Source organism: Melopsittacus undulatus, chromosome 9 (genome assembly GCF_012275295.1).
Source record: "Melopsittacus undulatus isolate bMelUnd1 chromosome 9, bMelUnd1.mat.Z, whole genome shotgun sequence".
Classification (NCBI taxonomy): domain Eukaryota; kingdom Metazoa; phylum Chordata; class Aves; order Psittaciformes; family Psittaculidae; genus Melopsittacus; species Melopsittacus undulatus.
Window position 1 is genome coordinate 10552734 of NC_047535.1, and position 239490 is coordinate 10792223.

Consider the following 239490-nt stretch of genomic DNA (forward strand, 5'->3'; position numbering starts at 1 on the left):
GAGGAAACTACACCTTCTAATCTTCCAGAAATCTGCATGGACCACACAGGCATCCTGTTGGACCACTACAGAAGTAACAGGTCCCTGTTTTGACTCCAGTGTTTGTGGAAGCACAAGTTCATTCATCTTTGCATTGTGCACAAATCAGTTTGGAGACCTTTAGTGGTCTGCTTCCCCCTCCCTGTACCAGTTCAGCTGAGAATTTAATTAAAAGTTACATAAAGCAGAAAAAAAGAAAGACTGCTGCAAAAAAGTGAGCTTTAAGGCAGATACACTGGAACTTTCTTCAGTTCATTAGACATAGACCAAACAGAGACTGCACAAAGAGTCAGTGCTTATGAACCCAAAGAGATGTCAACTGTGAAATGGGTGCCCACTGAAGTCTGGTGATGAGAACTGAACTTTAACTGGTATTGTGTTGTGTGTATGTGCCAGTCACTGAGAGTATCTCAGAATTCTAAGCACAAAAACAACAGATGAAAAAAATTTACAGGTATTTAGAACTGTGAAGCCCAAGTTCCCCTATATACATATAGATATATAAATTTTAACTTATATTATATATCAAACTGCATAACATTACAAAAGAAAGCAACTTGAATGGCTGAAATGAAAAAATTTGAATGTTATCCACCCTATTATTACCATTCTGGACTTTATAATACTAGAGAGTCGATTGTTGCTAGTGACAGCTATAGCCCCATTTGAGGGGCATCTGCCTTAATTCCAGAAAATCCAGAAGCTATTAATTCAGACAGATTGTTGCATGCTCTGCTTTCAAGTCCTCCTAGCAGGTTTTGCTGTTAACTGCTTCTCTCTTTCAAGTTCCTTCTCACGTTGCTGTTCTCGTTCTAGTTCTTCCTTCTGCCTCTTCTGTTGCAGCTTCAGTGCTCTTTTCTAAACAGAAAAGACAAGAAAACAATATAGCTGTAATAATAATTTATAGCTGTATTTAAGTTGGAGATACAAACAAAAGCCCTCCCATACTCTTAACATTACCTTTTCCAATCCACCCTGCTTATGACTGAATGCTGCATAACCTTAATTTTTTCTTCCTCCCTCCCACTTTTATCTTACTGTTTAAGAATGGCAAATCTGTGATTTACATAGGGAAAATACAAACTGGATTCCCTTCACTCTCACTAGAAGTCATCCTTTGCGTACACCAGACAAGGGGCATATCATGCAATTTATTGCCTCCCAGAGAAAATCCTTTTGCTGAATGTACTAAAGGACTAATCATAGAATCATAGAATAGTTAGGATTGGAAATGACCTCAAGATTATCTAGTTCCAACCCCCCTGCCATGGGCAGGGACACCTCACACTAAACCATATCATATTCATCCAACCTGGTCTTGAACACTCTTGCCTTAATGTAACCAGAGACTGCCTATATAGGATGAAGTCAGTGAATTTATGTCACTGCTAACATTACATTAAGTAGGAAAATTTCTTACATTTATGGCACTCTAGTTTTCATTAAAGAGGCACAGAAACTGAAACAATGAAGAGAACTAGTTGGAAGAGAGTGGATTAAGCAAGAGAACAAAGCATGATACTATCTGAATATGACAATGATGTTCAAATTTACTGCTCAAGCACAGGTAAGAGTAAATGAATGCTTAAAAACATACATGGCTTAGCACCACTGAAAAATTCCACTTCGGTAGATTGAGGATTCTATTTTAATCAGAACTTTCACTGTGCATCCAAAAATCAAAGTTGGGAGTCAATAATACGTAAGTAAATAGATATCTATGTTGGAAAATAAGAGTATTTATCGCACTCACTTTTAGCTTTGTTGTCTTCTCATGGAGCATCATCATTTCATTTCTAATATTCACCAACTTGTTGTGATAGTGTTTAGCTTCTGAAAACTTAAAAAACCCCATAACCATTAATAGCAGCGACTGTCAAGTTGGAATAGTTGTTCTATGAAGCTACACAGCAAAACAGCGACCAAAACCAGTGATTATCAGCACAGTTTGATAATGGATTAAACATGCTCACTTTTATATACAGTTTACATATTACACATACTATAGAAAACTGACATATCACAACAGGTACATCCAGTAATCTGCTGGATTAAGAGTTGTTAAAAGAATAAAAATACTACAACTTTATGCATCATATACCACTGTTTCATGCCTCCTTCCTGCTAGTCTGGAAAGGTGCACAGAGCTCTTATGGGAGCCTCAGTTCTACTGAAAAATGGCATACCTTTGCTTTGGCTACCAATTCTGGACAACTGGAATTAATACCACTGTCTGAGCCTGCTTTTTCTTCCCACTACCCTTCCTGTTTAAGGGGAATATGCTGGTTCTGCACCCTCTCCAGCAACAACTTATCCTGAATATCTGAACTGGTTGGTTCTCTTCCTGCAGGTCATTAAGAAGAAAAAAAATACACAAGTTGCTATTAATGCTTCAGCAATAAAATCTACACCAATAGAGATTTAAAAAAGCATTAGTAACACTTACCAAAGCATCAATTTCAAGAATGGAGTGACACTCTTTGAACTTTGAAATCTCTTGTTCTAATGTTTCTAACAATACCACTTGGTTCTGTCTGAAACAAAGAAAAGATGTATAAAACCAAACTAAAGCAGCATACACTCTTTTTCAACCACCCCTTTAAATAAGTACAACTTTTGATGGTAACAATATAAATACATGTTTCCCAATATCAGATCCCTCTTATGCATTGCTAGGCAATTTCAATAGACATGAGTAAGTGGTCCTAGAAAAATCCCAGCTGAGTACACACAAATTCAGCTGGCATTGTACAGCATGGATATCCAAGATAGATATCCGAAAAACCTGACCAGGCACTCTGCAGGCTGCAGCGAGTAAACACCCTTGGCTGAATGAAGGGAAGAACAATTAGCTCTTGACTTTGCCCTCAGATACTTCTGCATCATGTTGCAAGACTAAGTTATTTGATCCTTGATGCTTATTGAGGATCCTTCACCCCACATAAATCAGCTAAAGTCTTTCCAGACACAGTCTATCTCTGGCATCATACATTGTGAAACTGAAATCAATGTACCATGCAAAGCCCAAGGGGATAGTTTTCAAGCCCTTTCCAGCATCTCTGCATCCATAGCAGATCTAGCCTGCATTTGAAATAAACTATTCTCAGCTACCAGTGAGACGACAACGTACAGAGAACTCTTCCCTGTTCAGCTCCTGAATTTTATTCTCTAAGGACATCTTTTACAACACAGTTTAGAAACAGGACAACAAACAATATACTGCACTACCAGGTGCCCTGGATAAGAATTCCATCTCTGAAAGTAAAATAAATCCAGCTTTCAGCAGACTTTCCTCTACAGGAATGAAGAGGTATTTAAGAAATCTATGTGTCTTCTATTATACCTGGCTTAGGAGATTTTAATGTTCTAACATTACACAAGTTCTGGTAGGACACACTGCAGCTTTGCAACTCCAGTACTTGCACAAATCACTTAAATATTAAGGATCTATAGTCAGAACACAGAAATGCTTCAATAACCTATATTCTACTTAAGGGCAGCTAGAACATTATACCCAAAAAAAAAGTGGCAAAAAAAGTATGCACATATAACAAGCTGGTTTTGTAAATTTGCTTACGTAAATTCCTGTAGTGCTGATTTTGATCGCTGAAGATCAGGCAGATAATGAGAAAGCAGTCCTTCAGTCAGCTGCTCCACAGCTTTCTCATCTATTAAAGGCAGATCTTCTACTACCCCTTCATCTGGAGACGCATCACTAGGATCTACACCAAAGAATAGTGACAGTTCAGCATGCATTTAGTGTTTCAGCTAAAACAACTGTATTTTCCTGTTTAAAAATTAAAAGCATTTCAACACTGAAATGCCCCTGTTCATCCCACCCTTGTTCCCAGTCCCATATCGTGAACTTCCCAGTGAACAGTTTTTTCTGAACACAAGCAGAACAGAAAGAAAGAAATAAGAGTGTTTCAAAGACATCTCATATACATAAAAAACCTCCTCCAGTCTACAGAGGAAAAAGAGGGGCAGTATCACTTGTTATGGCCGTGCATCAAGAATACCTAAATGTTAATACACTGCCACCCTTTGCTTTCATAGTTAGGGAATAAACCAGGCCTACCGAATAAAGGTCTTAGCCTGTCACTGAAAACATAAGTGGACTTCATTAAAGCACCACATACACTGAACTTTAAAAGTCTGCAAGCATGAGACAATAGTTACTGTAAGTTTCGTATGGGCAAGCTATGGTTATTATGTGCAGACCTACTGAGGACACAGGACTTCGATCCACAGGCCACACCGCACAGCACAAATGAGCCAGTGGCCCCGGCACGCATTCGGTCTCCGGTGCATCCGACCCCAGCCTTCTGACTGCGCTCCGCGGCCTGCTCCGCTGCCAGCGGCCGCTCAGCTCTGCCCGGGGCCGGCTGCCCTCAGCCCCAGCTCCTCCTCCGACCCCCCGCACCCGCCTTCGCCCGGCGCAGCCCAGCCGCCCCTCACGTACCCAACGAGCGCACGGGGGTGCCCGCAACCGCCAACACCTTCTCCTCAGGCCGCTCCTGGAAGCTCATCGCTGCCGCACCCTCCAGCAGGGCAGGAGGCCGAGTTGAGGCGGTGGCGCAGGGATTCGCGGGGCTCTAACTGCCGTCACCGAGCAGGACGACTCCGCGGCGGCCTCCCCACTACCCGAGGCCTCACCATAGAGCTTCCTCAGCGCGCAGCTGATCAGATCGGCCGGATGCGGAAATGAAGCTCGACTGGCGCTCGAAGCCCCGGTCGGAGGGCGGGTGCTGTCTCTGGCCGGGCGGAGCCGCCGGTGTCACACAGATTGCTGCCCTGGAGCAATGGGTATGGGCAGTGGGGGAGGCCCGTGACTGGCGGGGTAGCCGAGAGGAAGAGCTAAAGGGACAAGTTGGGTTCTTGGCGCAGACCCCTCCCGGCGGTGGTGGTGCAGCGAGCCGAGCCGAGCCGAGCCGAGGTGGAGGCGGCCAGCAGCGGCCGGTGGAGTCACGGTGCTGGGGAATAACAGCTCTCGGGCGGTTCGTACAGCGCAAGTCGGAGAGTGCTACTGTCAAGGGATAAACCCCAACCAATGCGAGGCAGCCCCTCCTGGGGACATACTGTCTCCTGCTCTGCACACATCTGCGTTCTGTTAATCAGTAATCACGCAGATTGTTCACTACGTTCAGCTTTTGTTCGTTAGCAAAAGGAATCTGAGCTAGTTTTTGTGTAGGTACCTGTTTCTGCAACTAGCCCAGCAGTCTGTAAGAGTAATAATAACTTTGTGTATTTTATTATTGATAAAAACCACTTTCTGGTATGGTAGGATTTATATATTTTTCTCTATCATTTATAAAGGTCTTTTCAGGAAAGTCAGGCACAGCTATGTAAAGAAACCAGAGAAGGCATCACTCACAAAGTGTTTGAATGCATTATTTCCATAAATGCCCAAATATTCAAGTTAAATGAAATTCAGATAGTCCCATTAATTCTTTTCAGAAACAGGCAAAAAAATGGACTTGGAGATGATCTATCATCCTTAAAATTGACACTTTTAACAAGATCATTGCAACTTCATTTATATTTTTCTTCACATGTACACTCAATTATTGATCACAGTTATGTCACTATTTTGTCATCAGATTAAAACCTGACCTGGTTTTGTTTTTTGGCTTTTGCTTTAAAAAAGCAGCATCAAAGGCCTGGTCTGAAGCTGGACTGCAACAACAGGGACTTGTCAACTAACTTAGACTCAAAATTTTCAATTACAACTGGTGGAAAACCAGAAAAGTTTTGGAAAGTTTCACTGGGAAAGACTTATCATCTTCCAGATGGAATTTCTAGTAAGAACCAGTGAGATAATCACTCTGAAATAGTCTCATTTGAGCTGTGGGAGTTTCAGATTTGTGCTCCTGCTGTGCCTGTTCCAGGCCCTCCCACATCTTGCAGAAATAGACTAAGGATTGGAATATAAAATTGGCATCTGTTTTTCCAGGCAAGTTAAAATTTAACTAGTTATCAACTCAAATGCTCCAAAAAGAGATTGATAGAAAGCTTCTCTTGTTCCTTTTCCTCTGCAAAATGTTCTCTGTTTCACAGTAACTATTTCCCAAGTGCATTCCCAAGTTCATTATCCTGTGAAGGATTAGCTAAGGTTTTATTCTAAGAAAAAAAGATGTTTGAAAAGGAAGTTAAGTGAACCCTATAATAAGGAACAAAAATATCTGGTAAAACTAACAAAAAGCAGTTACCTGTTGGTCTAAATAGTTAATTTCAAGGAGTTGTGCAAAATCAGTACTAACATTACCATTGCTATCTAAAAATAAGTTACCATGCAACAACAAACTCCATAACCCATTGAGCCATACAATGAAAAAGCTTTAATTAATCAGAAAGAAAACCATGCTGAGGACGTCTCTGTATAATGAGCTGAAGGGATTTATAGTCCCTGTGCAGCAACAGAGCTACCCCAGGGACCCTGAAGAACCCAGACTCTTCAGCTGACAGCTCTTCTACCCATCCATGGGCAGAATGTGAGGAAATGGACAGGCTGTTATAAAAGGCACTGTTCAGTAGAGGTTCATCTTGACGAAGCATGACTTGGTTCTTGAGAATGCTTCAGAAAAATTTGGTCTTAGTTATTCAGTAAAAGGCAGGCTGGCAAACCTTGGTTTGCTGGTTTAGGGTGTTAAGCCCCCCCAGCATGCTGCCTTTCCTCAGTGTGAGAAGTTTCTGACCCTGCAGAAGCAGCAGCAGGATGGAGCATGAGCCTATTGTGCCACCCCTAATGAGTTTTACAAGCAGTAGTTTTGCAGGATCCTGCCTGGCTGGTCTCTTACGCCTGTGCATCCTTGTGCTGGTAGAAGTGATGAAACACAGAGTTAAAACACCCAGTGAGGCAAACAAAATCATTAAGAATGGCTGAACTGGAACACAGTAAGAGTGCTTCTCTCCCTGGGCAGCACGGCTGGTTGCACAGGGCCCAGCCTCAGTCAGCTCAGGCTGACTCCCATGCTGCTCGCTGCCCCCTCAGCTGCCATATGGGTGTCCATGCAAGTTGTGATCACAGAAGCCATCTCAGTCACACATACAAATATATTCCAAACCCCTCCAAAGTGCATTCTAAAATTCTGCCCCATTTCAGGGACACAGTTCATCATCTGGCCCCAAAACAATTGTGCTGGCAACCCTGCTGGGGGAATTATGAGGTGGGCAAAAAGGCCAGGCATGGCACCTTTATCCAACCTGAAGAAGAATTTGGGATTACATGCTTAGGAAAGCCTCCACCTTGTAAAGCAGCAAGGGAGCTCAGACAAAATGCAATACTGCTTATTTTTGGACATCTTACGGAGAACAACAATAAGTTTACCATACTCGACTCCCCTCCTGCAGGGCCTGTTCCAAGAAGGGGCTCACTCCATGTCTTGCAGCACTGTCCCGATGTGTGCCAGAATCCGCTATCAGCCCTTGACCAGAAAGGGAATACCTTCCTCCAAAATCTTGCAGCTCCATACAACCATCTGGTCTTCACTTGGTAACTTCCTCCAACCATGTCAAAACCCAGGTTATGTATTTTTCCTCAGGCAGGCATGATTTTCCAGAAGTATTTATGACTTAGGGAACTGACTGACACAGGAACAGAATTTGGCCATAGGTACACACTGGCACTGAGTATGTGTAGGCTGGAAATTAGAAGAAAACTTCTGGTATTGAGACAACCAAAGAGGGGGAATAATCTCATAGCAGAATTAATAAAGGCAAAAATCTAATTATTCTGAAGTTAGAGCACAGTTATGAAAAGAATTATATGACAGCAGGGCCTCCGAGGTTTGTTTTTCCCTATGACACGACACTGCCCTAACTGTTGGGAGTTGCTGCAAATGATATGAAGTGCCGTGCCTTTGACAGGGAGAGAAAGAAGCTATGCTACACAATGCAAACTTGTGACTCTTCAAATTTGAAGCCAGAGCACGGAACTCTGCAGTTCACCTTCCAGCGTACATGAAAGCAATCGCTTGTCTACCAACAGATAGTACTTGGATTTCATGGCTTTTCCAGTTGAAAGTCTGTACCTCACATGACAGATATCCACCGAACACAAGCGCACGTAGGGACGGGAACAGCCTCTCGGGCTAACCACCAGCTGACCACTACAGCACCTGGCAACACCCCGCCACCACCACGCTCGGTGTAGGGCGCGGCGAGCCGCCGGCTGCGGGACTTGAACCGGCGGTCGTCCCGCGCGGGCGGCGCAGGCGCAGTGCTGGCCGGGGCCGCGGCTGTCGGCGGGCGCGCAAAGGACGCCGTCTCTCGCCTGCTGGTCCGGCCTCTCCGCGGGGACAGCACGGGGGCAGCGCCGGTCTCGGGAGCGCGCAGGGGTTCGGGTGCGGTCCCCCCTCGCAGCGGTGCCCGGAGCGCGACGCTGATGGGTGTGACGCGCGCGGCTGCGGCGTTCCCCCTGCGCCGGCGGGGAGGCGGCCCTGCGCCCTGACCGGGGCTGCGCCGGCTCCGCGCGGCGGGGACTCGGGCTCCGCGGGCGGCTCGGCGCTCCGGGGGTGGCAACGCCAGCGGTGCCCGCCGCGGAGGCGGTGGGGGGGATCGGTAGGGCCGGTGCGCGCTGCGCAGGGCACAGCACAGTGATGTAGGGGACATGCCCTGACGGGACGGCGAACGGACGGGTGCCGCCTACGAGGGGGAGCAGCGCCAGCGGAGCCGCCCGCGGGAGGTTCGGCAGCAGCCGGCGAGGCCCCCGGGCTCCGCCGCGATGGCTGGGCCCGGGCTCTGGAGGAGCATCAAGTCCCTGCTGCGGAGGAGCGAGGACCCCTTGTTCCTGAACGACTCCAGTGCCTTTGACTTCTCGGACGAGGCGGGGGACGAGGACTTCCCTCGCTTTAACAAGCTGCGGGTGGTGGTGTCGGACGATACCTCGGAGGCGGCACCGGAGACGCCGGTGGCCGGGGCGCCCCTCGGCCTGCCCTCGGACGACGAGTCCCTGCTGGAGCGGGCCGGAGCCCGCCCCGGCCGGCCGGCCCCCTGCGGCGGCTGCAGCAGCCGGCGAGAGCGCTCCAGGCAGAGGACGGTGAAGAAGCGGTTGACGCTCGCTGCCCTCCTCTACCTCCTCTTTATGACCGGGGAGCTCGTAGGTGAGTCGGGGGCTCTGTCGGCCGGATGGACCGCGCAGCCTGTCACGCTTCTACGGCCGTGGCTTTCGATAGTTATTAAGAGAAACAGGCTGTCATGTAGAGAGATCAGAGATTAGCTGCCAGTTCAGAGAGTGAGGAGGAACAAAGTCCACCTGTATTTTCCATGCAAGAAAAGAAAAAGGAATTTGCAGCTTCCCTTATCTGAATGTCATCAGTCCCCCAGACGCATAAATGGGATTTTTTTTGCATGTATAATGGCCTTTTAGTTCTTTGTGTAAGTTTCTCTTGTACGTTTGTAAGGTGTTACTAGCAAGGGAGAAGCAGCATTTTATCATAGACATTAGAAAAAAAAGATGAACAATTTCATCCTCAGTATTAACTACTGACATAAAATCTCGCTGTGTTTGCAACAAGACAAATGAGGGAAATAAGTGTGATGTTTACCATAATGTCAAAACTAATGCTGGGGGACGGTTTACCCTCAGTCACCAACAATGTTTCTTTTAACCAAGAAACCAAACCCTGAGCTATCAGAGTGGATGCCGTGAGAATTCACCCTCCTGACAACTGCCTGGTGTCCTGCTGCACTCGGGACCAGTGTATTCTCCATCCAGGTGTAAATCATATTCACAGAGTCAGTTAAACTAACAGGTATTCCCATTAGAACACAGAAGAATACCAAGTAGTTTGATTAAATTATTTGTGGGTTCGGTTGGTTAGTATTTGGCAGAAGCATGGTGGATTTTTACTTGGAAATATGTTCCTGTATAGGTATTTGGTGGCTTGTTGGTCAGAAGAATTAATCTGCTGATCAAATTCAGCTTTTATTGCTCCCTGATAAAAGTCACACTATTGTTTGCTGTACAGGTAAAAGAGAACCTGTGCACTCTACAGCAGCTTGTACAGAATGACTGTGCTTCATTTCATAGGCTACAGCAGCATAGGCTTGAAATAAATTTGAGGGTGCCCTGGATGCACAGACAAGCTAGGAGATGTCACTCCTTTGCCATTAGCTAATAACTTTTACAAAGGATAGTATTTATCTTCCCATCTTCGTTCACTTATCAATATCAGCATCCTGTTACCACCTGTCTTTTGGATATGTCCATGCCCTTCAGTGCACGTCTGTTCAGTAGTGTGCAGCCTCCTGAAGAACGCTTAAATTTTCTTATCCCCAGATTTGAAGTCACAGAGAGCATTATTAAGTGCCAGGACATTGATGTGTGTGCTGAGCCAGGTCTCTGTAGCAACTATAACAATTAATTGCTTTTAAATTGCTTTCATTTTAACATACAAGTCTAAAACAGAGTTAATCAGATGAATTATTGGTCATAATTCACTAGGGGGAAAAAAGTCAAGTCACAAAAACTGTCTGGAAATAAAGAACGGAGATGTCTCAGGTGTAGTAGCCCAGGACCTACCTCCTCCTCCACACCTATGCACATTCGGTCAGTAATGTCTACAGGTCTGACATTTGCTTGTGTGAAGTGAGCTTGTGATCACAGATCACTTCGTGTTGGACAGCTGTGAATTGTATCTTTAAGACAGAAACTTATACAAGATGATAGGAGAAAAATCATGGTTCAATGATAAATGATACAGTTTGTCCTATATACATAGGAAAAAATCCACTCGCTTTTTCAGAGACAGATCAGAATACTGACTATTTCTGCACATGTTTTACTGGGGGGGCCCAGGAATGTGGGTTAGGGGAAAGATGTGGGTTTGTTCTTCAAAATCTCAGTGTGTGGTTAGTCATTAATGACAGTGCCACAGTGCATCAGCTTATCATGGATAAGCTTTCCCATCAATGGATAAGGCAATTTCATTAAACCTTTTGTGGGCATATGCTGAATTGTGCTCTCCATTTATGCTCTCTTTTTTTTTGTCTGGCTGAGACTTTGGTTCAGCATAACTCAGGCAAATTTGATAAGGAGCATAGTGTTGTACCTCAGACATAGATATCTTTTAACATAACCGTGATTTCATCTGATTGTATTTATAACAGAGTTCTGATAAATGATGAATTTAGTTCAACCTAAGAGCCTCTTACTGAGTAATATCTCTGAGTTGCCAACAGCTTGATGCTGAAGTCACTAGGGTGTATCTGTCAGGGACTTTGGGTCCAATTCACGCTGTTGTAGACCTCTCAATTGGCAATACAGAGGGAGGTCTAGGAATAATAGGTGTTGAGTGTAAAAATCCTCTCTCATCACTGTCGCATCGTCTGGCATTTCTCCCATACAGCTAGGACTTCTGTGGGCTCAGCTCAGGGTGGTGGATTTGTCTGTAAAAAGTGCTGGTGGTGTCATGAGACCTCATACCCCTGAGGTGTATGTATGTATTGCCAGCCCTATTTCATGTTTTGGGCACTGAGACACACAGCACTAGGGGCCAGACCTCTGGAATACTTTGTGTCTAACTTGCACAACCAATGAGTAGAGGACTTGGGTACCTCTGTACTTGTGTGGATCTTGACCTGAATGACTTGTCATAGGGCAAATAATCAGAAGCAGGACAAGTAATTAAAGATGGAGCCCTTGGGTCCTGGGTCAGTGCCCTCCCTACCTGTTTAACTGCTTCATTACGGCCCTGTATGGTGTTCTGTCTGCTTGGTTTCAACTTTTGGAACTTTTTTCATTGATCTGAAGCTCAGGTATTTGGGAAACTTTGTTTGAAACTTTGTTTAATCCTACAGGACATTTTAACTGACTTCTTTTCATGATCTTTGACAGTTTTCTTTCCTTAGCTTTTGAAAAAAAGCCAGAGGACCCTAAAAAATCTTCTTGCTGTCTGTTACTAATGTCAGGATGAAGGAAATCTTGTTTCAGCAGCTTTCTGGTGAAATTGTGATTGGTGTATTGTTTTCCAGAGTACAGCCAAGCTCATTACCCCAGGCCATCTCAGTGCATGTTGCTTAATTTGATGAACAGTCATTGTAAAAGTCAGATAACAACTTACACTTCGTGGAAATCATTTTGCATCGTAAAATGAAAAACATATTGCAAGTCCTAGTTAGATTTTCTGGCAGGGTTTTGATATTTTCAGCTATGTGTAGAGATAACTGATCGTCCATGAGGAGGACTGCTGTCCTTCACAGGTCACTGAAGACACTGCTGAGCCATCGAGCTATTTGTGCAGGTTGTAGATGTCTCTTTTTCCCAAGTTGCCGAATGTGTTTAACAACCCTCAGGATTCAGTACCTTTAACCAAGAGATGAACCAATACATTTGGAAAGAGCGAACCTTTGATTTCAGAATTTCATAAATTTCAATTACGTTTTCTTAGCCCACATGCTGCATTATGATTGCTTCAGTATCTGAATTCCTTCCTTATCATTTTATTTCTGAAGTCTGTCAAAGTGCAAGGCTAGCTGAAATGAAACTGACTCATCTCAGACCGAAGTGATTCTCAAAATTAATACATGGGAATTAACATACTTTAAATGTTCATATATGTAACGTGCTGATTTGAATGCTTTAGATACAAATTCTTGTTTTTCTGTGTTGACTGTAGAAGAGGCTGAGTTACATATTTCTAAGTAATTATTTAAAATCACACAAGAGCAGAAATTAATTCAGAATGGGAGGGGATAACCCAAAAAGTTGATGAATTGCTAAATCTTAAAAACTTTTGAGGTGTGATGGCCTTTGAAAAATTTCAGCCTCAGATGAATTTGACTTAGAAACTTAGGAGCAACTGAAGAAGGGGGGGATACATGAAAGGAACTAGTTGAACTGTGTATTTGGTAGGTACCCACAGTACAAGCAATACTACAGTATCAGCCCTGCTGCTTGTGTTTGGCTGGAGAGAGTAGCTCAGGCTGCAGGTGTTTGCGTACTAACACAGCCATACACACACTAGTCTTGAAAGCAGTCAGCCAGTTATGAATCTCCCTTTGCTATTTCCTCATGGTCAGCCTCCTCACTAAGACAGTTTTAATTGTAGATGAAGATACCTTTACTCGAAATGTTAGTTGGAGCCCCAAGCCTGCCAAATGGCATGCCAGCTGCATGCTTTGCTCAGGAGAATTTACAGGCTGAATGTCAATCTCAAGGTAAAAAGAGAAACTAAATCATAACTTAGCTGACACTAAAGATGAGATCTCTTCTGAGAAAATGGGCTTAACTTCATGCATATGGAAGACAAAGAAGCCTGTCCTTGATTCCCCTTTGGATAAGGGGTGCTTAAGAGAGGCGCATTGTTTAACTCTCTTGCCCTACAACAGTAGCCTTAGCAGCTGAATTGGAACAAAGATACCAACCTTTGATCTGAGGTTGTCTCAATACAGCTCATAATTACGAGAAAAAATTATGGTAATAAATAACAAAGAAAAATGCTGTGCAAGTGAAAGTCACTATCTGCAGTATGTATTGGCAGAACATAGCCCTGCCAGGGCAGGGAATAATGAAGGTTACAAGATAATGTAACAATAAGGGGGCAGGGTGAATTTCCTTGCCACTGAGTCACTGGATTTCTGTCCCTGTTCCATAATGTCAAAATATTTAACAGATGTAGTTTAATAAAAGGATCAACTGATTAAACACATGCACATTATCATACAGAGACGAGAAACAAAACTGTTTTGGTCCTGATCTAGCAAATGTTACGATGCATGTAGTCTGTGAGAATGACAGGAGGGAATCTGTTCTATGTTACTCTTAACAGAAAGCACACTTCACTGCACTTGTAACTATGGTAGCTTTAAATTATAGGATGGCATTTTGATTGCAATGGCAATACCCTGTTTAGTGATTATAACAAGAGCTCTCATGAACTTAATGTACTGTTCTGAAAATAAATAACTGTAAGCTGTGCCAAAAGGATATTATCTACAATCATTAATGTTGTAGGTACTGACTTTTCCAACTTTCTTTTCAGGTGGATATGTTGCTAACAGTCTAGCAATTATGACAGATGCACTTCATATGTTAACTGACCTTAGCGGTATTATTTTGACCCTGCTTGCTCTCTGGCTGTCTGCAAAATCTCCCACAAAGAGGTTCACTTTTGGATTTCATCGCTTAGGTATGTAGGTATCAGGTTTTGCTATTAACAGAGTATTTTAAGCAACTGTAAAGATAACCTAATTCTAGAAGTGTAAGTAACTAGAAAAAAAGCAGCAATAAACCCAAGAGTTGCTCTATGTTTAACACCCTGACACTAATGTCCTTTCACTGGCCACTGTAGAGCCACTACATAGGTTGTATTGTGACAAGGGAATAGATAATAAAAGAAAAAAAAAACATTTTTTAAAGTGTAAACCTCAGTCAGAAGTGAAGTTTGATGGCAGTTTCACTCATGGGAAGCTGGATGAGCCTCTCCATCTCTGTGACGCTAGGACTTAGCAGATTCAGATTTAAGTTCCGAACGATTGATTCATCTTCCAATTTAAAGAGGAAGCTTGGGGAATTGGACACAGGATGTCATTGTAAATATGACTTCCTACAAATGAACCATGGCCTAGAAATTTTACAAAGGGTTCAGAGGAGGGAAGCTGTCCCCAGCAAGAACAAAGGTGGATATGCAGCTGTGTTTCATAGCGCACCCATAGTTACTGGGCTGTTGCATTATGTGCACCTTTGTGCTTTGGAGTTGAAGCTGTTGAGCAAGAGAAGGACACATTCTTTGGTCACTCACTGGTGTACCACTGTCGGTGCTTGTGGGACACACTGAGGAGCTTGTTGGTTCAGGAGCTGTACATGTCATTTGTTGTTCACAACAGATAATTGCCAGTGCCCAGGATTCATAAACTCCCATTCTTCAGTAGAATTATGACACTGGAAGAAGGTCCTATTCAATCTGAAAAATGACATCTTAATCCAGATCTAAAAAGTTATGTGGAGCATATTATCAGAGGGCTCTGCTCTGCCAGAAGCCACATAAATCAGTATTCCTCTTGCACTCACTAGACCACACAAAGAAGAGATCAAGATGTCCCATGGTTTGCAATACAGTAAGTTAGTTAATCTGTGCCCCTTTTAGGTGTATAAACAAGGAAGTATAAACAGAATTATGTGCTAAACCTTGGAAGAGTATTTTCAGGATTCATTATTTCACATTTGGAAATGTAATGATGATAAAGGGTGCTTTCATATGGTTGCACACTGGATAGTACAGTTCATAATATACAGCTGCAGGTCTTGTGGACATTTAACCAAAAGCTTCAAAATATTTCATAAAATAGATAACTTCTAGTGTCATAATTTGCTACCTCTGCTCTATACATGCTACAGTATATTTTTCAAGGAATTTCAAAGTCTTGTGTAGTCATCGTTTGCAACTCATTTTGGCTGCTAGAACAGCAGCAGAATTCAACAACTCCATCGCTCCTAGTCATTTGTCATCAGTTAGTCACTAGCGCATGAATGCATAACTCTGTACACTAGCAAAGATCTTTGGGGCTTTAGCAAGAAAGCATTAACACTGCCAGCATTTCCCTTTGCAACCTTTTCTTTCAGTAAGTTTTAATTTTGCAATAGGAGCTGCCTTAATACTGAAACCTGACCTTGAAGGTACCCCCTGGCAGTTGTTCATACTCTTGAGAATGATGTTTGCTAGCATTCGTGCATACTTTAACCCTATTTAGAAATCATGAGTAGTTTATATATCTTTGTAACTTCTCTAAAGCCAAATAATACATACATTGTACATGTCATGGCCTAGCTTAAAAACATGAGTTACAGAAAACTAAACTTAGCTATTAAGATTTTACTCAGTTCTGTAAATTTTCACTGAGTTTTAAAATAGTTTGAGGGCTCCACTGCACTTGGCAAGCAAAAATTCCTGAGGATTCCTGCCACCTCACCTTTGGGTTTTTTTTTTCCCTTCTCCCCGTTTTATTGCCAAGAGAAATCCTGGCCAGACTAACTCAGTGTGGCGCATAGAATTAGTCTGTATTGCCCACCATCTCCCTGGGAGCAGCTTCTCAGTTCTGCAGCAGTTACTCCCCCTTTTCTGCTGCCCGGTGCCAGGAGGTTGTTAAACCCAAGAGCAGGTTGTTGGGTCTCCACAGTTGGAAATACTCAAAACCCAACTGGACACAACCCTGAGCAACCTGCTGCAGCTGACCCTGCTTTGAGCAGGACTCTTAGAGTTTCCAGGGGTTCCCTTCTACCTCAGCCATTCTGTGTAAATAGCAACAGTGCAGCCCTCTGTGAAGGACTCTGCAAGTGGGGAGAAGAGTTTCTGTGTCTGCAGTGAGGAAGGGGAAGTGAGTGAAGGCCCTGCAGGAGACCCCCAAACCTTGACCTAGGTTCTGCAAGTACAGAATAATAAGATGGTTCAAAATTACTATATACAGGTTTCTTTTTACAGTCACATCTGTGAAAGCGATTTGCCTCTTTTTAGGCATGGAGTCTGAATGCCATGGCCTGAGGGCCCAGTTTCACACATCAGCAAATGCTGGCAATGGAAGAAAGCTGATTTGCGGGTATATCCTCGCTGTAATGCATCTTTCCAGATACTCTATATGCAAGAAGCTTGTCAACAAATAATACAGGCTCAACAATAGCTTGGATTTCATGAAAGATGTTAAAACATGACAGAATATTTAAAAAAGGGTACAGATTGAGCATCTGTCACAATAAAAATACGGAGCATTTGTTTGAAGATGGGAATGTGTGTAAGAACTCTCTCATTGATGACCTGCTCTGCATTAATTTTTAAGATAATCCATACATACAGTAAGCATGTAAACATTCTAATGAGCAATGTTTCTGGTGCTCATTATGACTTTTGTTTGCAGAAAGATGAATTTCAAACTTGTTCCCAGAAACACTTCATTGTAAAGAAAACAGACATATTAAGATGTCTCATCAAATTCCAGATGCGAATTCACACTAGTTCTCATTTATTTGAATTCTCCTTGAGTGCATAATATGTATACTCCATCTTCAGTTTTATTCCATTTTTGGTGGTGAAAAGAAAGCTGACATATTCAGAAATGGGTTAGAAAAGTGAAGACAAAATAATGGAAACTGCAGTCATGTCTAAATGGATTATATTCTTGAAGCCAAAATAGTTCTGTTTCACCACGAAGTGGAGATAACTCCTTCTCAGTGAGGCACTGAGCAGATTTAAGCATAGATATGGGACCTGGCATTTTTCCATTGCTGCAAACACAATGTTAGTAATGACAGAATCAGTCAGTCCACTGAGACAGTATACAGTTCATTTCACAAGAAGTGAAAGATGTCTGCACAAATCTACAATGCTGACATTACAGTGAGCCTGTGAAGAAACTGCAAGGGAAATACTGGTTTCCATTTCAGAAAACATGGTTTTCCAATTTAAAACCACAATATGTAATCTCTCTGGTAAATGCTAATATGCTTCACAAATTTTTTAAAAAGCATTCTGGAAAACCTGTGAAGGAATATACTGAGGTTTCTTCAGGCTGTTGCCCTGAATAATCTGCCTGCTTTGTACAGAACACTGCCACTTGCACAGATATTTCCAGGATTTTCATGTTGCTCTGAAATCATCTTGAGATTGTGACAGCTGCCATCCAGAGCCTTGTTACTGCCTGGTAATGCTGGTACTGGTCCAGGCACTGACACACTGCCGAACAGCTGAACGTGTGGGTGAGAGTTTCTTCTCCCATAACGATGTTAAAAATTCTGTATGTGGATCAAGTGATTTGGGCGATATTAAAATGCTTATATCACAGCATGTTTTTTACTGTAGTATCCAATAAATACAGTTAAGGCAGTTCTGTGTTACAAATGACACCTTTAGCAGTAACCAAAGTTGTACTACACACTGACGGATCAAAAGCAGAGGCAGAAGTGAGGAACTTCACAGATCAGTATTCTTAGAACTGTGTAAAGCCAAGAGCAGAATTTTGCTCTTACTGGAGAATAAATCAAGGCAACTTGTGTGAACAAGGGGAAGAACAACTACTAAAATTCCAAGTATATTAATTCCAACTCTGATCTCTGAGTTCACACAGGAAAGCTGAGATCCTGGTGATCCATCTGGCAAATGACAGTAATGAGGCTACGCATAATGATTACAGATTACTCAGGCATGCCTATGAATTCACAGGCAATACAATCACAGTGGAGCTGGCATTAAGGTTTTCCCCTGTGTTTTTTGTAAAACCCTATATTAACTTGCTTATAACCAAGAGTCTTAACTGGGCCAATGTTTTCTCTGTCAGGTATTTTGCCTTTTTTATTTGTCTGTTTCTCTTTAAGTTTCCGCTACAACAGGGCAATCATTTTCAGAACATGAAGCTAGAAGTTAAAAATATGTTAATATTAAAAGGAATCTAGTGACCCATTTGGAAATACCTATATTTTGTATGGTAGTACCTTAAAAGTGTAGTGTGAACTCACTGTCCTCGAGTTCATGTACGCTGTTACCAGCCCACTTCCATGACTTGGGTAGTGAGGCAGACAGCACTAAGGTTCTGACCCATAAAATATTCAGGCCTATTCACCTCACATCAGAACAGCAGGAGGCCTGTGGAGAACTTTAACCACTTCCCACAGATGTAAACAGCAGCGGAAGGTGCAGGACAATGAAAGGAGTTTTTTTTTCTAATTTTCTCTTTACTTAGGTATATGTGCCCTTTTGCAAATCCCTTCTGATCAGATATAATTCCTACTCCAAAATCTTGGTCATAACACTCTTACTTTTGTAAAATATGAGTATGTGGTAAATGTAAGATAATGTTAAAACAGCATATTACAGCTATACAGAAACATATTAAGCAGTCCTTCATAGCTGAAATCTGCACTAGATAATGTGTATGTAAACGTATGTCAAGGAGCTTAGACTCACTTTTGTAATGATGTTTCCTTTCTGTTTGCAGAAGTATTGTCTGCCATCATTAGTGTACTGCTGGTCTATATCCTTATGGCATTCCTCTTGTATGAAGCTGTTCAAAGAACTATCCATATGGACTATGAAATAAATGGTGATATCATGCTGATTACAGCAGCCGTTGGTGTTGCAGTTAACTTAATGTAAGATCTCCCTTTCTTTTCATTAACACTCATAAATGTATTTCTGAATAAGCTGCTAATTCATTCATGGCCTGTATCTTTCTCATGGAGTGTAATTTTGCTGGACATCTTCATGAGACAAGAAATGATACTAAGTATTATTTTTTCAATTCTTTAGTTTCAAAGGAAAAAAAAGAAACCCAAACCAACCCTAAAGCCTGTTTTTCTTCTTTCACTTTCAGAATGGGTTTTTTGCTGAATCAATCTGGCCACCTTCACTCCCACTCCCATTCCCACCCGCACTCTCATGTACCTCAGTCGAACTCTCCTAACACAGCTCACAGCAGCAGCCACGGGCACAGCAGCCTTGCGGTGAGAGCAGCGTTTGTACATGCCCTTGGGGACCTGGTACAAAGTATTGGTGTGCTCGTGGCTGCATACATCATACGCTTTAAGGTACGGGATGGCCAGCCTTTGAGGCAGGGGGAATTGTTTTAATTTCAGTTTTGGTGATTAAAAAGGGACTTGGTTTTATAAGTTATTAAACAAATATATTGTGATATTCTGCTTTGAGCTTCATACATTCATGCAAAATAAGCAAACTGTATTATGTATTTTGTAACTCTTCAAACAAAAAAAAATATTAATGAAAGTTGGAGCTAGAAGTAACTATTTTCTGAGTCACGCTTTTTTAAGTAAGCGAGCTTATTTTCATACATGCTTTAACGCTTTGTAACTTCCCTTGCAGCCAGAATACAAGATTGCTGATCCTATATGTACATATGTATTCTCCATACTGGTGGTTTTGACAACAGTTCGAATTCTGTGTGACACAGGAGTTATTATTCTGGAAGGTAAGATCTGTGCACAGTCTGCAGTACTTTACATGTCAAATATCAATGAGCACTGGCACTTTTCTTGACATCATAATTATCATCTCTAACAAAGTGGATTGTGTCTGGAAACCTGTTTATCTTCTTGCTTCTTTAGTCTGTTGGTTCTTGATGGCTCATTTAAATCACAGAAGTCTTAAGGTGCCTTTGATCTCTGTCAGAATCACACAAGTCATAGCTCTTCACTATTTGGAGATAGTGAAGTGAAACATATGGAACTTTCTGGTGTGTCTGAGTGGCTGTCAGCTAAACTAAGTGAATACTGCCCTTTAATCACTTGTAAAGTTAAAGTGAATATGAAAGCATGTAAAAGGAGAAAGCAAGAATAAGACGAATGGCTGGACAGGTGGTTCATGTCTGTCTTGTCTTCCCTTTTTCACAGGTACTGTTGTATTACTTGCATGCTTCTACTGTTACCATAGGTGAAGCTACATGTAAAAGAGTGGTGTAAATAGGAATAAGGAAAAAAGGAAAGAAAAGCTGAACACAAACTAAAGCATGTTATCTCATGTGGCAACATAGAAGAAAATATGCCAGCATTATTTGCATTATCACAGCTAACATGCCAACTACTGCTGCTTGATCTAGTACTTTTACCTTAAGAAAGTGAAGGTGTTAGGGATGGGAGAAAAATCCTTGGTTTCAGTTGCACCTTCCTAGCTGTCTCATGTGAGCTATTATTGACTTTACTTTTATTATGTTACAAGGCTTAACCAGGAACCTCAAAATCTTCAATGTCAAGTGCTTTTGCTATCATTTAGGAGGAAAAAAAAACAACCCCAACACAACGATCTAACAAAATGGAAGTTCATTGAGAGGGCAAAAATAGTGACATTTGCTTGAGAAATCTTAGTCAGCTCCAAGGCAATAGCTAAGATTTAGCTGAAGAAAACAGATAAGACAAAATAATGGTGCATCAAATTCCAGATGTTTTGAGTTGTAGCTGTTTGCATAGGTATCCCAGTTGTTATAAAATCTTCAAATTAATGACGTTATTAAAAGTGATGGTAGATGGGCTGTATGTATGTTAGGGAATTTTTCCAACTCAGATCCATGATCTCCAGCGAGTGAACTTGCATTTATATTGGAAACCACTACTACAACATCAGGCTCTTTGCACTTGTATCAGAATTCAGTATTAATATTAACTTAAGTTTCATCATTATACTAGGAACACTGAATTAAAAACTTAAATCATTATCTAATAAAAGCAATGAGATTCTAGCTTTTAAAATATATTTAAAGGCAGCATGGAAGTCTGAAGATGCTAAAATTTCAAAAGAGATGGTACTGGAACTAACATGATTTAAAAGACAGTGAAATAACAAGTTCAGAGAGGAGTCACTTCAGAAATTCTGAAGAAAATTGAGAAGCAAGTGGCTGAACACCTCATGGCATATATAATCAAACTCCATAAAACTGAAAAACTAAAAAGCTATGATAGAAACAAAACTGTTTGGAAACAGAGCTTATTCAGTACTTTTGAACTAGATTTTGACCCATGTTGATAATTTAAATTTTTGATTCTGCTCTTTGTACAGCTAAAAGGTGGAGTAGGGAAGCTATAGAGGTGCTGTAGCTGCTGCAAGTACTACATCTAGAATGTCTTGGTCAGTGCAATCATTGGTGTGCAACGATGCTAATCTATAAGATGAAAGTCATATGTGTTAACCACTGCAGATGGATTGCTATGAGCATCTGAAAATGATACCAGGTACCTGAAAAGAGAAGTTTCAGGACACAGGGCCTACCTAGAATCATAGAATAGTTAGGGTTGGAGAGGACCTTAAGATCATCTAGTTCCAACCCCCCTGCCTTGGGCAGGGACATCTCACATTAAAGCATGTCACCCAAGGCTCTGTCCAACCTCACCTTGAACACCTCCAGGGATGGAGCATTCACAACTTCCCTGGGCAGCCCATTCCAGTGCCTCACCACCCTTACAGTAAAGAATTTCTTCCTTATATCCAATCTAAACTTCCCCTGTTTAAGTTTCAACCCATTACCCCTTGCCCTATCACTACAGTCCCTAATGAATAGTCCCTCACCAGCATCCCTGTAGCCCCCCTTCAGATACTGGAAGGCTGCTATGAGATCTCCATGCAGCCTTCTTTCCTCCAGGCTGCACAGCCCCAACTTTCTCAGCCTGTCTTCATATGAAAGGTGCTCCAGTCCCCTGATCATCCTCGTGGCCCTCCTTTGGATTTGTTCCAACAGTTCCGCGTACATATTATGTTGAGGACACCAGAACTGCACACAATACTCCAAGCGAGGTCTCATGAGAGCAGAGTAGAGGGGTAGGATCACCTCCTTCGACCTGCTGGTCACGCTTCTTTTGATGCAGCCCAGGATACGGTTGGCTTTCTGGGTTGCAAGCACACACTGCTGGCTCATGTTAATTTTCTCATCAACCAACACCAGCAGGTCCTTCTCCGCAGGGCTGCTCTGAATCTCTTCTTTGCCCAACCTGTAGCTGTGCCTGAGATTGCTCCGACCCAGGTGCGGGACCTTGCACTTGTCATGGTTAAACTTCATAAGGTTGGCATTAGCCCACCTCACAAGTGTGTCAAGGTCCTTCTGGATGGCATTCCTTCCCTCCAGCATATCAACTGAACCACACAGCTTGGTGTCATCGGCAAACTTGCTGAGGGTGCACTCAATCCCACTGTTATGTCACTGACGTAGATGTTGAGCAAGACCGGTCCCAACACTGATCCCTGAGGGACACCACTCGTTACTGGTCTCCAGCTGGACATTGAGCCATTGACCACAACGTTTTGTGTGCAGCCATCTAGCCAGTTCTTTATCCACCAAGTGGTCAACCTATCAAACTGACATCTCTCCAATTTAGAGACAAGGATGTCATGTAGGACAGTGTTGAACGCTTTGCATAAGTCCAGGTAGATGACATCAACTGCTCTACCCCTATCCATCAGTTCCATAGCCCCATCATAGAAGACCACCAAATTGGTCAGGCAGGATTTCCCCTTAGTGAAGCCATGCTGTCTGTCGCCAAGCACCTTGTTGTTTTTCTTGTGCCTTAGCATGCCTTCAAGGAGAATCTGCTCCAAGATTCTATCAGGCACAGAGGTGAGACTGACTGGTTTGTAATTCCCTGGGTCAGCCATTTTCCCCTTCTTGAAAATGGGGGTTACCTAGAATGTTGGATTGCAGTAATGTTGTCTGTATTGCACCAAAGGATCTAATGCTGGCTATTGCCAGAGATTCTGCATAGGACAAATTATGTTTAAGAAAACACCGCAGTTAATGTGCAACTTCTGTACCCGTGTTTGACTTAATATGCCAATTTGCATATTCTTTTCTGTTGATAACCTGGAAGTTACTGATCACAAGTTATGAACTCTTTTGAAATCTGTCATGACATTTTAAAGGCCACTGAGAGTCTGCAAAAGACAGAATTAATTCTGCCTCATGTTTGGTATCACAGGGGTTCCAAGGCATTTAAATGTGGATCGCATTAAGGAAGACTTGATGAAAATTGAAGATGTTTATTCTATAGAAGACTTAAATGTTTGGTCTCTTACTGCAGGAAAAACAACTGCCATAGTCCACTTGCAACTAGGTAAGCTGCTGTAGAGCATAATTCTGAACATAATGATTCTAAATGAAATGTAAGTGTAAAAAAAAAAATCAAACCAAAAAATCCAACACTTTCTTTTCCTATTGTTATTTAAGTTGAACCAGGAAATATCATTGCAGGGGGGATGTTTGCTAACTGTGGTTTTATACAGTAAGTTATAAAACCCATTTGCCCAGAAAGTCAGTGTAAATGAAAACTGTGAAAAGAAATACATTTGTACTGAAATATCCAATACAAATTCCTGGGTGTATGTGTGTATGTGTAAAATTTCTCTTCAGAAATTCCCTTACTTGTCCAGGGAAAGACAGGGTGAAGCTCTAATGTAGAAATGTCTGACAGGAAAAATAAACATGTTTTGCCAAAACATGCTGATTTAGACATCTAACTATTATGAATATCAATTCTTAGTAAGAAAGCTCTTTTTTTTTTGGGGGGGGGGAGGTGGTATCTAACACAAACAGTATTATCAAGATGTGATTCTAGTTAGAGGATGTAGACCTAAATGGAAAATAATACATAAAGATCACATAATGACCACAGAACAGTATGGATAAGTGAATGTGAATACATTGTAGTTGGTAATACTGGATTGTCCAGGTTTCTTGAGGAGGGAATTCTATTAATTATTGTCTTGATTTTCCAGTTCCTGGTAGTTCATCTAAATGGGAGGAAGTTCAATCCAAGGCTCGACAACTGCTGCTGAACACATTCGGAATGTACAAGTGCTCTGTGCAGCTTCAGAGTTACAAACAGGAAATGAGCAAAACCTGCACAAGTTGTCAGAATTCCAGTGCCTGATCTCGTATGTTTTGGGAACTGCTGCCTTATTCTTTATTTTGTAGTCAAAGACTGAGAGCAATAAATGCAAAATGAAAATGATCAAACAGAAACCATTAATATGTGGATTTGTACCATGTAACATGCAGCAGGGAGAACTGGTGCTGCAAAAAGTGCAGTGGTTGCCCTACAGAACATGTGTATCACTCTCTCCCTTGTACTGGTTTATTCAAGTTATGATGATTTGGAGACAAAGCTGTTTTCAGATTGTTTACAAACTGCAACATGGCTCTGCAGATACCTCACAAATTACAGTCCCATATTGTCCTTGAATAACGATGTACCACAAAGTACCTGCACTCCAAATGGAGCATCAAGTATTCAGTATTTCAGTTCAAGTCTCTTATGCTGATCATGCCAGAATTTCATAATATGTCATGATCACTGAAATCATTATACAGTATTTTTGCAATAATAATTTTCATAAAGTATCTTAAGACTATAATGCATACAGTGCTAGTTTTGGAAACCCTGTCTTTGGAGACACTGCAAAATACAGCATTTACTGTACCCAGACCAGAAAGTTAGCTTTATTCTGGGCATTCAGAGATCTAGACAGAAAGATCCTTGCCTAGGGTTCTGGTATTTAACTAGAGACCCAGCACTGAACCCAAAGTGTTTTAGGTGATCTGTTATCTTTAATGTATTTTAGAATAGGGTTTATACATTAGAAACAGGTTATTTATTTAAAAAGTTTTGACTTGTAAGATGAGTTTATTGTTAATGATCTTGAATGTCTAAACCAACATTTGATAGACATTAAAAGGCCAGTTGATTAGCATGCCTTATATTATAATTAATAAATGTCCTGTAATTGATTATTTTTCCAAGATTGTTTTGAATGAAAAGTCAAATGACAGGAACTATGCTTGACATGGAGATACTCTCAAACACAACCAACAGACATGCAAAATACATCTAACAGGAAAGTGGGAGCAGAAGTTTTAGGTATGTACTATTCCCTCAGTCACAGCTATCTCTGACCTTTTCAGCTTTGGTTTGATCACACTATGGCAGTATCCTGATAAGAATGCCGCTGCAATAGCGGTCCCCAGTACCTGGCTTTATTCATAAAGCAAAATCCAAGCAAGTTCAGTAACATAATGGTGTTGGACAAAAATATCGTAACACCCAACAGAGGTAGAAAGGCCTTTTCTTATTTACAGAAGGATGAGGCAATTTGAAGACTATTTTATTCGTCTGGACACCTCAAAATCCACAAAACTGAATTTCTGCACCTTTTGGTGGAAGCCCTGTACTCTGAATGTACACCGAATAACCAAACCTGACACCATGCTATTGTACGCCTTAAAATGCAGATGTGCGCCTGCTTCTGAAGTCATTTATGTTGGAAGAAGCTAAGGGCAACAAGAGTATGACCTGCAAAGTTCAGAAGATGGGAGTAACTTGGCTCAGAGAGTTTTTGCTTATTCTGTACTTTGGTCTTTATACAGAACTTCCACTGACATCAAAAGTAGTTCTCTGTGTGGATCAGAAAGGAAAATTTTTGCCCAGTAATGGATATTGTGACATTTAACTGTAAATACTTAAGCTATTGTCTGTTCTGAAACTTGCTAGGGTTTCACATACTTATCAGGCTGATCTATACCTGCAGTTTGGGGTCACAGTCTTGGCTTCCTGTCTCTCCTTATGCGAGGTAGGGGTCACATGATGACCTTTCATTGGTGAAAACTGACAGCACAGTATTAATTTGGACAAAGTGCATGTAACACTGGATTATGTTTGTATCTGTTCTGGCAAGAAACGAGAACATTTGAGTACAGCATGGGAGCACACAGCTCAGAGGCCAAGTAGCACTGTACTTGGAAAGTTAATGCTTCAGTACAAACACAATCATTAATTAAGCCATATCATAGTTCATGAAGAATGTGCATCCCATCCTTACAATCTTACTGGAAAAAAAAATACCACAGACAAACAACAGGTATTTTGCACATACTAATACTCAAATAGGTTTTAATTAAATTGGGGTTTACAGTTGATGTAATTAGAAGTGGAAGTACAGTAGACATGTATTGTATTTGGAGTTTTTTAATAATTTACTACATGTTTAATTATATAAAAAAGTGTTGCTTTATTGTGGGTTTTATTAAATCAATTATTAAACTTCACATTGTTGTCTTATTTATATTACTGTCTCATCATCTTCTGAAATGTTGGAATGCTCAAGGTTTACTCAGTTTGGAGATGCTATATATAGAATGAATTATGTCTCCCTCTTTAGTCAGAACAATTTACATCTTCCTATTTCCCATGCAGTAACTGCACTTTATAAAATACAAGCTGACCAAGTATGGTGAAGAATTAGCCATAAAGCAACTGGCAAAATATTCCTGAAACCCTACATTCACGCTTGAGGGGTCCTTGTAATCAAGGTAGACTGAAAGGAGTTCAGAGAAAAAGCAACAGAAGATGAAATGAGAATAAAGAATAAAAGAATCAATGCTCAGGGAGACTCTGAAGTGTACATTCCCTGCTTTAAGGTCTGACTAAACTCACATGGAAATATACGTCTGTGTGGCCTGCCTCTAATCCTTTTCTTCATGAATTATTCAGAGCACAGGTTGTCTGGCACTGCAATGTTTAATGTAAGAATCCAGTAGCAGATCTGCTATTAATCAACATCAAGAAGAATATGCATGTTACCACTTATATTACTCCAACTGATGGAATAAATGAGCTTAGCAGGACTATAAAAGTAGAAATAATTATACTTGCTTAAAAGGATGGAGAAATAGTCAGAAAATAACACTGATTTGCAAGCAAACTACCACGAATTTATGATCTAATACACAATAACAGTACTCTGCAAGCTTAAGTGCCTATAAAAAACAAGTTATTTTTATAGATATTGCAAGGTCATTTTCAGTATCAGCTTAGAAAAAGGGTCTTAGTATAAGGTCTTATGTCTTTCCAAGCAGCAATCTAGCACATCCAGATATTTTCCTGTGGCTATGATAATTTACACACTATTACACTATTCTTTTACAAAATCCTCTCCTTGAAATGAAAAATCATTTACTTAACTGGATCTTTCGCTAGCCAAGGAATTCATCAGATTCCAGCAGGTTTCCACAACTAGTATCCCTGTTTTCCAGAGCTGTGCTGCTTTTACTGACTGAACAGCTGAAATTCCATGAAAATTCTGCCACCTCGAACAGTCTACACTGGGAACAGATTCTTGCTTTCTTGCTCTGTGACTGTCACCCATCCTTTTCTGAAGCATGGATACAGCCTTGATGACAACCTACTCACATGAGTCAATAAAGCATTTTTATATCGAGTAGACTTGAAAAAACCTTGCATCCCACTCTTCTATTCTGAAATGTTCTTATCCTAAGAAGAAAATTCAGAGAAAACTATTTTGTTGTGAATGTTTTCCTTGCTTAATTCTGTGGGGTATTTTTTTTTCTTTTAATGTGTTGACACTTAGTCTTTTCCATACCAGCAGCATTTCTTCCTACACCAGCAGAATTACCATTTAAAATGTCATACCTGAATCTAAGTCTTCAATAATTTTACTACCATACATACATGCTACTTCTTCCATAATTACTTGCAATTGGCAGAATGACTAAGGAAAGCAGTAGGCTGGCATTTAAAAGTAATTTTCTGACATAAAATCAAAAAACCTAAAAGACACTCAACCAACTAATGAGTGATAAGTCTTTTGTTCAGGTATTTTGGCAGAATCTCCTGAGGACACTGCACTGATGCTGCATAGAGCAGGGATGTTAAGTATTACTTCTCTACAGATAATACAAGAATATAATAAATTAAGACAGGTTTTTGAGTAAGTAGACATGATACATACTGCGACAGCTTCCTAGTCCATTACCAGAAAAGTTCACTTGAGATCTCAAAGGGGGTAGACAATCCACTGTAAATACCAGGCTCATTTTGCTCTATCCATCCAAAATGGCATTGCCAAGATCTTCTGTCTTGCTGGTTGCTCCAAGCACATTCCGTTCCAGCAGGTAACACACTTAGCTCATGCTTCATCAGTCCCCCAAACCACTTTTAAGGCCTGTTCTAGTCAAATACATGCTTGTCCACTGTCCATTTCCTCTTTGATCACTAGATGAATAAAATCTACCCATCAAGTTGCTAGCTCACAAGGAAGACCTAATCCAAAAGCCTCTAGATTCTATTTCTACCTTAAAAAAAAAATAAAAATCAACCAAACATTCTCCACCTTCACCACTCTTAATCCCCCTTCCAGCTTCATCCTATTCTCCCGGTCTTTGTAAAAACCATGCTGGGCCCTGACAGCCTGTGTGCTCTGGAGCTGGCAAATCCTCTTCTGCTCTTTTCTCATTCTGTTTTCCATGGCTGAATGCTCTAGGAAGGACCAACCATGTTGTTCAATTTGTTAAATACCCACCACAACTCTGGAAGCTACTAGAACGAATACTTTCCATTTACTACTACTCAGCTACCACAGCAACCTGCTCTTAAAGTGCATGTGTAGCTGCCTTCTACATGTATAGCTGTAAAATAACAATATCCAAACCAGTAATTTTGCTTTTTTATCTCTATTTTCCTTTTCTCCATTGTGTTCTGCTTTTTTTTTTCTCTCAGTATCACACAGTTTTAAAATTATCAGTGCTAAATGTAGAGGACAAAATCACTTAATTGTTTTTATTACAGCTATGAAGCATTTAAACCATCTATGGCATCAATTCTCTGGGGAAAAAAGCACCATTTCATAAACACAAGCATAATTTTACTTATATAATGACTGCTGTTATGATTTCCTTACTGTGATACCTGGTGAAAGGATAAGTTGTTTTTCCAGGAATGTGACTAGCCAGTACACAAGGTTACATGAAACCAGTTAATGCCATCTGTCCTGAGTGTGTTTCACATTAAACTTGCTGCTGATATATACATGATTTTTAGCTCAGCTGATGAATACATGAAAGCAGCCAGATGGTAGGCAAAACATCTGCTTTTGTCTCAGGTGCATTAAGAGCACCTAAGTCCCTGCACTCATCCTATTTCTTTTTCCCAAAACACAGACAAATAATCTAATAAATCCCTAAATAAATTGATGAATAACTACTTTTATACATTTACATGTCAAGTCTCGTAACTGTGTGCCTTTTACAGTCAAATGGATTTTTGAGACCACCACCATAAACAAACATTTTTAGAGTTCATATGTTGCTGCATACTTGAGCCTAGCACACAAGTATTCTTGAGTTTTTATAGATTTCACGTGTTCCTTTTTCCAAGCCCACCGTCAGAACAAATCTGACACAGAACAGTACAAATACTCCTTCCCCTCTGAACGGTCAACCTCCGAGGCCATTCCCGCGTTCACCAGAAGATGGCGGACTAGCCCCAGCTTTAATGAGGAGTTTTGTACCGAGTGTAGCTATTGAGACTTCTGTATGTCAAAGGAATATATTTTGTCACAAATTTATAGAATGTCTTATTAGTAAGTAAAAAAAAAAAAGCCAACGAGCCCCAGGTCCCAACCTCTGAATTTTCCCTAAACATAACAGGGGATTTATCTTAATAATCAATACAATAAGGAACAGCACAAGATTTGCTAATCAATTACTGGGAAGGGCTTAAGATACTTCTTAAAGGCATATACAGGTAAATATTACGAAATACATGTTCAAAAGCCTACTCCAGTTCTAAGTAGGTAATAAAAAATCATATGAGTGGAAATTAGCTGTGGCTATGGGTATCTGAAATGCAATTTAAATTATTCACTCATGTACACAATGTAAGGCATCATGCAAGCCCTTTGTTTCTACGAAAGTAAGAATTGCTTTTTTAGGTGCTAAATTCATATTTCCAGGACAACATATACTTCCATCTGAAACATCTTTGTTGTCTACTTTTTTTAAAGGATCTGATGACACTTTCAATCAAAAAAATAAACGGAGGGAAGCCATTTTGTTTCAAAATAGGCAAAATTATAGATGTAGAATTTAATTGTGTCTACACTACTGCAATTGCTGGTATAATGTTATCTTTAGATCTAGTCTAACAGGCTTCACAGAGACAAAATGCAGATGACATAGACTGAATTGCTCAGAACCACAACTTCCTTCCAGTAAAGACTTCTTTCATTTCTTCAAGCTATTACACAATTCTGTATTTTCTAAGCTTCTGCAGCTGACACACACACCTTCAACTGGAAATGGGAATTGCCCAACCAGTTTCACACACTGGTTTCTTTCTGCTTTGGTATTTGCTTTAATATAACCTACATGGAATAATTATGACTTTCAATCAATGGTTTTCAAACAACCTGTTTGGACTTGCCATAGAGCAAAGGCCAAGTCATATAACAGAAAATTTAGAAGAAAGTAACTCTCTGCATAACAAAAGTTAAAGGGTCATGTGCAGTAAGCCGTAAATGAAGATTTGTTTTAGATACACTCACTTGTGGATAGCTATGTGGGCATCACATTGTGTTAGATCTTGTAAAGCAGAATATTATTCCATACAGACTTACTACATTTAGAGTTGCTCTGGAGGAAGGATCAACAAAAGAGGTAGTCTCTATTTTCAGCTGTCATAGCTAGAAAGAAGCAGCTCACAGATGAGGAGTAATGACAAAATTAAATCTTACTAATATGTTCACCAGCTGCTATGGCTAAATAAGGAAATTCATACTGCAGTATTACTATTTTTTTTAAGAGTTCATACTTTCTTGACAACACAAGGTGTGTTTGTGTACAAAAAGGAGGGAAGAAAGCAGATAAAGCCATATCACATGGGTACTGAAGATAGCAACTGAGAAACATCAGGCTCTAAGACGTGACTATGAAGCCAACTACAAAGCATACTAATATTTCTGGACCAAATTGTAGTGGTCACAAATGAAGTCAATACCAGTTTCATTTACAGACTGCAGCCTCAGTTGATCTGTTGTACAGTTCAACTAAGATGTCCGATGATTGGTTTCACAATAATTTTACTCTTAAGCAAGGTATGTTTTACCCACCTTGCCCATGCCACACACATTCCCTGCTGATGTTAAGGAAAAAAAAAACCAAACCACAAACAAACAACAAACAACCCCACCACAAACAAAAAAAAATAAAAAAAAGATTGAAGCATTGCCCCATCTCCCTTCTTTGTTGAGTTGCCATATTTTTCTTTTATCTGTTTAGTGAAGAAGTAAAATGTCCAGGAAGTAAAAATAGGTAACACTACATCTGGGGTACAGCCAAACACATAACTGTGAGGATTTCTAAAAACAGACACGAAGGTCAAAGACTTTGATTCTCTATCAAGGGAATCCAACTATAACTTTAGTGGCAATTTTGTTTAAAGCACATATCCGCAGAGGACGGATACCTTTGTCCTTTACACCTATCAAGAACTGATACACTCAGCACGTACCTCAAACAGAAACTTCCATGTATTACCCTGCTTTGTATACTACAAAAGGCTTCCTTTTGAACTGATACACATACAGGAACTTGAGCAAAGATGTGCCTGATTCCTGAATGCCTGTATTTCAAGAGAAAGAATTCTCAAAAACCATCTACTAGTAGATACCACTAGTATGCAGTGGTACACAACCACTGCAAGTTTTATTGTATTAATTCCATGCCTCCATGAAATCAGTATAAAAACATTCACATAACTTCAAACTCATTTTCTTTTACATCTACTTTGTATGACATATAACATTAAAATTATAGCTAAGTTTGGTAATGAGGCTATGAACAGAACTGCAGGTCATTGTGACTAGGATTTTGCTGTATATTTCTGCTTTTGGGAACAAGTCCTTAAGCCAAATTCTGTCTTCTGACCATAGCATGTTTTGTTCAAAGCACTTTGCAAGAGCAAAAATAAACACAGCAAAGGCGGCATAGAGTTAACATATTCAATACTGCTAACAGCATTGGTAGCATAATGCTAACAGTCAATTAAAAAATATTCTGGCTTTACTGAATTATAAAAGAAGTCGTATAGCAAGAGAGAGAGATGCTTCATTTAATGAAACATTAGCTTTAATAGAAAAAATAGCTTTCTCTTTGTTTTGATGTAGTGAATCAGTGACTTATTACAAGTGGATGATTCGGCTTTTCTTTGGCAAACTGATAAAATTTTTCTGTTCCTACCAGGAACTACAACTAATCTGGATTTTCTGCATTCACTTCCTTGTTTGCGCAGCAGCATGAAATCTCATAAAGGATTGTGCTAATTAGTTACCTGCCTAGTGCAAATACATTCATTTCAATTAAAGAAATTATAACAGGAAATCAAGGGTGAAAAAGCTTTGCTGAAGTTGAAAGCTTAATCACATTTATTTACACTTAAGAAGTTTTTCAAACTTGTGTAGCTTTCTGACCTCTCAATTCATCTGTTTGCATCCATAGGTACCCTCATTTGCCCCCTATATATCATAAAATGTAACACTGCTGAAATAAACTGCATCTATTAATGCATCACATTCACTCCACATAAATTAGGCAATTAAAAATCCATATAGTCTACAGGGCTGAAGCAGGAAGACAAAGCAGCCTAGCTTTTCACAAACATTGTGCTATTAACAATCTATGTAACTGTCTAAACAGGGCTGAGGTGGGCATCCCGCGCTTACACCTCACAATGCACATCAGTCCTTTGTGAAGATGAAACATAGCTCTGTACAAAAGGCCAATGAGCCCACAGGTCACTAGCAGTGCACATCTGGTCTACCAGAACAGATTGGTATTTGGCATGAGACAATACAGAAAAGTAAAATGATAGGAAGTGGCTTGAACCAGTGTTTTAGAGAACAGCTACAACCACAAAGGGAGATGGGAGGCACCTCTGCTTTGTAAATGGCATCATCTAATATATGGTCCTTTTTAGGCAATGTTGACTGGATTGCTACAGAACCCTGCCTGGTCCCAACAGTCTGTTTTTGGTGCTGTATCTCACTGACTTTCCCTCCCAAGTCCTTATATCCTCAATTTGGCACCATCTGGTAACAACACTGTGCAGAATTCCCACTCACTTCAGCAAGGAATTCTGATTTTAAAATCAATTGCTGTGATAAAGTCACAAGCTTAAGAGCTGTCATCTCCTGCCCCTGCTTCAGCAACCCTTGAGGTCAATGAAGTCAGCAAGTCTGGCTGAGTGAGGGCTGAGTGAGGGCTAAGCGAGTTTGAGCTTAAAGAAATTACATTTTCCAATTTGCTCAAAAAGAAAGATAAAATACACAGATGAAAAAGCTGTTTCACAGCCACTGCCTGGACTGCCTCTATCATGGTCTGTAAGGCTACAGGAATCCCAGAGATTTTCAGTGTTTAGGATTAAAAACTGCCAGGCCAATTCAAGTTTGGAGTTACAAAACATGAAGAAGTTATTTTGCCATTTTCTGGTAAGGAAACAACTAGATGAATCAACTTTCAGTAACAGAACAGCCCTTATTGAAAACAAGATGTATTTTGAAAGAAGTGGGTAAAGAACAGTATCCCCTAATATTATTATCATTGACATGGCCTTTATTTTTCTGCAGTAGCATAATTAAGCAATAGCATTCTGTGGAATGGACCCTGTTAACAATTTTTAAGAAAAATCACAAATGTTTTTATGCGAGTCTATTGAAAGCCAATGCATGCTTATCTAGATGACCTGAATTTCTATTTCATTTTTGTCAAAATTAAAAGACAATTCTTAAGTATTCACCGTTATTTATGAATATACTGAAAATCTACAGACTTCTGCTTGAAGAGTTCATAGCCTTACTACACAACCTTACTGTTATTAGTAAGGCTCCTCTTTCAGTAGAAGACAGCCCTGTGGTGCATTTCTTACAATATCATCAGCATACAAAAAAGCAAAGCAAAACAGGGGAGAGGGAGAAGGAAGGAAACATTACCAGCAGGACCTTCTTTGCTCAATTCTGAATTTAAACCACCAGCCTAACTTTATTTTGACCTACTCACTTTACATATGTAATTTTCTAGAACACAGTGCAGGTGTGCTAATAAATAACAGTAGAAATAAATTAGGCCAAGAAAATTTTAAGGTTTGCTGATGTATTAGTTTAAGTGGGCAAGACAGAAAGAGATACTTGGCAAAAACAGATATGTCAGCAAATGAAAGAAGGAAGGACTGTTAGTAGAAAACAGGGAGAAGGGTGAGAGACATGGAAAGCAAGTAATAATAGAGTCTAGTACAGCCCAGATCAGATATTTCAAGTTGAAGAGTGTGATTTTTCTACTGCTTGACAGCTGGTAAAACTGGAAGCACATTTATCTGAAGTTTAACAGACATGCACAAACACTTCTTAAGCCTTACAGAAACAAGTTCACAAAGATGACTAGCTTTATCTGAGAAGTGCTGCATCATGAAGTTCATATTTGTGCACGATGCTGTGTTATCCATGGTCAGACCCTGACCAAGAACAGCTGAATAGTGCTGTCCCAGGATGGTTGCACACCCATCACCAGCCCAGCTCCAAGGCACAGCACCACACATGTAAGATGCACCGAAGTCCACACCACCCATGCCATGCACTGGGACAAGCCTTTCAAGTCCTGGACGCAGAGAAAACCGAAACCAAACCTTCTGCGCACACTCCCATTACCAGCTGATGAGGGTTTTTCAAAATTAATGTTCTAGACTAGCAACATTAGCCAATCCATGGCCTATACCCTGACATCCAGATTATTTCTAGGACTCACCTTTCCAATACAGCTCCACAACAACTAAAGCTATGCCATCCCCTAATACCTGAGTTAGTTTCCTTACAACTCCCTCATTTACCAGACAGACAAATCCTCACCTGGCACACTGTTGAATATCTAGGCAGCACACCACCACAGAAAGGGAGCTCAATTACCCCAGCCACACACCTGGAAACAGGACATTGACACATAAACCCGGAGTGGAAAGCGTGCTTTGCTTGTACCTGATTTTTGCTGAGAGACCTCCTCCCCGCTGCAGCGACCAGCACTGCTGCAGGCTCACAGGCTTCAGGTAGATCCCACCGGTGACCTGACAGCAATGCCTACGGGGCTCGCTCGCCCCACCTCGGATGCCGGGACGTGCAGGAACCGCTTCACCGCGCTCCTCTGCGGCTGCCCGGGGGGAAATGGAAGCTTGGAGCCAAAGAAAGCCCCCTCCTGCCCCACGGCGGCCCGGCGGGAAGGTTACTCGGCCGCCTCGCGCTCCCTCAGAGCCGCGGTGAGGCGCGGGACGGTGACGGCGCCGGGACACTCATCCCTCACGTTTCACTCATCATGGCTCAATTTGCCACAGGCCCCCGCCTGCCTGTGTTGTATGAGGAGCCCTGCAGTGCAGCTCTGGGCAGAATACACAGGTAACAAGGTTATCTAAAAGTAAAAGCTAATTACATCCAAAAACTTCTGTCATTAAGTCAAGGTACAGCATAATGGGTCTGGTAAAGCCTCCATGAAGTGTGTGGTAAAGGTGTGTAATCTTCAATCAGGGTGAGGCCCATAGGAGACCGGCTTGTGTGGACTGGGTGTCTACTCACTGTGGATGTCCTTTACAGGGTGGTGGTGGACGTTTTACTATTTGAAATAGCTTTCAGCAAACACTCTGCCCCCTCTCTAGTCACATGAGAACCTGAGGGTCAGTAGTTGGTCAGTCTGCAGTGCCAGGAGTCCACTTCATTGCTAACACACCTTTCTGTTTCCATTTTAGTTACAGCTGTAGGTGATCTCATTATCTTATGTGCTCCCTGTATGGCAGGGATGTGCTGTACAGCAAGGACTATGGACAGAGAACTAAAACTGTTGAATACCATGGCCGTGTTTGTTTAATCTGAAAGTTTTTTCTGACATGTCCAACACCAAATATTGGTCAGATGCAATGAATCATTCTCATTATTTGTGTTTGTTTTCTACAGCTAGTCCTAAGTCAACAACCTTCTGCACTGAGACAGTTGACAACCACAGGATGAACAATTTCCTTTAATGACTTCATCAGGCCTCTCTGTAAGTTACTATTTTCAACAGAAACCACACACCCCAAAGAAATATCTAGTCAGTTGAGTTCTATACTAATAGCAACTTGCAGCAGCAAAATGGAGTGGGTAGGGGACATCAGACAGAGAAATATTGACACCAAGGCTATTGTATGTAAAGAAAACCAAATGGGAAACAACACAGCTCTTGGCTAACTGTGACAACACAAGTTCTGTGGTTCAGGCCTTTAAGTACTATTGTAATAACAAAAAAATAAATAGTAATTTGTTAATAATTACATCTCTGCTGCAGAAAGCAACCTTCTATTCTTCCAGAAAGCTATTTACAAGTATACTGCTTTAATGCAGGTAGCTTTTGAAAAGCATGACCATAGATTCTAATGATACATTTCTAATGGTGATTAGAATCACTGAACAAACACTTCTAATGGTTTCTAATCTATATTTGAAAAATGTCACAAGCCAGTGAGCACTTTAACTTTGTAATTAATATAAAGTTGGATATGGTATAGTTCCATGGAAAAGTACTAAAGAGGGTGAGCAAAAATAGTGATTATTTAAATTCCAAAACAAAATGAAGAAAAAAATGGAGCAGTAAACAAAATATAACAGATGAGAGAGAAGTAAAAAAGTTAAACAATTTCAGTGGCCTCTAAATTGTCCATGGAATAAAAAAAGTCATGGGTTTGAGTAACACATGACATGGAAGTCTTATTGTTCTCATAAAAGCTCATAAAATTCAGCCAATTAAGTCTTCAATGTCTTAGCTGATGGTAGCAGAACAAGGAAATAATTTGTATATGGCTTTATAGATTTATGTTGAGTAGTTGAGGGAGGAGATACAGTAATTGCTCTTAGCTTGCTCTATTTAAAAAACACTCATCTATGCAGGAGCAAGACTATTTGTAGGAGTCTGAGAACACACAAAATTTTCCCAAGAACAATTAATTTTTTCAGCACTTTATAGTCCTTTCAAAGAGCATGAAAATATTTTGATTTCTCCCATTATGTGAAAACCATCCCCACAAATTTATACTAACAAAAAAAGCAACTAGTAAAACAAAACATTCTACTGCTTTAGACAGATGGATGAGGGAAGCAACACCCATGACCCACAACAATCATGCTGCTTAATGCTCTAATGGAGGACACATTGAAAAGTACTTAAGTAAAAAAAAAAAAAATCAAAACCCAACACACACTTATTTCCCTAATGTTAACAGATACTTGGTCACAGTACTTACAGACCATACAAGTAATTTACTTAAGAACAAGCTATTTTAATTCATTAATCAATTCAGAACACAGCACTTTCTGTTTTGTTTGATACAATCCAGAAATACAGAAAAACTTACAGAAAATATTTTAAAATATTTCCATTAAAATACTTGAACTTGTATTCTTCTGAGCACTGGATTTCTGTGGTTATATGCTATCCAATCATCTTGTAATATCATTCCTTAAAATGAAAGCTATGAATGTATTCTGAAGTCTTGTAGTTCCTCTTACTCTCAAACATAGACACTGCTGAGTCATCCTTACTTGATAAATATTTACGCTGCATCTGTACACAAGTATGGGATAACTTTTTTTTTTCCTCAGCATCAATAAATCTGAAGTAAATTTAAAGCTCCTGAAGCCAAACTAACTTAAAATTCAGGAGACAGCTTTACTAAGCTGTCTATGCTGTACCACAGTAACCTAAAGCACTTCCCTATTACTCACTTATAGGGACTTTTTCCAGTTAGCAGTTGTTTCACTTTTGCTTTCTTACTCACAGAAAGGAATATGCATTCAGAACACCTGTTGTTAAAGAAACTCCCATATATTGCGAAACTCCTTGGAAGGGGACACATACAGAAAATACCCACAAAAGGACTGTTATACCACTGGATATATGTATTGCCTCATTAGTGTACTGGGGGTCTGCCCCATGACATTCCTACCCTGGGCAACCCCTAAGAAAACACAGAGGCTTAAAGCAGAACTGGCTCTTCATAGAGCCATTCCTAACTTAAATCTGTTATTTTCTCTTTGTTAAAGCAGATGTCCCCAATAGCATATATCAAGAAATGCTTAAAAGTATTGTTAATGGTGCCGTTCATTTAAGCTTCCACATGAACCACCTTGCACAAAAAAAAATTAACATTATGTAGTTAGTTTTTGATAATGCACATTTCTGAACTCTAGTAACTTTTTATAAATTGAAACATGAACAGTATTTAAATACAACAGAAATTATCTCATTTCCAGTTCCCTTTTACCCATGCTTAATTCTGATGTTCTAATCCTACAATCTCAAATACATCCTAAAATAACCTACTGGACTCCTCAATGAATTAAGGTGAGTGCATGTATAAGTTTTAATATCAGCAGTCGAACATCAGTTTTGACTTAAACAGTCATCACATCTAACACAGAAAACAAATGCTAATATACTTTATATATACATAACGCTAATATACTTTTATATATACATATATTGCCATACAAAGACATCCTCTGGCTATGAAGACTATTTGGTCAGTATAGAGCACTGAAATACAATGTAGAGTGGAAGCAGATCAGGAATCCCAATTTAGAAGGGCTTTTGGGTAATCTCCATTTATTAAATTTTCATGGAATGTTTTAAAGATGTAATTTTAAAATATATTTTATTTAAAATATATATAACATTAATGTTTTTGAGAAAACCAATATCCCCACAAAGTGTGAAGGCTTTTCCATCTATAATCAACATCTGAATAGTCAACATTTGACACCAAATGCCCACACAAAATCAATTATTTGAGAAAGATTTTTGGACTGTGTGTTGTACGCCAGCTTCTAAAGCAATATGGAACTCCTCATCCAGTTTCCAAAAAGATGTGTGGAGACCCTAAAAATGTAGCAGAAGCATTTCCGCACACTGATTTCAGTAGTCAAGTCTGTGCAGAAGTGGTTCCACTAGATTTATAGGGTACCTTTTTGAGGCAACAGAAACTTGTTACTTCGTAAGCTTTTTGACACTTTCCAGCTCTTCTATAGGTTTCCATTTCTGACGGATTGTTAATAGCTGCAAGAAATTAACAAGAAAACATCAAAGAAATTAGCAAAACCCCCTCATATCATGCATTAACTTATCCATGAAGGATTTCTAGTAGCTTTACATTTTCACTTCAGAAGCAAACAAAAATGGCACCTAATGACCTATTTAATAATCTTTCGTACAAAATCACTTGGATATTAAATAACTAATAATTTAAATGGTTTTATTTCTCTTTTTCCTAGATGCTCTTCTAAAATAAGATTCTCTCCTTCAGGCTGCAGTACTCAAAACATTCTTAGGCAATTTTGTAATTCAGTAACAATGCATTAATGAGCATTTCCTCTATATTCTGAATTTCCATTGTTATCAATGGAATTGAGTAAATAGATATTGCAGGGAGCAGGTGCAGTATACAGACCAGAAGTACACCATAAATTCATCAGACCTAGAATGTAACAGTTGAATCCCCTTTATTAAGTAATACAGGGAAGATAATTTATGTGAAGTAATACATTAAGCAGTTAGTGCTACTTTTAAATAGACACACATCAGCTTAGTATTTGTATTGTTCTTCGGGGTTTTTTAATTTTTATTTTTTACATTTTATAATACATATTTTGCTAGATTTTCCACATTTAAAAAAAACCTCATTTTGTTGAAAATGTATGTTATTTGCATTGACTATATTATTTGTACAAATTACCTTCTGAGGCTTGGTAGCATCAACAGTTTCCCATGGTTCTGGATTGCTATGCTTGTTAATGCTTTAAGAGAAGATAAAGCAAAACAGGTATTATGCTTTAGGGTGTAATCTTGCATATATGTTTCTTAAAAGAGCTGTCTATTGTCAGTAGGACTATTAATGTAAGTAAGTAGTTCCCTGAAACACAAGTTTACAGGTTTGGGCATTTATATTTTAATATAAATAATGTCTTGATTTGCGGCTTCCAAATCACCAAACAAGCCAACATTGTTCAAGTAGGTATTATCATAAGTGAAGCAAGCTGAAAAATCAAAATTGAACAAGGACACAAAAGGGATTCTTACCCTGGCAGGCAAAAATACCTATTCCTATCACTTTGAATATAAAAGTTCCCAAAAGCTTAGAGTATAGGAGTTAGCTCCAATTATTAGCCAAGTCATTGAAATATTAAATTATTCTAAGTTCATATTGTCAAATGTTCTTCATATACAAGCCAACAGCCTGGTTACAACATACCTGTATACCATCCACCTATCTGATTAGTGGAAATTCTTTATAGGCACATTTGAAAGCTATTACAACTAAAGCAAAGAATATAATTATTAAATCTAAAGTTATGAAATAATTCGAATATGCTTCAAGTTAATGAATTTCTTCAGTATTTACAATCTGCAGTATCTTAATTGTTACTAGGAGTCTGGAACATCCATATGGCACTTTTTTGGTGCAAAACACAATGGTTAAACACCTCTGTTGAACAAAAGACAGTTAGGATGAACTCCAAGCCGTAAATTTTTGCTTACATCACATCAGATTTGCAGAATAGGGAATAGATGGAAAAAGAGAATGCCCCAATAGCTGCGAAGGATATTATTCCAACCAGGGGAATGAGCTGAAAGACACAAAACAGAGACAAAAGTTGAACTAGTGTCCTGCCTATGAAGCCGTGAGTAAGGGGAGTGAGGGGCTCCAAGCAGTGAGACGTGATTAGTTGCTCAGGTGTGCGAGCTGCACATTACCACTCACACACCTCAGCTCCACGGCATGACTCTACCACCGTACCTCCCACTGCTATCCCCAGCTCCTCTATAAACTGCTAATTATTAAATGCCAACCCCTGTGTGCCTGCTGGAGCCAGCTGCATCCCCCCAGCCACGAGGGTTATCTCAGAACCAACGTCTATGACAAACTTACTTCTGTTTTGGTTTTGATTATGTGGAAGAAGTTCGTTTTCATTATCGCGGCAGCCACGGACCTGTAACAAACTGTTCTCCGTTACCGCGGCCCGGGACGGGACCGCCTGCCTGCGGTACCCGAGGGAGAGGGCACGACGCCTCCGTTACCTGGCAGGAGCAGAGGGAGAGGCAGCGCTGCCGTAAGGCTCAACACTGGCGAGCCCTGCGCTCCGCATTATATACGGGCAGCCCCGCCGCTGAACGCGGGCCGTACCCCAGGTCACGTAGGCAGGACAACGCCCGCCGCGCAGCACCGCGCAGCACCCCGCAGCCCGCGCAGGCAGGGCGCCTCCCAACGGCCGGCGCGAGCAGCGCCGCCCCGCGGCGTTCCAGTCCTCCACAGGGAGCTGCGGAGTGGGCTCTTCCCAGTTTTCTCTCGCAGCTCCTCCGCTTCCTGCTGTGGCATTACTCAACTTTGCTTCTCCATTCGTCCTTCTTGTTTGTTCCTTTATCCAGGAAGCTGTCTTAAGAACACTGTATCGATGGAAAGGCACAGAGAAGGCCGTGGCAAGGTGTGCTCAGTGACTGGAACAGGAGGCTGATGTCCCTCTTCTTGCAAGATCAACTTAAGCCAAGCCCAGGGCACAACTACTGTGCTACGCAGCTCCGACCTTCCCAATACCCCTGGCTGAGAACTCCCATCAGGGGCAGGCTGGAGGTGGGTGGTGCCTGCAGACAACTCCTGTAAACGGGCTTCTCCCTTTCCCTGTTGCCCACTGTAAAGCACTAAAAGGAAAGTTTCCCTTACTGCATACTCTGCTGGCTCCCCATAGCAAGAAAAGCACACAGTAGGGCACAATTTGTTCCACTGGTCCTTCTAGGGAGTGAGTACTGAAGTTAAGCATCAGCATATCTGAAAGACAGGAGCTGATAGCAGTTTGCTGTCCTCACAAAGTTCAGGTCTATCTATTCTAAAGCAACACCCTCAAAAACCGGAAAGCAAAGCAGAGAACTACCTTGAAGGTTTTCACACTTTATCTCCAGTACTGCTGTCAAGAAACCTTTCGGTGTTTGGAAGCATTGGCACTGGCCTACTTGCTTCCAGCAAGTAAAGCAAGAGGGTGGTCCCACCTCAGAAAATGGTGATCAAAGCCACCAAGCTGTACAACAGTCATTTATATCTGAACCCTTTCCTAAGTTACAATGGCTACTCCCCCTTTTGCCCTTCACAGTCGCTAACTGCCTTGGAACTTGCTTTTGTGATCCATCTCACTGTAAACTGCACTGTAGTGTGGTCCCTGGTGCCCATGTTTTGAGAAATACTTGTTAATGGGTTAATTACTTAAGAACCTCACCTGAAATAAGAAATTATCTTTGACAATGTAGGTGTTCACAAACATTTCATGGGGAAAATGAAAAAGTATTTAAAAGCTTCCTACCTTGTAAGTTAAAATGCATACTTATACACATACAGTAACAATTTCCCTTGATATATCTCTACTTATTTTAGAAGATGACCTATAAAAATATATTGACAAAGAATGGGTGAGGAAAAGAATTCTGCAGAAAGAGTTTTAAAGCAAGCTTCCTTCTCTGAAGAAGAAATTATTATAGCTTAATTATAGACTTAGCAACTCAGACTGCTTACTCAATCCAACTGTTTGTATACTGATCAGTAACTGATCTAAACTTATTCCCCTAACCCCAGACTCTAAACCTACAACAAAGTATTAAGCACTGACAGCCTTTTCACCATCACTATGTTTTGGAATCTGCTTGTCAGAAAGCAAGTCTGTAGATACGCATATATAAAATACCAGACTTTCTCCTATTCAACAGTCTGAAAGCTTTTCTCATTCTCCTTTAGGAACTTCATAACATATTTTAAATTAAATATTATTATGCCAGTGTTTGTACTGAGAATTAGGAAATCTACAGTAGCAGTAAGCTGTTCCAGTGTGCTTTATCTAAGAATCTCAATGACTTGTTTCTAGATGGAAACCTAGCCAAAGGAAACAAGATTTTCATTTATTCTCCATTACCGACATCACAGATGTTTCTCAAGTGAAATTTTACACACTGAAAACTACCGTACAAAAATAAAGATACAAAAAAAAGTACAGTATTAAAAAGCAGAAAAGACGTAAGCCATTGCAAAATCTTTGTGATATATATAAGAATACCTATGCTACATCACTCCTTTTTGTTTCAGAAGGCTAATTCTCGAGTATAGATTTTTTCATAAAATTCCAAGTCTTTCATGTTTAAGGATGGTTTTACAGTCCTTAATGATTTTACAAAATGCTCATGTTTTACAGCAGTCACTTCAAGTCCATTCTCTTGCAACGCCAACAAAGCAGCCTTTAAAAGAAAAAAAGGGAACAACTTAAAATGCTTATCATGTTTTAACTGGCAAAGAAATTATTTTAAGTAGTCTAAAATATTTTACATAAAAAAAAATTCAGTAAAGCATCTGAAAGTAGCATCATATAGTTTATGGTTATTGAACAATAGATACAACATTGTCTGGATTAGACCATATCTTTGATAAATTGTTGGATTTTCCTCCCAGTCTTTTGTCTTTTATGCAACTCATCTCAAATACTTACAAGATTTGTCTTCTCATTTTTTTTCTCTCTAGCCTTGACAGCATATACTAATTTCAGTTAAAAATGTTAAGGTTTCTTGCAGTACACAGATTACAATTCATCTAGATGGGAGTTTGGATTACATAGGGCCATGTGACACAAAGGGTAGTACAGGTCCTTAACTTCTAGTAAATTATCACAGAAAGCCTTTATTCTTATTTGGCTTTTTTATTTAAAGAATTAGCCCTTATTAGGTTCTTCAGCTTTATTCCTTCTCTTTGTATTTTCATTACAAACTGTGAAAGAATCCACACGCAGATGGCTTGGTAACATCTGTGAGCTAGCTCTCTTTTTTCATTGAAAGGTTTAATTTACAGTTTATGTCACAGATTCATTCAACCATGAATATTTCTTACCTCCTTGCACAGATTTTCAATATCAGCTCCAGAGAAGAGGTTTGTTAGAACTGCCACATCTTGTAATGACACATCAGTATCTAATGGAATTTTTTCTGTGCAGATTTTCAAAATGGAAAGCCTTCCCTGTAGGATGGTGCATTTTATACAACAAAACCAAACCAAGAATTAATCGCTCTCCAAAGCAGTACCAAATTAGAAATTAGAGCTAATGAAAATCAAGAAGAGTACCAAAACTACTTAAGTTTTGGTGGAAGAGTGAATAAAATGCTATTAATGGAGATAACCATAAACACAAGAGTATTATCTCACATACTGAATTCTGAATTCTGTTATTTGCAATCACCCGTTACTTCATGAATACACAGTATTTTAGACTAAGGAGTCCATATTCTGGTCTGCTTTGGCTCAACATTTTTTTTGGGGGGAAAACGCGCAAGAAGTAGCTACACTACTTTTAGGAACAGGGCAAAAGAATGATTTGAAGCAAGGACAGACAACTTGTTATGGTACTTTATAAACTGCAGCTTGATTTTGTAAATAGAGAATTCTACCAGATTTCATCTGGTTTCTATATGTGATAGTATAGCTACATACACCAGGTCAAATATTACTGGTGTTTAAATCATAAATGCAATTATTACTCTTTAAGATTCTTCACTGTACCTGAAGTTTAGTGAATCATCCATCAGTTGTTAAATATATTTATTATAGGAATATGTCCCCATTTGCTCTTACAGTGTGCTGCCAATCAATACCTCTTCATTTAAATCCAAGTATGGCTTTGCAATACATCACCTTCAGATCCGGAGGTGGAATATAGATGACCTTGTCTAGCCTTCCAGGACGCAGTAAGGCATCATCCAACATATCTGGTCTATTAGTTGCAGCAACTACCATGAAATCTGTGTTCAAACTTTCATGAAACTCTAGCTAAGAGATGATATAAACACATAGTGCAAAATGGTTAAGATGCCTAGTATCTTTAGGTAACATCTAACTACTAATGAGGAAAGGGGAAAGACAAAAAGATGATGTATCTTTACATGTAGTTACTTTCCTTTCAATATTAGTATTTTTCTTCAGATAAAAAACTGCCTTGGTGCAGGCCAGACTGAGTGACAAGGAAGAAATGTATGTATTGGTTTTGTATAAACTATGTACAAGAAAGCACTGCAAACAAAGTAGGGGTAAAAAGTAAGTCCAGGAAGGAACCTGTATAATAGTAAAAATAACACTATCTAAAAAATTACCTTACTGTCAAGTACGAAGATTTTTGTGACAACTAGTAATGCTCTTTAGCCTGTGTATTTTATTCGAAGTCTCATTGAAGAACAGTGTACATAAAAAGTTAGCAGCCTATATACAGTATGTTTTAGAAGTTATGACAATAAAAGAGCATCTTGCGTATTTTTAAGCTGGAGGTTTAAGGTGAAAAAGTGTGATTCAACAACTAAAAGTTTTGGAACAACTGGACAGCATTTATCATCCTTCCTATATGGAAACTAGAACATAAATACCTTTCTTTCCTCATCACTTTGTTCTTGACATTGACCCTCAAGCTGCAGTTTGCTTCCTCTTCTTTCTGTGACTTTCAGCCCAATACCATCCAGTTCATTGAGAAGAACAGAAAGAACCTGCTCTGAGACACCATGGCTAGTTTTGCAGTGTGACCGAGATCCCAAGATAGAGTCAATCTCATCTAGGAATATTATTGCTGGAGCATTTGCTCTTGCTTGGCGAAAAACCTTTTTTAAAAATATTAATAAAGTAAAACATCAGTGCATACATTCTGCCAGGTAAGAAGAAAACACCTATTTACACATACTCTGTATTTCACTTAACTTTAAAGATACACTCTAAGGTTCACAGGAGCTGTTCTGTCTTACATTTACTATAGGCAAGGTCTTAGATTCTTAAATTAACTGAAAACAAAAGGGTAGAAATACATTCAGAGTTTAAAACTTCTATAATTTTAGAGCTAGATTCTCAGTTTATATACATCTGAATCTGAAAGCTGTCATATAATAATCAGATGAGAGCTTTAACTCTCATCTTTTCAGTAATAAAATTTAGACCATCACAAAAATCAAGCAAAAAATAACCTACAGGCCTTATACAAATTAAAAACTGTACCTGAGACAGAATCTTCTCTGAATCTCCAACGTAACGTGAGAAGAGGTCAGCACCACTTACAGAGAGAAAGGAACAGTGACAGCTTGTGGCCAGAGCCTTCACTAACGTTGTTTTGGCACACCCTGATGGCCCATAGAGAAGAATACCCTTTGGATGAGACAGGCCCATCCTAGCAAATGCCTGAGGAAATTTCATAGGCCACTCAACACTCTGTCAATACATAAAAAAGTGATGACATTCTCAGTAACAGAACTAGAATTCATAGGCAATCAATAACACTGCAGAGCATATTATTTCCTTTCCTTAGTAGAAACATTAATTTGAAATCAAAGAATACTAGTTTGGTCTTTCTTCATATAGTGCTCCCTTCTTAAAGTGTCCTCTCAAACAGAACCAAAGGCAATTCTTGACAGGTGACAGACAAAAGCTGTCTCTGGCTACACATTCATAGAATCACAGAATAGTTAGGGTTGGAAAGGACCTTAAGATCATCTAGTTCCAATCGTCCTGCCATAGGCAGGGACACCTCCCACTAAACCATGCCACCCAAGTCTCTGTCCAAACTGTCCCTAGTGAAGAGTCCCTCTTCAGCATCCTTGCAGGCCCCCTTCAGATACCAGAAGGCTGCTATGAGGTCTCCATGCAGCACTCTCTTCTCCGGGCTGAACAGCCCCAACTTTCTCAGCCTGTCTTCATATGGGAAGTGCTCGAGCTGCCTGATCATCCACTCAGGAATGGACAAGTTCTCAGGATGCAAGTCAAGTGTTTTTCAGCTATTCAAACCCACGGTTATTTTCCCATGATACTACAGTTGGGAGTGACACCTTGTTAGAAGAGTTCTAACAAACATTGCAGTATCTTAATGAAGTGTAAAAAAATGTTTTAAAACAAATGGTCCGGCAATCCCAAGCACAAATGCAGGCTAAGCAGAGAATGGACTGAGAGCAGTCTTGAGGAGGAGCTGGGGGTGTTGGCTGACAAGAAGGTCAACATGAGTGTGTGCTCACAGCCCAAAAACCAACTGGGCTGCATCAAAAGGAGTGTGACCAGCAGGTCAAGTGAGGTGATTCTCCCTCTCTACTCCACTCCTGTGAAACCTCTCCTGGTCTCCAGTCTCCTGGAGTACTGTGTTCAGCTCTGGGGCCTCTAGCACAAAGAGGGACATGGATCTGTTTGAGTGAGTCCAGAGGAGGCCTTGAGATGCTCTGTGAGCTGGAGCACCTCTCCTATGAAAACAGGCTAGAGAGTTGGACTTGTTCATCCTGAAGATAAGAAGGCTCCAGGGATTATCTTTTAACAGCTTTCCAGCACCTAAAGGGGGCCTGCAAGGAATCTGGTGAGGGACTTTTTACAAGGGCATGCAGAGATAGGACGAGGGTGAATGGATTTAAACTAAAAGAGAGATTTAGTTATGATATTAGGAAGATATTACTTACTATGAGGGTGGTGAGGCACTGGTACAGGTTGCCCTGGGAAGTTGTGGCTGCCTCAACCCCAGATGTGTTCAAGGCCAGTTTGGACAGGGTTTTGAGCAACGTCTTCTAGGGCACGGTGTCCCTGCCCCTAGCAGGGGATTGGAACTAGATGATATTTAAGGTCCCTTCCAACCCAAATAATTATTTGATTCTATGAAATACAATATGTAAGAAGGTAATTTGAAAGAAAATTAATTTCCCATCATGTAGCATACAGAACACCTTGGAGGACATGGCTATTAGAAACTAGTTGGATTTGCCTTACCCGTTACCTGTTTTAACTTTAATTTCACATCTTCAAGACCACCAATTTGCTCCCAAGTGACAGGTTTACATTCTGTTAGTCCAATTGCACTTCGAAAAGAGGATGGCTGAGTTTTTTTAAAAGCTTCTTGGAAATCTGCCATGTTAATCACTGGTTTCATTGAATCCTGAAAAAATACAGATAAAGCATATTAACAATATTTTTACACAGTAACTTACAATGCTGCATTAATATGCAAAATACTTCACAAAAGGCCAAATGCAACTAATAAAACAACAAATTCTCACCCTAACAAGCTTAACCACTGCAGACACAAAGCTGTAACAAGAAACAGCCCCTTTAGTGGCAAGTTTTTATACAGGAAAAAAAAAATTAACAGAAATTGGTATTTTAGAAAAAAACTACTGTTCCCTAAATTAAAGCTCCATTAGACAGTGATCTGCTAAGTCAAGTGCTTGCTAGTTTCAGAGTTACTATACACCAAATCCTAGACTGTCTTGAATACAAACAAAAATGTTCTAACATCCATTTTTACCACAGAAAGTAAGGCATTACCTCAAACAGGCTATAAAATACCATTATGAAACAACAGATACAGTAACAGAACTAAGAAGCATTTTACAAAAATGCTTACAGTTCTCAAGGTAAATAGGCCATCTACTTATTATTTTCATTTGTCCATGTACGTATTTCTGGGATAGCAGGCTCAAATTATTTTATTATTTTCAGTATTTGTAAGGTAGATGGAACTTTTAGAAATATCATGCTGTTTTTTCCTGTCCCTGAGTGAAGACAGGGATAGGAAAATTCTCTGTACAGATTCTCTGTAGATGCTCTGACTCTGTTAATTTTGCAAATATCACGTTAAATTTCCACTGGGCCATTGCGGATTAAAACCTACACATCTGTGGTATATTTCAGTTCTTGTAAAAGTTAGATTAAATGAGTATTAAGAACTTTATATAGACATGGAATTGGAGAATTGATAAGAAATTAAATTTCTGCACACTGGGCACCTGTATTCCTTGTGTCTACAACGTTATACCTGGCTCTACAACACAAATGGTAACAGATATTATCACTAGCAGTTATATTTATGTGTCAACCTAATTGTAATTTGGAATTACTAAGCAGAACTCTAAATCACTGACAGCTTCAAAAGAGAGCTTTGGTAGACATTATAATTCAGTTTGCCAAAGACTAAAATGTCTGCACAATCCTAAAAAGCTAAGGATAAAATATTTCAGCAAAGCTTTTCAACCAGAAAGGCTGAAGCAGTATTTTCAGGTGAGAGCTGAAAGGACCAGCATATTTGCGTTTGTAAGACAGCTGGTATTTTCAGTATTTTAATTTGTGAGTTCTTCAACTTGCTGAGCTTTCCAAGTAAGGCCGAGTATTAATGGGGAAAGGCTAGTACAGATATTAATGACATTCTTCTTGACTAATATGCAACCATACCAAAGAGCTGTGGAACACAGCCTGTATAGCAGCTTCTCTGCAGAGTGCTGTAAGGTCAGCTCCAACATACCCAGTTGTCATTTCTGCCAGTTTAACCAAATCAACATCTGTAGAAATTGGCATATCAGAGGTAAGCAACTGCAGGATGGATCTTCTTTGAGTAAGCGTTGGGGTCCCAATAACAATCTAAATCAAATATGGTAAACACAAATTTTAAGTAGGTATTTTGCTGTATTCCTCTTATTTTCTAGACATAAGCAAGCAGCTTGGTCTCTGCTCTACACTACTTACTTAAGACTTACACATACTTGCATTGCAGCTAAAAGAGTTTTATAGAAAACACTGCCAGCACTATACAAATGACAACTATTTAAAATACTCTTAATTTACACTTACTTTCCAGGTGAACAGTGTTTGCATAAGCAGTTGTTCATAAGACATTGTCAGCTAGTGTATATCAAGTCCTAATTTAAGGCAATTTTATCTTAATACATAACACTGAAATAATTTTCCTTGCAACACAAGAACTGAATTAGATTAATAAAAAAAATCAATTAGATAAACATTAATACATTAAAACCCCGGTAAAATACCACCATAAAATATGTCTCAAGAACTCAAGAATGAAAATTATACTTGTGAAAGCATTAAAGAACTTCACTAAACTGGATGACCCAGGAGTGCGAGCAAAATAAACAACACAAGCAAAAGCATCATGCATTGTGTAACTGCAAGTATTCTTTTTTCTTTAAAATATTAGGCTAGAAGTTTTCCAGAGTAGACCGAATCTCTGTTACTGAAAACTGAATAGACTTTTTGACACAATGAGTTACTAGTTCTCTGTCATGATAAACTTTTAGGGGAGAGATGTATAAATCTTTGATCTGGGATTTAAATGAGAAAAATCTAAGTCTGTAATGCTAAGCATCTGTAAGTAAAAGGAAACCCTCAAGAAGAGGTTCATGACTTCATCAGGAAGAAGTGTAAAGGCTCCCCTTGTCCATTTCTAAGTACTTGGAACTCCCAGCCTCAGTAAAATGTGCTTCCTACCTTACCCAAGCTGCAGCAAACTAAACAAACAGGGCCTATCTCAAGCCTGTAGAATCCCACTATGAAATCTGACTAGCAGACATTCGAAAAAAATAAAAATAACCTTATTAACTTGCCCCTGCACAACCTCAAAAATGAAAGGAGCATATGAATCACAGGGCTTGCTTACCTCTCTGTCAAATCTCCCAGGTCTTCTCAGTGCAGGGTCTAAGGCATCAGGCCTGTTTGTTGCTGCTGTAACGACTATTTTACCCTCACTACCAACACCATCCAGCAGTGTTAGTAACTGAGCAACAATACGATCTTCAGGAGCATTGTCTGACCTTCCTCGCTTTGGGCATAAGGAATCAATTTCATCAATAAAGAGGATGGTTGGGCCTTCATATGCCATCTCTCTGGCCTTTTCAAAGACTCTTCGTAAATTCTCTTCACTTTCTCCCGGTCTTGAACCATAGATGGCTAGGTCACTGATGCACAACAGATACGCACCCACTTCTTTGGCTATTGCCTTTACCATAAGGGTCTTCCCTACACCTGGGGGCCCTATTAGTAGAACTCCATTAGGGACAGAAAGCCCTAGCTTCTTAAACGTCTTTGGAAAGCGGAAAGGCAGATCAATAATTTCTTTCAAAGACTTTCCCACATCATCTAGTCCTGCAACTGAAGCTTTTGCAGTGTCTTCTGATAAATGTCTGTACCATTCATAAGTGATCACCTCCTTAATCTTTATACTTGTCTGGGGGGTTATCAATCCAGCTTCATTCACCAAAGGGTCTACAGACAGTATTTCAATATACATGACAGGATTTTGGAGATTTGGGGCAACAGTGACAACATAATGAAGTGAAACATAAATATTTCTTAGCAATTCTCTGATTGTTTCCTGCAACACTGCTCTGGGAGTTGACCTTTTCAGCGCAGCACTCTTAACGACCACTCTCACCGTTGCTTTTGTTAGCCGGCTGTACGCCAGGACCTGCAGCTGGCCCACACTCAGCGTAAAGCCCGTCATGTCCCTTGCCCTTACACCGGCAGTGCTGCAGGTCAGATCAACCTGCAGGTACCCGTCCGCCAAGTCGTGCCTGGGCCACACCGTGCACAAGCAGCAGCCCGTAGGAAGGGAGATCCTCAGCGGGGCGCCGATCCTGGCTCCCAGGAAGGACAGTGTGGAGGGTCCTACCCTACACCTCTGGGTGCCTTCGTCTCCCGGGTCCAAGAGAAGCAGCTTTAAGGCTGCCCTCTCCATCGAAGACTTATACGCGCTCTCTCCGCGAGAGAGGGCAATGCCTGCTCTGCGCGAGCCCGTCCAGCTCCTTACTCACCCCTCCTCGCGTCGCCGCGGGCCTCACGCTCCGCCAACACCACACAGCCGCGAACTCCCTCTCACCCCAACCCGCCACTCACCACCCGAGCCGAGACCGCTCTCGCACCACAACCACGCCGCGATGTACTACGCTACACTGTACTGTACGGTACTGTGCTGCGCTGCACTGACAGGAAGCCACGGCGCAGCCCGCGCATGCGCAGCAGCGGAGCATGCGCACTGCGAGGGAGTGCAGGCGGGGAACCTGTGTATCCTGTCGGGCTGCCCTTTTAGATGCTGTGTAGGGTGCTTGTGGTTGAGGTGCTATTAAACCGCTGCCCTTGAGGTAAATGCTGTTTTATAGTGACGGGCTGCCAGCTGCAGGTCTGCTCTCTGCTTCTTATAACCGCTTCCCACAAACGAAATAATTGATCCCCTCCTTATTGGCACTCCGCTTGTTCTTCACAGCTGTGGAGAACAAGCGGAGTGGCAATGAGAAGGGGATCAGTTATTTTGCGTCCTTCATGTTGGATTGATCTTTCCCATGTCTCAGGTTAGTGCTTCTCTTGGCACTGGGCAGCCCCATTTTCATCAGCGTTTGGGTTTGAGTCAACTTTAGGTACCTGTTATGAAAAATACGTGTGGAGCCATGCCACTGACTTGAAAAACTAATGATAGAATTGATTAGGACACATTTATTCAGCAATTGGTAAAACTGTAATAGGGTGCTCTTCTGACAAATGCTTAGTCAGAATTTAAGAAAAAATAATTGCATAACTTTTTGGTCCACCCCCTTCTTAAACTGTACCATGAGTTGTGCAATACTTTTAATAAAATCCTTCCTGGAGCTCTGTCAGCATTGTTGGATGCAAGAGAAAATTGTTACCCATAAAATTCAGCACATGCATGGTTTTATCCTAGCAAGTGGCTTCATTGTAAGTTAAATGTTGTTCATTTGAGACCACATGCATACAGGAGTTGTGATCTCAGATACATGATGTTGGTCAGATGCAGGTATGTTCACAGAAAAGAGGGCAGTTTAAAGCAATGGCTACCAACTGTCCAGCTTGTGTTTTGAAGGCCCCTGGAGCGGAGGCGTAACAGAATCTTATTGATGGTGTCCTGCTTAATCATATTTCTGACTAAATCAAGGGCTGTGCACAAAATATTTTAATGTGCTATGGGAGCAAAAGCAGGCAGTGGTAAGAAAGCTGGTTTGGCTAAAAAAAATGTGTAGGAATTAATAAGAAAGGTGTAGGGTTGAGCAGTGTGAAAAACAGAAAGCTGCGCCTTATGCCTAATTATGTGCAAAAGGGTCTATGTTATATTTCCTTCCAATTCATGGCCAGATTTTCTCCTTTCAGTGTTAATTTTCTGTTCCTTCTCTGAGCACATGTTTATACTGTGCATATATGCAAATGCTGATTTGGAATATGCAGACTTATTAAGTATTTAGTATGGGACAGACTAATGTTTGTCCAGAGAAAGTACAGATAAAAGATTATGAGGAGCTTTCTTTACAAGAAGGAGAATGTATTTTCAAGCCAATGTCTTATAAAAACATTCTCTTGTTTTATTTCTTTCCATCAAAGGTTCTCATAAACACGAGTGCCCTTGAGTACGTACTCGATTAAACAAAACACATGCTCTGTTTAAAATGTGTTTCACAGTTCCAAACTGGAAGTGGTAGATCCTCTGCTTGGCATTAAAAAATTGTGTTTAGGAAAGAAAAGTGGAGAAGTGCATATGTGAAACAAGCTTTGTGGTTTATGCTCTATATAGTTGTTCTTTGTTACTTATTGTAACATCTGGAAAATCTGATTTCTTATAAGAAGGAAAACACCTGCAAGTCTAATCTTGAGTGACAAAGAATTCCGGGTAATAGATGTTAGAATTATTGATTTGAGCTTCTGTTGACTTTAATAAAGACAAGTTTAGATCTTCCCAATCTGTTTTTTTAATGACAAATGCATGGAAGAGGTGCTTCGCAGTAATTAATCTATTTTTCCAATTTAAAATTTACTTTGATACTGATTTGCATAAATATAATTGGGTAAGTACAGCAACATATCCAGTTTTCCTTCCTGCCTTCTGTTTATCATCGTTATGTAATCCTTGTCCTTCTTTATAATGAGAAAAACATCATTATGGCAAAGATGATGAGTTAGTTAACTGGCAATAAACTGTGATTTTGTGCATTGCACTGCCATGCAAATGCTTGTGTCAGTGCAAAGAATGGCTTGAAATGGGTGGTTGGGAGGGGAGTGTCACAGCCTAAAGAGGTCACAGTTCCAGCTTGTGTTGTTGCATTGATTGTGGAAATGCAGGTGATGGTTTAGGGGAAAAATAAAGCCACCAGCCTGCATGTCAAGTATCTACCAATAATAATTTTTGAAATATGAATGGATGCTTATTTCAGAAAAATATGCAATGGGAATAAAGTAGTAATTCATTATTCACAGTAGTCTTAGATAAGAACAGTTGATTTGACAGTGTTGATGTATGCTGCTAATATTTTTGGTTTTATTCGAGTTATCTGTGAGTTCCTAAGTGTAAAACATACATCTAACAATAACACTCTTGGTGTCCAACATAAAAATTACTATATTGTTCCTTGCTGAACACATCTCAGTGAATTTTTTAACTTAAACTTCCTTGATTTTTAACTGTAGTATATTGTTGTAATACTGCATATTGTACTTTAAGACAGTGATAGTTCAGTTCTTTTTTGTATAATAAAGTGGGGCACAAAACCCACTTAACCAACTTTCTGAAAGTGTGCAGGATTGACTTTTTTTGGAGCAAACTGTGGAATGAAGACCTTATTTGTATATTTTAATGGAAAACTTCGCTGAGGGACATTGCTCTGCTTTGGAATGCATAGCTTTTCATAATTATGTTCCTGAATAATTTACAGACCCCAAAATAAGAGCAACAAAATAGCAAAAAGGTATTCCACCAAGAATCTAGTTTAGACTGTCAAAAAATAAGAATGTTTTAAACAGTTTTCTTAATATTCACTAGATGGCAGCTGATCTTCAAGAATGGTTATATTTCTCCTTTCAGATCTGATAATTTGAAGGGAGTAGTCATCAGGTTTTGGAGAAATCAAATATTGTCCAGCATTGTCTTAATTTCTAATGTGAAACTGAAAAAACAGCACAGTGAATGTTCAGATAATTCTCTGCTTCATTACTGTTTCATGTTGGGTTTGTTGCTGTTTATTTCTGGGGAAGAATGTTCATTTATTCTTTGCTTTCGTATTTAGTGCACCAGATTAACTTCTTTTTAAGGAGAGCGTACAATAATAATATTCTAAAAATAAATAATAATATTTTTGTTTTATACACACATATTTTTGGTAGAATAAAATAATGTGCAAAATTCCCAATTATTGCAATTTTCAAAATCAAAACAGTAGTGTCTTGTTACAGTAATTCCCTGTATACAAAATGAAGAAGATATTAAAGTGATTATATTTAGATAAATTTGAGTATAGTAACAGAACTGAAATTTCTATTTTAAACTGACAAATTATCAGTCTTTAACATAGTCTTTTTAATGGTAAATGGATTTGAAAATGTGCTGTGATTGTGAATCAGATAAAGATAGCCTAAAGTGAGTAGATGCCATGTATATACTTTAAGGCAGAATTTGAGTATTTGTGGAAGTTGTGTGACTGAGTCTAAATGCTGGATTATACGTATGCTAAATATTATACATTTCAGACACCAGGCTCTGTTACAACAGAACTTCATAAATAAATTGTAAAGACGTGCTTAGAAAAGGAGTGGAAAGAACTTTTGTATGTCTGCATGTCTTTATGGGAGGGCCACCCTCAATGTGTTTACTTAATTTTCTAGTGAATATCCAGTCTTGTATCTTTGTATGGAAAAAGTTCCCATTGTAGTTAGCAGGAAGTTTGGATGTGTGAGGCATGTGAGGTTAGACTCTGCATTTCTCAAGGAAGAGTGCGGAAAATCTCTGTCTGCTGCCAGAAAGCTATTGTGAAGTTACTGCACCTTTGGCAACATTCTTGTTGCATCTCTGCAGGAAAGTACTGCTGTCACTGAAGAAGCATCAGAAAAAGCAAAATGTGCCCACACCTGAAGTCTTCCAATGAAAGTTAGTTGTGTTTGCATAGGTTGTCAAGGAAATGATTTTATGCTAAGACACTATGTTTACTTGGAGTGACTTGAGGCCTCGCTGCACATTGCACAACTCTTGACAGTTCTTTTGGGTGGTAGCCTTTCCAAGAGGGGAGAAATAAACAACATCAGGTAATTTAACAAAACACATTTATCAATTTGTCGGTATTTGTCTTTAGCACCTTTTCATTACTGCTTAGGGATGCTTGGTTATCTGTTTCAACATAATATATAATCCAGTGGGTCACTAGATCTTATTTTGAATATGGAATAGTAAAATCCTTGTGTGGCATTCAATATAGGAATGAGAGGAGACTCTGGAAAATTACAGAAGGACCATGCAAGACTGAGATACTTAGCAATAGAATGCAGATGAAATTCATTATACATAAATTGGGACTGATGCACAGAAAGAAGAGCAATCAGAGGGAAGGGTCCCTGTTGTAGCATCAAGATAAATGATTCCCTGAAAATGTTAGCTCAGTGCTTGATGTGCAAAACACAAATAAAATGTTAGCATTAACTAAAAAAGGAGCAGAGAACAGAACAAAAACCATCTCAGTCCCACTGTGTTAATTTGGGGCTCACCTGTACATTAGATATTTTTGGGTACAGAAATCTGTAGTAGAACTGGGAGAGGTTCAGAGATAGCAGCAGGAATAATCAAAGGTCTGAAACTGCTTCGGAGCAAGAAATGACTAAAAGTAGACTGTGTCTGCTCAGCACAAAAAGAAAAATTTGAGGTGGCTATGGAAGGGATTTACAAAGTGGTAATTTGAATTAGAAAGGCCTGTTCTAAGGGTCTATTTCAATGCCAGAACTAGTGATGCTAGTCAGACTTCCCTTCAAAACAAAGAGATAATCCATCACATGATGAGCACTGCATATGTAGAACATCACTGAAGGGTGCTGTGGATGTGACATATGTATGTGTGAGGGAAGACTGGTCAGGTACTTAGAAAAGGATACTGATCATGAGAGTGCTCAGGATTGAGGATGTCTGTGTGAGAAGAGAGCACAAAGGGGATTGCTGAAGAGCCACATTCCCATTGGTGTCAGGAACTTCTGCAAGCTGAAATCGTTGGACCCCAGGACTGTCTGAGGGGAAGTGTCCCACACACTTATTCTCTCTGTGACCACTGTTCTCAGTTTTGTCACTTTAAAAGCACATTCCTAAAACATCACTGCTCATTTTTTGAATGATACAGAGTTTTATAAAAATGATTGGTTTCAGGCACACAAAATGTTACGTACCTGCTTTGTGTTCATATTTTCCCTCTTAGAAAATCCAGCATAGCAGTTATACGATTAGTGTAGAATTTACATAGAATGGTCTTGCAGCTTTCTAGGAATTTTCCCAGATGCATTCAAGGAATTCCCACTGTGGTTTCTAGGAATTTCCCTTGCCCTTTTAGAGAATTTTAAAGAATTCTCCTTAGGCTTGGTAGGAATTTTCCTATCAAGTTTTCTTTCCTTGTTTTTTAGGGATTTCTGCCAGTGCTTTCTAGGAATGTTCTATTTTCTCTTCTGCTTTCTAGGGATTTTCTGAGTGTATCCTAGGAATTTGCCTGGTGACCTGTCATGTTCCCCATGCCTTCTAGGAATTTTCCAGGTGCATCCCCTCCGTGCTTTCTAGAGAGTCTTTTTAGAATAATAATTTCTAGGAATTCTGTCTGTGTTTGTAGGAACATTCCTACATTCCAGGAATCCACGCAGAATTATCTAAGGATTCTCCTCAATCCATCTAGGAACCCTTGCCATGCCTGCTTTGAAGAGCTGGTTGAGCAGAAACAAAACCTAAAAAGTACTTGGATACAAAGCTTAGCTTGGAAAATGTTTCACACTTCTTTTTAGACTTTGCGTCCTCCATGCCACAGCTTTGTGTTATTTTTTTCTCTTTTTTCTCCTTGTTCAGACAGGTAAATTTTCTTTTTTCCTTTTTCAGGTTTTCTGATAGGTCATATTGCAGTCTTCAGAAAAACTAGCGCTTCTTCACAGTAATCGCATCAGTCAGACTGATTTTAGAGCAGTATATATGTCACTTAGTCTTAACTTGAAAACTTCAGATAAGATAGTATAATTTCAATTTTTATTAATAGATCAGTAAAAGACATTAATTTGTAAACAAATATTTGTAATACAGTGATAGCACAAAGACTAAGTACTGAATCAGAAGGCAATTAATTTAATTGAGATTTAGTTGCATGTGAAACACCTGTGTTACCCTAGCTAGCATCACCTGCACTCAGGGTACTTGCTTTGATGTAGTCAGTAAACCTGATAATTGTTTTTTATAATGGGGTTCCATGCTGTAAGGAAAACAATGTTTTGTCCTATTTGAAGTATTTTTATGAAAGTCCTTCTTCTTTGGGGACAGTAGAATTAGATAAATGCATTAGCAATGGGATCCAGTTGTGTTGGCATGAGAAACAATCTGCTTTTAGGAAGGGAAGCTCAGTGGTTAATGGTGTTAAAAAGACTTTGGTGGGTTTGGTTTTGTTTATTTCTGTTTCTTTTGTTTTTGTTGCTAAAACCTGTCATGTCTCAGAATGCACTGACAGGCCTTAATCACCCTGAGGAGGCTCACCTGGAGCCTCCATCCACACCTCTGCCCAAGAGAGTGGCACTCTATTTAACATCAGGCCTGGGCATTTACTCAGCAATGGCTTCAATTACATTGTAAGTGGGTATTTCTTCAGAGCTAGTTGTGGTATAGCTATGGATCTTGCTGTATGGGAATGATTTTCTGGCTTGCCTGTGGACGTGGGCTCTTAGCTGTTGTTCCTGGGCTTAAGTTATTCAGGCTTTCTGGGTTTAGACTTGTGAGCTGTGCTTTGCCAGCCTTGATACCAAGTTTGGTTACTGATAAGGAAAGTATAATTGATCTGTTTAGTACCAGTGAGCTGTTGGATTGGCTTTAGCTATTCATCGACAGTACATGAGAGCCTCAATGTGTATCTTCCTCCCTACCCCACCCCCCCTTTTTTTAAATTTTTTTTTAAATTTTGTTTATTCCCTTTTCTAATAGCTCAGTTCCCTGAGTAAGGGAAAGCAAGTAGAACTGACGAAGCATGTTGAATAGGTGAATAGCAGTTCTGTTTTGTGATGAGATGTGAAGTTTAAAAGTATATTAAAAAAAAGTTTCTTATAGAAGAGTATTAAATTCAAAATTCCATCTCAGAAAAGATGTCTTTCAGAGGAGGGCTACAAATATAGCCGAAGGGCTTGAGTACCTCTCCTATAAAGACAAGCAGAAAGAGCTGGGCTTGTTTAGCCTGGAGAAAAGAAGGCACCAGGGAGACCTTAGAGCAGCCCTCAAGTGTGTAGAGGGCTTGATAGAGTCTCCTTCCAACACAGGAGAAGGACTTTTTACAAGGGCATGTGGTAGCAGGGTAAGGGGGAATGGCTTTATCTTGAAAGAAGCTTGATTTAGATTAGGTGTTAGGAAGAAATTCTTTACTGCAAGGGTGCTGAGGCGCTGGCACAGGTTGCCCAGAGAAGCTGTGGTTGCCTCATCCCTGGCAGTGTTCAAGGCCAAATTGGGCAGGGCTTGGAGCAACCTGGTGTAGTGGAAGGTGTCCCTGCCTGTGGGAGGGATTTGGAACTGGATGAGCTTTAAGGTCCCTTCCAACCCAAACCATTCTGTGAATATGTTTGAACTGTAATAGTAACAGTGAGCTCTTACAATATTCTGATTGCATCCTTGGGGAAAGGTAGCCTCTTCAATACTACTTATGGATTATTTTTGTAGTATTTGTCAGAGAAACAACTTTGGACAGAAAAGAGGTGGTAGTTTCGGCTTGAAAGTGATTGGCTTAATTATCTTAGAGAATGGGATGCAGAATATTTTGTTGAGTTTTTTTTAAATAAGGAAACAAGCACACACTGTAAACAATGCTTGTTATTAAAGTTTGTTATTCCTGTTTTTGGAGATGCACTGAAACTTGTGTGCTTTTCCTAATGTACAGTGTCTTTACAAAACATTTTAATATTGTAGCAATTCTTTAGTATTTTATTTATGCTTTTATACAAAATTTTGGGAAAAGTATAAGAAACGAAGCATTAATGTAAAAAGGGAGTGTTATTATGTGAGGGGCATAATCCCTGAATAGAACTATTCTTTACAAATTCTTTTTTTGAAATACTTTATTATACTTTTGGCCTGTACAAGTTCTGCTACTGGGGCAAGTTCTGTGCTTGTGTGTAACAGTGTTTTTTAGCTTTTGAATCTGGCTGCAGGTGGTCTACAAAATTGTTTCTGCTACGCTTTTAAGTTATCTGTTGCCAAATAGTTAATTTCTAATAAATTTTAGCAAGATCTGAACATCAATTTAATAATATTAAAGTGATGATTACATGTTCCAACAACATAGGTCAATTTCATTTATAGTTTCTTGTGTCTGAAATGTTTTTAAGAATATATTTCGTTGTCTGGAATTCTGAAACAGAATGGTACTATACTCCATTACTCAGTAAATTTTCTAAAGTGTCTGTTTTTTGCTTCTGCAGGTTGTCAGGTTCTCCTTCTGTGAAAGCTAACTTGATGCAATAATACTTCGTAGAGAAGAAATTTTTAGGTAAGTTCCTTCTCATGAGTAATTTCTGTAAATACAGTGTCTCCTTTTTCAGTTACTTGATGGTTAAGCAGTTAAACTTATTGCTGATATATATTTGCATTAAAAATGGTTGAGGTAGTTTCTTTTATAAAGCAATGTGCTGGCTGAAAATGATAACATGGATTGTTTAGTTAAATGATCATTGTATCACAGAAATGTACTGCTGGAAAAATATTTATTCTCTCATTGCCTGCAAATTTAGTTAAAATTACTTCCTTTGTTCTTGTCTTGGTGATTCATACAGGAACATATTAAAATGTCGGTTAGGATGGTCCTAAACTGAGTAGGATTAAGCAGAACTTTCTTCATATGCTTTCCACTTTGCCTGTAAAAGGAGGGTAAGGTTTCTAGAAATGGTAATACTATGATTTAGTTTCATACATGTTTATTTTTGAATTAAGTATGCTTGGTCACAAGCACGGCTAAATAAAGGTAGTGAAATTAATTCACAGCTTGCAGTAGCCTATTACAGGAAGAACTATAAATTTGACTTTACCAAGATGGCATTGCTACTGTGTATACTTATCATGGAAATGAGGCCACAGTTGCTCACTGCAGGAAGAGAATTAAGCATGTTGCTTAGAAATAAAGTAACTACCCCTCCAAAAAGAAAACCAAAACCAAACCCAAAGAAAACAGTAAAAACCCCAAATCCAACCTGCCAGGCTAATGTGGGAGATATATGAGCATCTTTACCTTTCTTCAACAACTGAGGTCTTGGCATTGCCCAAGAAATGCTGATCACGTTGGAAAATCTGACTTCAACTTAGTACTAGTAATTTGATACAGATACACCACATGCAGTGGTAAATCTTGAATTCCCTTAAACTATTGTTTCTGAAGAGTACAATGTATTTGTTTTTTTCTGCTATACCAGTTGTCTTTTGGGCATCAAATACACAGTATTAATAGAAGTCATCTGTCTTCCTTAAGAGGAACAAATAACTTTCAAACTAGAAAGCAACCAAGACAGCAAAGAAAGGTCAGGAATCTTAGAATAAGTAGTATAAAGAAGGAAAGACAGTATGAGGGGAAAAAGGAGTTCTTTGAAAAAAAACCTGCAAATTTGTCCTTAGTGATGCATTTATGGGAGCATGAATGATTCTAAAGATATTATCAGGTTGGCATATATCAGAAAAATTGTGTATGTTTTATTCACATTTCAGCACATTTCTTGTGCTTTAGCTGGAGAAAAATTGTTGGAACTCTTTGGAGAAGCAGTCAGTCCAGCTGCTGGTAGGAGCAATTGTCTTTGAGTAGTACAATAGTTTTACTCTTTGCCTTTGGGAGGAGTCTTATGCCTTCAGCATTCCCCTTTACTAAAACAAATATCTTGCAACTTAGTCATGCTAAATATCAAATTTTTTCTCTTGTCATCATCCTTTAAAATTAGGTTAGTTATCCTAGGTTGGTATGAATTTTCACTTCCGTGTCTGTATTTTTCAAGCTGCTTTATTTCCATTTACTGCTGTTTCAAATTTTTTAATGCTCTGGAATGAGTTGAGTCACCTTTTCTACTTCCCACTCCAACCTTTGATTATTGAGCTTACTGATGTGAGCCAGTTACAACTTAGGGAGGACTTGGGAATGATTCCAGCATTGTCAGAAGGGTTCCATAGCTCAGAAATTAGTACAATGCAAAATATTTCAAAGAATTAGATACTCTTTTAAAACACACTGACTTAACTGCCAGCACTTGAATGTCATCCAAGTTCTGTAATGAAAGAAGACCATAGGAAGAATTTTCAATGGCTGATTTTGCTTGGCTTCTGCTAGGCCTGACTATGGAAGTTGGGAGATCTATTGTTTTTGTTTCTTTAAAAAAACAAACAAACAACAAGATGAGGTACAAGATTCACACAAAAACAAGTCATTTCCACATTTCTGGGTGTTAGTTGAGTAGATTGGCCCTGAATGGGAAGTTGTTAAATTATTGCTTGTGCTGCTCCATCTTCATTGTCTCTGCTTCATTTGTGGTTTTAGTACTTGCATCCAGCTCTGTAGGTGAAGGTATATTTACATTTCCTTGAGGAGAAGTATTTGCTTTTTTGCTGTCGAGTTAGATCCCAAATAGCAATAGTTTTCATCTTTGCCATTTGCTTTTCTTACTGAAGCTGTTGGAATCTCTACTGGCTGTGTTTCCTTAGTGTTTCACGTGGGCATTATTCCTGCTCCATCACAATATACTTGCTGCAAATGTTTTAAAGCTTGAATAATGGCAGATGCCAAAATAATAAATCTGACTTAATTCAACTGCTGTGAGCTTATATGAAGTGGTTCATTATGGTAATGATTTCCAGGTATTCACTGAGATGCATGGATCCATTATTGTCCAAATACCAGAAATGGCTTCAAGTGTAAGATACCAAACTAAATAACCCAAACATCGGGATATTCCGCCTGTAGTTTTGAGTTGATCCAAAACAAGACATAACTTAAAAAATTCAGCATCAGATCTTGATGTCTAAAGTTAGGATTTGAATACTCTTATGAAGTCACAGCATTGTCTTGTCTAATAGGATTTCTCATTTTCAAAAATAAATCAACATTCTGAACAGTTATAAACTTTGTATGGTTTTGCTTGTTTGGGCTCCAAGGGGACGAATCTCTGGCTGGGATACAGTCTACAAAGCAAGTTAAACTGAAAATTGAAAATCGTGGTTTATAACTTTCCTGCTGTTTAATGTACCACTCTGGGGATGTGATGCAGCGTGTTCAAATAGTTATATAGTCTCTCTGGGTGAGACTTGAGAAAATACTGTTTTGAGTGTTGTTCAAACAGTGCTGCAGAAAAATGGTGAACCAGGTGAAGTAGTGTCTGTATACTGCACTTCTAAAAGTTGATTTAAATTGTCAGTTTCTTAATGAAAATTGGTCATGTTTGCTTTCTCAGGCTGGGTACTACATTTGTCTTTAATGTTATTCTGTTTCGATGAAAGCATCTATTGCTTGCTGTACTGATTCTTTCTTTACAGTCTTCAGGGAGGTGACAACAGAATTTTTTGAAATATCATTACGTCTAGCAAAAGTCAGCTAGTTTAGATGAGCTTGGTTGCTTAGAAGCACTCTGGTATCAGTATTGGTTTAAAAAAAAAGATAGAACTGTAATTAAGTGGCGAGCTGGCAGTACCTGGAAGAATAAAATTCCCAGTTTTCTTTGTTAGAATTTTCCTGTGAAAGCTGAGAGGGCTGGGCAGATACTTGTGGATGACAGCACAGCTTAAACACAGTTATAAATAAAAAGTCCAGGATCACTGGTCTGTTTTTCAAAATACAGCAATTAGCTAGATATCACTTGTGGCTGGAGCTGCGTATTGCTTAGATGCACTTTTTTACTCACAAATAACAGTTTTTCTGCCCTGAATGCAGGAGTCTGTCATTTAGAAGTTGGTGTTCATGCTGCCTACGAGTATATAAGGGACAGAACTTTTACATATTCTGGAGGCCACACAAGGAATTCTTACTACTTAATAATATCCTTCAAGAAACTCAGCCATCCCTATCTAATAGCAATCATTTAATTTCATGAGCAGCCTACTCTTGACCTTGTTTTAGGGTAGGGGCAGGTACTTTAGTGTCATTTATTGTAACCTTAAACTGAAAGGTAGGAGTGGATGGGCCCAAGACTAGTCTAGTCCAGTTTAACCTAGGTTCAGTCTAGGTTTCATTCATTTCATAGGGAGTTAATGTCACAGTAGTATTGTGAATAAAATGGTATCTTTTTCCTTTGAAATGGCATTATCTTATCTGTGTCCAAAGTCCTGTAGTTCTGTCAGTTTAAGTATATAGTACAATGTACAGAATGCAGTAAACAAAGCAGCTTGTTTATTTCCATTATTATTTCCTTAAGCAATAAGGTGCTGATTCAGACTGTTCCTTTAAAACAGTATGTATAGCATAAAATAGACCTTTCAAACTTAAAATAGTGGCATTGCATATAATTGTTGTAACATCTTCTGTAATATTCTTAGTTATTTTTGACTTTCTAGATATTGCATCAGTAGTAGATGTAACCAAATACTTAAGTGCATCATTTAGCTATGGCTAATACTCCTTAGAAGATTACTAAGTCTGCCAGGTTCTTAGTACATGGGTATGTTGCTTAAAATCAGTTCCCTGTTCTTTTAGCTAGTGCTGTGGATGCTGAATTGAATTTCTTGCCTACCAAATACTTGGAAACCGATGTTTAGGTTTGTAAATTAACATTATCACTACATTTGGAATAAACTGAAATCTGCATGTGTGTTTTTCTCTGGCCTTTGAAAGAGTAAATGTGAACTTGCAGAGAGACATTTCAAAGAAGTAAGGAGTTACTACCTGCATTAATGATTTAGAGATGCTAATGACTGTAAAGGATTAACTATGCAATTACCTTGAGTTTAAATCAGCTTTAAGGTGTTATCGAGGCCACCCTGTTCTTTTGTAAGTACTGCAGCAGTGCTGTATTTTGAGATATTGCTGCCAGGATCTCTTTTTTTTTCCTAACAAAGGGAGTGTTCCTTTTGTCTGGTAACTTTCCTGATGGAACAATTACAAATACATCCTGTCTGTAACGAGATTAACTTAGTGCTATGATGCAGAGATCATAATTAGACTTTGATCTTAAGTTAAATAGCTTTTTTTTTTTTGAAGTAACTAAGCAATATTCTACTGATAATATCAGTTTTGAGGTTTTACCTTGTGCTTTAATGATGCCTTAGAGAGTTGCCTAACTGTACCTGTACAGCAAATGGTTTGATTCAGATACCTACCTTGTTCTAAAATTTCAGCTTAATCACAGAGTGGTTTGGGTTAGGAGGGACTTTAAGGATCATCTAGTTCCAACCCCCCTGTCATGTGTAGAGACCCTTCCACTAGACCAGGTTGCTCAAAGCACTGTCCAACCTGACCTTGAACACCGTGAAGGATGAAGCAGCCACAGCTCCTCTGGACTCTGGCAGGTGAAACCTTTGCCAGTGTTTCACCACTCTCACAGTGCAGAATTTCTTCCTAGTGCCTAATCTAAATATACCCTCTTTCAGCTTAGAGCTATTGCCCTTTTCCTGTCACTGTTATGTATTGTATAACCACTATGTATTGAAGTAAGAATAGACTTAGAAGAACTGAAAATGGAAAGGCTGGAAGTATTTGCAATAGAAATACCTTTTTTCTCAACTGTTTAGGCCTCTAACTTCTTATGCACTTAATACTCCCATTGAAGTAAAGTTTGGCAGTGACAATGGCGATAGCCTGTGGAACACCTCCCTTATAAGGAGAGGCTGAGGGAGCTGGGTCTCCTTAGCTTGGAGAAGAGGAGACTGAGGCATGACCTCATCAGTGTTTACCAATATGTAAAGGGTGGGTGTCAGGATGATGGAGCTAGGCTTTTTTCAGTGATATCCAGTGGTGTAGGACAAGGGGCAATGGGTGTAAACTGGAGCATAGGAGGTTCCACGTGAACATCAGGAAGAACTTCTTTACTGTAAGAGTGACAGAGCACTGGAACAGGTTGCCCCGGGGGGTTTGGAGTCTTCTATGTTGCAGATATTCAAGGCCTGCCTGGACAAGTTCCTGTGTGATGTACTCTAGGTTTCCCTGCTTTTGCAGGGGGTTGGACTAGATGATCTTTCGAGGTCCTTTCCAACCCTTGGGATTCTGTGATTCTGTTTGGTTAGCATCCCCCAAAAAAACCCAAACAGCAGAGAAGGGGACTCATTTTTGTATTTCAACCTATCAAGCTAACATCATCAGTTTAGGCCTGTCTTTTTACATCGCCCAAATTGCTGTTGCAACAAAAGCATCGTGAACATCAGTAGCCTGAAGGAAATGTTGCCTTTCCAGAATCTCTCCCAAAGGGGGTTCCTGTCAAGTATAGTTTTGATTGTAATTGAAAATGATGATTAAAGTTTGTGTAAGATTAAAGTGCATAATTAAAAAGTGATAAAGCCACTTGTCAAGTAGAATCTTGCTAATGATGAACAGCTGTTTGTTATTGTGGTGAACTATGGTCTCTGAAGTAACATCAATGAAATAATTAACCTATTGAGGTTAGAGGAACTACATCCAGTCCAGTAGATGTGATTATGACTTAAAATGTTCTTGTTGAATTTGATTAGCAGAGTATGAATTTATTCCTTTCTGGGATGCAGTTGGTTAAAACTTGTGGTTTTTCATTTCATGAAGGTGTAGCATTAAAAGTAGAACTATTAAAATTGTCAAAGCATTAATGAAAAATTATCTTTGGTATCCATACCTGTTCTTGAATACTGGGGAAATTCTTGGCAATCTCTGCCTTTCAAAGAAAGACTCTAAACTACATGTAAATTAATCTAAAAGGAATCTTCTGCCCTATCACTGCAGAGAATTCTTCAAAATTGTAACTTCTGAGATAAATAACTGCTACATTAAACTTAGCATTCAGGAGAACCACAGTTTAGAGTCCAGAGTGATAATTGGTGAAGCAAGCTGGTATAACGGCATGTGACTGAGTACACTGTTAACAAAGTAACTTTTAGTCAAGATGTCCATAAGGAATCCTTAAATCATGTTAGCTCATGTAAATAGTGACTATAAGGTTATACTCATGAGATATAATTGATAGTTTCCTCCCATTGATAGGAAAGATAGATTGACTGTTGATTAAATGGATCTGAGGATAGGTTTTTTCTAAGATCACTTAGACTGTGTTGCCCAAGGCTCTGTCCAGCTTGGCCTTGAACACTGCTGGAGATGGAACATTTAGCCCTTTTTGGGGCAACCTGTTCCAGTGCCTCACTACCCCCATGGTGAAAAATATCTTCCTTATATCTAAACTGAACTTCCTTTGTTTAAAGCTGTTACTTCTTGTCCTGTTGTGTAAGTCCTTGATGAAGGGTCCCTCTCTGTCACCTTTGTAAGCCCCCTTCAGATACTGGAAGGCTGCTGTAATGCTTCCACACACCAATTTTCTCAGCCTGTCTTTGTATGGGAGGTGCTCAAGCCCCCTTATCATCCTTATGGCCCTCCTCTGGACTTGCTCCAACAGCTCAATGTCCTCCTTATGTTGAGGACATCAGAACTGTGCACAGTACTCCAAGTGGGGATATCCATCTTTTAGAATGACATTGAATAGAGGAGAGGGGGAGTATAGAGCTGGCTGGTACAAACCTGTTGCAAGAATGCCTGTCTGGAGTACATGCCTGTGTTTTATTACATCGCAGGTTTGTTATGGAGTGAATCTTTGAGCTTTAAATTCACTTATAATTCTTAATGATTGGTTGAGAAAAAATACACCTCTGAAACTGAACATATTTGAGTAATTGAAACAATTTTTGATTCTTTGTATTATGCATTGCATTATGTGAGGCTAATGTAAAACAGATCTTTACTCACATCATTTTCTATAAAAATATCTTACAATGGAGACTAGAAAGCAGTATTAAAAAATGCCAACTATAGTTGACTTCTAGAAATGACAAAGGAAAGACATCTTTGTGAAAATGCTTGGCCAAATAACATGATTTAGCAGCTCAGAGCCAGACATGTTCAAGCCTTCTGAACCAAGAGTACATAGATTCTGGAGCATTAACCTTGGGGATGTGCTGGTGCCTCACCAGGGAAGTGTAACATGTTCAAGGTTTCTGTGTCTCATTTCCTGTTCACAGTGACAGCTTGGATGATGCTTTTGTATGTTGTAACAGATACTTTTGCAAGAATTGGAAAAGAACAAATCTGAAATCAACTTTGCTTGTCTTCATATGCACTGTAAAAGGATCTGTGAATAACTTGTTTTTTTCTTAATTTTTGTGGCTTAATCTTGAAAGAACTTTATTTAAAAAATATAATTACAGTAGGGAGGATAATGTGTAATAGAATAGTAAGGTAAAAGAAAAGTACATTCTAAAAGGATATGGAAGTTTTATTTTCAGGTGTCTCACCCCTTCTTACAAATCAGATTTTGTAGCTGTTGTAGCAGTTAAGCTAAAGTTATCTTTTAAGAAGTTAAACAGAATTCAAATGATCCACAAAGTGCCTTTTTGTGCGGGCAAGTGAACCTGTGTGGCTTGTGCTACACTTGACAATTCTTTCAGCATACTTGCCCTGCACCTACCTTGCAATGACATCTGCTGGGAAAGCAAGAAGGCTTTGTTGTAATTACAGCAGTTAGAAATGAGAGTTAATCTCAGTTAAAGAGTATCCTTTTTTCCAAGCATGTGCATTTCCTCATGCAAAACCCTGGTGATGCTGCAAAGATGTAGGTAATACAGAGCATTCCAGTACTTATTTTAAAAATGAAACTCAAACAAGTTAGAATTGCAATTGTTTCTTTCTTAGCTACAGCCATAGATATTATTGAAATATAAATAAATATTTACAAAATACCCATAATATTGAACTTACAACTTTAAATATTTTAGCTGCCATACTGATGCATGTTCTGAAAGATGCTGATTTCTTTCTTCCAGTTTTACAGGTGATATAACTCCCATTTTTTTTCTTAAATGTACTTTTATTGTTTTTTTCGTTCTGAACAGATTTTAGTCTGTGTTTTGTATCTGTCAGTTAACACAGTAGATTTAAACAAATGAAGATAAATGTTTGTGTTCTGCATATATAGGTATTCAAAGGTAGTTTAAAGATGACCAGTTCTTTCCTATATGCTGGGGTACTTTTGCCAAGTTGACACTAGAAAGATTTGAGAAGTAGGGGGAAATATAAGTGATGTAGGGAAGGAACTGCATTTTCTTCTAGGAGAATTTCAGAAGTGAAAAATGCCATGTTTGGTAGTCAGGTAGTATGTGGAGTTGGAGGCAGGACAAGAAGTTAGGAGTGGTCTCTGTTCTAAAGTAGCCAAATGAAAGGAAAGTGATATAAATGTATGAAAAGAATACTTTAAAAAGGAAGTGTCATGGAAGATATTTTTTTCTATAATGTTATGAAATAACATTATGAAAGTCCTTTGAACATGCATTCTGTTACTCAAGGATATCAGAACTTTGCAGATTTTAATTGGATGATGTGAGGTGGACAGTGTATTTATTCTATGGATTGTAACTAAGAGCTGTAGGTTTGGATTATTCAGTAGCTTAGGGCAGCCGTGTGCTAGTTGAGTGATTTAACCACATTTTTAGAGCTTCACTTGAGCTGCTGAAGGCCTCATCTGGCTGAGGAAACACCAACTGGACATGTTTGCATTTTGTGATTGTAATGGAGCTTCCTGGATAAACAGATAAATCATTTGTTCCAATTTTTAAGAAATGTTTGAAATATTAAAGACGTAGTGTAAACAAACGAGTTTGAATCTTAGACAAAATATGTACAAGTAGCAGGTTGGCTGTGGCAGATAGAGTTTTGTAGGGGGCATGAAATTAAACCCAGAAACAGTTATCTGCTCTGTTTGTATCCTTACAGGCAGTGTAAATGCACAGGATTTCCGTGAGAAACATTTTTGTCTCCAAAGCCACAACTTAATTGAAAAGTTTATTGTTCATTATAGAAATTCAGCTAGTATAGCTAGCTAAACAGAGCTCTACTCTCAGTGCCTACTGCATAAGCATTATGTTGGCTCAGAAAACACTAATGCAATGTACTTGACAGGAAACTAAAATAAGCTCCCTCTCTCTTACAACTGCAATTGCGGTGCTATCAGAGTGCTACGTAGTCATTAATGTATTTATCTCACATTATGTGGCTCACCATCAGAGCTTTATGTGTCTAACATGATTATTTCAATGCAAAATTTAAGTACTTGAATTAAATACAATGTAGATTTCCCTTGGAACCTTTCAATGTACATGGTGGGGTGCCACGGGTAAGTGGAAGCAGCAGCATTGTTTTTCATGCAGGAAACAGAAAAAATATACACATTGGAATACTCAAGTTGGTTATGTCTTTAGTATCTATGGTGATGCTGTCTAAGTGTCACTAAACGACTACAAATAACAAACAACAAAAGAACGTTTTTCTGAGCTGACAGCCACCAGGCTAGATTCTGAAAGAATCCTGCAGTATTGCTCATCTTCTCACTGTTGTCTAGTTTCCAGTTCAAGGCTTTGCTTAATGTCACTATGTAATAACTGTGAACAAACACTAATTTTAGAATTATGTCAAAGACAAACTTTCTGATACCCCATACAATGTGTTTGTGGGGAATATCAGCCAGTGATTATGAAGGGAGACATTTGAATGAAAAAGCAATACAATAATTTTCTTTGTATGGTTTATTTAAAGGAAGACATCCAATTTGAAAAGCTAGGTTGCTATCCAATTTGTTGATGTGTGACAGTCATGTAGAAAATTTGACAGTAATAAATCACTTTGCATGGGGGGAAAAAGTGTGTATTAGCAAATGGCTTCTCAAAAATAATGGGTACCAGCTTCAAGAAAGACTTAAAAATGTAATGGTTATTGGATGTTGAGCTGAGAATATTTTTTTATACAACGTAGGTATCAACAGTGTGTGTTAGAAATGGTAAGAAAGAGCTTACTGTAGCCAAAGAGTTCAAACCCAGGAATAGAGGACAAGGTTCTTCAAACTTTCTTGGAGCAGTATACATATTCAGAAAATAGACTTATAGCCTGAATAGTTGCAGGATTCAGCCCTTTAGCCTGTAACTGGGCTGCTTGAACTGTGGAAAAATGCTTCTGAGAAATGTCAAGATGTTTTTAAGTGATAGTGGCAAACTCTTTGGTTAAAACTTGTTAATCATCTGGTTAATTTCCTGTGTATTTAAATCAAGCTAGGTGAAAATGCATAGAAATTCTTCTAGAAATATGTAACTTCTACAGGATGAAACTGTGTTCCACTTAAGAACAAGGTAGCTGCTGCTAACTTCAAGACTTCCTATTTTTTCTTATGTAGTGCTGTGCTGAGAAAAGAAAATATTATCCCAAGCTGTTTGTAGCTTCTTATTGTAGCTCATCTTCTTGATTATGACATCTGATTGTATGTAGAAATCTGTGCAGTAGAGGTACTTTAACTCAGGCATTTCAGTGTGCTCTAAAGGAGGAGCTCTTAGAAGCTGCTTGTCAGGCTTCTTGAAAGATAACATGTCATGGGTCCTTTTTCAACTGTCCTTGATTCCCTGTGACTTGTGTTTAATAATGAGTATTTGTGCTCTCTGAAGGATCTAGAAGTAAACAAAAGTGCTGATATTAGCTGTCATGCTTGTGTATTTATATATATATTTTTAAAAAGAAGAAATCCATGGGGTTACAGTCCTCCACATTATATAGTGTTAATTTCATAGTCAGCAAACCATTTATTCTTTAAGTCAGATGCAAAAATAAAATGCCACATCCCATCTTACGTGATACGTAAGGAACCTGTGCATAAACAAAACCTGGAACTTGTGCTTTTGTCTTGCTGTGTTTTAAGTGAAACAATATATCCAAAGATAGTTCACGGAAGTCTTAAATGTGTACGGGTGAGTAGAATTTGAAACTGCTTTTTAGATGACCCAATTGCTGAAGCAGACTAAAATTTGGCCTCTTAGTTACATGATAGTATCTATTGTATGGCCAAAGCAGATGGACTGCTTGATGCTCAGAATCTTTTTTTTTCCCTGTCTTCTCTGATGTCTTGCCCTTAATCTTTCAACACTTGTACACCACATGCACTGTACAAGGCATTGTCGTGGTTTAAACCAAGTCCCCCAACTCCCGGAGAGTTAGGAAGGAGAATCCAAAGAATGTAGCCCCCACGGATTGAGATAAGAACGGTTTAATTGCTAAGGCATAACACAAAACCCCTACTGCCATTCACTACTACAAATAATAATGATACAGCAAACAGCAAGTGAAAAGAATACAACACCCCACCAGCCACCGACCCATAACTCACTCCACCCTGCCCGGCCAAGCACCATGTGCTCCCTCCTCCATTTTCCTCCACAGCTCTACACCCTGCCTTCTCTTTCCCAGTATGCATCCTGGGCATCACGTGCTATGGGTATGGAATACCTCATTGGCTAGCCTGGGTCAGGTGTCCTGTCTCTCCTTCCTCCCAGACTCCCCCTGGCTGGAAAAAACCTTGAACAAAAACACCCTCAAAACATGCTCAAACCATGACATTATCCACCCCTTATTCCATACCATTCACGTCATGCCCAGATCTCACATTTCCAATACACAATCACTCTTAAGTCCACCCCTCGATCATGAGACATCTCTAAGTTGCATCTCTGGACTGATAGCCTGAAGTATCTGGGCCCACCAAAATCATTCACCGTCCCCTTCAGCAGTTCTACAGCTTGCTGCTGGGGACTCCATACAGCTGCCTTCCACCTCCAATGCTTCCAAAGCACTGGAGGGGCCCAGTGGATCAGATACCCGGCTATACTGTCCCACATGCCCTGCCACTCATGACTGTCCAGACTTGGGGACAGTCTCCTGGTGCTCCTATATCCTTGTCTAACCCTAGACAAGACCCAAACCTGACTCTGCTTAACTTTTGGGATCAGACAAAATGGCCGTGGGTAGAACACACTCTGTGTGTGTGCCAACATGCCGATCACCATTACAATCAGCAGGCAGGTCCCAAGGGCACCCAAAAGCCATTCAAAACCATCGGAACTCTCAGATGATGCTGCTGCACTTGTCACTGGGGCTGATGTAGCTGCCGTGCTTGCCAGTTCTCCCACTATCAGCTTCTCTTCTCCCGAGTCCGGATCCTCCTCCTCTGCCTTGCTGGGAAGTGCTGTGTAGTCTCCTGCATCCTGCTGGGGGTCGGCGGGCGACTTCCGGGGGACACTCTCAGCCGTCGGAGGGTCGGGAACGGCCGTGGGACTCACCTTCCCCGCTGCGTGATCCCCCTGCTCAGCTACCGCCCTGCTCCGCTCCTCCCCCGCCTGCTCCCGCTGCTCTGCCACAGCCGTTTGGCTCCCCGTGCCGCTCTCCCTGGCAGCCTCAGCTGCCGGCAGCTCCCGGGGCCGCTCCTTCCTGGCTTCACGCAGCTCCACACAGACGACGACGAGGATAAGGACAAGGACGGCGAAGAGCAGCGGGACGGCCTGGTACAAGTCCAAGTCCACGGCCACGTCCATCCCCCCCTGCTGCCGGAGCCCCACCGTATTACAAGCCTCCGACACACACACAAACACATCCAATCCATACACCAAGTACCCGGTAAAATCCCGAAACAGCGAGATCCAGAGAAAAACCTCTAAGAGCCAATAAATCAGCATTGTGACAAGAGACCATAAATCCGCTCAGATCTGTTCTTATCTCAATCCCTCGGGCCCCACGTTGGGCGCCAAAAATGTCGTGGTTTAAACCAAGTCCCCCAACTCCTGGAGAGTTAGGAAGGAGAATCCAAAGAATGTAGCCCCCACGGATTGAGATAAGAACGGTTTAATTGCTAAGGCATAACACAAAACCCCTACTGCCATTCACTACTACAAATAATAATGATACAGCAAACAGCAAGTGAAAAGAATACAACACCCCACCAGCCACCGACCCATAACTCACTCCACCCTGCCCGGCCAAGCACCATGTGCTCCCTCCTCCATTTTCCTCCACAGCTCTACACCCTGCCTTCTCTTTCCCAGTATGCATCCTGGGCATCACGTGCTATGGGTATGGAATACCTCATTGGCTAGCCTGGGTCAGGTGTCCTGTCTCTCCTTCCTCCCAGACTCCCCCTGGCTGGAAAAAACCTTGAACAAAAACACCCTCAAAACATGCTCAAACCATGACAGGCATCCATCTATGCAGTCAGTTATAGGCAGATAAGTGAGATGAAATTTTTTGTTTATAAACAGATGCTTGGAGTTCTCATTCAAATCTTCTCTTAAAATGTCTTTGTACAGCACACCATATTAAAATCATACTGCTGTTATTATTGACATATGTAAGTCACACACAGATAATGAAAAGCACTCCAGTCACTTGAATTTTTTATGCTGTCATAACTGCAATTATCCTTTGCATCATACAAGTGAAATTTGAATAAATAGGATCCTTAACAAGAAGAACATTATAGACAGTTTCTATTCTTGTATTTTCTTTCTGTGTTACTTAAACATCTCTAACAGATTTGACCAAAATGGCAACATATTTGCTTTTTCATTAGCAACAGATTCTGTTATTAAGTAGTTTGACAACTGGATAATACAGAGCTCAGATCCACTGTCCTTTTATAGTAAATGATGTGGGTAGTTCTCAGTCTTCAAAAGCAATATGTGAATATATTTGAATATCTGCTTATATGCATTAATACTGTGTGTCTGCCCAGACATCCAGGACACAATTTCTTTCCTCTTTAACTCTTCTTCTCATTCAGTGTATGAAGATGCTTTTCCTACCTCATTTTATTTGTACTGTCCAGTTTAGACAGATTATTCCATTTTTTTTGGGGGGGGATGGTTAATATAGCTGTTTTTGCTTTCACATTTTAGGCATGTAAACTTATTAAGATGATATAAATGTCTGAATGATCCCATTCATTTGGAGTCCTCTTTTCACATTCTTATAATGAGGCTGTACACCTGATGCTAGAGTGATTCTCCTTGGCTGGGACTTTCCTGATTGTTTTTTCTTCCAAACACAGAAATATGTTGTGAAGAAGCTGATAGGTCTTTGATCAGTCTGTAATCTGTAAGTTATTCAGATCATTTCTAGAACAAGGTATGTTTCCAGTTGTGAAGACAGTTAAAATGTATTTTTAGGTTTTGTCTTAATTCTGTTAACATGGTTGCTAGGTATACAGAAGCAGAGCGTCATAATTTGATTTCATGTCTGTTAAGAAATACTTTAGTTTTTATTACTGTCCTGCAAAAGTCAAATGTTAGAAAACTGAGGCAGAGGCAAGTATTTTATAATGGAAAATGACTGTGTAGCAGTGGCCTTCATACCCAGCAAAGATGATAGAATGTAGGGCCCTGAAACTTTCTGGATATAAATAAGTCATTGCACAGACCCAATTAGCTGTTACGATTGAGCAGGTAAGACCTTAACTTCTATCCAAACCTTGAAGAAATCACATTTTATTTTATGATAAAAGATTCAGTTTATATTGGCTCTTGACTCTTCTATGCAACAGGATACAAAAACCTTTTAAAAGTGAGCATTGTGGATTTGATGCTCAGTAGTTTGAGATGACTGTGCTCAGTCATTGGAGGAACATCCTTTCTTGTAAGTGTTCTCAGTGAGATAAGAACTTAATCTATTTCTTTGAATTTCCCCCTCTAAAAGGCATCCAGTCTTTGCTGATGGAAGGGTATTATTTGGAGGTGTACATGTCTTTCAGATCCAGTGTGAGCAAATTTTATTCTATCTATCTATGCACAATGTTATTGGAAATGGTCTCCTATGTGATATGGATATAAAGTTGCTGATGATCATATGTGGATTACTTTTGTTTCTCATAATCAGTTTTGTATCTATCCCAGGTTTATGATCTTTTCTGTTCAGGCTTTTTCCTTTTATGAGGAATGAGTTGAGTTAACATGTCTGTATGTTTGAAAGCTGAACCGTTGCTTGGCTGTTACAATGACCAGAGATTATTACAGGAGTTTTCTAAGTTGTCTTGTCTGGGTTTTGAACCAGTTTATAGTTGGCAGTGTGTTGCTATTGCCCTGCTAATGAAGATGTCTGATTCAGAAAGGCAGAGCCGACACAGAATTGCCGATGTTTTACACTGCTAGATCTTCAGTCTCAGTAAACATCATATGTAATGCCAAGAAGATAACTAATCATGGGCTTATGTAAGTAATGTCTAGGTTTAGAATCATAGATTAGTTAGGGTTGTAAAGGACCTTAAGATCATCTAGTTCCAAACGCCCTGCCAGGGGCAGGGACACCTCCCACTAAACCATGTCACCCAAGGCTCTGTCCAACCTGGCATGAACGCTGCCAGGGATGGAGCACAATTAAAATGCAAAATGATGATTTTTTTTCTTTTTTTTTGGCTTCACAGAAAGGGAATATAAAGCTGATTTTCAGGATTCTGTTTCTCAATCATCTTTGGTTTTAACTCAAGATGCTTTAGAGAGCGTTTTAGTTTTACAATTACCTAGAAAAATTACTAGATATTGGTGAAACATTGTTCTGTCCTCAGACAGCTAAGGTACTTTGTGAGGTTATAGAGTTCAGTTCATTTGGACATTATATTTCACATGAAATGTCTAGAATTAGTGTGAGAGTTGTATGCTGCAGGACTGTTCTCACAATCAGGCACCCTCAACACTGATGGTCTTGGTCTTTGTTTCATTTAATGATTGACTCAAAATCTATCATAAGACCTTAAGGTTATCTGATCAGAATCCAACCAAGTAAATAAAGCTGTGTCGCTGACTATACTGAAGAAAACCTGTGTGCATTTTTTTTTTTTTTTTACAGCTGAAGAGCCTGCTGGAGGTCATGTGCATTTGCATTGTAATGGCAGAGATACACATAAATAGTTTTGTATTTGGAAAAGTGGTTCAGCAGTTTCTGTTCATGTTGAGGACTTACCTAAAATAATTCTGACAACATGGGTGTTATTTCTTGGATGCCAGTCATAGTCCACGTGTACAACCACTTAAAGATAAAAGTGGAACTTAGGAATTACAGGAGTCCTTCAAGGTGTTGTATGTATGTATGCTTCACTTTTTGTCCTTCAGAATCTTTCAGAATCTTTCTCAGATGTTTTTGCTTGCAAATTTTGCTTTGGAGAGAGACCTGAGGCGATGCCTGATTCACTTCACCCAAATATGCTCAATATGGGGAAAGAATTCACCCAAGTAACTGGGCATAGCATGTCTCTGAGGACCCCTGACTAGAGCAAGTGGTTCTGTTATCATGAACAGAGTTTTTCTGTTGATAGAGTTCTTCGATATTGTTGGTTTGTATTTCTGTGTGTGTTTCTTAATGTGTGTGTAGAGCCCCTGAGAAACATTTTCAAATTAAGCACATAATCTAGTATGGAAGTATTGCTTAAGTGTTTTTTGGTGGACTAGGCCAGAAACTGAATCAAGAGATGTATATTAAAACAGTTGTTGAAACAGCAGTATATTGTGCGTATTTTTTCCTGTATATAAATGGCAGAGCTAGATCTTACAAAAGACATATTACGCCAAAAGGAAGGAAAGGCCATGGAAAAAATGCTGCTACATTTACTTTCAGAATTTTTCACTGTAGGCTACCTGCTGAGGTTTAATATGGTTCAGATAGACAAATGCTTATTTTGACAGAGCAATTTTTCAATGATGGATGTCACTTGTGGTGCATATTGGCAATGTCTGGTGTAAAGAATATGAGAATGATTCGTGTCAAGAACTTAGGAATCATTATTACCGATGTACCTGTGACCAGTGTATCACGTGTGGAATGTATAAAAATGACTTTGATTATAATAAATGTTGCTGTCAATGTAATGAAGGGAAAGAAGAAGAAACAAGGGAATAGACTAGTCCCCTCTTTAATAATTTTTGACTGTTAAAATAATAAGAGTGCTTAATGCCTTTGTTTTACTGCTTGAGTGCTTTAAGGAAGGGATTGGGTAACCCAGAGATACATCCTGTTACAAGGGTTTATGAAACCTATGTATGGAATAAATAACCATATAAGGAATGGAACCTGTGGTGGTTAAGCTTGTGATAGACATCTTCTTGAGTTATTCTTTTTGTGTTACTGAGAAAGATTGATAACCTTGTGTAAGAAGTTTTTCAATCTGAGACAAGACCCCAGCAACCAAGGAAAATCAATAGAAAGAAACCACGTCGACATGAAGGAGAAGAAATGATTGGCTGAGACCCAGGATCACAAAAGTATAAGAGACTGAACCCCAAAGACCCCAGCGTGCGTTCTTGGTGGAGCGGAGACTCCCCAGCGCACCCAGTGCTGTTTGCTTATTGCCTCTCAATATTAATCAATTGTAAATAAAATTAATTGGATTAGATCACGGCTGAGATGAAATTTTTGTAACACTGGCATCATTGTGATACTTGAGGGTCATCGCTGATCTGCAGGATCATCTCTACTGCACAGCTGACTTCCTGCTGACTTTATTTTTCCCAGTTTTTTTGGCTCACAGTGGAATATACAGTAGCTTAATAATAATTGTGGTTATTTTCCTTACAAACATCTTTTGTCAACCTCACAACATATCCATAAACAAAATCATTTTACGGTGTTGTGAGCTTCTTGACTTCTTTTCAGTGTTCACAGTAGCTTCCTTTGGGTTTGCCTAACAGCCTTCATACAGAGGGCATATGTTTACTGAAGGGTTACTCTGATCTTTTTTTCCTGTGTGTTTCTGTACTTTAAAAAACTTTAAATTAACCTAGAAGTATTAAAAAAGAATAGGATTTTTTTTTGTCGTGGTTTTCTCTCAATTGTGTAGGAAACCTAAAATATAAAAGGTTTTTATTATGTTGTAGCTTGTGAACATATTTGCTAGCACTAAACTTTTTTGTTGTTGTTCTTGTTAAAATTAGCTGATTTAACAACCACAGCATACTGAAAATTGTCACCTTTTAGCACTTTGGATAAAAGCTTCTCTCCAATAAGAGAAGTATTATTGACAGTTGTAAGTATATTTCTGTAATTATCTCCCATAGCTCTTCTGAGATGCTACAAGTAATTTTATTTTACAATTGTTTTCTCTTAAAACACAAATACTCAAAATATGTAGCTCACTTTTCAGACTACAAAAGTATGCTCAAAAAAGAAAAGCTGAAGTAATGCCCTGTTGATCTTGAAGACAGAAACTGTGTAGAATGCCTGTTACAGGGTATCTGGTATTAGAGAAGTTATGGAAGGTGAGAGGGATTCAGTCTGGAAATGATTACTGAACTGGCAAAGCTTAAACTGTGTTTTGAAGTACTATATTCCACTGCTATTTTTTAATTCCTCTGGATACTTTTTGTCTCAAAAATGACCATTTGCAGACCTTTTGAATGTTGCACTGTTGGCACTTAGTGCATACAGAATAGGTTCTCTTGTACTAATACCATGTGCCAATACTTCCCTGACTTGTCTTTTTTCAAACTAAATGGTTCAAGTTGTCCAGCTGCCTTTAAGTATTTCTGTTCTGCAAAAACCATTGAATTCCTTGCTTTTGTGTTACTAGGACTGGGATGCCTGTTTACACCAGTGCTGTTTTGACTGGCATTTACATAACAAGGCATTTACTTTGGCACAAGTTTTTTTGCATAGGTTGGAGCTTATTGCCCTTTTTTTTTCCCCTATATGATTGTAGGGAAGATTATGGTTTGAGGAAAGACAGAATCATTGTACTGCTTAGTACACAGGATGAAGTGTAGGGGGCAGATGTCCAGCTGAGGATCTGCTCATAGGAATATTGATGATATACAGACAACTTTGCTGATACTTTTGGATTCTCTTTGATCCAAATTCTTAGCTCATGAGACATCAACACTTATTTTTCATTTTCACATCAACTTTTATGTTTTCACTCCAACTCCTGGACAGCTTTAGACTGTCTGCTCATGATATAGGAGGAATGAAAAGAACAGCTTTATCATGAAAAGAATATCACTGGTACAGTCTCCTACTACTTTTCCTGTTTCTTTTGGAATGGCGGACCTATTTTAATGGTTTGTAGGAGGCTGATGAGCCGTGGATATCTTTGGGGAATTTATAATAAACCACAGAAAATATGGCTTGTCGTGGAAAATTAGGACAAAACTGTTTTGTCATAGGAAAGTGATGTTTTCTCATGTGAATTTGGATCCTGCTCTCTTGCTGTATTTGATTAGGTTTGTTCAAAGCAATTGCAGGACTTCCATTTAGTATAGACCCAGATAAAGTTCAAGCTGCAGTTCTAATTTTTTTACCAGAAAAGAAATGAAAAATTACTATGTGTTCTTTTAGCTTTCTGGCTGTTTAGATACTGGAACGTTATAATTATATAAGCAATCATGAAGTTGAATTTTGCTTATTGCTGCTTTTTAGTAGAATCTTGGCTGGAGTAGAAACTTGGCTGGCATGAACAGTAATGTCATTTGGTCTATAAACAGATGAAAGATTTAAGAATTGCTCTGCTGCATATATTTAATGTATACACAGCTATTTAAAAGCTATAAAGCTGCTGAAATGCATCAGGTGGTTGTTATAGAACTTTCAAATTTAACTTATGTAAACATATACTCTCTGTCCTGTGGGCAGGAAGTGCTTATAGTTGTGATTCTCTTCCATTTAGAAATGGAGCAGAATGACAAGAGTCTTGTGGATATAGTTGCTATTACAGGATTATAGCTACAAAGCAGTCAAAGTATTATATGGTGCCAAATCAATAACTTTGCCAAACTAATAAAGGAAAAAAATTATTTGTTTTACTATGAACAAAAGTCTTTAGTAATCACAGATCCCAGTGTTTAGATAGATTTCTAAAGGCTTTAGACTTCCTCCTTCTGTTCATGTGCAGCACATTTATGTATTTCTTAATGTTTTAAAGGAACATGGTTTAAAATGATGCTTACTGAAAACCAGTATGCTTAGAAAGATTTTTCAGTGGGAGGAGGTGCAAAGATGCATTTGAAGATTTGAAAATCATGCCAGATAATGGAAATGGAACTTCAGATTCTGTGATGAGGGATATCTCTGCACAGCACAGGGTCGGTAAGCTAACCAGCCTGTGCAGGTCATGTCACTAATTTAACTGTACTGCTTCTAAATATGGGTCAGCACATTAGTAGTTAAGATACGTCTGTTTGGCACTGTATTGTACTGTCCCTTACCAAAAGTAATGGATGGCTTGTGTTGAGCTATGAATGTCTTATTCAAGAGCCTATTAATTTCCTGTGTGGAAAAAAACTCAAAGTATTTGCTTTTTCACATGTAGAAATACTGATTTTCTGTTTATTTAAACTGCTCTGTCTGACTCTAAAGCATCCACATTGACTAAGAATAGTGGTGAAGTTCTTTCCAGGCAGACTCTTCTGCGGAATTTTGTGTTATGGAGGGAGAAGAAGATATTATGAAATAGTTTTCATAATAAACTTCAGACTTTGACTTTTTAATGTTGAAGCCACATATTGACTGACAGTTTCTGTAGTAAAAAAAATTAATATATGAATATCTGCTTGGTGCCTGCCTTGCAGTCCTCTCCTTATCCCTGCCAAACTCATTGAAAATATTAGGTGACTTTTGCAAAAGTGTGTGTAGATAGGAAGGAGCACAGAAATAGTGGTCCAGGCAACTGTGTATACATAATATGCTAGAGTCCAGGCTTGCTCATTACCAAATGAATATTTGCAGCTTAAAAAAAAGACTATTTCCAATAATGCTAGACACTTAACTTTGTCAGCTGAAGAGACTAAAATATGGGAAGTACTATAGAATACTGTAGAGAAGCATACTGTTAATGTTGGGTTTAAATATGTTTTCATGTGCAAATTCATTTTGAAACTGATCATAGAATCATAGAATGGTTGAGTTGGAAAGGACCTTAAGATCATCTACTTCCAAACCCCTGCCATGGGCACAGATGCTGCATACTAGACCATGATGCCCAAGGCTCTGCTCAAACCTGGAGTTGAACACTGTCAGGGATGGAGCACTTGCCCCTTCCTTGGGCAACCTGTTCCAGTGCCTCACTACCCTCAAGCCACTGTAGTTAACTTTATTTTATACAACAGAGTTTAATGTATGATGTTATTTACTGAATGGCCAGACTGGTCTACTAGTATCTGTTTTTTAAAAAGTCTTTGGCTAGATTATTTAGAAATCCAAACCAAAGCTTTGTGAATAACAATGATGTGTTACTGTTTGCAAGTCATATTTCTGTGAAGCCAGACACTTCTCTTGGCTTAAGAGCTATATTTCTTCAGTAGAAAATAATTTCAATACCAAATATGGAACCACGACTTTGACTTCTCACTTCATTTCACAGCCTATAAGAGATACCTGTTGCTAGCAACTAGCTGGGGGTTTTAGTAGTGCTTATTGGTTCCTTTAGAATGTTACCTAGCAGATTTTAATGTGAGTTGTCACTTTTAAGAAAGGCAGCCCACAGTTCAGGATGTCTTCAGACTGATGAACTGGGACAGTATTGTGCTTTATTTTTATACTGAGCACAACCTGGTAGCCAAGCTTTTGTTGGAACTAATATTCTTTAATTATTGATTACTAGATTAACAGTAGATTGCCTAGGCAGTGTCACTTGGATATGAGTGAACTATGAAATACAGCATTTGTTTGGGGTACAAAAGTGAAGACTGTGGATTTAGGATTCCATTTAGATTGCTAGTAAAGATTAAAACTTCCATCTTGATCAACTTCTATTTTGACCTAAGCTTTGGTCTGCAAATTATCTGGAGAAATAATACTGAAGCTAATTACATATCCTACAACAGTTTTCTTTAAAGATTATCCAAATGCATTAGTGCACCTGTAAAACTAAATAAAATTAAGCTAAAGATGCTGCAACTAATGTACATTTCCCCACTTAAGATAAAGTACAGAGGACAGTAGAAATGGAAAAATAGTGTGTTCTGCCTCTAGATGAAAATGCAGCTATTGAACTCTTTCCAGAACAACATGTACTTGGATCAGTATTAGAGGGAAGTATTGCATGTGTCTAAGCCAAATGACCTAGTACATTGATAGTGCAGAGCATATTTCACAGTTACACAATTACCTAAACTGTTTTTTCAGTCTATAAAACAAGTAAATTAGGATTTAAGCTGAAAGCAAACCAAACTTGCCTGCCTAAATATTTTTGTTTTGAAATTGACTCCAGTAGCTGAGTACTGTTATATTACTGCTATTGAGAAGCACTCGCAGAATCACAGAATCCCAAAGGTTGGAAGGGACCTCGAAAGATCATCTAGTCCAACCCCCCTGGAAGAGCAGGGTAACTTAGAGTACATCACACAGGAACTTGTCCAGGTGGGCCTTGAGTATCTCCAATGTAGGAGACTCCAAACCCCCCGGGGCAACCTGTTCCAATGCTCTGTCACTCTTACAGTAAAGAAGTTCTTCCTGATGTTAATGTGGAACCTCCTATGCTCCAGTTTACACCCATTGCCCCTTGTCCTGTCACTGGATATCACTGAAAAAAGCCTAGCTCCATCATCCTGACACCCACCCTTTACATATTTGTAAACACTGATGAGGTCACGCCTCAGTCTCCTCCAAGCTAAGGAGACCCAGCTCCCTCAGCCTCTCCTCATAAGGGAGATGTTCCACTCCCTTCATCATCTTTGTGGCTCTGTGCTGGACTCTTTCAAGCAATTCCCTGTCCTTCTTGAACTGGGGGGCCCAGAACTGGATGCAGTATTCCAGATGTGGCCTCACCAAGGCAGAGTAGAGGGGGAGGAGAACCTCTCTTGCCCTATTAACCACACCCTTTCTAATGCACCCTAGGATGCCATCTGCCTTCTTGGCCACAAGGGCACATTGCTGGCTCATGATCATCCTCCTGTCCACCAGGACCCCCGGGTCCCTTTCCCCTTCACTACTTTCCAGCAGGTCAACCCCCAACCTGTACTGGTACATGGGGTTGTTCTTCCTCAGATGCAAGACTCTACACTTGCTCTTGTTGAGTTTCATCAAGTTTCTCCCCACCCAACTCTCCAGCCTGTCCAGGTCTCGCTGAATGGCAGCACAGCCTTCTGGTGTGTCAGCCACTCCTCCCAGTTTAGTGTCATCAGTGAACTTGCTGAGGGTACACTCGGTTCCCTCATCCAGGTTGTTGATGAAAATATCAAACAGCACTGATCCCAGCACTGACCCCTGAGGGACTCCACTAGTCACAGACCTCCAGCTAGATTCTGTGCTATTGACCACAACTCTCTGCCTTCTTCCTTTCAACCAGTTCTTGATCCACCTCACTACCTGATCGTCAAGCCCACACTTCCTTAGCTTACCTATGAGGATGCTGTGGGAGACAGTATCAAATGCCTTGATGAAATCAAGAAAAACCACATCTACCACTCTACCATCATCCCTCCACGAAGTCACTTCCTCATAGAAGGCTGTAAGGTTGGTCAAACACGACTTCCCCCTGCTAAAACCATGTTGGCTGTTCTTAATGACCCTCTCATCCTTGATATGTCTAGAGATGGTGTCAAGAATAAGTTGTTCTATCACCTTTCCAGGGATGGAGGTAAGGCTGACCGGTCTATAATTACCTGGGTCTTTTCTATTAACTCTTAATGATTTCAGTAAACAAGGTATGTGACATGTTCCTCTGCTGGGCATTAAAGAACCCCTCAAAGCTGCATCATTACATCTACTGTACCTTTGGGAAGAATGTTAATAGGCTTCCACTTTATTTTAGTTCTTGAAGTTAAAGTAATAATTATCAATGAGCATGTCTTTTTTTCTCCATTATAACAAATGCCAGTATAGAAGATCATTGCAAATACTGGCAGCAGGAAATATTTTTCAAGGAAGTGAAAGAGCCTATTGTCTCATTTCTGCTTTCATTTATCTATATCTGTCACATTGCTTTGCTTGTTTTTTCCTTTCTGTCAACCACTATTTTTGCTCTCTACTCATGCATGCAGTGGTTTGTCAAAGACTGTTTTAGTCTATATGAATCACTGAGGAATCTTATGAAAAAGTTAGGGACTTATGCCACCAATAAAAAAAAACGAAATTTCATACCTACCTTTAAAGAAAGTTTGTTAATAAATGAGCACCCTGTCAACTTTAGTAAATAATCTTAGGCATAATTTTTGTATTTTAATGTTAGGGTTTTTATTCTACTGAAAGTTTAAATATCTGTAACTTTAAACATTATTAACTGTAAATGTTTCCTTTTACATAGATTACAGAATAAAAAAAGGATGAATATGAGTTTGTGCAGATCTGCCTTAAACAGGTTAAAAAGACTGAAGGTCTGCTTGCAAACATACCTCTTTCAAAGCAATCATATTCAAATAGCATTTCTACTACATGCATCATATAATCAATGTGTCTTAGTAAACTGGTATCATGAATGCCACTTTTTGGCTATGTCTTTACATGAAGCAAGTATTTGTTAATTTTTTTGTCAGAATTTTCATCTTATTTTTAGAATGATTTTAAAAATTGAAAGCCACTTTTATTTTTCTTATTGGGAAACTTAAGAATTATTGCTTGAGAAGACTTCTTAAGAACTAATAACTTACATCCTAGAGTATTGTATATGGCTTATTATTTTGTGAATATCTCATAATAAGTTAAACTATTAAACCATTTTAAAAACCTGGTGAGGTTTTGGAGATTGACAGTACTGTAGCCTATAGGGCAGTTAAGCCAACTAGGCTGACCTGATGAAGGTTCCCCCCCCCCATCAACAGTAGAGGATAATAAAATTGAGGAATTCTCACACATTTTATTTCTTCCCATTGTCTTCAGCCTTAATCTCTCTATTCATTTTTCTTTAATGATCTGCAACAACTTTCCCTTGACTCAGGTGCAGGTCCTGAAACCGTTCTGAAACTGTAACTGTGTGGCCCTAAGAAGAAATAGGAAACAAATCCACCAGTTTTTGCTGAAGAGTCCCTTTGCATTTTGAAATATGACCTAAGCTCTGTCAACATGCGATTGTTATACATTAGCATCAAACATTAAGGCAAAATTTTTTTAATCCTTTGTCCTCTTTTCTGTTGTATTATCTCCTAGTATTTTGTACAGGAAAAAGTAAAAACAAGACATCTTTAACTTGTATGTAGGTGTAAAGTTTCAGAATGTCCCAAAAGTCTAGGTTACAGCCTTATGTTTGTTATAGATTATATGTCTTCTCAAAACTGTTTTCTGGAATGTTTGGATACCTTTAACAGTAACAATATTTAACAAAGTAATATTTATTACTCAATTTTGAAATATTTTTAACTGTAGAGAAATTATTGCTTAATCATGAAACTGACCTTAGGCACCTGATACCTTGCCAGTTTTTCCATGGACACTTCTGGCATTTTCCAGACAGCATAGTACTAATTTTAAATCAAAACCAATTTTATGTACATGGAATACATTATACTACCGTCCTCTGTAGTATAACTGAAAAATTACATCTCACAGAAACATAGAATAGTTAGGGTTGGAAAGGACCTTAAGATCATCTCATATTGCATGATAAATATTTTATCTATTTTATGTGTAAATGATATGTATTTTGTTCAGGTAGGATCAAAACTTTTAGTTAGGAGATACTTGGATTGAAAGAACCATTGAATGCTCATACTGGTTTGTTACAGAAACTCAAGATGACATAAATGTTTACATTACACATTCATATATGCCATGACCCTTAATATTAAAACCAGTATAGCTGTGTTGGTCCAACACTTTACCTCATGAACTTAGTTGTAATGAAAAGCAAGTTTGCATTGAGTAGAGAATTGCTGTTTTAATACTCAGAGAGTTTTAGCAAGTTCTACATGCATTGCTCTGTGGGATATTGATGTTTTCTAAATTTTTTTGAATAGCTTGGTTTATTCTCTGAGGCCAGAGAATTCCTATCTCCAGAGAACTCCCATTGTTCAGTTCTAACTTTAAAATGCTCCTAGTTCCATTTATAACTTTTGCACCACTACTTTTTACACATTTTACATACATTTTCATAGTTTATACATTTATAGCTTTTTCACCATGGGAAGTATTTGCTAGGCCCTCCTACAGTCATTCTCCAGATTGTCACAGGAGAACAGTGTGGCATACATGAGTTTTAAACTTCATTAGATGGATTATGGTAATGCATTACATGTTTATTATAAATATAAGGAGTTGATTTGACTCATCTATGTGAGTTAAAACAAATATTTTACATGGTCACGAATACTTGGTAGCAAATATGGTCTTTCTAAGTGCTTTCGTTTGATTGTTTGGCATGCTTGTATCTTGAATGAAACATTGTTTTCTTGTATTTTAGTCAAAGTTTGATGTTAATGAGGATGAATTTTGGGGGGTTTTTATGTCCTTTCTTGGAATATAGAAAAGGATTTGTTAAGGCTTTGTTTATACATTACATGGCACTTACTTCTAAACTCATGCATGACTTCACAAACAAGCTTTGTGAGAAGAATATTAAATTATTAGTCCCAAAACCATATAACTTTGTTTCTTTGTTTTCAGGACTTACTAAGCACAGAGGATATGCTGGACAGCACAGAGGGACTTTTTGTAATGGTATATTTACAAGCTTTTAATAAGGATGAAAATGAGCTTTATCTTGAATAAATCTCATTCTTTGAAAGGGCCGTTCTGCCTAAATAACTTGGACAATTGTGAAATTCATGCAGATACTTTTAACACTGGGACAGATTTTTATATGAACTGGGGCTCATATGTTTAGTTTCTCATTAGAATTTTATGGGCATTACAATTTTTCCAAGTAAGTATCCTTTGGTTTTATTTCTGGATGAAAGTACGGTATATGTCATTTTGCATTTAATACAGTGTTGCCTAGCAGTCTGATTTTTGACTGTTCCTGTGATCTGTTTTATGTAACTTATGGCAAGTTTACATATTTTCATGACTGTTAATACTAAATTCTATACTTGCAAAGGGTTTAAAAGTCTTTTACAAGGACACATCCAATACCATGTAGTCATTTTGACAACTTGCCGTGAAATGGAAAAGGAGAAAAATGAAATAACGTCTTTAGCAAAATATCCATCTTTTAGTAGTTAATTCTCCTGATTGCAACAGGACTGGAAATGTATTTATGTTTATCTTAATTTAAAATGGTTCACAAAAAATGAAAAACTGAAATTGAAGACTTCAAGCACAAATCCTTACTTTTAAAAATAAAACTATACATAGGGTAGCCAAATTCAAGTGTTGATTTTAGCAAGGAGTTAGTTATAAATCTGAATACCCTGCATTATCCCTTCCCTATTATCATCAGTTACTGTGGTGGTTTATGGTATTTTAAGTGACATGGATGAGACTGGACAAACTATACATTGTGTTAATGTCACATTCCCTAACCTGCAACAGCTCATTGTTAATACTTGGCTTTCCTATGGTAAAGCTTAGATTATGTAGAATGTCTTTAGGGCTATAAATCAATAAAACCATTTAAAAAGTGAATAGCCTAGAATAAAACAAGGTATGTTAGTCTCATAATACTAAAGAGGAACAGGGATGAAATTCAGGAATTCTACCTTGCAGTCAGCCTGAGGTAGCTGTGAGCAGACTCCATTATGTTTATTCTACTATACTTTAGTATCTTCTAGTGTTGAGATCTTAAATTATTTCTTTTCATATAATGCTGATGAATAAAATCTGAGACAAACAAAACAAACACTGAATAACTGAGATTTATTTCTGTGTATCAGATGGCAGTGTTGCTGAGGAGTCAGCTGCTTGGTCAACAACAGCTCCATGAAATCTTTAAAGACTTTTGGGTTTATTTGCTGTAATTTGCAAGTTTAAATTGAAATATGTGAGAGAAATAGTGTTAACAAGTTGATTAGCACAGGCAAATAGCTAAATGATAGTTAAGGCAAGTAGATCAAAGCAGTATATTAATGTTACTCAACTCCAGTTTGTCTCCCTGCATTACTTTTTATGGTTAAAAAGAAAAAAAAAGGGAGATTCTTTCAAAGGGTTCTTCAGTGCACACAAGTGAAGCACCATCTCTGAGTATATTTCTGCAGAGAATTTTGTTAGTTGTGAAGAGGTGGAGTTTTTAAAGACAGAGACATTACAGGCCAATTTGGCCAGTCATTGCAGATGTCTAAAATGGAATAGTGTAGATTAGAGCAGAAAAACAAAGCTCTAAAGCTTGTCCTTTGTATTGAGATTTGACTGTGATAAATGTGGGATACATAGAGAGTATGAATCAAATAGCCTAAATAATGACTTAAACTTAATTGGACCATCTTCTTATTCATTTTTCTGAAATATTTACTTATGAATGAGTTAGTTCAGGTGAATTATGTGTATAGTAATCTAAATATCAGCCTAGAGAAACTTTTATGATCAGCCTTAAAATGCTGAAAATAGTAATGGAGAAAATAAGTAACCAGTGATGTACATGTAATACAAAACATATTGCTTGTGATAGAGGATTTTTGTCTTAAGTGAAAACAAAATCTGCCAAGAAAATAAATATTTGTGTGATATATTGCAGCCTGGTGGGAGTTATTAAATGACATATCTAGTAACAATTTTAATTTGAAAGAACTTATTTCTATCAAAATGAAATACATGCTGTTTGGGTGGATGAAACCAAATGTGCTTTAGATCGTGTAACAGGCAATTACTGCACATTGCTAAGCTGTGTAGCTTAATGCAATCTTATGTTAACCAGTGTAGTTCAGTTTTGACATTTTATATTGCACTTCACTGTTAACCTTCAGGGTATGTGAATTAAGGGGAAATGCTTTAATTTGGAACCAGTGACCAAACTTGGGGTATCTCTATGTATGTGGGTGGCCTGTGATTTTACTCTCAGCTTTCTGTTCCTGCAAGCTGTAGGTTGCCATTTCTGTTGTCACTGTAGAGGAATTGATTCCAGTTGGCTGCTACAAGTGTTTGCTTTTGTCTTGCATCACATGATAACCAAGATGCTCTTAATGGAATCTCTAGAACATCTTGCCATCTGCTGCACAGTACTGCATGTTTGCTGGTTTTTCCAAATCTTAGCGTTGCCTAATTAGGACCATGGAAAAAATTAAACAAAAGTTTAGGGGAGAAAAAGTAATGGGACAGCTGAAAAGAATCACTGGCATTCCAATATACTCTTTAAATAAACACAGTCTGTGTTCCATGGTTAAACTTGCACTGTACTTGTCTTGAGCCTCAGTTTTCTGCCTGTGGGTATACAGCCTTTAGCCAGAGGATCACTTCTATCTTTGCCAAAACATTTAGAGAAATAGTGTTCTATCATAATGCCACTGAAAATGCAGCCTGGCTTTATAGGTCAAGAAAATTAGGTGCTCAGCCACAGGCAGAATAATGAAGTGGGTTTTTTTTCAGTTCTCCCCTCCTATTTTCTTGAAAATCTGAATATTTCACAATGAAAAAGTTTTAGAAAAATTTGATCCCAAGAGCAGGTTTGTTTTATTGTTTATAGCTTGAGCGATGTTTCTCTAAAGGGGAAAAACAATTGTCAGGTGAATCTGGAATCTGAGCTCTGAAGAACAGTAAGATATGTTCCTTGCAATGTGTAATCTTTGTTTAAAAGCAAAGATACAGATTTTATTTGCTCTTTTTTTTTGTTTATTTCTTACTGTCTGTGGACATAGAGTTCTGTATTTGTGGTGCATAAGGCTGCCTTACTTCTCAGAGCCAACCAATGCAAGTTGCCTAGGAGGTATTCACATGAGTCAGACTTGGCACCTGATGTAATCAGCTGAAACTAAGCTAGGAAGCCTCCTCAGTTTCCCCTTTAAGTCAGTGGAAATAGATTTTAAGAGCCTTTTACAAGTGGTTCAGAGAAGTCTTGTGTCTGCTGGCTTCTCTTCAATGGCTGCAGTTGGAGCTTAGAGAACCTGCCTGACATGAATTCAGGTGCTTGAAGTTTCAATGAATATTTTGTTTTCTTTTGTCTCAGGCACTCAGCTTGTATGTTTATTAGCTCCCAACAGCCTTAGTATTAAAAACTAATAGCTAATTTGATAACTCCTTTTTCTGAGCTTTTAAGATAACATAAAATTAATTACTGCAGAATAGTACACAAAGTATCAAGGTTTTTTTTTTTTTCTGTGGGCACAATTTCTGGCTGAGCTATTTCACTAAATTCTAGTGGGTTATAAATCTTTATATCACTTAAGGCTTTGCTCTTTTGCTCTTGCCGATGATGCTGCATGCTAATCTCCCAGCACAGAATATGAACATTGCTATTGCCAATTATGAATGTACTTGCTGTTTTATTCCATTATTTAAAAAAATGTTGAAAACATTATCAAGACAAAACCTACAGATATAAGCAGCATGTACTATGGTGCTGCTTGTCTTTGAAGTATTCAGACTGCTTTGTGTTTCTAGTCCAAAAAGTTTAGATGTTCTGTCTTGGTTTTGTATCATCAAAGTCAACGGAAGGTAGGCTTTTATAAGCAGCTAAATATACTGACACAAAATTCAGGTGGGCCATTTCAGTGCCTTTATTCATCTGGTTTGTTTTAGTTAAAAATAATGAAAAATCTGTATAATAACACCACTTGTGGAACAAGTAGTTTCATTGCTGTTGCTATAGCTCTTAACTGGAATGAAAACTACACCAATAACTAAGTGGTTCCCTTTTTTGGACTTCAGTCACCATTGATTTCAGAAAGTATTTTGAAAAACTTGTTACATATGTAAGGGTCCAACTTTTTATTGAAAATTCCTGTAGATAAATGTATGTTCTCTTAAAAAAAAATCCTTTCCATTTTATTAATCTATTATGGAGAAATGTTTAAGAACACTATCTGTTTAATACATATTCATTAGCATATAAAAATTTTTATTCACCTGTCACTTCAGCCTGTCTTTCTAGAGCTTTTGCTCTTGCTTTCTCTGATTTTGAGCTTGAGAGCAAAAGACTACTCTAAGGAAACAAGGTACAGTGATTAAAAAAACTGTCTAATCTCTGTCAAGAGGAAAAAAGGAAGAGGAATATAGGAAAAATAGGGAGGAAATACCCAAGAAAGAGGGAAAAAAGATGACTCTTGAAAGCAGGGCTTGTAAAGAAACTAAGATAGTCAGAGCCTTATTATTTGATTTGAAAATGAAGTATGTTTAAGATAAGGTTTAGTTCTTGGATTTGAGATTTCAGAAGGCCGAAGATCATGCAAAGGTTAGCTATAATTTGCAACTTGTGACATTATAGCCTAAAATAGTGGTAACTTTGTAGGCTGAGAAAACTGGATCTATAATGGAAACTGGACTTAAAAGTTTCACTCCATGTTACACATCCTTTTTCATATCAAAATGTTTTTAAAATGGTACCTTCTGTTCCTTTTAAAAATACACTTGAACTATTTCTGTGTAATGGCTATTTTTTATTGGTATGTACAATAAAACTGTAATTAGACCTGGGAGATCAAACAACTCTTTAAAAAAACACATACAAAAGCCCCAACAAAGGAGATTACAGTTTTTGTTTTAAATTCTTGTCTTTTTTCAGTTATTACTCCAGATGATCAGATAGAGCTTTATAGTAAAGGGGCAGATACAGTTGTATTTCAACTTCATCTGGCCAATGGAGTATTCATGTCTTTTGGCATTAAACTGTCTTGGTGCAAGTATTTCTGCTTGAGATGTTAACTCAGGAGCTCCTTTTAATAGTCAATATATTCAACTAAAATTAGAGGCTTAAAATTACATGGTTTGAATATTCTTGGTGTAAATATAAACATAAATTCCTTAATTGGGAATAGAATGCTTTCTTGCTGTGAAGTTAGGTAAATGACCTAAGTATTCTATGTTCCCAGAGCTGATTAAAGAACTATATCTGTTTAAATAATATGGGTTCTCAGGTTTTATACTAGTATTTTAAGCACTTAAAATATTTACCCTGTGCAAGTAATCCCTGTCTCAGAACTCCTAGCTTGAAATCAGTGCAAGTGTATGAATGTGAATACAAATTACCCAGTTACTTTCAAAAGTATGCACTCTCTGTGTGATTTCAAGGGTCTCCTCTAAGGTGAACTTAAAGCAAAACTGAATAAAATTCTCCTTGCTTTCTGAAAGGGTTCATGTTCTCTGTAAGTGTCCATGCGTAATACAAACCATTCGATGATTTTTAAAATGTCTGTGACATTACTAAACCATCATAGCATATTCTTAATATGGGTTACAAATGTAACTATTGTTTTCCTCTCTGTAATAGAGCTTTCTTGGTTTTCTCTTAATCTTTTCCAGAAGGCCAACATGTTTTATATGAAAGCAAAGCTGGAATCATAAGCATCTGATCTCTTTTACAGTTCCTTAGATGCTAAAACCTTGAGTTTCCATACTTACTCTGTGAAGTTAAGAGGGGGCTGTATGTGTGTATGGCCAGCGTACAGTTGCCATCTAGATAAGGGAACAACAGAGTGGTGTGGCTGAAACTACAGTGTACTGTAAAGCATGCACACACTCCATAAGATGGTGATGGCTGTCAAGACTTATCTCTTTAACCTCTGTCCACTTGCACTTGTGTCTGTCAGTCTCCTTTTCCTTTCTCTGTCTCTTCAGCTCCCCCTTTCTCCCAGTTGTTCCCCCTACATGCTTACAAATGTTTTCCCAGACCAGTATGGTTTTCTCTCACTAGTTCATGTACTCAGTTAAAAACTTTTCTTACATTGCAGTCCATCAATTTTGATGTTTACTGTTCTTTTTTTCCCTTGTAATATCTTATACCAGAATATAGGGAATGATCAAGTCACATTGTTGCTGGTAAACCATATAGCAGCTTGTTTTGTTGGTATGTGTTTTAGGTGAAAAACATTTCCTGACGTATTCGTGCGCTTTAACAATGAAACTGTTAATGAGCTTTGCACTTCAAAGGCATTTACAGAAATTTTAAGTTATAAGTACTGCAGTATACTTTGCTTAATAAACATGTCTTGTGCAGAAGAGTACAGTAAAAGTACAAGTTTTGAATCCCATCCCATGCATAGTAATATTGATATTTAAGAAATAACTTATCAGTGAATTTTTGAGTCCAGTGGAAAGTCTTAGGACTTTCCCCAGTTCACTTGCAATGAGCACAGGTGTTTAGAATATCAATATGAAGGATGAAAACAACTATCACGTTTGTTTCTTAATATATTTGGAAGTCTTGCAATTTGACATTAAAGTATATATGTCTATGTGTACTAGCCAACATTTACCTAATTATATCCTTATTTTTCTAAGTGTTAACTAAAGCTCAAAACGATCTTATTGCAAGGAAAATGTAATTCACTTGGCTGTGAAGCAGTAATGTGGAATTGTTTTAATTGCAGGTTGTTCTGTCTTTTTCAAACATGTAATAAAATTTCTTGCAGTTCTAATACTTATGAATTTGGGCATCAGACTTATTTTGATGGCTTGATGATATCTATATTGGGATTCATCCTTTTCACTTATGTTCTAGTACCAGCTTCCTGGCTTTTTACAAGGATTATATAATGATGACAATGTGGAATGGCTTTAAGCTGAAAGAGGGTAGATATTAAGAAAAAAATCTTCACTGTGAGGTTTGTAAGACACGGAACAGGTTGGCCAGAGGAGTTCTGGATGCCCAACCCAGCAGTGTTGAAGGCCAGGATGGGGCTTTGAGCAATCTCTTCTAGTAGAAGGTGTCCCTGCGCATGGCAGGTCATTGGAACTGGAGCTTTCAGGTGCCTTCCAACCCAAACCATTCTGGGGGCTTCTGTCCTGGGAGATTCTAGGATTGTAAGTCTTTTTCTCTATATAATATAGAGACCTGAATGCTAGTGATGTATTTTACTTTGACAGGTAACATGATGTATTTTAGCAAATGATATATAGGAAAATTTAAAATTATTATTTGTCAATGCTGCCATCAGATATTTTAATCCACTTGAATTGTGTAACTTCTCTGAAGTTATGTCTAAACATAAAAGTGAGCCTAACTTGCATTTCATTCCTCTTTGAGCTAAACAACTTTCTAATAAAAATTGAAGGGGGGAGCAAGAAAGATTCATCTGCTCTAAATTTAAGAGCTGAATTAAGAAACCCAGATTTCATCCTAGTTATTTCAGAGAAATAATTTAGGCAACTTTTATTACTGAAACGTAAAATAATTGAGGAGGGAGAGACTTTCTGGTGAATGAGTGGATAAATGACTTCTGACTTGGCTCTTATTAGTTCCCTGCCTCATTCACTGGGAAGCTTTTAGTAATGTCTGTAGTAATTTCCACTCTTAGAGTTGCCACAAAGACTGTTTTTATTCACTGAAAGATCCATTTCATACTTGTTATTAGTGAATGTACATCTTCCTTGGATGTGATATCACTTAAGTTTTACTACAATATTCTCTTATTCAAGGCTATGGATATATGTGACAATTTTAAAAAGTAGTTCCTTCCTTTAGCTAATAACTTTCATGCCGTGTTTGTATATCAAGGAATGCCTAACTTTTCACCTTCATACACAGAGGTCAGTTTGTTTTCCTTTTAGCACCTTCTCGCTACCTCTGCAGTGATTTTGAAGTGGGATGCACTTGCTACCTTTAGTCATACATTTATCCAGTAGGTGTCCTTCAAAGAGCAGAAGTTGGCCTTTCCCTGGGCAGCACTTAACCCGCTTCCTGGGCTCCAGTGCATGGTAGTCAGATTGGTGTCTAGTTTACCATATGGCGTCATCATGCCTTGCAAATACACGCTAAATAGTGTTTTTCATGAAAAGTTTAAGAGCTTCCTGCAAAAACCTGGATACAGTAGGAAAAGAAAAAGCTCACCTCTGCTCATCAACATTTGTTTTAGGGTTCCTTGACTATTGCTGCTACTATCATTACTGCTGGCCGTGTTGACTGCTGCTATTACTGTTGATACTGCCTACTTTTGTACAAGCTTATTCTTTGAAGTGTTAACTAAGCAACCTTTAGAGAAACATACATGAAGTTTTGGAGTAAAGCATTAAGACATGACTTACGCAGTTTGGATCTACATTGTGTTGTGGCCGATTTTAGAACTTGGATATGCTGAGACTAGTTTCCTGTAAGCCTATGTTATAAAATTTAAGAATAAGCTGAGTAATTCCTAAAATAAAATAATAGCTGTAAGAACATATTAATTATTCCAATACTAAAAGGCAAAGAGGAGAAAATAACAGATATCAATTTACTTTATTAAAAAACTCCCTTTGTGAGATATATCAGCAGTCTTACATGGGCCCTACTGCTATAATAGTCTAGAACTAATCATTTATGGAGTTGGTCAGTGAGCAGATTTTGTGACAAAAATTCTTAAGTGTTATGCCATGGGAGTAAGACACTTAGAAAAAACTTAGCATACACATAAGGAGTATTTTATATCTGTAATAGTGTCCCATCCAAGGAGAGCTTCTAAACACTTTAATTTGCAGCTGCATCAGCATGGATTTTTTTAGAACCGCTTAACCAGTAAGTGTTTCCTTGCTGTTGAGTGAATGAAAATTTCCTTTGGGGAAAAAGAAATCCAATAGTGTCAGAAGGATGACAAATAAGCTCATGTAACTCAGTGCTTGTTCTGTTGTCCTTATTTCAACTTACATTGTTTTCCTTTGATATTCCGTTTTTACTTGGAGCATTACAGTATATTCATACAGTAAACATCCTGGCAATGAGATTAACATTCAATTCTAATGAATTTCTACTGAACCTTATCTCAGTTCCAACTGAAACTTACATGAAATATTTACAAAGCAAAAACAATGAAGAGATTCCAAGCACAAATACTAAAATAGAAACGAAATTCAAAGTTAAAGGTGGGTCAGATGTGTAGACAGACTCTCATTTGACACTTCTAAGTCATTGTCAGGTGGCCACATTCCTTTCTTAACCTCTTTTCTTTTTTTTTTTTCCTTTAAACAAAGCAGAATACCTGTAAGAGCTTTATGATTCTCAGCTGCTCCGAGGGACTAAGTGCAAAAGTCCAACCAGGTCTTAGCTTGGGAAAAGTCTGTCACTGGTAGTTAATTAACCCCTTAGTAGTTAATGGTTATGGCCAGTTAAGTGTGTTTATTATGTTTTGCCCTTTCATTCCCACTCCAATTATATGTGTTCTGTTCCAGGAAATTCAGGTTTAGGGTGTTTGGAAAAGAATTAGTGTTCTGTAGCTTTTCAAAATAAATTTTACAAAAGAGGGTCTTGTGGTCAGTGTTTCACACAATCTTATCCATCCTTAATTAAAATATCCTATTGCTGCTATCAAGTGCTTGTGTGGGAGTAGCAGCGGCACAGGACCAATGCCAATTAACTGAAATACAAGTAGGCAGAGGTAGTGCAACTATTTTTTCCCCATTTTGCTTAAAAACACAACTTGAGCTTAAAATAATTACTACATCAAATTAATGTCATTAAGTTACCTTCAGTGGATTGTTTAAATATCAGCATTTTATAGGAATGCCGGAACAATTTGTTTTGATCAGAGAATCTGGTTCCTGTCATAAGGAAAGCTATGTTCCTTTTATGTACTTCAGGCTTGAGCTCTTGAACAAAAACTGAAGGTTTCTTATTTACTAATTTAATAGAGTTTCAAGCTTGCTTCATGAAGCTGTAGCTGCACTAGAAGATAGTTATCAGTTATAGTCTCCACCTGTTTGTCTCTGTGTGAGTCTGCAATACGTGCTTTCCTCTTATTTCACTGCCATATCCTGTGACTTGCAGCATGCCAAAACTTCTGAGATCCCTACTTTTTCCTTTTAGAAGATTTTCTTTTCATATTTTAATGTCACAGTTTTCACAGTAAATTAAATGCTGTGATATGTATATTCAGATGCTACAGAATTTGTGTTCTTGGCTTCATTCCGTATGTGGCTAGCTGCAGTATTAAATATAAACCTGAAAGAGAGCCTTCTGAGGGTATGGCAGAACATTATGCTGTGATAACTGCAAAAGTTAACAATGGACGTTCTTCCAAGTAATGAACCAGAGAAACACACATTCCTGCACTAAATGCGTGTTGAGATGATAGTTCAATTTAGTAAGTCTTTTTGTTTACTCCCTAATCCTCACAGTGTCAGCTGGAAAGCTGAATGTTTTTCTCAAGTAGCCAGTTTAGTGAGTTGGTTTCTTTTTAGCATTTTGTAGGTAAAAGTGAAATCAAACAATTGTGCAAGAGAATGTGTTTTATAATTGTGTGTTGAGATTATATATGCTATATGTGTGTATATACACATAAGAGGACGATTTATAATGATGAATTAGGAATGAGGTTTTCTGCTAAATACTTCAGTTGCTTAAAATTCCTTTGACTTTGCTACAAAAGAAGATACCCTACTTAAGTGCAAGGAATGACCAAGATCATGTTGCCCTAAAATAGTTGCAAAACCAGCTGACTTACCAGAAGTTTTTAGGCTTTTGCTATTTGGGCTGATTTGGAGAATATTCTTGGAACTTGTCTGTATGTGTAAAACTGTGATTTGCTGTTGAGTCACTTTACAAAAAACATGAGTTTCAGAGCTGATTAGGAAACACAGGAAGGCAGTCACGTTGGCAGTAGGATCCGGAGCTAATGACATCAGCATGATCAAAAGTAAGGGGAAATTTAGTTTGAAATGTAAATAAAAATGATGGCATATTAATGAATTTGTGTTTATAGCAGGTCCATTACTTAGACCTTTTTTATTTGAAGAATTGCTTTTCCTTTTATGGAAAAAAGAACAACTCCGATCAACCCTTATGCTGTTATTTGGTACTTGAAAGTAACTATGATAAATAAATTGGCTTGTGTGGGGTGAACTTCAACTGAGTGAGCCCAAATATCTGCCTAATCCAGGGTCCTATCTTTAGCAGTGACCAAGAGCAGACGTTTGGGCGAAAACAAAAGAACTTGTGCAGCTTCTTTCACTCCTTGTCTCAGCAAGATGTATGTTCTTTGTGTTTGCTCATTCTTGATGGTTTTTGTCTTGTAACTTTGGTCACCTTTCAAATATGTGGGAAATTATAGTTCTACAATACCCTCCAAATGGTTATTATTCTCCTAAAATATGAGGCTACTGTTACAAACATTTATATCAAACATAAGTAATGGAATATGACTGAAAAACAAGGTGGCTGTATTTCTCAAACAGCATACCTGATAGCTGTTACTATTAACTTGTTTGTTGTGTTTTGTGGGTTTTTTTTGTATGTGTTTTTTGTTTGGGGTTTTTGTTTTTTATTTGTTTTATTTTTTGTTTTTGTTTTTTTTTTATGACCGATTGGTTAGGTGTAGAATGCAGTCCATGTAGCAGCTGAGAGTAGGAATAGAATTCTTTTTCTCTGCCTGCTATTACGGACATCCTTTTCATTCAAGGCCTTTACTCAGTACCACATTAGATCCTCTTAGCTGCCATCCTGAAAGCTCACTTTTTGTTCTGCTTTAAGAGTTTTTGAGTAACAGATGCTGCATCTTCTGCTGTTAGCTGAGCTATTTCTTTCATTGCCTAATTTTGTTTGTAGCTGGGTCTTTGGAATAAAACTAATCCAAGTGTGTTGCACAAAAATGTTAAGTTATTCACCCTGAGCTGAACTGCCAAATGCTGGACCTGGTGTAACTCCCACTGTATTACTGCTCAGAGGCACCAGGAGCTTCAGAACTCAGTGGAGGATATCCATATTCAGGTCACATTTAATTCCATGCAGGCATCTCAGAATTAATGTTTTGAGAAAGTACAAACTATTGTGTTAAACACCATGCTTTGATAGCCTGTAAGATTTCCTAACTGATTGATGTTCCTATTGAGAATGCAGCGTGGCAGGATCAGAACATCAGACTGTATTAAGCAAATGAAATGTTTAATACTAAGTTAATATTGGTAACTGCTCTGTTTAGTTTACTGTCAGATACTTGGAAGTTCCTTTTTATGGTGTGATGGCTATGTGAGACTACACAGTAAATACATAACTTTCTAATTAATTGATGGGCAGTCTTATAATGATACAAGTTGACTTCATGATGAATAATGGCCTAGGTCGCTTGCTTAGATTGTTTCATCTTGCTGCTATTAGCTGTGCACTGTAAATTTGTCAGAACTTCAAATTCCCACAATATACTGTTGAAGCAGGAAAAATAGCAGAACAGGATGACACAAAATGTTCACAAAATGGGTTGTTCTGTAACAGGTTCATTTTAGGTTTTGCTGTTGTTATCTACACCTGTAAAAGGTTATAGTTAGTATAGAGTTAAGTAGCCTTTGTTCTTCTATTTTGGTGTGTAGAGTTGGGTAAATGGTGTTCCAGAAGCAACAATGAAAAGGGGAAGAATTAAAGGGGACATGAAAGGAGAAAGAAGAGAAATTGTGAATTACATAAAAATAATCATAACAAAATCAGTTTGCACAGATTGCTGCTTTTGCTTCTGGAATTGGAGGGGCTGTACGAGTGAGCAGTGAAAGCAAGTGTTTGTTTGAGACCATTTGTTTTTTGATGAACACTTTTGGCTCCTATTTCAGATTTCCTGTAGTCTAGGATAATGTTTCCCATTGACAGTAATTATATCTGTTGTCTGAAACTGTCTATGTGGTAGCTTAAAAAGCTGATATCTGTTTTTCAGCTATTCAGCAGAAGTAAGTTTCCTCTGTCTTTTCTTGCAGGTGCACACATAGGCGTTGGCATCAGTGGCCAGGAAAGAATGGAAGCTGTTTTGGCCAGGGACTGTTTGCCCAGTTCAGATACCTCCAGAGGCTCTTGCAGGTTGATGTCAGTCTTTCTTGTTTGAGAATGTGTGAGTTCTTCTGTTATTTCTTCTATAGAAACTTTGCATTCACACTGCTGCATTTCAGGTTTGTCTTCTGTGGCTTCTCTATTCAGGTCTATTTCTATTTTATATGTTTGTAAATGAACAAAGCTGTGACTTGTACTCTAGACACCTGAAAGTAGAAGTATTGAAAGTCAGAAGAATCAATTAAGCAATCTAAATATTTGAATGCAATTGTTTTGGGAGTTAAAATTAAAGAATTATTGTTTCTTTTTCTGTTTTGAAAACATGAATGTGTACCAGTTGCTACACTTAATGATGCCGTTCATTTTCCAAGTTAAAGACATGCCATTTTTATATGGTAGACATTTCTACTTTAGAAGGAAGAGAGAAGCCATTATGTTTTGTTTGATTGATTGATGGCTTGGCTTTGCAAGCGAAGATTTGGGAAGGGGTTTACCCATGGTTACTACAAGCATGATGACTAAGGGCAATGTGGGATAGGCAAATCTGGTTGGAAAAAAAGGCTGCTTAGGCATTCAGGATGCTTCCAAATAGGACTGTCATCTCCTGGGACAATGAGCGACCAGTGTCCTGAACTGCCCATATGCAAGGTTGGAACTGCAGTTTCCAATGCACCTTGTCACCTGTCGTTTCGTCCTTTGCCTGTTGCTACAGGGCTTTACAAGTGTGAGTAAACTCTTCCAGCCTGCACAATGGATTTTTTTAGGTGAGGCACAGTGTATGTGGAACTGGCCCCACCTGTTACACCTGAGGTTTATCTGCCAGGGCCTAGCGAGCTAGGATGGTGACAGTGAAGTCCTCAGGTCGTAGGTTTTTGTAAGAGTGTCCTCTTAGATGGAAGACATAACACAGCTAGATGAGCTCCATCTGCGCAGGTTTGAAGTTAGGAATTTTCCTTCTCCTATGAGGAAGGCCTGTCTTCGCTAACAAAGATTTGGGAGGGGCTTTACCCATGCATTCTGAGCAAAACTGTCATCTCCCGGGTCAATCTCAAGCAACCAGTGTTGCAACAACACAACATCAAATGTCTAGGCAGGATTCTGACTTAGAGGTGTTCAGTCATAAGCCCGCAGATGGTAGCCTCATGCCAGTGGCTCCTCAGCCAAGCGCGCGCACCAGGGGTCTGAACCTGCAGTTTCTCTCATACTGAGCAGGTTTGTCTGTGTGGTTGTAAGGAGTGTGTAGATAGCCATGATGAAACAACTGCCCCTAACTAGACTGCATCCACTACATCTGCAATAGATGTCTAGTAAGCAATTTTACTAAGGTGAAGAGCTGTCTTGGAATTTCATGCTTTTTTAGACACAACACAGATTTCTTACGTAGGTAGGAAGAATAAAAACATAAGTTTTCCCTGTATCATGGAAGCATAGTTTTGAGGGTTACTTTCTGTCCATGTGTAACTCCTGGATTCACATAGAAGACTTGGGGAAAAATTCTGAACTGCAGCTGTGACGTATATTCCAAAAACTATACAGGGGTAAATTTAGAAGAGGAAACCAATCCTAATGCTACTGGCATGGTCCCAGAAAAGAGAGAATCAAGGATTGTGTGAAAGCATGAATAATTGTGAAAATATGTTAATGTTCTGAGCCTGAGGAAATAACCTTTCTATGTCTGTAGAAGGGGATGTTTTTCAACAATTGCAGCGATTAAACATTTGATTACATTTTCTAGAATCACAGTATTGCAAGGCTGTAGGTGAATGCAAGAGCAACCAGTATGCTTCATAGAAGGTTTTTTTGCTGTTTCAGGTCACCTTATTTTTTTTTGTGTGTGGTTTTTTGTTTGTTGTTTGTTTTTGTTTTGTTTTGGGTTTTTTTTGGTGTGTTTTTCTCAGAAGAGTTTTTTTTTAAAAAAAAAGGCAACCCCTACCTCCCTTAAATTTTGTGTCTGTGACTTTGTGATTGTGTCTGGGGCTTTTTTCCAGTTTGATTCAAATTTGATTAAAATTTGAAGAGATTTTCAAACTTCTTTTGGCTACCTGCATTTTTTATTAATTTTTCATATTCTGATCAAAGCGCTGTGCTTGCTGAGCTAGGGAAAAAAGACATAAGTGCTGAAAATGAAAGAGCTTTGAATTTAGGCTAAAGATACAGATTCAGATGTAGACTTTAGAAGTGCTATGGGTATTTTGCTACATGCTCATTTAGAAAATGGAAGTATTTAGAATAAAACTAAAGCAAATGTTTAGCGTATAATCAAGTTAACTGCCAGTACACTAAAAATTCTTCAGCCTCGTTACAAAAAAATCTAGCACTTAAGCTTCTGTATTCAAGAGGCTGGCACATACATGTCATGCTCAGGTAATTGCTACTTTGCACTACTTGATTACTGTTGGTCTGTGAATTTGTGCTTCATTCTGATGCAACCCAAATTTCCTGGTAGGTGGGCTGTTGTTCACATGACATTTTCTGAAATATAATCCAGTGGTGTGAGCATCTGGAAGTTGTTCTTTTGTCTGGCTGAGTGATACTAAATACTGATCATGGGGTAACTGAGGCTAATAGTGCAGTAGTGTCACTCGTTTAACATTCAATGATAGAATGTTCCTTTTGCTTTTTTTTTTCCCTGATCTCATTTCAAATGTGATTATTTCCTGCTTTAGGAATATCTAGTATAAGTTTTCCTATATAATAAACTTAATCTTTTATACTTCTTTATTAATTAGTAGGAATAATGTGTATAGTAAGTATAAAATCTCCTTGTATGACTTGCATACAGGAATAGTGCAGTGCAATATTCTTCCTTATGCTCTGATATGCCTGTTTCAAAAAACAAGCCTGACTGTAACCTTTGTAAGGAAGCAAGTAAAATAAGGCATTAATCACAAAACTTTTCAGCTTGGTTTGTGAGGAGATCTGTATCAGCTTTCATGCATTACATGAACAGACACTAGGGTAAGTTTCCAGAATTGCTACAAAATGCAGACTCTAACTTTGAAAAAGTGTTGCAAATTAAAACATTTCTGGGGTTTGGATCCATGACAGCCTGCAATGTATGTTTGTATGTTTTAAGTATTTGAGGCCAGCAGATATGTTGCTACATCAGCTTTGGGGACTTGGGGAATTAGTTTTATGGCTTTGATTCAGACTGTTTCATATCATACAGCTAGCCTAAGCTAGGACTCATTTTGGAGACTTATAGATAATTGTGCTAGACAAGGCTTCTCAATATCCAATGCAGTGAGAGAGAGGCCTCCCTGAATGATTGCTTAAATGGGGTTGCTGAATACACTGAGAATTTTGTGAGCTTTATTGCTAGGGAATGATAGTAGCTTCAGATTTCTCTGAAGGTCTGGGCAAAAGGTGAAATTGCTGCTTGTTGAGGATCTTCTTTTACACTTAATTCAGCTGTGGCCTTTTTTTCTCTAGTGGATCCAAGTATTCTTCTTGCTTCATTGCTTAAGATGTAGCCAGTTTGTCCAATGATTGTTAAGAGGATGACTTGAATTGGAGGGTGGCAATACCACATACTTGAACCCTGACAAGCAACAGAGGTCCATGGATAGTAGCACTTTTACTAAATAATCTTCGCTTTTGACACTGTCACTTTCAGATAGTATGTATACTTAAAGACTTTGCTTATGCAAAGAAATGCTTAATGAATATTTTATTTCTCCTAATTGTTCCATTTTATGTTATCAGTACTATAAGATGATAAACCACCAAATCCTTAGGTATCTTTTACTGTCTGTTATGAAAATTCATATACTCTGTTGTCTTCTCTTATTCCAAGAAACTACCACTGGAAATCTTTAAAATGGTTTTGTTGATAGTGTTTTTTTTTGCATCAGCTGTCATCCTTTCCCTCTTCAAAAACATCTATACTTTGCTGCCTGTACTAGATAATGGAGTTATTTGACCAGGTGGACTTCTACTGAATGTTTAAAACACAAATAGTAATTTGACAATAGCAACACTGTGACAAGTGTTACAGTTGTTTCAGCATCAGGTGACAAGCCTTTGAAGAGTCTACTTAAGAACTGTGAAATTTGATCGCTTTGACTGTACATGCCATAGCTTAATCAATGAATTACTTAGGAGCTGAGGATTTATGAATAATATTTTTTGCTGACAGTATAACTTTCTTGCTGTGAGTCTTCCTATCCTGAGGATGTGAAAAGTTCATATAGTATAGAAATTCCTGGAATTTTTTTTTGGGCAGAATAATAAGTAGGAGACATAGAAGGTGAAAGACAACCCTATCTGCTAGTGCTAAACACAATCAAGAGCAAATAATAGTTAAGGGTATTTTCTCTTTGCTTATAATTATAGACATACACTAATAACATCAAGCTCAATAAGATCTGCTTGTGCTTTTTCTTATCAAGAGGGCTATGGGAAATATAACATCTGGAAGGAATATATACATCAGTAACTTACATTTGTCAGTGAATTGATAATTTACTTAAGGGAACAATGGGCAATAATTTTAGTAGTGACAGAAATCTGAAACTTTGAGTCTAGCAAGGAAAATGTGTTTTCTTTCAACTACATATTTCCTAAATTTATTGCTGTATTTTCATATTTTTTGCTATTTTTGACTGCACTGAGCTCAACATTAGTGTTTGCAAAAGACTAGGATCAGGCGACTAACAACCTGCATTTTGGGGGCAGTATGCAGTAGTACTGTGAACAAGAAGGTTATTCCAGAACCTATTCCAGTTTTTATTAAAGTTTTCATCAAAATTAATATGACTATCAGGAAAGAATTCAAGCATTTGTTATTTTTTTTGTTAAATTATGCATTTGCTTATTAATTGCCTACTTACACTTTTAGAATAGCTTTCCAAAACAAATTAATTTTTTTGAGTGAAGCAGCTGCTCAGGATTAATGTTATGTCAAAGTTTCAGACTCCAGGAAGCGGACAGATGAGTAAAGCTCAACCTCAAATGTCAAATGAGCTGTTTGTTTTTACAACAGGAATCTTTCACAAGTGACTGAAATGACTATGTTGAGTTAGGTAAGAAGAAAATCAAGGACTTAAATATTATAGCTCTTTACCAGTGGCTTCTTTCTAAAAAGGTAACTATCTTATTGTAATGAGAAATAGACATTAACTGAAAAGGAACTAGCTGCAATTTATTACAAAAGCAAGAATTGATGGTTATCTGCATTATATGCTGAGCACCTTTTTCTAACACTTAATCTGGCTCTTTTAGAGTTGGTTTAATTTTCTTGCTCGAGGCTGCCATATGCAAGAGATATGCAAGCAATCCATTTGACAGCAAAGTAACAGATCTAATGTGTCTGTACTGAGGTTTTATATTACTACCTGTTAATGAATTATTTGGGACTTCTACATTATCCATTGTTTTGTTGGTTGTTTTTTTTTTTTGAAAGTTAGTTACCACAAATGACCGAAATATTTGTAAACTGAAAACCAAGATAACAGTCAGAACAAATTTGTCATGGGGGAAATTGTATCTAATTAGTCTGCTAGAGCATTAGTAAGCCTTGTGGCTAGAGGAGAAGCTCTTTGACACATTTCTTAGCTTTATGTATTAACTATTTTGAGGTAGAAGGTGATGTAGGTTGTCTAGAGTCCTTTCAAGTCCTAAGATTTCATGAAAACAATTCTTATTTATTTACTTACTGATCTTACTGGTTAACATTTGGTTTCTATCTTGAGTGAGATTTTGTTGGAAAAGTTGTCTCATATGGAAATGTTTGATTCTTGCATATCCTGGGCCAAGAAACACCTGTAGGGGTGATGATTTATCAGCAGCTTAGCTCACCAGGTCAGTGAAAGTACATTTAAATTGGAGTAGTGTATATACATATACATACATAGCTGTATACATTATCAGTGTACTCCTGAATAAGATCTGGGGTGCCTGATAAAATTAAATAAAGATGAACTGTCATGTTTTTCACTGCTTCCAGAAGGTAAAATATTTACATCAAAAGATGGAAGTAGTGCAAATAAACTGAGAATGAGGAAAAAAGCATGGTACTTTTAAAAGTATGGAGAGAAAGTAGAGCTTTTTGATGTATTATCTTTCATAATCCTGTAATCTTGTTCTATCTCAAACTGCTTGTGGGAGTCAAGATTAAGATTTAACATTTATAAATGCAAGTAAATTATTTTAAAAATAATTATAACCTGTGTCATTTGCACACTGTATCAAATACTGGTTTGGGAGGTAATTAATCCCATGCACTATTTTGTCATTTTGTTATTAAAACTCTCCACTGAATTAGTAATGGATAAGAAAGCAAGTTAATATTTTTTGGTTTAGTGTAGGTGCTTCATTCCAACACGAACAGGTACGCTATGAAATCTGTATACTTAATTTGTACAAGGAGTCTGTATACTTAGGATATTTTGAAAGGCCAAGTTACTTGTGGAATAAAAAAACCCAAGTTTTCTACAGTTAATTCTCATATAATACATCAGTGACAACTCAGAAGTTAGGTTTATACAATCATATACAGGATGTGGTGATATTGTAATGAGGTATTTTTCATTTGTCTTGGGAAAATCTGAGAACAAGTCTTACCCAATATACAAATTACTTTTTAACACCCCACTCCACACCCTACAACCCCAGAAGAAAACCCCAATGCTCCCCAAACTCAAAACATAACTGTTTTTTTTACTTTATAGGTCAAGAGTTGACTTCCTGTGAAGCAGATTGATTTCAGTAGACTTCATTTTATGTGGCTGAGTAATGTTCTGTAAGGGTGAATCTTACGCATTTTCCCCCAGAGTCGTTCTTTTCATGTGGTTTTCGTAGTTCTTACGGAGAGATACTGTTCTTTCAAGAAATTACTTTCACAATACTGCTGATGTCCTCATAGGTTTTGTGGGGGGGGCGTTGGTTGGTTGGTTGGGTTTTTCTGGGGGGCTGTGGAAGCTTTGAGGAGCACTGCTGATCTAAAGACATTTCTTAACCAAGAAATCATAGAATGATTAGAATGAATATTTAGAGATCTTTTAGTTCAAACCTTTGCCGTAGGCAGGAACTTCTTTCACTAGGTAAGGTTGCTTAAAGCCCCATTCAGTTTGGCCCTGAACACTTTCAATGATGGGACAGCCACAGCTTCTCTGGGCAACCTATTCTAGGGTCTCACCACCCTCATTGTAAAATTTTTTTCCTTATAAGCAATCTACATCTTACCCCATTCAGTTTAGAGCTGTTGCTTCTTGTCTTGTAACTACAGGCCCAGGTAGAAAGTCTCTCTTAATCTTTATGAGAAACACCCTTAAGTATTGAAATGTGATGGAAAATGGCTTGGCAACTACATCAGCCAATTCCCTCAGGACACTGTGATGCGCTTTACAGAGTAAGATAGACTTGTCTGTGTCATAAAACTGTTAACAGAATGAATTGAGATGCATGGTCATTCATGTAGTTGTATATAGAGTAAAAATTTTGGAGGGTATCCTTTCTCGGCCTGTCTTCATCAGTGCCATCTTCTTGCCTTCCTTTTGGTTTCATGCAGTGTCTTTCAGTATCTATAAATAGTAATGCTGTGCTTGAAATTGTTGAAGTAAAAAAAACCAACCCCACAACCTCTCCCCCAAATCTGCCTGTGACAGCAAGGATTTACATTATGATGAGTATTTACATTATGCTGAACAATTCATAGCTACTGGGCTGCGCTTTTCCCAGTGGTCTGAGACTGTTTTATCAGTATCTAATTCTGTGTTCATAGGTGTCTGAAGTGACTAGAACCTACTTTGTACACCAGCAGTGATGCAAGCTGCCTTTAAGACTTGTGTATGTGGTTCCAGAAGATCATATTAAGGTATGTTGAACTGAAATAAGGAGTGGCACCATTTTATTGCTGTAAGGCAAATAAGTAGAGGATAAGAGCATATACGTTTGTCTGTTTTTCAAATGTCACAGTACTTCCTGAGGACTAACGTATCACATAAGTTAAAACCATTTGGCCACTGTAATAGTTATATCTGGGACACAATTTTGTGCCTAAAAAGCCTATCATTTCAAGTCTTCTACAGTGACATTACACTAGCTTTTGACATGCTTTCTTCAATCACATTATTTACTCCCTGGCAAAAGCTTTCTCTGCATTACCTCGTCATCACTGATATTGCGATAACTTTCCCTGCACTATGAACTGAATTATTGGGTATTTCTCAACTACAAATGCATCTCTACAAAGTTCCAAGGAATGATTTTTCTAATTGAACTTTGTTTCCAGTTTACTTAACTTTGCTTACATTATCTGGTTAGGCAATCATTGTCTGGAACATAATAAAATAATCTAAATTACTGTTCTTGTAAGAATAAACTAAGCAATCATTAATATGCTATTGCTTCCTTAGGGACATTCTTTGAATATTTCAATGAAAAAGTTGAGAAAACAAAAAGAGAAATCAATAGAAAAAGGAAATAATATACTATAAAGGAGTATTTGAACAGTATATTCTTTCAAAATGCTTAAGACCCTTAAAGAATTAAATGTAAAAACTAAAAGACTTCCTATGGCAGGAAGCCTGTAAGGCAGAAGTGTAACAAATCATGGGAGGAATATTGCATAAGTGCAGTTCCTGTTCTTAAAATCAAATGAGCTAGACCTTTACAAATTTGTGGTATTAAGGGTGTGTGCTTTTGTCTATGTGTATTTGAGGGTGTACAATGTTTTTATTCAGCCTGCTGTAGACTTAAATTAGATTAACCTACTAAATGTACTACAAGCAGTGTAACAGGCTATCAGTAGTAGACTTATGAAAAAGTAAATATGCAAACCGTGTCTGCAATAAGGCTTTCTTGTGCAGATAGACACTGCTAACTGATCTGGAGCTAGCTGCTTTAAATCTAGTTGTGTGAGTGGCTTAACTTCTGATTCAGAAATCAGATTTCTGAATATTGTTCATGTTTCTCATGTTAATTTTTGTTCCTAAATGAGGCCTTTAAACCTCTCACTATACACATAATGATAACCCCACCCCCAACCAAATTAGAAAAACTCTAATAGCAAGAGATATGCTAACCCTTCTCTAGAGCAAAGTGCAGAAAGCATTGCAAACTATTAATGCTTCTATATTTAGTCTTCACAGATTCAGTCATGGTTGAAAAGATTGTGCTTTCTCTTGCTGGATATACTACCTGTATGTAAATGAGTTAAATGTTCTGTGCCTCACTATGTATTCTGTCAGAGGGGAAGAACTATGATGCATGCATCATGGAATTAATCTGTGTGGAATGAAATAAAACTAGTGTTGTTATTACCAGCAGAATGAATGTAAATGTAGAGAGCAAAATCTATTAAAGCAAATGTCCAAGTTCAGCAGTATATTGAATTATATGGGAGTTCTACTACATATAAGAGATAGCTAAAGAAAATTTTAAAATTAATAAAAGGCACAAATGATTTTCAGTAACTTAAAGTTATCTGTCATTTCCTTCCTAATGGAAGGACATAACACTTGTGTGTACAGCAAAGACATGAACCAAATGAATTTTCTGACCTGCAGAAAGGAGCATGATTACAACTGATCTTGTACATGTATACTGGCTCATAGTCTGAATGAGGCTCTAAACTTGCTTTAGGGCATGATTATTCAAAACTGTTTACAGTAATAGTAAGCCCCAGGAACAGGAAATTCAGAACTATTCCTGTGGTTTTGCTTATGGCACCTAAAAAATATAATAAATTAATCTACTTCATATGCATTCCAGTTAAAACTATAAAACAAATTATCTGAATTCTTCAAATGCAGTAGTAATGTTTCCTGTAGTTATTTCTGCTCTACTAACAGAGGACATAAATTTACCCTGTTAAAAAATTAATTATCTTAGGAAAGCATTCTAAATTCAAGTTTTTTTCTAGAAGCTTGTTCATTGTTTTACTGTCTATAGTCTCTTGTACATAATAATACACAATGTATCTTGGACTATTCTGTAACGTGCTCAAAGTGGGTCAGGCCTGAAACAGGTATGGTTTGCAAATGAAGGGACTATTAATGGGAGCTCAAGCAGCCCCAGATTTACGACAGGACTGTGTTTCGTTAGCATGAATTTGAAATGAATCACCACCTTAGCAAATGAAATGAAGAGATGTGTAAGAGAAAGGAGTAGCACTCAGCTCCAGATCTCATTCTAGCTTGTTTACAGCCTGGCTTTAGGATTAGAACTGTTTTTTTTCTTTTTTTTTTTTTTTTGTTGCTGGTTCATGCTGCTGAAGCATTTTTTTTTTCCATGTGGGGGACAGTTACAGTAGGAAGCTTTGAAATGTATAGAAGTTTAGGCTGAGAATACAGATATTCCAATGGCCAGTTTACCAGAGGAGAGAGGTATGAGTCTGAACATATCTGTTTCACGAGCTTGCTCTCAAGCTAAACTCTGCCAGGTTTCAGAAAAATCTGGATCCTGTCGACTCTATGGCTGCCAGAACTTTTACTACTTTTGCATATATAGAGTTAATAAAAAGATAGATTGCTTTTTCTTTTCCCTGAGGGTGGCTATTGGAAAACTTGTATTAACAGAAATGGAAGGTTCAGAATGCTCTTTATCAATGTGGTCTATACTGCACAGACTATTACTTTAAGGTAATAGTCATAGTTGCTTGCATAATACTGAAGCAGTGATAGGCCATGCAAAAGATCTGAGGATTCAGCCTTTTCAAATTTGGTATGTAAATGGTAATACTATATAAATGAAAATACCATGTCGAATATAAAACTTGAATCTAAATCTTGAAGACCAGATGCTGGTCTGTTGTGCTGTCATAACATCAAAGAATGGAAGTTGATATAGATGACTAACAGAATTGACTGCATATTGAAGGCTAGTGCTGAAAACCAATTCTTCCTATACTGTACAACCAGTTTGCAAACTATTAGAATGTTCTAATGGATAAAATAAATAAAAAAATAAAAAAAAGAACAGCATTTTGGTTTGACTTTAGAAGAATCTGGGATCCAAGAATTACTGTGGGTTAAATCTTTTGTTTCTTATATTTGTATAATTCCATTAGTCATATGGGGTAGAATAGAATATAGGTTAGACATTTCCAGAACCCATTTTTGCTTCTTCTTTGGATTACTTAGATCTTGCATCAGAGGTATTCCGTGCTTATTTCCTTCCTTCCTAGAGTAAATGGACAGGGATTAGAGAGAGATTTTGCTTGACTTTACCTGCTACTCATTTAACCAAGCAGCTGAGATACTGCAAGTGCATTGTGTATAGTAATTGCTGGTAGTGATGAATTAATGTCTTCCTCCCAAAAGACAGGGAAGAGCTATTAATTTGGGGAGTGTATCTGAGGCATATTTTCTTTAACAGAATCAGTTGTGTATTTTCCCAGGGTTGTAACAAAAACCTATTTTCTGTAGCACTTCATGTATAAAGGTTTTACTTTTTAATAAGAAGTGTTTCCTTTTAGCTTTTGTTATCTTAATGGCCTGAAAATATCATGAACACATGTGCAGGATGGAACTGAGATTTTTCCAGTGAACTCATTATGACACTTTGTAGAATTATAAATACTGGCAGTTATTTCCTTAGTGTCAATTAAAGTTCTTATAGTTGTTCCCAGCTTTGCTCTAATGGCATGTGTATATCTTTTAAGCAAAATGTGCTCCATACTAAATAGCTTTGTTTAGAGTGTTTCTAATAGAAATGTCCCTGCCACATGCATCTGCTTGGTCTGTGTAATCTCTTGTAGAATGTTTTCTGGCATTGAACTGACAGTGTATGCTTAAGCAAGCTTGCTTTAGTTTTTAGCATCTCTGCTAGTAATTAATGTGTAGCTTGGGGTATCCTCAATTAATTATGGGGAAAACCAAGTTTTAATGAGATGTATACAATCAGGCATTTGTTTGTGGATAATAGATAAGAAAAATATTATTTGCAGAAAAACTTTTGTGAAATGATGTGGGTATGGGTGTGGTGAAAAATGTAATCCCCCTTTTTAATTGGTCTATTTTTGGCCTAAATATCACGCTACAAGATGTTTGTTGGGAACCCTTCTGTTGATTTGGACAGGAACAATACTTGGATAAAACTGATTCATCTTCCAAGGCATCTCCCTGGTCCTCTGTGCGTACTACTTTGACAGCACCATTTTTTGATGTATTCTGGAGGATCAAGCCATAGCTGTAAATCTAAATAGTTTAGGGAACCAGTATATACCCCTTCTATCCCTTAAACGCTGTTTTGAAAGCACAGACAGAATTTGGGTGACAATGTAGTCCTTGAATCACTGCTCAGCATAGGGGGGAGTGTAATGCTTAGAAATCCAGTTTCCCTGAAGTCAGTGAAAATCTTCCACTGCCTGCAAGGGATAGCAAGCTAGGAGAACAATAATCTAGGACTTTGTGTGGATTGTCATACTTAGTATGGGTGTGTGTGTACAAGCAGGCATGTAAATATTTTTGTGTATTTCTTTTATATATATACATGTAAAAATGTTTACATGCATATATGTGCTAAGGGGGAAGAGAGATGTTCCTTATTCTGCTTCACAAAATGACTTTAATTTCTTTATTAACAAAACACAGTTTATTCACACACGAGCCAGGAAAAACAAAGTGTCCTTTCCTCATCCTGCACTTTGTTATTGGTTTTCCCACCTCATGTGTGAGTGGAATTGAGGTTGTCACCTCATTGTGGTCAGTTCCACACCTTTTTTCAGGGTAAACAGCATGCAAACTTGTATAAGCAGCATCTGAGCCAAGGCCATTTTTATAAACCAAACTTTAATTTGTTATTGTTTTGGCATCTATGAATGTGTGTGTGAGACCATGTGGGCTGGCTGTGGAAGACGTACTATAAAAACTAACAGTGGAATGTTCATCTGGAGATGTTCTCTGTTATTTATGAAAACTTGGGGCCCAATCCTGCCACCTTCTCTCACGCTAACCATCCCACTAAGGTCAGCCAGTGATTATATTTCTCTAAGGATGACTTATGCCCATGAAACTTCACTGGATTTGATGTATAGATGGAATTTTCAAACTTTGTAAGAGAATTAGATAAACTGTGTCTGCTGACATCGGCTGGATGTTGAAATGCAGTCTGTGCCTTTGGAATTAAAAACTAAACTGGTATGAACTGAGGGGGAAGGAGAAGGAGGAGGGAAGTTTTTACATTTAGTTGTGTCTTTTTTTACTTTATAGGTGTTCACTATCAGGAACTGGTTGTAGGAATTAAAAAGAAATGTAAATGTGAGAAACAAGTTCCAGACTCTCCCACTGGTTTTCAGTCCTTGTTAAAAAAAGATTGAAAGTGCAAGTGCAGCATAAAGCTCACAAAGAAGCGAAGTTGTTGGAGCAATGCAAACAAGCTGGAGCAGTAACTATTGTTGTGAAAAATATATTTGGTTCAGATACAGTTTTAAAGGTAAGTTTCACATTTGATATGAATAACGTGACCCTATTTCTTCTGAAGACCTAAAGTTTCTTTTCATATTTGTACCAAATTAGTTGAACTGCCTGTGTGACATCATTCAGCAAGCAGATGTTGCTTCATATATTTGCAATAAAGGAATGGATATTTTGTATGCCAGTGCTGTAGACGTCTATCAAATTTCTTTTGCATTAGAGATCTTGTTTTATGTATATACCAGATGATTATGTTAGTGATCTCAGCTTGTGTAACGTTTAGCTAGGTAAGTTACCTGCCAAACTGGTAGAATTCTGATCACTGAATGCAAATTAGTTTAGTCTACTTCCATTTTTTTATTGTTGGTCCTAAAGCCTCAATCTTGTGCCAGGGTCTTTTACATCTGTACTTAGTATAGGGAACATATTTAGAGCATAGTGGAGGCCTGCATGAGGGATAAGATTCCATGTAATTATTTAAAGCTGAATCTTAAATTAGACTTAATACTAGCCTATACTGCTATTATTAATATGTTTAATTAAATAAGCATGATATGTTTTGTATCCAAACTTAAATGAGGATCTAGGAGTGCATGCAGCAGCTTTGCCCAATAAAAATGCTGTGCTTGTCAGCCTTGTCTGCCCAGCTCAGAACCCAGTCCTCCTGCCAAACTTATTGAATGCAAAGCTACAGTTCTAGTAACAGACTAAGTTACTCAAGGATATGATGTCCTTAGCATGATGGCTAACATCTGCAGAGCACTGCAGGTGCTAACATTAGTGCACTACTGTTGATCTTGCATCCCAGATGATACTGGATTTTTTGTTTGTCCTGCTGTGGGCTTTTCTACACAGGCAGAATTATTTCACAAGGGAAGCTAGAGCAATGCTGGCAGTTTCCAGAACCTGCTTTCCAGATGTGCACTGGGTGAGGAGGAACCAGCTGGAATATTGTCTAGATAAAGCAAAACCTGAGCTAGCAAATGATGGTTTTCCTTACCTGGCCCAACCCAAAGGAAGGTGTGAAAAACCTGAATTAAGCTAATCTGTCTCAGCTAAATGTGATCTTCAATTTAGAAACTAGAGCAATTTGAGCTTTAGGAATGCTCACCTGCTTTTTGGCTTCAGCTTTCACAAGGAGACCTAAAGAAATAGTTTTGACGATGTTACTAAAAGGTTCAACATTTTTTTAGGGCTCATGTATCATGCTGGGTGCTTTTTTTTTTTTTGTACTTCAGCATCACTCTTTTTATAAAATACATTATACATGCCCTTTCGAAGAACAATAGCTATTATAGGTATAAAACAAAACTAATTTTAGTAAATCCTTTGAGACATATGGTAAGAAATTCCATTGACAGCATGATAAATGTGTCTTATACTTGGCATAGCTTTAACATACCACTTTTTATTATTTTTCCATTATAATCTTTCACATAACTAAGAGTGTAATATAAGATTGCTTGCAAAGGAAAGTGTGAACTGCTCATGACATGCGAACAGGATTGTCTTCAGGTTGGAGTGGAACCTGTAATACTGTCTCTGAAGATGCTGTGTTTATTTTGAGGCCTAGCCCTGGGGACAGTTTGAATTGGGTAAAAAAATCTGTTATTCTTCCTAAACTTGCAGCCTCTCACAACTAAAGGTGCAAAATCCTCCCTGCTAGTTTTGAACTCTGGTTCCCTACATAGTATCACATTGCATTAGCGGCCAAGCAGTGAAGACCAATCGTCATTCAGTATAAGACACATTTTGAAACAATTCAGATTTGGAACTGATTTCAAAGCCATTTAGATTTCTATAAGGAACTCATTAGAAAACCCCCACATATAACTAGTTTAAATACTGAATCAATTATTTATGTACATAGGCTACATATTGAAATGGTTTAAAATTTGAATCAGTTGATCTCAAGCAGAATCAATTTGGTAAAGATATCAAACACATATAGGTGCTTCATTGAACAAAGCATTTTCCCTGCCACTTGCTGCCTTGCCACTGATATTTTGTTCAGACATCATCTGAAAACAGTTTTTCATCTCAGTACTTATGCTAGCATACTCTGGAGGTAGAGAGTGAATGTGGTCCTCTGTTTTCCGTGTCATGCATAACATGCTGTAGCAAAGTAATTTTATGCATTTCTTTTCTGTTCTCTGTATATCTGAAAACATTAAGTGCTCTTTCATAGCAAGAAGGATGTTTGGGCCCATCCCTGGGCCACTTCTGTTTAGCTTTTAACATCCCATATGCAGAAGAGAAACCATTCTTTCCTGGGATTTTTATTTCTGCAACACCCGTTCAGGACTCAGATATCTAAGGAAGTGTCTTAAAAATCAGTAAACAATAAGTGTAACTTTTAGTATTAAATTGTACAAAATCTGTATTTTTATGCAAGACTTCATTTAAATCTTTACTAATCGTAAAAATAAAGTACAGCTGGTCTGATGGACTTGGATGCTAATGCCCTTATAATAGTATGTCTAACAAAACAGCAATGGGTCATGTAGGGAGTTAAGCTGAATCAAACAAAAAGTAGTTGCTTTTCTTTGAATCTGAACAATTCAAAGAAGACTTCATGTTGCTTTAAAGAAGACTGAATTAGCAAAAAGACTTGGTACTTACTGCAGTTTGCAGAGCAGATTTTTTTCCTCCCTTCTTTTCCTCACTAGAGGTGAACACTAAGCTGCTATTGTGAAGGGAGAGAACTTGTTCACTGATACCTCTGTTCTCATGCTGTTGCTCCTTGGAGTGCCCTGTAAGTGCTTTGAGGTCACATCAACTTTCACCCAAATGCTGCCTCAATTCCATTATAACTGTTCATCCTGTGAATTTTTATGCACTGTACCATATATATGCAGGCTTAGATTTACAAAGGAGAGAAATTCAATCCTTTCACTGATACTCTATTTACTCTTACTATCACAGTACTGTCACCACTGATTTCCAATGAAGTTCATTCAGTTGCCAGCATTTTTTTCTATCCCCAGCCTCACATCCTACGCTGAAGGAGCTGGAACTATATTGGGATGCTGTTTTAAGACTCTAGAAGCTAAGAAGAGTTAGGATTATTTTCTTGTGGTTTTAAGTTTTCTGATGTCAAGGTTTCTCACATCATCCCAACAAGGAACCTCATTCTGGTTCTGATAGAACCAACTCTAAACAAATGATGATATTGGCATCTTTTCAAGTACCAACTCTGACTCTGTTTGGCAGACAGCACAATGATGCAAAGCAGTTGTTTTCTGTGACCCCTTTTCCTGGATGGAAAGAAGTTGCTTTATTACGTATCCTCCTTGTTTCAGCCCTCCACATTTTCAGGAAATCATCTACCAGTATTTTTTTCTCCTCTTAGAATAATACTGACCCAGTAAAGAGATCCATCTCTAAGCATTTCTTATTGCCATACCTTCTGAATCAATACAGTCTATGGATCTTTGCATATATCAAATATCTTATAATACCAGTATTCAGATTTCGCTATATCTTCCCTTCTGGCAGTGAGCATGTGTAGGATGAGTTAACTGATCTGGATGGTGGGAGCAAATGAAAACTAAAGTGAGAACCCCCTGTTTATGATTAAAAAAAAAAAAAGGAAAGGAGTGGGATGGGGATGTGTTCTGCTACTGCTTGAGTCCTTCCAGACTTTTTTACTGTTCTCACTTGCAAAGTATAAATTATCAGTGTCTTTTATGTCTTTGAGAGAAAACAAAGAAGTGGCTGATGAACAAAACTGTACAGAAATAACCAGTTAATTTCAAGATGATCTGAATTAGTGTCTGGCTATTATATGGAGTTGGAGATGAGCAAACTATTCATTAACAAACATTATAAAACAGGAAAAATGTAAGCTTATGGCCTTGTTACTCCCTCCATGGCAAAGAATCCACAAAATAGGATTCAGTAATGATTACTAAAGAAGGAAAAGGGAACAAAAAAATTGTATGCTGGTATTTGGAGAACTTTGATGTGGCATTTTCATTCCCTAGTGTTTTCAAACCAGACTTTTTCAGTCAGACTAAACTGAAGCATATTTTACAAGCCAGAAATTATCTTTTCACTTTCTGCTCATATTTGAGAATGAAAAAAGCAAGGCAATACAAGCTGATGAGTGGTAAGGTGTGTTGATGGAGACAAGCTGGGAGTTCATTGACAGCAAATGGGGATTAGCAATTTTATTTTTTTTTTCCACAGAAAAGTGATGTTATTTCAGTGCCATCAGGAGTAACAGCATGGAGAGGTAGAAAACTTTTAACTGTATCGCATCTGTGCTGAAGAACAAAGTAAAACTTCCAGAGAACTAATAAATATCTGATGCACCTCAATGCAAACAATAAGCTAAATGACAAGCTTTGTTGTGATGTGTATAACCTTCCTATGTCTCTAGGGATACAGAATAAGATCTTGTTCTGCTTTTCTTTCCAGCTTGATCCAGTTTTTCATCTGATTTCAGTAAGGTTTGAATTGTATCAGGTACGGAGAAAAGCCTTCATCCACAGTGTAAGTTTGGTTCAGTAGATTTGCTCCTTTGTTTGTATATCTGTAAGGATATTATGGCTATGATCTCACAGTTCAAGTTGCCTTTAATAGGAAACATTTTCTACTTAACTTTTCCAAAACCACATTATGTTTATGATGGGGATTATGTGTGGTGTTTGCAATCGAAGGAGATGGGACTTCATGACCTAGATTGGGCCCTTTAGTTGCATCTTTTTATCTTCTTAAAATGGGTAGCCTTCACTTTTGCATAAGGAGATGAAGCTAAACAAATAACTTCATGTAGTCAGCCACAGTGAAGTTAAGGAGCAAAAAACTACAAGCCATGATAATGTCAGCAGTCAATATTGTTTCTCTTTGCAGAACCATAAACAAAATCATGAAACTAGTCTCTAAAAGGTCTTGATGACAGCTCTGGTAAATTTAAGCAATCTGGCTACAAAGATGAATGGTATTTTCCTGTTGCACATTCTCTCTCTCTGAAGCTATTTAAATCTAATTAACCTAGTGTCAAACTCTCTGATTTCTCTCCAATGTTCTAACACAGGGCCCTAAACAATGTTGATTTTTTTATTTTTTTTTAATACAAACTTCTCTTGAAATACTTGTTTTTAACATTTATCCTTTTATTTGTCTGTGTACCAAAATAAATTATTACCTCAGGATTGTATGGTTCTGACAGTGAAGCAGATGGTGCCCACAGAAGAAAAACAGTTTTTTGACTAATACAAAAAGCATGTGTATACAATGACTGTCTTGCCCTGGCTTGACTTGGTATTAGCAATTCCCATTTTTGTTAGTCTTTCATTTCCTTCTACTGGGTGAAATTTCACTTCAGTGAAGCCAGTAGAAATTTTACCTTGCCTTCAGTAAGGAAAAAACAAGGTGGTTGGTGACAGCCACCATAGCTTCATTTAAGGGCAAATCATGCCTGATCAATCTGGTGGCCTTCTGTGGCAGGGCTACAGAACTGATGGACAGGGACAGAGCAGCTGATATCATCTACATGGACATGTGCAAAGCATTTGACACTGTCCCACATGACGTCCTTGTCCTCCTAAACTGGAGAGACATGGATTTGATGGATGGACCATCTGGTGAATAAAGAGTTGGCTGGATAGTGGCACACAGAGTTGTGGTCAAAGGCTCAGTGACCACATGGAGACTGGTGACAAGTGGTGTTCTTCAGGGGTCGGTGTTGGGACTGATCCTGTTCAACATCTTTGTTGATGACATGGACAGTGGGATTGATGTGCCCTCAGCAAGTTTGCCGATGACACCAGTCTGTTGGTGCAGTGTACATGCTGGAGGGAAGGAATGGGATCCAGAGGGACCTTGACATGCTTGAGAGGTGGGCCAATGCCAGCCTTGTGAAGTTCAACAAAGCAAAGTACAAGGGTCAGGGGCATTCCCAGGCACAGCTCCAGGTTGGGTGGAGAAGTGATTCAGAGCAGCCCTGTGGAGAAGGATGTGGGGGCGTTGGACAATGAGAAACTGAACGTGAGCCAGCAGTATGTGCTTGCAGCCCAGAAACCAGCTATATCCTGGGCTGCATCAAAATGAGTGTGGCCATCAAGCTGAAGATGGTCTTGCCCCTCTGCTCTTGTGAGACCCAGCCTGGAGTACTGTGTCCAGTTCTGGTGTTGCAAGCATAAGAAGGATGTCAAGCTGCTGGAATAAATCCAGAGGAGAGCCCTGAAGATGATAAGGGGACTCAAGCACCTGCCATACAGACTGAGAAAATTGGGACTATTCAGCCTGGAGAAGAGAAGGCTGCCTTCCAGTATCTGAAGGGGGCCTACAGGGATGCAGGAGAGGGACCCTTCATCAGGGTGTAATGACAGGATGAGGAGTAAGAGTTCAAACTTAAACAGGTGAGATTTAAGTTTGATATAAGGAAGAAATTCTTTAGTATGAGAGTGATGGCTGCCTGTCCCTAGCACTGTTCAAAGCCAGACTTGACAGAGCCTTGAGCAACCTGATCCTAGTGTGAGATGCCCCTGTGTATGGCAGGGGAATTGGAACTAGATCATCTTAAGGTCCATTCCAATTGTAACCACTCTGTGATTCTAAACTATCACTCGCCATTAGCTACAGAATACTGATTTTCATAGAATATAAGAATTCCCAGAATGATTGCCTATCTTACCCTGCAGTACTTACAGTGGACCAGCTTCTCTGTCATCTCTATCCAAGAAATCAAGAGAGTTGCACTGGATGCCCCCTGCTTCAGCATTTAGATCACTGATGTTAGATTGGTTTTATATTTTGTTACCCTTCTAGGATAAAGAGGATTCTACTCCCATGCCCAGTTTAATTTTATTTTAAGCTTTGAAAGAAGGAGGAAAAGGTTTTAAGAAGACAGAAAACTGCTCAGTTTTGATAAGCAGAACCTTGAAATTGCTTGGACTTTAGGCCAAGGAAAAAAAAAATCATTGAGAAACCCATAGTTAACTTTCCTGAAAAGCGTTCTTTGACAAAATCAGCCAACAACAGCAACCCCCCATCCCCAAATTACTACATACCTGAACCTCTGCTGAAGAAATCAGTAATTCTTAATTCCCTAATAACTAAAAAAAAAAAATACCCAAACCAAACAACAACAAAGCAAACGGACAAAACCACCCACCAAGAGCATTCTCCTCCTTCTGTCCCCCAACTATTAGATGTTTCTAACAAAAAGGCTTGCTGTAACAAAGATATATTCTACTGTGGTCTATATTGCTACAAAATGTTAACACAAGACAGCATTTTGGTGTATATTTTTGGGCCACCTCTTGTTCTCTGAACAAAGAGCAATAAATTGAGAAGATTTTTGAACAATAGCTTATTGGGAGAGATGAATTGTAAAAGCTTAAGCAGCATGTAACTGTGAATGCAACTTATGTTTCAAACATATTTCCTTTTGAAGAAAACTGAAAGGTTTGCCCTATTTTTCCAGTTTGCGTAAAGTTTACATAATCATGAACTTATTACTTTAGTAGGGGGAACCTGTGCTGTAAATTCCTGGAATAGCTATGACCAGTCCTGTGCACTGTCCACATTCTATGCAAGAGGGATGACACTTAAGTATAGGTATGTCAGCTGAGCCACAGAATTAAATAACTCAAATATTGCAGTGGTAAGAAGCACTTTCTGCTGTGAGTCAGCACCTTTGGTATGCATTCTTTTCCTAGCATTTGTCTTCCATCAAACATTTAGTTTTCAAGGCACTGGTATAAACTGGAATGACATTTGAATGTACTGTTTCAAAATTTATTGCTTTAAGATGTCCATTATGCTATTGTTATGAGGCTTCTGTTAATTATCTTATTAATTTGGCTTGTGTATTTGTCTGAAAGTTTTGGCTCTGCTTCTGTAATTTGTAAACTGGCATCTGAACTCTAGGAAGTATGATACTTCAGTGCATATTTTTGGCATGGATACTTGAATACTTTCTCATCTGGGGGTGCCACTACCTCCCCATAATGTTATCTGGTTACATGTTCTAGGTCCAAATCAGTGGTGCTGGCTATTTTGGCAAGGATTTTGCTGGTTAGATAACAGCAGCAGGACAAGTGTCTCCCCTGAAGATACAACTGCTACAACTGATATTTACAGAGTAGAAGTTCATACTAGAAAGCTGGACTACTAGTGTGATAAGGCAGTTCAGTTCTCCCACATGACCCTTCTAAGAGATAACTAATAGTACTTGATTTCTTGTGATTGTTTTTGGGTTTTCTGGATCACACTGGCTTTAGACATGTGAGCTTTCTTGTAGAAGCTGGTTTAACTGCATTTGAGCATCTCTGAATGCAGGTTTCTGGATCAGAACCTCTCAAGACTTCCCCAAGGGGTCAGGATTGGACTGTTCACAGGATGGTCCCGAAAAGATGTACTAGATCTGCTTTTGCTTGGCAGGACACCAACATCAAGGACTCCTGTTTGTTCTCACCTGCCTAAAATCCAGTGCAGCCAAGGGTAACTGAAGTTTGTAGGTGAATGTATTATCTATGTCTTAGTTTTGCCTTGGGCTTCTCATCTCTTTTTTGGCAAATGCTTGATTGATTACAATTATTTTAAGCATAAATTATACATTAAATCACATCATGATTCAGAAGGACACTCACTAATTTATTTATTTATTTTATAAGGATCTTAAAACAGTCTTTTTTTCATTCTGAATTCAGCCTTCTGATACTAGTTTCAGTATATCTGTCAGAATTAATCCTGAGAAGAACTGTATTAAAGGAAAACATTTGCATAGCTGGGCAAATAGGGTTAGCATCCTTTGTTACCAAAGCCCAAGTTAAGTCCAATATCCTGTGGAACAGAAGAAAAAGTGTCTCTAGTCATGCTTTGTTTAACTTAATTTTTCCTAACTTATTACTATCTTATTTTCTACATATGGCACCTTTCGTACAGATGACCACCTGCTCCTATAGCCTAAACCAGCTGTTTAACTATACTGCATTGTTGAGATAAGATTTTTCCTTTACTTCCCTGAAGTATTTAGTTTTTAGCCTCTGATGCTCTTTAAAGTTCAAGTGCTTTTGAAGATAAGGCATATTGCAGACACAGCATGTGATGAAATAAGTGAACATAGAATGCACTTCACTATCTGTTTGATCTCTCAAGATGCTGATAATTGGTAGTGGCATAGCTGGGCTGGCTGCAGGGATGGGAGTTACTCTCCAGGGATTTGATACCAGGTAGAGTAAGAAAATATGGCCTAGAATCTGGAACACTGCTTAGTGCTTTATCATATACTCTGGTCAAAGTTCTTCTCTGCTTTGTGCTTAAGGATATCCCCCAAAAGCCATCTACCAGGTTTCTCTGTCACAGGAAAGTTACAACTTGCAGAATTTTTACTTTATTGCTAATTAACACAAACTTCAAATAACTGGTATGAATATTCAGGAAAAGAGAACATAATTTAAAAAACACTTAAATATATTTTTTCTTACTTCCTGGGCCCAGCTTAAGGCAAACGTCATCATCCTTGCACCTTCCTAGTCTCAACTTTCTTAATTTTTCCTGCACATTACACTTAGTCCATCCCAATTCCTTTGAGTGTGGGGTTGTGTTCAGTTGTGTCTGACCCACCCCTCATGGCTGCTTCTACCCCAGCATTGGGTCATCCCTGAGTGCATGTCCCTTAGATATGGAATTCCTTTTGGTATAGAACACCTGCTTCAAAGAATGTCTCATTAGATGCTTGTCTCTTCAACACTCCATGTGTCTGTGTGTGTCTTCACAACTCTTACCTTAGCAGGTACTGCTTACATGTGTGAGGAAGATTTGCAGTGTGATCCCCTAGTGGCTTTTGGGGTGTGTGAGAGTGTTTATTTGGGTTTCAGAGCCAGCAGGAACTGGATAGCACAGGTCAGTTCATGGCTATATTTTGCTAAGGTCACCTCTGCAGCCCCTGCTACCAAACATTGCAATTTATGTCCACTTAGAGTGCTGACACATGAGCTGATTAGGCGCTCATGCATGTACTAATTGGGTGTTCTCGGGTAAATTAATTGTGTGTCTAAGGGATCAGCAATTCTCATTACTTAAGAAGGCAGTTAGTTTTTTTCCCAGTGAAGTTATTTGATGTGTTAGAAACAGCATCAGTGAGCAGCAACTATCTAGCAAAACTTCAGGTTTTCTTTAGTGAAATAAACAGCCAGTAAGTATTTTCACATGTATGAAGCTAATGAAGCTAAATCAGTTTATTTTTGGAATTTGTTTGAAATAAAAAATATAAAGCTGATAAATAAGTTAGCACAGCCTGGTTTGCCTACTGCTTATGAAAAACTGAATCTTGTCCCTTTTTTAACAAATCTAGTTATGAGAAGAGAGTCTATTAACTGCTATTTTCTTGCTTCTGCTAACATTGCAGTGGTTGTTTTTTATACAAACAGAAAAAAATATAATCCTCTATCTGCCTTCTCCATTATTTCTGCTTAGGACAGCTTAAATCTCTTGGAACAGAACCTCTAGCAGGAGGCAACTGCTGGAAAAGGAAAGGATGTTGGAGGCCAGGCAAAGGACATGTCACGAGAATATATTGAAACAAACCTGGTATTGTTTGCCAAACAGTGTAAAGTGGTGGTATTGATATTAGTACAGCTCTTATTCCAGGTAAGATATTGTTTTAACTATTGGAGAACTTAAACATATGTCCCTATTAGTATAACCTGCTTAGTGAAATATGCGTGTATCTGGGTATATGCTAAAAACTAGTAATGAGTAAAGGCTTCAGGATTAGTTTTAATTTCAGTTTAATTCAATGGTTTAGAATATTTCCTTCTCTTTCCTAGTAATGTTCAATTCAGACTTAATGTGATTAATATCTTACATTTACTTCTAAAAGCATCTATGTGTATTGCATGTTTTCTCATTTACCCTCTTTAGTAAGAATTGTTAAATTTGTTTGGTTTGCTTTCTTATACATGAAATTGGGGAAGAAAGCTCTAATTCTAATTTCTCAGTATATGATGGACTCAATGAAAGAATGATTAGTAATTACAGATGTGAGGCTGGATGTGAAGTAGAAAAAGTTCCTGTAGAACTTTACATTTGTAAGGTGTGTAGATTGTACATCAGCATTTAGAAACGTGATGTGCGGAGTAAATACAAACAGCATTTCTCTAACAAATTAAAAATTAATAGATATTATAGTAATGGAGACTGCCTTTCCTTGAAACCACTGCCAGTCTGTCACGGAATTGTTACCAATGTGTTGTGGGGTAATAAAATCTTACAGAAGTAATGAAACCACAAACTAGAATATTATCCAGACACCATTCTGTCATTGAATGTTTTATGCATTGTGACTTTTCTAAGAATGGTAACATTTTTTACAATGACATCCATAAGTGCTCTTATAGTCATCCCTAGAGCTTTATTAAAAAGGATTTTGAACATCCAATTCCAAATATAGAAAAAGAGAAAAATAATTTTAGAGTTTTAATTTCAATATTGGTGTTCTGTGTCACTGTTGTACAGTAAGAATAGTAGATATTAACAAATTGCCATTAAAAGAATTAACATTTTTAGATGAAGGCTAAGTTCAGGTGTGATATGGAAAAGTCACGCAGTGTATGAAGATAAGATGATACAAAGGTGCAATTACGTGTCTGCTGCCAGAGCATATGTTCGAGTATTGTCTAAAGAGTTCAAGTTTTACCAGTTATTTTGTGGTGTGTTTGAGTTTTTTATTTTTTGCAGAATAGTGCAGTCCTAAGTGTGTTACACACAAGAAGATGAGGGACCATTTTGAAAATACATGAAGATATAATCAATCTTAACTTTTTCTTTCATTATTTTCTCAGGGGTCACATTTCCAACTTACATCTTTAGTTACAAGGATAGTTTTCAAATGGAAGATTATTTTCATGTAATGAACTGGTTCTAGAAGTTAAAACTCAATGTCAGACATCATAAAAAGTGATATCAGTTGTTTGTGGACTTGCTGGCCTATGCTGTTCTTCTAGGAGGGCCTCGCTTTGTTTCTTTTTTTTTTTTTCTCCAGGTATGTGCTAAATTAATTGTCCAAGTTACTCTCAATTTGTAATGTTGAAGCTTGAATAAATATAGTAAAGTCTGCATAATTCCCAACTGTACTTTAGCAGAGCTGAGAAGAAATTTGCTATCCTCATCTTCTCTTAACAGGAAAATTCCAGTTATGCTTTTTTTTTTCTGTGAAGAACAAATATTTCTGCTGATTTTCTGTGGAAACTATGAACTGAAATACTTAGATTTTATTTAGCTCTTGCAAATTTAAATACTTCCTATATTGAGTTGGTTCCAAGTATTCTGGTCTCATGTCACATATAATCAACCATTTGGTTATCGGTTGTCTCTCCTCACGTGTGCTGTCTAGACTGTGTGTCCCATGTTGCCCTATGCTTGGTGTAGCAGTGGGCTTTTAGGCACACAGAAGGCTTGCTATGGTGTGTGCTATGGGGCTCAAAGTTATGTTCAGTCTATTTTAAATACCCAGCGTAGGATTTATGTGTGAGATAAATCCTCTATGCAACTGCTATTCTCTACCTTACTCTATTCAGTAATAACTAATGCTGCATTTTCCCTGCTTTTTCTAGTAGTGTCATTTGTTTTCTTTTGTAAAGATCTTTATTCGAAACAATTAAAAATGCTATCATTTGTTTGTGGGAATTTACCTGAGGAGAAGTCTCTCATCAGGATCAATTTGGGAAGTGGGCTATAAAGGAATATCAGAATTCACTTCTATTTCTTACAACCTTTGCTGTTCTCCAGATAGTAGATACATGCATTGGCTTGTTCTGGAAAGCTAGCTGAAACAAACAGTCCTGCTTAATTTCCTTTACCTTGTATTGACTTCTGTGGCTCCCATACTTGACTCTCATGACATGACTTACTCCAGGATGTGTACTGAAGTCGATGTGTGGCTGCATGTGGAATGAACTGGCAACTGCAATGTCCAGATGGCTATCCTGGAATGATGCAATGAAAGAAAGAAAGAATAACTTAGTGTTCAAGATCAGAATTCAGTGCAACTTGTTTCAGAGCATGGCGTTAGAATTTTCTTGTGGGTTTTTTTGATGTTCTGCCTTCATAATAATATGAAGGGATGTTAAAGAAACATGATCTTTATCCAGATGTGTTTGCAAAGAATTTAAGTTTTGAAGGTATCTGCATCTTCTTCCTTGGGATTGACTGGAGTGCAATTGATCTGTGAAACACATTGTGCAATGTGATTCTTATCAGGCAATCATGAGGTGTTTTCGAATTTGAAGAAGCAGTGGATTTCTTATTCTCAAAAATAAGCACCATATGGTTTGTAACCAGTTCCCTGACTGGCCTCCCAGCTCATTTAGTCTCTGGCTTCCTGACAAAACTGCTGACTCTCTTTGGTCATGCATCAGAGAAAGCTATTAGTTTTAAACAGAATCCTTAACTTGTAAAATAAAGCTTTAGTAACTCATGTCTGCAGTAATATGCAAATTTGATTTACTAGCATGTATAAAACAGGCTTCAGATCTGTGGAGAACATGTGAAAAGTTTCCAATACATTAAAGCTTTGACAACTATTTCTTTTCTTTCTCATCAGGGTGTGGTGAACACTGGTTACAAGGACTTGCCAAATAGAATGGCTACTCAAGCCAGTAGCCTTTATTCCAGTAACATCTTGAAATTATTAAAGCTGTTTCTCCCAAGAAAGAAAGAATATTTTTGCTTTGAACAACAGGATGATTTAGATTATGGGGCTATTGATCATGTCATTAAAGGAATTTTGGTAATGAAGGTGAGTTTCAGCACCACTTAATTTTTTTTTATAAAAACATATAAATTGTTTGTATGAAAGCTGTGATTGTTAGTTTAGTCATTCCAAGGAAACATTATCATTCAATGTCTACATGATAATGTGTGGGAGTTTCTTGCATCTTTCAAGCACAAAAATATGGGGCAAAAAGAGATTTATAGAATGTTTGATCTGTAAAATTACTGTTGTACTGTAAACTTGTGTTTTTAAAGAACGTGTTACTAAGAATCAGCCTGTCTCTTGGGCTACTGAATTGTGACTTAAGCAATATGACTTTAAGTGCAAGATAGGTTATGCACTCAAATCCGTATGCATTGAACTAAACTGGTGACAAGTAGGCATAGGTGAGTTCAAAATGACTTCAACAAGTGCAAGTCCTTCCAATCCCAAATGGTTTGGCAACACTTAGTATGTCTTTGTGCCAAGGTCAGGAGACGTAGAGTGGAACAAGCAGGAATTTATCCTCAAAATATAAAATGTACTTCAACCCTGATACGACATCATTAGGCTATCTCTTGCATAGTCTCTGTTGTAGTAGCAGTAGCTCTTATATCTTTCTACATCCTTTGGCTCTTTATTCTGGGAAGAGAAAAGGAACTAGGTATGCAGTTAAATCAGGAGATTTCTGAGAACTGATAATACCTGCATGTTGGCTGCAATTTTCTTTATGCAAGATGTTTCTAGAGATAGACTGATTTTTTTTTTTTTTTTTTCCAAGGAAGTTTATTTTGGATGTAGTAAAGAGGAAGGCTTAATTTCTGTAGTCATGGTGAGTCGGAGATTGACAGGAATCAATATTTGCCTCCAGGTAGCATTAAACCAAAGTACAGTCATGCTAAACATTTAAATATTGGCAGACTGGAATTACTGTTTCCTAAGAAAGTGTTTATAAAGAGAAGCATATTCGTGTTCAGCTTTTAAGGAATGTAGTCTAGGATTTAGGTAGGTTTTCTTGTCTAACATTTGTTTTCTGGGCTTTGTGTGTTTCCGTGTGGTTTTGATTTTGAGGGGAGAGTATTTTTGTTGGGTTTTTTTTCCCCTCTCCAGTATTGGGTGTATTACATACGAAATATATAAGGCCAAATTTGGTGCAGTAAGAACACAAAGATGGTTTTTCCAGCTGACTGAATTCAGTGGTCAGTGCTATTTTACAGACGAAAGGTTTTCATAACCAGTATAAGGTAAAGACCAAATCTCATTCTGTCTGCTCATGTGAGTAATCCCACTAGTTTCAGAAGGACAAACAAGTAACCATGACAGAACTTTTTCTGAAGGGTACCTCCATAACGTAATGAAGGGTAAGATAAATAGGAATTCATCCTAATTGTTTGGGGTTTTTTTTTGCAACAGGAGGTATAAAGTGTTATTTCAGTAACCTTTCTGAAGTACAGTATCCCTTTCTATTAAAAAGAAAGGCACAAAAATAGGAAGAGGCGTACTCTTACAATCTAGAAAAATTATTGACACAACTGGAATTTAGGGTACATGGGAATTAACTTATACATATTTCTTCTTGCCAGTTTGGCATTTAAATGATGAGCAATGCTAGGAATAATTATGTAAAAATAAAATGAGATCCTGAAAGGTAGTGTGGATTAACACTGAAAAGCAGCAGGCAGTGGTAAATCAGGGTTTCTAACATCATGTTGCTTTCCAAGTGAAGGAAAGACTAAAATTTAAACTTTTTGGGATCTTTGGTGGATCACTGTATACCTTTTGTTACCAAGAAACTTCTTCTGATATTAATTTTGTATGAAATAAAGAGCCAACCTATAGGTTAGGGACCCAATCCAGAGCCAATTAAAATTAACATAGACTGTTCTCAAAAGCTTTTGGATCAGGGCCTGTATATATTGCAGAACTCCAGATGTCATTATCTGTGTTGAAATATATGTAGGAAATGGAAAATGAATCATATAGCAAGGTTTTGATTATGTTGAATCAGATTTTTCTCATAAACACGATTGTTACAGTCTTTGTGTTAAATGTCTTTAAAAATAGTGATAGAATGAAAAAAGAATAAAGCAAATGGTAAAGGACACATACAGCACACCTTTTCAGGGGTTCACTACCTTCCAAAACTCCTGTTCAAGGTAAATGAGTAACAATAGAAATATCTATGAGCTCAAGGAAAGCAATTTTTGGTGGTACAGAAAGTTTTCTTCCTTCTTAGAGGAAGGAAAAAAAAAAAAAGTAAATCTGTTTCACTTAGCAAACCATTCCATAACCAAGCTTTGTACAGCATCTGCAAGACCTTTCTTACTGCCACCTCCCAGGGTCATGGACTTAAAATGTTTTGTCCAAAGTACCATCCTTGTTTGAAGGCCTGTTTTCTTTGATTAATATTGGGTGATTTGCGTGCAAGTTTTAATTTTATTAAAATCCTCCTAAAATGATAATCCAATTGAAAATTAAATTCATGTCATCTCCAAGATTGAGATTGTGATGTTTCTACCCTGAGCTTTGTCTTCATCTAAGAAATTTGTACAATGATTTGCTCAGTAAATATACTTGTGTGTATTTAACAAAATGTTGTGCAAGTGATGACAAAATATGTCTCTAAAATATTATATTATCTTGGAGTAATTAAATGATCTAGTCTTTTCCTAAAGAGGGAAAAACATTTCCTTAAGCCACCAACACATATGGTCAAAGAAACTAGTACTGGGAGTAATAATATTTTCTCCCAAGGAAGTATTGTTGAACTCTTTGTGTGGTCTTGCATCTTTTAACAATATTCAGATGCTACACTGTGGTCTGTATTCCTACTAAAGCAGTAAAGGTTGTGAGAAGTCATTGGGGAATTTGACATATTTATTTATTTTTTATAAACTCTTTCTCCATATTTGCCCAAGTGGAAAACTTTTAAAAGAAATCTAGTTTGGCAGTCCCATATGTATCTGCTGGATTCTGGGGTCCCCAATTCATCCTCAGTTTGACAAAGATTCCATTATTCCAAAATTAGTTTTCTGGCAAAAACAATGTCTACAAGTTATGCATGTTTAAAGTCACGTGCAGGAAATGCCTTCTGCTGCCATGGGTGTCAGTGACATTTCAGTGGAACTAGAGTTTGGGTTCAATGCCTGGTTTTATGATTAACAAAGAAAAGTGCTGGTTTATTCTTCTGAGTGCATACTCTTTTTTCTTCATATGTTGGCATATATTTTAGGACTGACTCTTGTTTATCTTAATCTTTCTTTTATTCAGATAGTGACCAGATTTGTTCTTGCTTGGAAGAGTGGCTATCGCACTACCCAGGAAGTCACACCTGGCCTCCATTTGCCTCTGATGCCAGAAATTGCATTTATTATTGCTGAGTGTACTGTCTGCTGCTTTTTTACGTTGTGTACTTCATTATGGGAGATTTTATTTCAATTTCATTAGGAGGGACTTAAAAGAAATCAAAACAAGATTAATGACTTACCCAGAGTGCATTACAAATGAGATTACAAGTTCCTGTCTCGACACTTTTACTCCAGGCACTAAATAATACTGTTTTCATATTACCTCCATGATGTGTGTTCCTACACAGAAATTTTACTGGCAACCAAAGTTGCCAAATAATGATCACTGCTTGTAAATACAGGAATGCTGACATATAAGTGTCAACTTTATGCTTATACCCATTGTCTCTACTGTAAATATGCGTATTTGTGTGAGTGACAAAATGACCAAAGAAGAAAATGTTTAAGAGAATTAATGGGAATAGTGAGAAGACATGATGAGAACTTTGATGTAATCTCAGGTATATCTGTCTATATTCTTTGCTTTTTCATCTGCATAGGATCTGCATAATAACCCTTTTTGTCTGACAAATAGGATGTTTCCAAAAAAGGAGAATGCTTCTTCAGGTCATGAAACTACTAGGTTAAATTTCCTAAAGATACAAAAGTATCTTTGGTACACAAGTGGCTAGGTTACTGTGCCTAATTGAGATACCACATGCCTTTGCCTTGATATGGAAGTACAAAACTGCATGTGGGAATAATAATTGACTTATTTTCCCTATAGCATACTTATCTCTGAAGTTCAGTATGTCTAATGCTAGGTTTCTAGTACTAATCAGGTGTCAAAATCAGTAACCTGATTGTTATTTATTTATTTTTCTTTAAAAGCATTAAACAGCTAGGACAGCCCCTGGAGTCTCTTCTTGCTGACCCTGAAGGTGAAAATTAATTACGGACCTCTGGATCATAAGACTGACTATTCAGGTGTGGAAAACCTGTAACAAAAAATATTTGCAGAGATGTGCACAGAAGAGAGGGATAGATTCCTCTACCCTCTACCCAATAGAGGTAAATTGATTCAAGAGGCTCACTGGAAATAGCCACAGTCAAGATGCCCCTTCATATTTTAGTCTGACCACTTTTGCACTGAGACTATCCATCCACAGACAGGGTTTCCTGCTGGAAACCTCTCTTAGAGTCATAGAATGGTTTGGGTTGGAAGGAACCTTCAAAGGTTGTCTAATCCAACCCCTCTGCAATGAGCAAGGGCATCTTCCACTAGGTAAGGTTGCTCAGAGCTCTGTCTGAATAAAAATTGTAACAAATTTGATATTTTTTTAATCTTACAGGTGAAATTTAATTTCTGAACAGGTGATTTCTTGATTATGCAGAATGCTGGATATGTTCCAATGACCTACTCCAGAATATGATTCTCTGCCTTCTTCCTAAAGCAGCATTTAAAGGAGGATATGGTACCCTTCTATGGCATTTAACATAACATTGAACAGGTTATTCAATGTTCAGCATTCTTCTGTTCAATAGTTAAATAATTCAAACCTAGGAGGGTGGTCTGTGCTAGCAAACCTAGCCATATGAGCAAGCAAAGAGCCTAATACTGCCTGAAATATTAATCCTACGAGCAGTGAAGAACAAGGGGTATGTGCAGAATCAGGCCCTGAAGGACAACCATTCACTTATATGGGCAAATATTTGCCACCATTCATTAGATCATGGAATTTGTTATCCCTAGGGCCAGAGAGACAATTTTATAGCCTTTTTGTTTTCTACTGTCCTTATTTGAGCATATTCCTTTGACTGTGCTGTTTCATTCAAGAGAAAACAGCCTTTCACTGCCAGTTCCATAATGTTCAGTTAGTTACAAAGCAGCAACACATTCATCAAAGGATTTAATTTATTTGCAGAAGTACCAATCTGTATTTAGTTTAGTTTATAAGTACGGCAGGAGAGAGACAATATTTACTTTTATTTGCTCTTTTTTAATCTACTTCCAGATGCATGTGGTGTTCAAAACTTATTAAAACTGAGCAATTTCTTCCTAGGGGTAGATTTTAATTGGCAATTATCTTTAGTATAGACAGAGAAAGGTGGTATTTTGCACTAAAAGAAGACAGATAAAGGAGGTATATTTCAGCACTAAATCTGGAAGAAATGAGGTGTTGGATTTCATTAATTCTTCAAAGTTTTTCAAACAGTACCATTGCTAGAGAGAAATCTGATGCATGTCCTAGAACTTACTAGAAGGTTACATGGCAGTCAATGTGCAAAGTAATAAAGTTTATTTCCCAAATGGTTATTTCACAGTTAGTTTTACATTGGAACCCCATTCTTTGAAATGATATTGTACTGCCATACCGGAATAGCTCATGTATATTAAAAGAATAAAGTAAAACATTTTGCTTTGTACTATAATGCATGGAGGGAATAGATGAATAAAATCTTAAAAAGTAATAAATATTTAAGACTGATAGAGATCAGACTGAACTAGAAGCTGTAACAGGTATTTTCAGTTTATATTCTGCAAACAAATAAAGAAGCCTTTCATTCTTACACTTAGATTTTGACCTGATTAATTGTGAGGACCAGGTTAATAATTAAACACTGGATCAAAATTATATGCTGCATTGTTGCTTCTTAGAGATAAGGTATAAAATCAGTGAAGCTAATATTTTTTTTTCCAGATGTCTTACATATGAATGCTTGTGATGTGTTCTGGGGAGTTGGTTTTGTTGCTTCTTGCTGCTTGTTATGTTGCATCTTTTCCATAAGCTGTAGTACAAGCCACATCAATACAGTCATACAGCTAGTCTGTTTAACCCCAAGTCTTCTCAGGACTCAGTATATATAAAAACTTGCTTCATCTCAGCATTGTTAATGTCCTTATATGACAGTTTCCCTTCTGTCAGATTTATATTTTTGGATTTAGACTTTTGAAAAGCCCATAAATATTTCTTGAGGATACCAGCCAACACATGGTCTTTGGCCTTTACAATGTTCCAAGAATGTTGAATGGCTATATTTGTCTGATAGTTATGATTTGAGCATCCTGGATTTTTCTGATTATTTTTGATCATACTTTCAACTCATTCAGTGATGCAGGTTAAAAGACAATTTATTATTTAAAATTGTCACTTTAAATACCAAAGGAAGTGTACATGTTCACTAAATGAGGTCATGTAGGAATTTCAGAACATTTTTAATATCAAAACATCTAAAATCAAAATAAGAGAGAATGTGTACTTTATATTTAATTTGATAAAATATACTGCTTTTGTCCATGAAGATTATACTGTCTATAAAACAGTTTTCAATTTGTCCAGTACTGGACAAACCTAGGAAAGGTGTAATATCTTTCATCTTGAACTAATGTGATAAGTATGTTTCTCTTGATACAGAGCATTAAGAAATAAGCCTGAAAATAATAAAGAATAAGTGTTGAGGCATTGTAGACTAATATTAGAAAACAATATACCAATATTGACGGTAATTGAAAACATGTACTCCAATATATGTCAATGGATCCTGCAACTGAGCTGCTGGGATGCTAATTAGTTTCATGGTCACTTGGTGGATTGGTGTCAAAGAAATACAGAAACCAGAAAATGCTGAGGGACGAATGTGCAGGAGCCTTACAATCAGAAATGGATACTTACATTAATAAACTGAGAAGAAATCTTTCTCATCTTTGAGATAAACTATTGGTTCTTCATCCTCCTTGAGATTTTAAAACTCTTCCAATGCCTTTGTATTCTTTTACAAAGAGTAAAGCTTTGTACAGCAATGATACATGTTTTGGTTTTGTTTTTTTTTTTTTTTATTTTGGTTTTGTTCTCAGATGATGTATTTTGGTTCAGTTGTGTGCTGTGCAGGAGTGCTGGCAGGGTTCTCTAGCCAAAACAACTCTGTGTTTTGGTGATGCCCTTGGTGTGATTGGGGTGTCAATGGTTTAGGAGCAAGCAGCAGTAGGAGCACCAAATCCTCACCAGAAGTGCTTGCACAGATGTCTGTAGTCATGGCTCTCGGTGGCATGATGTATATGTACACTTCTTATGCAGTGTTCAATTCACAGCATCCTTGTTAAGTGTTATTAATTAATTTACTATTCTTTGAGAGGATAGGAGAAGTTATAATGAAGTTATATAAACTTCCGAAGGTGTCACTCTTAACTAAAGGGGGGGACTTTGAGTTGGGGTGAAAGAAATACTGATTAAAACCTTAAGTTTTGTCAAAGTCTAATGTTCCAAAATAAAAAATTGGTGTTTCAAAAAGGACTGAAATTATTAGATGTTTTTTGGAACTTCCCATTTATTTTTTCAACTGAACTATTTTTGTTATGAATCTATGAACTGCCACAGTTGATCTGAATTAGCATGTAGCAATTTTCAGGAAAATAATTTTGTTTAAATTGCATGTAGTTTTGATGCTGCATCTCTGAGGATTTTGTATCTGATGCTGTGGAGGCCAACAGACATTCTCAAAGGTTGAGGCTATAACTTGGTAAGAGAGAAGAGGGGAAGGTACTACTTCTTTGCCAGTTTGTGACTTAGATTGTAGCAGTCTTCTAATGTGTTCAGAGCCATTTTGCCTGCCTTGGTTCTCTGTAGGCAAAATGTATTTGGAAACTCTGGTGGGTGCATCTGCACAACTTTCTCCCATATGTAAGAAACAGTGGCTTCAAAAGAGCTGTTCTGGGTCAGTTTCTTACAAGCTGTCATCCCAAAATGTTCTAGCAATGTATTTTTGGAAAAGACTTAAATTAGGTTAAAATTTCCTATAACTATTATATTTCTATTTAATTGTACTAAAACGAAAACAGCATTAAAAAGTAAACAGCCCTTTCTTGCTCAATGGTCTGTTTATGCTTTGAGTATGAAACACAATGTAATATTTTGTTTTGGATCTAAATCATTTAATTTTGCAGGTCTTACCATTGCAAAATGAATTGAAATCTCTGACCTTCCTCAGCTTGTAGCTGCATTTCACAGTCTAGCTGGTTTGGCAGCAACAGCTCTTACATGTATTGCCAAGTATGTGATGGAATATCCACACCTTGATGTTTATCCTTCTGCCAAGATTCTCAAAATTGTGGCATATCTGGCCACTGTATGGAGATGTAGCATTCAGTACTGCTTTAGTGGCTTCTGGAAAACTGCTGGGTACTCTTTAGTCTGTCATATGAAATTAGGATGAATCAGAGGCCTTGTTTTGCTTTCCTCAAAACACGGTTGAATCCTAGGAAGAGGTAAATGCTATTTCTCTTAGCTCCTTTGCAAGGGTAGGGAAGGAGCCTGATACAACTTAGCTTAACAAATGTGGTAGAACTGGAACGCAAGGAGGAGGAAGCTGGTGACTTTGACTTCTGTGTTGATTTGGAGAGAAGTAGATTTTGGTCTCAAGGATTTAGTTTGCTGGATTGGCTAGAGAGTGTTTGTTTAACTAAAAGTCTGACTTAGATTCCATAGAGCCTTACTCCCAAGATTCCTATGTGAACAACTAATGGCTAGAGGAATTGTAGTAAGATCTTTTAGGTCCTTATGTATCAATTATTTTCTCCTGTGATGACATACAGCTATTGAAGTTTTATGTTATGAATAATTTGTCCTATTTTCTACTACAAAGCAATCGTATATCAAACTAATTTTGTTTCCCCATAATTAATAGGCTGCAGTAGGAGTCACTCAGAATGATAGGAACTGACACACTTCCACTTCTGAGAATTCCTTCCGAAAAAATTACTAAGTTCTTGTCTTGTATCTGCAATAAGTTCTTCTTCCAGCTAAACTAATTTCCAAGGAGCCCAGTGTCTTTGATATTTTTATTCTGTGTCTGTAGTCTGTTTTAAATTCCAGCATTTTAGCACTGAAGTATTTTAGTGCTGAAGTCAGTACAGCATTAGAGCAGCCATGCTCTCTTCCAGGTGAACATGGCACCATTTCTACTTCGGCACCATTAGTTGAATGCTGGCTTGATCACAGCATCCATGGCTAGTATGATGATTGCTACATTGGATCCGGGCTGCACCCCTGCATTACTGTGCGATCTTGCTGTTACGGGACTCCCCTTCATTATGGTAATAGTATCAAGAGAGCAATTTTTGGACCTCTTCATTGCAAATAAATGTAAGGGTTTTGCACGCACATCCAGTGCTTGCTGAATGCTAGCCACAATGTAGCCTTGCACATTAGCTGAAAAATTTGGCATAAATTATGAGGAATCAACAAAGGACTCTGCAGAATGTTTATCTAGCCCTATAGAAATTCCATAACAAGTCTGCAAAGACCCTTTAGGATCCCACAAACCACTGCAGAGATCCAAAACTTTTTAGCCAGCAGCAGTGCTGTAAAATAAGCTGTGGATGTTTATCTAGTCAGATGTATATGTAATCCTATCCATTGCTGTAACTGTGGACTAGTTTTGGAAAGAATAAGGTCTTGTCCTGCAAAATAACAAATGATTTCAGCTCCTATTAAGGCTGTATAATCTTCCATCAAAAGTTCTAAAGGCGTATCTGCTTACATGACCAAACCCAATAATGATCAAAGGTGACAATCTTCTGCTAACTGGGTGCTTGAATGAACTTTTATTAGCCTTTGTTTCACTTATTTAATACTTCAGGAATTATAATTTCTTGAAATGTTAATTTATCTTTTTTCCCTTATGTGTTGTTTACTAAATTCCAGGGCCTGACACTGATAGCTGTAGGTGGAGCAAATATGCCTGTTACTAAAATACCAGTTACTCTGGCTGAACCTTGTGTGCAGAAGAAGTTCTTGACAACAGTCTCAACAATTGTGGGTTTCCTGACTGGTTCCTCTGGATGGAGCTATTCTGTCATGTGCTATGTGTGTGGTAAGGACGTTACACTAGTTTGTCCCTTTTTTTTGTGTGAAATAAAACCAGGGCGTCTACTTTGGAAACTTTCAGAAATAAAAAAGATGTTGCAGGAGATTGGATGACTGGACTGGCTCCCTGACAATTTTGCTCATAATGGTAGTAAATAACGAAAAGTTACAACAACTGGATAGATGTCTGTTGAGTTTTCTAGAATTAGGGTTTGGCAATGAACTCCTTAAATGCCAAGAACAGCAAAGAAACCAGAGTATGTCTGGGTTGCATGATGTGGAGCTATATAGAGATATCCAGCCAGCTCAAGGATTGCAAGCAGTATGTATGTGCTTGGAGAGCTCAAGCAGTTCCACGTGGCGCATCACTGAAGAGTGTAAGCATGCTAGCCGTACAGTTGTGGCTGGTCACAAGCATGGTGGACTGGGTATTGACTGGCACTCACATGTCAGCATGGGGATTAAACTGGCCTTGGGAGGGTTGATTCCTTCATATCAGAGTGGTGGTCTTACACCCTATGAGAACTTGCATAGCTTTGCCCAAGTTCTAGCTGTTCTGTGTATAAACAGTTCATAGTATACTGAATCTGGCAGTTGAACTTTAAAAACAACTAGGAAAAGCAATAACAGCAATGTGATTTACTCATAAAACCAACAATGTAAAGTAATATTTTATAAAATGCTTCATGGCTTTCACTGAAGGATCTCACCCAGCAACTGACTTTGAGGAAATGGGAAATGTTAAATGTGCTGTTTCATAACAAGCAAGACAGGAGATGTTATTTAAACAAAGAACATCTTTGTTTTGCTAGGGAAACATGTTAAGGTAGTTCAGGGAGGAGAAGAAAAATAGTTTTAAAAGGCCTAGAAAACAGAGTTTTCTCAAAGGTGTATTTGAAAATCTGTTTGAAATATGTGATTTTTATGCCAAGTGGGATGCTGAAGCTTTTTTTTCTTTAAAAAAAAGGAAAAGGCCATGCAATACTGAACTGTTGAACCATTGCTGTATCAGCTTCACAGCTTGTTAAAGTAAACTTTAATGAGCTGAAGAATATGCAGTCTGCCTTCCCAAACAAACTACATGGGAACTAACAGCAAATGAACTATTTATTTTGGTATTCTTTTCATGGACTTGGAACTGCTGTTTTGACCAATATGCACTTTTAATATGTTCACCTTCAGGCCACAATCAGATCTTTGCCAAATGTCATTTTTTGGGGGATATATCACAGCATCTAGAGCAGGAAGGAAACATATGGAATTTTGGAACGTGCATTGAAACTGGATTAGACCAAGCTATTGCAATGATAAAGGAGACCAATTCTATTGTTATGCAGATGAGAGTTGAGGTATTTGTGGTTCAGTTACTCAGTAGTAGGCTTTTCAACTAACCTGGGGTCTTGCATAACATTTCACTGTTCCTTTAACCTTGTCAGACTCCTGTTTCCACTTAATTTGAATCTATCCCATTCATGCTTGTTATGTAAATACTAAAATTGTTAAAATACCTCTTCCCTCCTTATATGCGACCTGTGTCTCTTCTGATGTTAGCAGTTATACCTGCCTGGGCTTTGCCCATAAATACAGACCTCTACAATCATGACTAACCATCTCTGTTCCTATGTATATGGTTTGCTTCCTTGGAAGCTGGAGTATCCTGAGCTTCCCAGAAGAGTACCAGCTTTCTCTACTGTGAAATCCTAAGCCTGCCAAGTCACTCGCAGACTACCTGATTGCACACTATTGAAGCATTGCTGAGCTTCACCTTGACAAGTCTACTCTTCTTTGATGCCAGATTTTATTCTTGATTTTAAGTGTTTCGGGGCACAGATTTTGCTTTCTTGTCTGTTTGCAGACTAGTGCTGTTATTTTAGTGAGGTACAAATATGCAAGAGTCTTGGAAATACACATTATGGACACTCAAAATACAATAAAAGCTGAGAAGGGATTGTAACAAACATTTGGTCACAAAACACAAGGCTTTATTTCTTCTTTCCTGTGTTTGCAGTGAAACCTTTTGCTCAGATGTATTTAAAAAGTATAACATTTTTGTGACTTAGTGCCTACTTGTCACCTGTAAACCCATTTAATGTGGTGTCCTGGAGGTATGCAACATTAGTGAAAGCTGAATACTGATTGTGATGTAGTGATCTACAACCATAATTATAGTTCTAATGAAAAAAGCTGTTTGACTGAAAGTGTCACACCTAATAACACAGCATAGGTATTGGCAGAACTGTGCCATTTATGTAATGATACAGCACAGGGCACAAAGGCTCATCAAGACCCTAGACCTAAAACTGCACTGCTCTTACTTTCATCACGTTTATGCCACTGGTCATATCCTAGAATTTTGAAGCTTTACTGTTGATGTATATTCCAGCTATGATGTCAGACTTGCTGTTTATGATTAGCCCTCAATAAGCCTCAGTTTATATCTGTGAACCCTGCTAGGAGTTTTTTCAAATTAAAAACTAATGAAGGTCTCTAGCACAGAGCTGAGGATACAGAGCATTTGGGTTTAAATCTTAGTTTACATCAGCTAAATATGAGATGAAGTCACTGAAGTTAGTCCCTCATTGTGTTAATTCTCATAAAGTAAAAAATCTTTCTCTAATTAAAGATGGGTAACCCAGCACTGCCAAGGTTTATACAGGGTAATTCACTCAGATTCCTCTAAGAATGGCAAGTGTTGGCCAACATTCATTTTCAGTTTGCAACAATAACCAAAAAGGTTGTGCCACGCTGTTTTAGGAGAGTTTAAGTTCTGTAGGATAACTATAAATGGAAAATATTAACAGAGATCAGGAAACATTCAGTTTTCACACATCCTATCTACAGGACATCAGAGCCACTGAATTGAAATGTGTCTGCTAAATCATTGTTCTTTCATTTTGCAAACAATCTGCAACAAATTGTGAGAAGTTATAGTGTTTTACGAATGTGTGTGAGCAAAAGATTATGGTTCCAAGTATGTAGGCAAAAATCCTTAAAGAAAACAGTTTTTAGGCACTGATTGCCTGAAGCTATTGAGAACTTGCTGTATAGGTGGTTGGTATGTTTTGCACTCTGTTGGAAGCTGAGGTGAGCCTAGGCCTTTTCTCCCCAACTTGCGGGTGTTACAAGCACTGTATATACCTACAGTTGTAATCACGGAGACTTCTTCAGCTGACCCAAGAATACAGTTGGCTTCTTTCAGATGCAGCTGCATGAAGCCCTTAGCCAAATGGATGGGTCATCATGATGAGGGGCCTCTGAAAGGAGAGGTATATGGAAAAAGAGGAAGAGAACTGCCAAAGAGCCTCCCCCAGCAAAGCAGGCTGCTGTACAGAGCAATGTTAAGTGCTGTTGTTTTTGTGTAGTCACATTAAAAAATCCAACAGAAAACACTCAAAGTCCTAGAAATTCATTGTTAGTCAAGATGTTTATATACTCTTGTCCTGAAGATTAAAGAAATTATTTTTAAAAGGGTCAGAGACTTTATGTGCAGTAAAATACTGAATTCCAAATAGAATGCAGCAGTGTTAAAAGCACACACAGACACACACACACATATATATCAGTGTTCAGAGTGTTAATGATTTGTGGTTTTAATTTGCACTTCTTTTTTTTTTTCTGTATAGGTCCTAAGTTTGGGAGTATGGCAAATCTTTCCTAATATATTCTATACTGCATAAGTAATGAAGGCCATAACAGCTGTGATTATTTCTCTGGAAATGCATCTAATCTGTAGCAAAAAATGGCTCCATACTGCCTCTAGGCTTCCCTCTCCTGAGGCTGCCAGCTATTAAACCAGAGCCTATGTAGGCCACTGGCAGATAGGGATCTTTTAGTTTCTAGTTTTTAGTTTTTTTTAGCACCTCTTCAGATTTTTGTATCACCTTGTACTGGCTGTATTTCTTTTGCATAGAACTCTTCACTGCTTCATCTGCTTTAGAGCTGCTCTGCATTTCTGGACCCAGCTTGACAGGTGGGAGTCAAATGAGATTATTTTGTTCCAAGCAAATATGCAGGTGATAGCTCGTGAAGGGAAATTTACAAGCTAAATTGAATATCATAGGATCTTGTATTTACTAACTTTGAGAAGATTTCATCTCAAATCTTTTCAGCTGACAGCCTTAAAATGCTTCTCACTCACTGTCCATCCTATAAACTCAGTCTGGGAAGGTAAAATGATGTATCTGCCTTTCATATATGACTGAAACAGTGGTAGCTTCATTGCTGTAATGAGGCCGATATGCTTGCATTGTTGTATCAGATAAGTTTGTTGACATTACATTTCCATGTATTTTAGGAACTTAGCAGGGAAAACTAATATTTATATATTAGACTGCTTTTATTCCCCTTTTCTCAAAGTAGACCTATGGTCTTTCACTTGGAGGCTGTGCTCCATGTAACAGTACACTAAATTCCTTTGGCTCATGCCTCTTGGTTACTTGGAGGCCTGTTGCAGAAGATAGAAAAATCAGTTCTGGTACAGCCAGGACATCCCTGCCTTTTCTGGTTGCCAGGCTGCCGGGAGGCATAGCCAGCCCTGTTGTTAAAAAGGTTAACAGGAATGGGAGCTGGAATGTGATGCTGATTTTAATAAGGACTCTAGGAGACTGAACAGATGTACAGACCATTAAACTTGACTTCTCTGGGCAAACTGTGAGCAACTCTAAAAAAAATGTAAATTGCTAGGCACATGGGTGTGTGTTTGGCAGATGAGTCACTGCTGCTTTTGCAGATGTCACATTTCATAAAGCCGTTAAAGGTTTCTTGAAGCTATCACTGAGCATGAAGATAAGGGTGATTTACTCCATACTGCTGGTGCTACAGCTCTAAACTAAGCCACATTTGTTTATCAGTAGTTTCTCCAGTAGTTCACCATTCACCAGCACTAATTAGAAGGAACTATTGACAATTTTTAGAGATATGTTCTACCATCTTAACCCAAGCTGTGCAATTGCTAGCTCTACTGCAAGGCTAATTCCTGGACAATGGACTGTCTGTAAATGGAATGCTCCTTGTATACAGCCATGGAACTGGAACTGAACCGAATAGAGATTGTAGATTTGGACTGTAAGTGAGCTGTGTTGAAATAAACTATGTGGTATGACACAGTGGATGTCATCCTCAGATTCCACGTATGTGCTTTATTTAGTGACCTCACAAGGGCCTTGCATAAGACTGCCTCTAAATTGCAGGAGTATTTATTTTCATGGTATCTTACACAGAGAATGCACAAATTTTTTTTTAATAGTGTTTGTTAGCACATGTAACTGCCAAGATTTGATTCTAGGCTTGAAGATCAACAGATGGACCTAATTTTTTTAATTCAGATGAAATAACAAATTGTCATCATTTATTGTATGCTTGGTTAATGTGCTTTGGTGTTGTCTTGATAACCTGAAGCAGTGGCTTTTCCTTTCATAGTAACACATTTTGTAATATATTTCCTTTTTGTTTCAGATGCAGACTTGGCTCGGGTCATTGGTGCAAATGACATAGTGAACTCAGCAGCAGAGGAAAATCCTGATTCTGTTATTGCTAGCATGCCAATATTGGAACTTGGAAAGTCAAAAAGGTACTAAAAGCAAGGGCAGAGATCAGTACAATGTTACTTATGTTAACTTCTTGCAGGTGCCAACATGGAAACATCTAAACTGATGCTTCTTAAGATGAATACACATAGACACCTGTTTAACTGAAAATGGCCACTGCCTATAAAGAGGGTAGAACTTTGCAGGGGCCTACAAAGAGGAATCCTGGCCATTTGCATAGGACCATACATATGTCAAACAGCTACAGTATTAAACATTACCTTTCTTGCTTGAATCTACCATGTTAGTTTGCATGGACTTCAAAAGTTTCAAGATTTCTTGTTTCTTACCCCTTTATATTCCCCTCTCCCCAGTGGATTCTCCTATTAAAATGAAAAAAAAAAAAAAAAAAAACCAAACCAGGCTTTGCCGATGTTAGAGATTATTCTGCATTTAAGAGTTTGACAGTATAGTTTTGTTGGCAAATTCCCTGGCAGCTGCTTCAGGCATTGGTTTTAAACCAGTTCCCCAGATCAAGTCAGCCACATTCAAGGAAAAGTTGAAGCCTTTGGCAATGTAAAGGTCTTTTGCCAACATAGTCATGACAAACAGAATGCAAGCATTTTTGTACTCTGAACTACACAGGTATGCAGATCGAAGCCACTACTGTAACCACACTTGAATATGTTTTGAGGTTAAAAGAGGTAGTAAAGCTATCCAACTGTTTCGAGTACACTGAGGTGCTTACATGTTTCTGATGATTGAAGCTGTATCAAGTTACTTGTCTGCTGTAAATATAAAAAAAAACCCCAAGCAAATCAACCCCAAAAAACTAAACCAGGCTCTGCAGCATTGACTTGGCCCAAATGAAGCCTGTGAACAGAGAAAGTAAGATAGAATGTTTCAGCTGCATAGCCTAATCACTAGAAAATGCAGGTTCAGGTCAAATGGAATTCATGCTGCATTTGGCAAATAATTTCGTCATGAAACTGAAAGCCCCACCTCCCCCCTTCCCCCCCCCCCCCCAAATTTTGGAGGAAATAAAACATTCATGATGTTTTTGCAATACGTAATTTCTATGTAGCATTAAGCAGCAACCTTTGAAATGAAGTCTGTAGTTTCAGCTTGAGCAAACTTTTTTTCTGGAACCCAAAGTATTGTTCTTCTGTAGAAAAGGCACTAAGGATAGGTTATATTTAGACTTAGAAAGAGTCTGATTCTGTTCATTAGCATCTGTCTCCAAAGCAAACAGTTTCAGGAATTGTACTATAGCAGACCTTTAGGCTGTGAGGGTGGCATTCAAGTATGGTTTAAGAAAAAGACCCTCCAAAATTGAGTGCATCCTAGGAATGTTTTTTAGAATTCAATTTTTAATAGAGTAGAAGCAAGGTTTTCCATATGGAAGCCAGCCTGAATCATGATGATGAAAGCCTCAAGAGTCCTAAGTTTGTTCAAAAACCAGACCTGGTAGACATTAACAGGTATAGACATTGATATGGGTAGAGATTATATGCAATCATTGTTAATAGCATGTCTGTTGATACTGAGGCATAAAATGTCTGTTGATACTGAGGCACAAAAAAAAATGAAGAGCACATATTATTTACCTCACGGACAACTTCTTCAATGAAAGTTACATGTTATTCCATATCTTGTGCACAAAAAAGTATTCTTACAGAATAAAGGCCAGGTCTTACCTCAGTTCGGTAATACAGAAGGTATATTATAAAATTCACAGTTAAATTAATAGGTTTACATGCTATTGTTTGCCAGAAAAATACAATGAAATAAACACTAGCATAAACTGAGGAATTTATAAACTAAGTGCATATTACTAATAAAACCCCAAAACATCAGAGAAACACTGTCTCTGGTTTGGTTATTTTATTCTCTAGTAAATAATCAAAAGACAACAAAGAAACCATCATGTTGCATGATATACAGTATGAATTTTCCATCAAGGGTTGTATATGTGTATGTTCACTGTAGGTGCTCCTGCACACAATTACTTGGGGCAAATACATTTTCCTTCATACCAGGGAGGCTGCGCTTTTGCTCCTTTCTCCCCTTCTCTGCTGAACTAATGGTGGAGCATGATATACAGCACTTCCTCTGTGAAGGTGAGTCAGAATTTATGCGTAGTTCAACACGCTCTGGATTTTTCTTTGCAGTTTTACAATTTTAGTTGTTTTGGAATAATCTGTTTACCCCTTTGGCCTCATTTGACGTGCCCTGTTAAGCCTGGATAGGTGGATGGACAGATGTGCTAAACTGTTTTAACAAATAATATTTGGTGCTGCTTGGAGATGCAAAGAAAACATGATAACTTTCAGACAGCAGCCGGGAACTACACTAGACTCATTAGCAACAACACTGGGAGTAGTGAAAAGGTATGAAATACTATTTGTTTTTTCCAGTGTATTGTTTGGAGGGATAATACAGCACTTGTGCTGGTTAGTGCATCCAAACTTAACATATCAGTTCCTAGTCAAAGTACTCATCTGTGTACATTAAGAGGCACAGCTGTATGTTTGTATAGAGGCTCACCTATATGGCTGTATCTAATTAAAATATACATTTGGTCTGTACGTATAACAGTTTAATCTTTAATTTTGTAAACTCTGATACCATGCTTTGCTTTTCTTTGTATGTTCCCTAAGATAAAAACAGCATAGGAGAAAATCTTTGGCTTCTGTCCTAATGTAGTTATTGCTAGGATGAAGGTATATATTACTGATACTTACACATACACACGTACTTCTGTACAACTCTTCTAGCCCTACTGTTGGAAAATTTTATCATCAGAACTGTTGAAGTAGTAATACTCAACCTTTAGATTTCATGCTGAGTTCAACTGGCTTATAGCTTTGTTTGTAGAGACGTTACTCGGAAATCAACTTTGTAGGTAAGGGAAGTGAAGCACACATGATGATAGGGTGAGCAGGACTTAGGTATACTGGTGTGGAGCATTCTCTTGTCTTCACTCTTTGGTGGTATGTTCCTAAACATCCTATTACAATACCAGTGGTCTGAAAAGTCGGCAGTAAAATGAGTTGATTTGAATGGGAGAACATGACCAGTAGTGCTAAAGTTGTACAAAAATTCCCTTTTCCAGTGAAGTGAAAATACGAAGTCTGTTTTGTGTTAGAGAAGTAGTTCCCACCTCTTGCTATGGGACCCATGAAATACTTTTTTTTTTTTCTGGCAGGTACCAGTGAAGAAACCACACCATAATCTTAAAGCTTAATGTGATACATTACTTTCGAAATTCTACAGCATCTGATTTCTCTTCAGAATCCATAAAATGGCAGCAATATCTTAACTTTCTGAGCAGGCATACAGGAAGAATGTAACAAATTTTTCATATGAACACTTACTTTGAATGTTGCCATTACCAAGTGTCACCAGTCAAACTCAACATTCTAACTTACAACAGCATTGGAATTTTACTCAGCGTGTCTCAAGACAACGGATAACAGTTCAGGAACTATGGGGAGTTGTTCAGTACCTTGATGGGTGACCTCATAATCTGGTATCAATAGATCAGTAATTTACTGCCATATAATCTTTTCATCTTAGTAGGAAAGCTTTCCTGTTTTAGCATTGCTGCAGTCACTATTAAGTTTTGTGTCACAAACCAAGTTTGAATTCAGCTGATGCTCAGCTTTTTGGAATTCGAGACAAGTTAATGGTGTGCATTAATGGCATTATAGTAAATGACAGGAAACTAGTAGGAAGTTTTCCACATACACGCCCCCCCCCCATTTTGGTGTTTTCAAAGACAGGTATAGGTGGAATAGATTTTTGTATCACGTTACGTTTTCTGTAAGTATGCTATGACATAGTTTATGAATATAGACTGATTTTTAAAGCATTCAGGCAAAATACTGAAAAGTCAGTGAGAGACAAGAACAGATTGCTACAGTATTCTACAGCTGGGCCTGGATGAGCCTCTGTGGAAAAGCAAATGCACTCAAACTATTAAAAATAAATAAAAAAGTCAAGGAGAAGTAGCAAAGGATTTAAATCAGGTGAGATTACAAGTGCTTTGGAAGCTGCTTCTGTAGATTCCAAGTTGCCATCTCTTTTCAGTCTCAAGATATCTTTACCCCACCCATGCACTGATATGACCCTCTATTCAACCTAGGTTTGGAACATTTGTGCTACCTTCCAGGAAAGGAATTGGTTTTTGCAGCTCCCTCTTATTCCTGTTGAGAAAAGGATTAAATAGTGCCTCTGACCAAGCATACAGGCATGCTGAAGTGAAGCCACTTCATGCTCCTGGCCAAACAAAGAACAAAAATACCCACAATAAGCAAAAGCAGATGGCTTCAGTGGCAGGAAATGAGTGAGCCAGACTGCAGGTAAAATAGTTCTCTGAGCACACTGCAGAGCTTTGTAATGACAGGTTCTTTGTTATCTGGGGCCTCCCCACAGGAGGCCAGATGTCTTCTGTTGTGAAAGGAGATAGATAGAGATGCTCTTCCTTTTCCTCCCCCTTTAACTTATGGCTGTTTAAGTTACTGCTAATGGAAGTAGAAGCCTGTTTACCCCCTTGCTCTCTGATGTTTTTGGAAACAGAAGAGATAGTTAGTGCACGGGTATTCTGATATGAAAGAGAAGGCCCAGAACTGGCCTTTACCTCCCCATGACCTTCATTTTAAAGAACAGTGATGTCAGTGCTGCTAATTGTACTTGAAAGGATAAACCACTTGATCACTTTCATTTGGTGGAACAAAATTATTCTTCAGTCTCAAAGCTGGAAAAATGTATCAGCAGTTTTGAGACATTTTCAGTGTGAGGTGGAAGACTTGGCTGGTTTGGCTGCTTATATCAATACTGAAATTAAATAGAGGATTTAAACATTTTTACATATGGGAGAGGAGGAAGAACTACATCTGCTCAGAGCAGATCTGCAGCAGAAGTGACAATAACCTCCTTCCCACCCTCATGAAAGGTTATCAGAGGAGTATCAATAGACCATAATTAATGACAGATATTAAATGTGCCTCTGTCACTTGTGTAAGAATGACTATTGCATTACACCGCAGTTGCATTGGAAGAAGAAGAATCTGAACCCAATTCCGGGACACAGTGTTCCAGATTTACAATCTTTTCTGTACGTTGATTTCACCTGAGAATTAAGACTAATTTACTTTTGGAATAGATTCTTAATTCCCATTGTTCAAATAAAGTGGGATACACAAAACTTAAATTTGGAAACCATTCTTAACCTTGTGAAACTATTTTCCAAAAGTAACAAAGAACAGCTTATATAAGCTTTTATCTGACCTCTGCTTCTTAAATAAAAAAACATGTTTTCAGGGAAATGTGTCTTGGAAGTAACTCCCCCTCCTCCCCATATTTTTCTCTCTGGTTCTTGTAAAACGTTAGGTCAGTGGGTTCATTTTATTTTTGTTTGTTTAAAGTGGGTGAAAGTTTCCTTCTCAAGCTATTGTACTTGTGTGACTTAAAAAAATATTATAACAATCTTTGTTTAAGAAATACAAGAACAGATGGAAATGTCAAAAGACTATCAAAATTCATAAGAAAGGAAATAGCGTTAATCATTGTAGAAAGCTAAAATAGCCTCTCAATAGCAATAAGAACCAAAGGAATAAGAAATGTATTGCTTCAATAACACTGAGACATGACTTCTGATTTTTCTTATTGCCTGGCACATGAACTCAGTATGTATGTATATTTAAAAATGATGTTTGTCATTCTGACTTCAAGCCTGTGTTTCTCATGATGCTGTTATAGTTCCCGCACATTTCACATGCATTTATGTAATTTAATTAGCATTTCTTTTTGTAAATGGAACTGTGTTTTAGTTATCCACTGAAATGCATTTTCATATGTATTTGTTAAGATAGGTATTACTTGCAGAGAGTGTATTTGTATGTTCTGTTTTAAGCAGTTAAAGAATCCTAGAATAGCACAGGTTGGAAGGGACATTATTCAAAGGTCATCTAGTTCAATCCCTCTGCAATAAGCATGGATATCTTCAACTAGATCAAGCTGCCCAATTGTTAATATTGCAGTATTAACTTTGATTTCAGTATCTTGAAGCAAAAAAAAAATCTCCTATAAATCTGTTGTTTGAGCCTGTATATAGCTGTGTCAGCATAAGATTTTCTGGCAGTATTTTTCAAGGCATTGTTTCTATGATCACCAGGGTGTGACAGGGCCCTCCTGGGCTATATAGCTGATAAGTTAGGCCAATTTTTTTAGGAAAATATGCAACAAACTTCAAATTTGTTTAAAGAAATTATCTATTATAATTTTTCTGTGTCACTTTGACAAGGTTTAGTGTTTCCTTAAGTAACGTGCTTCTGAGAATATTCATTAATATTTATCCATCTTACATTGTACCTCTAACGAAACATTCTCTTTCTGTCTTAAGACTGTAATTTTACCAACTTGATTTTTTCTGGCAGAACATCCTAACATGATACAAATATATTTGTATAACTGCTTGTAAAGATACAGCTTAGGACTATTACCTCTGCCAACATCAGCTGCATGGTATAGCTTGGCAAAGTCACTCTTCTGTAATTACATTCACATGTGATGACTCTGCCAGCAGTGCTACATATACAATCAAAACTTTCATCAGCATCAGACAAAGTCTTATTTAGCTGTTCAAATTTGCACTATTACTGCAAAAGAAAAACACAGCAGATGGACAGTCTGCCTAAATTAAGGATGTCTTGTCGGAATTGTGGTTAGAACAAGTATCTTCCCTATATTTTGTCTCTGCAAATAGATTTGTCTTGAGTCCTGCAAATATATCTGTTTCCAGACAAAAGTATGTGGCATCTATAAAATTTTACGGTTTAAGATATGCCACTGTGACATTTAAGTTAATGTTGTACAAAATGATATTAATGAAAAAATTATCCAAAAAGTATGTGAATGGTACTACAGAAATCATACACTATATAATGTTAAAGAGAGCATTCTTTTCTATTACTAGGACAATTTTCCAGAATTAGTCTCGAAGATACATAATTTATATTCTAGTCAGTTAATGTGGCTTTTCATTTTGTATTGGCACATCCCCAGTTGAATACCATCCTAATAATTTCACTCAGCTTTTCATGTCATGAAAGTGAAATCAGTTTTACTGGGTAAAACACAATGAAAACACCTGAAATAAAGTATTAATAACAATAAAAAGCTAGCATGCTAATTCCTTTTCACAGTTAAGAGACATGACTCCTTATGGCAAGAGGGGCCAAGTCTTCCTATCCCCACCTCAGGAAATAATCTCACTGTGATGACACAACACTTAGCAAAGCCTGACTGGTTTCAAAGGAGTAATTCTTATTAGACTGCTCATCACAGTAGTTCTACAACCTCAAGTGTACGGGACATAAAATCTGCAGCTTACTTTTGGACAAACACTTAACCATTATTAAGAGTATAGTCTATTTCCAGATTACATTTATCATCATAAAAGAAACCAAATATAGTGTAACTTACCTATAGACAGACATCTTACTCTCTTCCTGCACAACACTTGGCATTTTTAATCAATGTGTACATAAATGAAAAGAAAAAAAGCAGATTATCATATTGTCCTTTGTAGTTCTCTTTCAAAATCTCCTGATGATAGTCTACAAGGAAATAATAAATTGCTTCTATTGTGGAAAGGTATGTATCTGGCTTCCCCTTCTGATGACGCCAAAAGCAAGTTTTCCTTGTCTTCAACTCAATTTGCAGCAACCCTGTCAAGAAAAAAAAGATGACATAGATTAGACAATGTGGATTGGTGGATGGGTTGCCAAACAGGTTTTGTTTTCTGACTTTGCTGCTAGCCTGCTCGATGCCTGCATGCATATAACTTCTCTTCCAGTAGCTCAATTTCTTTTCTGTAAAATGGAGGCAGTAATTTTATTTTCTTTTGTGTACCACTTTGAAATGTTATGAGAAGGTGCTGTAAATGCTAGCTTACAGTCCTCATCTGCAATTAAATTTGTAGGTTAATCCTCCCATTCATACAGCTTCACAGCCTTCAGCAAACTGCATGGACTGTTCAGATGGAAAGAGTGAAAACCACATGTACAAAGTGTCATCAGTGTTCATAAAATTATTAATAAACTTCATTGTTTGCAAAGCTAATAGCTTTCAGTGGAACACAGAATGCCTCAGTTTTGCTGAACTGGGGAATATTTTCTATGAGCTAGACACTTTTCATTTGTTAAAGTAACTGAAATCTCACAGGGATTACTCAGGAGTAAGTATAAGAGATGGTCATTAATTTTATTAGAAACTAAAAGCATTCCCACTTGAGATGAAAGAATGAAATTTGGTCTCTGTGTGGCACATGGAAATCTTTTATCTACTATAATCTCTTAACTGTTTTATTATTCTGATTAATTTTAAATGTCTATCTTGTTTTTTATGTTCCTTAAGAAGCACAAACTTAAAATCACTTTAATGTGTAATCACTTTGTAAACAGGATGGACAGCTGCATTATAAAAAAGTTTATGCACCCATCAAGGTGTATACCAGCATCAGCTTGTAAAATTATTTCTTTCTGAAATGTTAAAATCAGATACTAAGTGTGTATCATGGGATGGTTTAGTAAAAGTAATAGTAGAAGTAACTATGGTTTTAGGATTGCTTGGAAGTTACAGAGAAGTTTCAGTAAGATCCAAATTCAAGAGTGCAAACTGGCCTATAGCCCAGCACTTGTAATTCTATACTTTTTACCTTCAAACTATATTTAATTCTTTCTAGTGTAATTGCAAGATGGATTTGTTTCCTTTGCAGCTAGGAATGTATTATATCTTGCATAGCAAAAGAAATCTCTCCAACGGCATTTAGGAAAAAAAAACCTGAACAGGAGATTCCTCCATTGAATTTAAATGCTATCGTCAGCATTTTGGAACTAAAAATTCCAAGTAACACAGGCTAATTATTACCTCTAATAATGCTTACATAAGTATCCTAAATAGTAACAGGAAACTTCATGTTTTCCTAAAGAGGTTTCAATACTTGAATTCTCAGACCTAACCAAAATGAAATCTTCATCAAATTCAGCAATGTTCCCACCTTAACAGCAGTGAACTAAATTTAGGGATGATTCCTCCATTGTAAACTCCCACCTATTTGTGGTTTGAATACAAACAGTCCATCGAAGGCAAGACTGCTGACACTGCTGAGCTTACTACAAATGCAGGATCAGTTCATTTGAAACACAGAATTTTAGGATTTTTTTTTAACAAAAAAAACATCAAAGGAGCTTAAGGGTTATAGTTTTACTGAGCATGTTTCCATCATCTGTACTGTATCTATATAGCCAAAGGCAATGCTTTATTACAAATACTAATCATTCATATCAAAGCTTATAGTATTAGGGAGATAACTGGTAACAGGATTTTAATTAGCCAATACATTATACTAACATGTGGGGTACTTTAATAAGCTGACGAGACAGCAAAGCAACTTTCATCCTGCATCTAAGCCTGTGAAATTCTTTGTAGAGGCCAGTGCAAAGTAGGCCCTATCAAGCAGGGTTTATGTATTACACATAAACTTGATAGCCTGCCTCCCAGCTAAGTGCACCTTTTTCACTAATGAAAGTAATTTCAAACTCCTACGTATTTCAAACTCCTGGCTCTTGCTAAATTGTTTTATCTTTTGTGGTTTTATTTAGAATACTTAAATGTAAACTTCTTGTAATGAACCTAAGACAAAAATCCTTTGCAGAATTACAAGTTTTAGCTTTCAGTGATAGGAGGGTGTGGAGGGAAAGCAGGCGTTCCCTTTTTGCCTGGAAAGTGATGAGGTCTTTGAAATTACCGTGGAATGAAGAACTCTACTAGAAAAAGTAACCAAGCCATGCATAAAAGGGCTTTCAGCAACATGGTTTAGTAGAAGGTGTCCTTGCCCATGGCAGGGGGGTTGGAACAAGTGATCTTTAAGGCTCCTTTCAACCCAAATCAGTCTATAACATACTTGCACCTTAGATCCCTCATTCACCTTCTAGTGGCCTGCCTGCCTCTAATGTGTACAGAAATGCTTCCTGGGTCTCCTGAAAAAGCAGATAACCATCTGCAAAGGAAATCTTTCTGGCTTCCTTCAGAAGGCCATTCAAACTACTGTTCTGTTGGCCAAGATGACAGCTTCTATTCTGTAAGACTGAGGAAATTTGTTTCAATGGAGAAGTGGGAAAATCAGTGTAAATGCTTTCTTAATACTAGTCTTACCATTGCATGGAACAAATTACAGGACACCAAAAATAACTGAGTCTTTGGCTACAGCACTGAAATAGGCTGTTGATGCTTAAACATATATTCAGATATAAGGTTAGGCATATGCTTCTCATACTCAGGTCTGTTAGAGATGTATATTTCCCTTAATTGTTTCTGTAGCAAAACCATCTCAGTATCTGCTTTTTTTTTTACCTTGAAGTCGTTCATCAGTTATTATTTTGTTAGTTTGATTCCAGGTGCTGTCAATAAATATTATTTTCTTCAGTCTAGTGCCTTCGTTCCCATTGGTTGAGATGCATTCATTTAGATCTTCTTCTTTAGGTTCTAGTTTTGCTTGCTTAAGAAATGGTTCTCTGGAACAGTCATTATCGTTAGCACAAGCACCTTTCTTAACATACTTTTGGAGATGGAAAGCAATATCTTTTACTGAAACTGAATTGGGGCCAGGAAATATAAGTGCTATCTAAACAAAGAAAAAGAAATGTGAATGTTAACAAAATCTAATAAAACACCAGGAATTGATTCATTAAAGAACAGAGATTTTTCTATCCCCGTCCACAAACATTTAATCAGGACAAGATGAAGAAGCATCTCATAAAAATATTCTATTGTCTAAAAGGATAAAAGACTATGTTAAAACAATGAATACTTATTAGAGATCTTTGAATATCACCTCCATGCTTCTACTACCAATTCTAATACTTTGTAAATAACAATTTTTGCAGCCTAGATAATGGTGTCAGCCCTGAGAAAATTCAAATTTCACTTGTCATTGCCATGTATGGGGCAGGAAGGCCATAAAAAATAGTGTCACATTTTATCATTAGTCTTGGATAAGAACAAAAAAAATCACTTCTGCCCTTGTGTCTATTGCAGGTCCCACAAGTATGTTGTATGAAAAAGACCAGTGATGGCCTTAAGTGTTTTTTTCAGTTGCTTACTGCAGCATTCAGAATCTGTGACTCGGAAAGGATGGACAATACAAAGTTATTCCAGTATCTTCCCTGTTCCTCATTCTGCCTTTTTTTTGGCTTCCTACCTCTTTGCCACCTCTGCTTTCCTTGAAGAAAATAACGTGTCTATGAGATACTTATCTTTTCTTCTTTGTGTAGTCAAGCATGGTAATTATATCAAATGTGCAAATTTCAGATTAATCACACCATTTAAATGAGCATATAAATCCAAGTCCATAGCTCACATTTTTCAGGCTCTGTCCTGACCGAAGTAGGCATTTTATGTTTTCTCTGAAATAGGGAATGTTAAAAATTTCAAAGAAGTTTAAATACTGCAGCTGCTGAATAGGGTGAGCACAACAAATAACTGCTATTTAACTTGCTCTAAGTTGAATACTTTCATGTATTTGTAAAATATGTTTGGGCAAAATACTTCTTATGGTACACAGTAAATCAAACTATATGTTATCTAAGGTGGCAAATACAGGACATTCAAGGTGGTTAAGTAGTACTATGATTTTTTATAAGCTTTGTAGGACACTCCATAACCACTGTATATTTTGAGAGAGTGCAAGGTAAGAGTGGACTGGATTAACAGAAGAGTGCTTCCCTCCCACTCCTTCCCAGCAGAGTGCAGTACCACTACAAGAGGAAGTTCAGAAGATTTCTCTGCATCTCCCTAGCACAAAGCCCAGATATCTATATGGAATTTCTTACTTCATGTCTTTTTTCTTCGTATTCTGGAATGCAGGGGTATTTATATATTGTAACATCATCAGGTGCCAGGAGCTTGGCATGCACAGCAGTGCTTTTGCCATCTGTTTCATTTGGGTGTTTAATGATGTCAATCTTCAAAGGTAACTACAGTAAAAAAGAAGTGAAATAAGCAATTATTTATGACCATATATGCAAGTACAAAATTTTATGCAAGATCCAGTAGAAATCCCTATGGACATGTAATTAAGAAATATTTGACAATTTCTGATAATGTTTTTAACAGGTTTAGAACTAAACCAGAGACAAGTGACATGAAACACCTGTTACATTCAGTTCATCTAGATACTTAAGAAAGCAATTAATGTAATTTGGAATGCTGCAGCACTAGTGTGATAAAATATTTAGGAATAGTATCTATAAGGTAAATAATATGTGGTCTTGATTTCATCAATATAAATGTTGTAAATACGAATGCTTATCTGGTATTAGATATTCACCTCATTGCAAAAATGGCTGTTTCAATGAAAATGCACTTAAATATGCCAAATTTCCAAAGTACTCCTAAAATACGTATTTTCATGATGCATTCAAACTGCAGAGTGTCTTCCAAATGCATTTTAGTTCCTATGTGATTCTGCAAAATGTCCTCTGATGATTTATCCAAGTACTTTAGCTGAAAGGCATTAGGCTTTTTAGTCTTTATTTAACAGTGTTATCTGAATTATACAACCATGACATTTAGGAATGCCTTTTAGCTTACATTTTATGTAAAATTTCTACGGACAGAAATTATGGGCAAATCATTTTTTGTTCCCGATGTGCTCTGTTCTGGCCAGAGTTCTTAGACACTGAAGAATGAAGGTAAGAAAGAACACTGTACAGAAACTTTTAAGAACTAAGTGAAAACACCCATTTGCACAAGAAGCTGAGTGATTCAGCATACCTTCCCATCCAGCAGATATGAGGACTGGAACACTGTCAGTGTTTGTACACATAATTCCTCACATAAGAATAAGAATTTTACGCTGTACTTAATAGCTGTGTTCAAAATGAACATCCATCATGAACTGATCAGAAATGAAACGTCCACAGACTGTTCTCCATCCCTAGTAACTAAAAGCACAAGAATATTATAAAAAATCTGTATGAAATATTAACCTTCACAGTTGGAATTTCTTTGGTGGGAACAGTTTCAACAGGAACAAAGCATGTATAACAATAAAACATCCTTGAGCTACTGCATCGAGGACATTTTGATCTCCCACTCTTCTTTGCCTTTTCAAGTACTTCCTGCGATGCGAGCTGTAGTTGTTGAAGTGGGTTATCCTGAAATGATGATGGAGCCTGCAATTCTACACTTTCCAAACATTCAGAATTTCTTTTTGGTTCTTGAGAGTTTTCTTCATTTACCAGTGTAGGTGAATTTAAAGACATGGTTAGCTGAAACAAACAGTATGTTGCTGCTGTTAAATAAAATCTAATATACTGTGAACTAATTTATTAGAAATGATTGTGTATGATCCAATTTAGCAAAAAATACTCATCAAAGGTATTTCCTGTAACAGAAAGAAAAACAAAATCATCTGATTCAGTTGTTATAGCACAAGAACTCCAAACAGATTTCAGGGGAGTATGAGATAAATGACTAGAAGGAACTTGAGATCTGTATCCTTAATGCACATATGTGCACATTCATCATTTCACTGAGGCAAATTCTCCCACTCAACGTATGTAGAACTACTTTTTTCCTTTAGTAGGATCACTGTCTAAAAGCTTGTGAAAACACTAGTAGACACCATTTACCTGGATGAATAGTCCCATTAGTCTTCAGCATGACTACTGACAATGAATGAAATGTCTACAGGATAGAAATTTGTAAGAGGTAACTGCACAAAATCAGATTTCTATCCTGAATTTTATTGTGTGGGGGCAAATCAAACTACCTGAATGACATCCCCGATGACAGAACTTTGTGAGATAAAAGAAATCTTCCAGGAGCAAGGCCTGAGGCTGAAAAATTACTCTTAAGAGCTAAAACACTGCTTTGGTGCTCCATATACCAGATACTAAATGCTGATCCAGTCTAGGCTCATCCTGAAACTTTGTATCTATTGAGTGACGTTTTTTATTTCAGGCTTTCTGCGGGACAGATGTTGTCTCACCCTTTGCAGCTGGCATAAAATTTCACTGTGTACTCTCAGTAATGTTTTGGAAACCTGACTGTATGCCCATACCCGATCCAGCCAGAATTAGCACTGCTGTGCGCAGAAGCTCACAGGCACAGTTTTAGCAGAACCCTTCTGACTAGATCACTCTCTGGTCTTAAAAGCAGCTCCCAGGCAGGAGCCTGCACAGCCTGCAGTAGTTATAAACTGCCTTTTGCACTCTGTGCTGCATCACTTGAAATGAAAGAAGTCATTCTCAGTATTTACTTTCAGCTAATTTAGGTTTACTTTTTCATGTCAGGGATCACACTTGTGAAATGATGTAACAAACCAGTCATGTTTTACAAAAACAAACAAACAATAATTTCAGAGATGTGATCCAAAATTAAGTGTTTAAATAAAACCAAGTGTAATTTAATTGAGAAATAACAAAACCAAAACACACTAACTTTCCAACAAAAAATTAAAATTAATCCCAGAAATATTAGTTGTTTTTTTTCTTGTAAAATTAAATACTCATGCATGTTGTGATAACTTCCTCCCCTCTGCTGCCAAGCTCTAACTTTTGAAAGGTCAGGAGTGTCCATTCAAATTAACACCTAATATCCATACAAATTTTATAGTGCAACTTGCTTTCACGTATCTCTGAGATAAAGCAAATATACCCTACATCTCATGTTTCCACACAGAGCAAAGACAGTGAGAGGCTCTGTAATTTGACATGCATTCCCAACCTGATTCTTTGCTGCATAACGTCTTAAGGCACTGTGTTCAACTATGACACCCTAAAGCACTTTATTGATACTGATGAGATACGCTGCCCTAAAGGCACAAGAAAACTTTGTAGTCTCAAAATAACAGCTGTTTACAGTTACAGCAGCGTATGTTCAGTTTAGTTTTCAAAAGAAGACAACAATGGAGTTTACAGTTTTAAGACTGTAAATGGCATCTGCACCTGATCTCCAAAACCCTGATAAAGCACTGCCCCTGCATGGGACCCTCTGCGTTCCAACTGCAATCCTAAAACAACTTAAAACCTCAGCCGGGACAAAGTGATTTTGTGTCAAGCTCATGAAGTGCCAGAAAACGTTCATCTCGGTTACTGCTGGGTGCTCACGCAGCTCTGCTCGCTCCCGTCTGCTGAGCACTGCGGCAGCAGCACGGTTAAGTCCGGTTGTAGGGTAACAGTTTCTGGGGACGCTGCCCATGCCCTCAACAACGACCCAGGGGCTCCGACAACATACAGGACTGAGGCTTTCTGCAGCAAGGAAGCGGCGGAGCTGCATAAAGCTGGCAGTAGGAAATGCACCGATACTCTGAAGAGGATAGCCCTCCGCTGCTGGGATGTCTCCCGGAAACAACAAAGCAGTTCTGCCCCGGCACGCCTGCATGGCCTGTTCCCGTCACCCAGAGGCACCAAGGCCTTTGAGGGCCCAGCCGGAGGCCACAGTAACTGTGTGGGGCCGCCTCCCCCAAGGCCAGTCCGCCTCGGGGCCCAGCCCGCCCCTTGCGGGCCGCGGGGCTGCCAGAGCGGCGCTGCCTCCGCAATGCACTCCCTCGGCTCTCCTCCCCGCCGTGGCCTCGCCGCCCTCGCGGTGGGGCGGAGAGCTCCGCACCCGCTCAGGCTTTGCTCCTCACCCGCTCTCTCCGCGGTCCGTGCTTGCCGCAGAGGGCTGCCCAGCTCTTCCGCGGCCCTCGCAATCCCCGGAACGAAAGTGTCGGCCTAGGCCGCCGCGGGAAGGAGAGGACCGGAAGAGGAGAAGCGGGGGAAGGCTGTTCGGCGGGAACAATTGCTAGGGGCCCTTAGTGACAGCGCGTGCCGCCCCTACGCGACAGACAGGCACTGACAGACTGACTGACAGATAGACAAACTGACTGACTGACTGAGGGGCCCGAGAGCCCTTCTCTGCGGCGGCATGTCCTCGCCCCGCACACCTCCGTGGCCAGCGATCTGGCGACAGCTCGAGGTGACCCCGATAGATGAAGGACATACCGAAGCAGCCCGAGGCAGGGACTCCCTTCTTAGGGGTTTGCTCTAGTATTGGGCTTTGTGCTTATTTGAGGGCATCTGGCCCCGAACCGTCTCTTTCACGTGTTGTGTGACAAAAATGTGCACAGAGAGTATATCCCGTTACCTGCAGGGTTGAAATCCGCCCTGTTCCCTCCCAGGTTTTCTCAGCCCGTGTGAAATGTCTCAGGTGTTTCCTCCAGGGTGGTGGCAGCACCCTGCGGGACTGTGCCTTGTAGAAGCCCCTGGAACCCCCTGTGCTGGGATCTGGGGGTTTGCTTCACGCCCTTGTTAACTCGGAGGAAGCTAGGTGGGATTTCTTTACCTGTATTTTTTTCCCTGTACCTGTTAGTATTCTTGCTCCATAGTTATGGCTGACTTCAAGAGCTGGAAGAATTGTGTTACCGTATTCCTTTCTTGTTTTGCAGCTCTCCCTAAGCAGCGCATGGGATCTTTTCTGCAGAATTCCTTGGCCTGCTTGAGGATGCTGCACTATGGTAGCATTTACGGAATATTCAGTGTTCAGTAACTCCATTTTTAGGTTGAAGTAGCTAAACTAAACCAGTAATTTTGGTATAGAGAATATTTCTCTCAACTTAGTGAATTGAAGTCTGTGATATATTAGTTGTAATAGCCTTAGGGAGGAAAGCTGACATTGTAGGGAGACTTTATGACAAACTTTGATCTCAGTTACACCCCAAAAACCTCACTGACTTCAGTGGTTTTACATTTGGGGCAGAGGTTTTCTACCAGCATTCTGTTGTTGTTTGTTTTGTTTTGACTTGCTCAGTTTTTCATGCCAGCACTATGAAATGCATTGTGGTAGTGCAAAAAATGTTGACATTTCACCATAGTTTTTATCTCCTTACACTGTGACAATGCATCTTGAGGTAGTTAATTATGTCAAAATAAAAAATGTTTATTGAACACAAAGAAGACTTCTATAATAGTTCTTAAATTCTTTCTTGCTCTATTTAATTTCAGTAGGTTTTACTAAGTGCGCTTTGTTTGAATGATCTCTTTGGGTACTTCTTGTTTGGGAACAAGCAGCCTGCTCAATACTTAAAAGCAGGCTCTGAAATCTGAATTACTTCCTTGTATACTTTTATTCTATACAGTTGCTTGCACAAAAGCTGTGATATTAATAAAACTGATTTTAGGAATGGTTGCTGTATTGTTTTTGCTTGAGGTTCTTAATTTCACAGTTGACTAAAATTATTACTCTTTTCAAACCAGTATTTCTCACACATGGTTACTGCTCAGATATAATGGTGTAAAGTTTTGAGGTTTTAATTATACTGAACTCAGAAGATAATCAGGTGATAGATTTCAGTGAGACTTTGGTTAATCTGCAACTCTGACATTCTTCCAACTTTGAAACCTTTATGTAAGAACAGTGCTGCTTTTATTCAGCATATGTTTTAGAAGTACACAGATAATAATAGTGTAAACGTTTTGTGTGGAGGTACTGAGAAGATGATGGAAGTTCTGCCTTTATGATTAATGGTCCTTACCTATTTTCTACATTTTTAGCATGTTTCTCGGCATCTAAGAATGTGTGCTAGTACTCTGTTTATTGGAAGAAACGACAGTGCACGTGCTTTATGTGTGCTGTTGTGATAGCTTTGATTGTCAGGTTTAGTTATCTGAAGTTTAAATATTTGCTAGTGTAGGTTATTTTAGGGTTTTCTGGTGCAAACTATTCTTACTATATGTCTGCAGGAAATGCAAGAGCCTCCTTTTACTTTTGAAGAATTCTTATGCTCTGAAGATTTGGTGAGTTCAACTGCTTATTATTTTAACCACCCATGTGTATGGTGAATTGAAGAAGCAGGAGGCAGGTCCTGAGCAAAGCCATGTGAATGTAAATACTGAGAATTGCGTTTGAGCATAGATTGTATTTCCAGGACCCTCAGGCACTGGAAACTAAGAGGTTTATAGAAATGGCAAACCTTTAAGAGAGCAGCCTCTCTGTTAACTGCCTTTTTTTTCAAAGCTAACCCATGGAAGAAAATTTCTGTCTGTTGTACAGTGATTTTCTACTGTTGTTAAAGTATGCTTGAGTGATGACACTGGATCAAGCTGTGTTTGAAATATTTGGTCAGTCCACAGTATTACTAACATAACAGAAAGTCCTGAACCCTGAGGCAAAAAGCTCTGATGAGTATGAAAAGGGGCATAACTCATTTTGCTTTTCTTGTATTGATAAGGCTGCTGGGGAAATCTTTGAGTATGTGTTTCTTTTCTTAAAGAACTCGATATAATGTGGTTACCAATGGTTCATTGAAATTACATTCTTTTTAGAGGAAACAGAACTTTCCTTTTGACCTGCCTACATTTTTTTTCAAGTATTGATTCACTCAAAGCCTTTAACTACAGAGCTATGAGAAAAATTACTCTTCTGCTATGAACCAGAACTTCTTCTATCACAGGAACAAAGAAAAAAAATGATAAAAAGAATTTCAGTGGACAGAACATTCCCTAATAAGATTTTTGTATCTTTAGAATGTTTATTTTTAGGAGGAGCAATTTGACATGAAAGTGGAGACATTTTCGTTTGGCATCTTGTCAGAACCCAATATTACCATGTTTTAATATTCTAACTGGTTTTACTCTCTTTTTATCCTAAAATAAGCATTTGTGTATTAATAGTTCGCATTTAATTTTATTATTTTTTTAAGGAATAATTTGTCTTACTGCCCTGCTATTGAGAAAGCACACGTCATTGTCTTTCAGCTCTACTAGAGTTCTTAAGACCACATTGATTACTCTGTATTAGCACTTAGTAAGTTATTTTCCAAAAGTGATGAGTTTGATGATTAACTTCAAATGACTACCTTTGGTTTCAACAATTTGCTCAAATATTTAAGCTCTTAAAGTCTTTGCTAGATCAAGGAACAGAGTTTTCTCCTGTGTTTCCACTTCTGTTCTCAACAGATGGAAGGCGTTACTGTCCTTTCTGAGAACTTAAATTGCACATGACTTTATTTGTCTCTTTAGAAACATAATAACTTTTTTTTTCCTTGAGTTATCTCCTCTAACTAAAAAGTTACAGTCTTTTTAATTACTGGTGTCTGCTCTAATGGGCCTCCCTTCCCTGTCCTATTTCTGTTTTTCTGTCTTTTTGAGATGATGTAACCAGCTTTGAATGCAGCACATGGGAGAGGGGAAAATTGCAGTTGATGTTAACAATGTTGCCAAAATTAGAGGGTCTCACAAGGTATATGTGAAATGCATTTATACCGGTATTACAATTCTTTATTTGCAAAAGAAAGTTCATTGCATTTGTATCATTCTCAGAAATAACTATTTTTACCATGTACTGAGTGCTGAAGGAATGGCCAAATTGTGTATCTCTCAGTGAGCCTTGTTCTAAAAAGATTATTCTTTCAGCGCTATATGTAAATATCTGTATGAGTATGTGCCATTGGCCATCAGTCCACACTCAGATTTGAAGGGAATAAACGCAAGTATTAAACTGGAGAAACCCACTGAAAAAATATTCTCATTACGATGTGGACCAGCGTATCTAGAGGAATATCTCATGCCCTTGAACCAGTAAACTGACAGGCATTGGCTCAGATAAGCGTACAGCTTTGCCTCAGTTTGCAAGTGTGAATTGTCAAGTTTATAAATTAAAAAATGCTGATAAGCTGAAGTCCCAGTTCTGCCTGGTTTTTAGAAACATTTTGTTTCAAGCCTAAACAAAGTGCAAGCAAAAGGCCATGAAAACATGTTCTCCACAGATCTTTGTGTTATAAAGGAAAGATGAGACATACTGAAAGACCAGAAAGGTGGGTTTTAAGACTTCCAATCATTCCAGTGGTGCAGTAGAAGTATACTACTGCGTGTATGTTGTGTGTTAAGTTTTGTGCACATACACATTTAATTGCAGATCTAGACATATAAAAAGTCTGCGTGATTACAGCTTGTAGCCAGTAAAATCATCAATCCAACCTGTATTTCTAGCTAAACTTTGCTAATTGTTTTAAGACATTGCTACTGAGCAAATTCGAGCAGAAGAAATTCCGACTCAGACAAGTGAGATGGGGAAAGCAGAGGTATAGTACAGATTGTGATTTCTTTTAATGGATTAGACAATAAAGACTCAATGTTCAAGGTTTTTTACTTGGATCCAGAAGTGGAATTTCATCATTCTCTGAATGTTTGCTGGGGGGATGTTGGGTAATGTTGATGATACCAAAACAATTTGAAAAAACTATTTTTTCTTTGTATCTCCAAAGGTGTTTTGTAGTCATCAAAAGTCTCAGTTTTAGACCATTGCTCCTTACCTGAAGTATATTGACTGTTCATAGTATAAATTGTCTGAGATGAAAATATCGTTTCTAGCATTGTGTGAAATAGCATTATTTATGAATTAAGTATTTAAACATTTCTCACCTTGCCAAAAACATTATTGAGGAGTCAAAAGGTAGAAATGTAGAGGTAAGAGATTTTTTACACTACATGTAAGTACACAGCATTTTTTTTATAAGTATGCTTTGAGTTGAAAGTCACATAAATAGCTCCAATACTAAACCAAAGGAAAGAAAAGTTTTGAGACCCAGTCATTGAATAGCAGTTAATTTTTCTAAGACTATGTGAATTAGATAATGGAAATTCCAAATACAGTATAAATGCAACAAATTATGTTATTCATCTGGTGTATTATGGTCAAATCTTTGGAACCTGTTGTCTAGGACTTTCCAGTGAGGTAGGTGAGGGACTTGAAGGAGAACAAAATGTTTCTAGTAGTTTGGAATATCTTGATCCTGGTATTTCTTGGATGTGGTAAATGCCAGTTAAAGTTTCTATTGAAGTAAATACAGAAATATATAAAAATAACATTTTTTTTGTTAGATTCTTTTGAAACAGCTTGGAAATTTGGCATGGGTTTATTAACATTATAATTAAAATGTTTTGAGAAAGAAGAAACTCACAAGGACTTGGTAATGTTAAGTTTATGGTTAGGTTAGGTTGGACTTGATGATCTGAAAGGTCTTTTCCAACCTAAATGATTCTGTGATCCTATGAGAAATAAACCTCAACAAAGACTGAAGTGGTTATTTCATGTACTTTGACAGACTCTTAAGGGAAATAAAAGAAAGCAACTGCTAAAGATAGTATTTTTATAGAATGGGGACACCAGCAAGTGAACACCTCTATTGTAGAGTACTGTTTAAATTTTACGTTAATTTAGTTTTCCCATTGGAGCAGCTATGTAATGCAAAAGAAACACAATAATTAGCTAATTTGCTAAATGATTTTATTTTCTTTTTACAGTTGTTTTACCTGGTTTCAAGGGAAAACAACTTTCAGAATTAATAAGACGTTTGGGAGGTCCAAAACTTTGGGATCTAGTTATAAAAGCTCAGGTTTTTTAAGTATGATGTTTTTCTTCCTGTGAATTCAGTATTTTAAGTAACAATTGAAAAATGGGGCTGATTTTAGAGCTGAGCCTCTCCTGTCTTTGTGATCTGCTTCAGGCATTGACCTTTGCTGCTGTGACTTATGGTAGCTTTCTCCTTGGGGAGGTCAGTTTGGGGCAGAATCAGAATCAGAATCCATGGCACTGTGAAAGGCCAAGATAAAGTATGTTAGATTTTTTTATAACTCCCACTTGAAGTGGAAATGTGTAAGATTTTACTAATTTATGTCTTTAAAATTTAAATGCTTAATGTACTAAGGTACAGATTAGATAGGTATACATACTTAAGAGGATAAATTACTACATGAGTAAAAAGTAATTTAAGAACAAATTTGAATTCTCACTATAGAAACGTTTTAAAAATTTGGTAAGCAGCTATCCAGAAATCCTTCCTTTATTCTGTAGGATCAGTAGGATTGCATTGCTGCAGCAGTCCCTAGAAATAAGAGGAACAGATTTCTAATAGTCATGTGATAATAGTTATCACCAACATAAAACAATCACTACTGCTAGTATCAAACACTCTGAAATCCTGACTTTTGATCCATTTTGCATATTAGGTTGTTACTAATAAAACAAAGATTATTTTATTGCTTTTTCATGAATTAACTTATCGTATAGTATTATACAGACTTTCACGATCTATATTAAAACAGTGACACAGATTGAAGAATATTATAAATATTATGTCATTTACTGCATTTTTCTGAGTGAATTTTGACTTCTTTTGGCTTAGAAATTAAGAAAACTGTTAATTCCTGTTATTTGTCCAAGTCCAAATACTGTCAAGGTGATAACAAGTTGTGCAGAGTGAAGGACAGATACAAAATTCAGATAGTTGAGCAGTCTAGATAAATTCTATGTCTGAATAGTGACCTGTTGATAGTACTTGCTGCAAAACAGGTACACAAATGTAACATTTTTTACATGAAGTGTTTATATATAAACAGAAGCCTGCTTTTGGAAATTAACAGTGATTGATATACAGAAGTAATCGGTTGTCCTACAATTTATTTTTTTTTTCTGCATAAGCATAATGACTTGGTGCTCAGAGAATGGCTGTATACCTTGCTAGTATTAGAGGATAAACATGAGCTTTATTAGTCAGTATATTAACACAGACCTATATCTGAATTTATGATGATATCTTTTTCCCAATTTTTTCCCTTTGCAGCCTAACCAAGAAGATCAAGAGCAATCGTCTGACAGAATTGCAGGTTTTGAGGCACATTTTCTTCTTGTTCTCAGGGCTGCTGAAGATACTTTTTTTCAGGTAATAGTATGATTAGCATTATCAGTGATGTATGGGTTAGATTCAGCTCATAAAAGTATAATGATACCAAAAAGAAAGTATTGTATATTTAAGGTTATATGTAGGCTCTGGTGCAGTCCAGTCATTGCCTTATTGCAGTGACTCTGTTCTATAGTAGCTCTTTTAGCTGTAAAAGTATTTAACTATTGCAGAATTAGCCAGCAAGGATATAATCATACCCAGAGACATAACTTATAATTGAAATGATGAATGCAGATTTCATTTCACTGCTTTCTTTGTGCTACTGTGTAGGAGAATTATTCTGGAAGAATCTATGGTAAGCACATAAATGCAGTCAGGAAGGAAGCCTTAAAAATTCAAGCCCTAGGTAAAACTATACTAATTTCTGGAAAAGCTGCTGAACAGTGTTATAACACCAGATTAGAACTTCTCCAGTAACTATTTGTAGGTGGCTTTGAAGGTATTTCTATAAAAAATGGTCACTTTGTATAAATATTCTTACAGGATTCAGACTATGCCTGTCTGAATAGTAGTGTATTGCTATTCTGAATGTTTTAACATAACAGTTTGTGATTTTTAGGTTGTATATATCTTTTAATAGCCATTTAAAAACTTAGATTTAGAGCACATTTCAATCTTTGGTGCTCATTTATTTAGATTTCATGACAATGTGGATTTCATTATCTTGTATGTTGAAACCGATTGACAAATGCAACAGAAATATGTTTTTGAAGTAGATATAAAATACCAAAATAATTTCTCAAAACCCTTCTCTGTGTCAGTCACTGTTGGGCAGAATTTTCTTTTAGTTACAGACACAGAAAATTGTATGTAGAAAAAAAATCATCCTGAAAAATTAAATTTGAGAAGGCTTGCATACTTCAAAGTTATGTATGCACCAAACTCCAAATGGGTCTTTAACTTGGAAGAGCTGGGTAAACCCACAGTGTACTCTGTAACTACTATAAATAGATAATAGATAGAATTAACTGAAATTTAGTCAGACCAGAGAAAAATCCCAAGAAACTGGGAGACCGCTACTATGGCATAGATTCTGTATCTGCATGAAACCTATGGTGTGGGGCTCTGCAAAGTACTGCTGGAGTGAATATGGAAAACCACTGAATAAAGTAAATTGCTGCCAGAATAATTCACAACCTCAACAAAACATAAACAAATGTATTAAATTACCAGAATTGGAACAACACAATGTAAGGATATTCACTCATGTGCAAAATTAAGCAGAAGCAGAAAGGAGATGGCAAAAACTGTCCTGTTTGACTTTAGGTATATGGCTATAATTATTTCAGTTAACAGGATTGGACCCCAAGGATGAAGTTGACCATGGTCATAAAATGTTGCACATTGGAGACAGGAAATACAGCAACTTTCATTCAGGAATATTCATAGGGTGGTTTTCAAAATTAACATCAATATTCTTCTAAATTAAATTTTTGATTTTCAGGTGTAAACCCAAGGAAAGGTGTATGGAAGCAATGGAATGTTGAAAACTTGAAGGCTGCCACAGTAAATTATACTAGTAAAGATGCTACTGCTAAAACACAAGCTACTGCTAAAACACAGGCTACTCCATCTGCCAATTCTACAGCAACCAGTAAGTCTTGTAAATATTTCTGAACACACAATGCATATCACTCCATGCATTTTGGAATGAAATCTAGAGTATATTGCAAAATCTAATTGTCAACATAAATTATTGGCAATATTTTCAGTTTGTTTTGCACAAAATCAAAATGTTATAACAATTAAACATGAATTGCTACTTTCAATCTACTTTAAACATGCATCCTCTCAAATACTGATACTTTCATTTGATTAAGACGTAAGCAATATTACAAAGTATTTAAAGAAGGTACTGATACTCTAGGTAGTAAAATCTAATGGTTTTGATTTTGCCAGTTCCTCTCATACTAATGACAGCTATTCTTTTTTTCTACTCCTTTCTCTGGCACCTGGTTCCCATTTTCAGTACGTCTTGCATTCTTCCCTCTAACTTCTACCCCTTTGTCTTCCCTGTCCTGATGGATCAGATCTTAACTTTTATTCTTCCATACCAGCCTGCTGTGCTTTCTCAATGCTGCTATTTTAACCACTTCTCAGGCTGTTTGTGCTGATGTTGCTTCTAACTTGCTCTCTTTCTGAGTGTTACCCAACATTTTGTTTCTTCAAGCTAGCCAGTTTTTTTTCTCTTTTCCCTGCCTAAAATTACTGTTTTCCTTCTGACAACTACAGTCGTAATTTTATGCTTCCAATCTTCTCTTGCCCCTTTTTAACTTCCTTCTGCCTCAGCCATAACCAAACAACTTTTCCCATCCCTGCCTTTTTTTCTCCCATCTTTTTTTTCCATTACCTCATATGTTTTTCTCTATTTAGAAAATTTCTCAGTCATCGAGGTACGAAAACCTTGTTTTTGCAAAATAAGTCAGGAGAAAACTCATAAATTTGCATCATAGGTGTCATTTAAGGCAGTGAGATCTGTAATTCTTTGATTTTCCGTTTTCTAGTGTATAGTTGGCTATATAATATAGGGTTATTCATTGCCAGTTTTAAATATAAGCTGAAAAATTATTTTAGAAATTCTTTAGTGATGGAATCTAGTTGAATGGAAAAAAATATCTTTGTGCAGTTTTTCAGGGCTACTCACCCTGCTCTGTTGGTAACAGTCTTCCAGTCCCCAGCCTCTACCATTTTCCATGTTTTCTCTATGGTTAAGTGCTTAGGAAAAGATAGAGGGTTGTCTCTTGTATGTTTTAAGGAGAGAAGGTTTGGAACGTGCTGTACTCAGGAAATCCTGAATTAGTGCAGTACTGCAGACATATCAGAGGAAAGAAAGTATTCTCTCATGTGCCATGATTCCCACAAAGCTTTCTCTTGGAATGTAGATGTGAGAGAATTGCGTGGGTTTTCCTCAGTGAAACAGGCTATGTAAGCTACAAGGAGCGTTGCTTTTGAGGCCTAGCTGGAGGATTTGGTCTCTACAGATGAATACAGCTTTGTAGAACCTTTGTATGGATTGCCTATGCACATCTGTGCCTTAAAAAAGTGAGCTATCTTACTGTCGTTATGTATTGCGTTTTGGCTTTCCTGAAGAATTTTCCTTTTTTACTTTAGTATTTCTTCTCAAGCACAATTAAAAAATGAAATGTGGTTTATTTAAAGTTGAAAGTCAGTGTTACTCTCATCAGGTTACAGTCTTGAAAGGAAATTCTTGTTTACAGAATCAATTTTGTGTGTATTGCTCAGTTTGCAGGACAGTTTTTAGAAACAGAAATGTAACTATGTTTTTGAACAGAGGAACATTTGGGTTTAAAAATAATATGCTTTTACAAAACCTAAAACCAGTGGAAACATTTGCATGTTTTTTATGAATTCCAACGGTTTTATTCTGGTATAATCATATTTCCTCTTGGATCATGGTCACTGTAGTACTTCACTAGTATACGAAAACAAGAATATGAAACTGAGTAGAAAGTGATTATTTTTGAAGTTGGTTCAGTAAATTACTTCAGCTGCTCATTAGAACACTGCTTACTTAAGGGAGTCTGTTTTAATGACAGTAATTTCTAAAGTCTCTGAAGCTATTGTTATCTTGATGTTTCTCTCCAAGATATAATGACATGTCTTTTCCTATGACAGTAAACAAAAAGGAGAAGCCCTACTATTTTAGCTCTTCCTGTTAGTGACCTATCCTGTGGTCTACCTTATTGCTTTGGGCTTGCAGGATGCTCACAGTTTTGTTCAAAAATCATTTGTTCTCTCTTATGACCACTGAAAAGTTGTTGCTTGGCCAGATCCACTTTAGTGCCTAGTTTTCAGTGAAATCAATAGGGATAGCGTGTATAGGCAAGTTAGGCATATTAACATGCTGTGTCTTACACAAGAATTGACTGTCCATGGTTTCCAAATGTTGCTTTTCCTCTAAAGGTCTCATCCCAGGTTCTTGTACTGAGAATAATATCACAGCAACTCATACAGACATAAACAGGCTACCTTGTTAGTTAGCTTGAACAGAGAGAACCATATAATTTTGAGGGTATGGTATCCTGTGTAGCAACAGAAGTCCCTATGAGTGTGGGTAGAAATAGCTACATTTCTTCTGTTGACTCTGTGGTCTGTTGTGATTAGTCTGGCAGTTTAAAGCTAGTGTGGGGGTATGTATAGTGCTTTACCAGTATGTACCAGGCTCAAACATACCTGTCGAATAGCACACTGAAAGTGGCTAGTGTAAAGTTATATAACAAATCTTTAGTGGAACCAGGTTTCAAAGGGCAGTAGATGAACCATGAAAACTCAACAGTCAGCAACTGATGACTTGATTCTTGTCCATCAAAATGGTGCTGTCCAAGGTAATAGTAAATTGTGTTTATGCTTAGACAGAAGATAGTAATTGTAAAGGGAGTCGGCCCTGAGTTCTGATTAAAATCATACCATATAACATTATTATTATAAAAACATTTCTAGTGGTGATAAAGATATCACTGAGTTGGAAGAATAAGGGAGTGATTCTTCTCCTCTAGTCAGCACTGGTAATACCACACCTGGGGTACTGTGTTCAGTTCTGGGCTTCTTAGTACAAGAGAAACATGGAAATACTGGAGAGAGTAATAAAGGGTTACAGAGATGATGAGTGGCCTGGTGCATATCTCCCATGAGGAAAGGCTGAGAGAGCTGGGACTGTTCAAGGAGAGAAGGCTCTGGGCTTATCAATGAATGTAAATACCTGAAGGGAGGGTGCAAAAAGGGCTGAGCCAAGCACTTTTCAGTGGTTCCCAGTGACAAGACAAGAGGCAGTGTACACCAGCTGACAGACAGGAGATTCCATCTGAATGTCAGGAAACACTTATTTACTGTAAGGGTGGCTGAGGAGTGCCACAGGTTGTGTGGAGAGGCTGAGGAGTGTCTCGCCTTGGAGATACTAAAAAAAATGTCTGGACATGGTCTTGGGCTCCAGGTTGCCCTACTTGAGTAGAGGATTTGGACCAGAAGACCTCCAGAGGTCCTTTCCAACATCAACCATGCTGTGATTCTGTGAATAAAGTGCTACGTAGGGTCTGCTAAATAGAGGTGGGACAGTGAAACATCTTTGGTTCAGGTTCTTCCCTTCAGGGAGAGGGGTACAGGCTAGAAATAGTGCCTTTGCTGCTGTTTAAAGCCAGAACAGACTCCAGAAAGAGCTTAGTCTGCAGAGGACAAAGCCCTTAAATTGACTGTAACTCCTCAAAGATGGGGAAGCTGTTGATCTATGTGAAATGAACTTGTAATGAGTTTCACAGAGCTACCTGGGTACTAGGTAAGCCAGATACCTACTTTCTCCATGTAGCTGAACACACTAGATATCTAGTTCCTGTGTGTATATATATGTGTGTATGTATACATACATGTATATGTATACGTGTGTGTATATATATATATATAATTCCTATCAAATCTTCTGGACTTCAGCAGCTTACTTAACCTGACACCTTCAGGTTCTTGCTAGGTACCAATACCCACCTTTTAGCATCTTGGTATCCTTTGAGATCTGCACTTCATTGAAGAATGCTCAGTGTTCCCATCTTTAACCATCTTTGTTAAAACACTATTTTAGAAATTACCTTAAAAGTAAGGAGTCTTATCTGTTATTTGACTTCAGTCTGAAAACACTGCAACATTTATGTGACAAGTTTATGCATCTTCATTCTAATTGCTCTGCTTTTCTGGTTAGTGCTGAAGGAGAACAGTTTATTCTCATGAGGAAATAATTTCCTCTGAATTGAGTTCTTGTTCTCCCCTCTTTGTTAAGAGTCAATCTTTTAAAGTGCCAGGCCTTTAAGTAAAAGAGTTTTCTTAGTGAAACAACCAATCTTGGTAAGTTAGGATGTGCTTTCCAAACAGAATTGAAGAAAATTTCCCTTTTTAGATCTGAAAGGTAAGCAGTTAAAAAAATTCAGTATCTGGAATGGCTGAGATTTACATTCTAGCTTTCCTCAGCCAGGTGAGGTTATTTACAGAGCTCAAGTTTTAACACTTGGTAGTTTTAATACTATATGGATACTATATTGTATTTTGTGTAAGACTATGAATTTCAGTGCATGGTGTTAAAAAGTTTTTTTCTGGAAACTTTGCTGTGTGAGTATCATTTAAGTTAATATAAAAGTAATGTTAAAAACTTCATACAACTCCTTGAATATTTTCCCATCCGAATTTCTGCTTTAAAGACTCCTAATCTTCAAAATCTTCAAATTCTCCTGACAGCACAGAAAAGTTACCTTTTTTCTGTTTCAAGAGAAGAGGTGATGTAAATTCCTGTTACTTGTCCGGTGATGTAAACAGTTGATTTCTTTCTTTCTTTTTTTTTTTTTTAATTTATTTAATGTTAGTTGAAAAAAAGTGTATTATTAATTCTAAGTATGGATCCCAACTCTGATGATAACTTCCCCTAATTTGGGGAAAATCATCTAACCTGTTAGTTTAATTTTCTACCTGTGTTAAATGTTATAAAATTATCCTGGTTTTTAGGAAGTTAGTATTGAGGAATTAGATTGTGGAGGCTTATGAAGGATTTAGACTACTCAGATACTGGTTGTCAAGTACAGTGAAATACTGTTATTCTCTTACTACTTTATTGATTTAACGTTAACTTACATTTTGGTTCAGCTCATTCAAAAATATACATATTTTCTTATTTAAAACACAGACAAGTGTATTTTAATAATTACTCAGGTAATTAATCATTTAGTAATCTGATTACAGATGCTATGCACAGAGTCGTTTTGAAGTACTTGCAACAGAATTAAAAGTGAGACCATATTGTATAATATGTCTTTTAAAGGTCATGGAAATTGTCCAATTGTCATTTTTTATTGAGTTACGAAATGTATTTACACCATTTTGCACACCTTTAGTGACACACAAGCTATTATATATAAACTATGAGGCAAATGTGTTGTTCTCCCCTAACACGGAAAATGTTTTTTGTGTAGCTGTTCAAGAGGTTGAACTGCACTCTAAATGGTTTTTTTAAGAAAAATAACTTGGAATTACAGACTCATGTGGGTTGGAAGGGTGCTGCGGGTGTCTTGTCCAGTCCCCTGCTCAAGGTAGGGCCCACACTGATTTTAGACTAATTTGCACAGGAGTTTTTCCAGTCAGAACTTGAAAACCAACAAGAATGGAGATTCTGCAGTCTTGTGTGAGGTTCCCCAGATGAGATTAGCTCATTTCTGTGTCACAGAGTGTTTATCGGCACTAATACAAAAGATAAGTAAGTAGAACCTTGTTAATTAAATTTAAAGAGCCTGCGTAATGGAACAGTTTCTGGGAAATGTGAATGGTTATTGAAGGTGGCTAAATAGAATGGCTATTTAAACCACAGGAGCTTGTATTTCAGTTCTAAACCACAGTCTATGCTTTGTAGTATCTGTGGTAAACAAAGAAGAAAGCTAGATGAAAGCCAATGCATCTGAAGGAAAAACTAAGAAATAACAATTGAGAATGGCTTTTATAGCTGACTTTGGGTTTTCTTGAATCTTTAGTATCATGAAGGCTAATAATGAGTTGTAACCAGACAGGTATATCTGTTTCGTTTCATATGAACATATTTTCCTCCCAGATGGAATATTGCATGACTGATGTTAAGATTGCATTGTGATGCCATTGGTACAGAAGGCTTTTGTGAGGATTTCTGACATCTATTTGAATAATACCTGTTAAAATCTAATAGATTCTTTTTTCTTTTATCTTATAATAGCTTGCTATTGTAGATCACCACTGTAAATTTTCTGATTATTATTCTCTGTTTTTAGCACTGAAAAGGTTATTTTGGAGGCAGCTGAAAATACATTTATTGTATTTCCAAAGAGATTTTCTAAATTAAAGCTGCATTAAAAATTGCTCAAGTGAGTTGATCTGATCTTACTGTGCTGGTACTTTCAGATGGGAGCTGTAAAACATAAAGCCTGATAATGATGGTAATTTAGCACTCCATTTGATAAAGCATATAGTAGTAAGGGTGAACTACAACTGGGGTTCAGGATTGTTTGGCTTTATCCCTATATTCTTGAATTACATAACCAAAAGATCTTTAGAAGAGCTTCTCTGTCTCTGGATTTCATTTTAAGTGCCTTTTGCATATATATTAATGTATTAATGTGCATATTTACATTTGAATTCAAACTTCAAATCTTAGTGATATTTTGTTCTTTTATTTTTTATTTCAAAGCTTCAACTAACCTAGTGTAGATCTAGAAACTTCCACTAGTATGTTAATGTTGATTATGAGTGTGAACTTTCAGTGTTCATATATTCACAGAAAGGTGCAGACAGTGATTTGCAAACCAGTTTCTTTGATAGTACAGTCTATTGCTTTCAGTGAACACATAATAGATAAAAAACACAGTGAATGTTTACTGAGATAGCTGTATTGACAAATTTTTTCTGCAGAGACCCATTTACATCTTCACTTTGATGTTTGATATTAGCAAGTCAAAAATCATAAATGATTTCCAAGTTATAGTACTTGTTAAACAAGTTTTGGTTTTAAGAATTATTGATAAAGAGATTTTTTTCCCATTTTCGGTGAGTTCTGTTACAAGAAAAGGTTCTTAAGTAAGAAAAAATGATTGACTCTAGACAATTGTAATGAAAAGTAAAGCATTTTAGACTGTTAGTAATTAGCCTGGCTCCATTTCAGGCATCTAGCAGCTGGTTTAGCTACTTTTTTTGTGATCTTTAAGTGCATGGTTACCATAATACCTAGAAAAATTGCAGACAAACTGAGCAGAATTAAATTATATAATCCATTAGTTGTGTAGGGCTTAGCTGAGCACTTCAGTAGCTAGAAAATGGAGATGTCTTTTCTTCATCAGGTCATACTGATTTTAGCTGATGTTTCAAACTAGTCATATAGGCTTTTATGTATTTCTTTACCCTGTGAGTATAGCTTCTACCTCTGAGGGATTAGTTCCAGTACCTGCTGGAACTGTGTCGAAACCACGACAAGCTGTAACCTTCTTTTACCTGCTGTAACTCTGAGCCTGCTGGTAATTCGATTAGCAAGAGTATGCGGCAAAGATTTTTTACATTTTTGCATTGTTTCTTTTCAGATGTCTGTTGTGTGATTTGCTGCAGGCTGTCATTTTTGTCTGCTCTCCAATGTATGTTGGCAGCAGGGTTGTGTACTAGTCTTTGTGTCTGGTCACAGAAACAAATTCATGCATCTCAGCCAGACTGTTTTGTTGTTCCTTTAGAATTAAAAGCATATGAAACAGATGCATCTTAATAAGGATTTTTTTTTTATAAATAACATTTAAATAACTTAAAACAATAAAGTTCAAATACAACTTAAGATAAAGTTTAATGCTGTAACAACAGAAAAAGCATGTATAAGAATGGAAAAACAATATTGAAAGCTGTATGCCCTAACAGGAATTATACAAAAGATAGGATATGTTACATAAAAAACCTTAATATGTCTGAATTTTTGCTTCATCGTTATATAAAATGTTAATTTGTGAAAAGTGAGATGAAGTACATTATTTAATCCTATTCTTATTTTACATACACTATTTGAAACATCTTTTAGAGCAGCATTAGGTATTTGTTTTCATTAATAGATAGGAACATTTTGTGTTAGAGTAAACATAATTTTTCCAAACTAACTCTTTTTATCTGAATACAACAATAAACATTTACAAGATTATATTTTTTTTTCTGGTCATATAGTTTATGTATAGGATATCAGTTTCTTGGGGAAGTATTTAAAATACTGCTCAGCCTCCACATTTACTATTGACTTGATAATCTGACAACTCATTCCAGCAGCCTTAAAGTCTGACATATTTTACACAACATTATCATCTGCTTATTATTATTATAGCAGCCATATTTAAGAAGCAGATAGGGTTTTTTAATAAAATATTATCAGATATCAGTATGACTTATTCTTCAGGGTAAATTATTTATGAAGCTACCCAGTTACATGACTAAGATAATGATTGTACAACTCTTTAGAATTTTTTACAACTTTTAGTTAGTAAATCTGGTTTTGTGTATATTTTCAAATCTTTTTCATGTAGTCTTTTAAAAATAAAGATAAAATGCGCAAGTCCAGCTTGTTCAGTTTCTCAGTAGTATTCCAGCCTCTCTTGGTAACAGGTCAAATAGTCTTCTTAAAAATAATCTTCCTGCTGGAACTAGTTTTTGTATAGATCATTTGTGATTAGGATATTGCCAGAGGAAGAAAGTGGGATGCTCTGTGTTCTTTCTTAGTTTTTTTTACCTTTCATGGGAACCCCTTTGTGGTTTAATGTACAAACATCTCCTTTCCTTTGTGTGTCCATTTTGCAGAAGCATATGTGTTATAATGGTTTTCTTCAATCAGTTCTATGAAGTTGCAGTCCTCATTGCATACTTTCTGTTGACAGGAAATAACAAAGTAGAGTAAAATAAGTACAAGTGTCTTTTGAATATAGATTAGGGAAGATGGGAGAAGAGCATGAATATAAACCCCACATATTAATATTTTAATAACTAATTTGACTTCTGAAATCTGAGTATTGAATATTTACTTTTGTCTATTCCCACACAGTATTCCACATTTTTAAAAAGTATCTAAGCTCTAATCACTGAATTTATTACACAGACATAAAAGTCTAGTATGGGGTGTATGAGATAAATATGGGTGACAATTTGTTAGGAATCTGTTCTGTACAAACTATACAGACGCTACATCTACAGATGCTTATCTATCACCTGATGATTGTACACACAAGAGAAGTTCACATCCATACCTTTCCATAGAGTCTTCCTGACTTGTTCATTGCCAGAAAGTATTCACTTTCCACTCCTTTGATTGCCACTATTCCAACTGCCACTGTTCGGATTTCTAGAATACCTGCAAAGGCACACAGTAAGGGCTGTAAAATGGTTGTTCTCCAGTCAACTTAGACGGTTTAGTTGAACTTGCATTCTGTAATACTTCTCTGTCTATTGAAAATTGCAGAAAAATTACGTATTTATTAATGTGAAGAAAGGGATAGAAATTTTAAATCATCTGCATGTGATCATGTCTGCACAAAACCACTTGAAAATTGTATGTGATATTTTAATTTTGTTAGGTGTATGCTGAAGTTATGATGTTAGAAGAAGTAATATTTCTGCTGTCAAGAATCAGCATGTGTTAGAATTTAATCAGGCTCAGGGTTTCATTTAGAAGAATTATATACGTAGCCATCTAGGTTCACAGAATTTGTGTAAGCCTTATTTTGAAGACTTATTAAGCAGTATCATCTCCTTGAAAGAGTGTAAACCTTAGAACTTGCGAGTGACAGAAAGCAGACCACCCTGTCTTAAATAAGATAAAGTATTTGCTTGACCTTTGCATGCTTTTATGGCTGATCGAAGCTGTAAAGATACGTGTATTTGAGAATCATTAAAAGCTGCTCTGATAAGTTATTTTTCAAAACCAGAAAACACTTAGAGTTGTTTTCTCTAAATTATACTTAATCTCACTGATGTATGTCTGCAATAACTTTCTGTAGTTGCTATGATACATTTAAGTTACCCACGACATAAAAATTATTCTTATGTTAATTCAAAAAATATCTGAGCAAAGGCAGGAGGATAGTGCAAGTTATTAAGGAACACTAGGTTGGTTTCAAGTTTACATATTATTGTTGTTGATTTAAGCAATAGTTTAGAGTTCTGCTTGTGAGTTTGAGCTGTTTTCTTCCATATTGAGTCACCTATAGAACTGTGCAGTAGCATCTATACTGTGACTCTGGCTCTCCAAATGGGGTCTTTCAAAGCCAGCTAACTCTAGGCATATTCCAGCAGCTGAGCATGGGGGAGACAAGGGTGGGAGGGGGAGAGAGCAGCTTGTGTTAGATTATCATCTAAAAGGTGACTTTCCTCTTGAGCAAAACATTTCCTCATTTTCTCTTTCAAGTTTGTGTTGACTCTTCACAGGCACCACACAATAGGAATTTTTCATTAATTTCTTATTCTTTCTTTTTTTTAGAAAAGTATTACATACTTATATTTCACCTTCCTTATACTTTTTTAATATTCTGATGTTCTTTGCTGTACTGTTCTGTTTTGCTTTCTTCCTTGATATTACTGATGTATCAGTCCTAGCACATATTGCTTAATTTTATTCCTTTTTCCCTACCAGTAGATCAGTTACAACTTCTTGTGGTGTGTGCCCTGGTGGGGCAGTCATCTCTGAACACTTACACTTTTGTACTTCTGTATAATGCTGAGCCAACTTTAAGTAAAGCTTTTTAGAATTCTTTGACAAGTTCCACACTGCCTGCAGGCCTTGTGACAATTCTTACAAAGGGTTAATTTATAAACCGAAACTTACAAAAATTGTATTAACTTTCATTTAAATTTCACTTTAGAAAAAGCACAGGGAGACTGAAACCAGATTAACATCTGCATCTACCAAACAAAGAACATAGCAGTGAAAGGGATCTCGGGGTCATCAAGTCAGTGCTCTGCTAGCCTGGGATTTGCATCAGATCATTCTTTTTCATAAACTTTGCCAGTGCTGAATTGGAGTTGTTTGTTCTTCTTTGCCCCAGTGGTTTCTGCCAAAGGCTGTTCCAATTTGATTTATTTTAATGGCCAAAGACTGTAGTAACATGCACTCTGCATTTTTTCAGCGACAGCTTACATCCAGTTGTTCTTTTGCCTGTGCTGGCCAGTAACTTGAAAATCTATGTTTGAGTTTTCTATTAATACAGAATTTGAAAAATGAAAGATTCAAAATGACTTTTTAAAACGAGGCATGCTAATAGGAATTGAGATTTCCTTAAGTAAGCTGATGTTGGCTGAGGTTAGAGTGGTAAGAAATACTACTACTTTTAAAAAGGAAATGCCAAAAGCTTTAGTCCAAAGCGATATTATTATTGGAATTTTTACATTATTTTTTAGTTTGTTTTTTTTTCTGACGTAGATGGTGACATTCATTCTAACTTGTAGGAATTATTTTATTTGGGTTTGGGTACTTGTTTTTCTGTTTTATGCTCAGTGGAGACAAATGTTTTTCATGTGGAAATTTTACACTATTCATACAGAATTTGTTATAAATGGAAATTTGGGGTGTAAAAATATTTTATAAGCCTCTGTATAGCAAAATCGGAATGGCAGAATAAAAGTTAGCTCTCCAAGTTTTATTCTGCTATGTGGGACAGATTTATTATGTTTAGATCTTTACATGGTTTTCCATATTGTTAAAACCCCATTGTGCATAAAAATAAGTGCATTTTAGTTAAAGGCGGATAACTTGAGATTTATATTCATATATTGCTTACACATGTTCAGTGCTATTTTATATTATTAATGTGTTTTTCACAATTTTAAGCAATTATTACTCCCCAAATTATGGCTAGCCTTACATAAATAACATTTGACACCCTAACTCAGAGGTGAATGAATCCAAAGAATGTTTTAGATCTTGAATGGCACTTTTCCTAAAGATACTCTCCATAAAGGTTAATGATTGAACACCACATGAACTCTCCAATAACTATGTCACATTAAAAAAAGTTGCAATATAGCAAAGTTAAAAAGAAGGAAAAGACCACAAAGAATTCAGTGGAAGTACTTGTGTATTCTTGATTCTTTGCTCAGAGCATCAGAATTGAATGGGTCTTCATCAACTGCATGTGCTTGTTTGCTGTCCCAGTTCTAGATAATGTCTTATCTGTTCTGATGTGTCTTAATGTATCCCTGAAGGGAAAACAAAGCATGAATTTTTCCCTTTTCAGAAATCTCTGTGATTTAGATCTCTGAAGCAACTTCTCACATGCACTTTTCTATTTGATGGGCCAGTGATTCATTACTCTCTCTATTTCAAAGCACATGACACAAGTTCCTTAAGCAGTAAGCACACTGTAAGCTCTCTTCCTCTTCTGGTGGCTGTGCCTTAATAATTCGTCTGCTCATCTCAGAAATGTAGTACCCGCTGCAAATCGTTGCATATATTTTTTCTTTAAATGACATAAATGTTGAGGAAATGGAAACATGATTTTTAGCAAACTGGGAAAAGTAACATTTCACTGTGTAGTTAGAATCGTGACCTCAGCTAATTTTAGCTGAGAATTTGATTAATGATCTTTCAGTACATAGGCTTTTGTGTGGAACTCACTTGTTTTCTTAATTACAAAAGCAGGACATTTCTAAAGGATATACAAAAGAAGAAAACATCAAATCCATAAAATAGAGAAATTAAGTTGTATTTTTCCCTGTTAGTTCTGTCTCCTGTCAGTATCTCTGTTAACATATCACATTGTATTACACTAGTCTTATTGTATTACACTAGTCTTATTGTTCTGTTTTCACTGTGTATATGTTCCTAGTACTCAGTCACTGTAAGGTTGTTGCTGATAGGAATCTAATCCATCAATAGGATGGAGAGATAGTAGTCAAGAGATAATAAAACTGTTCAACCAAAATTTTCACCAACTCCTATTTCTTCTATACTTTCTGTAATGATCTGCTACTGGTGATTCTTGCCAGCAGGATGCTGACTGAATTAAATTTGGATCTGAGCTGGTTGTCCTTATGCTGTTAGTGTATATGGTCTGTTATACAGTTGTGACTGGTAAATTCATCCAAGTCTGTGAATGTGATCTTTTTAGTTTAGTTCATTTTTAAAACAAACAAACAAACAAAAGCAAAACCCAAAACCTTTCTTTTTTCTCTTTCATTTGAAATTCTGCATTGTTGCAGTGTAAAAGACTAGCCAGGAACAACGTTTGGTGTACTGGAAAATAACCCGATAATCTTATTTTTATAATGCATATGGAAGAGCTTCGCTTCTGAGTAGTTGACAACAAAACAGTAATATACTCTAAGATAAGCTTTATAAGGATAGTACCTGAGTTAAGCAGAAATCAGCAAAAGCTAAAGAGTGTCTTTTCCATTATACCATTTTTGACTGCCTTTTATGGCATGAACTGAATTAAAATGTATTAGGTTCATTGCTCCTCCACTGGGAACCTAGGTGTAGCTGGGTTCAGTGTTCATGCTAATTCTTGTTAGCTTGATTTCATTGGAAGGAGGTAAACCTCTATATATCTGTAGAAAAGTTGTAATAGAAGTAAACCTACTATGTTGTGTTATGTTTGTAGGTCATTTTATACAAAAAGGCAATAAAGGCAACAATTCTGTCCTCACTAAAGACAACAGTAAGATTTCTGCTAACTCAGTAGAGCCAGAATTTTATTGTTAAGTTAGTTCCTTCAGTGAGGCAGGAGAGGCATAGTAAGCGAAAATCTTTTCATGCAAAAACCACACAGAAATAAAGAAATGCAGAACAGGCACACATGTAACATTTGCCACTTTATAAGTGTTAGTTTATGTAGCACCAGATACTTCAGAGAAGTTATAAAGGACTAAAATCTACAGTTAAAAATTCTACTAAGGAAAGCCTGTTCTCCTAAGCCTAAAAGTAGACCATTCCTTGTCATGTATCAGTAAGTCTATTCTTACATACTTTCTTTTGAAGTAAAAAGCTCTAATCCTTTCAATGTCTATTCATAGAAAGGAGAAAGCCACCAAGGTAGGACAGGAAAGAGAAAATTCTTATATGTAGGCTGTTTAATTTAATAGTCTTTTAATACTCTAATAACCAAAATTACTTTAAAGACATGCTTAAATTAATAAGATGATGATGATGATAAGTTCAGAAGGCCAGGACTTCAAAAGAGGTCTTAAATCTCCTCAGTTTAAAAATGAAATAAAAGCTATGTTTTTTCAGTTACTTTATCTAAGCATCCATAAAAGTTCAAAAGAGTTTTGAAAGAAGACTTGAATATACCACAAAAATAACTGGAAAAGAAATCATTAAAGCCAGAAAAAGAGAGAAAAGAAAAAAATTAAACAACTCGAAATGGAATACAAATTTGAAAAACAACTGTAATTTCTATAAAATCAGCATGAAATTCTGAACAATTTTATATGGTTGCGTGGTCAGTGTATCAAGTGTAGCTTAAAATTTCTGTAGTGAATGAAATTTCCTTCGTAGCTGAAATTTGGTCCTCTGTACATAAAAGACATGAAGCTAAGATGGGCTATAGGTTCTGTTTGGAAGAAGATGACCATGGATGCTGGCAGCAGTCTTTTTAAGCACTTGGTGCAAATTAAGTAAGAGAAAGTTGAAATAAAATCCAGTAGGAAAAAAAAAACCCACAAAGAAACAAAACAATTTTAGTGGGTGAAATATGTATTGGGTTTTGGAAACAATTTACATAATAAATGAGGTGGGTTTCCTGGCATTCTGGTCTAGAATGACAGTTGCTCAGTTCTTTACAAGCAGACACTTTATGTCTGGACTTAATCCATGACTGTGGCCTGGAAGACAGGACAGTACCTCAGGCTGCAAGTTTACGTAAAAAAAAATGGCATATAGCTACATTGGTATAGAAAATTGGGCATTCTCAAGATAATGCATTTGTAGCAAGTGGTATTTGAGAATTTGGTTTTAATCACTTGATACTAAGAATCTTTATCTGATTTAGTTCATATTTTCACATTTTTCTCTTCTTATTTGTTAAACTATTTTGCTTTTACAACAAATTATACTGTGACATTCTGTTTGTTTTAACAAATCTTTGCTTTTATTGCTACACGATCTGTTTACAGATTATATTGAACTGATTTTTAACTGTATGCAGCCATATCTGTATAGGCAGTTTAGTATAGTGTATAGTGTTTGTCCATAACATCCTCAAATAATAATATCCTATCTATAACAAAGTAGTGAGAGCTTTACATTTTAGCAAAATTAGTGCTTTTTTCTCTTAATAATTTTGCAGCCAGAGGCTGAAAGAGCAGCTGTGATTCTTGCTCCTGAGAGCTATAAGAAAACCAGTAAGTGCCACACATTACTGAAGATTCAGCAGGTGGTAATGACCTGTCCTATGGGTCTTTGGAAGATGAGAGCAGAACCATGGAGCTACGTAGCTTTTTAAATGCTAGGAACTGCCCAAATATATGAGGTTATAAGATTGTTCAGGAAGACTTTGGAAGAGGTTTTAAAGTACACGTTGTATTCAGTGCCTTGTAAGCTGGCTCTTTTTCCAAACATTTCATATGTTGCCAATATCCCATCAATATCTATCACGTGATGTTTCTGGTCACTTCTTGAATTCTTAGTATTAGAGTTTCTGTAGACATTTAATTCAAAGGAAAAATTTGGCATCCATTGCATTTTTCAGCAAGGCCAACAGCAATTTTATCCCATTTTTTTTCTGTTCTGTTAGGAACATACATTAATGAGAATATGTTTAAGAGTAACATGGAAACTGCTAATAAGAATGGTGTAGTCTTCCAAATGCAGGAAAGAAGGGAAGAAGAAGAAAAAATATGGGTTTAAAGAGAAGAAAGGCGAATGTTCAGAAGGTAATTGTTGTGTTGCACTCTCATTATTTAAGTTTTTTAAAAATAGCTAATAGATAATATATTTAATGCCAGTTTTTAAAAAAAGTTAAATGCTTTACAATACCAAATTTTATGTGATATTTACAGCACTTTATTGCTTGAGGCTCCTCTGTGCACTCAAGTTGAAAAACCAGTCTGTTGCTGATTTGTAGGGGTAGGGAGGCTGGCAATGACAGTTAAGCACTTGTGAGAAATGTTTGTGAAACACCCTTTTTTTGGCAGAGTTGTTTTGAGATAAAATATGTGGAATCTCAAATAGTGAAAGAGGGGGCAGAAAATACTTGGATGGAAAATACATCAAAACAAATTGGAACTTCTGAATTTCCCTAACTTGTGTTTCTAAGTAATTAAATTTGGAGCACATATTTATGAATTCAAATGACCTTTGCAGATGATTTAAGGCCAAGAGGAGCACTCTTGTTGTAGTTGCTTACAAAACAGTATTTAACAGTATTTAATATAATTTATTCTTTTGTTCTGGGATTTAGTAAGTTAATGTTTGTGCCTTTTAAATCAAGAAAATACAAACCGCGATGCTCAATCATACAGTATTTTGGAAAACACAGTGTTATTAGCACATCTGGGCACTGGTAAACTAGCACAGTAAATACATTCATTAGCTGTCTTGTTAGACTTGAAATGTTTTTGCAGAGGAGTCTGTCAGTAATTTTTTTTCTGAAAGTAAATAAATACTTTCATTGGATAGTTTTCTAAGTCATTGGTTTCAGGAAGCATTACCCCTTTATTTCTCTTTTAAAAGAATAATGCGTATATCGTGAAGTATTTGTTTGTGCTGAAGTTATTTTGATTCTTAATAATATTTTTAAATGGATGCGGCCTAAAGTTCATTTTCAGGTAGAGCAATTTCTGTGCTCATTCTCTCTTGAATTTACTCTAATGGCAAGAAAAATACTGTAAATAAAAAATGTTAATTAAAGAGATATTTTAATTTTATTTTTTTTACCCTTCCCCATTATTAAATTGCATTTGATAGAAAGTAGAATTTGAGTTTGTATTTTATACTTTCCTTAGCAAGAGATTGGAAGAGTTTCCCAGATGGTACCGCATAGAACTTATTTTCATAAGGTGTGTAAATTGAAATAGATATACAAGTACGTGCTATAATGGTTTTCAAAGCAGACATTAGATTGCTTCTGCCCCAGGAATTTTCTGTCTGTGGATATGATTTTAGCAAACAGTTAATTAAGGTAACAGAAAATATGCTGATACAGAGATTCACTGTCACTTTCTTTTTTAAACTGTTATATATTGGTTCTCCTTGTGATACTCAGAATTTTGATTTATAGCATAAAACCATAAAATATATTGTTATTTACAGCACAGACCAGTATAAAAGGCTAAGCAAGCTTTTCTTTGGAGACTTTGTGCTGTATCCATGCGTGCATTTGCTGTGCCTGTATAGACAATCTGAAGCACTCCAGATATGAATATGACTGTAAAAATTATCTACACATAAACAACAGATCTGTCAAGGATTTTCCATAGAACAGTTGAAGCTACTGCTTCAGTGAGGTGCCAGACATCTGGATACCATGGACAAATATTCAAAGCACGCAAAACTCCAGGATTTGTCCAGTGTGTAATTTCCAAGCAGGAAAAATGGTAGCTGGCTGAGGAAACATGATTAATGATAGAGGGATATTCCTTGAGGGCTTGATGCAGTATGTTGTTCAAGCATCCTCAAGTAGCAGAATTTGCTTGTAAGATTTAGTCTGTGCAGAACATGTTTGATTAGGCATAAGTAGCTGATGTTTAATTACCTTTTGCAATTCACTGGCACAAAACCAGTAGGCATGCTGAATTTTAAAAAATCAACTAATTGCTAACCAGAAGTGCAGCAATCCTTCTGAGGATTTTAATTTATTGATAGTTTGAAAGATTCCTTACTTGACATTAAATTATCCATAAATTTCTCCACTCTTTGCCAGTTCTACAAACTGATTAATACATGCATTGCTAGGTAGAATAACTTTATAATAGGGCACTCTCCTGGTGGTATTCAACAGCTGACAGATAAGTTCGTTACAGAATGTGAGCCGTGTCAAGGTTTCTGAAAGAAACTGTTAACTGAGTAACTGTGTGAAGGTAGTATAGAAAACCACAAGATAAGAACCAAACAGAAGAGAGAAGATACAACAGGGAACTAAAATGATTGTTTAGAAATGCTGTTATTTTACTTACAAGATCTATTCTTTGCATGTGTACTTGGACTTGTGGAAGTTTTCCTTTATGACAGAAAAGAAGGAGTAGGCTGAGTTCCACTCTGAAGTCTGCATTGTTTGAAGTATTTACAGTCTCACATGCATCATAAAATGTATAATGTGGCTTTCTGAATATGTGTTCCTGGTACCACAGCATGGAAAGGAGAGTCTGGTTTGAATCTTCCAGATTGATGTCTAGAAACACACTTTTTACTTACAAACTTATCATATTTGATCTGCAGTAGGAAACATTAAAATCTATAATACCTTTTCTAGTTATTTTTCAAAGTAAATAAGGGTAAAGAAGCGTTCATCAGTTTACAACACTCAGTAAAGCGTACCTCCACAAATTACAGTAGTGAGGATTTCAGTGACTGTATTGCAGTGAATTACTGCTGAAGAGAAATAGTTTGAATTTCTCAGTATTCTTCCTTATTGTACAACATGTTTGGCCTCAGTTTTATATAAATTGCTAATGTTGATGGGTTAGATTTGTAAATCAAATGTTTCATTCTTCATTGAAAATGGTAGCATAATAGGAATTAGATTAGGATATTCTGACTCTAAATTGCCTTTTCTCCTTCTGTATATGAATCTGGAACTTTAGCACTCTAAACCACTGTCTCTCCAATACTTCTCTTGATTTGATCTTTAGAACCAAGAGGGTTTGACAGTTTTCACTGAAGTAGATTATGAAAGTATTTAACTTTTCAATTTAGAGGTCTGACTTGCAAACAGCAGTATATAGTAACAACTGAGTAACGTGCTGTCTAAGGCAGTCATTCACGTGTGAATCATAAAATCATAGAATCAAGGAATAGTTAGGGTTGGAAAGGACCTGAAGATGTGAAGTTGAACTTCTCATTAAACTTGTAAAAACCCTTCACTTTGCTGACCTTCAGTCTGCATTTCATATAAATATTTTCTTGTTCAGCCTCTTACACAGCACGTAGTCATTTCTCATTTTTTGCAGGAAACTACATTTCCCTCCAATAAGAATTGCCTTGGAGCTAAACATGTGGTTATGATAAAAAATAATATTATTTTTTAGAATTAATAGTGTCATGTAAAAGCCAAGTCTTAATTCTCAGTCTGAAAAAGTACTCTCTTATTACAACATTAATAATGTACTGATATGAAAAATGGAAAAAAAGGGTGGAATGAGCATTTGCAAAATATAATTGTTTCCAAGCAGTAAGAAAATTAATGATTTAATAGTTGAGAGTAAAACCTGTACAACAAATACTTTTCCACAGCTCAGATGAAGGATATTTCTAGTATTCAAATCTTTTGTGCTGATTTCACTAGAATAAATGATATTTTCAAGCTTTGCAGACTTTTAGGATCTAGCTTCAGAATAGCAAAAGTAAATGTAAACCGCTGCTAATTAATCTTCTCACAGCAAAATGAGATACATCTGTTCAGTGGTGCAAAACTTCCCAAATTTAGAGTTTCAGTGTCTAACGCTGTTTTGATTATTTGAAGCTTGGAAAGTTCCACACAGGACCTGAGCCTCTTGTCTCTCCAAATTCTTCCATAATGCAAAAATCTTTAAATATGTGAATTTGTTCTTAGATGTTTCTTACTATGCTATGTTGTCTTTTCATCTAGTAAACAGCTGGTGGTGTCTTGCCCTGGCATCATTGCAGATTAAATTTTCTTTCCCCTTTCCTGGGTAGAATTAGTTGTCATAGTTGACATAAAATTAGCCATGTAATTTCTGTGGAAGACTTTTTTCTCCATTTTTGTATGGAAAACAGGAGTGCGTATTCACATACCTTTTCTGTGTATAAGAAATCAAATGATTCATTATCTGAATGATTTTCTGAAGAATTTCAATTCCAGGAGCATTTTGTGGGCTGTTATGGCTTATCACCTGTATAATCTGCAAATGGTTGCAAGGATGGCATAAATATAACATGGCGCTGTATGCTGGACTTAGTTAAAGGGGTAAAAGCACATCTAAGAACCTGGGTTTTTTTATAGGAAGTATTCCATCGCCCTCAAGGTCTAGCTGTTTTGTTCTGTGTATTGTACTGTCTTCAGCCATTCCTGTGGCAGCTTTTCTGGTTCCTGAAACAGTCTTGACAGAAGGAATAGCAGAGCCGTATTCTGAATACTGAATCTGAGAACTGCATTCCTGTTCTTTCAGGATATTTCAGAATTATACATTGTTGAGAAACATTACTAAAAGCTATTATTAAATGCTTGTAGAATGATCATAAGACATTCTTGGTGCTGAAAATTGCATTATCAATTTAAATATAAAGTAAAATGCATTTTTAATAGTGAAAATGTTCCCAGATGTAGCTTAATTAATTAAAATAAGTAAAATTCAGAAAGCGGACACATAAGAAATAAGGTTGTGCGGTGTTCCAGAGCTCGAATGTATACTTAGGGGCCTCTGGCATAGCACCAAATACTTGTAAATGGTTTGAAATTTTGGACAGTGACATTTTGTTTCACACAGTTAAGAGAGCACTTCATTCATAAACACTGCAATCTCTGTTGCGAGAGAGAGAGAGATCTTTACTCACTCTAAGTAGTAATATAAAAAGTAGGGCAAGCACTACCCAACTAAATATATTTTAGTGCCATTTCCAAATCAGATCTGCTGCTTGGTACAGGAACAGCTCAGTCCAGACATCTAAATATATCAATTACAGCGTCTACAAGAATACAAGCAGGCAACGCGCAATTCCTTCCAAGGTACAAAATGCAAGAAGCTGCTAAGAAAATCATCCTAACCCCTTGCTGCACCACAGAGTGGGAATTGATAGAAACCATCTGGCTCACTCTTTCTGCCTTCAAAACATTACTGGACATATTTATATGATATGGTCTCTCAAATTGTTCTGGTTTGCTGCCGACAAATAATTTAGATTTAGTTGAACTTTCAAGATCTATATTAGACCAAACACTGAAATATAAACTAATAGAAGGAGAAAATTAAAACCCCTCAAATTCAAAACCAATCTAAAAATTTAATCCAGTTACGATAAATGACACAGAATTTTTGTACCTGGTATTTATCCTATCTTGCTCAGTAAATGGAGCAAAATATGTGTCAATTATCCAACAATCTTCCTCCTCCTTCCGAAAATAGCTTAATATTTCATTGTTTTAATTTTGCATAATCTCATTGATTTACTTGTAACTACATACTGGTTTTACCAGTCTAAAATTTTTGCCTAAGATGAAAGCCCGACTTTAGGGAAATGAGGCTTTGGGTTTTGGCAGTAGAATATATGCCATTACACACAGGCAGCAGTTCAAAATCTGTCTCTTTCTTTACATGATCAATTACTTATAATGTCTGACTGTTGTCCAGTTAATCTTTAATTGTCTTCTGGCTTTACACTTCCATAGCAAAACCGAGAAAAACAGCAGCAGCAGCAGCAGTGGAGAAAATTATCCCTCTGATTCAGGACCAGTTGCTATTACCAGAGCAAATGTATTATGGAAGCTGTAGACACATTTCTCTTTTATTTTGTATTTATCTCTGTGATTTTTTTAATCTGCCTTTTAAAATTCAGCTGAATTACTCAGTTTGAAAATCATGTTTGTGGGGGTTTTTTTCTGATTGAACTTCAAATGCTAAGACGTAGGGAAATAAGGTGTCAAGGATTTTGAGCCTGATGGTATAAATATCCATGCACACACTTAGTTTTGCCTATGTGCGTAATATCAGGAAGTCAGTGAGAAAACTACTGGAACTGGTGTCATATAAATATTGTCTAGAGGCCACAGCCTTTCTGGGCTTTGCTTTTCTCAAGCTGTACATAGAAATGGTGTCAAAGCTTTTTAGGGAAAGTTACTTGCACCCTAAAAGTAGAAAGAAGGACTCTAGAACTAAGGGCTGCACATATTCTGGTGTGTTGTGATAGAATAGTATGTTATCTTTCGAAGAGAAGTTATCAGTCATAGCTAATATATAAAAAGTCATGGAATAAAGGTAGCAGTACTGAAAAGTTAACAGAGCATAGGACTAGACAAATAGCTAAAAAATGAACTTTTTATTCACTTTAACATGTTTTTATTATGTGTTATTGGTTTGTACAAAACCCAGTTTCCCATTGCTTTTGTTCTCATTTTTATATCCCCATGTGTGAATCATAGCAGTAAAGTTTATTTCAATTAAATAATTGTTTATATCAGCAGAAGAAATATGCAGGGGACATATAAAAGGGAAACTATGAAGTTAGAAAGCTGCCTTGTGTTGTTACCCACTGGAAAGTTCAGGTTAGATATAAGGAAGAAATTCTTTAGTGTGAGGGTGGTGAGGCACTGGAACAGGTTGCCCAAAGAAGTGGCAAATGCTGCATCCCTGGCAGTGTTCAAGGCCAGGTTGGACAGAGCCTTGGGCGACATGGTTTAGTGTGAGGTGTCCCTGCCCATGGCAGGGGGGTTGGAACTAGATGAACTGAAGGTCCTTTCTAATCCAAACCATTCTGTGATTCTATGAGTATTACCAATAACCACACTGACAGGCTAGCTTAAAAGAAGGATTTTCATATGTATCCAGTGCTGCTTAACTCCACCTTTAGTTACTGAAACATTCTTAAAAACCTAGCCCTTAGTGACTTAGAAGAATTCTCTTAAAAAGATTTTTATTTGTTTTGATAGAAACTGCCCTCAAAGAATTAAAGTAAATTTTAACGTATTAGTAAAATTGGTATGCCATAATAGTCATCCCTCAACTAACTGGAGGAAACTATTTAAAATCTGATAGAAACTACTTTACTTTCTTTACCAGATAAGGAAAGTTTCCTGTGGCCGTGAACTGCATAAAGAAGGATGTGAGCTTTCCTGTGCCTGTAAAATAGCAGTAGTTAGTTTTCTTGGCTCTCAGAGCACACAGGTACTACTATATCACTGTATGGTGACTGTTTATAATAAAGTTGTCTGTGACCAGTCTGTTCAAAGATTTAATATCTCAAATTCAGATCTATCCTGGCAAATTATTATATTGGCACAATTCCAAATTTCCATCTCTGACAGTAATTGAACAACCTGTTTGATAGACTACAGTGCATTGCACTGGCATAAGGATAAAGTCATACTTTCCTCTTGATCTCAAGACAAATGGAAGATTTCATACCATTTAAGTATTTGATAACAGCATCAGATAGGGGCCTTTGGGAATAGTTCACTTTCCAATTTCTCTGCTACAATTCACATAATTCTTATTTTGCTTTTATATGTATTGGTGTCATGAGGTTTTGATGAGCTCCATAGAAGTAAAATATATCAGCAATGTATAGCAGAATATGTGGACCCCTTCAAAATCTGGAAACAGCTAGTCTGTGTTTTGTAGATGTTTGAAAACATGTATTTCATCTAATGGACTTAAACAATGACCTTGTTTAAGGAAGAATAAAGTGTTCCCTGTAAGGAGGCACAGTACCATGGTAGAGATTACTTCTATAGGTTCATAGAGGTAGGGTACTCAGATAAAGGCTAGCGGGGGGGTTAATATTAGACTATGGGCTGGGTAGCAGAAGCTGTATGTGCAAATAAAGGGTTTGCACCTCTTTTTTATTTTTGTGGAGGCTTTACATTAGGTTGTGTAATATTGTGATTGGCAGACTCAGTTTGCAAGCCTTTTTTTTTTATTCTGCATTGAATTTATTATAATTTCTACTCTTTATGGTGCTGTTCTCTCTTAATGTTTTTAACATAAAAGTTTCTGTGGAGCATTGGAACTCAGCAGGAAATTTTAGAACTGCCTTGAAGATCATGAAGTTAGAACAGCACCGAGCTTGGCTGTACCCATAATGGTATGTTCTAAAATACATACAAAACCCCTGATCTTAGTAAAGAACTTGCTATGCTTTTTGCTCTGACTGAAACAATTAAGGCTAAAGTGGTGAAGAAATCTCTTTTTTTGCATAAAATACTTGTGACTTCAGCTGTACTGCAACAGAAGCTGGAGAGAAAGTACCAAAGCTGACTGAGAAGATGATTGGTTTTTACCACACAAACCAAAACAAAGTGCTTCTGCTGTTCCTAACTTGGTCTTTTTGTGCTGCCTTAATTCTTCTGTAACTGTCAATGTATTCTTGATTCATACACGAATGCAAATGTTTTGTGTTAGAACAGAAATTGCAAAAATATGTTTCTACAATGAAATTATCTATTTAGTAAAAATAATATGATTAGTTTCTATTGAGTATAGAAATGTGGATCTGTGGTTTTAATATAGCTCAAAAACAATTCCATTTATTTATTCCATACAAAATATGAATTTTCACATATACTGGAAAAGTAATAACTAAGTTGAATACCTTAAATTGGGATATTTTGATGTGTTTGTACTCTTAAGCCTGTATCTTGAGTACAATAAATGGAGAGCAACATTACTACTAGATACATGTTGGTAAGATACAGATAAATCATTCTGAATTGAAATTCAGGAAGACATTAATAGTGGATCAGGAATTTATGCCCCGTCTATATTATTGATGTTATGAAACCAAATCTTGAAGTAAAAGCAGATGGATTTGCAGAAGGAATAGTTATTATTTGGCATCTTTTTAAATTAACTCCTCAAGCTACTGATAGGCATCAGTAACAACTTATTTTGGTAGAGCCAGGCTTTTACAAAAGGCATGTATTTGTCCCTTTCCTAATATGGGTCTTTCAGCTCTTGAGCAAACTTTTCCTAATGAATCACAGGGTTAGATATCTTTTCCACTAGTCAGTATCTTAACTGCTCCACAGCTGGGCAATATTTTTTACTTTCAACAGCAACTATTTAGACTATTACTGATAGTTCTCTATAGTTCATCAGTAAGTCAATATGAATAGAGCAGTCATATTTTTACTGTTGAAGAGAGCTAATGCTGTACTTTTCAATAATTACACTCTTATGTTATTTACATCTCTGTGCTATTGAGAAAGTATTTGAATCAGACACCATGCTCACAGAAAAAGAAATATTTTTTTTCCTATAGAGATCTGTGTTAATGAAGTAAATATGGCACAGTCTGACAGGGCTCAAAGTGGACTTTTTGTACACCACCACCTGAGAGGTGAATTGCAGCACATGTGATTACAATTGATGATATATATTAGTTCTTTAGGGATCCACTAACAGAGGCTAGTTTGGGAGGCAGCTGTCAGATAACTGTTAGGAGGAAATCAAAGAAAGAAACCATCCCACTGTGATGGGTCTCAATGGGTCTTTAACTCCCAAAAGAGGAGCTATAACTAGCAGTTCTGCTTTGCTAAGCTGAGTTAAACTGAAAGTGCCCATAGCTGCACTGTTGAAGTATGAACAAGAAGACATTATAAGAAGTTGTGATCCAAAATCTTCAATATTTACAGTGCTGTATACAGGCAGAAATACCCTGCATTTTCCTGCATCACCCACAAAGGGATGATCACCTGCATTTCAGTTTTGGAATTTGTGCATGTAATTCGGGAAATAAGGAGGATTCTTTCATGTGCAATTTGTATAAAACTAAAGTCTGTTGAATTTTGTCATGTACAGATAAGGAAACCCCAAATAAAATGGTAACACAGACAGAAAAAAGTGAATAGCTAATGTGAAGAGGGAGAAAGAGAAAAAAGATTTTTGTAATGGAAGTCATACATTTTAACTTGGCCCTAGCAGGAAAGAAAAAATTGTGTATCTTATGGATACAAGATGATCACTTGCAAGTGATTAGGAGAAAGTCAGGAAATATGGTTTCTATTATTTATTTTGTCTCACACAGTTGCATAACAGTGGCTACTTGCACATTTTTAAAATATCATCTGAAGGGATTTCGAAATGAAAGTACCGTATATATGCAGTGGGGTTTAGCCTGAAGGAGTGCTTTTTGAAATGTCTCTTGAAACATCCCCTGAGTACTTGTCAGCACTTTTAGAAAATTGTCTCTGGGATGTCTACAGATCCTGTGTGGAAATAACAGTGCACAGAATACACACTCACGTTTATGTAATATTTTGTTATCTAAGAAGAAAAAGTGTGATTAATATTTAATCTTATTTTGGCAAATAGAGGTGTTTGTTGCACTGCAAATATTAAACAGTTCTGAATAATTCCTCCAATAATTTCCTCCCAATAAATATATCTTCTGTCACTGGATCATGTTCTGCTTAAATGCTATAGCCATTGGAAATCACCTACATAATCTGGTTGGATCAGAGCTTGGCTATTCACCACCTTACTAAATTATGGAGTTCGTATGTTATGAATCACCTGAAAAATCCTACTTTTGGTCTACTTTGGTCTAATGTTAGTTTTAGGATTTTGATATAGACTAATTTTGCTTCCAGTGTTCCTTCTGGATGAAACCAGCAGTTCAAGGATTCTTATTAAATAATTCAGAATGTGTCTTTCTTAGAACAATATGATTAAAATAGAGGAATTAAAATTCAAAACTCTGCATTACTTAGCTAAAGAAAATAAAAATTGCAGAGCATGATTTCTTCAAAAGATGTGGTAATAGTTTCCTAGAAAGATGTGGTAATCTTTTTTTATTTTTTTCTTTTAATTTTCTTACGTTTAGTAATATAGATTGAATTTCTCAAATCACACAAAGATGCAGTCAGAATTGAAAGCATATTAAGTAATTTTAGCTTGATATTTATAATCAATTAGCCTGAGTACCAGTTTGCTAATTAGAATGTTCTGATTGAAATTGGTGTATAACAATTTAAAAGATTGCTTTTATTAGTAGCCATATTATTTTCATTGCTTAACTCAAAAGGCATTTAAAGGGATAAGTGTGAGGCCTAGGACTCTTGCCATTTACTTTATAATTTGACCAGGCTCTCCTAAGGCTACTCTCAAAATTCATGTAATGTTTGGCTTTCTTTGAATTAATAAATATTAATTACTGCAAGTGCCAATACCAGTTCACCCAAATATATGGCTGTTACACTGTTGGTAATGTAAGAAAACACGCCAGACAACCTCAGTAAGAAAACTTCCTTCCTGACTGCTGAAACAGATGCTTAGACAGAGTGCTCAGCACTTCAAAATACAATCCCTGTACTGTAGGATGTAAGAGAGCAAGAGGTTCAGCACACCTGTGTAGTTGATTACATTAGTAAGTGGGAGGAAGAAGGGCACAGCCCCTTGTAGCTGGCTAGCAGTGAGAACAGAGGGTTCATTACAGGAAAGAGGCTCTCCATGTGTTTCCCCCACTGTGATTTTCTCCACATTTTTTATGATGTCACTTATCTCATGAGGTAGGTGGTAGAATTTGTTTCCTGAGCGGATGAATAGTCTTTTTGGAATCATAATTTGGACATAAGGTATAAAAAAATGTATTTCTTTGTTCTAACTTGTATACAGTGGTTGAGAGTGCTCTAAAGAAAACTAACTTGCCCTGGAAGTTATGTACCTTTTTATTTGGTTTTGGGTTTCTGTCTTTGTTGGAAATATTGACCAGGATTTTCATGTTCAGTAAAAATTGTAAAAGGTTATGTTAGAAGAATGGATCTTTAATTGGAAGAATGGCACTTTGTACCTACTTAGTTTAAAAATAGTCCCTTCAAGTTGTAGCTAATTTAGCTTTTGATTACAAACAACGTTTTTAATCAGGGTACTGGTTTAGTATTTGTCATACTTGCTGTTCCAATATGTTGTCAGAGATGTGCTTAGTACATGGCAGAGATTTTGTTTTGTATTGTTAGAATGTGGTTTTGGTAAGATGATGCTAAACCAATACAGACAACAGTGCTGGGTGGGGAATTCAGTTGGGAGGAATCTCACTTTGGGCACAGGTATTTATTCCTGTCCTTATGTAAAGGTAATATAACATTTTTTTTGCTGTAGCATTGGAAAGTGATATGGCTCTGATGACTTCAAGGCTTCTCAGATGCAGTTTCCCTGCATAAGCAAATGTAAAGGAAGATCTTGTACTGGCTTTTCCCACAGCAGAAATCTGTTTCTTGTTGCAAGGTGGCCATATTAAGCAAGTATTATTTGAATAATTTTGTGCTGCATTTACATAGCTAGTTCTCCAAATCCTTTTAAGATCTCACCAATAAGCTCTCAAGAGCTTCTTGGATTTCTTTGTATTATCTTACACATTATGTGCAGTCCCTCAGCTGTGTAGGCTATTCCAAAGGCAATAAATCAGCGTGGTAGAATTCAAGTTGCTTTTGCTGGTGAAAGCTGCACTTTCCAGTCGTACTAGTACTGTCTGCACTCTCTAGGATTCAGCTATCCTTCCTATATTACTTCAGAATTCTGTCAGGGAGTACAACTCTTCACAATGGCTTTTCTGCAGAAACTATGTAAGCATTTAGCTAGAGCCATGGTTTTCCCAAATACATCCTCTTAGTGGCTAGCTGGAGAGCCTGAACATTGCCACTCCTAGAGTTCATGTGGACCACACAAAGGGAAAATCTGTCATCACAATGTGATGTGGTGAACATGTTCTGGAAGAAGCTAGAAGGCTCTTGCAGTGAGCATCTTCACACACCTGGCAAGCATCTAAAAACTTCACATTTGCCACTACATTGTTTACAGCTGCTGTACATACAAACAGCCCACAGAACTACAGGACCAGGTCACTTAACCAGCTCTGGGAGTTCAGCAGAGTCACAGCCTTTCAAAATACCTCTCAACCCAAGTATCTTCAGCTCTAGATAATAAGTACATTCACCTGTAGTAGTTTCTGTCTTTTTACAATCATAAAGTTGTGTATTTCGTTATTCTATTTTGCTTCAAACAGTTACTTCTGATTGAAATATCAAAACCCACTTGACCTATAAAGGTCATAATAAAAACTTCTAAAATTAGCACAGGCTACTAATGAAAATAGGCTGCTTGTTAGCAGGTGTGGGGTTTTTCTGTTTTAAAGTACATTACCTTCTAGTTAGAAAAACACCAAAATTCTAAGGTATCAAATGGCTAAGGACAAGTCTGATCAGCTTCTTTTTATAGTCTATAGCACCTCCCAGTGTCTATTAACACATTTAAAGGAAAGTAAACCGGCTTACAAAAAAGAGGAGGTAAGGCATGTGGGCTATTAAAGGTAGAAGAGCTAATGCTAGGAAGCTCCTTCAGAAGAAAACCCCACAGGTAATGTGGGCACTCAGAAGTGTTTTGATTCAAGTGATGGAGATGAGTGGTGTTTGTTAGTCCCCTGTTGAAGTTATTGTGGTTATAAATGCTATGAAAGGGTTCATGTTTCTGTGCTTCCCTTTGCATTGGTTTATCAGTATTCTGACTGTGCTTAATTTAGAAAGACTGCATAATGAAGGAAAAATTTACTCTCTTTAACAGAGTATCTAGACCTTTTAATAATTTTGTCTTGGTTTTGAATTGCCAGATTCCCATTATAAATTTAAAAGAACAAATACTCAGTTCAAATAAGTTGATGTAGCCTTGCTGATGTTAATTGAAATTTACCTGATTGTCTGATTCAGCCTGTTTAGAATATTAGTCTTCTGCTGATAAACTGTGCAGGTACTAGATTAATGTAAAATCCTCATTTTGTACTTTGTTTCAAAAGCTAAATAATAGTCAAGACAGCATATTGATTACATTGGTATTTTAATTGGTGTTTGGTGTGTTTGCTTGAAGTTGTGGGCACAGCTGTGAATATCCATGTCCAACTTTTCAGCACCAATTGTTACAGAAAATTTTTTTCATTTGTATAAATGATGTCATGTGTTATGAAAGTTTTAAAGTGTGACAATTCAGTGCTATGATTGTTAACCTCTATTATGTTATTGCCATAGGAATTTTCACTGTTAACTTTTTCTTACTGATGTTTCTAAATTACATACACCAGAAGGCTAACTTGACCTTTCCATCAGCTCCTATTCAGAATAAAAATTAAAAATAAAGTCAAAGGTTGAAAAAGACAATTGAAATGCATTTGCCAAATATAGTCATAGACAGTCAATTATGCAATGAAAGCAGTGTGCCACCCAAGAAGAGTAACAGCCTTCATTTGCCTAAACTTACTCTGTTTTGATGAGGAAAGTGTTCCAAAATATACTACTAGTTGATACATCTTGCAGTATGGAAAATATAATTATATGCATTAGGATGTCTTGGTCTTCTAAGCTTTAAGGAACATAGAGAGGAAAGCCAGGTTTGTTTGTACTCTGGGATTCTAGAAATCTAAAAGAATCACTTTCAGATACTCAAACAATACAGAAAGCTGGAAGCTGGAAAGGGAGATACTGGTTTTGTTTTGCAAGACTGACTGTATAAGGAATTAGGGCTTTTTTGCCAAACTGTGTGCCTGTATGGAAAATCGCTGCTTTAAGATTCATCTGAGCTCTGTGTTTTGTTTTTCTTTTCTTTTTTCCTAGCTACTGACTTCAGTTATATTAGTTATATTCTATTAGTCAATCGATATTCCATGATAAAAGTATCTAATATCTTCAGCATTAGCACACAGTTCTTTTGTAGGTTTGGAAGCTTTTTCACTAACAATTTGTAAAGCTTTTTACCCAGAGCTGAATAATAATTTTTCATAGATGCGCAGAGAGCTTCAAGAATTTTCCCAAAGTCTGTAAGCAAATTGCTTAAAACTTTGGATTAGCCTCAAATCTCTTGAGTCTCAGGTCAGGACCACTTCAGCACATTTCTTCAGGATGGAGCAATAGCTGCTTAATGATACAATACTGATTTTTTTTATTTTTGTTTTTCATACATTCAGAAGTTCTAAACAATGGGGGGGAAAAAAGCTGTGGGGGAGAAGGGGCTGCAATTTATCTTTTTAAATGTATCTTTTAACTGCTTCTGCAGTTGACTGCTGGACTTGATTGATGGTTCTGTTTCTCATTTCTGATCAATCTCAGTATGTTTTTCACTGCTCGTTTTACGTATAGCTCTTACCCCAGTTTTAAAGCGCAGGCAGGAACATGACATACCCTGTTGGTGTATGTTAACTTGCGAGTCTTCTGCCTGTGCCCAGAGGTTTGATTCTCCCCTCACAGAGCTTACGCAATCATTTTGTATTCATGGTGAGAAGAAAGAAAGTATAAACTGCTACTGTTCTGACTTTACAAGTATTTTTCAGTTGGTAAATGCCATGGTACAAACAAAGTGATGAAGAGCTTTACTTGTATTTTGTGGTACCCCTGTCATACTGTGTCATTTGAGCACTGATCTAGACACTGATGTGTGAGATCTGAAGAGTCTTGCTGCAGTGGTTCAAGACTTTACTCAGTTCTTTTCCTCACTTCTCCCAAAGAGTGCCCTTATTGAAAAAGTCAATAGAAGCTGTAAGACAGGTATAACTCAGCTGCTTCTGTTATCTGTATCTTTGCTAAAACCCATCTTTGTCAGCAGTTGATGGTGAAAGGCTGGGATTTGTGACTAAAATATAGGTGGAGAGTCTCTTCTACTGAACCTTGAGGAGGCTAGATCTGCAACCAGTGCTAGACAAAGAGCTAGAGAGAGAGCATGGAGATCTGTTATATTTAGATCTGATTAATCACTGTAGAGAGAAAGTAATCCTTGGCACTGTAGGCTGTTTTGAGAGGATACACATAGATTGCCAGTGAATTAAATCTCTTATAATTGAAAAGATTAGCAGAATACTAATGTGAAGCAAGAGCACTTTCACATTAGTGAAGGTTTTTTTCTGATGCCACTGTATTGGTTGAACCAGCAGCCTCTTGAAAAATCAAGAATGCAGTTGCAAAGGCAGACTTCCTGTTTGGTTGGCACACACCCTAACTGAATCCCTAACTGAGTATCAATACCTGCCTTGAAATAGCTGATTTTCAGATACTGAATATTTTTGTTCCTCTAAGTAATATATATTTAAGCAACAGAAATAAAAACTTACATAGTGGCATAGCATGCTGTTGTGGTTTAAGCACAGCCACACAGTCTCACACCACACTCTTTCTTCCTGCCCCTCCCAGCTCCTGGAGGGATGGGGAGGAGAATCGAAAGAATGTAACTTCCATGGGTTGAGATAAGAACAGTCCAGAAACTAAGGTATAACAGAAAACACTGCTGCTACCACCAATAATAATGATAAAGGAAATAACAAAGGAAGAGAATATGATAGCACCCATTGAAATGAGCCCAAGCCAGAAGAGAGCGTGCCCTTCTGGTTAACTCCCAGTTACCTCCCCAGGCATGACATGCTGTGGTATGGAATAGCTTTTTGGCTAGCTTGGGTCAGGTGTCCTGTCTCTGCTTCCTCCTGGCTTCCCCTCCTCCCTGGCAGAGCCTGAGACTCACAAAGTCCTTGGTCAGAATAAACATTACTTAGCAACAACTAAAAACATTGGTGTTATCAGCTCTGTTCCCAGGCTGAAAGTCAAAACACAGCACTGCACCAGCTACTAAGAAGAAGAAAAATTGACTCTTACTGCTAAAACCAGGACACATGCATAGTCCAGTATCTGCTTTACTCTAAGAAGCATGTATAAAATGTTCTTGGAAATAATTTTGATTTTTAAGTAAGTTTGAGTATTCAACTACTAAGATGCATATAAAGTTTATTTTGTCATGATTTAGAGTTTAGGTTTGAACAAAACTGAGTTGGCGTTAATTTAATATTGCTGAAAACTGACTTGTTGGATTTTGATGAAAATAGAAGTATTTTGCCCAGAGAAAAAATTAAAATCAAGATTTTGCCCAAGCTGTCAGTAGACTTTTTTCTCTCTCTCTTTTTCTGTCCCCCCTCCCCCTTTGCCCCCCCCCCCCCTTTTTTTTTTATGGTTGGTTTTATCCATTGAAAAGAAGAGGAAATAGACACTTTCTGGCTTTAGAGCACACATGGACTGTGATAGGATCAGACATCTTAGGATTCAGGTTCCAGGAAGGCTTTTCTAGTAACTTAGAGACCCTTTGAAGTCTTTAAAATGAGATTCCAAAGGCAGCAGAGCGTGGAAAGTCCTAAAGCATCATCCAGTGCTAGTTGTAAATCCTCTTGATAAGAGTCAAAATAAACTCTGATTTTTTGCTGCCCTTTTTTTTCTGAACAAAATCAAATAAAATCTGTCAAAATTCATAAGCACAAACGGAAAGGGTAAGCAAACAGTAATAAGGAGAGATTTTCTCTCAAAGATGGAGTTAACAAATTGCTGCATTATCTCCAAGATTTGTTCAGTCACTCTCACTTTTTATAATCATGAATTCAAGAAGTCTGTTTTGTGTGTCCATTTAGAATACTTTACATGAACAAGAGAATTTCTTTGTTTTTTGTTTTTTAATAAAAAGCATGTAGTTTAGGCTTGGACAAAGGATAATAAGTGATTGTCAGAGAGAAAAACTATTTATGAGTAATGGCAGACAGTTTTTTTCCCTGGGTGACCTAATCTCTTGGCAACTTCTTAATTCTTGCTTTAGTTTTTCAGTATGTGATTCTCAGTTCTCACTCTGCCTTTTAGTGTTCAGAATGAAAGCAAAGCTGTCAGGTGCAAAGTGATTTCCTCTGCTTAGCGGAGATCACTGTGCTCTAATTTGCTTACCTTACTGCTGAGTTACCACCTTTATGTCCACCAGAAGGCTCTACTGCTTTTGGAAATGTGCACAGAAAAATATTCTTTGGATGCCTAACAGGGGCATCACTGTTGTAAATGGAATTCAACAACATACTTTCACTGAAACTGTATATTGGACTAAGCAGTTAACTTCTGATGCATTTTGAAACAAGTGAATTATAAATACAGAGTAATTGCAATTGGTTCAATGTTTAATTTTGTCATGGAATTTCAGGCTATATGTATGCAATACACTGGCTTTCGAACGAAAATCTTAAGAAATTTTAACTATTTTTGCTTCTCCTTTCATAGGATGTGTATCTATGTTCTGTAACTTGCTAGAGAAGTTTGAAATACAAAGACCCTAATTCCTCACCATCTTGGCAGTCTTACATTTATAGTCCTGACTGATGAGAGGAGCTCTGTGAATTTTGGCACTTGCTAGAATTATGATGATGATATTCTACAGACATTTCTCAATGTGAAGATTGCTCTTCACATTATTCATGTTCACAATTCATGGGCTGAAAACAAGTAGTTGACTGTCTGCAAAGCTGTCAGTGAAGCTTCCTTTATGAAACTAAGTTATGATAGTTAAAAATATTATTTTAATTTTTTTTCATGTTCATATCACATGTTAGTGATTCAGAAGGGAAAAGGATTCATTTTATTTATTATGTAAGTGGAAAATGAGGGCAAAATGAGAAGACACTTCTTGGAGCAACACTTTTTGTACCCATTGATTAATTTGACTGCAACTGTTCTAGGATTCCATCCTGAGAAACAGGTATGATTTCCCTTTTACTAACTTTCAGAGTTAGAAATTAGAGAACAAGAACATTTGAACACCCAGATTAATACATCTTTGTAAAGGCTATGATTTTTAAATTATGCTTTTCAGAGCACGTGGATATAAGTAGCCTGTTTAGTCTTCTAATGTTAAAAATTCTGCTTAGAGGGAGTGTATTATTCCAGGTGGGTTTGGGTATGTGTGTGTGTGTGTGTGTTAGTTTTGTTTTGTTTCTTCCCTTATAGAATAAATTATTTTCTTTATAAGTATTTTAGTAGAAAGCCATAAACACATCTTCAGGAAGGTTGCTCACATGCCCTTTTGAATAGAGAGTATGACAAAAAAAATGTTTTTCAGAATGCTATTTGTTTTTTTTAGTTTCTCAGAAAATCCAAGTTATCAGTGTTCACATTTTTCCAGTCCTCCTTGTCTATATTTCCCTATTCTACTTGTCCAACAAAAATCATTTGGATATTATTTCCTAGCATACAATAGGTAAATTACATCAAGAGACATAAACTTAAGATGGTGGGAGACTTTCCATGTACTTTAGCTAAATTTAGTGGAGGCAGATCATCATAGCACTCATCAGTTACCAGATAAACCATGCAAGTATTGATTGTTTTTTCTCCTGCTACTTGTTGCATTTACCAGAAAAAGAATTCAAAACTGTTTTTACTGCAATATAAATGAAAAGATTTAACAACACTAGGTCGTCTTTCTCTATTTGTAAGAGTTAAATACCATGACAAGATATTCATAAACTTTTCAGAAAAATACAGGAAAAGGGATTGCCATTAGCACAAGATGATCTGATATCCTCTAATAGTTTCACTACAGAACATTTCATGGTGTCATTAGTGTGCTCCAGCATCCTACAGAGAACTCAGAACCTTTACTAACAAAGCTTTTACTTCAGCATCATGGAACAAAAAAAGGCAAATTTGTATTCATTCCCCTGTGCTGTCATATCTCTGTGAAGTGTTTGTAAATAATAACAGAAACAACAACAAAAAAACAGGTACTGTTGGTATTCATTTATGTTCAAAAATTTAGAAGAAGCAATTTCAATAGTTAGCATCCGTTCTCCCAGTGATTTTTATGGGAACAACATTTCACTTCAAAACTAGCCCTATGGATCTCTATTGTAGCAATGTCCTGGAACTCAATGGGAGTCTTCTTGAATACGGACCAAATAAATTATTTGGCTGCTGGCCATGTGTTTTCTTTCAGAGGAATATGGTTATTCACTACGTAATAGTGCAGGAAGGAGACATATGGAAACAAATTTTAAAAGAAGCAGTAACATTAGTCAATGAGTTTTAGCCATGCAAGTTGCCAAGCACTTAATGTAGTCATGAAGGCAAGAAATAAATTATGAAGCCCACTAGTCAGGCGCTTAGCATGCAAAAGTGCTGTTCTTACAGAAAATAATCAGTCAGCTTCAGCTGAAAGCTGAATTACACTAACAGTTACTGAAGTTTGATTTATTGATTCCTTTTGCTGCTGCTGTTATAACAGACACAATAATACATACAACCTACATGAAAACTGTTTTTAATAGCATCCTTGGAAATATATTTGTCTTTTCAGTTGGCTGTAAACACTAGACCAGCATGTCTCTGCCTCCTTTTCCTCACAATTTTGTCTTGAAATATGCAATGTAATCCTATATATTTTCCTGTTGTGTCTTAATAATGATATTTCAAGTGGATGTCATGTTTTTCTAAGTAAATGTTATATTTGTAATAACATGAAAGCCAAAGTGGCCAAAAAAAGTGACTGTAGAATTGATGCCTTAAAATGGAAGGTAAATGTTTGTGTGAAAAACACAGATCAGTACAATTCTTTTACCAGTTCAAAACTTGTATTTGGTAGAGCTTTGCAAACTATTGTATGTCCATTCTCTCTAGATGAGTCATGGTTTTGGAAGAAAGGGGAAAGAATATTTTTTCAGCATCATGATCATTGTAATAGTGAACTGCATAAACTATAATAGATTTTGTTCCTGGTTTGGCAAACTATCTAAAAGATTTTGCAAGAGAGTTTACATAATTCTTTCCATTTAACTTTCTAGTATTGCATATGTTTTAATTGTTAACTCTATCACACCAAACTTTTAGGTAGTTTGTGGACTATATAAATGTGATTTAATGTTTCATAAGTATTTTATGGGCAGAGTTTGTGGTTATACATTTTCATACTTACAACCTTAATTCACTTGTTAAAATAGGCTCTCTGTTTGCTAATAGTTACCAGATGTAACTAATACATTAGCAGATCTAAAATGTAGTATTTAAAATGACGCATTTCAAAATCAATAACAAATGTCCTGCTGCAGGACTAATTTGAAAACTTGTCTTATATAATGCTCAGTACACTATACAAAATTCTTTTGAAATTAGTATAAATCAAGAAATAGAAGAAAATTATGTGTAACTTTCTAAAAACTTAGAAATAGGAAAAGCAAAAATATTACTTACTGTAGTTGTTGTTTGCTTCTCTTGTCCCTTTTACTTTGCCTCGTTTATCAATCCTCATATACCACTGAGTTCGACAGAAAAGTCTTCTCACTCTTACATCCCCCCCTTCCATATAATCATAGCTTCTGGTGTGTCGCTCAGGGCTGGAACAGTTCACATTTGTAGCCATTTGCTCTGGAGTCATGTCATTGCAAGCTAAAGATATAGTGCCCATTAGAAAGATAATGTAAAAGTATGATCTGTAGAGCAAAATTGGCAGGATCCATGTCAGTATCCATTTGTGCATTATAGTGCAGTGTTCTGGGTGTTCATGAACAACATAATGAAAATTAAATCTCAAGTAGACTGTTGCTCTTAGGTCACCGACCTGCCTTCTGTCTTTACGAGTTACAGATTCACTTAAATGAGATTGTTCCCTCTTCTAGAATTCTGATCGTTATTCCTTAATAGTTAGTGGTGAAATAGAGCAGCTTCTTAAATAACTCTTCAGTCAGAATATCCTTTAAAGACACAAGTTATAAAAACCTTTGTTGTCGTGACCTTCTGTACTACTTGAATTTGCTGCTTGCACTGAAAGTAAAAGATCTGTGAGAAAAGGTGCATGTATAAGTTTTATGCTCAATTGTAACAAACGTGCAAGGATACATTATGCTAGTGAAAATTACTATACATAAATGTATGACATGCTGAGCTGACTTTAAAAATATGCAGATGTCTATACAATAGATATCTCACACAAATTTTTACATAAACAGACATTTAAACTGATTGTAAACATAGTTCTGTCTTCAGTTTTAAGTCCTTGCAAAAATCCACTATTAATGCAGTTGAACTACTTTCTCAGGCATGGTATAATTCTGCTGATTACTGCATACCTATATATTCACTATTAGCACAATTTATCATATAACTTTTCTCTAGTTCAAATTTCAACAGAACTCATAGTCTTAGCTCTATATTTTCTTTATTCGTACCCTTTTCAGCTTATTAATAGAAATAGTTTTCTTAATGCTTTTTTAACATCTAGCATATACAGATGAAGATAAAAGTCATTAGCCATTAGAAACTGTTAAACGTTCTTGTAAAGGACAGATAACTTACTTGTTCCTGTTGATAAGAGCTGGATACACAAGTACTCCATTTCTGTTGTCTGCTTTTTGCAACATGAGACACTCTACTGTAGCTACAAACTTTCTCAGCTCAGAAAGACTCCACCAGAATTATAATTGTTTCCATAAATCAACACGCTGGAGCGATGGTGTGTATGTGCTTATGCGTGCGCGTGCATGTGTTGAGCCTGTTGTTCAGTCCTTTTCGATAAATACCTTTGCTGACCTCACTTGGAAGCAATTAGAATTTAACCAGTCAGCTGTCAGTTGAATGCACGAACAAAAATAAAAGGAGACTCGCATTGTATCGTGTCCAGTGGTCATCAGAGGGAGCTATGTACATAGTTTATACTTTAAATCTCAAAGAATCTACTTTCTAAAAACATATATTCTGTGGTATGTGGATAGAATTGCTTCACATACTAGCTAGTGTTTCTGTGCATGGTTTAGGTCAGTAGTTATCTGTCCTTAAGAAATTCCTCCTTTTCTCTTTCGTACTCACACATTTATCTCCGTTTGCTTTCAAATCTCTTCCGCAGTTCGGTGGATTCATAGTCTGCTTAGTGCCTTTCTGATGGATATGAAACATGTGGGTCCATTATGTACTGTGGAAAAGGGTGTGCTGGGGCCATTTATAGATCATGCAATATATCTTTATATCAAGAGATTTTTATTTCATCAGCCACTAGGTGAAAATGAGAATGTATATTTGGATGTTCAAAGACCTGTTCAAACACAGTCTTTATCAATATGAAAGAAAAATTACTTCTACGTAACAGCCTAGTTCCCTAGAAGTGACCACAATGCAAGAAAAACTCTTGTGCTGCATATCAACCAGTGACTGAGCAGCAGACTTAAAATACAGAGAATCAAAATAATGTGTAGATATTCCTGATTTTCTGCTTCTGTACACTTATTTTGATCTTTGGCACCAGTCTGCTACCCAAAGTCTATGTTCCATTTCACTCTTAAATTAAGTTGAATTTCCAGTGAATGTATTTATAAAACACAATGGAGCTATTTTTTCAGTACCTCCTTATCCTGTTTGTTTCCCACATTGTTGATGTGCATACACCTCAGACCCTTTTGTAAATAATAGCAACAAGGAGAGTTTGGAATTAACCCACATATTAAGAGTAGTTTGCTTACCTTTAGTAGTCTGTGCTTGATAATATAATGCAGTTTAGCATTCCCTGCATTTATTCCCTTATTCCTTCCTCTGTGTAAAAATTGAAGTAATGTAAAAATGAAGTAAACTGTAGAGATACTTAAAAATCATAGGGAGTACATATGTGCCACCTTGTGGTGAGGGAAACATAGGTGAATTGGGCTTTTTCACCAGAAGGATCCAAAATGAGCATAAAGGTGTATGGCACTAGGCAACCTTTTATTACTCAGCCTTTCTTATACACCAACACAGAATGAGTCATGTCCTTCCTTAACATTCTCAACTTCGTTCTCAGCTCTCACTTGGATTAATCCCATTTGTCACTCACTTTCCATTCTTATTTTAACCGTTTTCACTCAAAGTCTAAAGTTGATCAACTTTTCTTGTCATTGTCTCTATTTCAGCATATTGGGCTGTTCCCCGTAATTTGTGGCTCAGCCTACTTTTCCTAGCTCAGCAAAAGGCTCAATATATGCACCTTCCTGATATGGAAGGTATGGCACTTCAGCTTTCAAAGGCTGCAGTAGCTACACAGAGAAACGGCTTTTATGAAGTTAACTCTTGTAAACTGTGATACCAGCTATTTCCAGTTTGACTTGTATCGTGTCAACCCATGACCACTATCCTGACAAGAAATGGGGACTGAAGTGATTTATCCCAGTTGTGGGTTTTGCCAGTACATGTATTGGATTTTAGTATGTTCTCTGATCCATTCCACAGTAAGAATTCAGAATGATAGCAATGAAAAAAATTCTAGGCATTCAAAAGGCTTATCTGTTGTATATTATAAAGAAAGCAATTAAGGATGAAAAGTGATCTGTGTTTTACTCAGCAAAGTGGGATGCAAGTAGAAATGTTGCTGTAAATATTCTGGGTCTTTCATGTGCAATACCAACTTTCACTTTCAGTCCATACTAGTTTTAATTTTTCTTTTTCATTGCTAACTTACTGTTTCTGACAGTTAGTAACAGGAGAAAAAATACATACCTGAGGTTTTGGTTCCAGAAAGCTGGAGCTACTCATGGTCCAGGCATAGGCACGTATTTCTCTTGGCTCTGAAAAAAAAAATCACTTGCTGTGTGTTTTTTAAGTGGTGACTCAGTTCAGATTTTTGTGAAATCTTATATTTAGAATAAATGAAAATCAGTTTAAATAAGGCTCTAGCTCTAAGTTTAGTCAGTGAACAATGAAGTCAGTCTTTAATTACTGCTGATTACATTCATATCCTCACATTTTGTAATTATAGAATAACTTTTTTCACAATGCTTTAACTGCAGTTTTGTTTAATCACAAAGTTTTATATTGTGCTATACAAGTACAGCTGAATATTTTTTAATTAAATGCCATCTTGATCTGCATATACAAGGCAGGATTCTTTGCATAAATCTCTGATCCCTTGAATGATCCAACCCACTTCTGTTTAAACCCAAGCATAACTAATATCCTCACAAATTGAACTGGTTTAGTTTTATGGAAGAGTTAGCTTGACTGGCATGTCTTCCTCTTCTTACAAGCATACATGCCCAAGGCTCTGCAAATCCAATCCCAAGCAAGTCTTTAATGATATGTAGAAGTTGTCCACCTAAAATGCTAGTGATTTTGCATTTGAAGATTTGTATTAAGCTATCAGGACCAGATGAAACATGTAAAATACACATGCTGTAAACCATCCTTTAATATTTAAAGCTGCCTCTCTTACGTTAACCCATGCATCGGTTCCTGCTTCCTAGTTGATAGGCAGCTGTCCATAGCATTGCTACAGTTAACTTGCTGAAAAGAAAAAAATGGAAATTAATTGCAAGCACTTTTCTTCCAGTTATGGAGATTATGCATAGGCCTCCAGTTCAAATAGAAACAGCTTAATAAAGTCTGTTCCCTTTTCCCTCACATAGGAAATTACTTTTTGTCCTTTTAGATGGAAACAGGACTATAGGTATCCATGCTTTCTGCATCTCAAGGCAGGACTGTTGAGATATGTACAGCCCAGGTTTGGCATTGGGTCATGAATGCAACTTTAAAAAAAAAAACAAACATTTTGTCTAGCTTGCCCTCAGGGCAACACATACCTGCTAAGAAACTCATTCTGTTGCTCCTTGTTCCCTGATCCAGTTCAAATTTGCTTTAGAACAACTTTCAGAACTTTCAGAATTTAAGACAATAGGAAGATAAAAATCTCTGTATCGGACCTTAAACCTGAGATGTTGGGTTTTATTGCCCCATGGCAATAGCTAAAATGGGATTGGAAGGTCCTGTGGAAAAAATTCCACAGATGTGAAGGTGCTGAATGTTCCCATGGTTAAATCCTTATCCTTAGTTCACTGATCTCAGAAATCAGGATTAGATCAAGGTTGATCTTTGCTGCATGCAAAAGATACAAACCAGTGCTACTGCTTGTGCATTTCTTCTGTCAGCATTGATCTGTGAAAAACACTGTAACACTTGTCCAAAATAAACTCGTATAACAAGGCAGTAAAAACAAGAGAGATGAATAACATGGCACTTCAGTTCGGATTTGTCTTTTCAGGTTGTAAACTTAAAAGTAAATTTCAGATTAAAAAATGTAATTATGAATCCTTTGTCTGCTTGGCTATAAGAATGTCTTTCTGGTTTTGGTAACTGGTTATGGGTTATTAAAATCATATTGAAAAGACGGAAATAAGTTTTTCCTTGCATTTTTCAAAACAGATCCCTGAAACATCATTCATTTCTTTGTTTCCTCCTATTCATCCAGATCATATTGAGCTGATTTAAATCTACAGGAAAATTGGAATGGGATACAATAGATACTAAAAAAAACAAAACAAAAAAAAAAGAAAAAACCCACTAAACTATCAAATAGTTGACATCTATGTAGCAGCTTCCTATTTTTTTGCTAGTTAGTGATAGTAAATGTGTTTTATATAGCTTATTTTAGGGTAAACAAAGGCTGAGAGTACTGTAGCTCAGTCAATAATAAACTTAAAAGGTTAAAGCCATGCAGGCTTTTTTCACTAGGACAATGGAGTATCATGATAGTGATTTTTGAAGAAGATAGGATAAAAAAAGAATGCAGGGGCAGTTGGATGAATCCTTCCTTTCAGAATGGAGCTTGCACAGTGTGGGGCTATGATAAGTGTCCTTACTTTTCGTAGTTTGATAACCCTCAGCTTCAGGAAATCCTATTTGTGGTGACATTGGGACACTCAGACTTTGGTTATCCTAACCTAAGATGTCACAGAATTGAATTGTAACAGCGTATTTTTGGTGGATATTTAAAAAAAAAAACCAAACAACAAAACCCAACCAAAAACCAACCAAAAACCCGGAACCCAAATGTGCAGCATCTTTTTATATACACAGATGGTTAGATCAGTATCAGCTTTAAGACCTATATCTGTCAAACTTTGCTGAAGTATTTTCTTAAAAAACTTGCAGAAAACTATGACTTTCCATGTAATCATTAAATTTTACATTAGTAGCCAAAAATATAAAATAAGGTATTCATATTTAGTTTCTAATTCAGTGTAGCTATATATAGGTACAAATATGGCATGTAATTTGCATAATCAAATCTTGAATTATTTATGTGTGTTTTTTTCTTTTTAAGTTAGCCACTTTTAATCCTTCACCTAGGTCCATATATAGCATAACTATAAGTGTAACTTGGCAGCTAAATATTTTAGGGACCATATAAAAATAATTTACTAATAACCTCTAAATCAAGAATTAAGCTTTATTGCCATGAAAATATATATCCATTATTACCAGGCCTGTCTGCTGTTCTTTTAATCCTAGAAAACAGTTTCAGTTTTTTCTAATGGGAGCCCACCTGAAGGCAGGTTTTGGAGGACAGATTTCAGCTTTTTGTTAATTGTGTTGAAGTCTTGTTAAACAAATGTTAATTGAGAATGAAAAAATATTCTCTTATTCAAATATTTGTTTATATCTCTAATTAAATCCTAGTCATGGAAAATAGCTAGTTTATGCAAATTATATGGTCCTCTCTTTGACCTGCACTACAGGTTGCACTCTTTGATTAATCCACAATAAAGCTGAAATTATTAGTAGGCTTCCAGTAACTACCTGTTGGTATCTAGTTAGACATCTGTGCACAAAGCACTGCATTTTCTGTTACAAAGATGCTACCAGTTAAAGTAAGAAATAAAAAACTGTTAAAAGGATTAGTAGAAAAATACAGCAAGTATAATGGCGCATGGCTTAACATCTTATATAGATATAGACCTGTATATGATGAAAGGACTTGCAGTATCACCTAGTAGTAGGTAACCTTATGTGTGTCTGAATAAAGTAGTCTTTGACTCATTTGAGAGTGAGCTGGGTGGGCAAAGAGAAGAGATAGCAATTGCTCAGAATTTGGGGGAAAATGTTTTGGGTGGGAGAGCATTATGATTTCATGAGAAGGTTGGGATTGGGCACTCCCAGGAATGTGCAGAGAAAGAGAAAAGCCATCAATGAAGGGAGAAAGTTCAGAAAGGGAACTGGGAAAATGTGAGGAAAGGACAGGGACCTCAGTATGGAGGTTGTGAGTCAGTAGACAAGGAAAAATACCAGGAACATTTCCAAAATCCTTAAGTGAAATGAAGCTTTGCAGAAAAGCAGTTTCTTCAGCTGCCCTTGGGTCTGCCTTGCAAATCTTCTGCCATGGCCCCAAATGTTATGTGCTTCTGTCTACTTACAGCCACTTTCTACAGCTGTGAGTTTCTCCAATTAAATAGGTGTGATAAATCAAACACATACTACCCCTATTGCATACTCTTGGTGTACAAAACGCTCCTGTGATGAAATTTTAAAAATCTAAGCTCACACATATATGTGCTCTATGTTGAAAATTATTAATGCTGTGATGTAAAATACTCCAACAGCACAAAATTCAAGTTTTCAATCTCATGCATTAAATCAGGGAGCAAACTTGTGAAGAAAACGATGATGACAAAAATTAGTCTATGCATACTCGGACACAACCAGACCAGTGTTACCAAAGTAAGCTTTTGGCATTGCCATCTACTTCAACAAGTCCAGGATTTCACATGAGTTTTAGCATGAATTTCTTCTTTATGATTCTGTTATTTGCAAGTACTTTAGGTCTTGAGATTTACCTAGACATTTTTTTCAGTGACTGGCTCTTTTCTGTATAAAGTAGGCAATAAAACAGGTTGGTGTAGTCAGTACAAACAAATATAAAATAACAAAATGTGAGACTGTATGTGGCAGAAATGCTACTGGATTTCTACTGTGTACTTAATACTTTTTTTTAGGAAGCAGCTGGAGTAAGACCTTTCCTAACCTTCAGCTAATTGTATGGTCTACTATTACACGTGTTGTAAAAGCAAAATAACATAGGGAAAAAATGCCCTATTCCCCTCCAATGCTGTGCAGTTTTCAGAGTTAAAAATTCACCAGCAGATTCAGAAAACAGAGAAATTATCTGTAATGACTGCATTATTTATTACCCATCTGTCAGAGACAGAGACACCACTTAGTCACAAAAGTGTAAGGTTTTCCAGCTGTTTACTATCTGAATTATAGATAAGCATTTGTTGAACTGAGGAAAACCAATAAAAGTGTGTCTTTACTAGAGAATCCACATTAGTAATTGGTTTACAGAATGAGCTCCACCATATTTCCTCACTTACTGGTAATGAAGTCCATGATCTCCTAATAAATCTGTGTGAATTTAGGCCAGAATAATAATTCGATAATCTAGTAAGGGTGTGAAAGGAGGAGGTAAATTGCTAGGAATCTGAGTGCATACCAAGTGCAGGGTTAGAATAAGCATGTTGGCATTAGTCCTGAGGTACCTAGTGTGAGCATGGATGATACAGATTTTCTAATTATAAAAAGTAAAAAAGAAAGTGTTGAAATAGCTTTGCATTCAAAGTAGCAGGGTAAATGGAGACTGCCAGAACTGCGGAGTTTCTTTCAGAGCTCATGCAAGAGAATTTAGCAACTTATGACACTTGATTTCCAACTGACTGTAATTTAAAGATGCCTACACTGAGAATTACCAGATAGTGTTTTTTTTGCTCACAATATCAACTATCCTGCTCCTCTGTACATGTGGCTTTGTAGATCGAAGGAGTGATCTCTTCTGTCTGTGAACAGCTGTACTTCCAAGTGTTTAAATGTCTCCTGCTGCAGCTGTTGCTCTGTTAGATGGTTATTTGTCTAGCTTGTGGCATCAGCAAGGATTGAATTTTGTCAGCAACTGATGAAGGTCAGGCTTTGAAACAGATCTTAATCAGAATTGATGTTGTAATGATGTGCCTCTTTACTCCTGGCTTACTTTGCTTATCGTAACTATCACATTACTAAAATAATTTTTACCCTTTTAACATTAATTCCAGTTGCTAGTTTTTCACACTTACTTTTGACAAAGACTGTCTGTTGGAACTAAAATATTCTCCACCCAAACCTAAATATTGCTGTTATATGAAGCTGGAATGCAGAATATTTTGGAGGGGAGGAGGAGGAGAGAGGAAAAGCTAAGACTATAAGGGATCTGTGTATTCTTTTCTCCCCATGGGAGACAACTTTTTAATCATATAAAAGAGGAGGGAAAACTTGATCCCCTGATAGGAATTTGTCTAGTGTAGTGGTAATTTCTCCTTACCACCTTTTTATGATACTGGGTTAAATGCATTTGCAGCATCTGTCTGGTTTGTACCTTTTACATCTCTGTTGACTCTGCCATACTTGATAGTGCAACAGAGACCTTTTCTGTAGGAGAAAAACTTTTTTGATCTTACTTTGTCAGCAGGCTGTATGAATACAACCCTCTTGCTTCAAAGATTTAAATGGTACTGATTGCCTGTCCCTCTACCTCATGAGTGAAAAACTGTGGGAGATATGTGAAAAACAATTCTGAGGAATAGGTGTCATAAGAATGCTAGGTATTCACTTAGGCAGTAGAAATAATGTGATTTTGGAGGCTTCTGACCACAAAGAACAAGTCCATAAAACAATTCATAAATAACTAATACTCTGAAAATTGCTTTTCGTATCTATTCCATAAATATACATACACCAGGTTGATTTTTCCAGATACTTTCTAAATGGAGATAAAGCCCACCCTTTTTCTTCCCCAGAAAGTAGGTGTGTATCTGCTCGAGTGCTGAAGTTAACATACTGAACTACATCATGCTGAGGTACAGAATGTGGCAGTCCCTTAACATAGCAGTCAACTGAACAAGTTTGGCGTTTGGGTTTCTTTTTGTGGGGCTTTTTGCTGGTTTTGGGTTTTGTTGTTGGTTTTGGGTTTTTTTTTGTTTGGTTGTTTGGTTTGGTTTTGGATATTTTTGGGGAAGCGGTTTGGTTTGGTTTGGTTTTTTAATCCAGTTGACTGAAGGCCACAGAATAAGAAGATAAAAATATTTAAGAAAAGTTACTGCAAACCTTTTCTAAAGGAATTCTGATATGCAGTTTTTTGCTCGTTAACCACATTTCAGTGTAATTCCCCTCTGAAGATCATGCTGTTTATTTGTTTGTTTCATAGCATTGTTAGACATGAACAATACATTGGCAGTGCCTGGTATGAATTCTGAGTCTCTAAAAAGTCTCTAGTGAATAGTTTATCAAACTTAACATGTATTCTATAATCTGGAGTTGCAGATTAGTTTTCCTGCTTGAAAAACGGGCTTTGCCCTTTCTGATTGTTCCTGCTGGTGACTAAAACTTTCAGTATCTTTTCTTGATTGAGAAGCCTTTGGGAGACAACTGTCTTAAATTATCATGAAATCTGGGGGCTTGTTACAATTCTGACTTTTCTATGAGGATTGTGAGGTTTTATCAATAATCCCCAATACCAGCATAATTTTGATATCTATTGATTCAGCAGCAGAAAAAGAAGGTATCTTTTTGAGAGTCTTTAGCTGCTAACCTGTAGAAAAAGAATTGTGAAAGTCCAAAGAAAAAGAGTTTATTCATGAAAACTAGAACTAAGTTCTCTCTTCTACCTTTATATGGTGTGGTATTTCAAGCCAAATTTTGTAGGCCTGATTGTGTGGCCTATGCTTTTCCCATTGGAGGTGTCTCAGCTGCAGCAAAATGACCTGGTGATCTGGTGCAAGTGGAACAGTAATCATTAGAGCTGGTGCTCAGCAGGGCCAACCCAGTCTTTCTTCTAGGTCTTCTGGAATTAAGGCAAGTGGGTGAGAAAGTTGTCTGGGTTTTGTTTGTTTTTGTTTGTTTTTATTTTAATTGGTAGTTTTTCTCTGCAAGTGAAGAAATACATTCTTCTAAAGCTTGTCGAAGGAGACTGCCACCCTCCTCAGTGGTCTCTGCTTCTTGGCCTAGATGTGAAGTTGCAGGGGAAAATGTATGGTCTCAGTAGGGCCACACTGATATCTGCAGAAGAAGCTGTGGTATTGAGGATTGGTCCTGTAATTTCTTTTATGATTTGTTCCTTTGTGGAAATGTTGCTATTTTCTAGTGCTTGTAAAAACACAGTTGTTCTACTTTGTGAAATGGCACCATTAAGTTATACTCAGTCTTCAAGATTGCAGATACTAGTCTGCAATTAGCACAAAAAGAGCTCCCATAAGGGTTGACTTGAAGATAAGGCTTCCATTTACTGCCTTTCTGGAGGTGAAGATAGAGATTTTTTTTTTTCAACCTTTGTATCATACTTACAGGCCAGTAATCCAAAGTGTTATTCCTGTAAAATGCTGAGGTTGAAAGTAGTATTTTTTTTTCCCTATGAGCTTTATCTCTTATGGATTTATAAGCAAAGCTGAAAGTAGTGATTTTTTTCTTCATTATGGTGTTGGCTGGTGCACCCAATTTTAAGGTAATGGTGCACTGGAGTATGCTCAAAATAGGTGTTTAAAGAACTAGATTGTTTTGTGTTTCTTTGGATTTTTTTTTTTGTGAGAATTCTGGATTTGTGAGTGTTTCACTTCCTATCCCACCCTTCTAAAAGATACATACACTCTCCTTCTTCAGTTTTGAGAAACACCCCCTGGGCATCCTTTTTATTTGAATTGATTTTCTGGTTGTTTATCTTTTTCAATCTGGCTGTGAAAAGCACATCTGGTTCCTATTTTAATCAGTATTCCAGTGGGAGCAACATCATATTATAGAAGGCTAACAATGCTAAAATAATAATCCATAATGATGCAACTTCTGGTAATTTAAAACTGTTTTATCCACTGTTTGTAGAAGTGTGTTGATGTAGGCCAACTGATCTCCTTGTAGATTAAACTCACTCTGGGTCCTTATAATAGAGAAATAGCTGACATCCACGTAGGCAAATCCCTTGAACTGTCAGGAATTCCTTTTTTTTTTTTTTCTGAAGTGTCTGAGCATTTTAATACTTACGGAAGGTGCAAAACTGATAGTTGTGGAAACTAAAGTAATTGGTTGACAAAGATATTGGGTAAAACAGCCTGGGTGCTAGTTTACATGTACTGCCTTTTATGTGTTCCAGTCCTGCATCTAGAGGTGATAGGGCTGGAGGTCTTTCTCTTGTTTTTCTTTACTTCATTAGTTGGCTCGGTACTTGGCATATATGCCAAGACTGCCATAAAGCAACAAGGGTTATTTTATTACAAAACTCTGTGCTAGCAGCTAAACTGAGACCTGCCATTTCAAATAGGTTGCCAAACCACTTTAAGTGATAGGACTTATATTTCTTGTCTTGATTTGAGCCAGCAATAAAGACTGCCATCATTTCTCTGACTAATGCATACATACGTACTTCAGCAATTATGTAAAATTGAAACATGAGATCTCTGCAATTTTAATGTGAGTTTGCAGTAGTCCAGAAGAGCAACAGACTCCAATATCTTTTTTTAGGAAAACCTAAAGCCTGAAATAAGAACTAAAGTTTTGGAAGTGCAGTTTTTAGACAGCAATGGTGGCATTTTAGAGAACTGAAACTGCAGTTGCCATAAGCAGAATTCTCCTAAAGGTCTGTGTTCTTGGCAGGAAAGCATGAAGGAGGTATAGAAATTAAACATAGCAGTAGGTTTCATTGTTATTATTTGCTCGCTTTCCTATCTTGAGGCAACCAATTAACAGATTAATATCTTAGCACTTCATGATTTTGTTCTTTGGAACAAAATAAACTATTTTTTTCTCACAGCTCTAACAGTGAATTATTTAAAACATCAGAACAAAGCAATGCAAACGTTAGAGAATCTAAGCTTTGTAAATGCTGTGTCTGAACTTCTGTAAATAATCTCTTCTTGAGGTCAGAATATCAGGTCAGGGATATCCAATGACTCCATGTTAAAGCAGGCGAGCCACAATATCTCTCATCACTAATGTTTTTATTTTGCATTTTTAAATAAACCAGGAACAAGTGCAGGGTGTATATAGTATCACAAACCTATGCTGGCAGAGGAAATATCTTGAATAGCTTTGTTCCATCATCTTGAAACATGGAGCTGGTTAAATTGGTGAAATAATTGTATTTTCAACAACCCATATACAGGAAAGTATCTCCATAAGATTGTGCTTATTTGAACTGGTGCTACATTCCTGGTGACACAGATGCATTTCAATGGTACATACATGGAAATACTACTACCTACTATGTGCAAAAGTACTTTGGAACCCTCATCATATTGTGGAGCTATAATATTTCTCTGCCAGATGTTATAAAAAGCTTAAAAAACCCCTTTGCTTAGGGGGAATTATAGCATCAAAAAGAATGGAAAGATGGAAGAGTCTTAAAAGTCACTTAGGTGAACTGAATTTTATTATTTGATTTTTATTCCTATTTTGACACTATATAATTTCAGAATTTCAGCTGTATTTTATAAATTGTTCTCATCTTTAGAGTGTTCTGCTTTGAAAGGACAAAAAATGTTTTTGTTTCTACTGAAAAAGGGGGAGGAGAATCACTCAAAATCCATTTGGCACTTTTAATTTCCCTTGCAGTGAATTTCAAGCTGTGGGTGCTGAAAAAAGTTTCTGACCTGGGATGCTTCTCAAGTGCGCTAATGTTTCTGATGTTCAAATTAAGCTCTGATTGCAAACCAAATTTGTTTTTCCAGATCCTTGGTTTAATTTCTAGATCTGTTGTCTAACTTCAAATGATTTCCTCTCGTATTTTTTTCTCATATGTATCACAATTTAAATTCTACATGAGTTGTATAAATACTTTCAGGATACTTTGGGAGGAATGCATAAATAATAGAATACAAAATAATAAAAATAAAATAATAAATAATAAAAAGGAAAAAAAGCTTCCCAATATTTATGATTTCTGAAACCTGGCAACTTTCTTCAGAAAAAAGTTTGCAAACTCCATCCCAAGAGGCACATAGAAGCAGCAGTCATATGAAGAAAGAAGAGTCAGTCCTTGAAACTTGGGATCATAGCTGGGGAAAGTGAGGTGTAAAGAAGAGATGTACATTTTCCGAGGCTATGAAACAAGCGAGCCAGAATGCAGGAGCTATCAGAAGGAGAGCAAACACCTGGGCTGTATATTGTTGTATGCATTTTGCTTTCTAGTTTTCCCAGAATGGGATAAAGGTTTGGTAAAGGATGAAATCATGCAACATCTGTGACTTTGGAGAAATACTCCTCCATGCCCCCCTCCGCCCCATATTCCTGAGCTAGTTGCAGCTCAAGCATGTAGTTTTTCGCAACTCTCCCCTTCTCTTCAGTACCAGAATAAATGCTCTTTTCCTCAGACTTTATCTGAACACTTCCCCTCTCTCTCTCCCCACTAAAAATCATCAGCTTCACATCTATTGTAAGATGCTACTGTCTTTATTATGGGAGTGAGTTTGATATTTTTTTATCTTTTGGCTTGAGAAACAGCTGGTTTGCTAAAATAGTTTTTTCTGTGTATACAGTGCTAGTTTGGTTTTTTGCTGAATAAGTGAGGAAATAAGGTGCAGGATGGGTAGGAGAGAGGCTGGAAAATATTTGACATGAACTTTCTCCAATTAGTCAAGCAAGTAAATAAATTTTAATAAATCTTTGGTAAAATGATATAAATGTAGGTATAGTTTATGAAGTAAGATGTGTAATTTCTTCAATAGTCAAACTGTTTATAACTCAGAGGCATAATACAGAACCATAGAATAGTTAGGGTTGGAAAGGACCTTAAGATTATCAGGTTCCAACCCCCCTGCCATGGGCAGGGACACCTTACACTAAACCATGTCACCCAAGCCTCTTCTGTTTCATTTTATACAATTAAACGTCATTAGTTTTCTTTCACTTTCTCACTACAAGTAAGATGATACCGGATCATATCATTCCTGTATTTTGGAACAGAAAACCCACCTGACTTCAATCATTTTTGTTAAAAACTATGGCATGATAAAGTCACTCTAGTCAACATCCAATATTATAAGAATATTAAGAGCAGCTTTATTGTGCGAAATGAAAGCAGATAAATTATCTCTGCTTTATCAAAGCTTTACACATTCTAGAAACAGATGCCTTTTCAAACTAATACAAAATTCCTAGATAGTAACTTTTCAAGCAAGAACAGCTGTCAGAAATCAATCCCTTGTGATTAACTACTCTTGGACTAGGCCAGATTTTATTTTTTTAATTTTATTTTTTAAATTAAACACTATCACAGAATGAGTTCCCAACATCAATGCGTTGTTTTCATGCATGGTCTAAGGACATGCAAGCTAATTCAGAATTCATTGTATATTTAATCTCATATATATATATATTTCATTCCATTTGTTTCGTAAAACAAGAAATCATTTGTAATCCAAGTTAAAAAGTTGACTTTTGTCTTTGATCACAGTTTAAGGACTATGTAATGTAGGTTTTCTATTTTTTTTTTTCTGGTGGTTTTAATCTAATCACAAGAGTGACAAATGAATCAGGGCTGGTATGGATTCTGTCAGTTGTATTGCTTTCCGAGATAAATTATTCTGGCACCTTCTTGAAGAGATGAGTCAGTTTGGGAGTTTGACCTAGTCTCTCTTGCTTTTTTCTTTTTTTCTTTTTATTTTTTTAATTGCAAACAGATGAATGTGTAAATTAAATATTTGGAGATAAAGTTTCAAACTGTCGGAGAGTGCCTCATGAGAGAGCCCGACTCCTGCTAGATCCTCTGCCACATGCCTGTGTACACATGCAATTCCCTGCCCAACTGCACCTGTTCAAGCTTTTTGCTATTCTGAGAGTATGTCTGTGTGTGGCAACTAGTCTGCTTTTTAAATGGAGATGCATTTCTAGTGCCTCCTGGGCAACAGCATTCAGAGACTTGGATAGCATGGTGCTTTCACATGATTAAATTAAAAAGTCAATCATCCTTCCCTTTGCTGTTATTACCATTTTAGCCTAAAAGGATTTGGGATTTCATATGTTCTAATCTATAAATTGATAGTGCAGTTTAGTGAGCAGTACTAGAGATAAGGAGCAAAGCTCAAATGATTTCTCATTCATAACCCTCATTTTAGATACTAATTTTTACTAGCCAGACCCAGCTTTCTGTATTTTTATAGAATCATAGAATAGTTAGGGTTGGAAAGGACCTTAAGATCATCTAGTTCCAAACCCCCTGCCATGGCCAGGGACACCTCACCATGTCACCCAAGGCTTCATCCAACCTGGCCTCGAACACTGCGAGGGATGGAGCATTCACCACCTCCCTGGGCAACCCATTCCAGTACCTCACCACCCTAACAGTAAAGAATTTCTTCCTTATATCCAATCTAAATCTCTGCTGTATAAGTTTCAACCCTTTACCCCTTGTCCTATCACTACAGTCTCTAATGAATAGTCACTTACCCGCATCCCTGCGGGCCCCATTCAGATACTGGAAGGCTGCTATGAGGTCTCCACGCAGCCTTCTCTTCTCCAGGCTGAACAGCCCCAACTTTCTCAGCCTGTCTTCACATGGGAGGTGCTCCAGTCCCCTGATTATCCTCGTGGCCCTTTTAGGTGATTAAAAGTGAGATGCAGTTTTACATGAACAGGTACAGAATTACATAGCTCAAATGTTGATGTCTGTACTCAAAAAATAATCACGTATGAACTGAAGTGTCAGACCCTCAAAATAATATGAATAAAATTAAAAATTTGTAGTGTTCAACTTGGAGGCATCCTAAGGGTGCATATTTTTAATAATTATTTTCTCTGATGAGGATATAAAAGTGCTTGGATTGCTGTAAAAATGGGAGTAATTAATTAATTAGGAATTATAAGATATCTTCTAATATCTTATAATGTCAAGAAGACAGAAATTAATAAAAGCAGGATTTCCATTACTGTAAAAGAGGAAATGATATAAAAGATCAAATTCTCCATGCTTACATAAACACTTTCAGGAAAGAAACAGTTTTTAGGAATTTACACTAAGAATAATAGACCCCGAAGGTTTGAGTTCCACCTACAGCACCGTCTTGAAAATCAGGGAATGTATTAAAGTGCTACCAGGTTCTCATCACCTGATAGTCGTTCATTCAAAATTACCGTAATAATTAGAACCAGAATCTTAGCTCCTTCCTCTTTCTAAGCCTCAAATAGCCTCAGAGAATAGAAGGGCCTTAAGAGTGTTTCAACATTTACTGAAAAAATGGAACCAAGCTGTTGGAGGTTGCTTTTTTAGTCAAAAGTATCCCGAAATCTGAATGGCAGTAATGGGGAACAGAACTTCTGTGCCTGTTTTTTGGGGTGGTATTTTTTCTGTACATGCATATTTGAATGGCTGTTTTTCAAGACTTGTGTATAAAAGTTTGCCACCATGATAAAAATGCATCAGCTTTTTCTTGCTAAGTCTGTTCCTGCTGTTAGTCACAGGGTTACGTGCAGTTCTTAGTCAGAAAGCAAGCATATACATATTTCTACTCCTCTTATTCTTCTATCATGAAAAATATGCAAACCCCTTTATACAGATTGTTTTGTGGCCAATAAAAATAAAAAAGACAGTAAATTTATTTTAATTATGGACTGAGTCCACTTTGCCCTAAAATCTGCTGCTTTAGATGGTAGAAATGTTTTGTTAGTGTTTTCTTAGCTGAAAATAGAGATAAGTCTTTTTCTCCCAGCATTCAAATTCTACTCAGAGAGGTTCTGGAAGCATTCATCTACTATGTAATTTCCCTGACAGTGCAAACACTGCTAGTGGAATTTCTTAGATATATGTGCAACAGACACTGGCCTCATCTCATAAAATGGGGGAGATGAGATCTCATGTGTCATACTTTCGTTGATTAGGTAATTATCAGTAAAGCCTTATTTTCAGTTGTTAATTATTCTTCATGTCTTTTTCATTTATGGGTGTTTCATGTCATGCTACAACAACGAATGACTGTCTAGATACTCTGTTTTTTTAAGCAAAAATAATAGAAAACATTTTTAAGAGTTAAATGATTTCATTTAAGATGGAAAAACCCCAGCAGCATAAAAGCTTAAGTAGTTCAATTTCTGTATGATGTTTCAACAAGCTCAGAGTTCATTCTAAGTTTCTGCATGGCAGCTGCACGAGAAGAGGTATTGCAGAACCCATTCCACAGGTATTATTACTTAATAGTAATATGAGATAATCTGACTCTTCTTCATGTTAATTGAGAAAATCTGTATTCAGAATTTGGGGTAAAATTATACCCAGACTTCCATGTGAGTTTATAAGGTATCATTTTTTTTCTGAGTATGTCCTGTATAACCTTATTAGGGACTCATCTTGAGCAATTTGCTCATGTGGCTTTTCCTCTACACACCTTCAACTTATAAGTCTATTTTCTAAATCAGCTCCTCATAGATATGAGAGTTTTTCAACAAATTCTTCTGAAAATTTATTGTAGCAAATATGATATTGTTTCCAGCTGTTTCTACCCAGAACTGATATTAAATACTGGAAGATAACGCAACCAGATCACTTTCTCCATCATATTTTGACACTGGGTCATGAGAATTAATAATGTTCAAAATATATCTCGTACTGAAGCTGGAAAAGCCAGTCAGAGATACCAACCAGCAGCAGATGTTAAAGCCGAACTCTGGTTTAGTTACAACCTTGCACTGCAAGAGAGGAAAGATATTCTGGAGGCTGGTCATGACATTTGGTTTTCTGGGTGGCCTGCTTGCCTTCTCTTCAAGTCATCTATTCTGATATTACTGAAGACACTTTCAGGTCAATCAGCTAGCAACACAACTTTTCATTCCTTCCCACCGCACATTAAGATATTGGTGAAAAAAGATGTGGGTAAGATATCAAGAAAGGCAGATCTGAGCTAATACAATCAGATTTGGTTTAATTTTTTAGTGCCTTATTTTGTTAGGGCATAAATAGCTGTTTGGCAAGTTTCCATACTATTTCCTAATTGTCTATGGGAGATAACAGTAAAGGTGATAGAAAAGTAAGAATGTTGAAAGTGCAGGAACACCCAGTTGTTCACCAGATGCAGCTGATTCAAAGTACTGGATGCTAACTGCAGACTTTATATGTGCTCCTAGATATTGCTCATACTTCTGGTGTGATGAAAGGACCATGATAGATATGTATCTACTTAGACATTAATAAATGAGATACGGTGTATAGATTGCTGATTTGATATAATTTACTCATATGCACTATTTAATTTGCAGTGGTCTATGAAGGCTTTAAGCTTACAGAACTTGGGAGCAATGCAGTAGCTGTTTCACTGTGATGTGCCACATCTAAAATAGCTCGGTGTGAAAGATTTCCTGTACTTGCTGGGAGGCAGAAATTTTTTCAAGGATCAAGGTGATCACTTGTCTCCAAGTGTTTTTTATGAGTTCATTATATCTTGTACAGGAAAATTTGGTTCTAGAACACAAAGTAATTAAAAAAATGGGGGGGGGGAAAGGGAATAAACCCTTGGCAACACCTTGGGCAACAAACTAGTCTGTCGCTCTATTAAGTGGGCTTTGTTTTCAGGTTAATGCATTTCTGCATAAGTTATTATACAGAATATAATGTCTACCTTTCCTAGACAGAATTGTGAAAGCGTTTTCTTGAAAGAACGTCTGCATAAAGCTAACAATCCCAGTAAAGGAATAGTTCTGCTAGGAACAAATCCAGGTGAATCCTGAAAAATCATGGAGCAGAGCTGCTCTACTCTTCTCATTGAGTTTGCTCTTTCTGCTCTTTTCCTTCCACTAAGGCTGTTAAGAAGAGTAGAATTTAAATTGCTATATACTGAGAGTGCCTTAATGAATAGCTACTGAGAAAAGCTGTTTACTTTAATGTTTAAGCAATTTGTTTTGCTTAAGGGCTGAGTTAAGTGAAGTGCAATAGCTTTGTTTAAGGATTGAGATAAGTGAGGTATACTTTTAACAACTGTGCATCTCTGTATCTTGGTCTGAGGACAACATCATTTATAAAAAGAGAGAATAACTGATTTGCATCTCGATAGTGTTGTAAAATAATCTGCCAGAAAAATATAGTCTAATGTTAGAATGTTTTACAAAACTGCTGTTAAATTTTTGGTTATGCTATAAGAAGTTGAAAATACTGACTTCAGAAAATAGAAAATCTTATCCAGTAGTTTGGGAATATTAAATGGGCAGAATCAGGAAAAGAAATCTCAGTTCCTTCTGCCAGAGGACATTTCGGGAGAAGAGCTTTCTGTTTGCAAGATGTCTTAACATACAGAATCTTCACTGTCTACTGCAAATTTTGTGTTGTGAGTTCTCTGATTATTTCCTAATTCTAACGCAAATGAGACTATTAGAATATCAGATTGAACTAAAATAAAATAGAACTAACTTTTCATACAACATCGTTAAGCACCAAAGAACACATTTTTAAGAGTTCCCAAGATTACTGAACTAGCTAGAGGAAACTTGTACAAAGCTGTTGGAGTGGCTACCTCTGGTTACTGAGCCACAAAATGCTTGTGGCCAAGAGAGATTTCTGTGGAAATGTCACTATGTGCTTGACACGGGTTTAGTCTTCCTTAGGCATCTGACATTGGTCAGAGCTGGAAATTGGATACTGTGCTCTATGTACCTTTGGTTTGATTGAGTACAGCTATTCTTGTATTCTTTGGTTTTAACAGGAAACAATCCAGATATGCTGGTTTTTTTCTCTATGGCGAGAAGTCAGATTTGTCAAGTATAGTGAAGCAGATACAGCATATAGCTCTGGTGACTTTTAGTCCCAGAAACTCTGTGTGTTCATTTTGATTTTTAGTCTTCTCATCCAGATGAGGAGAGAACTTAATCTATAGATTCTGTATCTAGATAACATGGAACTGATGGCAAATCTTGATTTTTTTTTGTTTAGATTACCTCATTTCACTCTTACTCAGAGCCTGCACACCTTAGCTCCCCAAGCTTGCTTAGAAAGCCATCTCTTTCCTTCTCTTACTCCCCTCCCCAAGATTTTGAGAAGATTCAGAAGAATTAAGTGGTACCTGATGGTTGTCAAAGTTGTTCTGACGCTTTGTTGTTAGAATGATATGCTGGTCACATTTTGAAATATCCTTCTATCACTGACCTCTTCTTGAACATAAAACTTGGAATGTCCAGCCTCTGACATCTGGTTTTGTGATTTACTTATCCTGAACTTAGTCCTTTTAGGACTGAATGTCTTTCTCTTTAATCTTCCTTGGGTCACCAATTCTTAACTTCTTTTAACAAATCCCTTTTTCTCCAAGACTTGTAGGACTTGTAGATATTTTTCAATTTGGAAAAGCAGGTGACATGATGTTTGCACCATGTTTAATTTTGAGTCCCTTACACAGTGAGGAAGGAGGATAAGCTGTTCATCAGTCTTTGATGTCAGAATAAAACCTCATGGATCTTAATGTGCTAAAATAGATTTGCCTCCATAGAAACCTTTCCTCATGTCTGGAACAGGATGGCAATAGCACTGCTCAGATAAAGATCTCCTGCTTCTTTCTTTTAACATTGAGGTCCTATTTTGAAAAGCATTTTCATAATTCTTGTATATCTGCAAAATGAAATTTCAAAAGTTAGAAGTTATAGCACTTTATACAGCAATGCTGTTTTCTATTCAGGTAATCAGAGATAGCATTTCTCACTTTAATGACAAAGGTTGCTTTAGCCTTTTCCCATGTTGCTTTGGCTGTAAAGAACTCGTACAGATTTGAGACACTAAATTAGATTTCTTGCAGTGGCTAACAGAGTAATCCTAGATTTTAATTGTAAGTATCTTTAATGAGCTCACCAATGCTGGTGTTTTCAAACTGTTCTTATACTTGAAAACCAAGGATCAAAAAATGTGCATCTCAGCCTAGTCTGATGATAGTAGACTGTGGTCAGTCATTGTGCAGAAAACCAGATTGCAAACTAAGTTGCAAGCTGTCATGAAAAATAAGCTACCTGATTTTAAACCCCAAAAGGGTGCAGATACATAACATGACAAGAACAGTTTAAAAAATCTCCAAAGCTACTTTTAAGCATTTCTTTAAGAAAAGATTTTATGAGAAGTAGTGTCTGGTTTCTTTGCTTATTGTTGAGTCTGTTTGATAATGGGCTAGGTATATTGGGTATCTGTCTGAGGCAGATTGTTGCAGCACACTTTAAAGTTGACCTGCTGTAATTTTTTGCTTTCTTTTCCCTTTAGGATGGCAAAAGCCAATCTGAATTTGGTAACGTATTTCACCAAGCAAACTGGCTTTTCCTTCTCCTTTCACTATACTTCTTTCTCCTAATGAGGAGCTGAGTTCTGTTGAAGAGAAGGCACTAATTCCTTAGCAGTAAGGGAGAAACTGGATAAAATGAAAGCTTGTGAGGCTCTTCTCTGTAGGATGACATGTTGTAAAAATATAACTGTATTCTAAAAAGTGACTGTAGAGATGGCATCTTGGGAGTGAGTGGGGGAAGGTTATGTTTATTATCTGTTAATGACTTCCAGATCAAGTTAGCTCAGTTTGCAAGTAAAAAAACCAACCCTTTTTTTAACTGCCTTCTCTGCAGACTCAATTTGGGATTTAAAAATCATGCTGTGTTAATTTTAATCCAAGTATTACTGTCAGCAGTAAAAAGGTTCTTTGGGGTATATTGTGCCTTTCGTTAAACTGTCTATCAGTGAACTGCAAATGAATGTTAATTCTGTTGATGAGAAGCTTGTCAAAATCAGGATTTGTCAAGTCCTTGTTATTATTGATTAAGTCTTTATTAATGAAGTCTTATTAACTCTTTTTGTCTGTTTAAATAGTTTCTGGACTTACCTACTGTGGAGGAATGTGAGAGGAAGTGGAGTAAACCTCAGAGTTATTATTTTTGCATTGCTCATAAGGATTGATGGGTGAGGTCATAGGAGTTATAAAAGAAGTCCTGTTGAGATACTGACCATCTTGCTAAGTTTAAATTTCATTGAGAATTTGAGTATCTAGTGTTCATGTGTAACACAAATGAAAAATCTGTGGGAAGAAGCAGTGTTTTAATTAAACCAAATGATGTAATTTGGAAAACGTCAGCTTTCAGACATTCAGGTCCTTCCTTAGATCCAATTGTAATCATGTTACCAGAGACAGAGCCAGCAACTGAGCAAATGTTGAGATGCATTGAGGTATGGCCTCTGACAGTGCTTTTATGGCAGTGCCACTGAGCTTGGTGGTTACAGTAAAAGGGGTGTCAGTGTTAATCCTGCACCCCTTCCTCTTTGACAGATATTGAGAGATTCAAGTTGTCCTCAGATCTTGTCAAGACCTCGTTACTGACTTGTCAGCCATGATCTGAGAGGTGACTTCTCCATTGCTGTTCTCACTAGGCTGGCCAACTGGGCTGAATGCTGCCTCTCCCTGTCTTGCTCAGCCCTAGGATATTAAGATCCTTTGGGAATTGAGGGAGAAAGTGTTCATGTTCTTTGGGATCCTTTTCTCCTCCCACCTCCTTCCTCTGATATCTGGCGCCATCTTTGACATTAGCTTTCCTTTAGCCCTGTTGTTGGTTACCAATTCTGTTCCACTCTGTCCATTTTCTTATTTCCAGTGGGAACTCTACAGCAGGAAAGCACTTCAAGGATTTGAGACCACTCCTGATTTTAATAGGCAATATCATTTCTGCCTTCAATACCCTATCAGAGGTGTCCTCCATCTTCTCTGTTTTTGCACCAGTGACATCTAAACTTGTTATTTCTGTTGATCAGCTTTTCAGGTCCTTGTCCACCTGCTTGCTGCCAATACCTTTCCATGGAAAAGGGTGTTATTTTCAGACAGCATGTTTCTAAACATCATGTCACGGACAAGGCTAGATTATAATGCAGTTTGAGTTGGTACATTACTTTGTCTTTGTTTTCTTTCATAAATTCACATCTTAGGGCTAAAGAGTTTCCATGCTCCTTGATTTCAGAAAGTCATGAGCTATGTCTGAAAAACCAAGTCTTTTCAATGTCTTCATTTGGTTTTATTACTGAGACATGTGACTACACATATCCTTTTTCTGAAGCTCTGTGCTTGAATAAAATACCGTATTTGTGCTCCTTGAGTCATTGCTTTACTAAGAAAACTCTCAGACACACTTTGACATTATTATTGAGCTTCTGGAGGGGAGTACTGCCTTCTCAGTTACAGTGTAAACAAAAGGACAAGTAAAAACAGGGAAGAGTGCTTTCCAGTGACTGCGTACGTTATATATGTTGCCCAAATATATGTTCACTGTCACAGATCTTTCTCTTAAACACTTCTGAAACTGTGAAGAACTGAGTATCCCTATGACTGTGCACATAGCAGAGCTTGAAAAAGATTTATGACTACATAACCTGTGTGTGCTGCTAAGGCAAAAAGTTGTGAGATGCAGGCTGCTGGCATAGATGTTTGATGTGAACCAGCATATTTCAGTATTAAGTAACCTTTCTTCCTACTTTTATTCTAACATCTTTCTAAGAATTCAACTTAACTGATCTGGAAGTGCTTGGTACCTCCTTACTCTTTTTACTAATTTTCAGCAGTCTGAAACATTATTCTCACACATTTTTCTTGTAAGTATATAAATTATTTTGAAGCCCTATGGGATGTCATTGCTGGAAAACTTCTTTTGAATGGTGTTTGTCTGCCAGCATCAGAACTTGAGGAGGTTATTTCATCTTGGCTTCCATTTCAGTTCTATTTTAGCAGTTCTTTGTCTTCCACTTCATCATCTCTGTGCACTGAGCTACTGTGTTCAAAGACATTTTTTGAAATAAAGTCTTCACTTTGTGGTTTTTATTCAGTATGTTATTTCTCATTTTAGGAGCTCTTCTATTTCTTTAAGGCAAATGAGGCATGTTAGTGGTTATTTGTAATTCTTTTTTTTCTTCCAATGGATTTCCTGTTATGCAGAAATGTAAAGCTTTTCTCACTGTTCTTCCAAATTTTTGTTTTCCTGTCTGAATACTTTTGTACATCTGTATCTGCTTTATAACCTGTGGCTAGGATGCACTTGCCCAGTTAAGATCTGGTTTTGTTTTCATGGATGCCTGACAAGTTACCATAAAACTGCAAGTTAGAAGTGTTGCTTGTTTGTTTCAAGACCTGCAAGAAGGGAACAACTTTCTTTTACAGTTTTTTGGAATGGACATGAGGGTGCCAGAGATCTATCTAAGAAGCAGCATGTCATGCTTACATACTCCATTTGTCCAGTAATCATTTTATTTGTTTATTACAGTAACAGAGTTACAGGGGGAGCCTTGGAGAACATAAGGCTTGCACTTGGACAAGGCATGCATGTATGTGTGCACTGCATAAATTGGAATATTTCTATGTGGCACACAGGGAAAATCCCATCTGCCTTCTTCCTGCTCAGACTGTGCAAAGTTGGATACTTGCATGTGTTTTACAGTTTTTCACTTCAGCAGACAGGTGAGGTGGGACAGGTAGGCAGAAAGATGCCAGTCTTGTGAGACTGGATATTTACTCTCTACTTTCTACCACCCTAGGAATCTAGGATTATAAATAGCAGCCTTTTAAGAACATCCAGGATGCACAGAGCTAAGAATCTGTATTTTATCACTAGTATTAGCAAGATGTTGTCTAGTTTCCAGTGAATCAACAGATCGTTTATGGCAACATTTCTGTATTGCATGTAAGAGAAACTGTATAATCTGTATATTTTTGTTAGCAGAGCATACTATTTGCAAAAATCTACTTGAAGATAGGAAATATATAGCAGATGAAGAAATAGGTGAAGATTATGAATATAAGATAAATGCAAAGGAATCCAAAACCGTAACAGAAGTTTGCTTTACATATTTCTGATGTTAAAAGGAACATATTATGGGTAGCTCATGAACAAAAGCCATGCTTCTGTTAATATTTATAAACTATGGTACTGAAATGCTCTGCAGAGCAAAGTTATCTACATAGTGCCAAATCAGAATGTAGAGGATTAGGGTGAGAAACGAGCAATACATGTAATTGGAGAAAATAAACTGAAAAACACTCTAGTGATCTGCAGTTGCAATAATTTTAGGTGTGTGGGGACTTTTTAAGTAGACAAAAAAGACATAAATGTAGTCTGTATGTTTATTGTGTAAATTATGCTTGGCGGTTGTGAATAGTACTGCATTTAAGTTAGACATTTATAACCTGTTTATATTTGTACTGGTTGTTCTTATATGGTTTTTATGATTTTTTTCCAGTGGTCATTTATACTGTATTTTAATGCTTTTGATGTTGAGAAAAGGAAAGTACTTTAGCCCTAGATTAGGGTAAGAGCATGATTCTGGTAAACTGCGGTTTAGAACGGGATTCAGTAGGTTCTTTCTTTATAAAATTAATATATCACACACCTTTTCTTTTATTTTATTTACTCTGCATAAAATACTGCATTGATTTTTTTAAATTCACTGCAGCTTACTTGCAGGTGTTTGAATTCCATGCCAAGGACTTGGATTTATACCTATTACAGTTTGGAGTTTTCCTGCTTGGAGTGGAGAATGGTCTCCTGTATTACTAGATCACTGCCATCAGTCTTTGTCAGAAATTCTGATCCCTTCTTATACTCCTATCACCATTATGCAGTACAGTGCTTTGGTTTCTGTTCTTTTTTTTGGGGGGGGAGGGGTGGAACTTAGTTAAAGCATAAAAATCTGAGCATCAGTATTTTTTAATAACATGTATGTAAAAGTTCCCTATCTGTTCTGTTACTATTTTCAGGCAGTTAATTTGATAACATCCTTTATTGACACTTCTGTTTGTACAGTCCTTTTGTATCAGTTCAGATCCAGAATGCAAGCATGAATTCAATCCAGAATTCAAACTTCTGTGGCCAAAGCCCTTTGGTCTCCTACTCTCTTAAGATACATGAAATAGATAATGCTGTGTCATATTCATGAATTGCAGGACTAATTGTACTGAAGTTTACAAACAGCCATAGCCTTTTTGAGCCCCAACCTGTATTGTGTTTAAAAACTTTTTTCTTCAAAACTTTTTGCCTAGGTGGTTTAAACCAGCCGCGACAGGGAGAAGAATGCATTGCTAAAGTCTCACCCATTTAATTTGTTTCCTTTTTCTGCTATGATCCACAATAGCTGGGACGGTTTTCTCTTTTCTAGACTGAGACAGACCACAGTAATGCAGACAATCTCAGCAAGTGGTTTGCCTAAAAGAGAGAAACTTCGAAATACAGAAAGATTTGATTCATCCTTCATCTTGTTATCCTTTAACCTAACACATGATTTAAGACGTCTTAAGTAAGGCTGCACTTCAGCTTGGTTACTTTAGTTCTGTTAGATTTTAGGGAAATAAGGCTGAATAAGAAACGTAAATCAAACCTCTCAAAATGTAATGAAACTCCTATTGTATTTGGATTCTAGCTTTATATGTTGACTTGGTTCTATTGTGGCTCTGAACTGTACTTTTCGGATCCAAACATCTATAAATCTTGAAGAACTTTAGAGTATTTTCTGAATTTGGCCATATTTCTGCCTGATACGTATCTTTCTGAATGTAGGGAGGATTTATTTGTTTTGTAGGGCAGATATTTGGAGCCCTTTCTGTTTATATCTTAAAAGGGTTTCAGAAGCTAGTATTTCCTACTTAATTCTATTCTTTTCCTGATATATATATATATAAAATTGCTTTAGCTAGGCTGGCTTTGGAGTTCCCCTGAAACATTTTCTGATGGAAATTAGAGTTTTGGTCTTCTGTATATTGAAGTGTTTGCACACAATGCTTTAGAGACAAATTAGTCTGTAACTGGCTTTTGATGTAGAGTACTCAGCATAGGAACTGACAGCTGACTGGTAAGGAAAACTGTCAAATAGCAGCAGCTCTTTTTACAACGGGGCAACTCTCAGTATATTTAAGTGTCAGATTCTGTGTTATAGTAGTTTAACTTCAGTGGCTTCAACAAGTTTCGCAACATTATATAGAAGAGTGGAAAACTTTTTTTCAGCTTTCAGTGTGGTATTTTTATTTGTCATATTGTTTTTATGAACTTTACAAGGAAAAATTGTAAAACTTGTTGTTAGGCTGACTAATGGGATAAAAAGAAAACTTCAGACTTCTTGTGAAACTGATTATGTTTTTCTCAGCAGATTTTAGGTGATTGTTCACATTATGAGCAGAATTCTGTCTAAAAATAAGTTGTGTCCACTTCTTTATGGGTTTATTGAGAACAGAAATTTCCACACCATTCTCCCTTTAATGTGACCACAATGGGTAGTTCTAATTTGTCCATTTATGTAAAAAGAATAAATTAACAAATTAGCTGCCAGGAACTGTTAGTATGTGCACTTTTGCTGACATGTTTATTGTAATGTGCAATGTGCATGATGTTGATTTTCCAAAGTGTTCATTTTTTTGAGAATGTGAATTATAAATTCAAGAGTTAGAGAAAGCAAAAGTGTAATAAAGCTTAAAAGTTAGAAACACTCCATAGCACTCATCTATGTCACCCTCAAAAAAGCAGGATGTTGAAATTTTTCATAGTTTGATTAAAAACCTAAAACCTTTTATTCATTTTACAGCTAAGACAGGGTGAGATGGATGGGGTTTTGTGCAGTTATATAATGAGCAAAAGGCATCTAATTAACATGTCAGGGAATGTCTAGAGAGAACCTAAAAATGGACAAATATGTAAATTTCAGTGCATGGCTCAGGCCATTACACAGCATAGGACCTCATAAAATAAACACATAAATTTGTCTAGAGACTTAAAGTATTTTAATGTTTTGTTTTAATGGTATGTATTTCAAAGGAAAGGAATTTGTCTCCAAAAACACATCTAGGAATTAAAGATGGCCCCTAATGAACAGACAAAGGAAATACAAAAAGGAGAAGCCTTTGCAGCCATAAAAGTAGAGGTCAAAATATCATCCCTCTTACAAAATATTTCCTGAAAATAGGCTTGTGGAGCACAAAAGTCAGTTCTGGAAACTCTAGAACTATGAAAGCAAGTCCAGTAGTCGGCACTTTCAAAAAATAAATAAAACCATCAGGCAACAACTGTATGCTAATTGCATTTAAGAAATAAGAGACCACCTACATAGAAATAAAATAAATCTCATTAGTGGAGCTGAAGTTGAGATTCAGACTCTTAACTCAGCCCCTTAGGCTTGCTTGAAAGAGTTTACAGTCACTGCTACTTTCTTAGTGATGGAACAGAAGTATAAAATGTGCACCAGCACCTCAGTGCCCTGAACTCAAGGGTGCTGCAGGAGTTGATGTGCATTTCTTTGCATAGTTGTCCCCTCAGTTTTCAAGGATCTGACCAGATTTTTCTTGCTAAATGAGCACAGCTAAGACAGAGAGAAACAAGGTCACTGACAGGACGTTGTGTACAATAGGCTGCTAGTTTAGTACAATATTAAGAATTCACACAAATCATTCTATTTTTTCTGTTAGTAAAATTTTATTCATTTAACCATTTAATTTGTTTTACCAAAAATAAGCTTTGTGAAGGCAAACCCCTGAAATCTCATAACCAAGACAGTTAAATATTTTATGAATTTCAGACAAGATAAATTTTGGAGTTTTTCAACAATAGCGAGTGGCCTGTAAGTCATCTGTTGAAGCAGTTTACACTAGCCATGTATTCCCTCTAGAGGAAATACTGAAAATCATTTGCAACAGTGTCCACTCTCTCCCTGTTCGCCATCATCAGGTTATAGATCTTCAGAAACAAAAGCTGTCCAGGCTTCCTCTCATTCTCGCAAATGGTATCCTGAAAAGAAATCTAAAAAAAATCAAGGCTTGTGAAAGTTCATCATCTGTTCTGCTGCTGATAGCCTTGGATTGGCTGTAGAAAGCATTGCATAGGAATTTAACTGGATAGAATCTTAGGGTCAATGCCTGACAATAACTGCCTATAAAAACAGCACAATAGGTATTTTTTCCCTTGATCTTTAACCCTTTATCATCAAATCTTTTCGTTCAGTGTTGGTATTTGGCTCTGATTAAGTTTATAATTCTACTGTAAAGCTTTAACTTCATCTGACAGAAGTTCTGTAAATCCTTGCTAGACTCTTTTGGTTCTGGTTTTAGCTCCTCTTTTCTGTTAGACTTTTAAATTCAGCTAAGAAAGTTAGAGCTTAATGTTTCTAGCATAAAATTAGGTTCAGACCTTCATAAAAAAACCCTGATTATTCCTGCAGCTGTTACTGCTGCTTAAAAGTGGCTCAGTGAGTTTTTCCTCAAGGACAGGGTCTTCTTGTCTTAATTCTTCTCTAGACAGAAGTCTGGACAGGAAGGACATACTTACAAGAAAAGATGTTCACTGGGAGAAAGCCAGCAGAAAACCCTTCAGCATTAGTCAGAACAATTCTGTTGATAATTGATCAATAGAAACATGAGTAAAAATCCCACTTGTTGTTTTAAGTTGGAACAGCTTAGCCAACAAAAAATGAATATATATATTTGTCACATGAGGGACAGATAAGAAACCAGAAAACGTAGAATAACACGAGTAAAACCCTCCATTATATGAAATTTGGCAAAGTAAGGCATTTAATAATAATCCTCAGGAACTGCTGTAAGAATTTCATACAGACCTGCTTCAGTGTCCCTTCAGAAATTAATTTGAATTAAAAACCCCACCATCCCACACATTTGGCTTGATCATTTGCTAATAGAACGTATTTTTACTCCCACCCCAAATCACACACAGCTTGGCTGGAAGGGAGACAGCTGCCTGGGCACAGGTGTGTTTCAGTTTGAAGTACATCTAATCTTCACTGAGTTATTTGAGGCTCATGTACCAGGTGCAGAAAGAAATGCTTTTGTGGGGAGAGGATTTTTATGTTTTGTTCCTTTTAATATTAATGTGTAATTTTGGCCAGCAGTGCAGTGCTTAGGAGACAACAGCAATTCTCAAAAGGCATTACACTTAAAATCCAGTAAATATTCTAAATCCTTTTGTATAGATCCTCATCCAGTTTGTTACTTGTGCAGAATCATTGCTGTTGGAAAACAATCTCAAACATTTTATAGGTTAATTAGTTCTGAAAGCTCCTTGGTGTCCTCTCATCTGATTATCTTCAATATTTTTTACTCCTCTGTAGATTTTCCATTACTATATCTTACATTATGACAAATTTGGCATGAGTGCCTTAATTACGTATGAGATTTTGGGTGCATCAGTTTTATGTGCAAACTCTCACTCAAGGTAACTCCATGTTCTGCTGAACTTGGTGACCAAATCTGCAGAGGATTTAGGGGCTGTTCATTAATTACAGCTTGGTCCTACTACCTTAGACTGAGTATTGCAGTCCTACTGAAGTATGAGAGATTACAAAGGAGGTTAGGTTCTCTCCACCATCAGCACCTTGGAAGATTCTGTCTCCTAGTAAACATGGTGTTGTTATTGGAGGCTGTGATGTGGTATCTTGCAGAATCTCATAGTTAATTACTTCTGACACAAGTCTAAAAGCAGAGGGCAGAGAATAAGAGATAAGATCAAGAACAGAATTAATCTTTTGTCTCTATTTTATGGGATATTGAATATCAGAAGAGTGCTTAATGAAAAATCTGGCCAAACTGAAGAGCTGAGGTAGGACAGATGTGATAGCAATATTGCTTGGCAGCGGTTTCTCTGCCAATCTTGTGTGTGCTGGGAAAAATCTGTCAAACAAGGATGTATCACAGGGAGTGATTTTCAGTTACAGTTTTATGTTCCCCAGTGTGCTCCTTTCTACATTGTGAGCTAGTCTGTTACCAATAGCTAGCCTTCCATCTCAAAATTAGCATTTAAAACATAATTTCATATGCTGCATGATTCACAAGTTTCACGATGTTAAACCTTGCCAGTCTGTTTCCATGCTATTTTTACTTTGCAGTTTAAGTCAGTTTATAGTGTTAATTTTTCTTCATGAAGCGTACAATCACAAGAATCAGAAATCACTAATTCAGTGCTGCCCATAACAGCTATGGTTTGCAAAATATCTCTTTTTAGAGCAAGCTAGATGGCTTTTTGTGAATTTTATTTTGCATCTACCTTTGTTTAACTGTATCTGATGGGATTAAGGATACAAATAAACTGTAGTTAACTGAAGACACAAATCTTTCACTTGAGTGGATCTGTAGCACAGCAGTTGCTCCAACATGTCAAAATGTTATTAAAGAGACACATGGACTCAGAGAGGAATTTCAGAAGGTTTATACTGAGTAAGTGCACAGCAGTTACTAAAATAAAAGTTGGCATTCAGATCATATGAATGGGAAACCAATATTCCTGAAGATGTTATGTAAGTAACTACTATATATTAAGTTGCCATATGTGTGTGTCTGTCTGTGTATGTGTACTGTGTCCAAGACAGCAAATGTCAAATATACAGTAGTGATCCTCTTCTGTCAGGTGAATGGTAAAATTACTCTCATTCTATTTTGGAGCATGACTGTATTCCTGTGTACAAGATACACAGTCATCAAGTACAGGGATGAATACTACATGTCAATGGCATTAAGATAGCACAGAGTATTAATATGGCACCAGGCAATGTTGCTGCACTTAGATGTCTAACAGTATCTCTGTTCCAAATACCTTTTGGAAAGATTTAGAACCCATTTACTACACAATAAGATTAAAAGAATGATTGAATGACTTACGATCAGACATTATAGTAAGATAAAATCACACCCCACTGATGATAATAGGTCATGCTGACTGGATGCATTGTTTCTGCATATGTTCTGACATTTAATGTTGTTAGTTTTCTAAATATACATGTGTGTGCGTGTGCTGCAATGGATGGCTGTAAACTTTTCAGGAGGGACAGGCAAGGAAGGAGAGATGGTGGGTCTGCACTGTGTATTATGGAGTGTTTTGGTTGTCTAGAGCTCAATGATGATGATCATAGGATTGAGTTATGTGTAAGAATCAGGGCAAAGGCCAACAAGGCAGGTATCATGGTGGGGCTATTACAGACCACCCAACTAGGATGAAGAGGCAGATGAAATATTCTGTAAGCAGCTGGGAGAAGTCTCTCAGACACTAGCCCTTGCTCTCGTGGGGGACTTCAATTTACCAGCTGCCTGCTGGAAATACAATACAGCAGTGAGGAAACAGTCCAGGAGGTTCCTGGAGCATGTCTGAGAACCCCCTGACATTGCTGGCGAGAGAGCCAGCTAGGGATGGGACCTGTTGTTTGTGAACAGAGAAGTGCTTGTGGGTGTTGTGGTGATCCGAGGCTGTCTTGGGCATAGTGATCACAAGATGGTAAGAGCTTTTGATTCTCAGGGAAGTAACAAGGACCCCTCATGCCAAGAAAGGCACTGAGATGCTGCAGTGTGTTCAGAAGACAGTGAAGCTGGTGAAGGGTCTAGAGAGCAATTCTCTTGAGGTGCACCTGAGGGAAAACTGGGGGTGTTGAGTCTGGAGAAAGGAGGCCTAGGTGAGACTTTGTTGTTCTCTACAACTACCTGAAAGAAGGTTGTAGTGAGGTGGGTGTTGTTCTCCCAAGTAACAAGTGATAGAAGAGGAAATGGCTTCAACTTGTGCCAGGGCAGATTTAGATTGGAGATTAGGAAACATTTCTTCACCAAAAGGGCCGTCAGGCATTGGAACAGGCTGCCCAGGGTCATGGTAGAGTCACCATCCCTGGAAGTATTGAAGGTACATAAAAGATTACGTAGATGTGATGCTTAGGGACATGGTTTAGTTGTCTACTTGGCAGTGCTGGGCTAATGGTTGAGCTTAAAGGTCTTTTCCAACCTAAACAATGCTATCTATGGTTCTATATACCAATTAGCATTATCTTAGCTACAGAAGAGATTTTGAAAATATAGTTAGAAAAGCCTATTAAAAATACAGATCTGGAAAGATTAACTCAGGAAATATGCTTAGGAGTTGCTGCTTTATACACAGAAGTTTTCATCCAAACCAAAATCATCTTGCTTTATTTTTAGGAGTACTACTAATACCCTTGCTGCTTACTTTACACACTGTTGGTGTGTTTTTCTCATGCTCTGATTATCAGGCGGCTTTACCATTATGTAGAAAACTTCTTCAAAGGTTTAAAAAGCAAACAAAAAAAAACCCAAACACAGATTCATTAAACTGAAGCAATACAAGAGACACTGAAGGCATTGAAGCAATAAAAAAGGAAAGAAATTAATCAGACGTTTAGAATGTTCTATATGATTCTTTTATACTGTGCCAGTTTCCTGTTTTCTTTGTGTATGAGAATATCTATTTATATCATTCATTGACAGAAAAATTCTGAAAGGTACTGCAGCCTGTGTGTGCCGGGGAAGATTCCATGGCTGTGTGTTGTGATAATAAATAGGAACTCAAGCTCAAGATTATATTTAATAAGGCCATTTGTAACAAAACCACTGCATTATTTTATTTACAATCTCTAAGGCTTTCTTGGAGATTGTTGAAAATATTTACTTCTTGTTGTTTGATTTTATTATAGAGTTCCATGATTACAGGTATAGTTGAACTTACGGCATATCTACTATACATTACAAAAGGGTTACAAGATGCTAAGTTTCCACAGACAGCAATAATGAATGATTTGAGAGTAAACCTTCCTATAATTGCACCTTTAGTTCTTAACTGTCTTGCTTATCCCCTGCTTTCCCCTTCTCAAATGCACCCTTTAACTGTCCTCCCTCCAAATCCTTCTGATCTCTCCCTGGGTCTATGCCTAGACCCTATACTTCTCTCCTGAGGACTTGATTTGCTTATCTACAGCACTCACTGTTCCACTTTTCCTGGCTGTCAGACAACAGGAATCTTCTCTAGTGATAGTGTTACCATTACATGTTCCCTCTGAGGTTCCTGAAAAGATCTGGCAGTTTGTGTTGGCTGTTGTTCATCTGCTGTGCTCAGATTTGGCAGAGTTCTCTTGCAGAATTAGTAGCCTCTAAGAATTTGGTTTTGGCCAGAATTAGCGTGGGTAATGTACAGAAGATCTCTGCTGAGAGATCTCTAATTTGATGCAGACTTCTGAACATTAGCTTGCGCTTAGCATCACAAAAATGTGCAGAGGGACAGATCTTGCTGTGTCTTTAATGACTGCAAGGGTTGTGACACAACTTCTCTTTGGTTTTCATGTTGGATATCAGAGAAGTGGAAGTTGTTCGGCTGTGGGGGAAGGCACAGGTCCCTAACCTTCTTCTTGGAAACAGGGTTTGGGCATCATTGGGAATCCTGAGGTACAGTCACCTTTCTGTAATCACCATCATTTCTCCTGCCAAAGAGATGTGTCATGA

The 239490-nt window shown here is 37.3% G+C and overlaps 6 protein-coding genes across 13 annotated transcripts in view; 1 reads left to right on the forward strand and 5 right to left on the reverse strand.

The window, feature by feature from the left end:
• BLOC1S6 (biogenesis of lysosomal organelles complex 1 subunit 6) overlaps positions 1–4728 on the reverse strand; it is a 7205-nt gene extending 2477 nt beyond the window's left edge. Inside the window, exons 1-5 of one of the 2 annotated variants that reach the window (XM_031048692.2) lie at positions 4502–4728; positions 3617–3761; positions 2486–2573; positions 1793–1879; positions 1–897 (exon numbers count right to left, since the gene is read on the reverse strand). The exon at positions 1–897 is cut by the window's left edge and continues 2477 nt beyond it. In XM_031048692.2, the coding sequence (XP_030904552.1) occupies positions 778–897; positions 1793–1879; positions 2486–2573; positions 3617–3761; positions 4502–4568 (507 nt within the window). In that variant the 5' untranslated portion in view covers positions 4569–4728 and the 3' untranslated portion in view covers positions 1–777. The other variant, XM_031048693.2, reaches the window with a different exon arrangement.
• Positions 4729–8565: 3837 nt separating this feature from the next.
• Positions 8566–26573, forward strand: SLC30A4 (solute carrier family 30 member 4). The gene is made up of 7 exons (XM_005148713.3): positions 8566–9140; positions 14022–14168; positions 18961–19114; positions 19336–19549; positions 19842–19947; positions 23435–23569; positions 24231–26573. Exons 1-7 carry the CDS (start codon positions 8762–8764, stop codon positions 24383–24385), a joined length of 1290 nt encoding a protein of 429 aa, XP_005148770.3. The 5' UTR covers positions 8566–8761; the 3' UTR covers positions 24386–26573.
• Positions 26574–37312: 10739 nt separating this feature from the next.
• Positions 37313–41571, reverse strand: C9H15orf48 (chromosome 9 C15orf48 homolog). The gene is made up of 5 exons (XM_005148712.3): positions 41443–41571; positions 41294–41354; positions 40903–40991; positions 40100–40160; positions 37313–39423 (listed from the first exon to the last, which is right to left on the reverse strand). The coding sequence occupies exons 1-5, from the start codon at positions 41508–41510 to the stop codon at positions 39355–39357; spliced, it is 348 nt and encodes a 115-aa protein (XP_005148769.2). The 5' UTR covers positions 41511–41571; the 3' UTR covers positions 37313–39354.
• A 1715-nt stretch (positions 41572–43286) lies between these two features.
• AFG2B (AFG2 AAA ATPase homolog B) lies at positions 43287–52157 on the reverse strand. Its single transcript, XM_013128975.3, has 8 exons — positions 50832–52157; positions 49613–49798; positions 48162–48320; positions 46415–46624; positions 45799–46026; positions 45077–45211; positions 44279–44404; positions 43287–43635 (listed from the first exon to the last, which is right to left on the reverse strand). Exons 1-8 carry the CDS (start codon positions 51906–51908, stop codon positions 43483–43485), a joined length of 2274 nt encoding a protein of 757 aa, XP_012984429.2. The 5' UTR covers positions 51909–52157; the 3' UTR covers positions 43287–43482.
• A 19641-nt stretch (positions 52158–71798) lies between these two features.
• Positions 71799–159360, reverse strand: DTWD1 (DTW domain containing 1). Of its 5 annotated transcripts, none has more exons than XR_004080528.2 (7): positions 159276–159359; positions 156631–156912; positions 155473–155616; positions 153995–154265; positions 151064–151308; positions 127008–127133; positions 71799–71816 (listed from the first exon to the last, which is right to left on the reverse strand). XR_004080528.2 is itself a non-coding variant. In XM_005148711.3 (6 exons), exons 2-5 carry the CDS (start codon positions 156904–156906, stop codon positions 151079–151081), a joined length of 921 nt encoding a protein of 306 aa, XP_005148768.1. In that variant the 5' UTR covers positions 156907–156912; positions 159276–159359; the 3' UTR covers positions 141283–141304; positions 151064–151078. The 5 variants fall into 5 exon arrangements, 3 of the variants coding, with proteins under 3 accessions (XP_005148768.1, XP_030904524.1, XP_030904523.1); XR_004080527.2 differs by lacking the exon at positions 71799–71816 and adding an exon at positions 100841–101040; XM_005148711.3 differs by lacking the exons at positions 71799–71816; positions 127008–127133 and adding an exon at positions 141283–141304.
• A 13626-nt stretch (positions 159361–172986) lies between these two features.
• Positions 172987–206024, reverse strand: FGF7 (fibroblast growth factor 7). Of its 3 annotated transcripts, none has more exons than XR_004550048.1 (4): positions 205820–206024; positions 204719–205288; positions 177137–177240; positions 172987–176760 (listed from the first exon to the last, which is right to left on the reverse strand). XR_004550048.1 is itself a non-coding variant. In XM_013128977.3 (4 exons), the coding sequence occupies exons 1-4, from the start codon at positions 205857–205859 to the stop codon at positions 176650–176652; spliced, it is 450 nt and encodes a 149-aa protein (XP_012984431.2). In that variant the 5' UTR covers positions 205860–205995; the 3' UTR covers positions 172987–176649. The 3 variants fall into 3 exon arrangements, 2 of the variants coding, with proteins under 2 accessions (XP_012984431.2, XP_005148767.2); XM_013128977.3 differs by having other exon boundaries at positions 204719–204913; positions 205820–205995; XM_005148710.3 differs by having other exon boundaries at positions 204719–205303; positions 205820–205995.
• Between the last annotated feature and the right edge of the window lie 33466 nt (positions 206025–239490).

What these genes read in the sequence shown, in the direction of transcription:
- FGF7 (XM_005148710.3), bottom strand. Translation starts at nt 205,004, where the DNA reads ATGCACAAATGGATACTGACATGGATCCTGCCAATTTTGCTCTACAGA. An exon ending in AGAAGCAAACAACAACTACA is followed by an intron (nt 177,241 to 204,718) that starts GTAAGTAATATT and finishes GTGCCTTTGCAG; the next exon opens with GTATTCTAGAAATCCGAACA. An exon ending in CAGGAAGACTCTATGGAAAG is followed by an intron (nt 176,761 to 177,136) that starts GTATGGATGTGA and finishes TCCTGTCAACAG; the next exon opens with AAAGTATGCAATGAGGACTG.
- AFG2B (XM_013128975.3), bottom strand. Translation starts at nt 51,908, where the DNA reads ATGGAGAGGGCAGCCTTAAAGCTGCTTCTCTTGGACCCGGGAGACGAA. An exon ending in CTGGGAGATTTGACAGAGAG is followed by an intron (nt 49,799 to 50,831) that starts GTAAGCAAGCCC and finishes TATTTGATTTAG; the next exon opens with ATTGTTATTGGGACCCCAAC. An exon ending in AAAGTGATGAGGAAAGAAAG is followed by an intron (nt 45,212 to 45,798) that starts GTATTTATGTTC and finishes ATCATCTCTTAG; the next exon opens with CTAGAGTTTCATGAAAGTTT.
- SLC30A4 (XM_005148713.3), top strand. Translation starts at nt 8,762, where the DNA reads ATGGCTGGGCCCGGGCTCTGGAGGAGCATCAAGTCCCTGCTGCGGAGG. An exon ending in TTTTGGATTTCATCGCTTAG is followed by an intron (nt 14,169 to 18,960) that starts GTATGTAGGTAT and finishes TTCTGTTTGCAG; the next exon opens with AAGTATTGTCTGCCATCATT. An exon ending in GGTGTTGCAGTTAACTTAAT is followed by an intron (nt 19,115 to 19,335) that starts GTAAGATCTCCC and finishes TTTCACTTTCAG; the next exon opens with AATGGGTTTTTTGCTGAATC.
- C9H15orf48 (XM_005148712.3), bottom strand. Translation starts at nt 41,510, where the DNA reads ATGCGGAGCGCAGGGCTCGCCAGTGTTGAGCCTTACGGCAGCGCTGCC. An exon ending in TTCTGCAAATCTGATGTGAT is followed by an intron (nt 40,161 to 40,902) that starts GTAAGCAAAAAT and finishes CTTCTCTTAAAG; the next exon opens with CATTAACAAGCATAGCAATC. An exon ending in ATGCTACCAAGCCTCAGAAG is followed by an intron (nt 39,424 to 40,099) that starts GTAATTTGTACA and finishes AATTTCTTGCAG; the next exon opens with CTATTAACAATCCGTCAGAA.
- DTWD1 (XM_005148711.3), bottom strand. Translation starts at nt 156,906, where the DNA reads ATGTCTTTAAATTCACCTACACTGGTAAATGAAGAAAACTCTCAAGAA. An exon ending in AAGAAATTCCAACTGTGAAG is followed by an intron (nt 155,617 to 156,630) that starts GTTAATATTTCA and finishes TTTTTACTGTAG; the next exon opens with TTACCTTTGAAGATTGACAT. An exon ending in ACGAAGAAAAAAGACATGAA is followed by an intron (nt 154,266 to 155,472) that starts GTAAGAAATTCC and finishes TTCTTTGTTTAG; the next exon opens with ATAGCACTTATATTTCCTGG.